The sequence below is a fragment of the Pristis pectinata genome, chromosome 7 (genome assembly GCF_009764475.1).
Source record: "Pristis pectinata isolate sPriPec2 chromosome 7, sPriPec2.1.pri, whole genome shotgun sequence".
In the NCBI taxonomy this organism is placed as follows: Eukaryota; Metazoa; Chordata; class Chondrichthyes; order Rhinopristiformes; family Pristidae; genus Pristis; species Pristis pectinata.
Window position 1 is genome coordinate 42203001 of NC_067411.1, and position 220903 is coordinate 42423903.

The window sequence follows — 220903 nt, forward strand, 5'->3', positions numbered from 1 at the left end:
AGTCCGACTGTCCCGAGAAGTCATCAAGATGACCAGCGTGCTCCAGACAGTGGCTGACGACACAAAACTGTCACTGCGACGTACCAAGTATGCCCTGACGAAGACGGCAGCGGAGATGGCTGCCGTCAGGCTGATGGCCCTTCAGAGTTGGATGGCCTTGGACTACCTACTCGCTGCAGAAGGTGGAACCTGTGCAGTGGTTGGGAGGGAGTGCTGTACCTTTATCCCTGATGAGTCCAGCAACATCACCAACCTGGCTGCTCATGTTGAGGACTCGGTGGTTAAAATTCAGAATCAAGGGACCAGCTCCTCCAGCACGACACCTCATGGGGAAACTGGCGGCCGTTTGGGTCCCTGGGGGGATGGTGGGCAACTATCGTCCATTGGGCCACCACCCTTGTTTTAGTTGTAATAGCTATTTGTATTTTGTGCTGTGCCTGTCAGATTATTAGAACCACTTCTGCCTTCATTAGTACCACATACTGACGCGTTGTTGTTAGCTTAGTTATAGCTGTTCCCCTGATTGGCAAGTGGTCTAACTTTCAAGGGGTGGAATGTAATGTGAAAGGTCATGGCTGTCATGTGACACCACTGAGTACTGGTCGAAAGTGACACCACTGTCAATCAGGGTCTAGCCCCACCCAGCCATTTAGCAGCACACTCTGACCATTGGTCCCTGTGCACACCTCTCATACCTGGCCACGACCCATTGGACTTCTTGAATTACCTGAGCTAGCTCCGCCCAGCTCTCCAGCACAATAAAGGACGCCACATGAGTGTGGCCCTCTCTCTCTCTGATTGCTGCCAGGGTTGAAACCATGTCGAGGGACCACTGGTAAGAGTGTGTGCATCCACGTGGCTTGGGAGCATCTTAGTCAGATGCCAGGGACTGCTAGGGCCAATGCTTGTCTGGGTCAAGGAGTTCAGGCATTGAAGTGTTTATCCCTTGATTTTCCCCCTCATGTTCGAAGTCTCCTGCGTGTGTGTGTGCGAGTATGCATCTGTTCCCATTCATTCTGTCCCTGCGTTTGCCTTTGTGATTAAACTATTTTTAAAATCCAAAACCTGTGTCAGGAGCCCTCCATCTTTAAGATTCCGAAAGAACCTTTTCACACAACACTTACATTAAAAGCAAGAGGATAACTAGGGAGAAAGTAGGACAAGAATAAAGGAGGGAATTTATGCTTGGAGTCAGAGGAGGTGGGTGAGGTACTAAATGAGTGCATTGTGTTAATATTCACCAAGGAGAAGGGCATGGGGATAGTGAGATTAGTGTGGGGCATGCTAATGTGCTAGGGCATTTTAAGATCAAGAAGGAGGTGGTGCTGGGTCTTTTGAGTATCAAGGTGGATAAGTCTTCATGGCCTGATGGGATATATTGCAGGTTATTGAAAAAGGCAAAAGAGGAGATTGCTGGGGCCTTAAAGAAGAACTTCATGTCCTCTCTAGCAACAGGTGAGGTCCCAGAGGACTGGAGAGTAGTTGATCCTTTGTTCAAGAAGGGCAATAGGGATGATCCAGGAAATTATAGGCCAGTTAGCCTCATATCAGTGGTAATGAAGCGATTGGAGAGGAATTTTAGGAATAAGATTCATTTGAAAAACATGGCCTGATTAGGGACAGTCAGCATAGCTTTGTGCAGGGCAAGTCATGTCTTACAAACATGAGTTTTTTTGAGGAGGTGATTGATGAGGGTAAGGCAGTAGATGTTGTCTACATGGATTTAGTAAGGCATTCGACAAGGTCCCTCATAGTAGGCTGATCCAGAAGATTAAGATGCATGGGATCCACGGTGACTCTGTAGTTTGGATTCGGAATTGGTTTGAGGGTAGTGATGTTATTCTGCCTGGAGGTCCGTGACAGTGGTGTTCTGCAGGGATCAGTGCTGGGGTTTCTGTTGTGTGTGTGTGTGTGTGTGTGTGTGTGTGTGTGTGATATATATCACAAAAATATATAAATGGATGAAAAGGTAGATGGATGGGTTAGTAAGTTTTACAGATAAAACAAAGAAATGAAGATTGGTGGACTTGTGGACAGTGTAGAGGGTATCAGAGGATACAGCAGAATACAGATCAGCTACAGATATGGGCAGAAAATGTCAGATGGAGTTTAATCTGAGCAAGTGAGGTGTTGCACTTTGGGAGGGCAAATATAAGGGGAAAGTATACAGTTAATGGCAGGACCCTTAACAGCATTGACATACAGAGGGATCTTCTGGTCCAAGAAACTGGCCACCCAAGTAGATAGGAATATGACATGCTTGCCTTCATTGGTTGGGGCATTAAGTATAAGAGTAAGGAAGATGTGGCAGCTGTATAAAACTTTGGTTAGGTTACACTTGGAGCATTGTGTGCTTTTCTGGTTGTCCCATTACAGGATGGATGTGGAGGCTTTGGAAAGGGTGCAGAAGAGGTTTACTAGGATGCTGCCTGGATTAGAGGGTATGAGCTATAAGGATAGGTTGGATAAACTTGAGTTTGTTTTCTCTGGAGCATCAGACTGAGGGGAGACCTGATAGTTTATAAAATTATGAGAGGCAAAACTAGGGTGACAGTCTTTTTCCTAGGGTAGAAATGTCAAGTACTAGAGGACATGCATTAAAGGTGAGAGGGGGAAAGTTTAAAGAATGTGCAGGGCAAGAATTTTCTTTAAACGAAGAGTGCTGGGTGCCTGGAACGGGCTGCCAGGGGTAGTGGTGGGAGCGGATACAATAATGGCACTTAAGGCTGTTAGACACATGAATATGCAGGGAATGGAGAGATATGGATCACTTACAGGTAGAAGAGATTTAGGTTAATTTGGCATTGTTCAGCACAGATTGTGGACTGACAGGCCTGTTCCTGTGCTGTTCTGTGAAGATATGGCATGTTGGTCTTTATGGCAAGAGCTTTTGAGTACAGAGCAAGGATATAGGGCCTCAGTAAGATGACAACTAGAGTATCTTACCTATGAAAAGGCAGTGTGGTGAAGGTTCATCAGACTGATTCCTCGGATGGCGGGATTTTGGATGAAGAGAAATTGGATCGACTAGGTATATATTTACTGGAATTTAGGAAAGCAAGAGAAGATCTCATTAGAAAGCACAAAATTCTGACAAGAGGTCAAGCTGGAAGCAGAGATTGTTTCTGACTGGGAGATGGTCCAGCAAGGGTCACAGTCTCAGGGTATGGGGTGAGATATTAAAAATTGAGAGGAGGAGAAATATACTAGGATACTATAATAGAAAGGCTTGCATTAATATAATGTCTTCCAGAACCTTGTAACAATAAGAATAACTTGCATTTATGGAGCACCTTTAATGTAGCAAACATCCTTAGCAGTCCATAGGAGCACTAACAATTAAGGTTTTACACATAGATAGGCCAAGGGTCAAAGTTTTGGTCAAAAGATATATTTTAAGGAATGTCTTGAAGTAGAAAAAGAGTAGAGATTAAGGGAGGAAATTCCTGAAGTTAGGATGTTGATGCCACCATTTGAGGAACAACTAAATTTGGGGATAAAACACATCTGATTTTTTTTATTCATTCAGAGATGCTGATGTTGCTGTAGTGCTGGTATTTATTTTTGTTTTAATTGGCCCTGAACTGAGACTGTTAAGAGTCAACTGCATTGTCATTGATCCGATTGGGTAAGAATAACACTTTTTTTGAAGAACATTGGTGAACCTGATATGTCTTTATGGCAGTCTACTCATTTCATGGATATCATTACTAACACTAGCCTTTTGAAAAAAACTATTATAGATGTATTTGTTTACTTGAGTTCAAGTTCCCCAGCTGTTGTGTATAGAGTTATATCTCTGGATCAATGGGTAAGTCTACAGAAATAGTTTGGAAGATGCTATGGAGATAAGTCAATAATAAAGTTTTACATTTATGTAGTGTCTTTCACAAAACAATTTACAGCAAATGAATTACTTTTGAGGTGTATCAGTGTAGCAAAGTAACATAGGAACCAATTTACACACAGTAAGCCCTCTCTTCAGTAATGAGAAAATAAACCAATAATCAATTCCTGGTAATGACCATGGGATAAATATTGAGCAGGCACATACCTCTTTATAATAGTTCCCTGGGATCTTTTACATCCACCTGGGACCTTGGTTTCCACTTGAAAACATTCTTGCAAATTTCTATATATGCATGCCAGAGAGTGTTCTGACTGGTTGCATCATAGCCTGGTATGGAGCTCCAATGTGCAGGATTGCAAGAAGCCGCAGAGGTTTTCAGACTCAGCCAGCTCCATCGCAGGCATAACCCTCCCCACCATCAAGGACATCTTCAAGAGGCAGTGCCTCAAAAAGGCAGCATCTATCACTAAGGACGCTCACCATCCAGGATATGCCCTCTTCTTGTTACTACCATTGGGGAGGAGGTACAGGAGCCTGAAGACCCACACTCAACAATTCAGAAACAGCTTCTTCCCCTCCATCGCCATGAACCCATAAACACTACCTTGTTATTTCCTTTTGGTTGTACCATATATTTTGTAACAGTAATTTTTTATGTCTTTGCACTGTACTGCTACAACAAAACAAATTTCACGTCATCTAAGTCAGTGATAATAACTTGATTCTGAACTGTCTAGCAGTCGCTCACTACTACATTGGTCTGCCAACTTAAGTTATTTCGTTCCAGTTTCTGGACTAAGCTTGAAGTATCTTTCTGACTCAGAAAGGCTATAAGAACACAAAAAAGAGAGATACACTGTATATTAATACGAACAAAAATAAAGTGCTGGAAACACTCAGCAGATCAAGCAGCGTTCTGTAGAAAGAGAAACAGGTAATGTTTCAGAACAACTATTAACATATATTAAAACAAGTGAAGATAAAGAGTGTACAGAAGTTATTCTGGGGAGAAAACAGTAATAGAAAACTCATTGCTTTGGGGATAGAGCTTTATCCTTCATCTACAGACAACTGCAGAAGAGACATCAGCCAACAGCGCGCAGGCGCTGGAAAGGGAAGCTCGTGCCGGAGCCTCCGTCACCATGAGCGCGCACGTATGCACGTACGGCACTCCGTGAGCGCGCTCTGCGCCCGGCCGCCGCCCCCATTGTCTTCATCGCCGCCCGTTTGTGCGCGCGCACGGCGCGTGGTCTGAGCTCGGGCCCCCGTTGGCGCCGCTGCTGCAAGATGGCCGCCCAGGATGAGCTGAGTAAGTTTGGAGAGAGGGGGAGTTAAATGGTCGATAAAAGGGGCTCGAAGAAGCTTAATTACTCGAAATAATATTAAATCTCCTTCCCAACATTACGCACAGCGGGAGGGGAAGCAATAAAGCCCCTGGAGTGGGTTTACACCTTTATGTATATATATATATATGTATATTTTAAACTGTCTCCACGTCGAACTCTTAGTCATTTCGAGCAGGTTTAAATTGTATATAAATTATTCTGTGCCCTAAAAAAGTTGGGTTTGAGGGGTGGTCATGCACCTTGGAGAAGGTGAAGGCCGTACGGCAGGATCTCAGACCTCGGCCATAATCACTACCACCTCTTTAGGCTGCAAACGCAGTTGGAGCCCAGCACTGCCACCCGCCCCGAGGGTGCTGAAAACTTGCCCTTCTCTGGTTATTCAGAGACATGATGTAAACTGTCGACCGTTGTAGGACCGCAGGCATGTGTTTGAAATTGATTCCAACTGGCGAGGGAGGCTTCGTGTGAATCCACTCCATTTCCAGCAAAACGAAAGTGATAATTTAATCTAGAAACAAGTGTTTAAACTTTTCAAACCTGTTCTATTCTTGGCAGATACACAGATAACCCGTGTATCTTTTTTAAACTGGTGAGATTCTTCAGATTGAAAAACTGTCGGTTAAGATTGGTTTGGCGCAAAGTCATTGCTCAGAAAATGATGTTTTGTTTTAGTAAAAAGAAAATGACGTTATTTTGCTGGAAAGAATGCAGAGAAGGCTCACCAGGATGTTGCCTGAATTGGTGGACATTCGTTATGGGGAGAAATTATGGGCTTGTTTTCTCTGGAGTGAAGGAGGCTGAGGGGTGATCTGATAGAAGTACATCAGATTATGAGGGACATAGGGTTGATAGTCAAAATCTTTTTTCCCATGTTAGGGGTATCAAAAACAAGAGAGCACAAGCTTAAGGTGAAAGGAAGGAGCTTTGAGGGATTTTTTTTTACACAGTTGTTGATATCTGGAATGCACTGCCCCAAGGAAGTGGTGGAATCAGATACAATTCTGACAATTAAGAGGCACTTAAACAAACACTTAGGCAAGGCATTAGAAGTATACAGTTGTAACGTAGGCAAATGGGATGAGTGTGGCTGAACAAAAAGGTCAGCATGGAGGTGGTGGGCAGAAGAGCCTGTATCTGCGCTGTAGGGCTCTGTGAGTCTCTGACTCTAAACCTCCAGATAGGATTCCTTTATACTGTGCTGTAAAAACCCAAAAAGTCCTTGCATGATTCCTAGTCCAGAGGATGTCAACAAAACTTGAGGCAACTTTGAGAGCCCTGCATTTGTTTTTACTGCCTATGCACCAGTCCAAGGGGAAATTATCTGGAGCTTCCCACAACTGATTATCATTGAAGCTATGCCTTCAGTTACCAAGGTTTTAATCTTCAAAATTCCCCCTCTTAACCTCTGCATTGCCCACTTCCTCCTTTAAAATGCAAACGGATCTCTTTGATCAAGCAATTGATCAGTTGTCCTAATACTCTATAATATGGTAGTGTAAAATATTGTTTGATAATACACAAAAGTGATTTGGGATAGTTTGCTACATTAAGATGTCTTTATTAGTCACATGTACATCGAAACACACAGTGAAATACATCTTTTGCGTAGACTGTTCTGGGGGCAGCCCGCAAGTATCGCCACGCTTCCGGCGCCAACATAGCGTACCCACAACTTCAGAAAGATTTAAGGTGACCTAAGGGGCAAGTTTTTTCACACAGAGTGGTTGGTTTATGGAACAAGCTGCCTAAGGATGTGGTAGAGGCAGGTACAATTACAATGATTAAAAGATGTTTGGACAGGTACATGGAGAAAAAAGGTTTAGAGGGACATGGGCCAAATGCAGGCAAATTGGACTATCTCAGACAGGTGCCTTTGTCAGTGGGGACGAGTGGGTCCCAAGGATCTGCTTCTGTGCTGTATGACAGGGTGAGAGAGATGGAGCAGGGCTTTGCAGAATGCATGAAATCAGATATATAGAGGTAGGGTATATATACATTTTCCTTGAGGAACAATACTCCTCTTGCGATAAAGGTGCTTTATAAATATGTTGTTGCTTTTGAGTGCATCTGGAATATTAGGGCTAAACTGAGTCTGAACTTAGCTAAAGTACCTACTTTCAGCTGCATAAAAGAGATTTATGTGCAGCTGATGTGAGGTAATAAGGTTCACCAGCACTTCTGATCCTATACCTCAAAGCTTTTGCCCAGTAGAAGTTAGATACTAGTGACAGGATAGTACCAATTGGACTCTGTTTGGTTTAGGAAATGGATGATTTTACATGGATAATTTTATGGGAGTTTTTAAAAAAAAACGGGTGGAAATTTTCCTTATCCAGATACCACACAAATTCTGTTTTCACTTGTTAAAAGTCAGGAATTTTATGGTAGTAATTACAAGACGTAAGAAATCCTCACTACCTCTGAGGAATGGAAGATGCATGTGTGTGAATGCTTTTAAACATAGGTTTGCTGTTGCACACCAGGTACCAGGTGGTTTTGACAGAGTGTGGTCTTGGTCCAATGTCAAGGAGACCATACCCTGCTACCTAAGCATAGTGCACGCACGTGGACAAGCATGTCAAGCGTGCACATGAATACACATCTTCGCAGCACTCTCTTCCTTGTCCCTCCCATCAATTTCGCTACCCTGCGCTCCTCCCTACTTCAATCCACCCTTCCTCAGTTTCATTATCTCTTCCCAATTCCTCCCCTCCCTTCTCAGACCCTATCTCATTTATCCCCTTTTCACTTGGTCTCTTTTCCTCTTGATTCCCCCCAGTACCCACCATTCCAGCTGCTGATAATTCACTTTCTGCTGGAGAGGCCTCTCCTAACTGCCATCATCTCATCCCTATACTTCATTTATGAGCATCAATTTAAAACATTGTGTAATACTAATTTAGTTATTGAAGTTTTACTAAATTGTGAGTTAATGTAATATCCTTAGCGATTGATATTTATGTGATTAATTATGCACCCTGAGTCATTGCTTATTACTGAGAAGCAGGGTTAGCAAATTAACTCTTTAAACTGAACAACTCTGTTTTAAACCATTGTAGTAATTATCACTTTCAATTCAAGTAATAATTATCGAATACATTGCGTAACTTGAGAAATGGAATTCTTGTTACATATCTTTAAATTAACACAACTCCAAAGCACTACCCCAATACTTTGGGCAAAAGAGAGGCATTTCTTCAAATTAGTGCATTTGATTTTATTCAATAAATAGTCTGGTTTTATAAAATAACCAACATCTGGTGTCAGCATCAAGGGTTCTTGATGCCCAGAATCAAGGATCATGATATTAAAATATTGGAGCCAATTGAAATCTGGAGACAATTGAGAAAGGGCAGTATGTTGCTTGAAGTAACCATGGGTTTGTGGTTACCCTAATTTGGTAGTTCAATGCCAGAATTAAGCACCTAATTTTACTTGAGGCTGTATAATTAAATCCAATTTTATAATGCCACGTTGCTCAAAATTAGTACAGTTTTTAAATTTATAAACACAGCTAAAATAATTTAAGAAATGGTGATCTTAAGGTGAAACTGTTGGATCTCCTGGTGAAATAAATGAAATGAAGAAATTGTTTCCTTGTCCTGAATTTTGTTTTTAATTAATTTGCCGCAAGAGATTTTGTTTCCCTGTTATCTTGTAAATTTCAATTTGTTATATTACGATAAACATTCCTTGCTTCTCAAAAAAAATCATCTCATTTGCTTTTTATATGGGCCATCTGTGCACATTTTCTCACCTAGCAACACCCAAATGAAACGTGTTTTCAGAAATGTTTTGCGACATTGCAAGAAAACATTTATGTTGTGAACATTGCTTCATAGAACATTGAACAGCACACAACAGGAACAGGCCCTTTGGCCCACGATGTCTGTGCTAACCATGATGCCAAACTAAACTAAACTGACTTCCCGCACATGATCCATATCCTTTAGTTCCCTGCATGTTCATGTGCCTTTCTTTACTTGCCCACTTCTTTTGTTATTTGTAAGTGATTTCAACAAATTAAGCAGAGGAGATAACTTGTTGATAATGGAAACTAGATAATTAATTTCTTTAACATCTCCAGTATGCAAATGTACAGAGTATAGTTATATTTTTATGCATTCTTTTATCCTCTTCTATACCAAAGTCATTGATTTCCTGTGAGTTACTGCCAGCACTCTGGGATCGCTCTTCTAGATGGTTGTGAAATTCGCCGAGTAGCCCTGATCATATGATGTCCTCTATCCTAATCCAGCTGTTTGGTCTGTATGTTCATTTTTTGTATAATTAGGGTGAACATAGCCTCATTAGTGCTGAAAAGCCAACACAACATCATTGCCGTCATTAAGTTGCTTGGCTTCCTACAATCTCTCCAACCACCATCTGCTCTTTAGGTCTCAAGTTTTTTTCAGGATTTCAGCCTTCAGGTTCTTGCAGACCTCTTTCTTTTTCCTTGGTGCACAGTGGAATTTCCAATCCAGGAATACCATGTATTTACGGTTAATAATCTTCTGGATTTCCTTATCATTCTCATGAAGCTGTCCTGGTTTTTAATGGTAAAGAAGTCAGAAGTCTCTTTGCAAGTGCCAATTATGATGGACTTCGGGGCAGCCATAAACACTGGAAACACTGCAGGTCTTGTTGGCTAGAAATCCACAAATAGTCTGTGAGACACACTGTCCAAGTAGAGCTACGTTTTAGGAATCCATGATGGGTTTTGACATTAATACTGGTAATTTGGGGCCAGATTAATGGAAATAACAACACAATCAGTGGTGATCTGTACCAATTGAGGCATGGGTGATATGGGTATGATATAATCAAACAGGTATCTCGATCAGGAGATGTAGCCATGAGCAATAAACAATCTGCTGGAGGAACTCAGTGGGTCGAGCAGCTTCAATGGGAGGAAAGGAATCCTGCATCAGGTTTCGACCTGAAATGTTGACATTTCCTTTCCTCCCACAGATGCTGCTCAACCCACTGAGTTCCTCCAGCAGATTGTTTGTTGCTCCAGATTCCAACTGTTTGTAGTCTCCTGTGTCTCCGATGTTGCCATGAGGTCTTGTGTTTTTTTTTCTCTGATGAAGCAGAGTTGGTTATGACAAGACTGTGCTACAAGCATTTTGTCTGGAGAATGACCTCATTGGAGTTGGCCTTTCCTCTTCCACCTTGACAATCACACCTTGCCAGAGGGTTGTGTCTTTTCCCACCCTCCCATTGAACTCATCCAGGAGGATCAATCTGTCTCCCTTTGGAATGCAAACTCTTTTTTCCAAATTTGTTGAGATCCTTCTTAACTTTCTCGGTGGCTTCCACACTTGGGGTCCATGTGCTGCAGACCATAGTATGTTAGTTCAGTGTTGGATTGAGCAGTAGGGTAATGAAGCATTCATTAATTCCATAAGGGAAATCAATGACATGCCAGACTGTTGTTATTCTCTAGTTGCTCGCTATACTGGGAGGTTAATCTTTGATTCCAGGTGAGTCCAGACAATCCTGGAGGTCTGGCAACCATGTATTTTCAAAATCACTCCAATACAATTTGAACCCAGTTGCTCCAACCCTAGCCACAAAATAGAAACTCAACCAGTAGGTCTATTTTTGCACTTCACCATTCTCACCAATGCTATGATGAAAATCAGAGGCTTTTTATTGAATGTGTTTGCCATGAATTAACACAGGAAAAAGTCTGGTAATCCACTATCTGACTATTTGGAAATCCCACTCGTTCAGGATCTGGCTCACTGGGGCCCCGGTTCCTGCGCTCCCTTTCCACTCACTGGGGCCCCGGTTTCTGTGCTCCCTTTGCACTCACTGGGGCCCCGGTTCCTACACTCCTTTTAAGTTGTGAGATTCACTATAAAATTTATTACTCTAACATCTAAAACAAAAGTGAATTAAAAGCGAGTTGGAGTATTAATAGAAAAACGTCCAACAGACCAGAAAGGGAGTGCAGGAACTAGGGCTCCGGTGAGTTTAAAAGGAGGGTGGTAATCAGGGCCCTGGTGTGTGGAAGGTACCACAGGAATCATCATGGCAGTGAACCAAATGCTGAGTCATCCAGATTTCCAATCACTGGGTCTCCAGTTCCCACCTTCCCTTTAAACTCACTGGAAATTTATTACTATTCTGTATAACATCTAAAACAAACCTGAATTAAAAGTGTCTTGGAGTATTAGTAGAATAACATCAGACAGTCTGGAAAATCTGCTCGTCTGGCACCACCAAAATCCCAAGTGAGCTAGAATAATGGAATTTTACTTCAGTTTCTTCTTTTGCAACTTTGTCAAAGGTGGTCATTAACACAAACAACGTAACTTCCTGTATGTCCCAAGGAAGAAATCCATGTAATTCAAAAGCCTTTGAAAACTTTGGACTCTTTTCTGACATATAAGGGGGTACAGATCCATCCTTTGCTGCATATGCTAAATGTGTGATTAGAGTAATGCATGTGCATTGAATTCTGCTTAAATTTAGTTTTGAAGACAATGGAACCAAATGCAGAAGTGGAATTCATTAAGCATTTGGTGTATTTTACGGAGGACAATTCTTAACTCTAATATCTCCAGGTAAAATATTGTTATAACGCAGCCAATTAGTTATCTTTACAATTGCCTTTATTTTATCAAAGTCATAGAATTCACATTAATCATGCCTGTGGTGGCTCTTTGCTAGAGCTATGCAATTAATGTAAACCCTCTGTTCTTTCTATGTACCCCAATAATTTTCTTCCCCTTTTAAGCTGGGAATAGTTTGCCATTTCTGCTTTAAGTATTGTTGAATCTGTTTCTGTTTCAGAAATTGAATTTCAGTCACAGCAACCCACTGTATATGAAAACAAAACGATACCTGGTGACCCTTCTGATTCTTTTTACCAATCAGCTTAATAGTATTCTCTGGTTATTAGCCCTGAACCAGGCAGAGAAATACATAGCATTTGTATTCAGTTAACAATTAAGCAATAATGCTACTGGAAACAGTATTGCCAGTGACAGCCTCACTTAAATTAATCCGATTTCCTGACTTGGTGGTATCCTCTACAATACAACGGGAATTTAGTTTTGTGACTGTTTGGCAGCCCATGAAATCATTGATTCTTTTTTGGATAGTGAATGTAATAACACCTGGATAGATAACTTTTGTTCCTTTTATATTACTGGATAGTTTCCAGTTGAAGCTAGGGTAAAGGACATAAACAGGTGAAGAAGTTGCTAAAGAGTGAGGGGGATCAGCAGGAAGTCATGGATCTTGTCAGAACCAATGACATAAGGAAGGATCACATTTAACTTCTACAAATGGAATCTCCGGAGATGTATGATATATTAAGAAAAGCGGGTGCTCTAAGATGGTAATCCCAAGGTTATTTTCAGAACCACCCAAGGATGAGATTTTAGAAATATAGGGCCAGTCTGTGGTTAAGAGGAAATTATGGCAGTGAATTTATCTGCACCTAAGAGACCAGGGAAAGAAACCAGCAAAAGAGAACTAATAAATCAATGGAATATAAACAATATTGTTCAGTACAGAATGTAAAGTGAAAAATGTGGGAAAGAAACTGATTTCATATTAAAATTGTACAGTAATGGTAATGGCTGGGTCAGAATTGTTAACTAAAAGTTTTTGGATATTAAGAGGAGGGGATAGAAGGAGTTTATCGGAAGCGATCATGGCAGTGTGATGTAAGAACTTAAGTAGAGGAGGGAACCAAACTGAGGTGTAGTAGCAGGTCAGTGATATGATCAGTGTTACAGTGGCATGCAAAAGTTTGGGCACCCCTGATCAAAATTTCTGTTACTGTGAATAGCTAAGCGAGTAAAAGATGACCTGATTTCCAAAAGGCATAAAGTTAAAGATGACACATTTCTTTAATATTTAAGCAAGATCACTTTTTTATTTCCATCTTTACAGTTTTCAAAGTAACAAAAAAGGAAAAGGGTCCAAAGCAAAAGTTTGGGTACCCTGCATGGTCAATACTTAGTAACACCCCCGTTGGCAAGTATCACAGCTTGTAAACGCTTTCTGTAGCCAGCTAAGTCTTTCAATTCTTGTTTGGGGGATTTTTGCCCATTCTTCCTTGCAAAAGGCTTTAGTTCCGTGAGATTCTTGGGCCCGTCTTGCATGCACTGCTCTTTTGAGGTCTATCCACAGATTTTCGATGATGTTTAGGTCGGGGGACTGTGAGGGCCATGGCAAAACCTTAGGCTTGTGCCTCTTGAGGTAGTCCATTGTGGATTTTGAGGTGTGTTTAGGATCATTATCCTGTTGTAGAAGCCATCCTCTTTTCATCTCCAGGTTCTTTTTTACAGACAGTGTGATGTTTGCTTCCAGAATTTGCTGGTATTTAATTGAATTAATTCTTCCCTCTACCAGTGAAATGTTCCTGTGCCACTGGCTGCAACACAAGCCCAAAGCATGATCAATCCACCCCCATGCTTAACAGTTGGAGAGGTGTTCTTTTCATGAAATTCTACACCCTTTTTTCTCCAAACGAACCTTTGCTCATTGTGGCTAAAAAGTTCTATTTAACTTCATCAGTCCACATGGCTTGTTTCCAAAATGCATCAGGCTTGTTTTGATGTTCCTTTGCAAACTTTTGACACTGAATTTTGTGGTGAGGATGCAGGAAAGGTTTTCTTCTGATGACTCTTCCCTGAAGGTCATACTTGTGCAGGTGTCGCTGCACAGTAGAACAGTGCACCACCACTCCAGAGTCTGCTAAATCTTCCTGAAGGTCTTGTGCAGTCAAACGGGGGTTTTGATTTGCCTTTCTAGCAATCCAACGAGCAGTTCTCTTGGAAAGTTTTCTTGGTCTTCCAGACCTCAACTTGACCTCCACCATTCCTGTTAACTGCCATTTCTTAATTACATAATGAACTGAGGAAATGGCTACATGAGAATGCTTTGCTATCTTCTTATAGCCTTCTGCTTTGTGGGCATCATTATTTTAATTTTCAGAGTGTTAGGCAGCTGCTTAGAGGAGCCCATGGCTACTGATTGTTGGGACAAGGTTTGAGGAATCAGGGTATTTATAAAGCTTTGAAATTTGCATCACCTGCCCTTTCCTAATGATGACTGTGAACAAGCCATAGCCATAACAAGCTAATGACGGTCTGAGACCTTGGTAAAAGTTATCTGAGAGCTCAAATCTCTTGGGGTGCCCAAACTTTTGCATGGTGTTCATTTCCTTTTTTCATTCTAAAATTGTACGAAACAAAAATAATACACTAATCTTGCTAAGATGTTGAAGAGAATGTTTCATCTTTAACTTTATGACTTTTGGAGATCAGTTCATCTTCTACTCACTTAACTAGTTCACAGTAACAGAAATTTTTGACCAGGGTGCCCAAACTTTTGCATGCCACTGTATATTGTAGAATTTGGAGCAGTGGGAAGTAAACAACTTACTGTATGTGAAAACAAAATGATTCCTGGTAATCTTTCTGATTCTTTTTACCAAACACTTTAAATCTGCATCCTCTGTTAATCAGCTCTGAAACAGAAATACAAAGAATTTGTGTTTATTTTACAACGATTCAATAGTGCTAGTGGAAGTAGTATGCTAGTGAAAGCCTTATTCAAACCAAGATCAGATTATCTGACCTGATAATATCCTCTACAATATCACAGGAATTTAGTATTGTGTAAACAAGAATTATAATTACAGGTATTTTAATTATCTTAAATAGATTAGGACAGATAATATGTATTAAAATCGGAAGATTTTTCTGTAACATGATTTGGAATGTGGTTCTTGCATCCTTATTCTGGTAATGAAGGATGGAAGGTAGAGTTAGTCTGGTTCTGAGTAGTTGGAAGGTTATTGGAATCCTGAAATAAGAGTCTTATTACTTAGCTGGAGGAGGAGAAGTATAAAATTAGGCTTGGTGAGTCATGTGCAGAATATCCTCACCACAACCATTATAGGCAAAATGGCCTCTTTCTGTGTCATGACGTGCTAGACCTGTAATATGTAAACGTTCTCACTGAGCTCAAATCACAAATATTTGTAAAGTGTAATTATCTGGATTTATAAAAGACAGAAGCCAACGGTGATGAAAATATATGACAAGCGTAACTAAGAGGGGATATCTGATAAAAGTGTCGAATAGGCACTATTATCAGGCCTCTCATTCTAGATTGTGACCTTGATACACAATTGCTTGTTTAGAGCATCTTTATAAATTTAAGGGAGCATCAAACACCATGTTTTGGAAATTTTGGCAAGATTTGCAAAGAATATCGGTTCTGGCTTAGCATACATGCCATATTTAAAAGTACTTGAGCTAGTTTATTCATTTGCTATTTTCACTTAAGTCATTGTTCATGTAATATTCAGACTTAATAATATTCAGGCATTTTGGAATTTATGCTCCTGCATTATCTGCTACTAGTGAGTCCTGGGCCCTTGCTGCTGACTAATTGTATAAAGTAAGTCTGATGTAAATTGTGGGCCAGAGCAGCCCTGCCTATAGAATAGTTGAAAAATTATCTGGTAGCTGGCTAAGCTACCCTTGGCTTAACCAATGTCAAAAAGTGAGTATCTTTGGTATTCAGAAAGATTCAGAAACTTCATTTTTTTTTAATTGATTGTCTTTTTTAAGCAGTTTTAGAACATTTAGCTAAAATTAATGCAGGAAAAGTGTAAATTGTCTAATGCTGTCTTTTCACGTCATGTTACCATTCAAATAAATGTGCATCATTGGCGCAGTTTTGGTGGGTAGATTTCCAGCTAAACTGATAATAAATTGTCACATCTTAAAGCCTCGCTGTTGAATTCCACAAGCAGTCTGACATGGGAGTGCATTGGAAATTGCCAGCAGAGACTCCAAAGTTGGTGACATTTATGCAGGAAAATTCATGGAGCTGTTCCCCTTGCACACCCCCTTTTCCATTTCCCCACCTCACCCCACCAAGGATGTTGAAAGACTTAGCCTGCTGCCCGGTGTCCCTGCCTACCTGATCCAACTTCAGCAGATTGAGTAGGAGGCAAAGCTCTTTTCCAGAGAATATCTGTTTAGGTAGATTACTTGGGCAATAACATGTGTCTCCCACATACCCGATACTGTGATTATTATGTGAACTGCTATTTTGTCTACATCAAGAGCCAAGTGAACTACGGTAGGGGAGATAAGATGCATTTTCAGTGGATGCTGGAATCTGGAGCAAAAACAAATAGTTGGAGGAACTCAGGGAGTCTGGAGGGCTGGGGAGAATGGAATTGTCAATGCTTTGGGTCGAGACCCTGTATCAGGACTTTTACAGTGGGGTTAGCTAAATGGATACCCAACTAAGCACTTATTATCTAGTCCAATATTGTTTGATCTTTTAAAGTACAGAATTGTACTGGAGAATTTTACAAATGTTACAATTTTTCCCATCTAGTGTGCATTGATACTGTTTTCAATAGAAGCTATCTAACTTATTTCTACTTGGCATAATGCCCTTTCATGTTATTCCTTTCAACCAGGTATCTGATTTCTTAGTAAAATATTTTTTGACCATTTATTGACCAGTGGTTTGCAACAATGAGTTGCAAATTGAAGCCACTTTTTATAAAGAATTTTTATTCAACTGGTTTCTTTAATTATTATAATTAACCTTTTAAGATTATTTGTTTTGTTTTTGCTATCAGATAACCCTAAGTAAAAGGAATCACTAACTCATCCACTAGAATTTTCATTTCTGGTTTAAAATGTCAGAACCTTCATTGTGTAACTATAACCTTTCATTACATAGTAACATTTTAATTAATCTAAACTACACTTCTTCAGTTCCTATTAGAAATCTCCAAAAAGCTTCTAAGTAATGTTATAATTGCAGGTTATCAAAACTCCTGTGAAAATGTATCAGTTGATTTCATGTTCCTGTTTACAAATCTGCTTTACCAATTAGTAGTTCCACTTTTTGAGAAACTGTTTTTCATACTAAGGTTCCCATGCTTATGGATCTGATTTAAAATCTTACTGCTTAAGTAGCATTTCCTTTCCTTGTTTTCCCTCCAAATATATTACTGCACCATTTTCTACATTTAACTGCATCCTCCACCTCAATTCTCATCCTGCTTAATTGTTTGTTTTTATGGTCCTTCGTTAAAGTTTGTCAATGGGGGAAAATCTAATTTCCAGAAGAAGACTGCTATTGCAGAGTTCTAGAGAAGTACGAGTGTGTTTATGAGTTAGAACATGTTTTCTGCAAAGTGCTGAATTTTGTTTTATTTTTAGATCAACTTGAGAGGGTTTTTATGCGCCTTGGCCTTGCTGAAACAGATGAGCAACTACAAAGTATTATCTCAAAGTTTCTTCCTCCAGTTCTGCTGAAGCTGTCTAGTGTTCAGGAAGGAGTGCGCAAAAAGGTAAGTTTACTTGGCACACTTGCTAAAGTTAGCTCTAAAGTCTCTTCCACATCTTGAATATTGCAATAGTTAATGCAGGGAATGGGTTTGACTTCACACCATCACAATTTTGTTGCAGCAGAACAGAGCTGGGGAAGGTTGAAGTGACTCAATAAAGAGATGGTGTGATGGCAAAATTGGAGATGAGGCAATAACTTTCAATTTGGGTAACAGATCTGGGAAAAGGTGGCTGACAGAATGTTAAAAATTAAGTTTAAACAGTGATGGGATGGAACAGTGTATTCTTAAAACTGAGCCCCAGGTTTTGGTGCTGATAAGAAAGGCATGAAGGAGGAGGAGGACAGTGTTGATGTGTCATGCATCTGGAGATAAGGAAATTGATAGCTTTGGTGTTTAGCTAATATATCGGTTTGAAGATCCACGTGAGTAATTGGCAGGGTATACTGAGCTTTTAGCAAAGACAAATGTAACTGGTTCTGAGGGACAGGGGAAAGGGTGGTGTTTTCTATGATTACCATTTACATGAAGTTACAGGACAAAAATTCTGCAATGCCTATTTAATGAAATACTGCTGGGTTGTGAATGGCATTCAGTTGCCCTCAGAAAGGAATCAAGTGGCCCATAATAAAGATGTCCCTTTAAGATTTGCTTTTGTTATGGCATGTTTTAATCCTTTGCTCCCTGGGCAAATGAGTTTTATTTGCCCTAAATCAAAAGAAAAGAATTGCATTAGTTTTTTTGAATTTTTTTTCTTGGTAAGAGCACCATAGGTTGGAGGCAACTGATTCCTCGTTGTCTAAGGAAGTAGTAAAGAGATTTCTTTTCAAATTAATGCAATATGGTGAAGCTTTTGACATAACTGAGTGGTCAGTCTAGCCACCTTTAGAGGTCTGCTCAAACCAATCACATTGGTGTGAGTTGCAATGACATATTGGCTGGATCAGGTAAAAGTGTCTTACTTTCCTTCTCTAAAGGTTATTAAGTTGAAATTTTATGACAGTTTGACAGCTTCACTGCAACTTTTTCTAACAATATAGCAGTTTATTATTTCCAGATCTTTTTGAACCAAATTCTAAATTCTAAAAAGCCATGATGGTATTTGAACTTACCCTCTGTAGATTATTAAATCAGTTCTCCTGCATTGTTACTCTAGTAACACGGCTGCCATACTACCTATTGTCTTTGTGGCTTTGTTTTACACAACTATAATGCATTTGAATACCATTAATTACTTGCATTTTAATTTTTTTTAAACAATAATGCAGGTTTAAATTTGTTGCTGTGAAAACTGGGGACTGTGGTATTGTCTTTAAAATCAATTGTTCAGAACGTAGATATTTGAGACTAGGCACCTATTGACAACAGTGGGCAGGTTGTTGGAAAAACTGATTTTTTTTTCATAATGCACAGTGAAGTAAATAGTTGCTCTGTATTTAAAATTCAGGTCATGGAAACTATTGGTTCACCTCAACAAGCGTATTAAGAGTCGACCAAAAATACAGTTACCAGTGGAGACTCTCCTGGTTCAGTATCAGGATCCTGCAGCTGTTTCATTTGTCACGGTTAGTACCCACCTGATTTATATTTCATAGCTTTTTATTTGTAGATTTATTGCTTCTGACAATATAAAGAAATAAATTAGGTTTGGTAATGTATTGGGAATGTGGTGAGGGTTGAGTGAAATTAAGGGAAATTTGAATCTAGTGCATTTTGCATAATGTTGCATTGGATTCATATTTTAAAAAGAGTTGAGAATGCGAGCAGTAGATGATTTTGTGTTGGAGCTACATTGTGTTAATGGTTGTTTAGAGGACTTGGGAATAAGGCCTTTCTGGAATTATTATTTGTGATTAGGACTGTCATTTGGAGTTGAACAGGCTTTGAAAATGTTGTGAATGGGCAAGATTTCATGATTTCTGCAAAGATATCCATCAGAATGTTTCACATTGTCAGAAAACCCTTTGGTGCATGAGCATCCAAAGATAGAAGTTACAAATTGGCTGATAGATTCAATCCAACTAATCTGTTATTATGCCCTTACTCAAACTACAGAACACAAATTGTTGAGATTCCCCATTTACATACACTGGAGAATCTGCACACAGATTCTGTGCCAGGTTAGACAGGGCTTTGATTTAAATAGTTCAATGTTTTTTAGGTGATTTTATTTTTATCTTTAAATGCTTGTATTTATTTTGTTTTTAGTAATTTTGATGCTTTTGAATGTAAAGGATGCTCTGGATTACTATAAAAGTTTGCTTCCTTGACGGATGGCAAATCTGTGCCATGGTTTTACAATATTTGTGATCAGAATGGTTTTCTTAGCAGTTTCATGGGAGAGGCTTGCCCCGTTGTCCTGATTATATTGTGCAGGGCCTCACTGATCAAGTCCAGGATGCTGTCAGCAAGTGAGTTTGGTCTTCCCAATTCAAACCAGATAAGTGCTGGACTTTGTGAATCTGTGCAGTGAATGGGAGCAAGAGACCACCCCCCACCCCACCCCCACCCCCACTCCCACTCCCACCCAGCAAAATCCAGCCATTGTGGATGAGACTTGGCTCGCCAGATTCGATGGTGGGCTTTGTGAGTTAACAATGGGACACCAAGAATGCTTGAGAGACATCAAAAACTACTCAGCTTAAGAGTGGATGGAAACACTGAATAAACAAGTCAGGTGATTATTGGAGTTTGAAGCCATTTCCCTCAAATGATGTCATGACATCTACAAAAAGGTGGAGGTGATGACATCAGACATTTTACATTTATTGCAAACTCTTAGTGCAAACTTATCTTTAGAACCAGCATTTAGAATAACTTGTAATAAATGTGATCAATACTGTTTGAAAATTAATTTAAATTTTTAATTAAGGAAACGTAAGAAATAGGGGTATGAGTAGACCAAATGGCCCCTCAAGTACGTTCCACCATCTAATAAGGTTATGGTTGATCTGATCTTCACCTTAACTCCATGTTTATGCTTGTCCCCATAATCATTGACTCCCTATAGTCCAAGCTCTCAGCACCTACCTTGTCAAGCCACGTCAGAATTTTATGTCAATAAAATGACTTTTAATTGTAAGCTCTGATGAGTACAGGTCCAAACTGGTCAAGCTTTGCTCATAAGACATGGGATCTTAAAGTCAATCTGACTACTTAAAATCTTCCTGATGGATCACACCACAAGCAATTAAGATACGAGAAGAATTTTTATCCAGTTAAAATTGCTATACTTGTAAAGTTTCCCATTCCATCTAAACAATCAATTGACTAAAGCTGGCCATGATACTCTTCCCAGATCCTACATGGCCATAATTTGGTCAACCATTGGCCCAGGTCTTCCACTGAAAAGCTGGAGGCTCTGTATGGAACTGCTGCCACCTACTTGTGTAAGTGTGTGTATGACTGGGACTCCCATACAAATGCATAAGACCCAAACATCTAAATTACTCCAACAGAGCCACTGCCTGCTGCAGTGGAGTTGAAACTTAGGCAGAGATTTTTGTTCAGTGTTTTGTGTGCCAAGTTACAGAATGGTGTGTATATGGTTACTTACACTTTTTGATTGAACTGAGTTTATATATCTAATGTTTTAAAATGTTTGCTAATGTTTTCATGAATTTTTGTTTTAATTGTTTGAAAATTTTAAAGTATGTTAATGGTGCATTTAATTTTAAATAGCTTCTGAATGTAAGAGATATTACAAATATTCAATTTCTGTCATTTTTATCAGTCATTAAGACTAGGACATGGTTTAGCCAGATGTCAAAACAATTAGGCTGGAAACTGGTTTATGAAAGATTTAGTGTATGATTCAGCTGGTCTTAATGTTGGTTCATTACCTTTGACCTCCGTTCATCATAAGTTGAGACAGCAAAATCAGCCAGTCTGCACGCTCCTGATCTCTGGCCTCCAGACCTTGTTAGAAGATAGACTGATGATGCTGGTTGAGAATATGATTAGGTTCAGACAGCATGACCTCTGCAGTCAAATGCCCTGTGATTATTTAACAGCCTTGGACGACTGATTATACTTAGCTTAAAAAAATGCCCTTTGGAGCAAAATGAAAAAAAAGTTGAGGTGGTGTTGGAAAAAAATGTTTGACATTGGCGCTGGAATGTTTTGAAGGTTGAAGTGGAATATAAACTAGAGAAAATTGTGTCAGTTTTGTGATGCTAATTGAGATTACTGATACTTGGAATAAGACAAGTAGTCTGCTCTACTCCTGTCTCGTAATGCAGATCTTTTTATGAGAGAGACCTCTCTGGTTATTAACTAGAAAGGTTTGGATTTTGCTGAAAGAGAAGATTATCAAGGCTTCAATATATGCCATATCAAATGTGATTATGTATCCTTAAATCACAGAATTTTACTATAATATATATCAAGATGGGGTATCCTCGTTTATCCATGGAGAAACAGTGTGAATTAGCACCTTCCTTGGTTACTGCAATGGAATGCAAGCCTCAGCACAACAGGACAGGTACAGCATTTATTACTATTCCAGCTTTGTGTGGGATACTCACAGAATCATTCACACAAATGTCTATGTCAACCATTGGGGTTACCATCCATACTAATCCATCTACCAGCATATGATCCATAGCCTATTATACCATGCAACTCTACTGCTCATCTAAATGTGACTATATTTGCCTCCACCATCCACGCTGGCAGTGCATTCGTGATTCCACGCACCTTCTCGATAAAAACATTCCTAAAGAATTTTAAAAAGATAGGAAAAATAGCAGGAATATTTCCTACTTATTTTGTTTAAGGGTTCTGAATGACTACATTTATAAAAGTAACCTATCTAAAATAGCTTTTAATCCTTTTAAGAATCTAGAAGGCAAGGATCATTTATAGTTTCACTTTGTACATTTTTCTTTCAAGCCAAGTTCTTTGAGAAAGCTGGTGAGAGATAATTAAGAAAGTTGAGTGTGCTCATTGCTCATAATATTTGCATTAGGTCTTTGATGAGGTTTCCTTTTAACTTAACTGGTTTGGAAATCCATTGCATCTAGTATGCTGTATATTACTGATAACCTTCAGGGTTTATTAAATTAATGAACAATTCACTTTGAGGAAGTGAATAATTTTCCCAGCATCCTGAAAATGACGTGGAATGTCAAAACTCTCATTCTCTCTCTGCTTCATGAAACAAATTTTTCTTAAAAACCCCTCTTTTCAACTGAATGTTACCTGAACCCATTAGACGGGTTGGATATCTTGTGCATCAGTGTGTGATATATACATATAGATAGCTGACTTTTATTAAGGGGTGTGTGTGGGGGGGGGGGCGTGGGCGCCGGGGGGGGGGGGGGGGGAAAGGGAGGGGGAGTACTTTAAGTGCCAGCTTTGTTTTGTGAATAGTACTTTTGCCTCATTGTAAATAGAGTGTATGCACTTCTTTACAGTATTGAGAGAAAGCTGCATTCCCAGATGTGCTGTACTTTCTGATATATGTTGATTGAAGCCCTTGCCTCCCCCTCTGGATAGAGATGAACATCCCATTGTTTTATTTGAAGAAAAATGCAGTTTTGTTTTTGATCAAAAATCCTCTTTTAATGAACACAAGAATAAAGATTCATTCCCATTTACTCACTGTGAGGCACAAAATTTGTTGCCACATAGGCCTATATTACTATACGCAGACCTTAAATAATTCATCACATTTTAAATATTTTGGGACTTCAGATATGCAAGAGGCATTATATAACAGTGGCTTTTTCATTCTTTCCAACAAGTATTGATGGATTATGCAATGGACAATATTTCACTCATTAATAATCTTTTAGTTACTGCCTGCAGTTTCTTCCTGGGATATTATTTTCCCACATATTCCAGCTGCCATGTATTTTATATAGTTGAAGTTTGGTCATAGAGGTATAGCTTTCAGCTATTAATATGTTTTACAAGATTAAATATCAATAGACTTAGTAATTGCAAGCACTGAATTCCTGTACACCTCAAGGTGGATATAATATCTATCTATGTGATGTGCTGTAGAATTATGTAGATTTATATAGATTAGAAAAATAGACCATTTGGTCCAACTAATGTGTGTTGGCATTTATATTCGCCAGCTTCCTTCCATTTAACTACCTTGTTTTCTAACATTCAACATATCTTCCTATTTCTTTCTCTTCATGTACCTACCAAGTGTCCTTTTGAAAGCATCAACATATTTGCCTCAGCTGCTTCCTATGGTAACAAGTTGCATGTTCAAATCACTCCCTGAATAAAGGAGTTTTCTTATATTTCCCTATTGGATTTATTAGTAAAAATCTTACATACAAGGCCCCTTGCATTGGATTCTTCCACAAATTGAACCATTCTGTCCATGATTATCCTGTCTAATCCATTCAAAATCTTAAAGACCTCTGCCCTCAGAGGGTCATGAGTCTTTGGAACTTTCTTGCTTGAAGCATGACGGAAGAGTTTGAATATTCTTAGGGCAAAGGCAGATTCATTCTTGAAAAGCAAGGGAACAAAAGGTTACCATTGGATGCAGAGTTGAGGTTACAATTAGATCAGACCTGGCAGATCAGGCTTGAGGGAACAGGTGGCCTATTCCTATTCCTAATCTTTATGTTCGTACATATCCGGTCACATCATAGGTTGCTTTTCTAAAGGGAAAAGCCCCAACTTGTTCAATCTTTTTCTACTACTATGACTTCTCAGTTCTAATACTATCCAAGGAAATCTTTTTTTGCACTTTCTCCAATGCTTTTTGTTGGGAGATAAGATTATTATTCATTCAGATTGATAGAGCACTAATATCATTGATATAGTTATCCTCACTTTTTTAACATTAAATTTACATTTGCTGTTTCTAAATTAGTAAATCAAATTAATTTTATCAAGGTTACTAAATGTCATGCCCATATATTAGCATTTCATACATCAGCAAGTCATCTTTTCTCAGTTGTAATTCATTTGTCCGTTGGAATTATATAATCTACTGAATGGTCATGGAATATTAGTTTAAGAAATTATAGGCATGTATTCAAGGATATAGATCCCTCACAATATTAGGTTTAGTTTAGTTTATTGTCAAATACACCAGGGTGCAATGAAATTCCTTGTTTGCATGAAATTCACAGAGTGAACAGTATTATTAGTAATAATAAATACAATAACTACAGTGATGAGCGCAAAACAACAGAATGGCACAAAAACAGTAGTGCAGTCTGAGTTATGCAGAAAGAAATGCTAAAGTGACAATAATGGAATAACCGAGAGAGGTGGAGTTAATAGTCTGAGAACGTGGGAGGACCACCAGGAAGGGGACGTGAAAGAGCTGATTGTTTCAGAAATCTGATAGCAGTGGGGAAGAAGCTGTTCTTAAGTCTGGTCATCTGGGCTTGCAGGCTCCTGTATCTTCTCCCAGAAGGTAGAAGAGGGAATAGCTAGGGTGGCTGGCATCCTTGACAATACTATTAGCCTTCCTGAAGCAACACACTGTGAAGGTGGACTGGATGGAACGAAGTGACGAGCCTGTGACGGACTGGGCAGTGTTAACGATTCTCTGCAGGTTCTGTCAGTGCAGAGCAGAGCAGTTGCCATTGCCAGGCTGAAATGCAATCCATCAGAATATTTCATGACACATCTGTAGAAGTTCAAGGGAATCCTTGTGAACAAGCTGAATCTTCTCAGATGCTGAAGAAAGTACATAGTCTGATGCACTTTCTTGATCACCACGTCAATGAAAAGGGACCAGGTGAAGTTGCTGGTGATATGGATGCCAGGGAACTTGAAGCTGTTGACCATCTCTACAGCTGCTCTACTGATGAGGACAGGGTTGTGTTCACCCCCCGCTTCCTGAGATCAACGACCAGCTCTTTCGTCTTGCTGACATTAAGGGCTAGGTTGTTGTTCTGACACCATGACACCAGGTTCAGAATCTCTGTCCCATACTCTGTTTCATAATTGTTGATCTGGCCTATGACAGTGATATCATCGGTGAACTTAAAGACTGAGTTAGCGCTCTATCTGGCCACACAGTCATGGGTACGCAAGGAGTTAGTTACAACTGCTTAACATACGTTTTCAAGAGGCGGTGCCTCAAGAAGGTGGCATCCAACACTAAGGACCCTCACCATCCGGGACATGCCCTCTTCTTGTTACTACCACTGCGGAGGAGCTAGAGGAGCCTGAAGATCTACACTCAGCAATTTAGGAACAGCTTTCTCACCACCACCACCCCCCCCCCCCGCCATCAGATTTCTGAAAGGTCTGTGAACTGATGAACATTACCTCGTTATTCCTTTTATTTGCACTATTTAGTTATTTCGTAATTTATGGTAATTTGCACTGTACTGCTGCTGCAAAACAACAAATTTCACAACATGTAAGTCGGTGATAATAAATCTGATTCTGATTACCACAATGCTATTACCTGTCAACACCAGCCATATAATAACCCATGAACAATCAACTTGGAGGCTTCTAAGTTTAACTTTCAAATCATTTTACAACACAAAATGAGTATATTTGGTACTGATAGATCTTGTCAATTTTTTAAGAAGGTTGCCAAGTGACCAAAAAATATTACAGTGTGTGTTTGTTTCCATTTTCTGTGCTTGAAAGTTAACATTTATGAGTTTATTGCATGTTTGCTTATCAGCTGGGAATCTTTATAAGTGCTTTCTTTTCCAGCCTAATGCAATTGCTGATTCCAACTTTGTATCATGTGAAATATCCAGCTGAAAAAACCAGAGGAGCATCTGTTTTCAACTTGGGAGAGAAACCAGAAATTGTTCAGCAGTTATTAGACTTTATGTTGGATGTTCTGTTGATGCCTTATGGGTACGTAAAAGAATGTAAGATACAGAAGCAGAAATAATTCATTTGGTCCCCTTATGTCTGTTCCCATATTTTATAAGACCATAGCTGATCTTTTTCCTTTGTGTTATCCCTTGATATCAAAAAAATCTATCAACACCTGAGCCTCCGCAGCCATCCAGAGTAAAACATTTTCAAAAATTTATTATGCTCTGGGTGAAGAAATTTCTTATCATCTTTATCCAGAATAACTAATACCATCTGTATATCATTGGCTATCCTGGATATTTAATGCTTGGTCATCTCATCCACATCATTTATATAGGTTGTGAATAGTTGGGGCTGCTGGCACAGATTTTTTTGAGTATCCCACTGGTCACAGCCTCCTTATCTGAAAATTAACCTGTTTCTTTTCAATTTTTCGTCCAGTAACCAATTCTTAGGGCACGTTATTACATTACCTGCAATACTATTTTAGCAAGGTCTTTGACCAAGTCCTGCAAGGTAGGCCAGTCCAGGAGGTTTGATCACAGGGGATTCAGGGTGAGCTAACCAACCGGATGCAAAATTGGCTTGATAGAAGGAACCAGAAGATGATAGTAGGAGGTTATTTTTCAGATTGGAAACCTGTGGCCAGTGGTGTGCCACAGGGATCAGTGCTGGGTCCCCTGTTGTTTGTTAAACAATTTGGATGAGTATGTAGGTGGCATGAGTAGTAATGTTCCGGATGACACCATAATTGGTGATGTAGAAGATTATTTTAGATTACAACAGGATTTATATTAATTGGGAAAGTGGGCAAAGGAATGGCAGTTGGAATTTAACTTGGACAAGTGTGAAGTGATGCATCTTGGGAAGTTAAACCAGGGCGGGACATGCACAGTGAATGGCAGGGTTCTGGGGAGTGTTGTGAAACAGAGAGATCTAGGTGTACAAGTACGTAGTTCCCTGAAAATGCTGACACAATTAGACAGGGTGGTCAAGAAAGCATAAAAGTTGGGACATCATATTACAGCTGTACAAGATAATGGTGGAACTGCACTTGGAGTTTGTGTGCAGTTCTGGTCGCCATACTATAAGAAGGAGGTGATTAAGCTAAAAAAAAGTGCAGGAAAGATCCACAAGGATGTTGCAGGGACTGGAGGGTTTGAGTTATAAGGAGAGACTGGATATGCTGGGACTGTTTTCCCCGGAGTGAAAGAAGCTCGGGTGACAATATAGTGCTTTATAAAATCATGAGGGCCATAGATAAGATGGAAAGCTGGAGGGCATAGATTTAAGGTGAGATGGGAACAATTCAAAGGGGACTCAAGGGGCAAGTTTATCACACAGAGAGTGGTGGATATATAGAATGAGCTGCCAGAGGAAGTGGTAGAGGCAGGTACAATTAAAACAGTTAAAAGGCATTTGGACAGGTACATGAATAGGAAAGGTTTAGAGGGATATCGGTTAAATGCAGGCAAATGGGACTAGCTCAGGTAGGCACCTTGGTCAGCATGGGCGAGTCAGGCTGAAGGGCATGTTTCTGTGCTGTATAACTCTGACTCTGTGACCATCTACTGTAATCTTGTTTAAAAATGTCTTGTGCTAGACCTTGTGAAAGACTTTCTCAATGTCCAAATACACCACATCTACTACTTGCCCTTTATCTGTTCTGCTAGATATCTCAAAAAGCAATAAAAGATTTGTCAAACATAATTTTCCATTCATTAATCCATGTTGACTCTTCTCACTCCTTCAATTATTTCCTAATAAATCAGTGTTGTTTTCGTAAGAGCTGGTTTTATTACAGAACCAAAACAGAGCAGCCTCTTTACCAATCTCAGTTAAGGTGCATGTTTATTTTATAGCTGCATTTCTACAATTCTGATGAGTAAAATATTGAGAGCCATTCTATTCGCATGTCTTGATGAGGAATGAAGAGTTTTTAGAATGATTATCAGCATATTGATACAGACCCAGAGATGACTGTAACAAGGAATGATTTCTCACATTATTAATTTTAGCGGTCACCAGGGAGGCTTGGAGAAACTAACAGGGTGTTAGATTTAACACAATCTATCAAGTGCATCAAAAGCCCTGTGCACTTTAATGCACTTCAGCATCTAAATTTGAAGCAAGGTTTAATTAGGCAGTCTGATGAGCTGAGCTGGTGCTTGAGTCTTCACTGCTAGTACATGCTGACAGTATTTGAATTGCTAAAAAATAAAACCAAAAAGCTTGCCTCTGTATCCTCCTTCACAACTTCAGGATATCCCATAATGTCTTGGCGTGTACTTCTAAAGTGTACTAATTGTAAAACAGCAGTTAATTGGCACACAGCACAGCACCCACAAAAAAGCAACAAGTGATTGACCTGATCTGTTTAGTGATGCTGAAAAATAAATATTAGCTAGGAAAGAAGGGACAAATGCCCTGATTTTCAGAGTAATTTATGGTTGGGATCTTTTAGCTGAGATGGCAGGCAGGACCTCAGTTTAACATCTGCAAGTTGGCTACATAGCATTCCCCAAGTAATGTAGATTCTGGGCTCCAGTGTCTGGATAGGACTTTAACTCTATGTCTCAGGATTTTACCAGATGAGCTGTTGCCGAATCTAGAGAGCCAGCCACGTTATACTTTTTAATTAAAAGGTGTCTTGGCTTTTGTGACGTTGCAGCAATGTTCTCCACTACTGGCCTAACTAACAAACCAGTTAAAATTTGTGTGCAGCCTGGTTCTCCACTATGTAGTCCATTTACCTGTGGAGACATCTAAAGTGTAGGTATTTTGTGTATGTGCTCCTCAAGTTTGGAAATTAATCTCCAAGAATCTCAAAATTAACTCTTCATCTCATGAACTCTGGCCCTTCAGGTCGGTCTTAATTGGTTCATGTGTGTCCAATGTTGGGGCTGCCCATGCACTGATTGGATACTGTGGCCTGAAAGGTCATGAGGTGAACACATTTGTAAAGTTCCCAGGTATGGTAAGTGCAACGAAGTGGTCTCCTGACATCACTGTCATTTTGTTACATTGAGTGCTTCCATTGGTCATCATGAAGTTTGTTATACATTGGTGCATTGTACAAAAGTCAAAATTTGAGGGAATTCCTTTAACCAATCAAGCAGAAATATTTCTCTTAAATTATGCTTCAGATTTGCTGACCATTCCACTAGCATTGATCACTGGGTTATAGGTATAAGGCAGAATTTCTGGGAAAATAAAGCTGCCTTGGAATCCATTTGTATAATTTTTAATATCTAGCAATAAACTCTCTTGCATCTTGTAAGGTAATCAAGTTGTCTATTTAATCTAAACTATCCTCCCTGTAATTACACTTGCTTCTTAAACTATTTTCAATGACTTGTGCAGCAAAATTTTTTATGTTGCATCTGACAATTGGTTCTCACTTTAGGTTTGTATTGAGTGAACCCCAAAGTCGGCCAAGTCAAGGTCCGCAGCAAGGGGTTAGTGGTGTTGGGCTTGCTCAGCCACCACCAGGCATGAGTTCATATGCAGCTAAACGTGTTGTTGGTGATAACCCCTGGACAGCCGAACAGTTGGAACAGGTAAAGAATTTGTATCGATAGATTACCTCAAGAAGTCTATTGCAATGTATTCCCTCTTTCTGCTCTGTTGAATCTAAATTTGTCCACACTTGCACAGCTAGCAATTCTAATGGGACCACACCATTATAACCCACTCCATTGACTTACATATTTCTACAGATTTTCCAGTTGGTCATTATTGATTTTAAACTGGAAGATAATCAGTTTTCTTTCCTTGCTTTAATATTCCTCACCCAACTAAATGAAAATAATGGGGCACTTCTCATTGTGTAGTTAGTCTCTGCTAGGAGGGTTTACTTTTCTTCAGACAAGTAAAATCTATGCTGTTGCACTGTTGGTTGATTTATGAAGATACATTGGTGGAATTAAACTGGCCTTTAAGTATACTTCCTTGCACCACTACCCTGTGCACAACCCTCCCGCCTCACCAATCCTCCAGAACAGGAGCAAGCTTCTTGCATGTCTCACAAAGCTCATCCATGAACTGATGAATGGGAGAGTTGTTCTAAAATTTGTATGTGATATTAATGGAGACCAACCCTAAATAAAAAGTGTGTCCGATGTATAGAGATTGGGCACCCAGCCCAGGCAAATTGTTTTTATAAAAGCTTGGTGTTTTCTATCTGTAAAAAAAAGATTTGGCTCTTTAAATTCATTCCATAAACTGCCCCAGTCTTCATGTTTCTTCTCTCATGTCCCAATTTTAACCATAGAATTGCTTATGTTTATATTGTTAATCGAGATCCAGCAGCAATAGATAACTGTGTGAGCACAATATTTGTGTATATCAATTCCAAAGTTTAAAAGGACTGTAGTTATAAATCTAGTAGTGTCTTTGTTTATAAGGATGTTAGTCTGGCCATGGCCTTCTTGTGATGTGGAAAGAATTTCGTTAAAGGCAGTTGATGCCAAATGCCCATTGCTGGACAATACTGCTGAGATAAGAGGTGAGCGCCTTGTTCAACCTCAAGTATACTTTCAGCCATTGCTGTTTACGTTTATAACCACAGAGACTCCATCTATTTATTGAAATAGAAATCTTCAGAGTAATACATAAGGGCAGCACCGTAGTATAGCGGTTAGCGTAACGCTATTACAACGCCAGCGACCAGGTTCACTGCCACTGTTGGCTGTAAGGAATTTGTACATTCTCGCTGCGTCTGTGTGGAGTTCCTTCATGTGGTCTGGTTTCCTCCCACATTCCAAAGATGTACAGGTTAGGAGCTGTGGGCATGCTATGTTGGCGCTGGAAGAGTGGCAACACGTGTGGGCTGCCCCCCAGCGCATTCTCAGTAACGTAAAAAGATGCATTTCACTATGTTTCGATGCACATGTGGCTAATAAATAAATACAGTTCAGAATCAGACACATTAGTCCACCGTGTCCATGTAAGTAGCTCTTGACCTCTGTCATTCTGTTCCTTTGCAATTTAATTGTTCATCTAGATACTTCTGAAATGTGAGTACTTACATCTGTTGTATCAAGCAATGTGTTCCAGGTTCCAACCACACGCTGAGTGGAAAAAATTCTTCCTCAGATCCTATCTAAGCCTCTTGCTCCTTACCATAAACCTACACCCTTTAGTTTTACACATCTCTGTTAAGCAGAAAAGTTTCCGACTAACTACCCTACCTCTGCCCCTCATAATTTTGTATACTTCTATCAGGTCCTCCCTCAACTTCTTCCACCTCAAGGAATACAAACCCAGCTTTTCCCATGTCGCCTCATAACTAAAATGTACTGTCCAAGGCAACATCATAATGAATCTCCTCCTCAATCTTTCCAGTGCAATCATGTCCTTCCTATAGTGTGGCAACCAGAACTGCATAGAGTACTCCAGCTGTGACCTGACCAATATTTTATAAAGTTGAACCATAATCTCCCTGCTCTTGTATTCTCTGCTCTGGTCAATGAAGGAAAATATCACATATGTCACCTTTGCCACGCTATATACCTGTACTGCTTGTGCATCAATGACATCCTGCTCCTTAATACACCCTAGTGCCCTACCATTCATTATGTTTGTGCTATTCTTACCAATTGATAAATATTCTCTTGCAACCTAAGACTACCCTTCTCACTACCAATAACACCACCAACTTTGATGTAATCTGCAAATTTACTAATCATACCTCCAGTATTACAATCCAAATAGTTATGCATATAACAAACAGTGAGGGTCCTAGCATGAATCCTGTGTTGTACCACCGGTCACAGGCTTCCAGTCACAAAACAACTCTGTCGTCACCCTCCTATTACCAAACTAATTTTGGATGCAATTTGCTAATGTCCCTTGAATCCCATGGGCTCTGAGCTCTTGGACCAGTTTCCCATAAGAGACTATGTCAATGGACTTAAATACAGCCTGCGTCAATCATATTGCCCTTGTCAATACGGTTTGTTACCTCTGAAAAAATTCAATCAAATTGGTCAGACAGGATCTTCCCCTAACAAAGCCATGATGACTATTTTTGATTAATCCTGCCTCTCCAAATGTAGATTAATTCTCTTCCTCAGAAGTTTTTCCAGTAACTTCCCTGCCGTTAATGTTTGACTCACAGGCCTGTAATTACCAGGGTTATCCCTGCTGGCTTTAAATAGAGCTTTTTTTCAGTTAATGTTAGTGATCTTGCATTTGGCAGAAAACTAGAGTGAGATGTCAGTGATTGCAGCCGATTTGAAGAAACGTGACCCTTTGAGCAAATTGTTTTTAAAATCACACATTGTCTAAGACATTATTAATTGAAATTAGTAAGCCTCATAGGAAAACAAAACTATCAGGTGGAGAGTTAGTAGGCAGGGGATAATGAGACTAAAAACACACGCACACGCACACACACATATGTTTATCCATCCCAATTCAAAATCATACAGTCTTTTGTTTTATATTTCAGTTATAGATTCCCAAGTCCACGTTGTTAACATGAAACTGCCTACAGAAGCTTCTGCTATATGTCAATGAAATAATATATATTCTTTCCCTGGAAAAATGACCCATTAATGACTTGCGTGCAGATATCAGCAGCACTAGTAAGAGGCATTAAAATGTTGCAGTACCATCATGAGCATGTGGGGAAGGATGGTAAGCAATACAAAAAAAAATCAGGAACCTAGACCACAGCCAGATTCACCTAATGCTGATTATGTGGGTGTTACACTTGCATAACCCCAGAATGATAGAGCCTAGAGAGGGAGTAGTTCATATAATCCTCTGCTGCATTTTCATTAAGAATTCATAAACATAGGGTTGGACAGTTAATGATTAAAACTAATTATTTCAGATAATCTTACTTCTTGAAATTTGCAGGAAAGAGTTTGAAGGGGAATGTACATTTAAGATATTACAAAAAGAAATTAATAATTAAGCCTCCTTAAAAAATGAAATGGTGCAGGAATTCCATCTAGACTATGCCACACAAGTTCGCTTGATCACAAATGTGAAACAGCAATTACCATCGAATGGGGAAAATGGACAGTGAGCATAGTGGCACAGACAGGAAGTATGAGCAGATATTCAATTGTTGATGTACAGTTTTAAGTTGTCTTTCATCACAACACAGATTGTCAGCACTTCAGTCTATCATTAGTTGATGCACTAATAACTCAAGGACTTTTTGTGGCTGTATGAGGATGTAATCAGAAAAAAACAACTTTGGTGAGGCAAAAGAATATGGCTTGGAGAAATCTGAAATAAAAGTAATGTTGTAATATTTAGTAGGTCAGGCCGTGCCTGTGGAGAGAGAAACATGGTTAATGTTTCATGGCCTACTGATTATTTTCACCATAGTCTGTTTTTATTTTAGTAAAACTAATTCATTTTAATTAATTCCAAAAAATAGTGCAAATTAGGAATTCTGAAATTCATCCAAGCAGAACAGATACCAGAAAGTGAAGCAATTGTTCATTTGGTGGTCGCTTCAAGTGACACCCGGCACAGCGTGGCAACTGCTGCAGATATGGAGGTGAAAAGCTGTCAGAGGTAAGAAACGGGGCTTCCATATAGACCCATTACTTAGAAATATTTACCATGCTTGAAGGATTCTTTCAGCAATGTAATTTATATAACTTCCTTTAATGGTACTGAAATTTTCAAATCTGAAAAATCTTGCATGTCATTTTAGATGGGCTGAAATGGAAAATAGATATTCTCTTGTCTGTTCTGCTAAGTGAGAACTGACTCATCACCACCATTACAAAGTAGTTAAAAGAAGCAACAAACCAGTGGCTTGCATCCAACCTAGCCCTGTTTTGCATCTATTCTCAAGGAAACCAAGCTGTTTTCCATTGCTTCATACGATATGAATCCATTATGGCAATTCAGCACCTGACAGGTCATGTTTCAGCTCAAGACCTCATAGAGCATTGAACAGTACAGCACAGGAACAGGCTCTTCAGCCCATGATGTCTAAGCCAACCACAATGTTAATGATGCTTGAGCTTTGGGATTTAAATCTGCTGTCAACTACATCGGTAGAGTAGAACAATATAAAATTCGTTGCTCAAAAGTTGTGGTTTGCAACTGGAATTTTGTCTTTGTTCAGGTTTACTCGTTGTGACTTTTTTGACTTAATAACCTTCCCACAAATGTGTTTAAAGGAAAAGCATTGTACTTTTAATAATGTCATTGAACCTTTTCACTGCATTTATTGCATAATTGTATACAGTAATACTTTTATCTGAATTCTCTAATATTCTGGTTGGTCGGGTAGTTGAATTTGCTAAGACTTTCTAATGCAGAATGGTGGAAATGATATGAGAAATGTGTTCAACATAAAATTAATGTTCTGTAACCTTTCACAGTATAATTGACTGGAACAATCCTATTATTGTCAATAAACTCTACAAGATTTACCTGGGGGACATACCACTGAAAACAAAAGAGGTACGTTTGTTTAGTCTTCTGTTTTACCTTTCCTTCAGAGGCTCTAGTTACATTGCATCATCGACCAAACACCTGAGATTCTGCTTTCAATAGTTGACTTTAAAGAATTCTTATAATATGCTGCGGAACTCATTTAAGTAAAAACCTGAAAACAAGCAGCATGCAAAATCTCAAAGCGTGAATTCGAGATTGAATTTTTATGATCTCCTTGGTGACTGGAAACACTGGAAGGGTCAGTATTTACCACCAATCCTTAAATTATCCTTTAAAAGGTATTTGTGAGCATTCTCCTTGAAATACTGCATAAAACAACTCCTAAAGTACTATTGAGTTGGGAGTCCCAGCATTTTGAATTGTTGATGATGATGGAACAATGATAATTTTACATGTCAAAAAAGTCTTTGACCTGGAGGGAAACAGATAATGATTAGAAATTGTGCCCTCTCCAGCTAAGACTAAGTTGTTAATATACATTAGGAAAATTGGTTGTCCTAATACTGACCCTTGTGGAACTCTACTGAAAATTTCATTGTAGTCTGAAAAGCAAACGCAGTACTTTCCAGTTACTTCGCCAATTTTCAATCCATGTCCCTTATTTCAGTGGGCTCCAAACTTGATGACAGGCATATTACATGGCAGTTTATGAAACACCTTTTGGAAGTCTTTATGTATCACATTTCCCCCATTGACCTGCACTAACCCTCAGTAAAAACGAAACTGTCAGGTTAATTAGACACTATTTCCCTTCAACAAAACCACATTAGCTTTTTGCAATTAATCCACACTTGTCCTAGTGATTGCTAATTGTGACACCAAAATTGGAGTTAAACTAACCAGCCTGTGGTTACTGGATTTGATTGATGCAGTTCTCCAGTTCTCTGTCCTTACCCTGGAATCTATAAGTGTTGAGAAGATTATGGCCAGGGTCTCTCCAACTTTGTCCATTACTTCCTCTGTAACTTAGGATACATCCTATCTAAACCAGGTGATTTATCCACTTTAAGTTCAGCTGACTTTTCTATCATCTCTTCTTAGCTATTTTCAGTCCAAGCAGATACTCAATTACATATTCTCTTACCTCCTTTGGTAAAGACCAGTGTACTAATTTTTTACTTCTGCCATGCCTTTTGCCTTTGTGAGTACATTTCCTGTGTTGGGTCCACCTCTCATCTTGCAACCCTTATCACAGTCACATTGTAGTATATTTTTGGATTTTTTTTCTTTACAGTCAGTCTTTTCTCATCCTCTCTTTGTTTTTGCTCATTTACTTTTTCACTATCCTATGAACTTTCTGTAATCAGTCTGGTTTTCATTTGCATTAACCCCAGCTGTCTATCACATACTTTTTATTTCCTGCTATATTTTTATCAATATTATCAGGGAGCTCTGGCTTTAAACTTGCTCACACTTCTCCTCTTTGGTGTTTCTAAGACTAGCTGAAACATCTCCATTTTAAAGGCCACTTATTATTTAATTGCAGTTTTGCTTGCCAAGCTTTAATTCCAAATTATACAGACCAGATCTCAGCACTCCAATATTCTCAATAATTAATACCATCACTCACCCTCCTTTGCTTTCCTATCTTTCCCGAACACCCTGTATCCAAGAATATTTAGAACCCCATTCCTGCCCTTTTTTTAGCCAGGTTTCTGTTTTTGCCACAGCATCACAATTACCAGTGGTTAATTGCTTCTGCAGCTCAGCAACCTTCTGGAAAGCTGTGGCTGTCATTAATGTCCACTCATCCTCTGGTATTTGCCCATTCTCATTCCAGATGGGAGTGTTTCATGGAGCAGTAACTTCATGTCATTCACATACGTCATGTAACTTAAAGGCTGGAGGTTTGTTGTGACAATGTTATCTGGACTGGTATTTTTAATCTTGTCCCTCCAGACAATCACTTCTGTATAAACTGCAATTCTCACTTGTAAATATTGTATTTTTAAATGCATATAATTAATGTAAACAGTGAAATGAGAAGAGTGGGTATCAAAGATTCAAATTGTAATTTTCACCTGAGTCATTTTCTCACCCAGATTTTTTTTTTAACTATTTCCAAGACTGAATGGCTGAAAGTGTATGGAATTGTGTTGTGTCTTTACAGCTGCCCAGATGACTTAAAGGATAAATGCACTGGCTTTATAGATCATATTTGATCTTGGCTAAATTAACTGATTTTAGCACTATTGAACTGGGAGGGGGGGGGGATGTAGAGACTGGCACACCCTCCCTTCCCTCCCACGTGTCCCCCTATTCTCCCCCATCCCACCCTTTTTTCTCTTGATATCTGTTTTCTACCTACCACCCACCAGCTGCTGTCTCCCAATTCCACCTCTGCTTCTCCCCCACCTGGCTCTATCTGCTTATTATCTCCCTCCTCACCTGGTTCCACCTATTGCCTATCAACTTCTATCTCACCCCTCCCTTTTGCCCCTTTATATTGGCTGTCTTGCCTCTACACTCTGAGTCCTGATGCAGAGTCTCCTCCCAAAATGTCGACCATCCCTCTGCTTCTACAGATGCTGCATGACCCACTGACTTCTTCCAGCAGTTTGCTTTTTGTTCTATTTTAATGTTTTTTTTAATATGAGCTGTTTTATTTCAGTCTATATTGTCTGTAACATTCATTGAACTTTGTTTTTCCAGTCTTAGTTACCAACTGAATTCATGCTAATCTTTTGCAGGGAGCAGCTTTAAAGCCTGAGCTAAAACGGGAGCCAGTTAGCACCAGAGTAAAATTGAAGATTCTCCCTCATTTAATGCGGTCCAGGCAGGCAGCAGAGACATTCCCAGCCAGTATACAGGTATTAATGTCATTATGCTTGCTTTCTTTTAAACCAACTGAAGATTTGTTTCGGGAAAGTGTATATGCAATGAAAAAATCTTATAACCAAAAAGGATTGAATTTTGGGCTTTGCCAGTCCATCTTGCCTCCCCCCTTGCTTGACCGTACAAGATTTGTTTAATGCAATTCCATGTCTCCTATAGGTTATCCAGGGTGCAGTATTGGCAATGAAATGTGAATCAAAGCATAAGTAGCCCTGCAACATCCTCTCCTGCAGCTTTTCTGGACCTTTCACATGGAGAAAATGAATCTAGTGCATTCTTTTCTTAGGAATATAATAACTTAATCTCCATTTACAGGGCTGTTCCATGGAGTTCTATATACAGAATCAAATGAGTCAGTGAACTGCTGCAATTTAGCACCAGGAGATCTGCTTGCAGTTTGTGTCCATTGAAATAATCCTTGCTGGTGTTTTTGTCTGCTTTGAAGACTCGTGCATCTTGAAGTTTCAGCTGTGATCATTAAAGAGAGGGAAAGGGTGGAAATGAAATAAATGCAGCTAAAAACAGTGAAGGTTAATTGGAGATTTAATAGATGTGTTCAAAATTATGAAAGGCGTTGAGAATCTAAGTTAGAACAAATTCTTGCTTCTGAGAAGCTGATCATGAACCAAGAAGCACACACTTAAAGTAGTTAGTAATAGAAGAGAGAAGAAGAGTTTTTCCAAGTTGTTTTCTGGAAATCAAAAAGATGCAGATGCTGGAAATTTTAAATAAAAACAGAAAATGCTGGAAACACTTTGGAAGTCACGTAGCATCAGTGGAAAGAGAAATAGAGATAACATTTCAGGTCAAACACTCATCTGAACTGAGAAAGTGAGAAAATAAGTACTTTTAAATTTTGGGTTGGTGTTGACGCTAGAGCAAAAAGAATATCTCTGATTGGATAAGGCCAGCATTGCCAAGGTGATCCAGGTGTTTATATAGCCATCTAGAATCCATTGCCTGAAAGGCTGGTAGATATAGATTTAGTAGTAAGTTTTAATAGGGAATTGGATAGTTTGTCAGGTCTATGGAAAACAGGCAGGTGAGTGGAGCAAATTGGATCATTCAACTAGCACAGGCACAATAGAACAATGAACATTTAAAAATTGAAGTGCAGTAGATACCTCAGAGGAAATTTTCACCAAATATTGAATCATTATGCAGCATACAGTATTAGTTTTCTCCATATAGGTGGTGACGAACCTCTGCTCACTATCTGCAGTAATTATTAACTTGGCGCATCTGAAGCTAATTTTCAGTACTTTGGAATGTACTATTTGTTTGAATTCCTCACAGGACTGTGAGCAGTATACAAAATACAGGAATTGACTATTTGCTAGAAAATACTACATTGAAAAAATGCTCAAAAATGTGTTATCTTGAATTTATTGCAGGATGCTTTAATCCATTGTTATCACCATTCAGAAATGAATGGGCTGATTTCTTGAATCTTGCTTCTTCTGTGACTGTAAATATAATGTCTATTAAAACTATGATGGGGGGTTGGAATTAGATGAGGTTTCCATTTCTGTGGAATTCAAAACTAATGATCACAAATTCATTAAGGATCTCGGGCAATGATTAAAGCAAATAGCTTTAAATGAATATATGCTATGCAAGTATAGGCAAGAGACAGAAATTGAAGGATATGTTGAGTCAGTAGAGTGAATAGAGACTTATCCAAAGTCTGACCACTAATTACAAAGGTACTGTTTCTGTGCTGTAAGAGGTGCATAATTTTCATAATGTCAGAGTACTTTTCCATGAATTTAATGTAGTGCATGTAATTTTCTTTTACAAAATACACTGAGGTTCCTGAATATTAGTGCAAACTTGGAAAATTATGCTGGGACTTCACAAATTGTTCAAACCCAAAAAAAAGATGGTAAAATGGGGATTAATTTGACCAAAAACTATTAATTGTGTATGTGAGGATATTGATCTGTTTACATTGTCATTATTCACAGTCTTGTTTTCACAGGTGGTATACGATGGACTGTTTGGTGCCAATACAAATGCCAAGCTGAGAGGACTAAGCCTACAATTTGTACACCATATATGTTCAGTGTAAGTTCTAATATTTTGAAGAACTATTGGGCCAGAGTTTACAAACTGTGGCAATGTAAAGACTTGCTCATGACACCCAAAAAAAAAGATCTAGCAATCTTTAAGGCATAACATTTTTCTGATATTGGTTGTTCTCGTGCATCAGCTCAAAGGGATTTCTGGAACCAAGCAATGTTATCAAGCAGCCAAAGCATTTGAAAATTCTCACAAGCCAGCAAACCATGAAGTAAAAAGCACAATTTTAACTAACCTTTTGTAGACATCAACTTAAAGATGGAATGTGCAGATTAAAATAAATCTGAAATATCACAATTTTCTAAAGTAAAATAACAATCTTTAATATTATTATTTGAGGAAACATATGTATGCATGTAAATTTATTTTTATGGTCAGTGACTTTGCTAAGCAGTAATTGTAGATTTAAATATCATTAAAACTTACACCACACACAGTAAAGCATATAATTCTGGGTGTTTACACAACAAAAATAGTTCATAAGAACCTGAGTTCCTTATTTGATCACTGAATATCTGAAGATAGTGATGCAGAAAGCTTCTTAGTACTACATATGGGGGAACGAGGAATCACTAAAAGTTGATGTTTTGCAGTGAAATGATGGAGAATTCTGACCATTTCACCATATTTAGAACTGCAGAATCTATGTAGGTTACAGAAAAATCTTGGGTTTAAACCTTTCTTAAAAGATATAAATAAAATGTTCTCTCAATTATCTTTAATATGTTATATAAAACAAGAGAGGAATAAGCTACATCCTGCATGTTAACTGAATTGGTAGTGCCAGACAAGAGGAGGTTGATAATTCGTCTTTTACATATTTAGAAAACTGGGGAAATCAATCAATAGAATACAAGTTGTGTGAATGTGCAGGTTCAGGTCTGTAATTCCACATACTATGAGTCTTTGATCTTTGTTAGCTGATTGGGAGGGCAGTGGGAAGGAAGAAGAGGATACGTGAATAGCCAAGGAAAAGTGGAAGCTAGCAATCAGCTGGTGCAAGTGTAACATTACCACATGCTAGGAAATAAGTCCTTGACAACACCGAGAAGAAGCTAATTAACTTGGAGGTAGGGGAAGCAAAGTAATATTTTTTAAATAATTCTGCTCCATTGAACTGTTCCACTTGTGTAGGTTACATTATCTGCTTCAATTCAACTCATAGCTAACCTTTTTTTGTTTTTCCTTTAGTATTAAGAAGGCCTAATAACATTTGATTCATCTATATTGGTTTTAAGTCAATTGAATTGACCAATTTGCCTAGCCTAATAGAAATACAGCCAATAAAGGAAATCAATTCTATTACAGATGTTTTGCCATGAGAGGTTGCTGACGTACTCCAAAATAGACACGTTATTTGTTCTGTAGCAGTTTTGAAATTTGAACATGTGGCTATCTGGTTAGAAAACTTAAATTTGCCTATACACTGACCCTAAAAGAAAGCTTAAGCACAAAACAGAAATTGTAGGAAATCATTGGCAAGTCAGGGAACATCTGTGGAGAGTTAAATAGAATCAATGTTTCACATTGATGCCCTTTCAACAGAACTAGGAAACATTAGAATGGAACAGTTTTAAGTTACAGAAAAGTGGGGAGGGTGGTGAGAACAAAGGGTATATCTGTATTAGAACGGAGACCAAGAGGGTGGTGAAGGCTTGTTAATCACATGATCTCTGGGAGGAGAGAGAGAAAAAGAGAGAACCAAAGGAGTGTTGCAAATGTAAGATACAAAACACTGCAGTTAATTGAAATCTGAAATAAAAGAGAATAATGGAACTACCCAGCAGGTCAGGCAGCATAGAGGGAGGGAGAATAAATGAGTTAACGTTACAGGTTGATGACCTTTTAAAACCAGCCAGTTCTGACACAACCTGGAAAAGCTGGTTATCTGAAATTATTAGTTCAGTGTGGCTTTAGTGGTATAATATGCCTAGAAAAATGACAAGGTGCTGCTGTTTAGGACTGTGGGCTTTGTTGTAATAGTAAAAAAATATACCAGAGGTCACAGTGAGAATTGGCTGGAGAATTAAAGTGGCAGGCTACCAGAAGTTCAGGGTCCCTCTTACAGCTAAACAGAGATGTTCTGCAAAGTGGTCCCTCAATCTGTGTTTGGTTTCTCCAACATGGTGGTCTCCTCTACACCAAAGAAACTAAATGCAGTATGGATGACCACTTTTCAGAATAGCTTTCTTCCGTCTGCAAGGGTGACGCTGACTCCCAGCTGCTAGTCCCTTTAATCTCGTATTCCTCCCACTCTGACCTCTCCATCATTGCCTCTACCATTGTTCCTGCAAAGACTAATTTAAGGTGGAGGAATGGCACCATTGCTTCTTACTAAGCACTTTACAATCTCCAGGATTAACACAGTTCAACAGTTCAGATGAACAGCTTTTCTAGTTTGATGAAATACAACAGGCCAGTTTTAACAAAAGGTCATCAACCAGTAATGTTAACTCTAGTTTTCTCTCTTTACATGTACTGCCTGACCTGCTGGGCTATTCCAGCAGCAGCAATTTATTAGTTTTAGCATGTTCTTTTATGTGTCCTCATTCATCTTTTGTATCTCCTCCAGACAGAACATTTGCAGTTAACAAGCTTTCACTACTTTCACTCGGCCAACACCACTACCTTTTGTGTCTTTCAGTCTCTCTTGATCTCCATGCTAACATAGAGATTCCCATTGTTCTCTCTGTTCATAGTTGTGACGATGCTGCCTGAACTGCATTTGTTTTTATTTTAGAACTTCAGCATCTGTAGTTATTTTTGCTTTTCAGTAACTGTAAGAAAGCTTACAAGGAGCATAACTATTGAACTTGAGTTGGAGAGCATTTGATCTTTGTTTCAAAGGAAATGTTTCATTTCTTGCTTTTCTTATCGATTTAAAACTTGAGGTTAAGTTAAGTAGATCGTTACAACATTTTCTACGTTTATTGCATTAATCCTTTTTATTGTTCACAGTTGTCCTGATAACAAAATAAAACCTTTGGGACCAATGCTTCTAAATGGGCTTACTAAATTGATCAATGAATACAAAGAGGTAAGTCTTTAGAAATCTTTGATCAACAAACTTGCTCTTCAATGGTCATCTGTTATTTTACTCTTTTTCTCTGTTTTACTCACTGTTCCTTAGGTGTTTCATCTTCAGTTGGGCTAGAGTTTCCCCATATGCTAACAATTTTCCATTTCATCATCTAAAACATCATCCTTTATCAGAAGATAATTGAACAGCATCACAACCACGTCACCCAGCAGTGGCTCTACAGCAGTTAGAAGCAGAAACTACAGAGAGAGCACTAATGCCAGCTAAAGCACTTGTACTTGCTATGCCCAGACCCAAAAATCAAATCTGGCATTGAGGTGTCCTCTTTCTATTTTCTCCCATTTCCTTTCCTCATCTGAAAACAGTGACTTACTACTGGAGAGTAATTCTGTGGCTTACTTCTACTTTGTCAGCCATGTGAAAATCCACATGTCATGTGATTGAAGTCACTAGGCTATTCACCTTTGTGCATTATTTCACAGAGTCATAGAATCATACAGCATTTGGCCCAGCTCATGCATGCCGACCAATGGGCACCCTTCCGTACTAATCCCATCTCTCAGCACTTGGTCAATAACTTTCTATGCCTAAGCATTTCAATTGCTCATCCAGATACTTAAATGCTGTCAGTAATCAAGCTATGCTTTCTAGGTACTTAACACTCTCTGGGTGAAGAAAGACCCCCTCATATCCCCTCTAAATCTCTTCCCTGTACCCTCAATTTATATCCTCTCGTTTTATCTAGCTCTGCTGGGAAGGGGGGCAGTTTCCTGCAGGCTAACCTGTCTATACCCCTCATAATTTTACATACCTCAGTCATGTCAGCTCTTAACCTCCTCCACTTCAGGAAGAATAGACTTAGCTTCTCCAGTCTTTCCTCATAACTGATCTTCTCCATCCCAGGTGACATCCCCTGCACCCGCTCTAGCACTATCACACTCTTCTTAGAGACTGGTAACCAGAACTCCACACAGTACTCCAGCTGAGGTCTGACCAAGGTTTTATAAAGTTGGAGCATAACCTCTCTATTTCTGTATTCAGTGCCCCGACTAATAAAGGCCAGTTTCCCATAAGACTTCCTAATCATGTTACCTACCTGCATTGTCACCTTCAAGGATCTATGGACTTGTACTCCAAGGTCCCTCTGTTCCTCAATACTTCCCAAGATCCCTCCATTCATGGCATATGCCCTAGCCTCATTAGTACTCCCAAATTACATCACCTCACAATTGTCTGGATTAAACTCCATCTGCCATTTTCCATCCCATTTCACCAACACATTGATATCTCTCTGCAGCCTAAGACCAACTTTCACACTATCAACAACTTCGCCAATCTTTGTCATCTGCAAACTTGCTGATCGTGCCTCCCACATCCAAGTCCAAGTCATTCATATATTTAACAGACAGGAGGGGTCTCAGCACCCCTCCTCGTGGAACACCACCAGCTACAGGCATCCAATCACAAAACAACCCTCTACCATCACACAGTCTCTATTGCCAACCAACTTTGGATTCAGTTTGCCAACTTTCCCAGGATCCCTTGGGCTCTAACCTTTTGAATCATGTGGGACCTTGTCAAAAGCCTTACTAAAGTTCATTTAAATCATATCTACTGCCCTGCTGTCATTGATACATTTTGTTAATGATCATTTTGAAAGCTAGGGACTAATCCTGTTTAATGAACTTAATTGAATTCATCAAACAAGATCTGCCCTTGATAAAGCCACGTTGGCTGTCTCTGATTAGTCCCTTACTTTCCAAGTGATCATTGATCCTCTCCCTCGGTTTTTTTTCCTGGTATCTTCCCTCCACAGATGCCAGGCTCATAAATCTATAGTTACTAGGCTTTTCCCTGCACCCTTTCTTGAAAAGCGGGATCACATTTGCTATCCTCCAGTCATTTGGTACCTCGTGACCTGCCAAGATTTTAAAAATATCAGCCAGAACCCCAGCTGTCTCTTCCCTCGCTTTCCATTGCAGCTCGGGGAATTATCCACCAATAAGCCTGCTAAGGCATCAAATACCTCCTCTTTATTCATGGAGCCCAGCACTAGACACCTTCATCTTCACTGAATTCTCCACCTACAAAGTCTGTTCCTTTGTGAATACTAAAGAAAAGTATTCATTTAGAACCTCACCTGCACCTTCTCTCTCCATGCACAAATTACCTGTTGTCCCTGTGTTTAGTATACATATTGAATGCTTTTGAATTTAACTTAATCCTGTCTGCCAGTGATCTCTCATGAACCATTTTAGCCTTCCTAATTTCCTTTCTAAGTTCCTCCCTACACTTTTTGTACTATAGCTATCATGTGCTTTTTTTCTCTTTATCCAACCCTCAGTTCCCTTGGTATCCAGGATTCCCTATGCTCGTTATCCATGGCTTTTACCTTTACAGGAACACAGTGGCCTTGCCCTCATGCTATTTCTCCTTTGAATGCTTCCCAATGTGCAGATGTAGACTTGCTTGCAAGTAGATGCTCCCAATCTACCTTTGCCAGGTCCTCCCTTATGTTTGTGAAATTGGTCTTCCCGCCCCCAATTTAAGATCTTAATTACTCATCCATCCCTATCCTTTTCCATAACCGCCTTAAATTATTAAGAGTTGTGGTCACTATTTCCAAAATGTTCCACCACTGCTGCTCCCTCCATTTGACAGCTACGTTCCCCAAGAAAGGGCCCAGTCATACTCCTTCCCTCGTTGGTCCATCTACTTACTGCATCAAAAGGCTCTCCTGGATACACTTCAAATCCTTTGTTCCCTCTGAGCCTTTAATGCTAAGACAATCCCAATTAATATTTGGGAAACTGAAATCCCCAGTACGATATCCCTATATTTTTCTTTGCACCTCTCTGATATCTGCTTTGCATATCTGTTCCTCTATCTCCTGTTGACTATTGGGAGGTTTGTAATACACCCCCAGCAAAGTGACAACACTGGCTTTGTTTCTACCCATGTGGTCTCAGTTTAGGAAACTTCTAGGATATCCACCCTCAACACTGAAATGATGTAATCTTTGGCTAACAGTGCATTACCTCTTCCCTTTTTACTCCCCCCAACCCCTGCCCTGCTCCTGAAAATTCTACACCCTGGGTTACTTCCATCCATATCCAACTAGTGTTTCAAAAGGAAGCAATTGATAGCCCTTGGGTAACCAGACTGATTCCTTTCACTGAGCCTATTTGTTGTACCTGTACTGCTTGCCAAGTAGTACAGGTATTTAGGTTTTGAATCAGAACATTTCTCTTTTAGTTGCTGACTGTCTTGTCAATTTTGCCCTTCAGCTCTTTTGTTTAAATGCAGTGCACACAAGGTGATTTAAAACTAATGATATTTGAAGATTGTTTGAATAAAAAATATTTCTTGCAAAACTCTTTTCAAATATTTCAAATATTTCCCTTACAAAACTGTTCAACACCTTAATCAATGTCTCATCCCTCTAGAAACTATAATGTATTGAATTTTAAAAAAACTTTCCTTTTATTCTGTCCAAGGATCCAAAAACTCTTTCTTTGGCATATTCAGCAGTTGGAAAAGTGTCCAGGTAAAAATTTCTAAATTTATTTGAGTTTTTTTATGTCTTAAGTTTTTATAAATAGGTAATAATTAAGTATTTATGAATAATTATTAAATGTGTTAGCTTCTAAAAGTGCAAATTATTACAAGTATTTACAAATAGAAGTTTTCTGAATTTTTGGGCAAGTATGTCTCCAGCAATGCATGGTTTTCCAAATTAATGTATTTGACTTTTCATGTTTTACATAACCCCTTGTGTTCATTTTATAGTTCACTGAATCTTATAAGTAACAAATGAGAACAATGGAGGCTTTTGTTCAAAACTCATTACATTGGCAGAGTAACCAGTAACTAGAGAACAGTTTTAAACCTGTGTCAATTGCACAGGTAATCAAAAAGTCAGAGGGAAAGGAATCGAACTGTAAATTTTAAAAGGAACTTGGACAAATAATGGATAAGCGGGTAAAGCGTAAGGAAGTAAGTTTAATTTGGACAACTGTCACTGGCACAAAATAAGCCAAATGTTGTACATGGTTCAATTCTTTGAAAAGTATAATGCAATTTGTCCTTTGTACATCTAAAACTTGAACCCTGTTGGAGGTAGTTTGAGATGGACTATGTTGCAATAGGAACAATGATATCCAGGAGCATTGGTTTAATAAATTGGACTTTACAACTTAAAATGAAGTTTCTTTTAAGATATTTTACCTTCCGCTCACATGCCAACTCAATAGAGAATACATTCTCCAATCTGTGGTGAGTTTCTGGTATATAATCTGTTTTGGGGAGCAGCAGATTTAAATCCTTCATGGTCCTCTGTTCTTTAGCAGGAGTCAAAAAGCATGGTTGGCCAGTTTTGCTGGAGTATACATCCAGCTGAAGGGCTTGCCCTGATTTAACACACAGAACGGTGTCTCTAAGTTTTCATGTGTTTTCAGCTGAAATCATGGTGACATTTGGAACAGTCTGTGATTACATACTTCAATATTACGTGGAAAACACAGGGTGGTGATGGAGGATTAAGAAGAGGGGAAGGAATTAATGCAAGCAATTTAAAGGAACAGATTCACCATGAATATACACATACATCAACTGAAAGATCATTCCCATTCAGTGATGTAAATTTTCCAATTCAAAACATGATGGACATATATGGATACTGAAACATTACATTTTCACTAAATTGTGCTTTGTTTTGCTCTCCACACATTTAGCCGTTTACCACAACTTTTCACAAAAGATTTAGCACTTGTGCAGCAGTTTTTTGAAGCTATGTGCAAGGTAAGTGGAAGTCCTCAAAAGTTTTTCTTTTATAATGTAGTGTCTGGTTGTGTTTCTAAAATATTGGAGCACAATAGTACAGCAGAGTTTATTTGCTTCATTATTAGGAAAGTCCCGATGTCAGGCTTTCCATTCAGGAAGCATTGGCTATGATGGTGGGAGCCTACTGTTCATTGCAGGGAGCTTCACTTACGCTTATGGAAGCTTTGGTGGCTGCGTATCTAGAGAAGGTATGTAAAAACTTGTACATCAGTTTATTAATATTTGGTTATAAAGAATGTTATCATAAGCTCTGCAAATCATGTTAGAACAATACAGCAATGGGAAAATGCTTTATTTTTTAGTGAGTCTTCTTATGGAGAATGTTAAAGCATTTTTAAACCCATCTGTAGTGTCCGTTGCAATAACTTTATGCATTAATGGCATGCTGTAATAACAATTATAGATGGTCATCAATTGTGGTATCCATTTATTGTCATTTTTTCATAAATTTAGGCCATGTAATGGTTTCAAATGTTAATTTAAAAATTAAAATTTATGACGGTTCACTTCAAAAAAAACATTAAACACCTTGTGTAGGAGCAAGCATCAATATTTCATCATTTGCTCTTGTTTTTCTGAACGCATGATATCATGCTGAAGCAAATTGGTCACCTGCAGAAAACTATCCTTTGGAATATTTGGAAACTAGATTAATATAGGTCAAATGCTTCTAAATTTTGAACTTCTATCAAGAAGTTATTGGGAAACTCTAGCTGTGGATGAAGAATCTCTTGGAATCCTGTTCTTATCTTTTCAGCCAGAAGTGCAAGTCCGGCAGGTTGCTGTGAAATTTGCCAGCACAGTGTTTGCCTCAGACCATATACCATCCAGATACATGTTGTTACTTGCTGCTGGAGACCCGTAAGTATTCTCTTAGAGCAGGGAAACCTAATGTAACAGCAACTACCTGCATTTATATAGCTCTGTTAATGTGGTAAGCAATGCCAGGGCCCAGCCTGTTGTCAAACAAAATCAGACCTACCTCTTGTGGAAAGATTACAACAGGTGACCAAAAGCTTGTTTAAAGAGCTAGATTTTAAGAGGGATGGTAATATTTTAGAAAGAAATTCTACTGCACAGGCCCAGTCAGATGAAGACATGATTAAAATTTGGGGTACGTAAGAAGCCAGAATTGGAGGAGCTCAAAGATTTCAATGCCATGGGATCGGAGAAGGTTATTTAGATGGAGAAGGAAGGGACATGGAGTATTTTGAAAACCAGCAAGAGAATTTAAAACCACAGATCAGGAACCAATGCAGCTGTGCAAACACTGGGGTGATGGGTGAGTGGGACAGACGTGGAACAAGTTAGGATAGGGACCCCATATTCTGAATATTCAGGAATTAAATCCACTGAGGATATAAACATGCTTAAGTTTATCAAAATGCATTAACTCATCAACATCCTATTACTATTCACTTCAGTTGCGTTTGAAATTAAAGTGTACCATGGCCACTTTGTAGATAAGTAAAGACAAATGACAGTCAAATAGTGTGTTTGTAAAATTAATATTAATGCTTATCATATCTGCAATAGGAATCCTTGCCAAGAGTTTAATATTTGGTCATTTAACATCCAATGTTTAATTAGGAAAGAGGAAGTACATGGGGAAGCAAAACGAGTTCTGAGGGCTCTACCAAATCAAACAACAGAGAAGGAAAGCACCCCTACAGTCTTGCCATCATTTCCTGAAATGGTCCATTATATTCAAGATAAGGTAAATTCTCTAAGTTTTATTGAGGGGCTTCAGTGTGAAATCCAATTACGGTAAAACTCTAATAATCTAGCAGGTTTGGTGTTGTGGCTGTAAATGAATCACACGGAGACTGGGACTGTAGATGTAAAGGTCTTTTATTGAGCATGAGAAGCAGGCATTTTGGGAATCTATCCGTCTTGGAGTACACAAAGAAAATAATTAACTACAGTTTCAGTGGTTATAATTATCTACTTCAACATTTTGGGTATAGACAGATAACTCTGTAGAATTACATATGTATAATGGAAGCACAACTCAACAGACAGAACATCTTTGAATATTCAAATACTGGTAGATGGTTCAAAGGACTCTGAGCACAAAGAACTCCAGGTCCAGGCATCCAAAATATAGTTCTCACCTGGGAGTTTCAATGAGCGCCAGTTAACGTAAACATTTATTTATTGTCTTTCCCTGCGTAGTTACAATAGTACCGATTCAGAATATCCCACACCCGTTTCAATGTCCTTAATGTAACAATGAACGTTACACTGTGAATAGACTTTTTTTTTGAAGATTGGTTCCTGTTTCTGTTCTGCTGGAAGAACTCGGGGTCAATCCGGAGCAGCAACAATCTGCCAGGAAGGGAGCACGGGAACTGGGGATCCAGTGAGTGGGAAAGGAACACAGGAACTGGGGCCCTGGTGAGGGGGAAGGGAGCACAACAAACATAACCTGGTGAGCTAGATGTCAAACAATCAATATTTCCAAATCTTCAGATAGCAGATTATCGGAGTTTTACTGTATACAATAAATGGTCAACGCAAACTCAATGGGCTGAGAAGTCTGTTTCCATTCAGTTCAACTTTGTTTGTCTTCAGTGAAGTTAATAACAGAAATTAAGAATGGATGATGGGTTATTACAATATATACAATCTACTCCCCATGCACTTCACTTAATTCACATTATCTGATAATTCAAATTTATTTTGAGAAGTTACAGTATATCAAATAGTCAATAGTTTGCATCTTGTTGATGGTTCACGCAGTTCCTAAATTTTTTGAACCCTTTTCTCTTGCCCCTATTTGCAAATTTGATTTATAGTGTTTATATCAATAATTTAAGTCAGTGGTGCAAAATTATTTTGCGGAATGCTCTGTTTAAAATCCAAACCACTTCTGAGAGTCATTCATAAGAATATGTTTTATTTTAGCTGCAATATGGCCAGATAGTGATATTTTTAGTCAAAATTTAAAACATAAGCCATTACTCAATCCTCAACTACTCTTCTACTTCCTCTGCAAAGCTCTATTGCTTCCTCAATTAACTCTCGCTGTTACAGTCACTGACCCCATCCCCCCCCAATCTCCTATGCTCTTTGCCACCATTCCAGATTTAAGCCCACCAGTACTACACACCATTCCTACGGAGTGACAGATCTGCATTTGCTTTATGGTGATTCCGGCCAACCAATACTGCACTCTACTGTTATACGGTGACAAAATAGTGCCTACCAATATAGTATCCATTTTATAATGTTATAAAATGTCCACTATTACTGGACTCCGGTGTTGTAACGTGAGAAACCTATACCCAACAGTATTTTCCTGTTTTAACGAAACCTATTCCTATTTGGACAGAACGCATGGTTCTAGAGCTTGATGCAAACCTGCATCAGGACTTGAGTGCAGGAAATCCTACTGGGCCTTGCATGCTTCTTGTCTATCACACCTATGGTCCAGGACTTAGCATAATATTCTCTGGATGGTCTCTTAAATTTTATATAGTCATACCATTAGTAGGGCTGTTTCATCTAGCTCCATTTTTTAAAAAAAAATTAGTTCCTTGATCTTTAGGCCACATAACTTCTGTCACATTTTTAAACTCAGTTATACCATACTGCTTCTATATTTAAAGTAAGAAAATGCAATTTAACCTTTTCTTTCTTCTCAGGCTTCTCAAAGGATAAAAACTTCAGCAAAATATATCACGGGAACACGCATCCTGCCATTTAACCCAGCTACCTATGCCGAGGTAAGGAATGTTGAAATGATGGAAATTAGTTTCCCATTATTAAGACTACTGCTGCATTATCCCCTAGTGTCAGTATCTAATATAAAATAAAAATTCAGTAGAGTGTAAATTGAACAGAGATTGAATTGAAGAAATGAGGGAATATTATGGGAAAAGAAAACTGGGTGCTTGCTGTTAAGAGTTTCCAGATTAAAATTCCATTGCAACCAAATAAGTTTGTTTAAGGAACTTGTATAAGGAATGGAATCATTATCCATTCATTAGCTGAATGCTTCATTTAATTTGCAGTTATTTGTGATGTTATTCACTATTTATGAATTGCTTCCATCCTTGGAGAAATTTATGAATTACTTTCATCCTTGAACAATATTTGGGTGTATTAATATTCCAGTTGGAAAATTTCTTCAAAATGACTACTGTTCCCCCTTTGTATTTCTCCCTAGATGCACGGTAACTTCTTTCTGTTAAAATTGGGCTTCTGCTGAAGATGGTTGTTTTTTTTTCTACTTAATTCATACATGTGGTTCAAGAAAACTTGCTGTGCAATGGGAGTTGTGCTACTGTTAATATCAGAGTTTGAGCTGAATATTTTAATATTTACTATGGGACAGGTTTACTTTTTTTGCTAAGGTTCACTTGGTTATTTCATCCAGCTTTTTCAATAGCTTCCAAAGATAATCCATTCTCAAACTATAATAAAATCCTCCTTTAAGGTTATTTCATGCTGGCTATTTACCAAAGAACTTCCTGCATCTAGACAATGTAAACATGCAGTGCAAATGTGAAGTCCTGACCTAAGCTGACTTATGCACACAGCAGACTGAAATATCCTGCACAGAATAGTCTCGCATTGCTTTGATTTGATGGTGTTGTATCCAATTTGGCTTGTAAAGTGTAAAGGTTCCATTTGAAGCCACCCCCAACCCTCCTTCCCTCCAGCCATTTTAAACATTTCCATTTAAATGCTCAGAGTGGGGTGTTCTCCTGCTCCCATCTCTTAGCATTCAAGCTTCCAAGCACATTTCTAAAGGAGATGGTTAAAATTGCACGCAAGTAGAGTCAAGCAAGATTCTGTCCAGCTTAAATACAAACTCCTCCAACTGATATTTAAACCTTCAATTTGTGAAAACTACTTAACAATTGGAATGAAAGTATTAAAGTAATTTTAGGTGTGATATTGTACAAGGTGCACTTGTAATGAGGTCAAGTTTCAAGTTATTATTTTACTTTTCGTTTGCACGTGGCTTCTGTTTAGACAACAGTTCTTTGGTACCTTTTCTCATGTGAAAGACGTGACAGAGTTCATATGATTGCCCTAACAAGTTAAGTCTATTCCCTCATCCTGGATGATAATTGAATTGGTGAGGCATTTTCAGAATTTTTCACCGCATTTTCCCTGCTTGAAAATCTATTTAGCATCATCATTAAATGGTTACCAGCTCGGGAGGAGACCATTCAGCCTATCAGTTCAAAACTTGTACTGTTAAAAAGTAATACACTTGGTCCCACTAACCTGACCTCTCCCCATAGCCCTGTAAATTTTCCTTTCAAATAGATATTGAGCTTTCTTTTGAACGCAACAATTGCACCCGCCTCTGCTGACTTTACTTACTGCAAAGACTTTTTCTCCACTACCTCTAACCAAGGGCATCTTTCCATGCCCTGGCCTTTCCAACTACAGTAAAACTCTGTTACTCCAGCACACCCGAGACTTTGCTGGTGCTGAATTAGCAGATTTTACAGTCTATTGAATGGTATCCTCATTAGTACTCCAACATATCTTTAATTCACTTTTTAAGATGTTGCACACTAGAATAATACATTTTCCAGTGAACCTGATAAGTTTAAAGGGAGCATGGGAAATAAGGACCTGGTAACTTTAAAGGGAGTGTGGGGAACCAAGTAAGTTTCAAGGGAGTGCCATCAACAGAACCAGATGAACTTAAAGGGAGAGCAGATACTAAAGACCCAGTGAGTTGATGGGGTGCACAGGGACCCGAGCACCGGTGGGTGGACAGGGAGCTCAGGGACCAGGGCACAGGTGAGTGGATGGAGAGTGCAGCAAACATTACCTCGTGAGCCAGATGCTAATAATTTGGTTGTATTTGCAGATTATCCTGTATCTGCGAATGTGTCTAGCACACAGTGCAGGAGTGGTACCCACATCTCAAAGTTTCGCTGACATGCAGGATCAAGCTCCAGCCATTGGCTGTTATGTCAGAAATTTGGCTTCTAGCACTTTCATTTCACCATCATCCTCAAAGAATGGGGAAATCGATCCTGTGCAAGGATACATTGATCTTCTCGAACAATTGCTGTCAACCATAGGAGGTAAGACCAATCAAAATAGAGCTTGGAATTTGTCAACTGATTGTAAACTTAATGGATTCCTGATATTTGAAATGTGCGCCAGAAAATGGGTAGACCCAGGCTCAGGCCTTTGGCACTTATAGACAATTCCTTGAGTTTTTCTATGCACCAATCAACTATCAAAATCCTATTTATCATTGAGAAAAGCCTTAATTACTAGTATCAGTGAGAGGAAGCTTGTTCTGTAATTTTATACATAAAATAAAACGATATGTTTTAGTATATGTTGGCTTGCCAGTCTGTACTGTGCACTACCAAATATCTTGAGCAGCAGGTTGAATGTACATTTCTATAAACCAACAGACTATATTAAAGAGGAACAAGTAAGTGTGTGCTAAGTAAAACTGGCTGTCATTTGTAACCATCAGTGACAGTTACTGGCCTTGGGACCTGCCTAAAAGGCTTGCTTAATAAATTCAGATTAAAGGATGGCTTAATGAATTTGTGTGGGAGAAGACAGTAGAGGAATAAAGATACAGAAAAGGAGATAATTCCTGTAGGGGAAATGTATGAAGAGTATAAATATGAACATAAGCCCAGTGGGCAGAATGGTCCATTTCTATTCTCATGTTTTTCCATGGAAATGCTAAACACATTGAGGCAAATTATACTTTTTCTGTCTGACTAAAAGTGATAGCTGGGTAATCACACAATGTTTTCATGTTTTAAGTAGGAGCATCAATCCATTCTTTATTGGGCTGGGAATTGATGTTTGATTTTTGTGACAACTGAATGTAATTTCATGCTTTATAAAATAAAATTCCAATCAATTTGGAGCTATAATTCTTTTCCTCTTTATCTTCCCCCTGGAAACATTAGGATTACCTGTGATGTACTGTCTATTGGAAATAGTCTCTGTCTATCCACAAAAATTGGCTGCACAGTTCACAGAAAAAATAGATTGGATTAAGGTATGGTCTTAAACTTCCTGGCGCTCCTGTGTGTGTGTGGCACAGGCTCACAGGAGCCTCTTTCATGTATAATAGTAAATGGCATAAAGTGCCCCTTTTGACGTTGCTTGTGCAGAATTCTGTCATGTGTATGAAACCCAGGAGAGCACTGAAGCTGTTCCCAACAGAGCGTTGAGAATTGGTTCAAGATAATTATCGGGCTCCATACCATTTAGACCACTGCCACAGAGTCTGAGGCATTTATCACCCTCCACCTAGGTGCCACATTTAACTTTCCAACATTAATGATTGCACTGAATGTTCCTCCTGTCTTTGACCTCAAGCCTTCCACCATACTCATGGATACACACCAAGTGTGGAATAAGTGGCTCCAGTATCAATTAAGAAATCAAGTTGTTATCCATTTACAGTCAAGGGAATAGCAGGCTCCGAAATCTTCATAATGGGCAGAATTTGGGTTTGGCGCCTCTATTATGGTGGCTGGGGATGTTAGTCAAATGGGTTCTTTAAAGTGAATTGCACAGCCTGTGGTGATGGTGGTGGTGGAGACAGAAATTGTTAACTATCAATGTTGCCTTGGCACCGAGGGCACTCTGGAGCCCAGTGACCAGGCTGTCCGTAAACAAAACAAACTCCTCGCAGACATCCCCGTCCTCTACCCCTACCACGTCCGCTGACCCAACCCCAGGCTGGTTGATGTGGGGTTACCCCCAGTGCTGATATAAGTAACGTGTTGCCACCTCCTTTAGCAGGTTTAGATTTCTGTTGTTGTAACTGCCTTTGACAATGTTGCAAAATGCTCATAATCTTAAATCAAATCACAATCTTAAAGTGAAATCTTTGCTTTCCCATCCCACACAAGTAGCAGTGAACGTTTCCTTTAACCTGGGTTGCAACCCATTTACAATAATATTTATAAAGGTGGGTGTCCCCACTTCTGGGGTTATTCCGGAATGCTTTTGAAAAATGGTACGTATGTGTTCTACATATTCTTTAACATCCTCATCTGCCTTTTGCACAGTACTGTGTATCTATGCCAATCTACAGAGCGAGGGGAAACACTCCCTCAAAGCATTTGTTAGGTTATGTTGGGAACCTCCGACTGCAGTGGAGCAGTGGCTGATGCCAGCGCCGCCGAGTACTCAGGGTGACACTTGGAGTGAGCCTTGTTGTAACTGTGGCTGAGGGAGGCAAGGGTGCAGAGGGTTATAGTTATCTATTTCATTGTCTGATTCCACTACCAGTTGTTTCTTTTTAAACACTGACGTAGTCACCATTATCTGTCCCTGTCTTTGTCTTTCCCCTTTCTCCAGCACCTTTGTACACTTTCCTTGCTCTTCTTGTGAGATCCATCTAACTGCTTCTGCATCTCACTTCATTTCTCAGTGAATAAATGCAGACCAACCCACAATACTATTATATTTTTCTCTCTGCTAATGTTTACTGTAGACACGCCATACAGTCTGCATTAAAAGTATTGTCGGGAGAGAAACTGGCGGCACACATGCCCCTGCACCACAGACCTGAAAGCGCCAAGCATGCTGACAACTTGCACTCATTTTTCAATCACACTTTATTTACTTGTGCACAAGGAGAACAGTCTGACCCCTGTCACTGAACTATTCTAAAGTTTCAACAAAGATTTGTCTTTTTTTTAAACAGATATTGACCAATTAAAATCTTTGGGCACCTTTAGAATCCCTCATTTGCATACATAAAATACCAATCACGTTCCATTAATATAGGTGTTAATGACCAATAGAAACTACATGTTAATAGCCAATAATACCTTTGAGTTAGTAAAGTAATTGTCCAATAGTCAGTGTGTGCCTGCAATCCTTCATTTGCATCCTTATCCTGTCTTGGTATGCCTGATGACCTCGGCTATGCTCTACAAAGAGGAGTTATGCTCTCAAGGACCTTGCTTAGCATGGGTAACTGCAGACTGTCTGCAAACCATCTCTGCCTGCACACTACCTTAACTCTTGCCTTGCCTGCTATTCCCTTGACTGTAAATGGACAACAACTTGATTTCTTAATTGATACTGGAGCCACTTACTCCACACTTATCGGTGAGGACACACCAATGGATATATGTGTACCACATACATGTACCCACCAATCACATGTATGTGCATCACAGTTGCATCACCCCATCCTAATCATTCTTTCTCAGAACCACTGCCTCTGTGATTCTTTCCGCAACTCATTTCCTCTATAATGTAGGCAGAAACAGAAATAAACGGGCAGATTATTATCTAGACGGGGAGAAAATTCAAAGTACAGAAGTACAAAAGGACTTGGGGGTACTTGTGCGGGATACCCTAAAGGTTAACCACCAGGTCAGATCGGCGGTAAGGAAAGTGAATGCTGTGTTGGCATTCATTTCGAGAGGTATGGTGTATAAAAGTAGGGAAGTGTTGATGAGGCTCTACGGGGCACTAGTGAGGCCTCATTTGGAATACTGTGTACAGTTTTGGGCCCCATATCTTAGGAAGGATGTGCTGATGTTGGAAAGGGTTCAGAGGAGATTTACGAGGATGATTCCCGCAATGAAAGGGCTTACATATGATGAGCGTTTGTCAGCTCTTGGATTGTACTCACTGGAGTACAGAAGAATGAGAGGGAACCTCATAGAAACATTTAAAATGTTGAAAGCACTGAACAGAGTAGATGTGGCCAAGCTGTTTCCCTTGGTGGGTGAGTCCAGGACCAGAGGGCACAATCTTAGAATTAGAGGGTACAGGTTTAAAACAAAGATGAGGAGAAATTTCTTTAGCCAGAGGGTAGTGAATTTATGGAATTCCTCGCCACGTGCAGCAGTGGAGGCCAGATCATTGGAGGCGTTTAAGGAGGAGATAGATAGATATCTAATTAGTCAAGGTATCAAGGGATATGGGGATAAAGCCGGAAATTGGGGTTAGAATAGTTTTTTTTGCTCATGGAGCAGATTCCCCCCCCCCCCCCCCATTTCTCTTTTTTTTTTCCTTTTTCCCCTTTTTTTGTTCCTTTTTCCCCTTTTCTTTGGAGCAGACTCGATGGGCCAAATGGCCTACTTCTGCTCCCTTGTGATCAGAGGCAGGAGATAGTAGAAGAGGGACTCAGGGCTATAGCTTGGGCATGCTGTTCTAGAATCTTTTAGTGAAATAAGAAATATATTTGATCAAAGTGTTTTTTCCTTCCATCTCAAAGGGCCTCATGAGCACAAACAAAGATGAGATGCGTGAGCTAGCAGCACAGTTTTATGCAGTGGTGCTGTCCATCATGTCTGGGAATGATTTCCACTTGGCCGTTGAGAACCTCATTAAGTGCACTAAAGATAGTGTAAGTGTTCACTTTAATTAGTTAAGCTTCATCATTGTTGCTGAGTTTTGCCATTTTACTTTGTACTACTATCTTTCCTGTTTCTTCCTATGAGCTTCCTCAGTAATTTAACAGTCAGGGTGAGTAAATGAAAATAGCTTACTTCCTTATTGCCAGTGAACTTAAGTCACCATTTCATGGAATAATACATCTTTTAACATAATTCTTTAGGATGTTTGTGTTGTCCATCCCCAGCTTATGATGTATCATCTTCTTGAAATTCTGTTGTACATGTGGTGGAGGTGATTATTCAATCTTCTTAAGTGGGGAGTTGCAGAACTTTGGCTCAAAGACATTACAGGAATTATGTGGTGTGACTCGGAGGTGACACTGGGACTGGTGGTGTTCCCACAAACCTGCAGTTCATCCATCTAGGTGTTGATGGTTTTACATATGTCAAGAGGTTTTTTCCTTGCAAGTTGTCCCTTGCTCTACAGATTATACACATTGCAGCCCCAGTGCTCTGTTGGAGGTGTGATAGATGTTTAAATCAGCAAATGGAATACCAACTAGAGAGACTTTGTCGTGAATGAGTGTAAACTGGAGCATTGAAGCTAAACCAATCCAGGCAAGTAGTGAGTGATGAAGCAGCATTGGAAAATTTAAGGGTGAATTATTCACTGCTAATTTGCAGCTTCCAATATGTTCCAGTAGCTACAGCAATTGTATAACCTGTCCAGTTGAGTGGTGTGGTGAAACGTTAATATTGATTTTAGGGGATTGGGAAATAGTATTGTTATTGACTATCCAGGGACTGGATTCTTTCTTGTTGTCAACCCAGCCTTATATGTTACCCAATTTTTGCTGTATCTGGGCATGAACTTTATTATCTGATGAATTCCCAATTGAATGTGAATTTTCTACCTATGTAGCATCCAAGACTCTAACAAGGTCTGATGATATGATGCTGATTGAACCCAAATGAGCAGCACCTGAGCAGGATATTGCTGGAAAATGTCCAGCTGGATAGAATTGTTGACATCAACCATTGATTGCTGCTTATCGGCTTTTAAGATGATGTTATGATAATCGGATTGATTGGGGTTATCTGGCTGTATGTGGCACAAACCTGGACAATTTCCCACATTGTCAATTAGGTACAAATGTTAGAGCTGCTCTGGAATAGGTTTGCTAGAGTTGCAGTTAGTTGAAATTATTCCTCGATTTATATGTGATGGAGTTACATAAGAAAACAAAATAATGGACTTTGTAATTTCTCTGTCCTATTCTCAGAGCCCTGAAACACAGCACGGAGCTTTGTTAGCTTTAGGATATATGGTAGGACGCTACTTGGACAGAAAGAAGAAAGCCGGATTAGATATCCAAGATCTAGAAGAATCGGAAGTTCAGGAACCTCTGGAGGACCAGCTACTCAAATCAACGGCAGAGACAATTAGTAATTAACTTGAAATATAATTCTGCATTGTGTTTAATTAGGTTTTTTTTGTAAGAGCACCTGATCAAACTCTTTTCTGCAGTTGTGGATTTTCTAGTTTTTTTTGTACTTTCAGCAAGTGAAATTTCCAATTAAGCTTTTTGTTTTTCAACATTAAAGTATTTTTGAAAGATTTCATATGCTTGGGTTTTCATCACACTCCTGGAAAAATTCTTAATTGTGGCATTGTTTTAGCAGTACAAACAATAGCCTGCTTAAGACATCTTGAATAAATCTAAAAGACATAACAGTAGAAATTTTAAGTTGTCTTTGGTTGAGGAATGAAATGCAATTGAACTCAGAATGGAGTTCATTGCCTAATAGGTTACGATATTGCACACCATGGACATATGATTAAGTTCAGAGTTTTTGACAGGGAGCTCACTTACTTTTGAAACTCTGCAGGAAAGGCAATCCAAATGATCCTTTTTGACCATTTAAAAAAAAGAAGGATTAACTAGGATGAATTCCCCAGATTTGATGATTAGTAACATACCACATCTTCCAGAGCTTTCATGAATTTAGTGCTATGGTGGTGGCTCTGAGACCCCAGCACACTGACCTGGCTTCTGCAATCAGCTTTAGTGAGAGATCTTATTCAGTTCGCAGACATAGATGCAGCATTATCCAATACTGTGTAACGTTTTGCCCTATACAACACCGCCCCCCCCCCCCCCCCAACCCCCCTTGTCCCAGCCAGTTCCTTACCCCAAGTTTCACTTGCATTGTAAGACAGGTAGGGCAAGAGGTTTGTACCTGCCTTACAAGGCAAGTGGGACCCGGTGCGGCAGGGATGTACTCGAACTGTGTAAGGTATGTGTTTATGATGCAGATTAGTCTGCAAATTGCTCAGTCAATATGTATTGTTCTTGGCATGGGAGAAGCAGCAATTTGCCCTCCTGACTGGATCTAAAGTATCAACTTCGTTACAATGAATGTAGGCACATGTTAATACTATGTAAGGAACCCTACTGATAAATCATCATTTTCTGTTTAGCAGATTTCTTTTATAAATAACTTAGGGTATTTATTCCCATAATTTTCTTTCCCTTCAAAGAATGGAAATATGTTTGTGATTAAATGTATGATATAGTTGTATACATATGCGTGCACACATTAATCAAGAATATTTCAGCTTCATTTTTAGATGATGCATCCCCTTCTCTGGCCTTGGCTGCTTGTGTGGCAGTTGGTGAAATTGGAAGGAATGGTGCTTTACCAATTGCAAATGAAGGCCCAGGGTTCACAAAGCTGTGCTTAGTTGAGAGCCTGTTGGCTAAGCTCCCCTCAAGCAAAGAGAGCAACAAGGTAATGATTTATATTTATACTAGCAGTTTTTAACCATGCTGTTTTTCTTTCACCAGGTCCCACTTGCATTGTAAAGCAGGAGTACTCAAATCACTCACTTCTACAAATAACAGTCATTAATTATTCCCCTTCACGGTTTGACTTATCTGTATTTGCTGCTCCCTTTGGTTTTTGATGCATCTTTGCGTAATGAGTCTATGTTGCATGAGAGGTTCAGGACCATACAGCAATGAATATGTAAAAATATAGAAAAATAGGAGTGAGCCATTTGGCCTTTCCAACCTGCTGCAGCATTCACTTTGATTATAACTGATCTTCTTTCTCAGTATTATGTTCTCACCATCTCCCAATATCCCTTGATGCCATCTATATCTGGACATCTGTCTATTTCCTCCTTAAATATATTCAGTAACCTAGCCTCTGCAGTCTTCTGTGGTAGATAATTGTACAGGTTCGCCACTCTGAGTGGAGAAATTTCTCCTCAACTCAGTTCTAAATCAGAATCAGATTTATTACCTTTGACGTGACGTGAAATTTGTTGTTTTATGGCAGCAGTACAATGCAAAGACATAAAATTACTATAAATTACAAAAATAAATAGTGTAAAGAAAATAATGAGGTAGCGTTCATGGACCATTCAGAAATCTGATGGCAGAGGAAAAGAAGCTATTCCTGAATCATTGAGTGTAGGTCCTCAGGCTCCCGTACCTCCCCTCTGATGGTAGTAACGAGAAAAAGGCATGTCCTGGATGCTGAGGGTCCTTAGTGATGGATGCCATCTTCTTGAGGCACAGCCTCGGTGGTGGGGAGGGTTATGCTCATGGTGAAGCTGGCTGAGTCTACAACCCTCTGCAGCCTCTTGCGGTCCTGTTCATCGGAGGCTCTATACCAGGCTGTAATGCAATCAGCCAGAATGCTCTTCACTGTACATCTGTAGAAATTTGTACGAGTCTTTGGTGATGTACCGTATCTCCTCAAACTCCTAACAAAGTAGAGCTGCCGGTGTTCCTTCTTCTTGATTGCATTAATGTGTTGGGCCCTGTCACTATATTTCAGCAGTTTGGGTAACGGAAATTCACCCTTCTGGAATCCTCAAATCACTACCAAAATATCTGAGATAGAGAATAAAAATTCGCTCTCTTGGAATTTATGTGACCAAAAAAAACAATTACGTTCACAATTTTTTTTTCAACTCTCATTTCTTGATGCATGCACAGATGATGTGGCTTTGTGTTACTGAATGTCAAGGTACAGATAGTTTACTAGGAATGCACTGTAACATAACGATGATCAAAATTTTGCAGCTCAAATGTTCTTATTCAAATGTTTAGTGAGTTACTAGTTTAATTTTGTACTAAAGCATTAATCAGATCTAGTAGTACTAAGCAAATTTGATTATGGAATATAGTTTCATTCTGTTTCTGTAGGTGAAAGAGCGGGCAGTACAGACACTGGGTTATTTGCCTATTGGAGATGCCGATTTTCCTCATCAAAAGAAACTCTTACAAGGATTGATGGATTCTGTCGAGGTAAGCATTTTATTCAGCATTTGTAGAAACTCACCAAGGGCCCTGTTCCCCATGCTCCCTTTAAACTAACTGGGGTCCTGTTTTCCATGACCCCTTTAACCTCACCAGGGGGCCTGTATTCCTGCTCCCTCTAAACTCGCTGGAGTCTCTGTTTTCCATGTTCCCTTTAAGCTCACCTGAGACCTGTTTCCTGTGCTCCCTTTAAAATCACTAGGGCTTCATTTCCCACGTTGCCTTTAAACTTACTGGGTTTGCTGGAAAAATTGATAGATGCTGCCTTTTTGAGGTACTGCTTCTTGAAGATGTCCTCAGTGGTGGGGAGGGTTGTGTCCATGATTGAGCTGGCTGAGTCTATAACCCTCTGCAGCCTCCTGCAATCCTGTGCATTGGTTGCATCACAGCCTGGTATGGAGACTCCAGTCAGAATGCTCTCCACCATACAGCTATAGAAATTTGTAGAAGTCTTTGGTGACGTACGAAATCTTCTCAATCTCCAACAAAGTAGATCCATTGGCATGCTTTCTTCGTGTTTGCATCAATGTGTTGGACCCAGGATAGATACTCTGGGATGTTGATGCCCAGGAGCTTGAAGCTGCTCACCCTTTCCACCACTGACCCCTCAATGAGTACTGGTGTATGTTCTCCTGATTTCCCCTTCCTGAAGTCCACAATTAGTTCCTTGGTCTTGCTGACATTGAGTGCAAAGTTATTATTGCGACACCACTCAACCATCCAATCTATCACATTCTGTAAGCCTCCTCGTTGCCATCTGAGATTCTACCAACAACAGTGGTATCATCTGCAAATTTATGGATGGCATTTGAGCTGTGCTTGGCCACACAGTCATGAGTGTAGAGAAAGTAGAGCAGTGGGCTAAACGCACATCCTTGAGGTGCGCCTGTGTTGATTGTCAGCAAGGAGGAGATGTTATTGCTGATCCGCACTGACTGTGGTCTCCCTTTAAGGAAGTCAAGGATCCAGTTGCAGAGGGAGGTACAGAGGCTCAGGTTTTGAAGCTTGGTTATTAGTACTGAGGGAATGATGGTGTTGAACACCGAGCTGTAATCGATAAACAGTAGCTTGATATATGTCTTGCAGTTGTCTAGGTACTCCAAAGCAGAGTGGAGAGCCAGTGAGATTGCATCTGCTGTCGGCCTGTTGCGGTAGGCAAATTGCAGTGGGTCCAGATCCTGGCTCAGGCAGGAGTTAATTCTAGCCATAACCAACCTCTCGAAGCATTTCGTCACAGTAGATGGGAATGCTACCAGGCAGTAGTCATTGAGGTAGCTCAGCCTGCTCTTCTTGGGCACTGAAATGATTGCTGCCCCTTTGAAGCACATGGGAACCTCAGAATGCAGCAGTGAGATGTTGAAGATGTCTTTGAATACTCCAGCCAGTTGGTCAGCACAGGTTTTCAGTACCCTGCCAGGTACACCATCAGGGCCTGATGCCTCGTGAGGGTTCACCCTCTTGAACAATGTTCAGACATCGGCCTCTTGAGACAGAGATCACAGGGTCGACGGATACTGTGGGAATTTGCACAGGTGTAGTGCTCTTCTCCCTTTCAAAGTATGCATAAAAGGCGTTGAGCTCATCAGGGAGTGAAGCATCACTGCCATTTATGCTGTTAGGTTTCGCCTTATAGGAAGTAATGGCAGGCAAACCCTGCCACAGCTGTCGTGCATCCAATTGTGTCTCTACCTTCACACGGAATTGCCTTTTCGCTCTCACAATGGCCTTCCGTAGGTCATACCTGGACTTCTTGTAGGATTCTGGATAGCCGGTCATGGACACCACAGATCTAGCCCTCAGCTGACTGCGAATCTCTTGCTTCATCCAGGGCTTCTGGTTTGGGAAGACTATGTTCTCGAAGGCACACACTCATCCATGCAGGGCTTGATGAAGTCAGTGACGGCTGTGGCATATTCATTCAGATCCGAGGATGAATCCCTGAATATGGTCCAGTCCACTGATTCCAGGCACTCTGTAAACAATCTTCCACCTCCCTTGACCATACCTTCGATCCTTACCACTGGTGCTGCAGTCCTCTGTTTCTGCCTATATGCTCGATTAGAAGTACAGCCAGGTGATCGGACTTGTCAAAGGCGGGTGCAGGATGGCATAGTAGGCATTCTTGACGGTTGTGTAACAGCGATAGTGTGTTGCCTCCTCTGGTTGCAGTATTAATAGTTAAAGTATCTAATAGTCAGGAAAATCTGCCAATCCGGCACTACCAAAGTCCAGAGTCTGTTGGATTAATGCAGTTTCATTGCATTTGGACATTATTCCATTGCTCTTTGTGGTAGCTTGTTGCATGCAATTGCTTACTATATTACCTTCATTTGGCATAGGTGGAAGATTGGCTGGCTAAGAGAAACTAAGATTGATTGGGTATTTTGTGGTTGGCCAGATATACTGAATATTGTGTCACAGTCCTGAGGTCACAACTTTTTACAATTTATATAAATGACTTGGATGAAAGCACCAAAGATATGGTTGCTAAGTTTGCTGATGACACAAAGGTACTTGGAAAGTAACTTGCGAAGAGATCGTAAGAAGGCTAAAATAGAGATTTAGATTTGTTAAGTAAATGGGTGAAGTTTTAACAAATGTAGTAAAATATGCAATTAGTCAATTTTGGCAGAAACAAATTTAAAAAAAGAAGCATATTACCTAAATGGTGAGAGATTGCAGAACTCTGAGATGCAGGTGAATCTGAGTGTCCTAGACTAGAATACAGGTATATTAAGTAATTAGGAATATTAACTGAATGTTATTGTTTATTTCTAGGACAATTGAATATAAAAATAGGGAAATTGAGCTTCAATTATACAGGGGATTGCTGAGAGTACTCTGTTCTGTATTGGTCTCTTCATTTAAGGAAAGATGTTATTACATTGGAAGTAGTTCAGTGATGTTTTATTAGATCAATACTTAAAATATGTAAATTGTTTTAAAAGGACCGGTTAGACAAGGTAGACTTATTTCTTGCTGGAATTTAGGAATAAGGAATTGAATGAAATATGGAAAACCTTGAGATGTCTTGCCAGGATAGATGTGGAGAGAACATTTTCACTACTTATAAATAAGGGGTCATCTGTTGAAGACAGATCAGGCAATTATTTTCCTGAGTGTCGTGAATCTTTGGAACTCTCTTCCTCAGAGATTTTAAAGCATTGTCTTAAAATATTTTTAAGGCAGAGGTAGATAGATTCTTGATAAGCAAGGGGATGGGTGAAAGGTTATCTTTGGATGGACAAGAATGTGAAGGAGAGGGTACAAACAGATCAGCCATGATCTAGTTAAATGGTGAGTCGACTCAAGTGGCCAAGTGATCTACTCCTCTGAATTTGTATGTTCAAATTACATGAAGTCAACACGTGAAAAGGTTCCAGTGCTTTGGGCTCTTCTGAGATCTTGAAATGTGTTATGGAAATGCAAGCCCTAGTGTCATGGTTCAGTTGAAATATGCCTTTACATGCTGGGTTTGTGGTAAGTCTTGAGAATGAAATCTCGCGCAGTTATGTTAAGGATAACTATAGAGTTGTATGTTAACCAACTCTTGCCCAAACAAAGAATTGTTGTGTCCAAAATGTAATACAGGCATTGTTGAATTCCATTTTTTTCCCCCAGTTATCCCTAGAAATTGAAACCTTAAATGATGGATGTAAATTTATTTCTTCCTAGGCAAAGCAAATAGAGCTGCAATTCACAGTTGGAGAAGCAATCACCAATGCTGCAATAGGGACGAGCTCACTGGCAGCTCGTGATCTGTGGGTGATTACTGAAGGGGAATATACACCTCCAGATAGTAAGTTGCAGATGTTTTGTGTGTTTTAACTTGATTATGCAAGTGCACTCAAAGTAAGTTAACTTTATAACAAATTCTTGCAATTTTCCTTTTAACAGTAAGGAGGAAGCAATAATGGTGATAATACAGGGTTCACTCCAAGATGATTATCCAAAACAAGAATTTGGAATGATCCACTTTGAAGTCTAGTGGAAATTTTGATCACATTAACAAGGTGTAATGCAAGCACTGCATCTGATTGACATAATAGAATTGATCTTATATAAATGTTGACGCTATCATTAAATTAACTTGTGTGATTGCTTGAAATGTTTGGCAAAAAAATGAAGAGGTTAATACACTGCATTGATAACATATAGCTGTACAAATTAATGAATACTCGCATTTTGTAGCTAGCTGATGAAAACTTTACAGATGTTATGTGGTGGTACAGCTCAGAAGTGCAATGTATAATTTTATTTAAAGTCATGATACAGTAAGGTGGGCAAAAGGGCTCATTATTTCATACTTCATTGTTTACTTTTCCTATGATGTTCAAAACACAGAAATTAATGCAGAGACATTTTATTCTTACAATTTCAAACATAATATTTTTCAAATTGGTAAAAGGCAGTTCAGTTAAAGTGGTGAGTCTGTTATGTATTATGCCTAGATAATGTGACAAAAATTTCAACCACATTGCAAGTTGGCTCATTTCAAATTCTTGTATTTGGAGAATCATCTTGGATGAACCCTTTATTATCACCATTGGAGGTTCAATAAGTGGGAAGAGATGAGAGAGAACTCAATTATTTTGTTTGAAGAATTGTATAAACTTTTGTGCTCTGACATTAGAGCAGTATTAATCTCTTTGCCCAGCTTAACCAAAACCCTGAAGCACAAACAGCTTATTCTACACAAAATCTACATAGTCTATGGATGTATGTATTCTTTCTCTAATATGTTGTTACGTAACAACTTTCACATAATGTACTCTTCAAACACTGTCCTGTCGCAATTGTGTTCATATTGCACAAAGTTGGCTACCAGAATGGATCTGAAACTGGTGTACTAATGGGACAAATCCAGGCACTTTTGTAAATAGGTTTAGAAGGATGTTCAATTCTAAAGGTATAGCTTATTTCAGAATTGGAGGCACAAAGGAAACATCTTCATGTGGCCCATTTGAGCTGTAAAACATGAAGCTAGCAGTAGCTGAAATTTTGGGAAGAGTAGTGGGAATTAGATGTCCCTATGGGAGGGAAGAAGGAAGTCAGTTCTGACTATGAGGGAACAGAGTCTGGTTAGAGTGCTTGAAGAAGACCTGTGAATGAGTAAAGGTCAGGAAGTGCAGGTGAAGTACTGCTGTGAAGGCTGAAGGCATTAAATAAACGTGATTCCTAAAAACTATTTTGTTTTCTTTTATCCCTCATCAATTCAGTTGTTTTGTAGGGTCACATGTAGCAAAGATCTATAGGCATTGTTGATACAAATCTCAATAATCCAGTTTAGAGTGCTTGTATTTTTCCTGCACCTTTTAAACTTGCCAAGTTAACTGGAAGGTTTATTATACTACTGTGTAACATGTAAGCAAAGAAGTGAAATAAATGTGTGTTAGCAGGAGTAACATCCAGTAGTCCAAAAAATCTGCTAGTCCAGCACCACCAGTGTCCCAAGGGTGCCAGATTGGAGTCATACAGCATGGAAACAGGCCCTATGGCCTTACTCATCCATGCCAACCGTGTTGCCCAGCGAGCTAGTCCCATTTGGCCCATAGCCCTCGAAATCCCTCCTATCCATGTACTTATCTAGGTGGCTTTTAAATGTTGCTAATGCCTTCCTCAACCACTATTTCTGGCAGCTCATTCCAAAGACACACCACCCTTTGCATGAAGAAGCTGCCCCTGATGACCCTTTTGAATCTTTTGCCTCTGATCTTAAACCTATGCCCTCTTTAGAACCCCTCTTTTTTTTAGCACTCTCTCCCAGGGAAAAAGGCTATGTACTTTCTCCCTGTCTATGCCCCTCATGATTTTACACATGCACGGTATGGTAGTGTAGCGGTTAGCATAACGCTTTACAGCGCCAGCAACCCGGGTTCAATTCCATCCACTGTCTGTAAGGAGTTTGTACGTTTTCCCCGTGTCTGCGTGGGTTTCCTCCGGGTGCTTCGGTTTCCTCCTACATTCCAAAGATGTACAGGTTAGGAAGTTGTAGGCATGCTACGTTGGTGCTGGAAGCGTGGCAACACTTGCGGGCTGCCCCAGAAAACTACGCAAAAGATTCATTTCACTGTGTGTTTCGATGTACGTGTGACTAATAAAGAAATCTCATCTGTCACCTCTCTCTATCAGGTCACCCCTCAATCTCCTACGTTCCAGGGAATAAAGTCCTAGTCTACGCAATCTTCCTTGTAACTCAGGCCCCCAAGTCCAGGCAACATCCTGGTAAATCTTTTCTGCACCCTTTCTAGTTTAATAACATCCTTCCTATAATAGGGTGACCAAAACTGTATACAATGCTCCAAGTGCAGCCTCACCAACATTTTATATAACTGCAATGCATTTCTTATCTTATCCTAACTTCCCAACTCCTGTACTCAATGCCCTGACTGATGAAGGCCAGTATGCCAAATGCCTTCTTCACCACCCTATCTATCTGTGATGCCGCTTTGGACGAACTATGCACTTGCACTCCTAGATCCATCTGTTCCATAACACTTCCCAGGGCCCTACCATTCACTGTACAAATCCTACCCTGATTTGATCTCCCAAAATGCAGTACCTCACATTTATCTGGATTGAAAGCCATTTGCCAGTCATCAGCCCACATACCCAGCTGATCTAGATCCCCCTATAATTTTTCATAACTTTCTACACTATCTACAACACCACCTATTTTAGTATCATCCACAAACTTACTAACCATACCTGTACGTTCTCATTTAAATAGTTCATATGAATTACAAACAACAGTCCCAGCACTGACCCCTGTGGCATACCACTAGACGCAGGCCTCCAGTCTGAGAAACAACCCTTGACCATCACCCTCTACTTCCTACCACTGAGCCAATTATGAATCCAATCCACTATCTAAAACTTTAAAATCTGGAGGAAACTCGCGCAGACATGGGGAGAATGTACAAACTCCTTACAGGCAGCGATGGGAATTGAACCCCGATCGCTGGTGCTGTAATAGTGTCACACTAACCGCTACGCTACTGTGCCACCCTGGATCTCCCCCCGGATCCCATACAATTTGACCTTCCAGACTAGCCTGTCATGAGGGACCTTGTCAAAGGCCTTGCTAGAGTCCATATAGGCAACATCCACTGCCCTACCCTCATCTATCCTCTTGGTTACCTCCTCGAAAAACTCCCAAGATTTGTCAGACGTGACTTCCCACGCACAAAGCCATGCTGACTGTCCCAAATCAGACCCTGTCTCTCTATATGTTGGTGGATCCTGTCCCTCAATATCCCCTCCTGCTATTTACCCACCACTGATGTCAGACTCACTGGCCTGTAGTTTCCTGGCTTGTTTTTGCTACCCTTTTTAAACAATGGTACCACATTAGCCACTCTTCAGTCCTCCGGAACCACACCTGTGGCCAGAGATGAAGCAAAAATCTCTGCAAGGGTATCTGCAATTTCTTCTCTATCTTCCCACTAGGTCCATGAATGCACTAGGTCAGGCCCTGGAGATTTCTCCACCTTAATGCACTTTAAAGCCTCCAATACCTCCTCCCTGCTAATTTGTATGTGGTCCATTCATTTCCCCCATTTCCTTAACTTCCATTGTTTTCTCCACAGTAAAAACTGAAGAGAAATATCTATTAAAAATCTCACCCATTTACAGATGGGACCTATTCTTGCCCTAGCCACCCTTTTACTCTTAATATACCTACAGAATCTCTTGGGATTTTGCTTTACCTTGCCTGCCAGATCCTTCTCATGTCCTCTTTTTGCCATCCTAACTTCTCTCTTTAGTGCACTTCTTGTAGTCATTAAGAGATTCACTTGTTCCCAATTGCTTAAGCACAAAGTATGCCTCCCTCTTAACCAGAGCTTCAATATCTTTTGTCAACGAGGGTTCCCTAAACTGCCAGCCTTGCCCTTCATCCCTAACAGGAACATGCAGGCCCTAAACTCTTGACATCCCACTTGGCAGACGCTGCTCTCCCTGCAAGCAATCTCACTCAATCAACCACTGCAAGGTTCCGTCTGATGGCTCCAAAATAGATTCTACCCCAGTTCAGGACCTTAGCCTGTGAACCAGCCGTATCCTTCTCTGTAACTATTTTAAAGCTAGTCGAATTATCATCAGTGGACCCAAAATGTTCGGCAACAGACACTTCTGCCACTTGCCCTACATTCCCTAGGAGGAGGTTCAGTGTTGCACCCTCTGTAGTAAATCCCTCTATATATTGATGAAGGAAGCTTGCTTGGACACATTTCACAAATTCCACTCCATCCAAGCCTTTCACACTATGGTTGGCCCAGTCAATATTAGGGAAGTTAAAATCTCCCACTAATACTACCCTATTATGTTTACAACTAGCTGCAATCTCTGTACTTATCTGCTCTTCCAATTCCCGCTGACAATTAGGGGGCCTATAATACAATCCCACCAGAGTGACCATCCCCTTTCTATTTCTAAGTTCTACCCATATGGGCTCACTGGATGATCCCCCAAGAATATCCTCTCTAAGGACCGTTGTTATGTCCTCTTTCATCAAGAAGGCACCTCCCCCTCCTCTCTTACCTGCACCTCTGTCATGCCTGTAGTATCTGTATCCCAGAACATTGAGCTGCCAGACCTGCTCTTCCCTCAGCCTTGTTTCTGTTAATGGCTATGATATCCCAGTTCCCAGAGCCAATCCACGCCCTGAGTTCATCCACCTTACCTGTCAATCCTCTTACATTGAAATAAATGCAGTTTAAACTAATGGTCCTTCCTACCCTTTTATTGTGCTCCTGTCTGTCCTGATGACTAGATTATCAGACTTGTACTCGGTAAAATATCACACTGTCAAATATTTCTAATGTAGACTCATGGACAGGAAAAATTCTAAAGCAAGAAAATTCTCCTGAATAACTTTTGCACCAAATACAGTTATTTCTAGTATTGGTACTGCTCAAGTAAACCAGAGGAAACTGGTTGTTCAGAAATTGCTCTTGAAATAGTACTTGGAAAACACACATTGTTATCTAATGCTTGAAAATATTACATTCACAATTGCATTGGGAAGTTGTCTCAATTCAGCATCTTTCCTCAAGTAATGCAAAGGTGACAATTCAGCTGTAGTGGTTGCTATTCTTGAATTTTGAGCATCATTTAAATTTTGAGCATAATACTTTCCATGCATCCTCCTGGATTAGATACAAAGATATTAACTATCCCACTGGCCTTCTGGGCCCTCGCACAGTCTTGAAAGCAGGGTTGCAATGAGGACTGGGTACCAGATGGCATTGTGCAGCATTCCTGTCCCAGAACATCCCTGACAAGCATTGAGACAGGCAAAGTGGGGAGAAGCTTTGCTTTCTGTTAAAGCTCAAATTTAATTCTACAGGTTTTAAATATTTTTAAAGAACACATTTTAAAGATTGGGAAAATTAAAAACATGGAAAAACCTTAAAAATAATTAAAATGAACAATTTAAAAACATGCACACACTTTGACATGCACCTCCTAATCTGCAGACCTAGGAACCTAGTGAAATCAATGGAAGTATTGGATTCTTTGCCAGATATTCTTTGACAGAGGATCTGAGATGACTTTTTTTCTCCTCCCCCTCTCCTCCTCCCCCCCCCCCCCCCCCCCCCCCCCCACTCCTCCTCCCCCTCCCCTCAAAGGCTGTGCTGTTGGGATTTGTAGGGAATCCCACAGCAGGGCAAATTGACAAGTTTAGCTCTCTGACGTGTCAGCAAGCCCTGGGCGTGCGCTTGAGTCAGGTGCTTACTTCAGTTTGGCTACACCAGCAATAAGGTTCAGCCAGTGGCTTTTATTCTTTTCAAAAGAAGGATCTATTCACATGGTTTGAAAATTGGATATGTCTCTTCAACTCAACTGTCTTTATTTTTTAACCCTGAAGCTATTAAAGTAAACGATGTGGTTCCATGGGTTCTGGATGAAATCCTAAAGAAATACATTGTTAGTCCTAATCCCCATGTCCGTCAGGCTTCCTGTATGTGGCTTTTGTCACTGGTGAAAAAACTGAGTCAACACAAGGAGATCAAGGTAAGCGTATTAATTTATTTTCAAATGAAAATTTTGTAAAGCGTCCATAATTACTGAATGCATAGGAAAATATAATTAACAATGGAAATATTGGATGCAGTGCAATGGAACCTTTTTGACAAAAAAATATTGGTGTATGATACAGGCATCTTTTTGAATTAAGTGAAGATACTGGAATTGGATAAAAATGTACCTGTATTTGCATTAAAAAAGATTTTCAATACTGAACTCTTTTTTTAAAGCTTTAATTAAATTTGTTCTGTGGAAATAATATTCCATATGAGAAATTGATTTATTATTGGCATCATTTGTCATGCCAAAATTATTGTTAGAAAAGTTATTACATGTCAAAGTTTTGTTTATAAAAAGATTTTCTTTTAAATAATTTCTCCAAACTCTGATGGGTTGTTCATATAATTTTATTACAGAATCATTTAAAAGAAATTCAGGGCGCATTCATCTCAGTTTTATCAGAAAATGATGGTAAGTTTGCTTGAGTTTTAATCTGACCCTTGTCAGAGGATACTGGGTTTAAATATAAACTGTCAAGTCTCTATGACTCATTAACTTTCTTGTCCATAATGTGTATATTTTTACTGAATCAATTCAGTTGACATCACTGTCTATACCTGCAAGTCAGAAATATGCTTCAGATTTCCACATTTAATAACATACAAAATAAAGATTTATTATTTGCTTGCCATCAAAGTTGAATTAAAACTTTTAAAGTAATGAGTAAAATATTTGTTTAAATAAATGTTTATATTCAATTTATTAAATTTTGTGAACAAATAATTGCATCACTAAGTACTTAAAGATATGATGAGAATTGAAATCTTAAAAAGCAGTGGAAATGCCTTTAACTATGAGACACCATCTGTATTTTAATTTAGATGGTACAGTGGGCACTACAGAAAAGTATGACCATCAAAACAAGACCTAGCAATGAAGAAAGTTCTATATCAGAAATTAGCACCAGGCAAACCACTTGTACAGTCAACAAATTATTTAATGGAATACAGTTGTTTGATCAGAAATATTGTATCTATACATTAAACAAGTTGAAACTTTTTCCTGGTTTATTTTTTTTGCTTAATTTTGTAGAGCTTAGCCAGGATGTGGCTTCTAAAGGTCTTGGATTGGTATATGAACTAGGCAGTGAGCAGGATCAACAGGAGCTGGTGTCACTGCTTGTGGAAACGCTTATGACAGGAAAACGGTAAGAATGTCTCCTCCAGTTGGTCGAAATTTTAGAAAGCTCTACAATCTGATATCGATGCTAAGGACTTCAACAAAGTTTAATGTATTGGATTAGTCATATTAATTTTGCCAATGCAATAACCTATCATCTGTTGTGTTTTTTTTCTGTTTCAAAATCCATTTAATAAGGACAGCATGTTGTGTATTAAGAATGAATAACAAATTGAAGGAGGACGTGCAACATAGCCATAGAGAAGTTCATGGCAACCTTTAATAGTTCCTACTGTTTTACAATGCTTTTTTGGATCTTGACATTTTACAAATAATTATTTGTAATATATAAATCATTTTTAATAGTAAAAGATCAAAAAGTAAAGGATTTAATGTATATCACTTTTCATGACTATACATTTCAAAGTGCTTTGCCTTCAATAAAGTATCACTGAAGAGTACTGTTTGTTCCTTGTAGACTCCCACACTTACCAATGTTATAATGAGCAGAAAATGCTTAGTGATGTTAAGCAATAAATATTGTTGTTGAATTATGGGAAATCTGTGATTCTTCTTATAGGGTTAAACAGAATCTGTCAGAAAATACTGAATTATTTCAAGGAGGATCAATGGGGAAAACCCCTGATGGGTAAGAATGACCGGGAATTATAATTTACTAACATCTGCATATTTATGAAACATTTAATGGGATGATATTTTCAGAAGAGTTTCATTTCTATAACGTTTAATTAGAACGATATTCATGTAAAGCAAATTTCCATGTGGAATTCAGTTTTGAATAATTTCTGTTGGTCATTCTCATAAAAATATTAGAATTTGCAGCACAGAAAACTGCCCTGTGAAATTGCTTACATGCCACCACTTTTCATCCAACTTTGTAATCATATCTTTCTGTTCCTTTCTCCATTATGTCCATGTATTTCAACTCAACTAATCCCTGCAGTATCATGTTCTTGCCATTCTTGGGAGAAAATAGTTTCTGCTGAATTCCTTGTTTAATTTACTGGTAACCTTTTATTTATGACCCCTAATGTTTTAATTTCCTCAAGATTATCCATAGCATTAAATAACTGCACTGCATCATCTACTATTTTATTAGTTCTTTTGGAAAATCTTGCTTGTAAAATTTCCTAAATAACATTCTGATTGCCTGATCAAATTCCCTTAGCTTCAAAATTCCAGTTCAGCCCTTCCCAGTTTGAGAGAGAAACAGGTTTACTCCTAATTTTAACTGAAATGCTTCCAAACAAATTTTCCCAAAGAGGAAAAACATTACACATCAACTTGATCTTGTTTACAATTTCATGAACTTGGCCAATCACCATGCAGTGTGGAACTCTTGAAAGGTAAGTAATGTTTCAAGAAGTATAGCCCCAAGTCTGCTGAAAGAAAATATGTATAAATAAGAAAATTATCTTCTGGAATTTGTGCATTTTCTTCTTGAAATATTTGTATTATAAACTGAAGTACAAGCACACAATGAACATGCCTATTTGGACCACCAGAGTTTGAAAATAAGGATTGTGGATGGAAGCTATCAAAAGGAAAGACAAATGTACCATATTAAAAGGACTTGATTAAAATGCAGGTTGTGATTTAATGCAGATTGCCAGTGTGAGCATTTTGTGAGTTCTATAAGCTATCGTAACATACCTTTTAAAAAAAAAGCTTGAGAATGTGCATCTATTGCTCCATTTTGCCAGAACAGAAATAAGAAATAGGGAGACAAAAATTAATATCTACATTTGTAACCAGTGAAAGAGGCATTAGAAGTTGGAAGTAAATGAAAAGATTCTGTGAATTGTACTGAGCACAAATTTAAATTCATTTTATTGAAAGGCAGAAAGTAAATCTATGTCTTAAGTAGCTGATGAGAAACAAAGTCTTGCATTTTTACAGCGCCTTTCACATCCCTTTCAGGGCATCTCAAAATGTTTCATAACCAATGAAGTGTTATCACTGTTGTAACATAGAATTACTCCCACCATACGTTGGATGTGTTTTCTTTTGGGATTGAGTAAAAACATCTTTGTTTGTCCTGTTTTCTTCTGTCTTTCCCTTTCTCATCATCAATTCCAATTTTTTTCTGTTTCACTCTTGGTAAAGCTGGTGAATGCTGGCGCTTGACCACCTATTGACTTGCCTTTTCTGCCTTCATTAGACAGGGACTGTCAACTTACAAAGAACTTTGCAGTCTCGCCAGTGATCTTAATCAACCTGATCTTGTTTACAAGTTCATGAACTTGGCCAATCACCATGCAATGTGGAACTCTCGAAAGGTAAGTGATGTTTCAAGAAGTGCAGCCCCAAGTCTGATTATGGGGATTTCCAGAGATTTATGTTGATGACTAGAACACAATGATATTATTGAATGGCTGCTGCATGTCCCTGCAGGGTGCTGCTTTCGGTTTCAACGTCATAGCAACAAAGGCTGAAGAGCAGCTGGCTCCCTATTTATCTCAACTTGTCCCACGACTTTACCGATATCAATTTGATCCAAATTCTGGAATCCGACAAGCAATGACTAGTATTTGGAATGCCCTTGTCACAGATAAAAGTGCCGTAAGTATAGGTTTTATTCCGATCTAAGATGTTTTGAATTGCCTTTTCATTTACTGATTGGATAACATTATTTGGAGCTTATCACTTCCAACTTTTTTTATTCAGACCAATTGACATTACTGGCACAGTTACTTAAAGGGAAATAAAAATTTATTTCAAGTGGCTTCCACCTCACCTTGTTAGGAGAATATAGCAATAATGCTTTCAAAGGTGAAGATTCAGAGGCATGATGATCCTTTCAGGGATGATTCATCATAGTCTTACGCTAGATGAACAGCATCTGTGCAGGATTATGACTGGTTTCTTTGAAGCCTTGGTCCTTCAAAAATGTATTTCTTCATTCATGATAAGTTGAATGTTGCTGGCACGGCTAGCAATTACTGTCCATTCAAATTGCCTTTTGAACTGAGTGACTATTGGGCTAGTTCAGAGGGGATTTAGGAACTTTGTACTGTACCAGATTTACCAAGAGTTAATTATATGTTTCTTCCAACAGATAGATAAATACTTAAAGGAGATCCTTCAAGATCTAATAACCAATTTAACCAGCAATCTTTGGCGTGTTCGTGAATCCAGGTACTTACTTTTGAGTGTTTCGGAAGTGCGGCTTGGTATTGTGTGACTGAAACAGTTCCACAATTGTGATTTTATCTGGTTCTCTGCATTGTGTTGTCCTGAGTATTCCTAGGTTATGCAAGGAGAAAATTGGACGGGTTTCTTGTTGTCTAGCAACTATCCTGAAAGGCTACTGGTTGCAAGGCACCTGCTGTGGTGTATTGTGGCAGAGAATTAGTCCTTTCAATAAAGAGGTGATAAAAATGAGCACTAGGATAAAGAAGTTGGGTGTAAATGGAAAATAACTTTGGTAATTAATATAAGTGTTGAGTTATGGAATGATGAAGAGATTACAGTCTAAATACATAAGATCACCCATTTTCAAAAGAAAAAATAAAATGAATAAATTAAAGCTGCAGTACTCCTGAAATCTAGCTTACCTATCTTTTCTTTTTAAGAAGATATTTTGTTTAAGTAACAGTAAAGTGTAATTCTTAGTCATTTCTGTTACGTATTAATGTATGCTACATAATTGATTTCAATGTGTTCAGTCTGTTGTTGGCAGCAAGCAAATTGTCTTTTGGGGGTTATCTGCACTGAAGCATTGTTCTTTTGAAGGTTTAGTTTTTCATTCATGCATGCTGGAATAATTAACATCTCCTACCTATGATATGACCTTCAATTTGAGAACATAATAATGTTGAAGATTACATTTGAGGTGGAGTGAGGAACATTAAGAAAAATAAATTTCTCTTAAACTGAATGCCACCAAGTATTGTACCGTACATAAAGGTTGACATTAAGCCTTTGGTATATCTCATTCCTAGGAAAAGTTTGGAAATAAATGTAGAAAAGTCTGTTAACGTTTTGTTTGAGTTGTGCCTAATCTATTGTGTTTGGGGAAGGAGTAGGGTTTTCATTGGTGTTTATCTTGTCACCTTGTTAATGGCTATGATCACAGCATCAAGCTTCTGGGAACTAAAGAGTAGCAAAGTATGTCATTTTCAATTATCAGCCTCAAGCACAGCAGCTAATGGAGACATGATCACTTGCATGTATATAAAAAAGGATGAAAAGAAAGCCCTATTCATTCCCTGGGCACATCCTAAAGTATGTTACAGCAAATAAAGGACATTTGAAGCGTAGTCGCTGTGTTTTTTTTGAAGTGTAGAAAATGGTCTAATTTGTATCTGGAAGGTTCAACTATCAGCAATGTCATAGTGACTCTATGATGCCCTTCATTGATGTTAAGTGAGGGATAAGTAATGACCAGAATGTGCAGCAGATATACCCTGCTCTTCAAATTTTGCTAAAAGAGGGTTTGCACCTACCGCAGAGGCCAGATCTTGCTTAAGACCTCATCCAAAAGATAGCACCTTTGATGATAAGGCACTCTTTCAGTAGTACACTGGCATTGTCAGTCTGTGTTTTGTGCTCGGGTCCGTGGACTGGGAATTGAATGTACAACCTTCTGATATTGGGCAAGAGTGTGATCTCAGCACAGCTGAACAAAGGCTGTTATAAGGTGCTGCCCAGAATATATTTTGCAGTAGATCTGTTCCATTTAGTGAGGTGCTTTGAGTGCTATGTACTGATGAAATTTAGTAATTTTATAGAATTTCCTTTTGATGTCTTGCAGTGGGAGTATGATGATTATCTGAATACACAATTAACAATTCATGATTTAATGTTAATTTTATTTTTTGATCTCCTTTGAAACCAGAAAATAGTGTAACATCTGTACAATGAAAAAATCAGCTGCTGTTTGTTCCCGTTTCATCCCAATGCTAATGCTTCCCGCTTTCTAACCTATAGAAATTTAGATTTAGATCTATTATAATTTTTCTTCTACTCAGTACTTACACCCACATGTAAAAATGCCTACTGTTGCTTGCAGCTGTTTAGGAATGAATGAAATACTGCGAGGAAGAAAAGTGGATGAAATCATTGACCGGCTTGCAGAAATATGGGAAACTCTCTTCAGAGTGCGGGATGATATAAAGGTACTATCCTTTGCTTTTTTTAAATTAATTTTCCAAGTTTGAAGGTGACCAATTTGTTGGCTTCCTACCTCCAAAGTCTGTCTATGCTATTCATTTCCTTTCGTTGTATATCTGTGTTCACTTTTTATATCTAGTATGCAATACATCACATTTATTTGCTACTTGTCTACTAATTACAAAGTGACAACTCCCTAACCTAACATCTACAAGCATTTTTTTAAAATTTTAATATAATTTATAAATTTTTTTTTAGAAGTGTGAGGATCCAGAGTAAAACCATATGGTTTGTACAAAAGTTCAACTTGAATAACATTGTTTTAATTATGATTCTGTAGAATTAATAGTGTTTTTGATTGCAAATTTCACAACTTTGATAGCCTTTCCATTTCACAAGATCACAAGACAAGGGAGCAGAAGCAGGCCATTCGGCCTATCGAGTCTGCTTCAAGGAAAGGGAAATAGAAATGAGGAATGGGGGAAGAAGAAGAAGAAAAAAAAAACTATTCTAATCCCAATTTCCGGCCTTATCCCCATATCCCTTGATATCCTGACTATTTAGATATCTATCTATCTCCTCCTTGAACGCCCCCACTGATCTGGCCTCCACTGCTGTACGTGGCAAGGAGTTCCACAAATTCACCACCCTCTGGCTAAAGAAATTTTTCCTCATCTCTGTTTTGAAACTGTACCCTCTAATTCTAAGATTGTGCCCTCTGGTCCTGGACTCACCCACCAAGGGAAACAGCCTAGCCACATTTACTCTGTCCTTTCCTATCAATATTTTAAATGTCGCTATGAGGTCCCCTCTCATTCTTCTGTACTCCAGCGAGTACAGTCCAAGAGCCGACAAACGCTCCTCATACGTAAGCCCTTTCATTCCTGGAATCATCCTCGTAAATCTCCTCTGAACCCTCTCCAACGTCAACACATTCTTCCTAAGATGTGGGGCCCAAAACTGCGCACAATATTCCAAATGAGGCCTCACTAGTGCCCCGTAGAGCCTCATCAACACTTCCTTACTTTTATACACTATACCTCTCGAAATGAATGCCAACATAGCATTCGCTTTCTTTACCACCGATCCGACCTGGTGGTTAACCTTTAAGGTATCCTGCACGAGTACCCCCAAGTCCCTTTGTACTTCCGTGCTTTGGATTTTCTCTCCTCCTAGATAATAATCTGCCCGCTTATTTCTGCTTCCAAAGTGTACAACTGCACATTTCCCTACATTGAATCTCATCTGCCATTTCCTTGCCCATTCTCCTAAACTGTCTAGGTCCCTCTGCAACCTTCCTATCTCTTCAATACTCCCTACTCCTCCCCCTACCTTGGTGTCATCCGCAAACTTAGCCATGAAACCATTTATTCCATCATCCAAATCGTTAATGTACAAGGTAAAAAGGGGCGGTCCCAACACCGACCCCTGCGGCACACCACTAGTAACCAGTAACCAACCAGAACGAGATCCTTTTATTTCCGCTCTTTGCTTCCTGTCAACCAGCCAATGCTCCACCCATTCTGTTATCCTACCCGTAATTCCATGACCTCTCATCTTATTAATCAGTCTCTTGTGAGGCACCTTATCAAAGGCCTTTTGAAAGTCTAAATACACGACATCTACCACCTCTCCCTTATCCACCTTACCTGTGATTTCTTCAAAAAACTCCAATAGGTTGGTCAGGCAGGATCTTCCCTTCACAAAACCATGTTGGCTAGGACCTATCCTGCCCTGCGCCTCTAGGTATTCCGTAACCCCGTCTTTGAGGATAGATTCCAATAACTTTCCCATTTAAAAACAAAAATAGTGAATCCTTTGTATCTTCCTCGACACTTGCATTCCTGTCTTAAAAACTCTTCAGTGCAATCATGGAGAACCAGTTACATTTACACAGCTCTCCTTGCAAAATGGAATGCCTCATAATAGTAGAAAACAAGAATATGCTGGGTAGGAAAGAAAAAGGAAAGGTTGTTAAGAGAGGTGAGGGGAATGAAGCTGAAGGCATAGACAAGAGTGTAGGAAATGGGACGTAGTTTCATTCTCTGGTAATGGAAGAACATTTGCAACAAGCTTGTGAACACTGGATGAGGCAGTGCTGTCATTACTTGAATTTAAGTAGCTGCATGCTATAAAAGTCTTCCATCATCTCAACAAGTTGTTAATGCATTATTTCCTGACCCTTTCTTCTTTGACAGCCTCTCAGTGCTAAACCTAAGTTGAAGAGCCTCACAGCTAGTAGAGCCATTGTATCCCAGTGCCAGAGACCAGGGTTCAATCCTGACGCGGGTGCTGTCAATGTGGAGTTTGCATGTTTTTCCTGTGACCGTGTAGGTTTCCTCCAGTTTTCTCCCACATCCCAAAGACATGCGCATGATGGGTTAATTGGCCACTGTAAATTGCCCTTGGTGTTTAGGTGAGTGGTAGAATCTGGGGGTTGTAGAATGTGGGATTAATACAAGGTCCTGCTTCTATGCTGTATTTCTCTATGACCTTTGGATATTCTTCCAAGTTGGGCGTTAGCACAGAAAACAAAACACCGCTGTGTAACTTAGATTAATGTCTGCAGATCCCATTCACTGTGCTTAGCCAGGATGCTCTAGGGCTGTCACACCAACACCGAGAAGATTAAAGGCCTTGGTTTATAAATGAAGAATGGCCTGTCTGGGCGAGGTGGCCACCAGAGGAGCATTGGTCAATGCCCTTTGAAGAGTAAATTGGTGGGGTGGAAAAAAATATTCATTTCCCTCTTTTGATAGAAATTAATAACTAGAGGCAAAATATTTAAAATCCTGGCAATGTGGATGCCTTTACTCTTCACCTAAATTGTCTTATTTAATTGACAGGAATCTGTTCGTAAGGCTGCAGACCAGGCGCTTAAAACCCTGAGTAAGGTAAAGATGTGTATTTTGAATACATATGGATATAACTTTATTTCTGCCATGGTACCAACAGAGTTATTAAATGAAGAAGTTAGTTAATTCTCAGCTTTAATGTTCACATTATTGTTATCAGCTGAAGCTTAACTAATTGAGCACGTTTTCAATCCTCTGTGCTAAAATATGATAGAGGTATTTAACTTCCTGAAGCACAGCAACAAAAAGTTGCTTTGAATTTGAAATTACTTTTGCAACTTAATCTACGTTTAGGTTTACTGCCTTTGAGTACCTTTGAAAACCTTAAGCAAAAATCTCTTTATTGCAGCATTGGAACAAAAACAAAATGTTGTAATGTAAACAATGGGTAGCCAACATGTCTGTGTGATATTGTACACTGTGTTACAGCGTAGTCTATACTACATTGCAGCTTATTCATTGTGAAGTGCACCACAGCAGATTAGATGTTGATTTCCCTCCTCTATTTTGTAATTCTCCTGTTTGCCATCAACTTCATTCTTTATTAATGTGCCTCACCAAGGTACCACAGGAGATTTGGAAGTGGATCAAGTTGTAAGTTCAAATTCTGCCACTAAATGACAGATTGTCTAGATTTTAATTTCCATGAATGCATCACTATCCATGAGATAACTGTCATAAGATGAAATAAATTTCAAGCAATATTATCAGTGATAATAAATCTGATTCTGAGTTGACCAGATGTCTAAACTTTAGACAAATCTGGGATGCCCATCTCAACCAGAAAGAAATAATTCGTGAATTTTTTTTTCCCCTGCTGTTCATGTGTTGCCCTTGCTTCAGCCTTACTTACACATGGTGTAATTGAGACATGTGGTGTAGATGTACTTAAGGGGTAGCTAGATAACAACACAAGGGAGAAAGAATAGATTATGTTGATGAGATTAGATGAATAAGGGTGGGGATGAAGCTTCTAAGGAGCACAACACAGATGTGGACTTTGTGGGCTGAATGGCCTGTTTCCCTGCAGTAAATGTAACAGAACAAACCATGAAAGGAGATTGCAAGGATGGGGTGAAGTGCAGTCAGAGAGAGCAAGATCTGTAGACTTAATACGAGGATAGGGAAACGGTCCTAGAAACTCAAACAAAAGCTGCAGATGCTGGAAATTTGAAACAAAAGCAGAAAATACTGATACAGTCAGCAGGTCAGGAAGGAGAAACAGTAAACACTGTGTCCTGGACCCTTTGTCAGAACTGGGAAATAGTGAAATAAAGTTAGTTTTCAGTAGGAGAGAAGGTGGGGAAGGGATGTGTAGAACTAGAGGACTACCTCTAATAGGGTGAGACCAAATAGCTTAATGGAAGTACTTATCAACATATGAAGCTACTTTGTGTAATGTGTTGTAAATGGTGAGGCTGTGGGACATGCCCAGAATACCAGACTATACAAATAGAATAGGAAAATCTGAGCCAACATAATGATGGGCAGAAAGTAAGAGTAAGCAACCTAAAAGTTGGAGAATTCAATCAAGTCCAGAAGGCTGCAGTGTGCCCAGCTGGAAGGTGAAGTGTTCGTTATGCTTGCGTTGAGCCTCATTCCACAAAGAGCCACAAAAAGGCAGTCATAGTTTGGGCTGAGTGCCTTGGATCTGGAGAAAACAAGTGGAGTTGAAGGAGTTGTTCAGATGTTAGAACAAGTTCAGCCAGGCAGATGAGTATGTTGATGGAGGGGAACTGGCTGGGTCTCTGTTTAAAGAGGAAGCAGAGGGCCGTCAGACTCCCCCTGGTGTGGATAGAGTTGTAAAGGGATTGTACATCTAAGGTGTAGATAAACCAGTTGAGATCCAGGAATTGGAAATTATCAAAGTGAGGGAAGGCATCCTAAGTGTCACTGATGTAAATGGGAAGGGACTGGACCAGAGGAGAAAGGATGGAGTCAGGGTCGGAAGAAGTAAGTTTTGGGTAAGAGCAAACTGAAACAATGGGTTCACCCAGCCGCATGTACTTGTGGACCTTAGGCAGAAGGTGGAAACCTTGTAGTGAAAATCTCCCGAAAATCTCCTGGTCCATGACCAGGTGGGAGATAATGTCCTGATATTTGATGATTGTGTAATGGTCCAGAGGCATGTATGAGGATGTGTCAGAGCTGAGGTTTGGTTTTTCTGCGTGATAGAGATCAGTGCACCAGACAGCAATAGGTTTGATGATGTCAGGGTTGGTTCTTAGTGAGCAGAATGCAGCAATTTCTGAGAGTAGTAGTTTATTGTGAGTGAGGGGGGTGGAAAATCAAGGTGGTCAATGTCCCATCTGCAATTAGCAAATGGCCAGAGAAAGGGATCCAGATGGATTGAAAATTCTGGAGACAGGAGAAATAGTTCACAGTCTAGGCTAAGGACTCCTAGCCAAAGAAATAGTCACAGAAGCAGAGATGGTGAAGAAAAGTTCATCGTTATGTTGGGCGTTCATTGAGATGGGGACAAAGCAGTTGTTTGGGATCAGAGAGGGAAATGTCAGAAGAGATGGTGTAAATATGGTAGGGGAAAAGATGAGGTCAGAGAAGAATGAAGGGAGAGAAAGATCAGAAGGGGTATTGGAGTCCAAGAGCCATTAAAGTTTGTGATCCTTGACATCAGAAAGGAGGGAGACATGTCACCTGTAGCAGTACCAAATACAGCAGAGAATAAAGTGGAAGTGTGGACTGCTTTGAGATAGAGCAGTGTTGCAGAGAAAGGTCAGAAACATGGGTGCCAAGACATGGTATAAAGTATGGATCTTAGAATGCAATGAGAACACTGCCTTCAGAATCACTGGATAGTTTAAATATACCTGTGATCCTGAGTGGGCCGAAGTTGTGAAGGAAGTACCAGAGTGAGTCAGACTTCTATATATAATTTAATGTATACTATGTTTTTAAAAGTAACAGTTATAAAGGAATTAATATGAATCCATTTTTATAGGTCTGCATACAAATGTGTGAACCTTCCAACGGTGCTGCTGGTCAACGACTTGTTGCTGTGCTCTTACCTTGCTTATTGGACAATGGCATTATTAGCCCTGTGGCAGAAGTTCGTTCTATAAGGTATATACCATGAAGGAGCAAAATAAGTCATACGTTTTTAATACATTGAATAAATTTAGAATATTTCCTATGTATTAAAAATCATATATAATTGTGGAATATTTAAAGAGTACCATTGTTTATGTACTTGGTAAAAAGAAATAGGCACATCATCAAATCTTTTTAATTCATCTTTCTGATATTGTTGGGTAAGTCCATTTGCACCAAATTTTATGTTTTTGTGTTTGTGTAAGAGTAAAAGTTGGAGGAAAATCAAGTGAACCAATCTCACGCTCTGTGGATCTGGGAGAGTATATATTAATACATTTGAAGTGCATGGCATAGAGTGAGAGGTGGGAGTGTACAGCAGAGTCAGGAAATGGATGTTGAATTTAATAGAGCTTTAATTTAGTTTGAATTGATTGTGCCATTTTCATCATTCAGTTTTGCACTGCCTTTAATATCTATAAACCAGGTTAGTCCTTAGTAAATTATTTATCTTAATTCTGCTTGCCGCACTACTGGAAACACATTCCTTTTTTTTTAACCCCATCAATCTCCTTGTAAACAGATCATAAAATTATTGCAGTGTAGAGGAAGACCTTTCAACCCAGCAAGTCTGTGCTGGATCCTAATAGAACAATCCCATCAGTCCCATTCTTTCCTCTGGTTCTGCAGTAAAACTTTGAACATCCACTATCCAAAGGTTCAGGGGTCCCATTGGTTCTGTATTTGACTCACTGGATGCTGTTTCCTGCACTCACTTTAAACTCACTTTGGCCCCATTTCCCATGCCCCTCTTTATGCTTCCTGACTTCACTGAAAAATGTATTATCCTATTGTATAAAACAAAGTGAAGTTGAAAATGTGTTGGGATACAAAAAGGAATAATATCTAGTAGTTCAGAAAATCTGCCAGTCCAGCACCACCACAGTCCTGAGGCTGCAGGATTATCTGAGTTTTACTTCAAATATTTTGTTAATGTTTACAAATGACAATGGAAATTCAATTTCCATTACTGGAAGGAGGGTTTAAAACAGTTCTTATAATTATTGTAACTGTAGGAATTAGATTGGTTCTGATTAAAATTGCCATGTACTCTAGGTGGTAGGAAAAGAGAAGATAGGATGGGCTTTGCTTATAAAATCACTTTGGGCAAGTGAATGCAGGCAGGCGAGCCACTTGTTTGGTATTATAATCTCCCTACTGGTCTCGTTTCCCTTGTATGCATTTCTAAAAAGTTCCTGAGTTTTCTGAATGTAACAATCTAATATTTTTCACAGATATCTCAATATTAAGGAACATGATTTTGATTTGGAATAACTTTGTTTTTCCTTACATAGTATCAACACCCTTGTAAAAATTAGCAAAAATGCAGGAGCACTGTTAAAGCCACATGCAGCAAGACTTATCCCTACTTTATTGGAATCACTTAGTGTACTTGAGCCACAAGTCCTCAATTATTTGAGTCTACGTGCAACAGAACAAGAGAAGGTGAAGTATAATTGCCAACATTTGTTTTCTACAATATATTTTCTAACCATTTTGTCAGATTTAGTGGACAATTTTACTTTTTTGTTTAAACACTAGACTGCTATGGACAGTGCCAGACTCAGTGCAGCCAAGTCTTCTCCAATGATGGAAACCATCAATATGGTAAGTGTGAAAAGGCTAAACCAATAACTGATGTTTTAATCTGAAGATCAAAAGAAAATGTTTTGCACAGAAGTGAGGTTATTTTGTTTTGTAAATCTACTTCTGATCAAGTACTTATAAGATTACTGACCCTTTAAAAGTCTGACTTTTTTTTGTCCCTCTTAATTGCATGACCTTTTGTACTACTTGATAAATTATACAATAGGGGGCTATGTGTGAGGGAAGGGTTAGATAGATCTTAGAGCAGGATAAAATGTCAGCACAACATTGTGGGCCGAAGGGTCTGTACTGTGCTGTAATGTTCTATGTTCTATATTTACCTACAAGTTTATTAGTTAAAGTTTTCATCATTTTAAATAGAAAAAGATGCATTTCCATTCTTGCTTTATTTTATAGTGTCTCCAGCATACAGACACATCTGTTCTAGGGGATTTAGTTCCAAAGTTGTGTGAACTGCTGAAGAGTGGAGTAGGTCTTGGAACTAAGGTGAGTCTTAAACTATCACAAATAATTACAAATGCTTTGATCATATTAGCATGTGTTAAGGTTATACTTGCAGACTATTGAAAGATTTCCTGTTCATAAATTAAAATATCTGAGCTGGTAAGAAACTATGCAAGATTTGAGTGATTTAGTGCCCATATTTACCATTTGCAGTGAACCCATCAGCATTATAGGTTTGAAAAGCAATGCTACTATGAAGTATTTTGATGTAGTAGAAAAAACAGCTGCCTTTGTATGTAAATCTGCAACTCTGTAAAAGTAGTTTTAACTTTAGTTTGTAGTTTCTATTGCATGACCACATTTCAGTGGGTTGATCTTGGTAGGGATAATGCAGGTGACTCTGACAACCTCTTAGTTCAGTAGCAATTGCTAAGTAATCCCCGTTGGAGAATATATCTGTGATCATGATGAGGCTGTAGTAGCACTTGCTTAATTTTCCTACTTGAGGCCATTTATTTTAATACTGTGCTTGTGCTTCAGTGTCTGTACTTTCAGCACTTGGATTCATGCATTAGATGGTGCTGATGGCAAAAGTAGAGTGCTGGAGGTCAGTTGCTGGTCCATCTGGCCTCTCACCCTTCCCCTGGAATACTGAACAGGAGCACCAGTTTCACAACAACTGGCCTCTCTGTTGTACTCCAACTAACTAGCATTAAAATGATGACCCCCATTCACTTGAGTGAGATAGAAGTGAAGGTAAGCTGATTGTTTAATTTAATTTTATGATGTTCTAAATTAAATTAACATTTTAAATGAGTTTTTTAGTTTTTATTTAGTAATTTAAGTGTATTTCAGCCTTTTCTAAATGTCTCCAATGATGACAGCATGAGAGACCATCAGGGTGGTCTGTGGATAGGACCAGGGTTTGCAGTATTTGAGATTAAGTCACCACTCACCTCAGAGAACAGCCACAGCAGAGAGGCCTCTAGAACATTTCCAGGGTGCAAAAGTTAAATGTAATAATGGGTGTCCCAGAGGTGACATGAGGCACAGATTACATCAAGCATGATCGGATGCAGTAATGTTATTGCATTTATTAAAGCAAATCAGAATATTAAGCCTCTTAGTTAATATGGTGGTGTGATTTACAGGGAGGCTGTGCCCATGTGGTAGTGTTTTTGACAACCAAATGTCCACAAGACTTAAATTCGTTTGCAGGTGAGTGTACAGAACACATGTTATTTGATACTCTTACTTTATTGGAAAAGCTGTGGAAGCCCACTATGCCAACTTGCCTAATTGTGATGCCCCTGTTCCATGTTAAATACATTGAAGTGTGCAGCACCATAGGCATTCAGTCAGCCAATTGTGCCTGTGCCTCTTTGAAAGTGCTCTCCAGTTAATTCTGTTCCCTGCTCTTTTAACCAAAGCCCTGGCAATTTTTTTCCCCTCAATGTTTCAACCAGTTTTCTTTTGAAAGCTGCTGTTGAATTTGCATCCACTGCTACTTGAGACAGTGCATTCCAGATTGAATATGAATGTCCATTCCAAAAGTCACCTGCTTACATTTTGTTAACATTAGCGTTAAATACTGAAGTTGCAATAGTGGGCTAGAAAATATGCACACACAATTAACCAAATTTGTGAGCTGAAATGGCAGGCCATCTGCAATGTCTGACTCTGTTGTAACATTGTTCTCATTATTGATAGGTAAACTGATGAGCGCTGTATTGTCTGGTTTAAATGATCGTAGTGTTACCATACGAAAAGCTTACGCTGTTGCACTCGGTCATTTGGTTCGGGTGAGTTTCTACAGAAAATGATGTTATGTGACTTTAGATGCTAAATAACTGGGGAAATAAAAGGAGAAACTGGGTTAAGAACAGTGTGAACTTTGGGCTGTAAAAGGTGAGGCAGGTAGAATGCCTTTGAAATCTTCTCTGAATTGGGCAGTTTGATCAATTGTGGCATCTGTGAGATAAAAAGGAAGCCCTTATTTCACTTTGTCTCAAACCAAACTTGCCTTCTTGCTCCGAACCTGTACTACAGTGCTTTTCTGAATCCAGCTTTCTTCTCAAATCTCAATGCAGGAATGCCAAATTTAGCTAAGCACTGGTTTTGAAACCAATTTGGTAACGTTCAGCATGACTTAGTTGTGGGTTCAGTATGGATTCAGGCCAGTATGGATACATTAAATTGCAGGGCCTAGCGCAAGAAATAAATACTGTAGATGTTGCATGTGATGCAACTCTTGATCCATTCAGATCAGGAAAAAGGTTTCAACATTGTTGTGAAGGAAACAGTCAGCCTCATGTTATACTGCAGTAGGAGAAGACATGCCAATACTTCATTGCATTACCATAAAATCACAACAGACATATTATTGCTGTATATTATTAGTGCTACGTTACTCATTCTCACCCAGAGATCTCTATTTTGGTATTCTAGTCATTTGGTCATAGTAGAAGCATTGTTCACCAACAATAGAAGTGAGCAAACAAAATGTTATATGTTAGCAGTTAGATGTTGGGTGCCCTTTTATTTAGTAAAGATGCTTTGTGGTAGTTTAAGATTAGATTATGGACATAACTGATGTGGATAATGAGCATTTCAGTGAGTTATGATCACAGATAAGAATGAGAAACTAAGGAAGGAAATATAAGGGAAAAATGCCCAAAGTGTCATCATACTTGAGGGGAAAATTACTGGAGAACAGCAGCTAAAATGCACTTCAGAAACAATTGGTTGTTTCTACAGAAGAAGAGGAATGAATGTATTATGTGAATGTATTATTATAGCCAATTCCCCCACAATCTATATCCTGGGGGTTACCATTGACCAGAAACTGAACTGAAGTAGCCATATACACAATGTGGCTACAAGAGCAGGTCAGAGGCTAGGAATCCTGAGGCGAGTAACTCACTTCCTAACTCCCCAAAACCTGTCCACCATCTTCAAGGCTCAAGTCTTGGCAAGTGGAATACTCTCCACTTGCCTGGATCAGTGCAACTTTAACAACACTCAAGAAATTCGGCACCATACAGGACATAGCAGCCCTCTTTATAGGCTCCCCTTCCACAACCATTCACTCACTCCATCACCAATGCACAGTGGCAGCAGTTTGTACCACTTACAAGATGCACTGCAACAACTCACTAAGGCACCTTAGACAGCACCTTCCAAACCCATGACCTCTACCAGCTAGAAGGACAAGGGCATCAAAAGTTTGGGACACCTCTACCTGGAAGTTGCCCTCCAAGCCACCTGACTTGGAAATGTATCGCTGTACCTTCAGCGTTGCTGGGTCAAACCCCTGGAACACCTTCGCTAACAGCATTGTAGGTACACCCACACCTCAAGAAGGCAACTTACCACCACCTTCTCAGTAAGGGATGGGCAGTTAAATGCTGGCTGCACCTGCAAAGCCCACATTACTTGAATGAATAAAATAAATGCAGCATATCTCACTCATACAGAGCAGCAAAGTGATTGATCTGATGATTTGATTTTGATACTGATTGAATGGTGGCCAGGAAGATGAAGGTGTTGATATTAATTCAAACTGGCAATTCACCCTTTCTGGTTCCTAATAATTCTTTATAAGTAATGTGGACTTGAACTGAGTTGAGAGTTCTTTATCAATTCAGTCTGCACTCAATTTGTCCTTCAGTCTCTAAGCTGAGATAATAGTGGCTTTAATTTTGCAGTGTCCATTTCTCTTGAATGGACATTAAGGTTCTCAGGTTCTGCTGAAATTCGCTTTGTGAGTGAGCAATATTTGCATTTAGTTAACTTGAGTGCATATCTGAAATTGAGTCAGAGCAGAGCAAGTGATCAGAGAGGCCAATGGGGGATAACTTTTAAGATGTATCACAATTTACTATCTAACATTCCTTAGTGTGATAACACTACAGAACAGACTACTGCAAGCATACCTGAATGTGCTGAGATCTCACTCCAGCGGAGTTCACTTAGCTTGGAGAAATACAATGTAATGAACTTGAAGAACTATTGTCAAGAATACCTGCACATTACATTGTAATCAAATTAAAATTGGTTTACAGGGGAAGGGATAATGCTATTGTTCGTAACTCTCTAATCAGTTACTGTTTTCCTTTTGACTGATGCTGTGAAACTAGCATAAACAGGGCAGTAGGTTGCATGAGTGGATCTTGCCTTGTACTTAATCATGATTAGACGACTTTTGAAATACTGCATGCTGTTATGGTCTCCATGCCTGATGTACAAATCTTTGGAAGAAACCTGAAGTGTCCCCTTGAGGATAATTCTATTTTTTTTGTATTTACAGGCCCTTCCGGCCCAACGAGTCCACGCTGCCCATTTTAAACCCCAAATTACCCGTACGTCTTTAGCATGTGGGAGGAAACCAGAGCACCTGGCGGAAACCCACGCAGACACGGGAGAACGTACAAACTCCTTACAGACAGCGACGGGAATTGAACCCCAATCGCTGGCGCTGTAGTAGCGTTAAATTGTTTAAAAGATTGAGCTATTCAGAAAGGCTTTAGGCTTGTTCTGTTACTCCTGGGAATCTGTACATTTTGGGGTAATGTGACATAGCTGTGCAAAATTGATTGTTTGTGTTCTCCTTAGAAGCCGTTTGGGAAGACCAGAGGTCATAATAAGCTTCATAGGGCCACAGTTAGGTTGAATGTTAGACTGTACTTCTGTTCCTGAACAATAGATGACCTATTGAGTTAGATATTGCCTTGCATGGTGAATGCAGATCCTGCATGCTTGAGAGACTGTTGGACCAATTCCTGATTGGAAAGCAGACCTTCTGTAAAATGCCATGTGGTTTTTAAGCATTAATGTTGCCACTGGGAATCAGTTACATTCACCAAAGACAAGGGTAGAAAATTTCCCCAATTGTTTCTCCCCCTCCTAAAATTGAACTATGAAAAATAACAATGCTCCGGCATATTTTTGCCCTGTCCTGAGAGATGACATGACTGGTGGCATGCCAGTGATAAGAATGGACTGGTGCAGCAGTAATATCTGAGCTTTCTGTGGGGTAGGTTCAATGGAACACATGTTATGTTCATGTCTTGTATGTATGTTGATTTGTTATGCAAGTCTCTAACAATCCAAAACTTGAATATTATCTTACAGGCAGCACGGCCCAGCAGCACGGAAAAGTTATTTCAAAAACTTAACATGTGGTACCTTGAGAAAGATGGTAAATATATTTAAATATTATGTCCAGTTCTCTGTCAATGTTCTTCAAGGAGATTTACATGTGAATTATGTGCACACCTCTTTACATTACCCATTCCATTTAAAATTATTAATCGCTTGTCATGCTTTGTGTCTTAATGTCAACTGTGGCTCAAGGGGTATCCCACAGCTGAGTAGACCCACAATGGGTAGAAGGCTATGTCTTAAAGGCACACATGAAAAACCCGCACAAAAATCTGGGCAGACACTCTTCTGGTGAATTTTCGGAAGTAGCATCTTTAGATGTTAAGTTGACACCCTGTCAGATGGGCATGAGGTTCATGGCACTATTTCAAAGAAGAAAAAGGGTATTATCCTAGTGTCCTGACTCAAACTTCAACAGATCTTCAACATATACAACTAACGTCATTCAAGGGGATTAGAAGTAAAAACAGAAAATGCTGGGAGAATTGCTTGTTTTACTGTCTCCACAGATGCTACCTGGTGTGTTGAGTATTTCCAGCATTTTCTGTTTTTAATTTCAGCAGCTACAGGCTTTTGCTTTTTAATTATTATTAACATTGCTTTTTATAGGAGCTTGCATTATGCAGATGGCTGCCTGTTGCCTACATTACAATCTACCCTTCAAAATTAGAGCTTTAGAATGTTTTGAGACCATGAAAGACACTAACAACTTTTTTTAAAAATGTGACTGCAATTCCTTTTTAAAGAACTTGGTTAAAGAGTACCTGAAATTGTATTTGTGGACACTGGGCTCCTCTGCATCAATTTTCAGCCATTAAATCCCCTCGGTCAGAAATCAGAATCGGGTTTATTATCACTGACATATGCCGTGAACTTTGTTGTTTTGTGGCAGCAGTACAGTGCAAGACATGAAGACATTAAAAATTACTACAAGTTACAAAATAAATAGTGCAAAGAGGAATAACGAGGTTGGGTTCATGGACCGTTCAGAAATCTGATGGTGGAGGTGAAGAAGCTTTTCCTGAAACGTGGAGTGTGGGTCTTCAGGCTCCTGTACCTCCTCCCCGATGGTAGTAACGAGAAAAGGACATGTCCTGGGTGGTGATGGTCCTTAATTATGGATGCTGCCGCCTTGGAACACCGCCTCTTGAAAATGCCCTTGATGGTATGGAGGGTTTTGCCTGTGAGGGAGCTGGCTGAGTCTGCAACCCTCTGCAGCCTCTTTCAATCCTGCACATTGGAGCCTCCATACCATGCAGTGATGCAACCAGTCAGAATGCTCTCCACTGTACACCTGTAGAAATTTCCATACGGTGTTTGTATCTTTATTGTGCTAAATAAATCTCATGGTCTGTTTAACTGGTCTGAGAAATTAGTCTGCCTTGTGTCTTTTCAGAGCCAGTCTATCAATCAGCTTGTGTACTAACCGTAAATGCCATTGGGCGGCACAGCCCCGATATAATCAAGCAACATGCAGCCCTGGCCTTACCCCTTGCATTTCTTGGAATGCATGAAATCGCAGATGAAGATAAAGGGGAAAACAACGATTCAGAGCTGTGGATGGAAGTATGGCAGGAGAATGTACCTGGTAGGTAAAATGTTTTCTCTTCAAGTTTAAAACTGTTCACAGCACAAAATGTTTAGCTTGGGCCAAATTTAGTAACTGGATAATTATCTGAATCAAGACCTACAGGAATGGTGTCCTTTCTTGTAAAACATTTTATTTCTCTTGGTCTTACCATAATCATTGTTGTACTCCCAGATGCTTGTTCATACACATTCTTATTTTGTCTTCACTGAAGTCACAATTCTTAATTATTAAGTCAAATGGGAGCCCACTTAATACGAGACTATTGGATACTCCCAAATTATTAGTAGGAAATATGCTGCCAGAAAAACTTCAGATAACATCTCAAAGTGCCAAGGATCAGTTAAATCTTGTTTACGTATTGTCTGAATCTGTGTTAGATTACTGTCTCAGACTTCACATCCACCACTTAATGTTTCTTCAGGATAATATTCACAGAAAAATAACATTTTTAAAAACACTCCTCCTGCATTCTCCACTTCATTCTTTCATGCAGTTTCTTTTTTTCTTCAACTTTCTCCTTTCATCTGAACTTTCTTTTTTGCAGTCCTTTTCCTCATTGTATACATCTATTTTTCAATCTGATTCTTTCTATTTGTTTTTTTCCATTCTGACTCATCATCTCTCTGGTCATATTTCCCTCAACTCTTTCTTTGCCTATCTCTTTCCCCCTTCCTTCCATGCTTCGTCCGTCTATTTCCATCCCTCTCCCACCTCCCATCTTTACCATGGGCATGATCACCCCCTCCTCCTTGCGAAGGTGAGAGACTAGGAAGGAATTCCAGAATAGACAATTGAATATCTGGTACAAACTGGCTAGATGTTTGGATGTGCATAGTATGAATGAGTTTTCTGTGCAGTATGTTATTGGGCCATCAGCTAAAGTTGTGTCAGTCATGTGCAACCAGAAACATTGTGTTTTGATATCTTACTGAAATCATCAGTTGCATCAATTAGACAAACACTCCATTGTCTTATAGCAGATGAACTAAATTTTGAATAACATGGCCCCTCTAAGACAACCAATTTTTCTATTTTCAGCTGGCACTGACAGGTTAATATTTGTGCTTTTGCTGCAGGTAGTTTTGGTGGAATACGACTGTACATGCAGGAATTGATTGCTATTACACAAAAGGCGCTGCAGTCCCAGTCATGGAAGATGAAAGCGCAAGGAGCAGCTGCTATGGCATCCATTGCCAAGCAGCAGACAGGTTCATTGGTTCCCCCACACTTAGGGATGATACTGAATGCACTTTTACAAGGAATAACAGGTCGAACGTGGACAGGAAAGGTGGGATACCACATTTCTTTTTCAATCTTTTTATTAAATTTCAAATTAATTCAAATTGATATACATTAATAATTATACAAATGATACAAAGAGATTGGGATAACAATAATAACAGTTAATATTTATATTCACAAGGAGTTGGGATACCACATTTCATATTGCATTGCAGAATAACTTAATGGGAAATTGTAAAAGGGGCAACTAGGGACACGCAAGTTTTAAAGCCCAGGTATAGTAATTTCTTTAATCAGTATCATCATACTCTCTTTTCCTTTTCATCTGCTGATAAATGTGACAGATTTTTGATTGCTATTTCATTTCCAGCCTTTTTAGTTTTACTGATTAGAGTCATTGTAGAACGGTACTTTTAAAATGTTTCTTCCTTATTTGCCTTTGCAATTTTGCCTCATTTTGTATAGTCAGAGTTTAGATTTCAGATTCACAGCCTCCTAGAATCAAAGGTAATGATCCAAGTTGTACAGGGCATGGTTAGACCCACCCTACCAATTGGGTTCTGCATCCGCCACTGGTGTCGAAGAGAGGATCAGAAGTGAATACAAAGGTGGTGCCAGAGAAGGGTGGGAAGCACCTTGAGATTGACTTTAAGTTGTTAGGAATACTTGGTCTTTTCATCTTGGCAAAAGGGAGTCAGAAGTTAAATCTTAAAAGTGTAGGACTGTTAAAACAATGAAAAATATAAACCTAGAATATTTTTAAATTAAATCGTAAAGCAAGGAAAAATGGGTTCAAACTTAAATTAGTTTTAAAAGATGAAAATCAAAAAAAAAATTGTGGGTGCTTAAAATCTGAAACAAAAACAGAAAATGCTGGAAACGCTCAACAACTCGCAGAGCATCTGTGGTAAGAAAAACAGAGCTGACGTTTCAGGTCGAAGACCATGTACCAGAAGTTTCCACAGGTGCTGCCTGATTTGCTGAGTGCCTCCAGCATTTCAGTTTTTGTATAATTTTTTCATGTGCACTGAGGAATGCTGTGTGCCATAGTAAGAGACAAAATTCCTGGAATGTCAAATAATTGGATGCTACATTAAAGGATTTGGTGTGCTTCAGGTTGGATGAATCAGGAGGGCCTGAACTGCCTTCCTCCATCTGAAGTTTTATCTTAACAATAGGAGGCACTGAGAGAGTCACTAGTGGAGGGGTGGAGGGAGGCAAAGGGTTCAAAATGCTGCCATAACAAAAATGTGCTCTTCTTTCAGGAGGAACTGTTGAAAGCTGTTGATAGTGTGGTAACTGCATGCAGGTAAATATCAAGAACAAACGTAATTGCTCATTTTTGTATAATTGTAGTAAGTAATTCACCAGAAAAATAAAAATAGAAATGGCTGCATAAGTATCATGAAAGATATTATCACTCTCAATATATAAAGACCATTTATATTTAACAAAGGGTCTTTTTCCTGTCTCTATCATGACTTTGTTTTGAATTTTGTACCCAGTCCAGAGTTGCAGAAATCAGTGCCTGACCAGCCCAGTATCAACACCATTATTCAGGTTATGTTAAAAGAATGCCACAAAGAAAACCTTCGGTACAAGATGGTTGCTTTAAAAAGTATTGCAAACATTCTGCAAGCAACAAAAGAAGATTGTTTCCAGGATATGGTGGATATTCTATTTCCTGTTATTAAAAAGGTAAATTTAATATTGCAAGTGGAATTGAACAAATCCAGTGGTGTTTTGCTAACCAGTGTTAGTGATGAAAAGATGTCGTGGTTGCTAGCTTCTTTCTGGTAGGGTTGAATTTTATTCCAGAGACTAGCAACTCTGACAGCAGACTTTTCCAAATTTGTTTCTTTTTCCCATATCATTGATAAAATAGCATGAAATTGAGAAACACTGTCCCAAAGTTCAGAATATAATTTGATTAGTGAAAGTACCCATGTCTCGCAGCCCAATGTATTCTTTGGTTAATGCATTAAAATGAATCTACATTTGTCCTATATTATACATTGGTATTGGTTTATTATTGTCACTTGTACCAAGGTACAGTGAAAAACTTGCATACCAATCATACAGGTCAATTCATTACACAGTGCAGTTACATTGATTTAGTACAGAATGCATTGATGTAGTACAGCTAAGAACAATAACAGTACAGAGTAAAGTGTCACACCTATAGAGAAAGTGCAGTGCAGTAAGGTGCAAGGCCACAACAAGGTAGATTGTGAAGTCATAGTCCATCTCATTGTATAAGGGAACCATTCAATAGTCTTATCACAGTGGGGTAGAAGCTGTCCTTAAGCCTGGTGGTACGAGCCCTCAGGCTCCTGTATCTTCTATCCGATGGAAGAGGAGAGAAGAGAGCATGTCTGGGGTGGGTGGGGTCTTTGATTATGCTGGCTGCTTCACCAAGATAACAAGAGGTAAAGACAGAATCCAAGGAGGGGAGGCTGGTGTCCGTGATGCTCTGGGCTGTGTCCACAACACTCTGCAGCTTCTTGCGGTTCTGGGCAGAGCAGTTGCCATACCAAGCTGTGATACATCCAGATAGAATGCTTTCTATGGTGCATCGGTAAAAGTTGGTGAGAGTCAAAGGGGACAAACCAAATTTCTTTAGCCTCCTGAGGAAGTGGAGACACTGGTGAGCTTTCTTGGCCGTGGCATCTACGTGATTTGACCAGGACAGGCTGGTGATGTTCACTCCCAGGAACTTGAAGCTCTCAACCCTCTCGACCTCAGCACCATTGATGTAGACATGCTCAAGTGTTCACAATCCTTTTTAACTAAGGATAAATCTATGTCCCTTCCCTTTTTCAATGCATTCCATATATAGACATATAACCTTTCCTCCATTCTAAAATACCATAAATTTGTTGGGAAGGCTTTCTGTATGGATATCAAATGACTTGTTCTAAACCAAAGTGTTTTCATCAGTTTTCTCCCATGTATTCTAAAACATAAACAGGGACCCAGCTGGAAAGGGCCTGCATGGACATTGAATAAAGAGTTGGAGCACATATCTACCATCAGAAAAGTCTTCAGGGACTCTTGGAATTTAACTCAGCTAAACAGTCAATTGAAAAGATTGCCAGAGAACCTGGGTGTCACTTGCTTTAAAGATTATTTATTGACACCTGAGAAGGCCATTCAGCCCTTTATGCCTCTACATCACTTTTATAGAACTGTTCAACTAATCTCACTCCTTTTACTTTCTTGATAGCACAGCAATTCTTCCCCTTCATTTATTTATCCAATTTTTTTCAATGTTGCTGTCAAATCTGCTCTCACGATCCTTTTAGCCTATGGAAAAAAAATTATTTGAATTTGCCTCTTGTTCTTTTACTAGTCATATACTTTCTGTCCTCTGGTCATTGACCCATCCACTTATGGAAATAGTTTCTCTTTTTTTTACCTTAATTGGTAATTGGTTTATTATTGTCACATGTACCGAGATACAGTGAAAAGCTTTTGTTTGCATGCTATCCATACAACAGTATCATTCCATACAGCAGTACATCAAGGTAGTACAAAAGAAAAAAAATGCAGACTATAGTGTTACAGTTAAAGTGCACGGGCTATGATGAGGTAGATTAAGAGATCAAAAGTTAATCTTTATCATGTGAGGTCTGTTCAAGAGTGTATCAAATATATTCATGATTTATGCCACCTCAGTCAAATCTTCCATTAAATTTCTCCTCCCACCAGAGATCATCCCTAAATTTCTTCAGTCAAAAGGAAAAAAAATTTACGAATAAATATGGAACGAGAAACAACTTATTTCTTGTTCCATATTTATATAAACAAAAGAACTGTGTGGTTCTCAGTTTCTTAAACCTAAAGTACACCTGGCAATTACGTGTATAATCTCTGTGACTCGGTGTGGAGACATCAGTGTAAGATATATTCTCCCAATGTATTTTTAATAGTTTCAGAATGTGAACCACTTTAGATGAATTGAATGGGATTTATCTACCTACAAGTCAAATCTCTGAAGCCAAATAGAAAAAGCATTGGAATAGACTATTGAACATCGAATTTTCCATTTCAGAGTACAGCAACAGGATCTTCCAGGAAAGAAGATGATGATGAGGAGGAGGAGGAGAAAGAGAAAGAGCTACGGATGGAGTATCTGCTTTGTGCTTTTGATACTCTTGGGAAGGCCTGGCCCAGGACTCCAGAAACACAGGGTAGATTATTTTAGTGAACGACATAATGTTCCCTCATTCACTGAATACTCAACTGTTACTTCAGGAGTAAGGAATGTTCCAACATTTTTCAAGTAATCTGTGCAATAGAATCAATTGTACTTCGTGACAAGCATGGGTAACAGCCTATATAGGGCATTAAAATAGACTTTATTTCCCTCTATGGATGCTGCCTGACCTGCTGAGTTCCTCCAGCACTTTTTGTGCATTGCTCCAGATACATCCAGCATCTGCAGAATTTCTTGTTTCTCTGCATTAAAATAGATGCCTTTTTTTTTTAGAAAAAAAGGCGCAGTTATTTAATTTACAATAAACATTTTTAATCTGGTGTTCATTTCATCCATACAATCTTTCTCTCTGTTGCCACTTTTTATTGCATTTTTAGTTCCATTTAAAAATTTCCATGATCCTACTTACAATGAAGACTTTTAATGTAAACATGCCACGTTGTAATCCGCATCCCTGATCATTTTTTTTAAAAAAGCACTAAATATATTTTTCTTTGCACACAATTCATTGTGGGTTAATCTAGATCTACAGACTCCCTCAATTCTGGTGGTTGGAAAATTTATTGCCCTGAGCTTTATTATTGTGTCCACATTATATATGTTGATATTTTGGCGATTTGCTAATGAAAATGTATTTTGTCTCATCTGCAGCTCGGTACCGTGTAGAATTGTGTCACTTAATGTGTGAAAGGCTAAAGCTAAGTACATGGAGAGTTCAACTCGGCGTGCTTCAAGCAATGAATACCTACTTCCAGGGGTAAGAAAAGTTATGACATTTTGTACCTGCAACCTGATCAGTGAATTTTTATGAAACCTGGTAACAAAGGGCTTCAATTATTTTTGCAGCTTACTGCTTCTCAGCCAGGACAACAAAGACGCAAGTGCATTATCTGAGATCTTGAAAGATACTTGCTCCGCACTCACCTTTCCATTAGGTGAGTCAACATAAAAGTCAAGATTTTTGCCTGGTTTGGAGAACAGTTTAAACATAAACTCACAGGTTTTAACTTTTCCTTTTTTTTTAAGAAAACAAGAGCTACTCTTCAGTACGGACAGAAGCTTTATCAATATTAGAACTTCTCTTTAAAAAACTTGAGGGTGAGTAATTTTAAAGTTACCTACACAGCACTGCAAAGGATGTTGGGCAGCTTATCATTGGAAGCAATTCATTGTCTGAAGCCTCCTTATAATGGTATATCCCTCTCACAAAGCACCTGTTAATGCACATGGTTCCAGAGAAGTCTGGCTGGGTGCTCCACTTAGAAATATTTAATGTTTAGATTTTCTTGAACACACTTTCTAGTTCAGTGTCTATTACTTCATAAATAGTTGATTACTAACGGTTAATGTAGCCATGCTACCCTGCAGAGTGCTCTTGGCCCAGGGAAAAATATGTCCACTAAAATATACTAAATAAAAAATATTGTCAAAACTTGCCAGTTTACCAGTTTTCCAGCTTGCCAAATCAATCCGGACAGCTTGTTGAATACGGCCATGTTGCTCGCATTGGCTCAGCTAATTGGAGTGCGTATGTCATGAGCTCTGTAATGTCCACTTGTGGAGCTGATTGTTGTTCCTAGAATACATCTTGAGTGCTAAATCATCATGGATTTAACAGAGACACGAGAAATTCTGCAGATGCTGGAGTCTGGAGCAATACACAAAAAGTGTTGGGAGGAACTCAGCAGGTCAGGCAACACCTATGGAGGGAAATAAACAGTCAGCATTTCGGGCAGAGACCCATCATCAGGACTGGAAAGGAAGAAGGCAGAAGCCAGTATAAGAAGGTGCAGGGGAGGGGGAGGAGCACACATAGGCAGGTGATAGGCTAGTTCAGGTGAGGGGGGGGATGGTAGGTGGGGAAGATATAATAAGCTGAGAGGTGATAGAAGAGGCAACGGGCTAAAGGAGGAATCTGGTAGTAGAGGGCAGTGGACCATGGAATAAAGGCTGGAGGAGGAGAGGAGGTGGGCAGGTAATCAAGCTGGGGGAAGGGAGCCACAGGAATAAGGGAGAACAATGGAGTTGGTGGGGGGGGTAGAAAAAGAAGGGATGGGGTTACCAGAAGTTAGAAAAATTGATGTTGAGGCCATCAGGTCAGAGACTCCCAAGGCGGGATATGTTCCTCCAACCTGCATCTGGCCTCAACGTGGCAGTAGAGGAGGCCATGGATAGACATGTCGGTATGGGAGTGGGATGTGGCATTGAAGTGGGTGGCCACCAGGAGGTCCTGGCTGTTGCAGTGGTCGGAGCAAAGTTGCTTGACGAAGCAGTCACCCAGTCTATGTCGGGTCTCACCAATGTACAGGAGGCTGCACCCTCGGACTCGCAGGTGAAGCGCTGCCTCACCTGGAAGGATTGTCTTGGACCCTGAATGGTGGTGAGGGAGGTGGTGTGGGGACAGGTGTAGCACTTGGTGCGGTTGTAGCCGTAAGTGCCAGGGGGGTTATCAGTGGGGAGGAATGAGTGGACAAGGGGGTCACGGAGAGAGTGGTCCCTACAGAAAGCAGGAGGGGGGGTGGAGTTGAGGGGAAGATGTGCCTGGTGATAGGATCCCATTGGAGGTGGCAGAAGTTACAGAGAATGATGTGTTGGATGCGGAGGCTTGTGGGGTGGTAGGTGAGGACAAGGGGAACTCTGCCCCTGTTATGTCGGGGGGGAGGGCAGACGTGCGGGAAGTGGAGGAGATGGGGCAAGGCCAGCATTGATGGTGATGGAAGGGAAACCCTGGTTACTGAAAAAGGAGTTGATCAACATTCTCCCAATGAACACGGCAGCACAGTTGTTCATCCCCTTCACTGGATGCAGCTTTCATGTTGCCAAAAGGAATCCCTCATTGTTACCAGAAAGCTAAACAATTTCAGCCTTCAGAACATTCAACCAACAGAGCATCCATGGCTTTCTGGGCTAGGTAATTCTAAAGGTTTACTGTCCTTTTGATTAAAGAAATGTCTCCTCTATTAGCCAAACCTTATCCCGAGACTGCTTCCGATTTTCTAAACTCTCAAGGAAACAACAGCTCAGTATTATACCCAGTTGAATATTTCAGAAACCTCCATGTTAGAATGAGCTTGTTTTTAAACTGCATAGGCTAATCTTTCTTAATCTCTCTGCATAAGACAAACCCTTCATCCCAGGAATCAGCTGATGAATCTATACAACAGTAACTCCAAGGCAAGTGTATCCTTCCTTGGGTATGAAGACTAAACTGCATACACAACCTCAGGTGTGGTTTCACCAAACCTCTGGGCAGCTTGCTCAAGGGTCATCATTCTTTTGGGTCACACATTGAATTAAGAATTTCCTTGTTTAAGACTTGTGTTCGTGTTTCTTTTCCAGAGACTAATCAATGGGCAACTTTGACACCTGAAAAGAGGGATATAATTCTTAAATCTCTAACCAGCATGGAATCGGACAACAGGCCAGAACTGAAAGATAAAGCCTCAGATCTTAAGAAATGCCTTGCAAATATCCCATAAACCTGCCAAGACCTATTGTTCAGCTGAAGACTTGACAACCCAAAATCTTGCTAATCAGTTTGGATACATTAGACCTAAAGTGTTGCTTCATATGTTGTCAGGTTAGCCTGTTTAAGAGTATAAGTCAAATGCTGTACCTGCAACTTAGAAGAGGTGCAAGTGTGGTGAATTCCATTTTCTGATGTTGGTTTGTGTGTGCTCAGTTAGTGATGTTTTGCAGATTCTCATATCTGCACAAGATGCAAATTATATCTCTGCGTCTTCCTCCAGTGAAGCAGGAAATTACAGAGGCTGAGGGTTCTGGTTATGAAACATATAATGCACTTGTCAAGCAGTAGTTCAGAGTTGGAGATGTGGTTATGAGGTGCACACATCAATTTATTTGTGCCAAGTTTAGTGAAGTTAAATGTTAGTCCAATAATTCACAACAAAAAGACATTAGATTATGTTGAATTTGAAAGAGGTAGCACTTGGCTGTCAAAGGTGCAATGTGCTTCTATTTTATGTCATTAAATACTGTCAATGTGGCAGCATTTGTAATGTGATAATTGCACATTAATGTGCACTCCAAAATGATATTCAGACAATTCTGACGTCACTCCAGAATTGATTTCAGCAGTTAGCTGTTTCCCTTTAGCTGACTAAACATTTAGCACTTCTTATTTCAAGTCTGCATTTCCATGCTGCTTCAAAACTTTCATTGCAACATTTTTGCATAATTTGGGCTGTGAGGAAAAAAATATGAAGAAAATGTTTCTGATGATATTATTACTGCCAAGTTGGTTCTTTCTACTATGAAATGGAAGTGGTGTCACGGGAATTATTTTAGTAGTTCCAAGAGTTCACCACTATGTTATACTTGAGTCAGGGTATAACCATCTATACTGCAAAGCATTTTGCAGTCCTTGTAATTTTAGCAAAAGCATATATTTCTGAGGACCCTATGAGCTGATGATCAAGATTTCCCATTTCTCTTTACAGTATACCTTTACTCCATTTGTCACACATTTTCTAATGAATTCTTTAGATGAGCTGAATTGGAATTTGTATGTTTTAATATGTAGGATATACGCTGGACTCTTAAGTGGCAACCTTTCTCCTCTCCTGCCCCAAGGATCAGTTTGCACTTCATGTGTGTTTAGTTATTTTTTATTTTTTAAAAATTCTTAATGCTTTAAATCCATCAAATTATAACCTTTTCATTTTAATTTGATCTTGTAAAACAATTCAGAAGAAGGCTTCCATCAGATGTTTTAGGCGGCTGAGCAAGCAGCCCTCCTAATTCTCCATCAGTCTTGAGATATTGAGAATGACAGTGCTTGTCTTTTGTGTTTCATAGATGTGCTAGATCATCAAAAGATGATGAATTATGATCCACTTTTCCATAAGTATCTTTTTCTTTAGATTGTAAGATGTATCATATGCTTCTGCTGGTCAACTTGCACTTTTGCAGGAATTAAAGGAAATGCAGAAAAAAAAACAAAGTTGGGCATTGCAAAGTTATTAACAGGTCTGAAATATTTAAAAAGGGCAAAGTGATGGAATAGACGGAGTCCCAAAAGCTCAAAGTTTGATGACTACATCTACTTATTACATGGATCAAACAGTCTGTTCCTAATGAAGAAGTTTTGGTAGAGCATCTCGAACACAAGATGAAAGAATTGGCCGACTGCTTCAATCTCAACAAGTGTCAGCCTGCCGTGTGTGGTGAATGATCTGCAAGGAGGATATACATTATAAAGATGGTGATCTTTGTTTTAAGTATGGTTATTCCTGTAGCTATGTGAGAGCGAAGACTTGTAATTGCTATTGGGTTGTCCTTAGTGTTGTATTGTACAGTCTGTGGCAGTTTGTTTATTGACTGATATGTCACTTAGGATGCTCCGCTTGTTTGAGTTCTTGATAGTTTCGACCTAATCTTAATGTGGGGGAACGATTGATGCCAGCCACTCCCAAGTAGAAAAGTGGCCTTCCTCAAGTTTTCTATGAAGAATGATTGCACTATTTTGCTAACCATAAACACTGTACCATGCCCTGTGTGGGCAAATACTTGCTGCTGTTCCAGCCATTCACTGGTAAAACCTTTGTACTGATACTGTCTATCAGAACCTCTTCTCAACAGAATTGTTTGTGTGGGGCGAAAAATCTCGGACTTGGCCAACAAAGAAAGAAAAATAAAACCCTAATTAAAAGCCCATTTTACTGCTGTAGGTTTGTATAGTTTCAAATTAACTTTAAATTGAATTGTATGAACGGTGATGATTAATTTACTCAGGTCAGAGTTAATGACTCCAGCCTCCAGTGCCAGGTAAAATCTTTATTCTGAAGTTAAAGGTGTCAGTAAGAATTATAACTTCTGTAACAATCTCATTTGGCCTTACAATTGAGCACCTGTAGCACTTGCTTAATTGGGCACAGTAGGGATGTACATTCTTCGTATACATTCATAAAAGCAGTTTATAAACATCAGATGGATCGGATTCACTGTGTCAATGTATGTCATTTAGAACTGGGGATCTAAGAAATGTTTGAGAAAACTGGTGGGCCCCATGAAGAATGTCCATATGAATTGTGCTTGCATGATGTGTATAATAAAATTATGCTTGGTCTTCTGTGAGACATTGCTTATGGATGAGGGAAGGTGTATACAGACACTTTAACATTGCCAAAATCAATAAATGCTCTTGTGCTGTTGTACTACTGCTTTTATGTCTTCAATTGCCAAATAAGGTCAAGATGCAATATTCAGTAAGTAGATAACAGTGACATCTAGATACATGTCCATCCAACATGGAGTTGGGATGAAGATTGTAAAATTGCTGGCATGTATGGTTTGTGGTGCAGTATGGTCACATTAGACAGAATCTGAACTCACTCCTCTCCCTCTCTCCCTTTCTGTTGTCCTCCAATTTAAAAGCAAAGCACCAGAAGGAAACAGAACAAAGCCCGAAAATATAACAGAGCAAAACACTTGATAGCACAGAAATGAGGATTATGCAACAGTCTGCAATCGTTTGTGGTTCAAATCCAATCCGACACATTCTCCTCCAAACTGCATGATGTTCTGTGGCTTTTCCAGAATGACATCTGATGCCAGTGCCAAATCAGAAGACTGGAGGTTGGAATAGCATCCAGCTAACTGTCACTAAAGCTTGACCCCTGAAGACCTGATTTATTTAAGACATTGGAAGAGGAGTGTAAATAGGATTCTTGCAGTGAATTATCTGTGGGAAAAGTTCGGGTTTGAAATAGTTACTTGCAATTGCCCACTGAATCATTCCGTAGTAACAACAGCTCCCATTTTGTGGCACACAATTCTTAATGCCTACAGATCTGCAACCAAATATAACATTATGACAGGCATGCATAGGGTAGATGGGAGTCTTTTCCCAGGGTGGATATGTCAAATACTAGAGTGCACAGCATTATGCTGAAAGGGGGAAAGCTTAAAATAGATTCACAATACAAGTTTTTTACATGGAGAAGGGCAGGTTCCTGGAATAAACTACCAAAGGAAGTGGTAGAAGCAGGTATGATAACAATGTTTAAGAGGCATGTAGACAGACACATGAACAGGCAGGGAAAGGAGAGATATAGACCATGAGCGGGCAAATAAGAATAGTTCATCTGGCATCATGGCACAGATGTCATGGGCCAAAGGGCCTGTCCCTGTGCTGTCCTGTTCTATGTTCCATGTGTTATATAAACTTTTCAGTCTCCAATATAAATAGTGCTTTCTTGGAGTAGAGGTGCTATAATCTGAACATTCCTTAAAAAATCATTTTTACTGATAAAACACAATTGTTTGTGGCCTACACACTCTGCATATAGTATAAAATTGAAGGTTTTTAATCTCAGCATTCCCACCCAACAACCTGTACAGTGTTAAATTCATTGGCTAAAATTAGGCTGTTTTTCATCTGTTTCCATCCAGTCTTAAATTTGTACTGTTGCCCTTTACAAGTGTAAATTCTGTTAATTGTTTTTTCGCTAATAAGATTAGTTCAGTTCTATAACCACATCATTGCTTGCTTTTCATTAGCTGCAGAAAGCAAGCTGTTCTGCATTAATTGATCACACCTGTCCTTCCATTAACCCATATTTTGTGACCTTTGCTAATGGTTTGAAGAAGTGACATTTAAAAAAAGTTATAGCCTGGTTTAAATAACCAAGGTAAATGTATAGTTCAGTTCAGAGCTAGAAAGAAGCTGTTTATTGGTATAACTATTCTTGTATTATCTGGGGGGTAAAAAGTAATTTCCAAACTTTGATGTTTTGGAAAGGACAAACTTGCATTTATATGACTTCTTTCCTGGAGAGCCATGTTCTTCATGATGGTCCCATCAGATCTCTTGCCCATTTGGAGAGGGTATATGATTTAATGTCTTGTTCAAAAGGCATTACCATGCCATACCACGGGTTCAGCAGGTCTTCAATATTAGACCTTTGTTAATTAACTTATAGCATAGGCATCATTGGAGCACCAACATTTGCTGTTAATTGACCTCAAGATAGTGGTGGTGAGTCCCCTGATTTAAACCGCTATGGACCTTGTGAAAGTACTCTCAACGCACTGTTGAGTAGAGCATTTCAAGATTTGGACCCAGTGTTGACGTAGGATCAGTGATACCTTTCCAAGACATGGCAGATGAACTCACAGGTACTGAAGTTCCAGTGTGTCTGCTGGCTTTGTTTTTAATATGGTAAAGGTTATGTGTTTGATGTCTGCCCAGATTTAATGCTCAAGTATCTTGAATGGGACTTGATCCCACGATCTTCAGAAGAAAATCACTGTGATGCAGAATTCAATTTCACAGTAACTTGTGTGGATGCAATCTTTCATTCCACCTGGTCCCAACCAGCAGGATGCTAATTGCATTGTTTTATCTTTGTACTTTAACTTGTGCTTTAACTTTTAATGTTTGTTATTGATTTTTAAATTGTTCTATCGTCTTAGTTGTTTGGGGTCTAAAGTCCCTGCCAAGCTCCATATTGTAGAAGTTTAAAGTGCAGAATAAGACACTTGCGCTAACTGATCTATTACAGTGTTTCTCTCCACATGAGCCTCCTCCTACAAGCCTTTTAACCCCATCTTCGTGACCCATTCCTTTCTCCCTCGCACTTATTTAGCTTCCCCCTTAAATGCATCTCTGCTGTTCACCTTAGCTCTCTCTATGATACTGAATCCCACATTCTCACCACCCTCTGGCTAAAGAGCTTTTTCCTAAATTCTTGATTAGAAATATCTTCTCCAAATCTACCCTTTCAAACACCACCTGAATTTGAGCAGCAGTAATATTCACTCCCTGATAAGAGTCCTCACCAAAGGTAAAAGTCAGTATTCTTATTTCTATTGGACCTGGCATCTTGTCAGCAAATATTACAATCTCTTCGGGCTTACACACCACCAGGTCCCACAAAGTAAAGTTTGAAGATGAGATCACCGATTTCATTCTCCCATGTTTCCAACACCTGTGTACTACAGATTATTCTTTTTCATTCAATAGCCACAATACCCATTCAATGCGAGAACCTTATCTCCCTGAAAGTAAAGAAACTGAATGCATTGGGGAAAAACACTTCCTATGGGGAGTGTTCTAAACAGTCTGGGAATTATGTTCAATTCCCATCAGGCAGGTGTTGAATGTAGATGTTCTAGGTCAGGAAAAAAAAACAAAAATCTAAATAGAATTTGAGTCATATAGCAGAGAAACAAGCCCCTTGGCCCACCACATCCATGACAAAATGGTGAGAAGTCGCAGAGTTCTGAGATGCAGAGGGATCTGGGTGTCCCAGTATATGATTGGTGGGGGGAGGGTATGCAGCTACAGCAAGTAAGTGGTAAGGCTGACAGAATGGTACTGTTTGTTGCTGAAAGGATTGAAAACAAAAGTAGGGAGGTTCTTCAGTTACTTAGGGCATTGGTGAGCCTATATCTGGAGTACTATGTACAGTATTGGTGCCTTTACTTAAGGAAGGGTATTAATGCAATGGAAGCAGTTGAGAGGTTTGTTAGCTAATACTTGGAATAAGTGGGTTGACTAATGAGGAAAGATTGGACAAGCTATGCTTGTATCTGCTGGAGTTTAGAAAAGTTAGAGGGAATTTGAACACAAGATCCTGAGGGGTGTTGACAGGGTGGATGTGGAGAGGGTGTTTCCTCCTATGGGAGATTCTGGAACTAAGGGTCATTGTTTTAAAAGAAGATTATGCCTGTGTGTAAAATAATGGAAAGCAATCCACCTATCATGCAAGCAATGTCCCATCAAGGATTGAATTGTCTAGACTATCTCATTATTTTAACATCAGTAATAGTCCATGTCCAATACCTCCCAAACCTGCCACCACCTCTCTACCCCTCGTTACAGGCTTGGAATCTTTAACAGGCTTTTTGTACTTTTGTCTGACATTTTGTGGTGTCTTCAAAGTTGGGTCTACTTCCTGGAAATTCTTCCCTAATCCCCTTCACATTCTCTCTTCACCTTCATAGAAATTTACAGCACAGAAGGAAGTCATTCAGCCCCATGTCCGTGCCAACCAATGAAGAACTACTGAGGCCACCTTTTAGTTCTCAATCCAGGTGCCTACAGATTGTGGCGCTTCAATGTTTGTCCAGGATTGGTTAGGCAACACTTCCAAAGTGTTGAAAGTAAATTCTCAGCAAAATTACTGTGAACTGTCCTTTTCCCAGTAAGAGGTAAGAAAGTAACCAAACTATTACTACAATTCCAAGATATTGAGTCAACCTCTCAAAGCTTTACAAACTTTAATACCCATCTTTTCAATCTGTTGGCCATGAGTATTAACCTCTCCCTCAAGGACTCAATGCCCATTCTCTTACCATCTCCGCTGGTGAAAGGTCTGCTTAATTCCCAAGTGTTGCTGCAACCCTCTGATTTATTAGGAACGATCAAACTCAAAAGCTAAACCAATCACTGAGTCTAATCATGAGATGATGAGCTCTCCATAAGAAGGATTCCTCCCCTACGGGTAGGAACACTATAGGGAAATATCCATACCAACCAAGGCAGTGTTAGGTTTTTGGACTACATACTATACTTCTCAGTGACACAGTCATTTACCAGATGCCCAAACAGACTCATGTCCTTTGTGAACTAGAATGAGTTTTTAACTGCCAAATATCTAAATAAAATAATAATAACAAACACCATATTTCACTTAACTGGAATCTATTACATGCCACTATGGGATGTTCCTCATCTGTGAGCTTATCTCCCCAGAGGGCTGTAAATTAAAGGCTGTTAAATACAGAACAAGAAAATTGAACAGTAATGAATGAAAAACTGTAACAACAGCTTACAACTGTTGACGACCATTCAACCTAGAACCTCCAGGAACTGACGATTAATCCTCAAGCAACAATGGGAGAAAAAACAAAAACAGGAACTTTCAAGTGCTTTGTTTTTCATTTTATGTTTATTAGTTTAAAAAAATTGTAAATGTACAAAAGAAGCATGTCGGTCATGGGCAATGAAGAGATCTTGTGCTCCTCATTGAAAATAGACGTATCGAGAGCTCAAAGGTCAACAAGCTAAAGTACCCCTCATTGCTATTTTAGCTTGTTGTGGAGCTTAGCAATGTTTCCCAAATCTTCTACATTCCAAATATTGTGTTCAAAATAGGAGCCAGTCTAGATCCAGCCAATTTCCATTGAAAGGAATATTAATTTTTACAGTCATGAATTTGATGATCCAGACTGCCATTTTGTAATCAGGTTCTCCTACAGAGGCTGCAAGGGGCTAATTACCTCGCAAACATAGCTCATCACCAAGTGGCATATGCAGGGATTTAAATAAACCGGCACTGGCTGAATGTTTTTCAGATAATGAAAAGGCAAAATATCCTTTTGCTAAGTTTGTATTAACAGTCTATCTGCAACATTGCACACATCCTTTTCTTCATCTGTCATTGGTGTAAACAGCCTGAAATCCACTGCAGCATCTGGTCCTCTAAAGTGGGTGATGTCATTGCCCTGTTGCCTGGGCAACGGCAATTAAGTTATTCACAGCAGATAAAAGAAGCGAGCACAAACGGCAAAAATAACACTCCCATCTGTTTCTGGAAGAGCACATTTGCCAGACTCTCACAGCTCCTCAAAGGTAATTCCTGTGTCAGTGACGCAGTGCAAACAGGTTAACTCTAACCTAATTGCATCGTACAGTAAGTGAAGAATGGCTGCTTTAAAAAAAATTATAGCAACTGCTTTAAGTAAATGATTTTGAAAGATAGAAATGCAGTGGATAGAAGCATTTGACCATTACTGTTCTTTAGTAATATTTAATGTGCTAATGCTTTACATTTAGACTGCCAGTTTAATGTTATGTTCCATATTTTGTTCATCACTGCTGTTTCTGTTTTGCTCCATTTGGTTTTGTTTCAGATGCATGTTGCGAATATAAGAATTCTCCCACTGACTGTTTGCTTTTCTCTTTCCCTGTGCAGGGTGCCACATCTTTGTCATCAGCTGTCATGTTTAAGACTGCTTTGCTGACACTGGTTGGCTTGGCTGTGGCTTTCGGTCACAGCTCCCAGGATGCAGACAAGGTGACTGAAGCAGACATCCAGCGGTTGCTGCACGGAGTCATGGAGCAGTTAGGCATTGCTCGGCCTCGAGTCGAGTACCCGGCTCACCAAGCTACAAACCTGGTTGGGCCACAGAATATCGAAGGTAAAAGGTTCTGGCAATAGACTTGGCATATTCTGTGCCTGGGTACCAGGACGATTTAGTTTACTTGGATTTATAAAACTAAATCCCAGAAATTGTTGTGAATCCGACATCAGATAACAAATTAGACTTCTTAATGGGAAGTTCAGAAGAAATTTAATTACCTTAAGGCTGCAAAGGATGCCAAAACCTGTATTCCTAATGCAGTTGAAATATTGAGAAAAGTGGACTATGCCAACGCCACACTTGTAAGAGTCCTGCACTTCTAGCACTTGGTCCCTAGCTCTCATTCTATTCAACTTTTGATCAATCAGGTAGCTTATTAGCCGACATAGTTAACTGTTCCTTTAAGTCTGTCCTCAAAGAATTATTAAAAAATCATATCAACTTATAGCAGAAAAGGAGGCCACTTGGGTCATTTTATTAATGTTGACAAAAAAAGGACAAGAGTTGATATTCTGGATCTTTTACATGATTGGGTAAATGCTGACAGCAGGTAAACAACACAACAAACAAAAAATAATTTGCCACAGCTTGCATCACCATGCAGCACATTGGGCACAGATGAGCCTATACTGACAGTGAGATTGTCATTACAATCCACATGAAGCAGTATTTTGCAAACTTCTCCAGCAATCTTTGGATATCAATGATCTGACCAGGTTCAAATGCCTCCCAACCGTTTGTGATGTAAACCATCCTAAAAATGTTAACCTTTGTACCAGGTTAGTTCATTAATGGTGTACTAAGGTATCATTATTCCTTGGCCCTAGGTATCTAGTTTTATACATGGATTGTCATCCCCTCAGAAAACTCTCTCAAAACTCTGTGCTTTTAATTGTTTTTATTCGTTTATGGAACATGGGCATTGCTGGGAAGGCCAGCCTTTACTGCCCATCCCTAAATTGCCCTTAAAAAGGTGGTGATGTGCAGCCTCCTTGAATAGCTGACCATGAAGATAGGGCCAATAATTACTATAAAAGGCCGAATGAATGTGGATTATGCATAAGTTGTTGTTAAGTCAAAGTTGAGTTTATTGTCATATACACAAGTACATGTCTGCACAGGTGCAATGGAAAACTTACTTGCAGCAGCATCACAGGCACATAGCATCATATAAGCAGCATTCACAAGAAAAATATAAATTAAACATAAATTATACACAATTCTTATAAGATAAGAAAACACAAAGTCCATTTTAGTGCAAAGTGATCAAAGTGGTTGTAGTGATTAGGGTTGTGCCGGTTGTTTCAGGAACCGAATGGTTGAAGGGAAGTAGCTGTTCGTGAACCCGGTGGATTGGGAATTCAGGCTTCTGTACCTCCTGCCGATGGTAGCTGTGAGAAGGTGGCATGGTCCAGCTGGTGGGGATCTTTGACAATGGATGTTGCCTTCTTGAAGCAGCACCTCCTGTAGCTACTACCAATGGTGGGGAGGGATGTGCCTGTGATGTATTGGGCTGAGTCCACTACTCTCTACAGTTTCTTGCGTTCCTGTGCATTTGAATTCCCATACCAGACCATAATGCAAACAGGGTACTTTCAACAATACATCTGTAGAAGTTTGCCAGAGTGTTCAGTGACAAGCCGAACGTCCTTAACCTCCTAAGTAAAGATGCTGACGCACCTTCCTTGTGATTGCATCTATGTGCTGGGCCCAGGACAGGTCATCCGATATGTTAACACCCAGGAATTGAAATCTGCTGACCCTCTCCACCACCAATCCCCCAATGTAGACTGGCACATGTTTGCCCTCCTCCTTCCTGAAGTCAACAATCAAACTCTTTAGATTTGCTGACATTGAGCAAAAGGTTGTTGGTGCAGCACCATTCAACCAGGTGTCCTATCTTGCTCCTGTACAGTGACTCACCACCACCTGTGATTCGTCCAACAATAGTGGTTAAGCCTCCAGAAGTCATTTCTTTCCTGAATGTAAATACACACAGCTGGGATCATTTGGTTTCTGCAGCAGTGAGGTCCACAGAACATTAAAGCTGAAATGTTTTAGAGTGTAACCTGCACATTTGTCCCTACACAGGATGATTACATGGATGGATTTTTTCAACAGGGCACAGGCACAAGTTGAGTGCCTATCATTGCTTGGTGTGTGATACTTGCCTTTTGATAGAATGTCATGGCATCAAATCTCATTAGAGACTCCAGCACAAAATCCAGGCTGGCGCTGCAGGCAGGACAGAATGTGCTTCTGCCTCAAAGGGTGTTACCTCTTAGATCGGACATTAAAGCAAGGCTCCAGACTAGGTGGATGTAAAACATCTCAAAGAGTCGTACGGTCAAACAGAACAGAAGTGAGCCCTTCCGCTCACCGCATCCATGTTGACCATCAAGTACCAACCTGCACCATTCCCATTTACCACAATTTGGTCTGTGAGTCCCTGCCTCAACTTTCTTACCAGGCAGTACATTCCAGGATTCAACCATCCTCTGGGTGGAAAAGTTCTTCCTCAGATTCCTTCTAAACCTCTTACTCCTTACCCTAAACCTATGCTCTCGAGTTTTAGGTATTGCTGCTATGGTGGAAAGCTTCTTACTATCTGCCCTGTCTATACCCCTAGTAGTTTTGTATACATCTACTAGGTTCCCCTTCAGCTTCCTCCACTCCAAGGAGAACAATCCCAGCGTGTCCAGCTCTGTTTGGAACTGAAATGCTCCGTTGCAATCATGTCCTTTCTATAGTGTGGTGACCAGAACTGTACACAACACTCCATCTGTAGCCTAAACAATGTTTTATAAATGTTCTATCTCCTGGCACTATTTTGAAGGGTATAGCCCAGGTGACTTAGCCAACATTTATCCCCTCAAGCAATATTGCTTAAACCACTCTATTTTGTCATGAACCAGCAACAAAAGAAACACACTGAGCATGATTCAGTGTTAAAAACTATTTTATTAATCACTACTTATGATAATACGTAAAATAAAAGTAAAAATGTTAGTATGTTAGAATTCAAAAATGTTAAACCTCGAACGTTAACCCCAAAACTAAACTCTTCGTGTGTGTGTGTGGCAAAGTCCAAAACTCCCAGTTCCGGAATGGTTCTTAAAGTTCAGTTCCGCAAGCCATAAGGTGAAACATGAGCAAGGGCTTCTTCAACAACCACCGTTGTCTGAAGATAAGACGTAGACGTAGAGAAACATAGAGAGAGTAAATACAAAATCCAAATGTTCCACGATGGAACCCAAACGACACTTCAGTGTTTACTCAGTAGTGACTTCCTCACCCCGAAAAGCATCTGAATCGTGGTCGTCCACACACAAATACCTGTTTCCTTCTACAGGTCAGCAACAAAGTGAACTCCACCGGATTACTTCCAACTTCCATACATGGATTTCTATGGTAAACACAGTTATTGTTTCTCATCCATCGATAGAGAAAACAAGCAGGCTGGTGTCTCTCTCCCTTCTCTCTCTCTCTCCTTCTTCTTCTGACTTCTTCAACAACGTCATTACGTCCTTTATCTTCTATTGACGTAAGCACGCCCCACACACACATACACACACACTCTCTATCTTAAAGGGACTTTCACTGAGTCCGTAACAATATTCCTTGAAGTTTAGAAGAATGAGGGGTAATATTATTGGAATACAGAGGATCCTAAGGAGGCAAGAAAGGGTAAATGTGATATTTCCACTTGTGGGAGAGTCTGGAACAAGAGGACATCATTACAAGATAAAGGAATGGTCATTTAAAACTGAGGTACATAGGAACTTCTTGCAGAGAGTGTTGGATCCAATGGGAGAAGGCACCTTTAAAGGAGACGTGGTGGTGGTGGAGGCTCTGATAATAAACATCTACATGAATGAGAGACATTAGGTGCCTTTTTTGGGCCAATTTAGAGGGAGCAGCCCTGAGTTCATATAATTGTCTATTTTTTAATGGAGCTTTTCGATGCCAATGCGGCCTTCAATGAAATTGCTCCCACAATGCAGTTCCTCCTTCAGTTATTGTTAGTTTAAGCTCCCGTGAAGCACCTTAGGATTTAAATGTAATATCTGTTATTGTAATGAGGCAGATTCCAGTATACAGACTCAGATATGACAAATTCATTCTACACTATTTTTAGCAAATTTATAAATAGCCTTTAGCAAAATTAGCCTCATGAGTTTGTGATGGTTAACGACTGTCATCTGACACGGCACAATCTCTGTGCTGTTCTGTCGGCTTGCTTTACATCAGATATGAAATTTATTTCTGGGATGGGGATGTTTGTAGGCCTGTCTGTCCCTCTGGAAATTGCAAATTTTTGACACTTTTATTATGAGGCAATTTAGATAAGTTGGAAGCAGGAATTTCTCCTGGAAGATTACAGGAATGCATTTTGTTATCCAGTTTGTGAATCAAATTGATGAGGGTCCCTACCACCATTAAAAACCTACCCCATTTTATCTGCTGCATGTAAGGTTATGATTTGTACGTTACATCACAAGAGAATATAAAACACTGAGTAGAAAAGAACTGTAACTGTGAGTAATATGCATTGTGACAATCTGTAATTTTCCTTGGTATTGATTCTTTTTTTAACCTAAATGTTTCAGTTGGTGATTTAACAGGCAAATGCATATTGCATCCAAATAATACTTGTTTGTTTTGATAAGAAAGGCCTTATTCTGTTTATGTAAACAGTCAATAAGGATCCCCATTAAAACAGCGACATAAAGAGTCATCCGCAAGTATCACCAAAATCAGTTCCTGTGCTTGTCTTTAAAATGACTGTCTAATATCATAGGACTTTTTAAGTACAAGGTTCTTCATTGCTTTGAGTAAGTAGTTGGCTTCCTACATTACCTTGGTGGTGGTATCTGCCAGTGTGTTCTTTGGAATTCAAGATAAGGCCTGTTTAAGTATTGCATGAGATATGGCACACTTAGTTATAGAATGAGGAGTGCCTTTTTTTTATATAATCATTAGTAATAGCCACTAAAAGTGAAATTCCATACATCCAAGAACATCTTTCAGTCAAAAAGTCAACTCACTCTTCCCTCCAAAACTAACACGTGAGATTGTTCAGTGCATGACTTGCGTTGATATGGTGCCATTCACAGCCACCGGACGTGACAACGTGCTTTCTGCCCATTGTTGTACTTTCTGAATTGTAATCACTGAAGCATAAGAAACCTGGCATCCAGTTGCTTTTGTTAATTTGCAGGATGTGGGTTCTGTTGGCAAGGCCAGCGTATATCGCCCAACCTAATTGCCTTGAGAAGGCATTTGCACGCTGCTTTCTCGTACCACTGCAATCCATCCAATCAAAGTGCTCCCTCAGTGCTGTTGGGTGTGGAGTTCAGGATAAGAGAATGAAGGAACAGTGGCCTATTTCTAAGTTAGGATAGTACGTGACTGGGAGATGCAGGGGGTGGTGTTCCCAAGCATTTGCTGCTCGTGTCCTTGAAGCAGTTACAGCCTGTGAGCATTGGCTGATGTCTGTAGCAAGCTCCTTCAGCCATAAGAACATAAAAAAAACAGGAGCAGGAGTAGGACATTCAGCCCCTCAAACCTGCCCTACTATTCAGTATAATCATAGGTGATCTGCCCCAGGCCTTATCTCCCCTTCTCTCCCAGTTCCCTATTGCCCTCAATTCTTGATTTTACAAAACTTTATCTACTTCTTTAAATACCCTCCCAATGATCCTGTCTTCACAACCCTCCAGAGAAGAGAATTCATGATAATGACCATTTAATCAATTTTTTAATTTTAATTAATAATGTTGATTCAAGGATAGATAATGTCCAGGACAATGGGGATAACTACCCCCTCCCCCACTTCTATGAAGTGCTCCTTTGAGATCCTTTATGCCTCATTTTAATGACCCATCCAAATGACAGCACCTCCTACAGAGCACAAGAGGGTAAAGCAGCCCTTGTTTCAGCAAGAAAATGTTTGGAATGAAATGGTGAAAAATCAACATTAAGTGTTAAATGAGTTTGACTGTGCAAGAGGGCCTTGGTACAGTCATCAAAAGAGCAGATGTAACTGGGACAACCCAGCAGCAAAACAAAATCATGTTCCTTTCATTTCTTCCCAAGATTAATGGTTAAGAACAGTTTAGTCAAATTCTTCATGTGCTTGTTTGTGCACGTGTTTACTAGTGCAGAAATAGCATTTCATCAGCTTCTTCTGGTTTTTTTTTAAGATGTGTGTTTCTTCAAAGATAATATCTGTTTCTTGCCAGTTCTTCACTTTTCCCTCTTAGATCCCTGACCTTTGCAGAGTGAGCTGATCTGAGAAGAGGCCTGAGGAAGTGAAGTTGGCTCTGGGAACTTCCTCTGGACAAAATGAATGTTACATTTCCTATCTGGATAGAGCAGTGACTACCTTTCAAAACTACAATGCAGGCTATAAAGATGCTGTAGCAATACAATATGTTTTCTCTTGTGTGATCTTTAGGTGGCGCTCATGAAGGATTGCAGCACCTGGGTCCCTACGGCAACATTCCCAACATTGTGGCTGAGCTCACAGGAGATAACATTCCCAAGAACTTCAATCAAGATCAAGGCTACCCAGATCCACCCAACCCCTGTCCACTGGGGCGAAAAGGTAATTTCCTCAGGGCTTCTTCCACTTCCAGCACAACTCTCTAAATTGGTAATTGGTTTATTATTGTCACGTGTGGAAATACAGTGAAAAGCTTTTGTTTGCATGCCATCCAGACAGATCATTTCATACATCAGTACATCGAGGTAGTACAAAAGGAAAAAAAGAGTGTGGACTATAGTGTTACAGTAACGTCACAACATCTTTGTGTTGCTCACCCTATTGATGTTAGTAAGAATAATTTACTGCAGCTCGTCCTGGATTTGCACACGATTGAATGTTTGTTCAGATAAATAATGATGAAACTGATGGGTGCATTAAATGACGTTGTCCTGAGCAATATCTTTTATATTTAAAAAACCATATAGTGGCTGAATTGGTTAATGCAGGTAGTGATGGACCAGGAAGGCATCAGGTCTGACTGTTTGCCTGGGTTGGTTTATTTTATTGTTCAGGTAAACATCATTACGTGCAATGCAGCTCTATGGCTGATGTCCCTCAGCCTGTCCGTACCAAATCCAATAACTACCCCAGACAGCAATCTACTTCAGACTTTACCCCTGAATTTACCCCTGAAATTGCCCTTGTGAATTTGCCCCTCACAGAATTGTGCCACCTTTAAAAGATTCCCTCTCTGTCATCCCAAACTATTCTGAAGCTTTTCTGCATGGGCTGTTTCTGCTGCACGTTCTCCAATTCCTTGTCCTCAGCTACCCAGGGTTCAGGGAAGGCTCTCTAGCCAGGAGTGCTCCTCTGCTCCATTGGTTATCTGAAGAGGAGACTCTTTAATGCAATCCAAGACTGCCCAAAACGAGGCCAATTTTTTATATTTTTCTTCGGCCCTCTTCTACTATTTGAAGGAGCTGCTTCTTCTGGCCCCACCAGTCCCAGCTTCATGATGCGTATCCACTTGCTGCTAGGTTAGGGTGAATGGGTTAAAGAGAATCCTCACGGCCACCCAAAGATCCAGACTGAACATGGCCCGTGGGGGTGATCAGTCCAGCTGCTTGCGTTTCTTTACTAGTTGTTCCCCTTTGAAATGTTTTTTGGTTAATGAGAATTGTGTAACCCTATATCTCCCTGTTTGTAATTTTAGAAAAAAACTGTAGATTTAGAACAGGGGTGTTATTTAAAGCCCTTGTTCTTTTGCTGTTGTGAATTGCTCCAAGTTTGCTTCATTAATTGAGGCTATTATTAAGACTGCTTTTGGCAGCAAGATAAATGATCTGTAAACATTTGTTCTTTCCACTCACTGCATACGGTGGCTACAGCATGTTATCCACAGATTGCATTAATTCACCAGGGCTTTCAACAGCTCTCCAGACCTGCAGCTTCCACCGCTATGGCAGCAGGTGTATGGGAACACCACTGAGGTTCCCTCCTGGTCACACACCAACCTGACGTGGAGAACACGGCAAATGGAAGATGATGTGGAAGAACATGAGGTCATTCACTTTGGTGCACAAAATAGCAAAGCAATGTATTGTTAAATTGATGATGGGGAATATTGATGTTCGAAAGGACCTAGGTGCCCTTGTACACAAAGCACTGTTTAAGAAAAGAAGAAGGAAGAAAACAGGAAACGGTCAACCTGTTGCCATTACAACAGTAATAGCGAAAATTCTGGGATGTATATTGAAGGATGTAGAAATAGAATACCTATAAAAAGATAGGATTGAATCCAGTCAGCATGGATTTGTGAAAGAAAAATCATGTCTAGCTAATCAATTGGAGATCTTGGAGGAAGAGACCAGTAAATTAGATGAGGCAAAACTAGAGGATGTGGTGTATTTAGATTTTCAGGGAGCTTCCAATGGGGTCTCACACAGGAGCACATAGAATTGGGGGTAATGTACTGACATGGATTGAGAGTTGGTTAAGAAATAGAAAGCATGGAATAGGATTAAATGGGACTTTGAGGATGTTAGGCTGTGACTAGTGGGGTACCAGAGGGATTAATACTGGGGCCCCAGCTAATCACAATCCATATCGATGATTTGGCTGAGGGGTCCAAATGTCATATTTTTAAGTTTGCTTATGAAACAAATTGGGCAGGACTATGAGGAGTGAGGATTGTGTAAAGAAGTTTCAAAACTATATAGATAAACTAAGTGAGCAAGGACATGGCAGATGGAATGGAATGTGGGAAAAGTGATGTTCACAAAATAGTAATGCAGAATTTTTTTGTATATGGTGACAAATTGTGAAATGTTCAAAGGAACCTCGGTGAGCTTGAACACATCAGTGATACCTAAAATGCAGATACAATAAGCAATTTAGAAGGCAAATAGTATGTTAGTTTTTACTGTAAGAGTTCTTGAGAACAGGATTAATGACATCTTACTGCAATTATATAGGGCGTTGGTAAGACTGGAGTAGTATGTACAGCTAAAAAAAAGGATATATTAGTCACAAAGTTCTTTGAAAGTCGGGTTAGCTGTATGAGGAGAGATTGAGTGCACTGTATTCTCTAATGTTTGGAAGAATGAGACATGATTTCATTGAGTCCTGTAAGAATTTTGTAAGTTTCAATTAGGTGGATGCAGGGACAATGTTTCCCTTAGCTGAGAAGTCTAGAACCAGGTTGCAGTCTCAAAATAAGGGTTGGGCCATTCAGGACTGAGAGGAGAAGTTTCTTCACTCAGCACTTGGCGAGTCTGTAGAATTCTCTACCATGGAGGGTGGTGGAAGCTCAGTCAGTGAGGTCATTCAAAACAGAGATCAATACATTTCTGGATATTAGAGGAATCAAGATATAAGGGGACAGTGCAACAAAATGGCACAGAGATCGATCAGTCTTGATTTTGCTAAATGGTGGAGCAGGCTTGAAGGGTCAAATGACCTTTTCCTCCTCCTGAACATTGTATTTTAACCAATTTTTCTCTATTACTGGGTTTAAAAACTGAGCTCCCTACTCAACAGCCCTGTGGGAATTACCTTCAGTTCAATGTAGGTCACCAATACATTCTGAAGGACATTAAGGATGGGCAATAATTCCTGGCCTTGTCAGCAATGTTCAACCCCCTAACTCAATGTATAAATAAACTGTGCTTAAACTGGGATCCATTCACAAGAAGATAAAACGAAGTGTGTGATTGTTTTCAGCTTCTGACGGATGCCTGGAACATATTCCTGACACAGCTGAATTCAGCAGTGAATACCAGATCCATCAAAACCTCTTTAATTCAGAGCATAATTACCCAGCAAGGGAGAAATGGGTAAGTAAGAGCATGGATTCTTTCTCTATTTTAATCCAGATTCTGCCTAGTCATTGCAATGACTCACTTCTTCTCAGTACATAATTCAGTCAATTTATTTGGATAAACAAATTTAATTGTGATTGTGTAACCTTTTGATCTGTTGACTCCAGTCTACGGATCAAATTTTATTTGTGTTGTTTATTTTAATCATCAAAGGGTGTTAGGATTTTTCTTCTTGGAAATTTTCATGACAAGGATTTGATGGATAGATGGCAAAAACTACTCCCTCTGTGGGTGAGCCACATTACTGGAGGGCACTATTGTTAACATCTGGTGGAAGCTGATTCCCTAAGTAATTAAAAGGAAGCTGAACAAGTACCGAAGGATGAGGAGCTTTCAGGATTACGGGGAAAAAATGGGAGTGTAACAAAATAGGGCAAAAGAAAGGTAATATGTCTTTAAACAGAAAATGCTGCTGATGCAGAGTGAGACTCAGTATCTGAAAGCAGAAAGATTGAGATGCAATGTATTTTAGTAAGCCTTTATTAATGGCTTATTAATAATTTGTGGCATATATATGGGAACAAAATTCACTTATCATGAGTTAATCTGTAAAATTATCTCAAGCAATCCAGTTCAGCCAATGGTTTGAAGTAGCATTAATCAAGCTACAAAGTAAAGGTTGAATGAAAATGAAGACTCTTGAGCGAAATGAACATTTTTCAGTTGAGTTGGATGTTGAAAACAGAGTCCAACTGAATCTTATGGCCAACAATACATAGAATATAGGAACAAAACTGAAGGGAAATAAACCTTTTTCCAGTTGGATATTTTCAAATATCATGAGCTTTCGCAAACCACAGTAAAATCGCAGAAATCACAAAAAAGCCATCAGCTTAGTGTTCTGCTGGCCTCTGGCAGCTTTCTTAAACTTCATTATTTTGTAGGCACTGTGACTCCTCATGCTCTTTACCTCTGCTTCTGTTCCCCAATGTTATGTCAAAGTCGAGTTTATTGTCATGTGCACAAGTACCTGTCTGCACAGGTGCAATGAAAAACTTACTTGCAGCAGCATCACAGGCAACATCATATAAGTAGCATTCACAAGAAAAACATAAATTATACACACATGTTACAAGAAAGAACACAATTATAACAATAAAAACAGTCCATTTTAGTGCAAAGGGGCCATAGTGTTGCTAATCTGTAGTGATTAGGATTTTGCTGGTTGGTTCAAGAATCGAGTGGTTGAAGGGAAGTAGCTGTTCTTGACCCTGGTGGTGTGGGACTTCAGACTTCTGTACCTCCTGCCCAATGGTAGCTGTGAAAAGATGGTATGGCCTGTTTGGTGGGAATCTTTGATGAGAGATGTTGCCTTCTTGAGGCAGCGCCTCCTAGAGATACTACCGATGGTGGGGAGGGATGTGCCCGTGATGTATTGGGCAGAGTCCACCACTCTCTGCAGCTTCTTACGTTCCTGCACATTCAAATTGCTGTACCAGACCATGATGCAACCAGTCTGGATACTTTCAACAGTACATTTGTTAGTGTTCGGTGACAAGCCAGACCGCCTTAACCTCGTAAGAAAGTAAAGGCGTCGGCGCACTTTCCTTATGATTGCATCTATGTGCTGGGCCCATGACAGGTCATCTGATATGTTAACGCCCAGGAATTTCAAGCTGCTGACTCTCTCCACTACCGATCCCCCAATGTAGACTGGTGTAGGTTCGCCCTCCTTCCCCTTCCTAAAGTTAACAATCAGCTCTTTAGTTTTGCTGACGTTGAGCGAGAGGTTGTTGTGGCACCACGCAACCAGATGTCCTATTTCGCTCTGGTAAGCTGACTCATCGCCACCTGTGATTCATCCTACAAACGAATTTGAAGATGGCATTGAAGCTGTGCTTAGCCACACAATCGTGTATATAGAGGGTAGAGCAGGGGCCTAAGCACACAGCCTTCAGGTGCACATGTATTGATGATCAGTGAGGAGGAGATGTTGTTACCAATCCTCACCGACTGTAGGTCTGCCGATGTATCTAGTTTCAGAGGGAGGTACAACAGCGGCCCAGGTCTTGAAGCTTGATAATGAGTTTGGATGGGATGATTGTGTTGAACACCAAGCTGTAGTCAATGAACAGCAGCCTATGAGTTCCTGTTGTCCGGATGGTCCAGAGCAGAATAAAGAGCCAGAGAAATCACATCTGCTGTTGACCTGTTGTGGCAGTAGGCAAATTGAAGTAGATCCAGGTCACGGCTGAGGCAGGAGTTGATTTGCACCATAAACCTAATGAAGTGCTTCGAGAGATCGGTTGATGTAAGTGCTACTAGACGGTAGTCATTGACGCAGGTCACCACGCTCTCCTTGGGCACTGGTACAATAGATGCCTTTTTGAAGCGGGTGGGAACCTCAGACCACAGAAGCGAGAGGTTGAATATGTCTGTAAGTACTCCAGCCAGTTGGTCGGCACAGATCTTTAGTACAACTGTGGCATAGTCATTCTATGAATGCCCCCATTATTCCTGCAAGTACAACTTGCATTTATGTAGCCTCTTTAATATAGCAAAATGTCACAGTAATGCTATTATTCTCTGATTAAAACTTGACCACTGGATCATTTAGGAAAGATTTAAAATGTCAGGAATTTTGGGCAGCTACGGGTGAGTGAGTTGGGGGAGCAGGTACTCAGTTCAGTAAGAGATGCTTTGATGCAAACCACAGTTCAGAGGTACATCTAAGTAGCACCTTGAACATTGTGAAATTAACCCAAGCACATTGTGAAATTAACATCCAACAAAAGTAAACTTCAATGCCAGACCACTTAAAGCAGCCATCATTTAGTCAAGAAGATATGCTATAGGATGCATCTTTGCAGAGATAAGAAAGGTGGTGAGGATTAGGGAGGAAATCCCAGAGCTTTGAGTCTGGGAAGCTAAAGCCACCACCATTGATGAAATCAAAATCAGTCACCAGAAAAGATCACAACTGGAGCAATAAGATTTGTGAAAACTGTTGAACTGGAAGAGATTGCAGAGAAAGGGAGGGGTGAGACCATGGAAATGTTCCTAAACAAAAGGATGAACATTTTAAAAATTGAGACATTGCCCAACCAGAAGCCAATGCGGGCAGTGGGTATGGTAGGAATATGAGTGGAAAGGTTTGGACGAGTTCACATTTATGGTGGTTGATGGTTAGAGAAATGGAAGATGGAAGTTCATTAAAGAAAGTATTGGAAGAGTAAAATCTAAAGTTATCTACAATACATAAAAGGATTTCAGCAGCAGAGACAGATGTTTCAGAGGCTGAAGTAGTTTCCTGTTTTCCTTTTCTGAACTATATTTCATTGCTTTACTGACTTCTTCATCCCAACACATTTGAACTTGATTTCCCCTATGCATATTTTTAATTTATTAAACTGCATAGGATCAGTTGGAAAGGTGTGTCCCCCTCAATGTGTCTCCTCAATTAAGACCAATGCTAGCTCTGGAATTAACAGCTGAAGTGATAGAAAATATTGGGCTAGGGTCTGAGATTTTATGGGCTAGGAATCCAGAGTTCTGGCCAGAGTATAACTGTAGCATATAATTCTGGCAACAAATGTTACCAATAGATTGGTTAACTGGGCACAAAAGCAGCAAATGGAATTCAGTCCAGAGATATGAAGAAACACATTTGGTTTGGTTTGGAACCAAGGCAACAGAATACATGATAAATGGTAGGATACTCAATAACACAAATTAATAGCACAAAGTAATAAAGTAGTTTTTTTTCTATGTTTCTATTAAAATAGAGGGCTATGGGTAAGCCTAGTAATTTCTAGGGTAGGGACATGTTCGGCACAGCTTTGTGGGCCGAAGGGCCTGAATTGTGCTGTAGTTTTTCTATGTTTCTAATAGAGTGGTCATAGAGTCCATGCCCATTGAAAGGTGTTGGTGTCTAGAGGATACATATACGTATCACCAAAAAATCAACATGCAGGTAAATGGTACATTGGTATTTTGTGCAAGACAACTTGAAGACAAATAAACATACTGCAATTATATAAGGCCCTGCCGAACCTGCATCTGGAATATAATGTATAGTTCTGGTCTCACTAAGGAAGGATATCCTTAGTAGAGAGAATGCAACAAAGGTTCACAGGATTGCTAGGCTGATGGGTTTGTCCTACAGAAATGGAAGACTGAGCCCAGATACTCTAGGGTTGAGGAAAATGCAAGGTGACCTTATCGAAACATACATTTTTTAAGGGGCTTGGAAGGGTAGATGTGGGGATGATGTTTCCCCTGGCTAGGGTGTCCAGAAACTGCAGTCACAGTCTCAAAATGAGGTGGTCAACCAGCTACCCAGGACTGACATGGGAATAAACTTCTTCATGCAGAGAGTAGTAAATCTTCAAATTGTCTGCTCGAGAACTGTGGAGGCTCAACAGCTGAGTGTATTCAAAAGAGATAGTTTAATATCAGAAAAGTATAGGTGATGGTGTTAGCGCAAATGGCATTGAGATAAAAAAAAGTCCTGATTCTTTGAATGGCAGAGCAGGGGCTGAATGGCCTATTCCTGCCTCTACTTCTTATGTTCCAACTAATCGGTCAAGGTTACAGAGCAGGTAAATAAGGTTGCTAAGAGATGAAGGTTACTTGCTATTGGCCAATGCACCCAATGCAAGAGAAGGGAGCTCACGTTAGAATTGTATTAAACAAACATTAGGTTAGGCTGCTACGTAGAGTCCTGATCACCATGTCCCAGGAAGGAAGCACAGCACTAGAGAAGGTGCAGACGAGATTTGAGGATGTTGCCAATGCTGGAGAATTTTCGTTATGAACTAAGGCCATCTAGGCTGGTATTGTTATTTTTAGAATGAAGGGGACGAAGGGGAAATTGAACTGAGGCCAGTTACTTCAGGGCTTAGATTTTAGTTATACAGTTGGTAGCTGCCAAAAACAATGTTATTTTAGTGAGCAGTGGGGTCTGGAACTCACTGACTGTAAGGGTATTGAAGTCACCAACTCTCACTACATTTAGAAAGTACCTGGATCTTTAACCTTCTGGACCAAAAACCTAAGAATGGGGAAGATGAGCCAAAGAGCATCCTTTTGTGCTGCAGATTTATATTATGAAGATGTTCCAAGCCAATCTTAATCAAGTATTGACCAAAGTTGCATTGGTATTACATGGTCCAGAACCTTGAATTCTGTTCTCTCAGTAGAGAAGGGTTTGGCCTTCGATATTTCCAAACTTGCCTACACTGGGAGTTGGCATGGACCCAACAGAGTAATCCCATCAGTCCCAACTCAGGTCCTGGGGCTACAAGGCAGCAGTTCCAACTGCTGCATCACTGCGCTGCCTTAACATTAGTAGGTTTTTAGTTTATTTTGTGATATCATGTTCTAAAAAATATGTTCTGCTAGGGTAACTTAAATCATGACCTACAGCTATTATTTGAAAATGCCAAACAGACATATGATATCAGCTCAAGTTGCAGAAGATAAAATTGCAGCAGCTACTGTACTAGGTGGTAGTGTACTGTGCTGCTGCTGCAAAAAGCTCATTTTCATAACATTCAATACTGTGTATGTATGAATATGATAATAAACTTGAACTACCCTAACTTGCAATAACCCACAAGGAACAAAGAAAATCCTCAATTCCACGGATTATTTATCATGTTACAGACATTAAACTGTCAATATGTTTAAACATGTCTAAATTTCCTCACAGAAGAAGAACATGATGTACAGAAATGTGAAAAGTGCAGCAAGGAGGAGAAAGAGGGTAATGTTTTTTAAACTTTCCTTTCTGTGTTTAGAACATAAGAAATGAGAGCAAGGGTAGGCCATTCAGCTTTCGAGTCTGCTTCAACATTCATAAAGATCGTGGCCAATTCTTGACTCAGCTGTTTCTGGATCCCCGTCAGTCTATTAATCAATCCCTAACTATGCTCAATGACTGGTTTCTCTGGGTTAGAGAATTCCAAGTTTTCAAACCTGGGTGAAGACATTTCTCATAATGGATGAGTCATTGTCTCAATCTTCTTGGATACTTCTGTAAATATTCCATTTACTGATCCCATTATGGTTTACTACAATTTTACAAAAATACATTTCTAGACATCAAAGGTTCTGAAAATTAGTTGCAGATTTTTTAAAAGTCCAAAAGGCTAGGTTGGACTGTGGGGATGGGCAAGTCGGTGTTCTAAATGTATTTACGTATGGAGCTTTGCTGCAGTATTAAGTTGGGACTGTCTCAACCCAAACAATACCACTGCATAGGGGGAAAATTTTTTCAAAATGCAGCATAACGGAAACAAAATGTTAAAACAAATTAGACTTAATACCTGTAAAGGGAAAAGGTTGCACATGATACTTTACTTGAGTATCATTGCTCTAATCTGATGATGTAAGTGTATAGGTACAGAAGTAGACCATTCAGCCCTTTAAGTTGGTTCCAGCTGAAATGCCATCACTTGCCTTTTTTCCCACTCAATCTCCCACTCATTTCTAGGCTTTCTTGGTTTTATTTATTAATGGGCATTGAATCACAAATGTATGATTCTCCTCAACTCTGCAAAAGGATGTCAGCCTTACTCAAGGACTAGCCACTGATGGGTTGTAGCAGATTCGATCCCAGCATCTCACAAAGTGGCAGGGTTGAGTAAAGGAAAAATAATTTGAAAAGTTATCCCAGGAGTCTGGAATGCCTTTCCTTCATTGTGTACTGTTGATGTAGGCATTATAAGTGCAGTGAAAACCACAGGGGAAGGCGCATCTGCCTACAAGGGGTTTTTGCAGCTACATAACCAATAGCCCCAGCATAAGACCAGAAAAGTCTACTGTTTTGTTTCTGGTGGTTTCAATGAGAAAGTCAGCCCAGGCTACCGAATAGGAAACAAGATTGGCTGCAGTGGGGTTTGAGACAGTTCAGGATCTGAAATTATGTTGGAGGTCAGAAAACTGCCTCATGTACTGAGTTAGACAAAACAAATATCAATGGGTTACCTGTGCCTTTAGATGTGGAAGTTAAGTGAGAGGTAGGATTTAAATTTTCCTAAATATAATTGATCAAACTCCAAAAACAAAAATCCTATTATTCATCTGCATGATTAGGTCTAAAACAACCTACACTTTTGCACTTGCTCATCATGATGTAACTTCCTAGTTCAGTCTTCTGAAGATCCTGTATTAGACCCCATACATCCATATTAATCTTTGCACTGGATTTGCATCTTTGTTTTTTTGTCATTCTTTAAGTTTTATAACCACTTTTTTGGTGTTCCCTTTAGCTTTTTATTTTTGCACAGCAGGACGCAGCATCCATGGAGAAGGGAGAATGTTCTAGTTAAGCCCATGGCAATGTATATTCTGTTGGACTGCATGCAGATACACATTCTCTTACTTCATTGCTGTTGGGGTCAAACTTAATGATTAAAATTACCACTTTTTATTAATGATAATAAGGGTTTGATGAAAATTATCTTATTAATTTGATCTTTAACAAAAAAAAATTCTGGCCTTTTTAGCTAAGCACTAATCTTGCAAATTAATTAATAGAAATCATAATCAATGTATGACACACTTTTGAGGAATGCAGATTCCTTAACAAAACTCACTTTGACTGCATAGTCAATCCTTTTAGAAGGCATTTTGAGTTACTTCAAGCCAAAAATAACCATGAACGATAAATCTTTCTGCCCACATCCTTTATGCATTTGAGGTTAGTAGTTGCTTACTAACATGCAGTCTCAGCTTTAGGAAATAATGTAATAAATTTGTGGCATAAACTTCAAAGCAGCAGCAGGATTTCAGCTTAGTGTTGAATGGATTAGTAGGGCATTAGTTGCTTAAATTAATAAACAATGATATCCAATTACATTGGTTATACTCCTGCCTGCCAAGGCATTAGAATTTACTGGTTGGCTGTAGTAGTTTTGCTGCTTTCTAGGGCAAATTATGAATGTGCCACAAATTTCAGATACCCAATAAAGTCTTTAAATTATGTATGATCAGATTCTTGGAACTTAAACTGGAGAAACATATTCCAGTAGTCAATCACTGTACAGTATTCAAATAAAGCCTTAGCTGAATGCAATTTGGCTGCGGGGGCGGGGGGGGGCATTGTGTAGAGGTCTCAGTCCCCTGAAAACTTTGACAAAAAGCTGGGGACAGAGCTTTATCCCCTGTGAAAGCAGTAAGAGATTTTAAATATCTCTGCTATTCAAACTAAGTAATTAAGATAATTTAATTACTTTTATAATTTCTAATCTGAAGAAACCTACCTTTCCCTTTGCCTCCTAATCCCCATTGAAATCAGTAAGATTTCCAATTCTGCACCTGATCCAGCACTCCATCTCCTGGCAGAGGATTCACCAGACCCCACAGGAGAAGGTTCTGAGGAACACACCATATTTCCCAACACTCCCAGTAACACCACCTCCCAAATACAGATAGCAACTCAGTGGCTACTGAGAACTTAGTGTATGACATGAAGCCAGTATTGTAAACATACATTTATCACTAGCAACCCAAGCCAAACTGTTAGACAAAAATCTGATAGCTGCTCTGTTTGAAGCTATTCCTTTGGGTGGAGGCACCAGCACATCTCATCAATCATTACTGTACACTCAAGAGCTGTTGTATGCTTGAACACCTATCTCCAACTTTATCTTTAAAGTTATAAAAAAAAATTAAGACTTTAATTTTTTTTTAATGTGAGTACACTGGAGCTATAGCGAAAAGACATGTAGGTTCCTACTAATGATTATCTTTAGTATTAGTTACTCAGCATTGTCATCCATGGGGGTTCCCAAATTGGGTCAGGCATTTGCAACAATTAACAATCTGTTGTGTCAATGATCTGCTGATAATGCTGGCTATAACTTAAGTCTGAGAGCTGGTAACTAAGCAACCCTCAAGTCAGAACTGGTGTATGATCAAAGATGGGAAGATATCTAACACCTTAAAATACAAATTAACAACAACTTTTCATAATAGCTGTCCTTTGTATTTAACAGGTAGTCATTAACTCTCAAGGGAGTGATTTCTGTCAAAGGGCGAAATGAACACCAAACTGGTACAAAGCCTATTTGACAGTCTAGATTTAACATAATTCTGTGGGTGCAAAAATTAGAATGATGCAGGTTTAGCACCCAGACTGATTAGATTTATACAAGATGTTGTAATAGCTGGAGGATGCCGCAATACACTGTGGGACACTTCAACTGTCAAGGGAGTAGGAATAGTTTTCAGGAAAGGCAAGGGAGATGTCCAAGATCTTGAACATGTGTTAATTTCTTACAAGACTATCTTGATAATGGAGTTGAAACTTGTGCTAGGAGTGATTAAACACCTGGTTGTTGTTTAAAATGCCTGCTAATGTTCATTCAGGGAGTTAAGTTACTCCTGGTAAAAGTTTCACCTCTAGTCAATTTATGTTCAAGATCCCATCTTGAGCACCTCAGGACTCTGAGCTTCTACATATATTGTTCTAAAGTTTCAAGATTATTATTTCAATAATAGACAGCAAATACTAAAACAATCCTTCGATTTCCAGAGCTTGAATCCATACCTGCAAGGAAAGAGACTCGACAATGTTGTTGCCAAGAAGTCAGCTCCTCATTTCTCTGAAGAGGACAAAAGTGCCAATGAATAGATCAGTAATCAAATTTAAAGCATCTCAACTAATTGCATAAGATATGGATCAATCAACACATCTCAGTTCAAAGCTATATTATTCACTGTTCATACATAGGTAGCAAATAGAAATCCGGCTGTTGCATGCTTCTGGCAGTGGTGGCAACTTAAGTTTAAGAAGTATTGTAAGATTGCCTTGATAGTTGCACTAAGATTAATCACTACAATTGTAATGAAAGTATAAATTTAAAATTATAATTTAATGCACCCAGACCTTAATGGAATATTAAATTATTCTAATCTTAATTTCAAGAGTCATCCCAATGTTTGGAATTTGTATCGTCAGGATTAGTGGGGACATTACAAATTATAATATGAAGAGCTTTGGGTTAGTGGAGACAATCTCCAGCCCAGACCCATGCTGATACTAACACTTTCCCCATTTCAATAAGTACACCCAACTCTCATTTTAACAAAAAAGCAATGGATATACATTAATAGCATTCAGGAGTATAACTGCACCATGTTATTACTATTTAAAATGGTTACTTCAATCTTGGAGGCAAAACACTTCTGGTGAAAACACAACTTATAGATAAATATTTGACAGCCATATTGATGTACTATGAAATACAGAATACAATTTCTCCAACCATAATTCTATGCTACTTAGTTGTAAGATGGAAAAAAAAAGCAAATAGGAAAGCACCCTACTTCACAGTTCCAAGCAACTCAATCTTTAGATGAAGGCTGAAATATCTAACAAACATCCATAACTCAGTCAGAAAACCTGAAATAGACTAAAGAAAATAATTATTGAAACAAGTTGTTCATTCAATAATTTAAGGGCTAGTGATTTTTGTACCTCAAATTTTCTTTAAAAGTGGCATTTTATTTGGCTAGTGCAAATTTAAGTCCTAAAGGCAACCAGCAAACCACACAGTGGAAGTATTTCTTCAATGTCTGATCCACATTGTTTATATGATATTAATCCACAACAAAATGGATGTGAAATTTTTATACATCAAGCAGCAATGTTGCAGCTTCAACCACTCAGAGGTAAAACAACAAATTAGGAGAATAAATTAATCAGGTGAGACAGCATTGGTTTTAGATATCAGAAAATCATAGCAGATACTAAGATATGGGAGGTAAGGAATTCTGTAACTGACGACATCTAAAAAGTTCAAGTTCAATACTGTGGTGAATCCAGATTTAAGTGTGGGGAGGGATACCTGGAGTTGATAGGAACATTATCATAATAGTACTCCATTAAATAGAAAATTGGTGCCACAAAGTCAAAAAGGATTCATTGCCAAATGACAGGTTTCACCACATATCCTGCTAAGGAACATGAAAAGTGCTAGCTAAGCCTTATTGGTAAGTAGCAATATCAAATGTGGAACTTGCAGCCTAATAGTGCTGAGTGAGAAAGAAACATTTGATGCAACGTAAACCAAGTCAGGAGACAATAAATCAAAAAGATAAATTAAAGGTGTATATCATTCCTTTACTTTCCGATCATTTTAAACTATAATAGATTTATTTCTAACAGGTTACAGTTGTAGATGAAAAGTTTACATAATTATAGAATAAAAACACCATTCAAAAGTTTATTAGAAATATTGAAAATGTGAAAAGAGTTCAGAAAAATATAAAGGGAAAGAATAGAACTTTGCTGTACAATATTACATACATGTATGACAGTGTACATATTTCTATACTGCCATAACTTGGACAAGCTATGTAGCCCTATATTTGTAGTCTGTTCCTCTTGTCTTTTGTTTTTGCTTTATCCGGTTGGCCAGGAAGATGCTTGGGTGTGACTGAACCATTCTGACTCTGAGCAAATCTTGTGACAGTTGACACGCCATCCACAAACTTTGTTTTGAATAAAGTGTTGGCATTACTGAACATACCATCTTTCAACGACACAACGATAAACTGCAAGAAAGTTTAAAAGACTTTAATGGAGACTAAGAAATATATTATTCCCTATATCCTATTTATCTTCTACACTGGAAACAGCAGACAACATGTAACTAACTAGAATAGGAATGGAGTTTTACTTGCCTCAAAAATAACCTCTCTCCTATTCACAAACAACATTGTTTGACGACCAAGGCACAATGCAGACATTCAAGCATTGTCCCTTGCACTGTGTCCAATCTGCAAGTTGACCTATTTTGTTAGAAGTCAGGAAAGTTTGAAGAAACAGGACTTTTGAGAAGCTATTCGCAATAGTAAACGGTGTGGAGGGATAGATCGGAAGTCATTTAATGTAAATTCAGGTTTTCCTGCACAGAATATTCCAGATCTCAGAATGAGAAAAAAAAGCAGACTGAGGAATTTAAGAACCAATGTAAATGCTACAAGGCCATTCAGCCCACCTAAATGACACAAGTCATTTCATTTTAATCAAGAAGCTAAAGGTGGGCTGAATAGCCTCTCTCAGCCACACTGCATTCTCTTATGGTCATCCCCCTCCTGAAATTTCCTCCATTATTCCTTCCAAGCACATTCCTCAAGCCTCTTCCACTTCTCCATCAAAATCATGTTAATGACTAATCATTCTTCCCTGCTCCTTTACCAATTTTCTAACTTCTGCTTAATTTATAAATGAATGGCCTTTTGGCTGAAAATTGATTAACCAACTTGAAAGATCTCAAGAATTCCTCCCTTAAGCTTCCAATTCTTTGCCAAACAATTTCCAGGGATTCTGGCTTTTTTCCTCTGCCTGGAATTATTTTTCATAAATAGATTCAAAGAAGAATTTCATGAAATCAGTCTTAAATTTGTTCTCTCCCTCTCCCCCTGCCCCTACTGGTTTTAATCCAGGTCTCTATCTTTTTCCTCACTGTCTGACAAGTGAATATTTCATATTTTACTAGGTTCCCTTCTGGACCTTTTTTTTAAAGCAGGCTAAAAATGAATTATCTGCATTTAGTGTTTTCAGTGCACTAAAATATCCCAAGGCATTTCACAAGAACAAAATTAAAAACACACACGCACAAAGTCAAAGCCGCCCAAGTCCCTCCAGTCTTTACTTACATTGCCAAGTGACACCACCCAAGCTGATGACCCTTCTCTAAAATTACTGCTCAAATGAAGTTCAATACATTGTTGGATTTATTATTAATTGATACATTATTTGGGCAGTTTGAACTTTTACTATGATTATAGTCTTATTGCTTTATGCTTAGCCACTCGAACTTCATGCACTCCACAAGGTTAAACACTCCACAAGGTTAAAACAAGGTTAAACTCCATCCAAAAGGTTAAACACCTTTTAACCCCCTAAAAAGTTTTGCTATGATATTACCACAAAAAGTAGGCATCTTCAGGAAGTTAAGCTTGATAATTTATAATCACGATCAGGTCTGATCAATTCTCATACGACATCCTAACATGCACTGCTGACAAAGCTTGCTGGATAAGCAGCAAAAGCTTTGACAATTGGAATCCTCAATACAGAAACAATGAAATCATTTGAAGTACCTAAATGGATTCTAACTGAATTGAATCTAAAGCTTTCCTGCTGAGCTATTGAATGTAAAATCGAACTGTTCCTTAAATCGCTCAACTGGTTAAAACAGTGACTAACTGATGAATACAGGAAAGATGCAGATTTAATCTGGAGTCTTCCCTGAATCAGTTGTTTTTTAAGCATTTTAGCAGATAAGATCGCTACACCTGGCTTCAATACTTTAGACGAAGAGGATGAATGGCTCACATTACCATAAATTGTTTGGTGTCCAACAACCTTCATTGTGTGGAAAGGAGAGTAACAGTAAATATGTTATTTCCCACTGCTACTGACATTAGCACTTCCAAATGGTACTAGCAGCTTCAAGTGCACGTTGAATTGAGCCTCAGTGAGGAATTGGTTTCAGGAATGAGAGGGAAAAGAGAAAGTGGAATAAGTTGAGGTAGAGGAAAATGAGAAAAATGGATATAGAAAATAGGAGAGAAAAGGAAAAGGTGAGCAGAGATTGTAGGGTTCAGTTAAATTGAGGCCAATTTTAAAAACTCCATATCTTTCTATAACGTACCTGAGAATGCCGGAAATGTGTTCGCAGCATCTGCCCGATGTTCTGTGTATGAGAGAGGTCCAAGGCTGCATCTACTTCATCCAGAATATAAATTGGAGCAGGTTTGAAAAGCAGCATGGCCAGAATCAGAGAGAGTGCCACCAGTGACCTATAGAATGTACAAAATAGAACAAACAACATGCTATTTACCATAATATAACTTGGTTTTCAGTATCATTATCTCATCCCTTATGTATTTTTCCTGTTAAATTGTCAGAACTCCTTAACTCTCTTGGATCTTCATTTCATTAAAAATATGACCATTACTGGGACCTTAGGGCAAAGATATAATCATTGCTGTAAAATCTCTGAGATACTCAACATAGGAAATACGAGAGTCTTTGATTTCAAAATAGCATCTGACTAAAAATTTAATTTGCAAATGTCGATCAGGCGGACGACCTAACTATTTTAAAAAAGGGTTCAATAACACTGCTTATGAGATATCTGGAACTTGTAAGCCGAGAAAAATTATTTTTGATCAAATCTAGTAGGCAACATATCTGTATCTCCTTTGCAAACTACGGCTCAGCTGGCATGGATGGTCCTGACACACACAAAATCACACACTTGAGGTAGGTGGCAATTTATTTACTTTATTTATTTATATATATATACACACATAAAAAAACAGCACACTCTTAGACATAAAAGGACAGCAGTTATTGATGGCACATTGCAGAGTTTGAAAGTTGGGACTTATAGGTGAAACATCTTAGTAAGTAGCAGTGACCAATTAAAAAGGAAGACTTGCATATTATATATATATTTTTTTTTAAAAAAAGCAATCCCCTTTTAGGGCATCCCAAGCATTTTGTAGCCAATGAAGTGGGAAAGTAGGAAATGTGGCAGCCAATTTCCACACAGTAAGCACCCACATAAAGTAAAATCAAATCAGTTTTAGAAATGTTGATTGAGGGAGGAATGTTGGCCAGGACACCGAGAATTACTTTGAAATCTTCTTTTGGGAGAAAACAATATGTCAAAATCCAATATAAAGACATACCTTTGACCACCACTAAGTTCAGTGAGGTTCTCCTTCCAAGCATCTCCAAGAGCTACTTTGAATTCTACTCCATCTAGAATAGTCTTGCCTTCAGGAGGAACTAACATGGCATTTGCTCCAGGAAGCAAGGTGGAGAAAATGGAGCCAAAGTCTTGGTTTACCTAGATTTAATAAAGGTAAACTTGGTTGACAAGAAATTCCATTAGCAAATCCATAGGGATCAAGATACATTGGTTGAAAATTACCTGGTATATTCAAGCAGCATGTAATACCTAGTCATAAATTGGTTAGCAAATTAACATAGTATCTTCACTTCACAGATTGGTTCTTATCACCTGAACAGGAATTGTTTATAGCCATCAATTTGACTTCCTAATTTGTTAAATAACAACAAAAAAAGCAAAATAAATAATGTTCTATATATCACCTTAATGTGTAGTTTTCAGTACTGATATTTGTAACCAGCAAATTGGCAGAGGCAAAAATGGAGTTCAATGGAGCATATTGTTAACATATGGCAACCTCTTGCCCATTACAGATTTCTTAAGGCTTCTGACAGACATGCAGTGATGAGTTCTGTGGTTTACACTGGGCCTGGGCCACAACTTCTTGTTGGAAAAAGTGAAAAATAGTTATACCTGCTGTACCACTCGCTTCCTCCCAATTACACAGATTACCAAGGTCATGGCTGAACTGGTACCTCAGCACCACCTTCCTCTACCAATCCCATACACCTTCATTGTAAGATATTTTAACTATTCTACACTGATACGATGAGGATCAACTGTCATGTCAAAATTCATTTTGAGAATAGATGCTTTTTTTGAAACCTTCACTAAAAAGAGGAAGCTTAGAGTTTAAGGATGGGAAGGTGGTGGGGGACAAGGGAAGCTTGGAATCTTAACAAAAAGGTCAATAAGTATGTGACAGGAAAAAGCCAGCATTACTGACTGAAGGCATATTCAAATATAGTCCCTGCAAGACAAGTGACTGTTTAGTTCCAAATCATTCATTCTAGATCTTGTACAGGAAGCCCACCTTGTGTTATTGATCAATACAAGAACATAAGGAGTAGGAGCAGTCATAAGCCAATACATGCCTCAAGTGTGTACACCATCAAGATCACAGTCTCTGCTCTACTTGCCAGCCTGTTCTTAGTAATCCTTGACCCCTCTTTAGACCAGAAATTTCAGTCTGAATATTTTAAATGATTTGGTTTCCATAGCCCTCTACTCCAAAGTGTTCCAAAGATCCATGACCTTCAGAAGATATTCTCCTGCATCTTAATATTGTATGAATAACCCCCTTCTTCTGAAAGCAATGGCTCCCAAGTTCTACAGTCCCTCACAAGGGGAAACACCCTCTCATTTAACTTGTGTAGCAGCGCCCACCTGTCCCTTCCCCCACCCTACCCCATATATCCCACATGCTTGAAGAAGACCTCTCATTCTCCTCTCAATCACCAATACTCTGTACATTTGTAGCAAGACTTTTATACTCTGTGCCTCTGAAATAATGGCCAACATTCAATGTGCTTTCCTAATTATCTGCTATACCTATATACCAACCTTGTTGCAAGCACAAAATAAAACTTGCACTGCAGGATTCTGTAGTCTCTCCCTTTACACAATATTCTGCTTTTCTATTTCTTCATACCAAAGTAGACAGACAATCTCACATTTCCTCATGATACTTCATTCACAAAATTTTTGCACTCACTTATTCCCATCTATGTAAAATGTATGCATACTCCTCCTCAGAACCAACCAAAAGCTATCTTTGTACAGTCAGTGTAGTGTGAGCAAATTCACTGTCCGTTTGTTATTAATAGATTGCAGATAGTGGAGTCTCGAGCACAGATCCCTGTAGCACCCTAATTTGTTACACCAATCTAAAAGTGATCTACTTTTCCCAACTTTTTTCAGTTAGTCATTGCTCTATCCATTCTAAGATATTACCTCCAATACCACAAGCTCTTAACTCTTGCAGCATTTTTGTCACACTATATCAAAAGTCTTACTGAAATTCAATTATATCTACTGGTAACCCTGATCATTACATCCTCAAAGAACTCTAATAAATAGATTTCATTTTCTTTAACCCTGGTCAATGCACTTGATTGTATTTGGATATTGTTTTGATATCACTACATTAATTTCAGACTTAATATTTAAGAAAATAACTATATACTTAAGCATTCCAAAGCAGGTTTATTGACTGTGTTGCTCAATGTCCCTTTCAAGTTTTGGATCTTTGGATGTGGCTTCTAGAGCTGCTGCCTTCAGCTCCAATGACCAGGGTTCAATCCTGACTTCCAGTGCTGTGTGTGTACAGTTTGCATGTACTCCTGGTGACCACTTGGGTCTCCTTCAGGTTTTCCCATTTCCTCACGCATCCTAATGACGTGCAGATTGATAAGTTAGTTGGCTACTGTAAATTGCCCCTGGTGTAGGTGGCTGGAGAATTGTAGCGAAATGTGAGGAAAATAAGCACCATGGAAAATTAGTCTGAGAATGACATTGCTGTGAGCTGGCACAGACTCATTGGGCCAAATGGCCTTCTGCTCTGTCATAAAGAAACATAGAAAAACAAAAAAAAATCCTCAGTTACAACCATACCCCAATCCAGTACCGAGAAAACTGTTGAGATATAAAATCATTGTTTACCTGTTTCCAAGCTACATTCAAAGCTTCATTTTTCTTCTTATCTAGCTCTTCAATAGTTGAAAGAATTTTTGACTTGTCGTTTGTCACTATTCTTTTCTTCTTCATTAAATCATTGTACTGTGAAAAAGCATAAAAAGGTAGCCCACTTAAATTTCATCAAGACACAAGAGACTCTGCAGATGCTAGAAATCTGGAGCAACGAACACAAAATGCTAGAGGAACTCAGCAGGTCAGGCAGCATCTATGGAGGAAAATGAACAGTCAACGTTTCGGGCCGAGACCCTTCATCAGGACTGGTGAAGGGTCTCGGCTCAAAATGTCGACTGTTCATTTCCCTCCATAGATGCTGCCAGACCTGCTGAGTTCCTCCAGCAGTTTGTGTTCATTGCTTTAAATTTCATTGTTTTCTGAGATCCAGCTATAAATTTAGTTACACAAATCAATAGGTGGTCATATTAAACTGGCGCCTAGAACTTGAATCAATGCAGTTTCTTAATATCCACAATAACATTAGTCAAATTCATAGCTGATGATTAAGGTTATTCACAGACTGACTTAAAAATGTACTTTGGTCTAGTAACTGCAATCCTCAGGCATTTTAAATGGAAGCCACAATCGAATAATGTATGGCACTGGGACTCCAGTGTCGAACTTTTTTGTACAGTTTGCAGTGCACCCCCATAGAATATTTGGTCAAAACAAATCAAATAGCTCAGTGGGGGTGGCATGTGGGGTTAAAAAAAGAGAGAAAAATTGGAACTGCCATCAGACAGATGTGATCCAAACAGGACCCAAAAGAATTCACTCCCACAACTAGAGGATAAACAGCCCATATAATGCTCTTAATGGGTATTTTAGTAAAGATAAATAATAACAGGGCAGGGTATTGTGTCAAAGCTCCACGTACATCATCACTTGAGTTAATCAATGAAGTGTTCCTTTAATAGCACAATTGGCAAAATATACCCAATATCAACTTTTGTAGTTACATGATGGCAATATATTACAAAAAGCTCTTTCATACAAGACATGAAAGCTTGAATTACCAATAAGCTCTTAAAATTAAGGGAAGGTCGTGCATAACTAATTTAATGGAAATTAACAGGTAGTTCCAAGCCATTTTCTTTGTTGCAGTCACCTGTTCAGGATTAAATGTCTTGCTAAAGAAAAATTTAAATTATTTACATTTGGGAGACAGCCAAGTTTAAGTATAAAGAGTACACAAACAATTCACCTGTGGGGAACACAATTAAATATGTGGGTATACAAATCTGCTTTCATTTCTTCCTATTTCTAAAAAGAGATTTGTAAGTAAAATCGTACCCGCTCCTCAGCCTGGCTCAACATGTTCATTGCCCTCACATTAACATTTTTGCCAAGTTTATCTTTCTTTTGCTGTAGTTCCTGCAGCCGCTGGCCTGCTTCTTTAGGACAATTTGCTTTAAAATCATAGACTGTGTTAGTCTGGCCAAAGAGATGTTTTTCAGAATTAATCCATTCGTACTCTTTCTGCATCCGAGTCACCTGCACAAGTTTTAAATAAGAGAAGAGAATGCTTTTGTAAAAACCAACAGTCCAACTCCAACCTTTTAATTAAACAAATCTCACAAAACACTTGATCTGCAAAGCGAATGAATTCTTTTGTGCCTCAACTGGAAAATATTAATAGCCTGACTATCAAATGAAACTCAAAAGGACACTGTGCCTTCTCTGCATTCATTTGTAAGGCTTATTTATACAGAAATAGAATTTGTAAATAATTTAAACAATTTACACTTCCATTTAATAGAACATTTCTGTACTTTAAGTCTGTACATGGGTCTGATTGGATTAGCACCTAAGTAACTGTCTAAGTCACTCATGATTAAAGAGTCCCTCTCATTTTTATACAAGGTCAGAGTCAAAGATATACAACAGATAATCAGCCCCTTTGGCCTAGTGAGTCCACACCGACCACCAATTTACACTAATCCTACATTCCCTTTGACAACCCCTAGATTCTATCACTCACCTAATCATTAGGAACGATTTACAATGATCAATTAAGCTACCAACCCATGTCTTTGGGATGTGGAATGAAACTGGAGCACCTGGGTGAAACCCATGTGGTCACAGGGAGAACATGAAAACTTCACACAGACAGCACCCAATGTCAGGATTGAGCCGGAGTCTCTGGAACTGTAAGGCAGCAGCTCTACTAGCTGTCAGGTTCTATGAATTAGGCTTGGCACTGAGAGACTATCAAAGAAGAAAGGGTCAAGAAATCAAGCGTTAACAACTTGTAGAGGGCTTTTATAGCATGCAGCCACTTAAATTCAAGTAATGACAGCACTTAATTTATATCTGTCTCATTCAGAGTCCACAAGCTTGTCGCTACTGTTCTTCCATTACCAGAGACCGAAACTAACCCCTAATTCCCACAAATTCTTAGCTGCGCCTACAGCTTCACCCCACCCTAAAAACCTTTCCTTTTTCTTCCCTACCCAGCATATTCTTATTTCCTACTATTATGAGGCACTTCCACTTTGCAAGGGGAGCTGTGTAAATGTAACTGGTCCTTCATGATTGCACTGAAGAGTTTTTAAAGACAAGAATGAAAGTGGAGAGGAAGATACACAGGATCCACTATTTTTCCAACTATTATTATCAACGTTATGAAATTTACAACCAAAAACATTAATAATTCTACAGAATCATAAGTAAAACAATGTTCTTCAACTTGAACTTTCGTATAAACTATATGGATTTACTCTGGATTCCCACACACTTAAAAAAAAATTAAAATGTATTAAATTTTTTAAAAATTGCTTCTAAATGTCAGGTCAGGGAGTCATCACATATTTAATTAGAAACAACAAGAAAATAAATCTGATGTATTGCACGCTAGGTGTACAAAAAAGTGAACACAGCTGTTTAATGAATGGAATTGAAGAGCTTAGAGAGAGATTTTGGAAGTAGGAAGCCAATATACTTGTCACCTTCAATCTTGGAAAGCTAATTAACAAAAAAAAACAAATTAGGAATAGTTTACAAAGAAACTTCTGATCTTTTGCTCAGCTACTTCCAAATTACCAAGCTTCTCTGCAATAGCATTTTCTGAAAAGCAGCTATCATTAGAACAGCGACATTTTCAAATTCCCAGGCAGAGCGTGGCGAGCTGTGTTTTCTATATTTGCTGGCATAAAAGAAGCAAGGGAAACAAAAAAAAACAAAGGGAGAGGAAGAAGACAAAAAAAGGGGAAAAGGGAGAGCAAAACTGCTAATCAAGTATGGATTTGTTAAGGGAAGGTCGCGCATAACTAATATAAATGAAATTTTTTTTGAGGTAACAAGGACTTTCAATAGAGGAAAGCATTTAATGGAATGCTTACACTGTACATTGATTAAAAATAAGAAATGCATAGTCTCCAAAGAAAAGCAGCAAATTAAATTAAAAATTGGAGGAAGTAAACATCGAAGGCATTAGACTGACAGGAAGGCTGTATCCTGTGGGGTTCTGCACAACTTCGTAATAGGCCCCTGTTTTTAATAAATAATTTGGACTAAAATGCAGGATGCACAATTAAGAAGTTTGCCAATGATACCAAAAGTAACAGTGTGGCTGATATAGAGGAAGAAAATTCTAGGCTGTAGGAAGGTATCAATGAAGGGCATGAAGTGGAAAAATGGAATTCAATCCAAATAAATGAGGTGTTATGCATTAGGGAAAACATATAAAACTATAGGCTTCCTAAGAACTGGAGTGAACAGAGAAATCTTGGAGCACATGTCCAGATTCCCGTAGATAAAAATGGTTGAAGCAGCACCTGGGAATGAGCCATGACAGTCTGGAAGAATGGCAAAGGCAAAGAGCTGCAACACACTTAAAAAGCAGCAACACACTTAAAAAGCAAATCACCTGAAAAGCCATGAACTACAATGCTAAGGATCGAAACCTGGGAAATAGAAGTAATTTTTTTTAAACTAGCATGGATATGATGGGCTGAATGGTTCCTTTTGATGTTACACAATTTTCTGATTTTAAGAGAAAACAGCAGTATGTCTGCCAAATTCTAATCTAAGTGTCTGGCTGAAGAGAGTTTGATCACTTTGCCAGCCATAGTTTTGAATCCCAGAATTTTGTAATTGCAGCAACACTATTACTTGCAAATGTGGAGAAAATAAACTTTCCATTATATGACCTGCTGAATGAATAATACTAACCAACGTGTAAATTAATTATTAATTCTATACTTATGTTCTTGAACTTACTTTAGCAGCAGCATCAGAAGTGTCACGTTTATGCTTATTAATGTTGTGTTCCAGTTCCTGGATTTTCAACTGAGCTTCATTCTTCTGTTTTACTAATTCTGATATAGAATTGTTTTTGATTTGAATTTCCTTGTTCTGAGACTTTATTGCTTCCTTTTGTTTAGCCAGCTTATCCTGTGCCTTCTTCACAGCTTCCTACAAAGCACAAGTATAAATTAAAAAGATCATACAATCTCTTATATGTGGAATATTTATATTCTTCCATTTTAAATTTTGTGCGAAAAATGGCTCACCCAAAAATGTGTGGAATCACAAATGGGTGCCACATTCTACCCTAATGCCAAATCAAACATCATCAAAAAAGAAATTATGAAATTGAGACATCCTTGTTTTGAGAAATTGTTTTTATGGTTTCCTCCAATAAGAAACATTGAAAACAGACCTGCATGATTTAGCAGGCAATTTCCAACTCAACATTATTAATCCATGGCAACCCAAGCCACTCTGGACAGCAGTAGCATGAAGGCCACAGAACAAGGCAGTTGTGAGCTACAGACATCAGTCCATGGATGCTTAGATCTGTGCTTAGGACTGCTGACAAAGAAATATTTAATACATCTCTAGGGGATGGGAATTATAAAATTTAAACATGATCTCTGAGTGGGGATTGTTTTAAATCATACATAATTTCAGAGTAAAGAACAGCTTGTTTTATTAAGAGTGAAAAACAAAAGACAAAGGTTACAATCATCATATGCTCAAAACACAACAACGAAATGACCCACACTTAAAGAAATGATGATCGAAAATGCCTGGTACAAAGAGAAAAACAAAAGGTGCAATGATCTTTTCCTAATCCATTTTCTAAGCATCAATACCTTATTATTTGCCACTTCTTCAGCCATGTTTTCAATCTGTTCTTTGTAGGATTTGATGGCTGCATCCACAGTCTCAATCTGCTCTTCATACCCAGTCTGCTCATTCTTCAATGCCTCTAGTTCTAAAAGTAAAGCATCCACTTCCTACATATACAAAATACAAAAATTAGAAATTAGAGAGAATAAGCCCAAGAAACAGATTTTCCTTTTGCACCACCTCATATTCCTCATTCTGAAAAACTTCTAAAGTTATGCTGCTTATGCAAAAACTGATCAAATTTATAATCCACAAGAATAATTGAATCAAGATGATGAGTGTTTACTGTTGACTTCATTTTTTAAAAAAAATACAAGAACACTAAAAATAAGAGCAGCAGTAGGCCCCTCAAGCCTCCCGCACCATTCAATATGATCAAGGCTGATTGGCACTAAGCCTCATCTTCTGTGCCCACTTCCTACAGCCTTCAATAGCCCGATCTTTCAAAAGTTTTATCTGCTTCCTCCTGAAATACCCCTCAATGATCTAGCCTCTACAACCTTCTGGGGTATAGAATCCCAGAGATTCACCACCTTCTGCAAGCAGTCAGAGCCACAGAAGTTACAGAAAAACATTACCCAATTCAGAAAAGTGCTAGTATCAATTAGTTATTTCAAACGGGTGTTCACTTCTCAACTAACACAAGTCTTACTATCCAGAAATCAACTAGGTTTAGATAAGGAACCACACATTTCAAGTACCTGTTTTTTTTCCTTTGTTTTCTTAGTGGATATGTCAGCCTTCTTTTTGGCATCATCAAGTTTCTTCTGAGCTTCCTTCAATTCTTTTTCCCTCTCAGCATCAGCATTTTTCATCTTATTTTCCAAGACTGCATACTTTTCTTCAACCTTCTTTTGCACTTCTTTCGTTTTGTTAAGTGTTTCTTCACATTCGGCTAAAATTTAAAAAAAGAGAAAACACAAGAATAATGCTATTTTAATATCAAACTTTGTAATGTAATGCACTGTTTGAATCAATTAATTTTCTATTTGCTTTCTACAAATGTAAAGCCAGTTGTCAGAAAGCCAGCTGCTTATCAAACTAGTCATTTTAAAGTGTGATCATCTAACATTTTTGGTTATAAGAATTCGTGATTAAGGCCATGCTGGAGTACAATACTGGCCACAGCAAGCAATTAGGAAAGCAAATGTTACATTAGCCTTTATTTCATGAGGGTTGGAATATAAAAGAAGTTCTTAATGAAGGGTACAGGACTTCAGTAAGACCACAACTAGTGTACTATGTTCAATTTTGGTGTCAGTGGCCAAGGAAAGATATACTTGGAGTCTTTATATTGACTCTGTGAACTAGAGGATTATCTTACAAGAGATCATGGAAGATCAGCCCTTTCCCACAGTTTACAACAGGCGATCATATTAATTATAAATGTTTCTGAGAAACTGACAGGGTTAACGCTAGAGTCCATTTCTTCAAGCTGGAGCATCTATGAGATGTATGTTCAGGATAAAGGACTGGCTATTTTGGAAAATACCCCAGGAGCCAAGACCGAGACTGATATTGGACACAAGGAGAATCAAGAGAAATGGGGAAGATCAGGCAGGAAAGGTGACTCAGCACAGGATCGGCTATAAACTGTATCCATCGTTTCACTCCCTACCATACAACTCCCCCACTTTAATCAAAGTACCTATAGTTTTTTGAAGGGATTCAAGCTCTTCCTGCTGCTTGTGGTAAGAACTCTGCTGAAGCTTTACTAACAGTAATTCCTCCTCTTGAGATTTTAACTCGCATTGTAACTTCAACTGTCGGTACCTGAAAAAGAAGTTTGAAAAAAAATAGTCATTTTCACAATGTGCCAAATACAATGCATCAAAATGCAGGAGAGGAGCCCATTTATTATACTGCTTGAGCCAACATATGACTAGAGTGAATACAATGAATCTATTTTGTTCTTGCTCATTGATTAAGTTGTGTTTTTCTATTTTTCATAAAGTCACCAAACTTAGCATACAAAACTTCATCCACAACAAATCTATACTCTAAACCTGGGCCAACATAAAGAACATTTTCCACAGGAATCCAAAAGTATCCACCTGCCAAGGCAAAAGAACATTTTCCAGCAGCTTAATATCAGGCTCTTCCTTTAACCTTTCAGCAACAATGTTAGTGACACACAAACTACAAGTGGAAAACATTAAAAAGTGAGAATGTTATTATTCTGCATGATTCAAGCAAAGGGGGTCTGGAACTGAAAGGTAAGCATCTTGGGCTGTGTACAAGAAAACTCATTCAGAAACACAGACACTTGCCTTAACAGCAACAAGTCAAGACAACACTTTCAGCAATAAGCAAAATAGATTGAAAATTATTCAGTGCAAAATATTTAAAGTTTTCAGTGCTATCTCCAGAGAAAGAATGTGTTCACTATTAAGCTGGAAGTTATAATATAATTGCTTAAAATTTCTTACAAGAACTAAACCTTTCCTTCCCCAAAAGCCAAGAAATTGACATACTTTTCTGCAGTATTCTTCAGACTCCCCAGCTCCTTATCCACTTTCTGCAACTCATTTTGTTTAGTTTTGAGCTCACCCTGGATATTCTTCAACTCTCCAAGTTTAATTAGCACAGAGGCAGATTGCATACGAGCACCTGTTTAATAAAATCAGTGCATGATTGAAGATAACAATGGGCTATACGCAATTTATAAATCCCTAACCTACATGAATACTATGCACAGATTTTACAATGTGAAATACAAACACGTTTTCTCAATCATTGTGATACATAGACTTCAATACAATTTAAGGAGCAGAGCCTCCATTCTCTAGTAGCAAACGGTGAAAACATACTATAAAACACAAGATAAATGACAAATGACACAAAGAATATTTTAGAATCCTAACCTCCAGTCAATGTACCCTGTGGGTCAAAGGTATCACCACCAATAGTGACCGTCTTGGTCATAATCCGTGGATCAAAGGTCACTTTCTTGGCATTTTCCAAGCAGTCACACACCAACACAGACCCAAAAACATACTCCATTGCTTTCTTTAATTCATGCTCGTATCCAACCAAGGATAAAGCCGTGTGCACATTATCTGCACCCACCTGAAAAAACATAAGATGCAAATTACAATTAACTGGGCAACAGCAAACACTCTGCAAGATGAGTTTTCATGGTCTCCTTCATAGATAGAAGCCGTTCAGTGTAATAGGTCAACAGCAGTGTTTATGCTCCACATTAGCCTCATTGCACCTCTCTTCATTCAACATCATATCAAAATCTTCTATCCCTTTATTCAAGTGCTTTATTTCCCTTAAATACCATCTGTGTTGTTCATCATATTCTTAGTGGTAGCACATTCCACACCCTTTCTATTCTGTGGCTGAAGAAATTTTTTAAAAATAATTCGCATTTTTTAATTATTTAATGTTTCCTCTCTAACCTCTCACAAAAACATTTCCTCTTGCTCACATATAAAAACAAAAGTACTGATCGAGAGATACAATTTTTTTTGTTCTTTGAGATGACTTAGGCAAGCTGGATTTCTCACGCCGAGATCTTTCTTATATTGTGATCATTAAAATGACAGATGGATGTTTGTAAATTGCATTCCTTTAACAATATTTATAATAATATGAAAGAGTAGAAAATATGAAGAGTCTGCTCTTTGCTTTGACAGAATAAAATGGCACAAGAGATAGCCACTCAGTTCATTCCACCTATGCCACCTTTTTGAAAAGAGCTCTCCAATTAGCCCCACTCCCCTTACTCTTTTCTCCATAGTCCACTTTTTTCCTTTCCATGTATATATCCAAGAACCTTTTGAAAATTATCTTTCAATCGGTTTCCATCAATCTCGCAGTGCTTTTCCAATTTCAATTTACCATAGTTCAAGGAAAAAACTTGGTCTCATCATCTCCAATCAGAACTACTTGAAAATGAGCACACAATTTTACAAAACCCAAAGAAAGGGACAATCTATTTTACTGGCCACAACTGACAGATAATGATTATTAGTATCAGATTATTAGAATCAGCCTAGAAATAGGCCCTTCAGCCCATCACATCCATGTCGACCCATTTTCCCTATTTGCCCAGATTAGGTATCAACCACTCTGTGGAAAAAACTTGCCCCTCAAATCCGCAAGTTCCTTCGCTAGCATAAAATAAACATGCTGCTGGATGAAAAGCTTTGAATGTTACTTACTATCATCTCAGTTCCCATTATCAAAATGCTTTGATCTAATTTAAGGCAAAAGTTTATATCTGTTACCATCCACATACCATCCAGAATAATTTTTCCCTCCCAAAATGCACTAATTCATGGTTTATACATAGGCATAAAAGCAAACAAGCATGCAGATCAACACAGAAGAATCAAGCCCACTGGTTATAGTGGAAACACCTCAATGTCTTGGTCTTACCAGATTTTTGGCTGCCTTAACTACACTTTCATTAAGACATTTGGCAGAGATTTTGTTGAGTGGTATAATGGTGTATCTTCGCTTAAGCTCTCCCTTTTCTAAAAGTTTTTTCCCAGTTACCTAAACAGAGAAACAACATTGAGTAACTCCTCACTCCTAATTATTGAAGGCTGATAACAATTGGAGACTGATTAAAAAAAAACATTAGTTTTCATTTGTTCAAATGCATGCTTTATATGCTCTCGTCACCTACTTCTGTGTCCACCACAACATTATATAGCCGCCCTCCAGCAACCACTTCCAGAGCTGTCGCTGTGGAGATATCTTTCACAGAAAGAAGTGTGGCAACAAGACCTTTCACACGATTAGAGTCCCAGTTTTTTTCTGGATCCCTAAAATAAGCAATTAAAATTTTGATTCGTATATCAAAATGTTTTTGTAATAGGTATTATCCACTTCACCATAAACATAAAAAGACCCTTGTAAAGTATTAAATACATTTTATCAACCCAGAATACAGTAATAGAAAAATGTTAAACCATTGTTTAATCATTTACTAATATATGCAGAAGTGAAGCACAAATAGAAATTACTTTAAAATCTGGAGATAGAACAAACTTACTTGTATTCAAAACTCAAACTAGGGAATTTCACAATCAAGGATTCATAAGACTCTCTCAATTTGTTCACAGCTTGTGACAGCTCTCGACGTTCTTCCAGAAGTTTCTCTTCTTTCCCATCTTCAGTTTGGTTAGGTTGAAATGGTGGGGTGGGTAAGGAAGTAGGGGTTGAAAACAGCATTAGGAAAACAGTTAGATACATTTTAAGAGAAGGTTAATAAGAATCTTCTCCTTAAACATATTGTGTACATTTTCATATTCAATAAACAACATAACACTCAGTCGATGGTGTGACCAAACCAGAGCTGACATCACAATAAAATAGATATTTTAAATATTGCCAATACTGGACTGAAAAAAGTACTAGAAAAGGAATAAATTGTATTTCTAATTACATCACACAACTGAAATGAGACAAAATTAATGTTTCTCTGCATCAGGATCAGTTTGTTAAAAGTAGTTAAATACAATTATTTTCAAAACCCCACCAAACCTTCATAATTCAGTTTCTGCATTTCTGCTTCAATTTTTTCTTTGTTCTTTTTAACAGCTTCAAAGGCCTCCTGGTTTTTCTTGTATCCACTGTCTACCTTCTTTGCTTCTGCCTGTTTACTTTTAAATTCCTGCCGGGCATGTTTCAATTTCATTTGAGCCTGCAGCAGAACATTTAAGATTGAACTTCAAAATCTCTAAATGCACATTTAAGTAAACAAATTGGAAATGCAGTAAAACTCCAATAATCCAAGACCCTTGGGACTTTGGTAGTACTGGTCTCCCAGATTTTCCAGACTGTTGGAAGTTACTCCCAATAATCTACCACCACACCTTTTATTTTTTAAAAAATGGAAACAGGAAGATGAATTTTTGCAGTGAACAATTAAAGGGAGTGGGAAATATAAAACCACTCCAAACTCCAGCTGCAAATCTACCAATCTTTCTGACCGTTGGTATTCCAAACCACAACCACTGCTTTAGTCACACACTCTGCCCACAGTCCAGAACTCAGTCCCAGCTGCCCTCTAGTTCCACATTAATATTCAAGCCAGATACTGGATTATTATGATTATCAAACTATCCAGTGCCAGATTATTGGTGTTTTATTGTTTTCATATATTAGTGCTGAGAATTAAAAATCAAAGATCATCATACAGGTTATCAATAAGAAGGTTGCACTTTCTTTGTTGTACTTTTTTTTCAGGCTCAGTAATTTCTAACGAACAAAATTAAAATGGATAAAAGTCCTCCCAAAAGAACTTTCATTACAAACTGTGGCCAAGCTAAGTTTTGAAAATTCAACTGCCAAAACAGGTGTCAGCTAATGAAAATCACGTGCTTCTAATGCCAATATTTCTCTCCTGCCTCAGCTTTACCACCCTAACACTAAACAAATCCCCAATATAACGTTGTCAGAGAACATAACTTTGCAGAAAGGGAGGATGTCGTGGAGTGATCGTCTACAGAGTCAGTGTGGGTGGCAGTCAGAAACAGGAAGGGAGCAATCACTCTATTGGGAGTATTCTATAGGCCCCCCAGTAGCCACTGGGACACTGAGGAGCAGGTAAGTAGGCAGATTTTGGAAAGGTGCAAAAGTAACAGAGTTGTTGTCATGGGTGACTCCAACTTCCCTAATATTGATTGGCATCTCCTTAGTGCAAAAGGTTTAGAGGGGGCAGAACTTGTTAGGTGTGTCCAGGAAGGATTCCTGTCACAGTAGGATGGACAGGTGGACTAGAGGAGAGGCCATACTGGATCTAATATTAGGCAATGAACCTGGTCAGGTGACAGACCTCTCGGTGGGTGAACATTTCGGAGATAGTGACCACAACTCCCTGATCTTTGGCATAGCCGTGGATAAGGAGCAGACAATATGGGAAAGTTTTTAATTATGAGAGGGCTAATTACGATGGTATTAGGCAGGAACTTGGGATTGTAAATTGGGAACAGATGTTCCCAGGGAAATGCACAGCAGGAGTGTGGAGGCTGTTCAGGGAACACTTGCATGGGTTCTGGATAGGTTTGTCTCACTGAGACAGGGAAAGGATGGCAGGTTGACAAGAGGTGAAACATTTAGTCAAGAAGGAGGAGGAAGCAAAGGTTGAGGAAGCAAAAATCAGGCAAGACTCTTGAGAATTATAAGGTAACCAGGAAGGAGCTTAAGAAGCGACCCAGGAGAGCTATAAGGGGACACGAGAAGGCCTTGGTGAGGAGGATTAAGGAAAACCACAAAGCGTTCTACACATACGTGAAGAACAGGAGGATGACTAGTTGATGGTAGGACCGCTCAGGGATAAAGGGGGAAAACATGAGCCTGAAGGTGGAGGAGATAGGGGAGATCCTTAACAAATACATTGCTTCAGTGTTCACTAGGGAGAAAGACTTAAGACGAATGTGAGGTCAGCGCAGAACAAGTTAACGTGCTGCAGCATGTTGAGGTTAAGAAAGAGGCAGTATTGGAGCTTCTGAAAAACATTAGGATAGATAAGTCCCTGGGGCCGGACGGGATATACCCCAGGTTACTACGGGAAGCGAGGGAAGAGATCACTGGGCCATTGATGATATTTGCATCCTCCCTGGCACCAGGAGTGGTACCACAGGATTGGAGGATGGCATATGTTGTTCCCTTGTTCAAGAAAGGTAGTAGGGATAATCCTGGGAATTATAGACCAGTGAATCTTATGTCAGTGGTGGGCAAACTATTGGAGAAGATTCTTAGGGACAGGATTTATGAGCATTTGGAGAAGCATAATAGGGATAATCTGCATGGCTTTGCAAGGGGCAGGTCATGCCTCGAGCCTAATTGAGTTATTCAAGGAGGTGACAAAACAAACTGATGAAGGTAGAGCAGTGGATGTGGTGTATAGGGACTTTTGTAAGGCATTTGATAAGGTTCCCCATGGTAGGCTCATCCAGAAAGTCATGAGGCATGGGATCCACGGAGAATTGCCCACAGAAGGCAGGGGGTGGTAGTAGATGGAGAGTATTCTGCCTGGAAGTCAGTGACTAGTGGTGATCCACAGGGATCTGTTCTGGGACTGCCGCTCTTTGTGATTTTTATAAATGACTTGGATGAGGAAGCGGAGGGATGGGTTGATAAGTCTGCAGATGACATGAAGGTCGGAGGTGTTATGGATAGTGTAGAAGGTTGATGTAGGTTGCAATGGGATATAGACAGGATGTAGAGTTGGGCAGAGAAGTGGCAGATGGAGTTCAATCCGGACAAGTGTGAAGTGATACATTTTGGAAGATCATACTTGGAGGCACAGTATGAGGTTAATGGCAGGGTTCTTAGCAGTATGGAGGAACAGAGGGATCTTGGGTTCCAAGTCCATAGATCCCTCAAAGTTGCCATGCAAGTTGATTGGGTGGTTAAGAAGGTGTATGGTGTGCTGGCCTTCATTAGTCAGGGGATTGAGTTCAAGAGCCTAGAGGTAATGTTGCAGCTCTGTAAAACTCTGGTTAGACCACACTTAGGATATTCTGTTCAGTTCTGGTCACTTCATTATAGGAAGGATGTGGAAGCTTTAGAGAGGGCGCAGAGGAGATTTACCAGGATGCTGCCTGGATTAGAGAACATGTCTTATGAGGAAAGGTTGAGTGAGCTAGGGCTTTTCTCTTTGGAGCAACACGGGATGAGAGGCGACTTGATAGAGGTGTACAAGATTACGAGGGGCATAGATAGAATAGAGAGCCAGCACCTTTTCCCCAGGGCAGCAATGGCCAATACCAGAGGTCAGAGGAGGAAAGTTTAGGGGATATGTCAGATGTAGGGTTTTTTAAAAAAAAATACACAAAGTGGTGGGTGCCTGGAACTGATACAATAGTGACATTTAAAAGACTCTTAGATAGGCACACCGATGTAAGAAAAATGGAGGGTTATGGGCTGTGTAGGAGGAAAGGGTTATATTGATTGTAGAGCAGGTTTATTAGGTTGGCACAAAATGGATGAAACTAACATTAGAATCATAAAATTGTTACAGCACAGAAGGAGGCCATTCAGCCAACTGATTCAATGTCGGCTTCCTGCAGATCAATCAATCTGTTCCTATTCTGTCTTCTCCTAGTCCTGTAAACTGCTTTCCAGTAAGAGGCCATCCAATTCCCTTTCTATGATTGACTCCATTTTCACCACAGTATATCCTTCTCTTTAAACTAATTATGTACACTTTTATTTTATTACCTAAAAATTCTATTTCAACATATTTTAAATTTTAGAAGTATCTCAACTTTATTTGCATAACCTCCCACATCCTCACAGAACTATATCCCACTTGTTAAGCAATAACCTCTTCAGTGGCTTAAAATGGTCCCAGAACTTTACTTATAGCAGGCCAGAAGACCAAGAGTTTTATCTACCCATTTCTCAGTTATTCTGACAAGCATAGAGCCCATGACAAACAAAACAATTTGATGCTGATGGACAGGGTTGTAGAAATTATCTCCGTGACAGAATTTAAGAATATACTTAAAATTAATCCCATTAATCACCCACTATAGGATGATTGTCACAATAGTGGAAACTTGCATTTCAAGCTGAAAGCAAACATTATTCACAGCATGGTTTACATACCTGTTTGGCCTCTGTTTCTGCTTTGCTTATATCATTTTTGCAAGCCATCATCTGGCCAGCGAGTGTGGCTGCCTCCCCATCCTCATTACTGGAGAGACCAGCAGAAACTGCATTGAAGTGCTGCTGAGCAATGACCAGAGCCTTAGCATCTTTCTGGCTAGTCTCCTGTAGAGAGTTCAATTCGTCAGAAATCTTCCTCACTTCCTTTTCTTTAGCTGCAAGAGCATTACCATCCTGGGAAAAAAGTACACATGCAGCATTTACTTGAGTTAGGTGTAACTTTTTGCTCACAAGCTAATAGTTTACATGTGTGTATGATTTATTTGCATTAGAAGCAGATAGTATGTGGGCCAGATGACAAACAAATGAAATCTTGTATATTATCTGGACTGCATCAAATTACTTCAGCATTTTAAGTTCAAATGTCACATTTAATTAGTGTTTAAACTCTCCTTCACTCAATAAACTGAGTAAGAGCAAAACAACTAAGCATTGAGTGCTTAGTTTATTTCAATATTGGGGAAACATGCTGAGGAGGTAGCAGAAAGCAAGGAATCTAAAACATTAACCTTGCTGACCACCAGGACTATTTTAATGAATACCTCACCTCCTCCATACTTTTGACAAGTGTTTTCCGTTTCTTTTCTTCAGCTTTGAGATTGTCTTTCTTGGAATCAAGTGTACTTTGCACTTTGGCATCTATACGATGAGCATCAGCAACTGCCTCTTCCAAGGACTGAAGCACTCCACCAATTTCCTATAACACATCAAGTCCTAATTTTATGCCAGGTAAGTAACCCTGATATAACCCACTGCCCCCCACAACCCATTTTAAAACGACAAAAGAAAATAAATAATGTAGCACTGAAAATAATTAGGGAAAATGAACAGTAACCTAGATAAGTAAAAATCAATTCCTTGTTATGACAAGAACCTCAAGATCATTCCAGAGATATTCATGTTCAATGGGTCAGTAATTCTGAAAATCAAGAATTATTTCTTCAAAAACATCACATTGTTTTTTTCTTGAGTGGACAGTTTTTAACATAAACTAAGTTTGCAAGAAATTACACCAGCTAATGTGACAACACTGCTTGATCACTACGAAGAGCACCAGAGTGCTTTATAACTGGCACTTGCCTTATCTCGGATCTTCTCCAGCTCACAGACTTCTTTGCTGATTTCCTTCACTTTCTTTTCATTCTCTGCAATGGTTTCCTGAAGTCCTACAATACTGTCTTGCATCTTCTTTAGATCTTCCGCAGAGCGCAGCTTGGTCTCCTCCGCACATACAAATTGATATGCAACATACAGACGAGTAAGATGCTCTATCTCACGTACTATTTTCTGGAATTCCAGATAAGAGGATCTTTCCTGCAAGTTACAAAATATGAACAATCAAACAATATAGTAAACGGTCTTTAAATTTAAAATACACATTTAATTTTCTTTTAATCCTGTGAAGTGCAGGAAACCTATCTGTAAAATTTACCACATATACACATCACTCATATCTCATTCCCATGGTTTAAGATTATGCTTTCAAATCCCTGCAAGGCCTCATGCCCTTCTTATTTTTATGGGCCAGGGAATTTCCTTCCTTTTATCTGTTCAATCACACACAGGTAAATGGATACCATGTAGAGAAAGAGCACCAAAATAAATTCTAATCACAATCTGTGCAATACGTTTTACAAAGACACTGTAGCTAAGAAATTCCAGAGTACCTAAAAAAGATTTTAGATTGGCATTGCAGCAGAGCATCACAGCCATTTTAACTACTGCCCATCAGAACCCCACCCAATGCAAATTTCAGTCACATCCAATGCCCAAATTTACCACCTGATAGTTTATGGGGCAGGAGAGAAAAGAAAATTTGCACAAGGATGAAGGTAAACAGTGAAGAGAATTCAGGGATTGATGCCTTGCTCTGAAGCTTCAGTGGAACATACGAAGGAGAGATCAGTTTGGGGCTGGAGCTATTGTAGCCAGTGCACTTAGAAGTTGTGGGGTCAAGATGATGCGGGACAAAAAGCAGTTAAGAAGAATTTCCCATTAAGGGTCCCAATATAGCATGAAGACCTCATTGTGTTAGGAATGACGAATGACTAACAATCCAAGTTTCCTCAAGAAATGCCAATGAGCAGTGTATGCGGAGCAACCTCATTCCATATGCCCTGGATATACAAATCACATCAAGGATATAGTTATTTCATGCCTGGAAGTCCCCAGTCAAATATCCAAGTGACATAGGTTGACACTGAAATAGTTCTTATCGCATTTCACTGGGGGGTTAGAAAGAGGGGAAAAAAAACAATTTTCAAATTACACAATAGCAACAAAGAAAATGATTGGTACGCAATCAAATTTTCAGGCAAGTATATGTGCTCAAGGAGGAAAGAAGAATTTGCAATGACAAGGGCTATATTTTAAGTTTCTAGATTCAGTTGTGATCTGCTCAGGGTAATCAATTCTCAGCAAATAATCCCATGGGAAACTTCAATCATCCTTTTGTAGTCCTAAAATCTACTTTGCATGTTATTTTATCAAAGGTTAGTGAATTGAGATGGGGCATTCTCATAATACACAATGACCAAGTCAGAACATAAAGGGCAACTGTGAAAACTGCATTTTAATCACTTCTTTTCCATTAGCAGAACCACTGAATACATACCTCCTTCAGTTTCTGAAGAGTGGGAGTAATTTCCTCTTCCAAAATCTAAGATAGAAAAAAAAATTGGTAAAATCAAAGATGAAAGATTGTTTCATGAATTAAAAAATGCACGATTCTCAAACTGTTGTAACAGTAAAAAAAAACAGAAATAATCTAATTTTAGTTTGATACTTCAATACATTATTTTTATATTCTATGTCACTCGATACACTACACAAAATCTGTACCACACACATAAACACAAATTCCAACAAGCTAATAACATTTATATTGGTCACCAACTTATCACTTATTCAATAGCACAAATCACTAAATGCAAGTGAAAACAAAATTTTTGGTAAATGATAACTAAAGGAATATTGAGCCTAAATAACGGCATTCATGGTCCCTTCTAATCCTGCATACACCTCTTCCAATGCAGGGTTCTGGACAATATACAGTTACTTAACTGCAAAACAAAGACAAGCTTGATCTTCTTGCACATCATGCATCTGGCCCCTCAGTTTCATCCTATTGTCACCCACCTGAAATGCGCTGACGGACCATAAATTTAAAATGCAGCCTTCCTAAGTTGTACTTATGGCTAAGCAACGAGTACAATTTATGCATTATGCTTTATGGAGCCCTCTATCAGCAAATAAATCCTCAACACCAAGCCAAGATTATCATAAAATTTTAAAACCTGACAAATACCTGCTTTGTAGCTCTGGAAAATAATTTTCACGAACAATAAATGCAAGTCCAAAGAACTGAATAGCAGTGGCTTCAGTACATTTCACTTATTAACAAACCTTGAATTCACTCCCATGCTCATCACTATTGTCCCTCTCCAATATTCATTGAACCAATACTATTTACTTTAATTATAAAGCAAAATATAGATATTGACAGTCTTAAATGCAAACAGCAAAATGCTGGAACAACCATTGAGCAATATCACATTAGAAGGGGATAGGGTAGTGAAAACAAGTATTTAGTATGCTTGCCTTTACAGTCCAAGGCATTAAGTACAAGAGTTGGGATATCATGTTGCAGCTGTACAAAACTTTAGTAAGACGGCACTTGGAAATTTGTGTGCAGTTCTGGTTGCCACACAACAGGAAAGATGTGGTAGCAATAGAGAGATTGCATAATTGATTCATCAGGATGGCATCTGGAATGGAGGGCTATAGTTATAAGAGATTGGATAGGCTGGGTTTATTCACACTGGAATAAAGAAGGTTGACCTTAGAGATTTATAAAATTATGAGGGGTATAGATAGTATATCTATAATATACTGTAGGATTAATAGTCAAGATTTTTATCCCAGGGCACGGGAGTCTAGACCTAGAGGCCACAGGTTTCAGATGAGAGGCAAGAAATTTAAAGAAGATTTAAGGGGCAAGTTGTTTTTTTAATCTAACTATTTATTTTACACAAAGGGTGGTAAATATCTGGAATGAGCTACCAGAGGAGGTGGTACAGGCAGATACAATGCAACACTTAAAAGGCACCTGGACAGGTACTTGGATAGGCCCGTATCCCTTTGTCTTTCCTAATGTGGGCAAACAGGATTAGCATAGGCAGGGTGGGCCGACAGGGCCCATTTCTGTCCTGTACGATTCTATGATTCTATATCAGCTGCAGTAGGGATAAATGAATTACCGTGTGGATTTCTTTCAACTTGGCCTCCTTTTTTTCAATTGTTTTCTGGGCAGCTAACTTCTTACATTCATACATTCTGGTCCCTGCTGCTTCTTCAATCAGTGATAAGATCTATGGTACAAGAATGAAGAATTAAACACAGCAGTATCCTATAAACGTATATACGTATAAACGTATATACGATAATACGTAAAATAAAAGTAAAAATGTTAGTATGTTAGAATTCAAGAATGTTAAACCTCGAACGTTAACCCCAAAACTAAACTCTTCGTGTGTGTGTGTGACAAAGTCCAAAACTCCCAGTTCCTGAATGGTTCTTAAAGTTCAGTTCCGCAAGCCATAAGGTGAAACATGAGCAAGGGCTTCTTCAACAACCACCGTTGTCTGAAGATAAGATGTAGATGTAGAAAAACATAGAGAGAGTACATACGAAATCCAAATGTTCCACGATGGAACCCAAACGACACTTCAGTGTTTACTCGGTAGTGACTTCCTCACCCCGAAAAGCATCCGAACCGTGGTCGTCCACACACAAATACCTGTTTCCTTCTACAGGTCAGCAACAAAGTGAACTCCACCGGATTACTTCCAACTTCCATACATGGATTTCAGTGGCAAACACAGTTATTGTTTCTCATCCATCGATAGAGAAAACAAGCAGGCTGGTGTCTCTCTCCCTTCTCTCTCTCTCTCCTTCTTCTTCTTCTAACTTCTTCAACAACGTCATTACGTCCCTTAACTTCTATTGACGTAAGCACGCCCCACACACACATACACACACACTCTCTATCTTAAAGGGACTTTCACTGAGTCCGTAACATAACAGTTTCAAAATTCATATCACTGAGTACTTAGATGATAAAATTAAAAAACTTTTAAAATTCAATATTCAGGTACATTATTAATAATCTGGATATCTGCACCTGAGCACAGAGTATCCAACATGTAACTGATTAGCATAAATGCTTGTTTCTACTGATATTCATGGCATCGAGATCCATACATAAATTAGAAAACTTACCTCCGGGGGTTTCATGTTCAAAACCTTTGTGATACGACCCTAAAGGCAAAATGAATTTTATTTTAAAGATATAGCACAGCATTTGTAGTATGTGTATAGGTTTTAACCTTTCCAATGTTCAAACATACATCAGTGTATTGACTTAACATGAGTAACAAAAAAATAAATTTTAAATAGCTAAAATCTTGCAAATCTTTTTTTAAATTTAAATAAACAATATCCAAGTAAAGAGGATATATTTTATGTTCTGCAATTTCCAATGCTTAAAATAAGGAACCATTCCCAAGAATAGAGGAAGAGTATGTAATTTTCCATGAATGATTTTCTAATCAATATCCCTTTATTACACCCACCATTTATTACTTTCTTCTCTAATTTCATTAATACTCCCTGATACATGACAATTCTTGGCAAAGCAAGCAGAGACTAAAGCTTAAGCTTCAGAAAATGGTTCGTGCTTCCAAGGATTGCAGAACAGCCTCAAATGACTGATTATTTAATTTTCCTCCCAAGTCAAGGGCTTCATTCAATGACCAGGGTAGATGATATCCTGGACACTAGCCATTAGTCAATCCACTCCATGTCAAAGCTTGTGCTACCATTTCCCACAACCTATAATAAATGGGGCTGTAGTGGCTCTGTAAATGCCACAAATAGAAAAACACAGCTTTTTAACTGTAGTAACTTGTTCCAAAGTCAACTGCAATGATGTTCACCAGCATTTCAGTTATAAATTTCACTCCTAAAAAAAGGGCAGGGGGAAGTGTGTGTAGGAAATTTCTTTCTTAAAGATAGCAGATCATGGTTGTGTGGGAAGGGGTGTGGTGGTCTTCATGGGTAATAATGATGTGCAATAAAAATTGCTTTTCTAGTTATATCCACATGCCATGAATAAATTTTTAAAAAACACATAACACCTTCCACATCATCTTTGAGTTTCTATGTATAATGGTTCAGAGCATCTTGTGCATTTTCTTGAGCTGCTAAATTGATTTGTAATCTAACCCATGCTTACAGAAGTATCGTTATATCACCCAATGGAGTGTCCTCAAACTGGAAGAGGAAATTGCTTAGCCAACTGTGTCTTGGATAGACACATCCGCGAGAAATAGACTGGCAAGGCTTGGGTCACGTAGGTTATTCTCCTATGTTGAATCTTATCAATTGTTGCAAATCTGACAGCAATCCTTCTGAAAAGTGTAACTCAGCCAATGGCAATGCACCCTAGCCACTCTTACTGACCTGCCCAACCCAGAATATGTGCTATCTTTTGAAATTTTCAAAGATTAAATATTTCCCTACTAAAATTAGAGATATACAGCACAGTGATTTATGTCACTGTGCTTGCAACACTCTTTGATATGGTTATCCAATTAGCCTCAATAAATTGCCTTTTTGCTACTACCCGATCTCTCTTACAACTTTTATCCTATGCTCTTTTAAATAATACTACAGAATTTGTTTCCATCACCTTTTGCAGGCTGTACATTTCAGATAACAACAGATTACTATATTAAAAAATTGCTTCTTGTTTCTTATGCATTTGCACAACATCCATATCCTGATCACCGAACCAACACTGTTTCTTCCAATTTATTCTCAGTCCCATCATAATTTTGATCAAGTCGATCAAATCTCATCTTAAACTTTGATCCGAGATCAGTCCTAGAATTGTGTCTCCCCACATAACTAGTTTCTCATCCCTAATATCTTAAATGCTGTGCCCAGAAAAGAACAAGGTTTCCAAGACAGGGCCCAACCCTCCCATGCTTTTCACAGAATTAAGGCACCCCATACTCTTCAAAATCTTTGTGAAGCTGAGAATAGTTATGTCAATAATCTAACAAAACAAGAGTGTATACCACAGCACTCTGGCAAGATTTTGTTTCAGTCTCAACTACAAAAATTAGTTCCTACATGTTTTGGTTCAGCAGATTGCTGGATGAAAAGTTCATATATAAACATACAAACCTGCATAATGAGGAAGTGAGGATTGTTGACATTCAGACCAACTGAACAGAAGAGATCTTGCACTCTGGTGTTGTTTGCATTCACACCATTAATTAGGTACTTGTTTCTCCCACCAATTATCACCTGAAATAAGAAGAGTTTTAATGTCTTGTAAAATAAGCATAATAATTTCACAAGTAGCTTTAAAAAAATGGGTTGATATAAATATAGTCAGGATACAAATCTGTTCAATATTCCTAAAAAGCTGCCTAAACAACTTCTAATTTACATAATCATTGTTCAACAGCAGCAGAATGGAAAATTCCTCAATCAATCCAACTTTTTATATTAATGGATTAGAAAAATAAAATCACTTTTTTTTAAAATGTCTTTTTGTAATACTTCAACCTTGATACTGGTTTAAGTTTGACTCCTCAAAATAAAAAACTTTGTAGAAGTGTATTTAGCTTAATGCTTTAATAACAGTTTACGCAAACTACAGAAAAAGCTAATAACATGCATTGATATTCTGTTCCCCCACGGCCCAATCTGGTGCATGACATCCTAGCTGTACGCAGGCAGAACCCAAAACATAAACAAAGCTTCCAAGCTACATCTCTGAGCTATGCCATCTTCCCAGTAGCCATGCATGGCAACTCTGTCATACAAAATTTCCCTCCTTAACCTTCTACATTCCAGAGAAGTTATCACAGTATACTCGCCATCATTTATACACGAAGATAAACCACACATGAATGTCTGTGGAATTTTGCATTCCATAAAACAGCTGCCACATTTTGAGATGTTACAACAGCGACCAGACTGAGAAGTACTTAACTACCTGTGAAGTAACAGGAGCATTCCAATGTTAAATAAACACGAGTTCTTTCATTCCTTGGGCGAAATGGCTGAGGGTTAAAGTTGCTAATGTTTAGGGAAAATCAGTTTCCATTCTTTACATCTGCCTTGTACAAAGCTGAAGCATCTTTAGAGATAAAACATCAGTGGAATTGAGAGAAAGGAGAGAAAATTCCAGTATCCTTCAGGCAAAGATGAAGAACTTGGTTCTCCACGTTTACAATGTGTCACAAACCAGCAACAAAAGAAACACACTGAGCATGATTCAGTGTTAAAAAACTATTTTATTAATCACTACTTATGATAATACGTAAAATAAAGTTAAAAAAATGTTAGTATGTTAGAATTCAAGAATGTTAAACCTCGAACGTTAACCCCAAAACTAAACTCTTCGTGTGTGTGTGTGACAAAGTCCAAAACTCCCAGTTCCTGAATGGTTCTTAAAGTTCAGTTCCGCAAGCCATAAGGTGAAACATGAGCAAGGGCTTCTTCAACAACCACCGTTGTCTGAAGATAAGATGTAGATGTAGAAAAACATAGAGAGAGTACATACGAAATCCAAATGTTCCACGATGGAACCCAAACGACACTTCAGTGTTTACTCGGTAGTGACTTCCTCACCCCGAAAAGCATCCGAACCGTGGTCGTCCACACACAAATACCTGTTTCCTTCTACAGGTCAGCAACAAAGTGAACTCCACGGATTACTTCCAACTTCCATACATGGATTTCTATGGCAAACACAGTTATTGTTTCTCATCCATCGATAGAGAAAACAAGCAGGCTGGTGTCTCTCTCCCTTCTCTCTCTCTTCTTCTTCTTCTTCTCCTCCTGACTTCTTCAACAACGTCATTACGTCCTTTATCTTCTATTGACGTAAGCACGCCCCACACACACACTCTCTATCTTAAAGGGACTTTCACTGAGTCCGTAACACCTCCCACCTAAAAAAAAATTTTCCAAAGAAAATTTTAACCGCGCATAGTTAGTAATGTTAATAATTATCATGCTACACAACTACAGACTATCAGATTAGTACAGATACATGTTTCCCATTTAACATCGGGAAAGACAATCAGCAATCACATTATCTTTGCCTTTAATGTGAGTTATCATGAGATCAAACTCTTGCAAAATTAAACTCCAGTTTAACAGCCTTCTGTTCTTGTTTTTGACTCGGCTCAGAAACACCAATGGGTTATGATCTGTATACACAGTCAATGGTTTCTGAGTGGTGCAAACATATACACTGAAATGTTGCAAGGCTAAAACAAGCGACAGTAATTCTTTCTCTATGGTGGAATAATTCTTTTGATGCTCATTAAATTTCTTTGAAAAGTAAGCTACAGGATGGTCAATATCATCAAGGTCACCCTTCTGCAACAACACAGCTCCTGCAGCTTCATCACTGGCATCTACTGCTAATGAAAATGGCTTTTCAAAGTCAGGTGTTCTGAGCACAGGATGGTAGCATAAAATGGCTTTCAGCTTCTTAAATGCTTCTTGACAAGAATCTGTCCAAACAAACTTTACTCCCTTCTTCAGAAGATTAGTTAGGGGAAGAGCAATATCAGCAAAATTTTTACAAAATTTTCGATAATATCCAACCATTCCCAAAAATCTTCTAACAGTCCTCGTACCTGTGGGAATAGGGAACTCAGATATTGCTTGAACTTTTGCCCTGAACAGGAGCTTGCTTGCCTTGACCTACAACATAACCAAGATACGTCACAGTGGCATGGCCAAATTCACTTTTAGCCAAGTTAACTGTAAGGTTAGCCTTGGAAAGTCTTTCAAACAACCTTTCTAACGCAGAGATGTGATCTTCCCAAGTATCATTCCCAGTCACTAAGTCGTCAATGTAGGCATCTGTATGTTTTAACCCATGAATCACTGAATTAATCATTCTTTGAAATGTTGCCGGAGCATTTTTCATTCCAAATGGCAAAACATTGTATTCATACAATCCAGAAGGGGTTACAAAGGCTGAAATCTCCCTTCCTCTATCTGTTAATGGAACACACCAGTACCCTTTTAATAGGTCAATCTTTGTAAGAAATTTTGCCTTTCCCACTCTGTCTATGCAATCATCCACCCTAGGAATAGGGTAAGCATCTGACTTTGTTACAGCATTCACTTTCCTGTAATCTGTGCAAAATCTAACAGTTCCATCAGGTTAGGTACAATAACACAGGGTGAACTCCAATTTGAAGTAGAATGTCTAATAATATCATTTTCCAACATGTATTTATTTCCTGATCAACAAGTTTACTTTTTTCCACATTCATTCGATATGGGTGTTGTTTGATTGGTTTTGCATCCCCAACATCAACATCATGGGTAATTATCGATGTTCTGTTTGGAACATCTGGGAACAGATTTTTAAATTTTAAAATTAATTCTCTCATCTGTTGTTTTTGTGAAACTTGTAAATGGTCCAACTTCGTTTCAAGGTTCTCCATGATATTTTGGTTTTTTAGTTTCGATGGAACAATATTTGGTCTAAATTGGCCTTCCTCAACATCAACATCAGGCATTCTAGAAACAACCTTTACACCATCCACCAAGGCCACCACTGAATCCCTCTCATAATAAGGTTTTAGCATGTTTACATGACAGAGTTGTGTTTTCTTGCGTCTATCTGGTGTTTTGATTATATATGTTAGATCAGTCACTTGAGATTCAATAACATAGGGTCCAGAAAAACGAGCTTGCAAGGGATTATTTTGGCTAGGGAAAAATACCAACACCTTTTGCCCCACTGCGAATGTCCTAGGCCGAGCACGTCTATCAAAATATGTCTTCATTCTTATCTGGCTTGTTTTCAAATTCTCTCTCGCTAGCTGGCAGACTCTCTCCAACCGAGTTTTAAATTTTTGGACATAGTCCAACAGACTCAAGTGAACTTCCTCATTAACCCATTGCTCTCTCAACAATTCTGTCAACTCAGGGTCTTTTGTCTGTTCCACCATGAAATCCTTCCTCGACAAAGACAAATCTTTAAATTCAGGCTCACTGTAAGGATGTTGATCCTCCAGTGAAGACATAAAAGTCTCAGATAAGGCATCATAATTTTCTTCCTGTTTAGGACTGTCACAAGGAACTACATCAGACTGCACCGGACTGTCTGTCTTGGCTAATTCTCTAGCTCTAGCTCGAGTCACCGCACATGATGGGTAAACATCTGGATCATCCTCAGACTCATCAATCCTTGGTTTGGTTGTTAACCGTACCACAGGAACAATTTCTCCATCTGCAAGGTCATTTCCCAATAACAAAGAAACTCCTTCCACTGGCAAACTAGGTCTTATCCCTATCTCGACTGGTCCTTCTACGAACTTTGACTTTAAAATCACCCTGTGAAAAGGGACAGACATGGTCTCACCTGTAACGCCTCGTACTAGATTTACTTCACCAGTGTCACTTTCTTCACCAAAATTTAAAACACTGTCCAGCAAGAGAGATTGACTAGCCCCAGTATCTCTAAGAATTTTCACTGGCACCTGGGGTGACTCATCATTCAGTGAAACAAAACCCTCTGATACATACGAACGGAATTCCTTTCTCACCTCCTCCAACTTTTCCGCTTTTCCCTCTTGCAAGGACTGGTCTTTAACAGCATCTCCTAAACCTTTTTGATTTTTAATTGCCTGAAAGCAAGCATTGGGCCCAGCTTCCTTTTTCTTCAAAAGGGCACAATTAGATATCACGTGGCCAGGTTTCCTACAGTAATAACAAGTACGCTCAACAGGTTTCTCCAGCCCTGGCTTCTTTTCATCTTTTCCTTTTTGATTACCTCCCAATTTAATCTCCGGTTTACCTGGATTGTCTTTGTAACTCTTTTGAAAGGTTTTAGGTTGTCCCCATTTGGATTTATGGGTTAAAGCATAATCATCTGCCAACCTAGCAGTTTCTTGTAAAATTTCCACTGCCTTTTCATTTAAATATATTGTTAATTCAGCTGGAACACATCTTTTAAAGTCTTCCACTAGTATCAATTCTGTCAATTTATCATAATCCCCATCTACATTTTTAGCCAGGCACCATCGTTCAAAACATATTCTCTTTCCATTGGCAAATTCCATATAAGTCTGATCTGCAGATTTCCTCAAGTCTCTGAATTTTTGTCTATAAGCCTCAGGGACCAATTCATAGGCCTTCAAAATAGCTTGTTTTACCTTGGTATAATCAGCTGCATCCTCAACAGACAAAGCAGAATAAGCTTTTTGAGCTTTACCTTTAATCACACTCTGTACCATAAGAGCCCATCCTTTCCTTGGCCAGTTTGAACTCACAGCAACCTTTTCAAAATGTTGGAAATACTGATCAACCTGATCTTCTTCAAAAGGAGGGACTAATCGAACCTCCCTGCTGGCTGAAAAACCATCATCAGAATCAGATTCCGAACTCCTACGCTTCATTTGTAACTCATGCTGCCTCTTTTTCTCCTCGTTATCCAGCTCCATCTGCTTCATTGCTAGATCAGCCTCTATCTTCATCTGAGTTATCTTTTGTTCGGCCTCTAATTTCTCTCGCTCGGCCTCTAATTTCTCTCGCTCGGCCTCTAATTTCTCTCGCTCGGCCTCTAATTTCTCTCGCTCGGCCTCTAATTTCTCTCGCTCGGCCTCTATCTTTAACTGGGTTTGCTCTCGTTCGGCCTCTAATCTCTTTTGCTCTCGTTCAGCTTCTAATTTATTTTGTTCTCGTTCAGCCTCTAATCTCTTTTGCTCTCGTTCAGCTTCTAATTTATTTTGCTCTCGTTCAGCCTCTATCTTTGCCAGCTGCACCTGTGCCTCAGAAATTGCTATTTCACTGCCAGGAAACTGTTTTAACACTTCCTTCTCAAACACCTTCTTTTCCACATAATGGCCAGCTATCAGTCTCTGAATATCTGCCTTTCTCATAGACTGCTTTACTTCTGTAAGGTTTAGCCTTGTAGCAATCTTTATCAAATCATCCTTTTTCGCCACCTCCAATCCCTTTTGGGTTGGTGACTCCAAAAATGCCTTAATATCCATTGCTGCTGGTTTCCACACACACAAGCCAATTAAAAAGAATTTATCAGACCTCCCTCAAAAATCTTTGGATTGAATCCCGAACAAATCTCGTCAATCTGGGGTACAATCCCAGATGACACTCGTTAACCTTGGGAACTATCCCAGACGAATCTCGTTAACCTTGGGAACTATCCCGGACGAGCCCCCAATTTTGTCACAAACCAGCAACAAAAGAAACACACTGAGCATGATTCAGTGTTAAAAACTATTTTATTAATCACTACTTATGATAATACGTAAAATAAAAGTTAAAAAAAATGTTAGTATGTTAGAATTCAAGAATGTTAAACCTCGAACGTTAACCCCAAAACTAAACTCTTCGTGTGTGTGTGTGACAAAGTCCAAAACTCCCAGTTCCTGAATGGTTCTTAAAGTTCAGTTCCGCAAGCCATAAGGTGAAACATGAGCAAGGGCTTCTTCAACAACCACCGTTGTCTGAAGATAAGATGTAGATGTAGAAAAACATAGAGAGAGTACATACGAAATCCAAATGTTCCACGATGGAACCCAAACGACACTTCAGTGTTTACTCGGTAGTGACTTCCTCACCCCGAAAAGCATCCGAAACCGTGGTCGTCCACACACAAATACCTGTTTCCTTCTACAGGTCAGCAACAAAGTGAACTCCACCGGATTACTTCCAACTTCCATACATGGATTTCTATGGCAAACACAGTTATTGTTTCTCATCCATCGATAGAGAAAACAAGCAGGCTGGTGTCTCTCTCCCTTCTCTCTCTCTTCTTCTTCTTCTTCTCCTCCTGACTTCTTCAACAACGTCATTACGTCCTTTATCTTCTATTGACGTAAGCACGCCCCACACACACATACACACACACTCTCTATCTTAAAGGGACTTTCACTGAGTCCGTAACAAATGTAAAATTAAATTAATTTGCTTAGTTTTGCAAGCCCAGTACACATTTGGTTGCCCTTCAACTAGAACAATGTGCATTTTGGGCAATCTGCTCCAGTCATTAATGTCCACCCAGGCAGAGTTGGAGGCTACACATTCACTGAAATTATCTGCACAAAGCAAGTACAAAATTCAGATAAAGGTCCAGTAAGAGGATTAGCAAAGGTTTGCAATATTTTTTGAACTACAATCTACTGCCTAATTGAGCCGGATGAAGTTGAAATCCATCAACCATCCACATTACCTGCACAACCACAATTGGTTAGGCTGGAGGATGGGCTGCACATGGAGTTAGGTAGAGGTGTTAACAAGGATGCTACCTTTACGAAAAGTTTACATCATCCCCAATTATCAGGGAAAGGCTAGCAGACAGATATCAAGCTGAGTGTCGCAACTTGTGGACAATTAATTATTTCTCCAGTGCTATGGAATTCAAAAAAGTAGGATTCCAGACTAAGGGCTCAAAATAAAAGGGCAAAGAAAAAGAGGACAAAGAGATTGTTTCATTAAAATTTTCTGTAGAACTGACTAATACTATAATTAACTTTAACCTCACTTATTTCTTTAAAAATATTCAAGATCTTAGGATCATGAAATAATTTGTCTTTCAAAAAAAAAGATTGAAAAGTACCTGTCTTGAAACTGTAATCTCATCATGAGTCTCAAAGCCCAGAGGACTTTGTTTTTTGTCACTGTTGTCAAAGGTAATTGAAACAGTGGCTTTTGTAATCCCTGCTTGTCCATTTTTGTAGACCAAATCCTGAAGATTTGAGGCTCGCACCTAATAATAGAAACAAAGACATCCCATGAAAATGTCAACATTCAAACCATTTGAAAAGTAAATACTTATTATTTGGATTACACATTGTTCTAATTAAACAAGTGTCTGCAGTGCATTCCTGTCATTCACATTCCCCCGCCATCCCCATGACCCTTCTCTCAAATGCCTATCAGATTTCCTTTTGAAAGTCCTAATCAATTCCATTTCCACTGCCCTTAAATACGCAGCAAGTTTCATCGAACAACTTTTTTCCAAAAAAAATATGGACAATGGTTTTTCCTTGTATCCCAATACCTTTTGGCCATTCCTTCAAACCCATATCCCTTGTTCCTTGAAGAACCTGCTGATGGGAACAGCTTCCCTCTATTAACTTTATCTAAACACCTCACGATCTTGTACATCTTGCTCAAATTTCCTTTCAACATTCTTTGCTCCAAGAAGAACCATTTGCAGCTTCTACATTCCAACCTTGTACAGTAGCTGGAAACTCTCCTCTCTGGAACTGCCCTAGCAAATCTTTTCTACATTCCTACCAGGAATGTCTCCAGGACCTTCACATCCCTCCCAAGGTGTAGTGACCAGAACTGGATCAAATACTCCAGTTGCAGCCCAACCTATATTTTGCACAGGCTCAACTCTGATATTTAAATTTGAAGCTATGTTAATGCTGGAGTTGATAAAAGTTAGCTAATATAGGAATGGTTTAAATTGTAAGCTACAAGTTCAAATGCCAGTAAAAAATGTAATGATACAATCTAACAATGTGTCACTAAAAAAGTGTTTTTTTGGACATAAGCCTGCATAGACCAATATGCATATTGTTTAAGCTAACAGTAACTATGATGAAAGGTTATCAACCTGAAATGTTAAATTTGTTTCACTTTCCCCGGATCCTGCCAGCTCTTTAAAAATCACATTTTATGTTTTCTTAAATAAAAGAAATTTGCTTTTTTTTGGGAACTGTTGGTAAAATTGAGATTTGTAAGCAACTATGCAAAATGTTTATGACTTTATTCCAATTTGTACAATCTTTCAGTCCTATTCAGTCCCCATTCCTCACCTTTTTTGCTAGATTGTTAACTGTTCCATGCCACTTCCTGATGTTATACAGAAATCATTGGTTTCATCACTTCTGCCACCAGCTTTCACAGCTTCACTATTTCAATTTGAAGAGGTAGGACAAAACCAATTGATTTTTTGGTTTGACTGCAATAATAGAGTGAGGGAGATATTGGGCTACTACAGAGTGCAGTGGTATACATTTCCCTTACCTCTGATGGTGTGTCACAGCATTTCATGCATGATCAGTAATGAGCTTTCAGATCCATTTTACATCAATCCCATTTAGCATACTGTAGTACCACACAAAACGATGGAAGATGACCTTGTTGTGAAGATGGGATTGTTTCTACAAGGACTGTGTGATGGTCACTTTTAACAATGCTGTCATAGGCTGATGCACTTGCCACAGATAATTCTATGCCCTGGCTACTTTACTCCTTCTTCCAAGTGTTGTTCAACTTGGATGAGCACCAATTCATTTGTTGAGGGAGGATGGTAGATGGTAATCGAGAAGACTGTCTATGCTTGACCTGATGCTATGAGAATTCATGGGATGTGAAGTCCCAGCACAAATCTCTCCTACCCACATACCATTCTACTGCCACTTCTAATACGTCTGTCCTGCCAGTGGGTCAGGATGTACGCTGGAATGGCAAGATATGATTGCAAGGTACAATTCAGTGATTATAGCTATGTCAGACTAATACTAGACTACTGAACATCAAAGAAAAAATGCTGGATACCTGAAAGAAAAACAGGCCTGAAAATACTGGAAAAACTCAGCAGGTCAGGCAGCAGCTATGGAAAGAGAAACAGTCGACATTTCTCAGTTCTGACAAAGGATCACACTTCCAACACATTAATTATTTCTCTTTCCATGGATGTTGCCTGACATTTAATTTTCTGTTATTACTTGACAAATCTCCAGGACAACTCACCTAATTTAGACAGCAGTCCCCAGATATTGCACAGGATGATTTCCTGCTGATCCTGATTTAGTGCTGATATTAAAGCTGCCCATCCAGTTGCATCAAACTAGCAATCATGATACAATTGATTGACTTTATAGCTCATTTCAAAGGAACCAGAGTCACTCATAGGGCATACTAAGATAGCAGAATATCCTTCCAAGGACATGGTTGAACTAGATAAGTTTACATAATAATCCAGCATGGTCATCATTACTCATGACTAATTTTTTTTTAAATGGATTTAAATTCCAGACCTGCATCTGAACTCTCATCTCTGAGTGGTTAACTCTAGGTCTCTAGATTACTAGCCTGGGAACAACCAATGTGTCACCACAGCACTTTGTGGTCCACTGTTCCATCCCGTTTTCATTGCATCTTCCCAAACAACCACAGGAGCTGCAACATCTACCCTTTCACTTGCTCTCTTCCCAACGTCCAGCAACCCAAACATTCCTTCTCTGATTTACTCATACTTCTTCTACTTCAATGTACTACACTGGGTGCTCACAATGTGGTCTCCTTTCCACTGATAAAATAAAAAACATAGATCAGGTGATCACTTTGCAGAACATGTTTGTTCAGTCCCAAAAGAACAACCCTGAGCTTCACATTGCCTGTCACTTTAATTCTCCATCCCACTCATGTTCCATGGAAGCCCCGGGTACAAGCAACTCATCATCTTACAACCCTCAGGATTCAACAACTTCGGGTAATCAACATTCCACTCTTGTACCTCACACTCCTGACATCTATTTTTTCCCCACCTTCTCTTTCATCATTTAATTTGTTGTCCTCTATTTACACCTCCTCCAAACTCATCATTCAGCTGATGACATGACCACGTTGTTCAGTTGCTCCTCACCCCATCGCAAACCTTTCATTTTGTTCTCCCTTTCTCTGTAATTTAAAACTGGTTTTGTTTCTAACTTTGCTCACTGAGGAAAGTCATCAACCAGAAACATTTATTCTACTTCTCTCTCGACAAATATTGCCTGAACCACTCGGGGGTATTTCCAACATTTCCCATTTCTATCTGCAGATACAAAATTTGAGCCTAAATGTTAGGTCTATCTCCTTTTTTAAAAAAGGACAACATATAGACTTACACAGTAAAACATGTCATTTTGCCTAATGGTCATGTAGCAATTTACAATTTCCTGTCCTTGATTAATTAATAATTTTGAATGATAAATCCTCCTTAGAAGGGGCTTGCAACATTTAAAGGGCACCGCAGAAATTAAGGTTGTCGTTTGTGATTCCATCTCAAAAGATCTTCAGGAGGTTTCTTTTTGATGTTGTTGAGCAATCCCAGCATCTGCCTGACCCTGTAACAACAAACCTGTTGTTTGCCGAGTGTCTTTCAGAACCTCAAGGTAACCCAAAATCTCTGGTTGCTGTGAAATGCCAATAACCAACATGTGCACAGCAAGATCCTCACAAATAGCATCATGTTGATAACCAGATAACATATTTTAAGTGACAAATATTGGACAGACAACTCTTCCACTAAGTGCTGCCATGGGTTCTTCTGTGGCTTATGAACCACTCTGGGACCATTTTTTTAAAAAAATGAAAGGCGCTATAGAAATTCAGGCCACGGTTTCAGACGGGCAGCCAGTGCTAGGTGCCCAGCGATGAGGGGAGAAGTGAGATGAGGAGAAATTTCTTTCACCAGGGTGTAGTGAATTTATGGAATTTCTTGCCACGTACAGCAGTGGAGGCGAGATCATTGGAGGCATTTAAGGAGGAGATAGCTAGATATCTAATTAGTCAAGGTATCAAGGGATATGGAGATAAGGCTGGAAATTGGGGTTAGAATAGTTTTTTCTCCCCTCCCCCCCATTTCTCATTTCTTTTTTCCCTTTTCTTTGGAGCAGACTCGATGGGCCGAATGGCCTGCTTCTGCTCCCTTGTCTTGCGATCTTGTGTGAGAGAAGAGGCAGCGTCCGACACTCACCTGCGACAGGTTGCTGATGCCCAGCAGGAAGCAGATGGAGTCCAAGATGTTGGACTTGCCGCTGCCGTTCAGGCCTGTAATGGCGTTAAAGAGCGGGTCGAAGCCGTTGATCTCCGTCCTCTGCGCGTACGACTTGAAGCCGTCAATGATTATCGACTTGATGTACATCTTCCCTTTAGGCTGTGTCGCCGATCAAAGTTTTGTTTCACGATTTATTTCGGATCTCTTGGTCTAAAAGACGGACCCAGAGCACCGCTCGAGCGCCTTCCACTCACTTTGAATTTTGGCGCCAATTACCGACCGTTAACTCAGAGGCATCATCCGTGACGTTATGCTCTCTCCATATAACCATGCATTTGCTTCCAATGCAAATTGCGGGAATTATTGTATTTAGAGCCGTATTGGATAGTTATTAAAAATATTTTCCTTCCTTATCACAAAAATTACACCCACTGCAGGCAAATTCTACAGCACCAAAAGGGGTCTCCGGTTTAGGTGGAGTGACATCACGAATGGGGGCGGGGTCATGTGCACTCTTAAAGGGACCTGGTCCATGAAATTACATTGCATTTACAGTGCAAAAATATACACTCGGCTGTCAAAGCTCTGTTCATCGAGTTGTACAGCATAGAAATAGACTCTTCGGCCCACCATGTCCATGCTAACCATTTTGCTCATCTATACTAATCCCACTTGCCTGCATTAGGTCCATAATCTTTCTATGCTTTGCCTATTTAAGTTCCTGTCTATATGCCCCTTGAACATAGTGATTGTATCTGACTCCCCCACCTCCTTTGGCCGCGAGTTCCACATATGAAACACCTTCTATGTAAAACAAAACGTTGCTCTCAAATCCCCTTTAAAATTCCTCCTGTCACCTTAAAATCACCCCCTCTTGTTTCTGATACCCCTATCACGGAAAAAAAGATTCTGGCTATCTATCTGTGCCTCTCATATTTTTTTGTAGTTCTTTCAGGTCACCCCTCAGCCTCCTTTGCTCCAGCAAAAAAAAAGCCTATGCAATCTCTCCCCATAACTAGAGTCTTCCAATCTCTCCTGTGCACTTCTCTCCAGTGCAACCAGAACTGCACACAGTACTCTGTGCTAACCAGCGTTTTGTAAAGTTGCCACATAGCGTCCCACCTTTTATTTTCTACACCGTTACTTATGAAATCAAGCATGCCATATGCCTTCTTCACCACCATATCTACATGTTATTGAAATCAGTCTTACCCCAATTCAGGACCTTCGCTTAAATTTGAGGAAGTTTGAAGTCCACTTATTCAATATTTTCACATGACATAGATCCCCTTATAATAACCTTTTAATTTAGAGGAGCGGAGTTGACGACATAATATTGCTCTGTTTCTATTGAGAAATTTTAGTCCAGTTTTTTTTTCTGTTTTTTTTTTTATTTCTTTTTCTTTAGCTTAGTTTGGTTTGATATATTGTTTATAATTTTTCTTATTGTTTTGGGGATTTTTTTTCTTTCTTTTATATTTTATAATAAACCTTATTCTTTCATATTATATTCATTCACTAACAGATCGTTGGATCTACAGATTTTTTTTATACTTTATTGTTCTTTATGATTATCCATGTCATGATTGTTCTCCTGATCTCTTTGTATTACATGTATAAACATTGATATATTAATCTGTATTAATTTGAAAACTAATAAAAAGATTGAAAAAGAAAGAAACTTCATCTACAGGCCCAGCTTCATTCCCTCTGACTAGGTATAGCATTGCCCTATCCTTAGCAGGATTATAACATATAGAATCTCTTCTGAATTGACTTTAAAAATTCTGCTTCATCCAATCCTTTCATAGTTAATATTGGGGAAGTTGAAATCCCTTACTACTATAACACAATTGCTATTTCACCTGACTGTGATTGGTCTACTTATCTGCTCCTATTTCCTGCTGTCTGTTAGGAGACCTACAGTATAACCCCAACAAAGTCATCACCCCATTTTTATTTCTAATCTCTACCCATAAGGCATCATTTGAAGAGTCTTCTCATATATCCTCCCTCATCACTGCAGTGATTGACTCCTTAATCATCATTGCAATACCACCCCTCTCTTCCACTTCCTTCCATCATGTCTGAAGACTGGAACACTGAGATACCACTCCTGCCCTTCTTTGAACCACGTATGTGATAGCTACAATATCATAATCTCATGTGTTAATCAGTACTGTAACTTCATCCACTTTACCAGTCAAATTCCTTGCATTAGAATGGATGCAATTTAGCTTACCTATCCTCCCAAGTGCCTTGTTATGACTATGTCCACTCTGCCCATTGGACTGAACTAGTTTTTCTTCAATATTTGACTGTACCTCCCTCCCGGCTATATGTCTAAAGCCTAGGGGAATACTTAAAGAAATTAAGATAAAATAAGATAAGAGTTCTTTATTAGTCACACGTACATCGAAACACACAGTGAAATGCATCTTTGCGTAGAATGTGCTGGGGGCAGCCTGCAAGTGTCACCACGCTTATATTAGCATGCCCACAACTTCCTAACCCATACATCTTTGGAAGATGGGAGGAAACCGGAGCACCCAGAGGAAACCCACACAGTTAACGGGAGAACATACAAACTCCTTACAGACAGAGGGAAAAGAGGGAATACCACTAGCAGAAAAGATCAAGGAAAATTCCAAGGCACCTCACAAGCATGATAAGGGCAAGAAGCTAACCAGGGATTGAGCAGGATCCATCAGGGGCCAAAGTGGCAATCCATATGCAGAGCCAGAGGACACAGATGAGATCCCAAATGAATACATCTCATCTGCATTCACCAAGGAGAAGGACAACAGATGGAGAACTCAGGGAAGGGGACAGCAAAACTCCAGAACAAGTTAACGTCAAGAAGGTATTAAATATCCAAGCTGCCCCATGCAGCAGACACACAAGAAAGGCATCCCTGTAAGTTTCAGAATATGAAATAGTGCAAGAGTGGGCCATTCAGTTCCACCATGCAATAAGCTCATGGCAAATCTTTTGTCTCAGTGTCACTTTCCTGTATTAACCCCAAAATGCTTTACAGCCAAAAAAATGCTTTTATAGCCCCTGTTGTAATGTAGGAAACATAGAAGCCAATTTGCACATGGACAGCTTCCACCAACAGCAATATCATGATCACCAAGTAATATTTTGTTAATGTTGAAGAAAGGATAAATATTACCTTACCAATCAGAGGTACAGCGCAGTCTTTTGGATGAGAAATAAAACTGAGGCAGCCTCGGGTAGTGCTATTTTGAGGGAGAAAGCTGGAATTGTGAAATGAAATCTCAGCTTAGATGATTCATCTCATTTGAATGGCTATTTCCACAGTACTGAGCAAGTATCCTGGTTTTGACAAGACAACCAGCTTATATTACCAACCCTCCAGCGTTATCATGAACTCTTCCGAAATTAAAAGTCATTGTCTTACACACTGCTATAAGCAAGCCTGGAATGAAACCATAGAGGGATTTTTTTTCTTTCATTTATTAGATATAAAAGGATTTGAGCATGCTGGGAGACAAACTGAATGCAAAGGTGTTACGAATTCTTGTTATGAAATTTCCTTTTGTTATGTTCAAATGGTTTTTGAAATCTTATCATTGACATATGAAGTCTTGTGATGACTGATTTCTATTTTGATGCTTGTAGAGTTCCTCTGGCCTAAAGAAAATAGTTTGGAGGCATAACGCATCAAACTGGAACATTTCAGGCATGCACTGCAAGAGGTTCCAATCCTCGATGTTACATTGATGCATATGAACCTGGAATCAGAGTTTATTGTCATATGTACAAGTACATGCCCACTTGCCTTCATGTATCCTGAGCCCAAATTCAGAACTGCTTCTGAACTGTCAGGTTTTTTATTGGAACCCTTTTGTTAGCTTCTTGTTCAGTTGCCATGTGTGAGTGTTAAATGGTCCAAAAACAATAATGCTTGGAATTCATTAACATTACTTTCATAAAACTAGTATGCAAGCCATAATTTGATAACAATTGCTCTCATAAATCTCTGTAATTCTAACTAAAGAGAAATACATTAGGGAGAAGGAAGGGATGAATTGAGGAAACAGGAAGAGGTGACTGATGGGGTACTTCACGGAATAGTTCAATGGGCAACACTGGAGATGAAAATATGGGAGGCGGCTTCATGCAAGTTCTGGAAACATGTCTGTCCTGACTGAGGCAAAAACTTCAAACTAGGGGAACCTGACCCTTTGAAAATCCTGTCCCTGAGAACTGGTCCAATCTATTCAAGAAAATCTTTTGTAGTAAGTACTTTAACCCTAACTTCTGTTTAAAAGGGCAGTGGCAATTTTCATATTTGTAAAATATTAAAAATTAGATTCAAATTCCTATCAAAAGCATATTGTGCATGTATCTTTTCCAGGTAAAATAGATAGAATGCAGAAAGATTTCAGGAGGTAAATATGAAAATTCCAACTCAATAATGTGCCATGTTCTCTGCTTATAAATGTAAAAGGTGCCATGAGTTTCCCAGTGTTAACTGAATTTGGCATTTCTTTAACGTCATTTCTGGAATGTAACTCTAATTCAACGTCATCTGTTGTTTTACATACTCATCCTCTAGAAAAGCTGTATTTGTTTCCCCTTTTAAACTATTCTGTGAGATATTCTGTGCTACAGGTACAATAGAATACAAACTGCTAATGCATTCAAATTATCCCAATATCACATGCAGTCTACTGGGAAAATCAAAAGAATAAAAGTTAATGTTATGTTAGTTATATAAAATCTTGGTCCAAAGGACTGGTTTGCATTTATATTTCACCTTCCATATCTCCTTCAGGCTTCCCTAAAACATTTTACAGCTAGTGGTGCTTTTGAAGTCACTTTTGTAATCTATATAGAGGACCCTACTTGGGAGGGTTGTAATACTGGAACTCCTCTTAGAGAACAGGGTCAGACAATTAGGAGAAGTGGCAGTCAGGGAACACTTTGGCTCTAGTAACCATAATTATATTAGTTTTAAGATAGTGATGGAAAAGGATAGGACAGGTCCACAGGTTAGGGTCCTAAATTGGAGCCGGGCTAATTATTGGGAAAATTAGGCAGGATCTAGCAGAGGTCAATTGGGTGAGCCTGTTTGAAGGGAAAGGAATGAACAGCAAGTGAGAGGCTTTTAAGAACGTGATACCAAGAGTGCAGGAGCAGCATGTTCCTGTTAGGGTGAAGGGTAAACCTGACAAGTTTAGGAAACCTTGGCTGACAAGGGATATTGAGGCTCTGTTAGGGTGAAGGGTAAACCTGGCAAGTTTAGGAAACCTTGGCTGACAAGGGATATTGAGGCTCTGGTCAAGAAAAAGAAGGAAGCACACATTAGGTTTAGGAGATCAGGGGTGAGTGAATCCCTTGATGACTATGAAAAGATTAAGAATACTCTTAAGAGAGAAATCAGGAGGGCAAAGAGAAGGTTTGAAATGGATCTAGCAAGTAAGATTAAGGAAAATTCCAAAAGGTTCTAAGGCTATATAAAGAGTAAAAGGTTGGCTAGGGAGAGAGTAGATCATATTAATTTCCTCCAAAACATCTCCGTCAGTTTCCCTTATCTCCTGAGCAACCACGATTTTGTCCTCAGTAAACACCGAGAAGTATTCGTTAAAAATCCCACCCAGCTCCTACGGCTCGAGACACAGGCGGCCCTGCTGATCTCTAAGAGGACCTGCTCTCTCCCTAGCCAACCTTTTACCTACTGACATCAGTAGTGGGGAAGTTACTGGAGGGAATTCTGAGGGACAGGATCTACCAGCATCTGGATGGACAGAGTCTGATCAGGAGGAGTCAGCATGGCTTTGTGTGTGGAAAGTCGTGCTTGACGAACCCTTTAAAGTTTTTTGAAGAGGTAACCAAAAAGGTAAATGAGGGTAGGGCAGTGGATGTTGTCTGTTTGATCTATCCTGAGCCCAGCACATAGATGCAATCATGAAGAAGGCACGCCAGCGTCTCTACTTTCTTAGAAGTTTAAGGAGATTCAGCATATCATTGAAGACTCTTACAAACTTCTACAGATGTACCTTGAAAAGCATTCTGACCGGTTGTATCACAGCCTGGTATGGGAATCCCAATCCACAGGAAAGCAAGAGGCTATGGAAAGTGGTGAACTCAGCCAGTTCCAGCATGTGTACAGCTCTCCCCACCATTGAGGATATCCATTAGAGGTGATGTCTCAGGACATCCATCATTAAGGACCCCCACCATCCAGGCCATGCCCTCTTCTCATTGCTGCCATCAGGCAGAAGGTACAGGAGCCTGTAGACCCACACCTCAAGGATCAACAACAGCTTCTTCCCCACTGCCATCAGGTTCTTCAACCGACCTGAGAAACCCTAATTCTACCTCAACTATATTTCCCTCAACTTGCACTAATGTTGTTGTTTGTTTTTGTTTATTTTGTTGTGTAAGTTATGTATAATTTATGTTAATTTAAGTTTATGTAGTTTGTGTTTGGCATGTTTGTAATGTACTCTCTGCTGCCGCAAAAAGCTAATTTTCATGGCATTTATACCCTGGGTGTATGCCCACGACAATAAACTTGAACTTGATTGTGGTTTCTGGAAGTGCTTTAAAGATGATAGACACAAGAGGTCTATTGTGCCTGTGGAAAAAAAGAGCAAATATTTGGGGTGATGGACAGTATACCAATCAAGCCTGGATACCAATCAAACTGGATGATGAGGAGCTTCAGGAGCGTTGTTGGAGACGCACTCATCCACCCAAGAGAAGATTACTCCCCCATTCCACTGTTATGACTGTTTAATGTTAGAAAGGCTGTAAGGAGTTGAGAGACAAGAGATTAGTCAAACTCTGATCCGTTCTAGTTGTCATGGTATTTACAGTACTGGTCTAGTTTGGTTTCAGTAAACAAGTAGCACCCTTTGACCATATCGAAGGTGGAGAATTCAGCAAAGGTAATGCCATTGGATGTGAATCGAGATGGTTAAGACTTCCTCTTGTTGAAGATGGTCATTGTTTAATATTGTGCACAGTGAATATTACTTGCCCATGCCTGAATGCTGTCTAGGTCTTGCACAACTCAGGCAGGGACTGATTTATTTTTTTGGTGCTGTGGCGAAATGACCACCATGGAATCATCAGTAAACATAAACACTGTTAGTTTTATGTTAAACGAAAGGTCATTGAAGAAGCAGCTGAGATAGTAGAATTTGGATATTACATGAAGGAAGTACTGCAATGATGTTCTGAAGATGGGATAACTAAATTCCTTTGAAATAGTGTCCCAACACTATTATATTCATAGAACATAGGAACAGCACAGGAACAGGCTCTTCGACCCACAATGTTGTGTCAAACTAATTAAACTAGTAATGAAATGCCTAACTAATCTAATCCCGTCTGCCTACACAATGTGCACATCCCTCCAATGTCTGCACATTAATGTGCCTATCTAAGAGCCCCTTAAACATGTCTATCATATTTGCCTCCACTACCACCCCTGCCAGTATATCCGAGGCACCCACCACTCTCTGTGTAAAAAACTTGCCTCACACATCTCATTTGAACCTAACCCCACTCACCTTAAATGCATGCCCTCTAGTGTAACACATTTTGAAATTGGGAAAAAGATACCTGCTGTCTACTCTGTCTGTGCCTGTAATAATCTTACAAAATTCTATCAAGTCTCTCCTCAGCCTCCACCGCTCCAGAGAAAACAACCCAAGTTTGTCCAACCTCTCCTTATAGCACATGCCCTCCAATCGAGACAGCATCCTGGTAAACCTCTTGTGCACTCTCTCCAAACCTTCCACATCCTTCCTATAATGGGGTGACCAGCATTGAGTGCAATATTCCAAATGCAGCCTAAACAGAGCTTTATAAAGCTGCAACATAACTTCCTGATTCTTGAACTCAATGCCTCGACTAATAAAGGCAAGCATGCCATACTCCTTCTTTACCACCCTATCAACCTGTGCAGACACTTTCAGGGAGCTATGGACTCATCCCCAACATCAACACTGTTAAGGGTCCTGCCATTAACTGTGTACTGTCCCTTGACATTTGATCTCCCAAAGTGCAACTCCTCACACTTCAGAGAATGGATAAAACCCCTGTGTGTATTATTTTAGTCACATGGACATTGTACATTGCAACACAGTGAAATGCGTCTTTTTACATTACTGAGAATGTGCTGGGGGCAGCCCGCAAGTGTCGCCACTCTTCTGGCGCCAACATAGCATGCCCATAACTCCTAACCTGTATGTCTTTGAAATGTGGGAGGTTACCGGAGCACCCGGAGGAAACCCACGCAGACACGGGGAGAATGTACAAACTCCTTACGGATAGCAGCCGGAATTGAACCTGGGTCACTGGCGCTGTAATAGCATTATGCTAACTGCTACACTACCATGCTGCTCTGTTTGATGAAGGATCTTCGATCTGAAACTTTAACTCTGTTTTTCTTCCCACAGATGCTTCCTGATCTGCTGAGTGTTTCCAGCATTTTCAGTTTCTATTGCACATTTCCAGTATTTGCAAGTTTTTTTTCATTAATGCCTCAGCTTCACATCTCAACCAAATGAGTGCACTCCCTCACCACCGCACTGGGAGTCTTAGAGTTTATATTTTTGTGCTTAAGTTTATGTAAACTGAAATCTTCCTTCTCCCTCACGGTGCACTGACAGCTCAGCAACTCACCTTCCCTGCACCTTTCCCAGCCTTCTGGGAATGAGTTCTGCGCATGCGTTCCGGAGACCCCGCCGTTGGGGGTTGGAACGATGACGTATGTGTTCGGGCTCCGCCTCCTCTTTTCCACGTGGGCAACGCGGACTGCGGGGACAATGCGCTTGCGCACAGACGCCGTGGGTCAGTGGCGCTGACATGGTGTCCACGGCGAGACCGGCCGGGGTTCTCAGGCCGCTGTTCCGCGTCTGCGCTGCTGCTTTCGCCTTGCAGTCATGCTGGCTGATGGGCCGGGTGGACGGCCTGCTCGAAGGCCTCTACTGCGGCACCGTCTCCTGCTACGATGTGCTGGACGTACCCAGAGAGGCCAGTAAAGGCGAGATCGCCCGCGCCTATCGACAGCTGGCCCGGCGCTATCACCCCGACCGCTATCGGCCGAGCGAGGCCCAGGAGGATCCGGAGGAGAAGTTCCGACTGGTTGCCACCGCCTACGAGACACTGAAGGTCAGGATTAAGAGGGGTGATGGACGTACGACTTGGTCAAACCCTTTCCCAAATTCCACCCCGCACGGCGTCCACAGACTCTTCAGCTGCTGCACCGACTACAGCTGCAGGGCTTGTGGGGGTGGGTGGGGAGCTGGGGAGCGGGAATAGTGGGGAGCTGGGTGCTGGGGGTGCTGCTGTGTCTGAGCAGAATGGGAGGTGACTGTGGATCACCACGTCGGGGGGGCGGGGGTTGTTTGGAGGGGGGGTCCTGAGCACTGGGTAAGAGCAGTATCAGTGATGTGAGGACGGTGGAGAGGCAGCGTCGAGTGTGAGAGTGTAGGGGTATTGAGGGTGTGCAGGGGTTTCGGGGGTGTGATGAGAGCGGCGGGGGCAGTGTCAGGAGATTGATTGGGAGAGTCTGTAGGAGGCGGGGGGGGCGGCGTCGGGGGTGTGAGGGCGGCGGGGGGGAGGTCAGGATGTGAGCGCTGTGTATAGCCAGTATTGGGGGGGATGGAAGTGATGTTTGTGGACGTGAGATGGTGCTGGAATATTGGGCTGAGGTTAAAGAGCAGGCACAAAGGATGATGGACCCCCGTACCCACCGTGTCCTGTGCTTGCCCCCCCCCCCCGTACCCATTGTGTCCCAGTCCCCTTCGGATCTCATAAGTCAGTCCTCACTAGTTTAACTCCAGCAGATAGAAGTCCAGCCTGTCCAGCCTTTAGTCAGAAGACAACCCCACCCCCATTTAGCTATATATCTAACAAATCACCTCAGTCATGCTTCTAACAGATTAATATCCTTCCTCAAATAAGGAGAATAATACCGTACACAGTACTGATGTGGTCTTGCCAGTACCCTAGATAATTGAGACATAATCTTCCAACGTTTGTATTCAGTTCCCCTTTCAATAACCAATGTTCTTTTAACTATCATGATATCTCTGGAACTGTGTAATAGGCTTTTGCCAGTTGTTTGCTAGGACACCCACTTTCCTTTGCATCTCACCATTTTGATATTACGCTTTATTTTTTTTCTGCCAAAATGAACAACTTCATATTTTTCCACATTTTGCTGCATTTGTTATGTTTTTGTCCTGTCTCTTAACTATATTCTTTAGTGGCCTCCTAGCATTCTCTTTGCAACTTCATTTCCTACTTGCCTTTGGGTCTTTGGCAAATTTTGTAACCAAACCTTCAGTGCCTTCATCCAAGTCATTTATATGAATTGTAGAAGTTTCAGGCCCCAGCACCTGCTCATTACATCCTGCCAACCAGAAAAAGATCCATCTTTGCATAGAAGAGTGGCTGGCCAACAGGAAACACTGTCTGCACCAATATGTTACCTCCGGCACCATGTCCTTTTTTATTTTCTGCAGTAACCTTAGATGTGACACTTAAAATTCTGAAATCTAAACATTGAACATCCACCTTTATCCACAGCACACAGCTTCAAAGAGCACCCAAAAAAATGGTCAAACATGATTTCCCTTTCATAAAACTATGTTGACTTGGTTTGATTACCTTGACTTTTTTTCTATATGTCCTCCTATAAGAACAATCACTTCTAATGTTTTCCCCATTTAAGCTAACTGGCCTGTAGTTTCCTGGTTCCAACAATTTGCTGTCTTCTAATCCCTGAATTTAGGGATTTTTGGAAAACTGAAACCCAACTCATCAACAATCTCAATAGGCATTCTTTAGATGCTAAAATGAAACCCACCAGGACCTAGAGGTTTGTCAGCCCACAGCTCTAACAATTTGCTCAGTACCAATAGTAATTTTCCTGAGTTCCCTCATCCTTTCCGATTTCTTATTTACAAGTGTTTTTGGAATGTTATTTGTATATCTGTATAGTGAAGACTAATGCAAAATATCTGTTTAATTGGCCATTTAAGTGCTTTTGAATACTAATTCCCCAGACTCTCATACACCCAATTTTTCACTTAACCTATCAACGTATTTCCATACAATTTGTATAAATTACTATTCAAACATGGATTTGTGAAGTGTATGCACAATATTTCATTTGTTGGTTTTCAATCTGCAGTAAAGTTACTTTCTGTTTTTAAAAATGTCATGACATTAATGATTTGTCACTTGGTAAATTTCTGATCTTGGAGAGTTTGTGGAGCAAAACTAAGCAGAGTGTGCGATGCTTCCTTGTAAAAAGGGAAAGATAGGATGCTGAATCACTACATGTTGTCTCTTATGGCTCAGACATGTATGGTTAATGGGTGAGAGTATTGAATTGCCATTTCACCTGTATGGGAATGGATGGGAGAGAATGCCTTAAACAGTAAAGCCTGACTTTTCTAATCTTGGCATTTCAATAAGCATATGTATCATTCATATCCTTTGGATATCCTAAAGTACTTAACAGCTGATAAGTTACTTCGGAAAAGTCATGACTGTTTTGTGAGTAAACGTGTACACTGTGTATTCATGGATCCCAAAAGTATGATAGATTAATCTGTTCTGGTGATGTTGGCTGAGAGATGATTGGTAGATGTGGCAGTAACTTGCTGCTCGCCCTGGAATATTGCCATTTTGTATGTAACCTGATAAGGGGGGGATAGCAAGATCTCAACAGTGTAGTTCATCCTTGTGGGGAAATGAATATTCAGCCCAGATTGGTCTGGATGAGGCTACAGCTCAGAGATTCCTTACAGATCAGGGTACAATCACCAGTACATCAATACAGTAACACTGGACATCTGAGGTCAGCTAACTAAGCACAATCTGGTGATCAAAACCGGAACCATCCTGGCTTGGATTGTTTTGTTTATTGCATGTGTGGGATTGTTAGGGTTGCTGACTTCAATGGCCTATATTAAAGTGTAAAATATCCAAAAATCAGTTCCCAGTTTGTGGAAGTTTAGATGACCGCAGTGGTAAATAAAATGCAAATTCTTTTCGGAAGTTGTAATAAATGATCTTCATGTATAATTGCAAGAGTGAAATCATGTGCAGGAATGTATAGGTTATAGGGGAAGTTTGCCATTTTCTTTTAGACTCTTTAAAGTCTTTTTCTTGGGAAATTATCTGTTAATTGGGAATCTATATGGGATATCAACAGCAAGCACTGCCCTTCATCATGCTGAGGGGCTGGATAATAACTGATAATTCATGTAATCGGCTATGTCACATTCATGGGCTTTCATGTGCAACAACAGTGGAACTTATTCAAAGACTCTTGCACACCAACTACAGGATAAAAAATTTTGTGACCTATCATTGCAATAAAATCAAAATAGCGGGAACGATTGAATAAACTCTTAGATTTTTATCACATTTTGGGCATGTTCATCAAATGTTATTCTTAGTTTCTTTAATCAACAAGAATATTTATCTTTAACTTCCTTGCATTAAAAGAGATGCTGCTTGGCAAAAAAAACCTGCAGTGCACCCATTTTGAGTGGCTTTTTTTTTTGTTTATTATTAGTAATGTTAAATAAATTTGAAGGTTGTAAATAGGAAACCAGGTTGTACATTTCTTGCTATACCTATGTTTTTGGTGCTCTCTGTTACAATTAGTTTATCATTGAAAATTTTAAAATGCTTATTGAAAAGTATTTGATGTTTTAAAGCAGTTACTATCTTGTGTTATGAACTTAAAGTTAAGCAATAGCTAATTTTTTTTTACTCTCATCCCTGAAGGATGACGAAGCCCGGAAGGATTACGACTACATGCTCGATCATCCTGATGAATTCTACAGACACTACTATCATTATTACAGGAGAAGGCTGGCACCCAAAGTGGACGTCAGGATAGTTATAATCGTCACAGTCTGTGCCATTTCACTCTTTCAGGTAAAATAGTAATGTGCAATTTTATAACACATTCTTAAGCAAGTGCGGCACCATATGAACTGTGGATACATTAGATTACCAAACCTCAGCATGTCCATGAGTATGATGTTCAATGGATTAATAAGCCTAATTTCTGATATCATCTGATCAATGGGCTTTTCTGTTTTAATATGATTCATTAATCATTTTTCAAGACTATCTGACTGACATATGGTATGCCACTCAACTGTTTTTCCCTTTTTGGTTTCAAGTTTTACAGGTAGAATAAGCAATCAATGTGAAAAATGTAAATTGATGTGATTGGTGGATTTCTATGTCAAGGGACTAGAAACTCAGATTGTTTTTCCATACTGAAGGGCAATTTTATAGAGATCTTCAAAATTGAGAGGTTGTGATAAAAGGTTCCACTGGCCAGGGGATGGTTGGTAACAGTAAAATACTGATTTAAGATAAAAGGCAAAAGAAAATCCAGTAAAGGAAATGAGAATTGTTTCATGTAGCAAATTATTATCATCTGTATTGCCTTGAAGCTGATTCAGTAATTTCAAAAGGAACCATTTGCAAGGTTATAGATAAAGATCAGGGAAATGGGATAATTTGGATTGCTTTTCCAAAGAATTGATACAGACACAATTAATCCACCCTGGTAGCTGTTAATAATACTTGGTGCATTGGCATCACCATTTTCACTTTTACTTCAGCTTCAAAGGCAGTTAGTATTTATGCAAAGTATAAATGGTTATGGTGTAGCAGAGCAGCCAGGGAACTGGAATCGTACAGTGATTAAGGTGAGATATTGTCAAAACTGACTTTTAAAGCTACCTGCGTAGAAGGGAATTTGTCCTGTCCAGTTTGGCTTGTTTTGAGCCTCTCGTCCCATGCTATGTGATTGACTCCTAATGTTCTCATAGTGGTTTTGCATAAAAACAATTGCTTTGCAAAAAGAAGATTTGAAGTACTGGGGGCAGAATGGTGTGATAAGAACAAGTTTTAGGAAGATTATGAACCACTTGGAAAATGTGACGTGAACTTGAGCAAATTAGAAAGGTTTTTTTTTGTAAGATTGGGTGTGAGTTGATTGTTCTGTGAAAGCATGTAATATAGATAACATGGTTACTGGGAACTATCATTTTGGGCACAGGAATTAAGGTGGTCCAAATGACCTTCCTCATCTAATGGTTATGTCACATGTTTGTCATAAATACTCACATTCTGGTGAGATGATGCAATGTGATGATAACTTAAAACATATCCAAAGATATTGGGTTCCAATTAGATTAAAGTGGTCAAAGAAATAGTTTGCAAACTTTAGGTTTCACTTGTATAAGGCCTTGAAAATGAGAATGTTGGGTCATTGCCCTTTCATTTCCAGACTGAGTAAACCTCATCCAATTAATGGAAGACTATGAATAAAATATAATGCTGCTGAAATGAATCTTTTTGGTAAAAACACTTTCAGAATTTTGTTCTTGGGCATAATGATTTGGTACTGAATACTGACATGAGAGTCGTGTTTGCAAAGTGCTTCTACCATTATTTCTGTTGTGTATGTGTTGATTTTTTTTTTCTTTTTGTTGCAGTACTACAGCTGGTGGAGCAGTTACACAGAAGCCATTAATTACCTCACCACGGTGCCAAAGTATAGAATCCAGGCAACAGAAATTGCTAAACAGCAAGGTCTACTTAATAAAACTAAAGAGAAAGGAAAAAACAGACGCACTAAAGAAGAAATCAAAGAGGAGGAGGAGGAAATCATTAAAGACATTATCAAAAACAACATTGATATTAAAGGAGGTTATCAAAAGCCAAGGTTATATGATATACTCCTGTTCCAAATCATTTTGGCTCCTTATTATATCTGTAGGTATATCATCTGGTACTGCAGATGGATCTATCGCTTTCACATTTTAAGAGAAGAATATGGAGAAGAAGAGAAGTTGTACATTATCCGAAGAAACATGAATATGTCACAAGGCCAGTTTGATAGTCTTGAAGATCATCAAAAAGAGATGTTTCTTGAGAGGAAACTGTGGTTAAAGGAGAACTTTGAGGTAAGCATTACATAGTGCAATCTAGATCACAATGGATTACGTGAACAAAAATAAGATCATGGTCATGTGATTGTGGAAGTACTGTACTGAAGGTTTTGAATATTTTCTGCATTCTATATAAAGCATCCAAATTTTTTTTAAAAGGCAAAGGACATTAATGGGTGTAAAATTAAGAAAGGATTTTGTAATTTAAAAACTTTGAATTCCTCCAAGTGATTTGGTATCAGATTGACCGTTGATAATAATTTGTAATTATACATTATCTGATTTACAGTGTCTTCAGGAAGATAGTTTGGTACATGGTTTTCTTGAAATAATAAGTCTTGTTGATCAGATTTTCTTATCAACTTTGTTACCTTACCTGCATCACTGAACTAATCGACTTCAGTACTGAGGTGTAGTCAGTAAGTGGCAATTATAGTCAGGTAATTGGACCCAAATGGCTACTAATGCTGCCTGCAGTGGGGATGCAGATCAGCTGTGATCTGGTTGATTAGCAGGACAGACTTGGGGGAGACATTAGCCTACTCCTGTTCTAAGGGATTGGGTTACAGTCTGATCTAATCCTTCCCTGACCAGTCCATGTACAGACACTTCAAGGATGATTCATCAGGTTCTATGTGAGTGAGACTGCTAACTATTTTGCACTATAACCAAGCTTTATTTGTGATCAGCTAACTCAAACCAATGGTCTTCCTTGATCTTAATCTGATTTAGGCTTAGCAAGTTAGTCACATAGCTAAAGGAAGCAGCATACATGAGGATTAATCATGTCTGTGTTGATTTAATTTTAGGTTTATAAGCAGGAACAAGAGAAGAACTTAAAAGAAAGTAGCCTCAGATCCACGGTGGAAACGATATCGTCGGTGGATGAAAAATGAGGGCCCAGGGAGGTTAACCTTCATAGATGACTAAATACCTCTGCCTTTCACCGTTGTTTATAATGTCCTTTTCTACAAAAGAAAGTCTATTTTGATAGCAGTATATGAATATCTTTCATTAATAGCTCAGGATTCAGTTTATACAATGGATTTGCAGTCCTAATACAACTTGGGCTCTTTCAAAACAAAAGTGTTCTGAAATATTAGTGGAAATGTGCACTGATATTTAATGGAGAGTCTCATTACATTATTTCTGCTCAGATTATATTTTTGAACTGGGTGAATGGACAGGTTTTTGTTTTACAAAAAAAGTACTGGTTCCTTATTTACTTATAGATATATTAATATATAGGCAAGATGAAAATTGCATTGTCAAGACTTAGTTAAGTCATTGATCCTTGGTCATTGTAGAATTTGTAGTTGTAAATTAAACATAGCTTGAAATTTTAAAAAAAAGTCAAAATGTGAGATTTAAACATTTAAAGGTTATTAGCTTTCTGGATGGAATTTTACATGATAGATGTTCCAGATGAATGGCAGACATCTTGGTGTGCCTGCAAGTTAGAACTAAGATTGTATATTAAATTTTCAGCTGCTCAGTTGCATGCACTAGGTTTGTAAACACATGCTGGATTACAGTTTATATTTATTGCTTGTATTCCTGTTGTACTTTTCACATCTGGATGAAATCATTTTATTTTTAGTTCTCTAAATCAACAAGTCTTAATATCTTTCAACATTTTCTTTGGCAAGAGTTTCTGCATTTGATGGAGTAACTGGAGTTCTCTTTGCTTGTATCTTGGGAACAATTTTGATAAGATTTACTTCGTGATTCGATAAAGACTTCCTCTGAATTGGACATTTTCAGAAGGCAATGGCTACTGTTTAATACCCAGCTATTAAACTTACTGTTTTGCTATGTACTTAATGTCTCTTTCTACCTGTTGAAGTATTTTGAAGTGCATCTTCAGTTTGCTTTTGGTATACATCCTCAGTTTGACATTTCAATATATTTTAGCAAAGTTTCAGATTAATTGAATATAGGAATTAACTTGTTCTTTAGTATGAAGCTGTGAACCCAAATGTTATGTGGCTTTCATTGTGAAAATACAGATTGCCCAATTCATAAACCCAAGCACAGCTAATTATATTTTCTTTATGAAGAAAGGGCTTAATTCTAGCTGCACTGTACAAAACTAATACCTCCAAAAGCAGCCTTGAAGTGATAGATTTGGAACAGTTAGCCACAAACTAGTTTTCTATAAAATGTGAGCTTTTGTGAATATTCTTAAAATAATGATATCAGTAGATTATTTCAATGTGTCCCAACTGTATATTTGGGTTAAGATTTTTTTCCCCTTGATACACCCATTGGGATTAGGCTAAATTGGATGAAAAAGTAACATTTTATTCCGTTGTCCATTCTATAGCACATAACTTAAACATTTTTCGCAAACCCAATAGCATTGCATGAGTTTTTCCATTTGTCCGTAACTTTCTAGTCATTCTAGATTTGGAATACAAGATGTCAAAATCTTAACTGATTTTTTAAAATTAATTTAAAATACAAAGAATTGGAAACTTGAGATTCTTTTTGCAGTTTTAAAAATAATTAAACCTTTTTTTTTCCCATTTCAAATCTTTATTTGGAGTAAATATTTGCATGCAAATAAATATACCAAAAAAAATTGGTTCTTTATTCACTAAGTAATTTTTCCTTAGTAAACTGTCTCTAGGATATGAATGTATTGTTAATGTAGAAAACACCAGTTCACAAAAGATGTCCCAATGGTTTCATACTAGAAAATAGTGAGTGGCAACCTCAAGGCTGAGATTTGATGATTATAGTAAATGGTCTTACTGATGTAATGATTTTACTAGAGTAAAATGCCTAGACACCAGATAGTCAAGAGGTGGCCAAAGGGTTGGTCAGAGGTTGCTTCCATGTCATATGTAAATAAAAATACAGGACTTCACAAGATACATTTTGTTTTAAGGAATAATCGCAAGTGTATGAGAAAATTACAGGTTCAGTCCCCAGTCTTTGTAGTAGCTTTATCAACTGAGGTTTATTATCATCTATCACTAATACGGTTCTGGGCTAGAGAAGAGCACATCAAGTGAGGGTTCTGCTTGTGTTTATTAATTGCACATGAATAGTGACCACCTGAGCTTTAAAGGCCAGACCAGCTTTAAGGCCAGACCAACTTTAAATCTTTCAATCAATTGTTTGGTCATTGCCAAATTGCTTATGGATGCTGTAAACATATCATCTACAACTGCACTGCAAAAATGCTTCCTAAAGGATTTTGTGAGCTGAGAAGGAAGATGCTTTCTAAACTCAAGTTTTGTTTTAACCACCACAGCAAGGCATCAATGCCTAAAGTTGGAGGAAAAAGAAAACTAATAAGAATAACATAACCTGGTCTTTGTTCTGAGGCTGCAAAACATTCAATATGTTTGGGGAAAATCTTCAAGATGTGTCCTTGGAAGAGTATTTGCCTGCTTTCTAACCTTTTATTGTTGTAAAGTAGTGATCTCATTGCTATTGCTAGTTTTTAAATGCATATGTGTGCTTATGATGCTAATCAGGGTTTGGAAAACAGTTCCAGAATGAGTTCAAATTTGAATCATCCTCTCTTCCCCCTTTTTAAATCTGTTCTGAATGTAATTAACTTTTTCTCCACTTCATTCATTTTGATTACAGAATTACTGCCAAAATATATCATAATGAAGTAAGAGAAGTGTCATGGTTGATGTTTATTAAAATATTAAATTACCACACTATCCAAAGTTACTTTTTTCTGGTGAATAATAAAGAACCTTGAATTTAAAGTACATTATTTGAATGTGAAATTGTGAATAAATTTTATCTTGCTTCGTGCGACGTCATACTTTGGCAATCGCATTTCTGACTTTAAACCAAATCTTGTAAGGGACACTACATCACTGTTACTACCTTGTGTGGAGATATTAGAGTCAGAGAGATACAGCATGGAAACAGGCCCTTTGCCCATCAGCCACCAATTTACACTGGAGACACAAGCGACTGCAGGTGCATTAATCTGGAGCAAGAAAAACAAGCTCCTGGAGGAACTCACCAGGTTAGGCAGTGTCTGTGGAGGCAGAGGCATGGTGGACTATCCCTCTGTGATCCATTCTAGAAGCTTGCTATTTTATTTTTTGCATCCATTTACATTAATCCTGTCCAGATTCTATCCCCCACCCATGCACTAGAGACAATTTACAGCACCCAATTAACCTACCATTGGGTGTGGAAGGAGACCAGAGCACTCTGGGGAAACTCATGGGATCACAGGGAAGAGCATACAATCTCCACATACGGTGCTGGAGGTTAGGACCGAATAAGGTCATTGGAGCTGGGTTCTCCCTGCGCCACCCTGCAAGGGTAATATATCTTTCAATGTGCCTAGAATACTGCTCTTTACAACCACCCTAACATCCACTCACCTTCCCTTCCCACCCCCCCCCCCAAAAAAAATTCAAGTTTTTGTTAATTACAGTATTCCTCAAGAAATTATTCCTGGATCTTCACAGGAACCCTGCAAGATCACACTGGAAGAAAAAGCTGGTTACATGAAACTTTTTTTTCATCTACAATAATTTTATTACCATTGGGGCATTACCACTGGCTCTTTAAACAGGAAATAATTGTTGCTCTTTGCCCTTCCCAACAGCGACTTCCAAATTCACAAGAACTCGTGTGAGGAAACATCCCTTGATTCCTGAATAGACCTCTTGTAGGTTTAAGGATGAACTCTTGATCTCTCAATCTACCTTGTCATGGCCCTTGCACTTGTTGTCTACCTGCACTGCACTTTCTCTAACTATAACACTATACTGTAAGATATTTGTACTTAAGTATGGAATGATCTATCTGGATGGCATGCAAATAAAAGCTTTTCACTGTATCTCTGTACATATGACAATAAAAAACCAATACCAATCTCCTCCCCACCCGATCGCCTTCCTTAACCCTCCTGCCACCTTCTCCTGATTTACTCTGCACCCACCTGGTTGTTTTCAGGAGGAGCACTGGTCCTTGCTCAGTGGCTACTGGCCGGAGGAGCCCATTGCCTTGCTTGCTGGTCCCATCCCACTTGAATCCAGCTCCTTGGCTCAAATCCTTGTATCACGCACTGCCCTCGTTTTGCACATCTCACTTTCTCTCCTCCGCATGCCTTTGTACAGACTGGACTGAAACACACACTAGCAGCAGAACCCCTCCCACCGCCTACACTCCACCAGAGGTGCCTCCCTTCAGTGTATCCCATTCATCACTCCCTCAGGTGGTTATCCAACTCCCCAGGGGGAGCTCCACATTCTCACCACTCGCCAGCCAAAGAAATTCCACCCAGAGAGGATTTACTGGTGACTCACCTGGACTCAAAGCCTTTACCACACCTGCTGTATCAAGACCCTCATCGTTTCATAGATCATCGAATCAACCCTCAACTTTTTTTTCTTGAACAACAATGTGATCAGTTGTGCCGCTTTCCCCTTCCAGTTATTTTTAAGGTTTTAGAATTCAGCAAATGGAAATTGTCCTAGTTTAAACTAGGCTTACAGAATTCCATTTTATAAATGGATTATATACCATAGAAATGTTTATTGAATATAAGGTATAATCTATTAAGGGTCTTAGTATTTCTTGTACTGATTTTTAGTGCAACGTTAACCATTATTTTCCTATTTAAAGACTCAACATGCCTCAGTGCTAATAAAATTATTTTAAGTGTAAAACATATTTTCTGTTAATGTAATTTTTCTTCCAGCATGCTCTGCAGGGCATTCTAGAGATTCAGGAATAATTTTATTGAGGAATACTAATTAGCAAGAACCTTGTTGCATTAGCATTGTTCCTTTTTTTCGCACTATTTATTTTGTAATTTATAGTTTTTATGTCTTTGTACTATACTGTTGCCACAAAATAACACATTCAGCATCATATAAGTCAGTGATAATAAACCTGATTCCAATTCTATTTTTCTGGGGGGTGGGGTGGAGGATGTTGGGGTGGTTCTTGGTTTATTGCTGAAAGGCATAGAATTGTGAAACAATACAACGCAGAACACTGCCATTTGATCCATTGTACTTGTGCCAGATTTTTAAAAAACAGCAGGAAACCTTTCGAGGTGAGGGGTGTCACTGATGTTGCAGGAATGATATTTTGCATCAAATTAGTGCCGGCTGGAAACTGATAATGACTAAGCAGAAAGTTCATTGGATATGTTTGACCAGGTAGTGGAAGTTTGTAACATTCTTTTGCAAACAGCAAATGATACCGGATCAAATGTTAATTGTAAATCTGTAGATTGATAGATTATTTTAATCAAGGTATTAGGGGACATGGAGTTGGGTCTCGGATCAGCCATGTTCTCATTGAAAAGGGAAATGGACCTGTTGCTGAAAAGCCTCTGTGGAAGCTGCCTCAAGAGTAATTGATTTGTAATGTGACAGGTAAAACATCGGCGTTTCACTGATTTTTTTATATTTATACAGATCTTAAGATATCTGTTAGGTTTTGGCATTGCCTTTTATTTCAAGCACTATCATTCTTCTGATTGACGTCAGTGAGTAATGCAGTAAATTGTATCCTTCTTGTCAGCACCCTTTTGCAAATTCTCCATGGTTATGTATAATGCAATTACCTGATTCCGAGTTTCTGAATTGGTCTGTGGAATAATTTCTTGGTATAAATTATTAACTTGCTAAATTTGCTTTAGCGGCATGGTTTCCATGAATGCATCACATCTTAAAGAATGCTTTTAATCTGTAAATTTAGAGCTAAGATTCTGAAGTATCCTTCAATTTGAATGTGTACCATTAATTTGAAGTCCCATCCTAGCTGGTCTATCTGACAAGTTAGATACTTATGCGTGTGCTTTGATCAGATCTATGGACTTTATGGATTTCTCATACACTCTAGTAATTCATAAATAGTCAACATCTCAGTGTGGTTTTGCTTTTCTAGGTGTGTAAGAGGCAGAAATATCTTACTAAAAATGACCCTATTAATTTGCTGCTGTGTTATACTAGTGTGTTTGTGTTTTGGCATATTAATCTATAATCCAAAGTGGGAACCATACATATTACAAATGAAAACTTTGTGGATACTGGTACCTTCACACCAGATTTTAAGTTTTCTAAAAATTAACCATATGAAATATCACAATCATGCTGATTTCCTTCCATGAACTAAAATAATGTTGCATTCAATTCTGGTCGCTCATTACAGGAAGGATGTTGAGGCTACGGAGGGGTGAGAAGAGATTTACCAGGATGCTGCCTGGATTGGACAGCATGTGTTATAAGGAGAGGTTGGATAAACATACTGTTCTATGTTCTAAAGTAAAAATTGAACAGTACAGGGATCAATGCCACTGTTACTTGAAAAAACACTGGTGGTTTAGCAAAATGTCTAATCTCCAATCATGCAGATAGAGAGTCCAAATTGATGGTTAATGACAATGTCCAACTGTAAAAAGAAAAGGAAGTATCTGTTAATTTTGTTGCTGCACCCAGATCTCTTAATATAATTAAACTGGATTACAAGTTTGATGTCGCCTTCAGCAAAGGTTTTATCACATGTATTTGTTATTTCAACAGTTTTAAATAAAGTAATAATTTTGAATGTATGTTTAAAATGAAAGTGGTAGATCATATGCAAATATTATTGTTTTACTAAGCTGAAGGTGCAAGTCATATAGGTCATGACATTTATAAGGGTTAGGAGAGGTAGATTAAATTCTTAATTGTTATAAGGAATATAGAGCAACACACACAAAATGCTGGAGGAACTCAGCAGGTCAGGCAGCATCTATGGAGGGAAATGAACAGTCGACGTTTTGGGTTGAGACCCTTCATCAGGACTGGAAAGGAAGAGGGCATAAACCAGAATAAAAAGGTAGGGGGAGGAGCACAGGCTGGCAGGTGATAGGTGAGTCCAGGTGGGAGGGGGAAGGTAGGTGGATAGACATGTCAGTATGGGAATTGAAGTGGAATTGAAGTGGCAGGTCACCGGGAGATCCTGGCTGTTGTGGTGGACGGAGCAAAGGCGCTCAATGAAGCGGTCACCCAATCTGCGTCGGGTCTCACTGATGTACAGAAGGCTGCACTGGATGCAATAAATGACACACTCGGATTCACAGGTGAAGCGCTGCCTCACCTGGAAGGACTGTCTAGGGCCCTGAATGGTGGTGAGGGAGGAGGTGTAGGGACGGATGTAACACTTTGCATGGCATCTGGTGCTCCCGCTGCAGCCTCCACGTCAGTGAGACCCAACACAGATTCGGTGACCACTTCGTCGAGCACCCTCGCTCCGTCCTCTGCAACAGGCAGGATCTCCTGGTTGCCATCCACTTCAATTCCACTTCCCATTCCCATACTGACATGTCTGTCTATGGCCTTCTCTACTGCTACATTGAGGCCACATGCAGGTTGGAGGAGCAACACCTCATATTCCGCCTTGGTAGTCTCCAACCTGACGGCATCAACATTGGTTTCTCTAACTTCTGGTAACCACTCTCCTCTGTTTTCCCTTTCTCCCCCCCGTTGTTTTCCCTCATTCCTGTGTCCCCTCACCCCTTCTCTTTCCCCTCCCCCGCCCTCACAACCTGCCCATCACCTCCCTCTGGTTCCCCATCTCCTTCCCTTTATTCCTTTATTCCATGGTCTACTGTCCTCTCCCATTGGACTCCTTTAGCCCCTTGCTTCTTCCACCCATCACCTCCCAACTTCTCACATCACTCCCTTTCATCCCCCCTCCCCCACCCACCTACTTTCCCTCCTCACCTGGACTCACCTATCATCTGTCAGCTCGTGCTCCTCCCCCTCCCTCTCCCCCTACCTTTTTATTCTGGCTTCTGCCCTCTTCCTTTCCAGTCCTGATGAAGGGTCTCAACCCGAAATGTCAACTGTTTATGTCCCTCCATGGATGCTGCCTGATTTGCTGAGTTCCTCCAGCATTTTGTGTGCATTGCTCCAGATTTCCAGCTTCTGCAGAATCTTTGTGTCTCTGTAAGGAATATAAACTTTTTTTTATCCCCCTAGGAAGAGAGTTCTAGGGTTAAGAAATTCCTGAGCATGCAATGTTTTGCTGCAAGAGTGACTCAAATGGTAAGTGTCATTAATTTTGGTTTACAGATAATGTACGTGGGAAGTTACTGAGTGCCAGCTGAAAAATTTGCAGCAAGGGAAACTGGCCACTTGGGGGCAGACTGAACAAGGTGATCAACCGTCTGTTAGCTGGACATTTTGCCTTAGGTCCTGCTTGACTCCAACTCATTGCCTGACATAATGGTATCAATCCATCTTCAAATAGTAACAGATGTTTGCTACTCCCACACACTCCAGTAGAAATCCTATTCTCACTGATGACCTGAACCTACAGTGCCCTACATGTTGATTTTTTTTTTCTAGCATTGCTAGTGATGCATTCTAGGAAGATAAACTAGGGCAGGACATACACAGCGAATGGCAGGGCCTTGGTGAGTGTTCTAAAGAAGAAAGACCAAGCAGTACAAGTACATAGTTATCTGAAAGTGGCAACAGAGATAGACAGGATGGTGGAGAAGGTGTCTGGAATGCTTGCCTTCATCAGTTGGGGCACTGAGTACAAGACTTAGGATGTCATGTTACAGCAGAAAAAGACATTGATATGACTGCACTTGGAGTATTCGGTGCAGTTCTAGTCACCGTGCTTTAGAAAAGATATGATTAAGCTCCAGAGGGTGCAGAAAGATTCACAAGAAAGTTACCAGGAATGAAGGCTTGAGTCATAAGGAGAGATTGGATAGGCTGGGACTGTTTTCCCTGGAGGAAAGGAGCTTGAGGGGTGACCTTTTAGAGGTTTATGAAATTATGAGGGGTACAGACTAGGTGATGCTTACAGTCTTTTTCCCAGGGTAGATTTAAGTTGAGAGGGGAAAGATTTAAAGGGGATTTGAGGGGCAAGTTTTTCCACACAGAGGGTGGTGGATATATGGAACAAGTTGATAAAGAAAATGGTAGAAGTGGGTACAATTACTGTATATCATTTAAAAGACATTTGGATAGGTACATGGATAGGACAGGTTCAGCAGGATCTGGGCCAAACAGAGACAAATGGGACTAGCACAGGTAGGCACCTTGGTCGGCATGGATGAATTGGGCCGTAGGACCTGTTTCCATGCTGTATAATTCTATGACTCCACTTCACCTCTGATTTCCACAGTCAGTATTATGCTGTTATGAAGTTCATTTTCACTGGAATAGTGTAGGGTTGAGTTGAAATGCATCTCTGAGCAAGTGCTACAAATAGTTTTTTCTCTAAGATGTCCCAGGAACAAACATTAAGCACGTGAACTTGGACTATTGCACACCCACAAACTCTCATACCAATTTATACAGCCAAAGTCGCAAAATGAAAGTTGCTATTCCCAGGACATGCAACTCTGCTTTATTGGAGCCTCTGCATTGGGTTTATCATATGTATGGATTTATTCAGACAGTACTTTTTGGCTTGTGTTTCTGCTCTTGTCTGGTGCAGTTTGCAGCCCTAACCACTGCAGTTTTGATTTGGAAGCCATCAGCTGCAGAACCCCAAGCATGGAGAGCAGGATGGTGGGGGTGGGGTGTCACAGAGCAGCACTGGACATGATGGGACACTGTTGGATTACCTTAGACTTTGTCTTCACAACACAACTCCACCCCTGCCTGCCTCCCCTTGTTGTCGCAGCCAGTCAGCCACTCCTGTGCCCCCATCTGCCACTGCCTCATATTCCCTTCCCTCCCTTTCATTGCTTCAAGCTCAGACTCCCGCATGCCCCCATCTGTTTCGCCTCATGTTTGTTGGGTTCTTTCCATATCTTCCACCTACCTTGCCCTCCCCCTCTAACCCATCACTCCCAGGTTGCCTCTAACTCCATCCTCAATAGTGACAAACTGCTGGGAAAGAGGGTCATCTTATCACCCATCTCTTGGCTTGTGGCTTAGGCCAAGTATCTAAGGCTGCAGAGTCGACACCTATTGCTCCACTATGCCACTCCATTCATGGAGTCTTCAGCATCCTCTTACCAAGGAGCTGCCCCCCACTGGTATTGACTCACTCTGAGGCCTTGACCTCAGTTGAGCAATGCTGGACCTGTGATCACAGGAACCCAGGAGGCCAAGCAAGAATTACTTGTCTGTTGTGGTCGCCAAATTAGATTGCTAATAGTCTCAACAATATGATCTTATTGACTTTTCCAGTGTTCCTAGCACATTCTGTTGATCTGCTCTAATTTAGAACTATGTCTGGTTTCTTTCTGCAGAAAGGTGGGAACTCCACTCTCCTTCCAGATTACTGTGTGTGTTTTTTGTTTGTTTTTGCTCTTTCCACTTCCTTTTTGAAGGCTAGTTTCCTGCCACTGTCCAACAATTCTTCCCAAGCTACTTCAACTCGTCAATCCACTGAGCATGATTCGTTGCATCCCTCCACTCTTGCTATATTCAAATACTTTTCTGTGGGTGAAACACTTTTCACTGTAACTTTTCAAAGGATAATATTACACCAAATTTGAATATCAATTCTTCAGAGATAAATGCAAACAATGCAAGAAATAGTCAACAAGCCAGGCAACATCTGTAGAGTCATAGAGTCATATAGCACAACAGGTCACTGCCAACCAAGATTACCATCTAAACTGGTCTCATTTGCCCATGTTTGGCCCATATCCCTTCAAACCTTTCCCAGCCATGCACCTGTCCAAACGCCTTTTAAATGTTGTTAATAAGTAGAGAGAACAAATTTTAAAAAATGCTGGAAACACTCAGCAGGTCTGGCAGCATCTGTGGAGAGAGATACGGAATTAGTATTTCAGGTTGACAATCCTTCATCAGATTTCCAGCATCTGCCATTTTTTGCCTCAGAATCAGATTTATTATCGCCGACATATGACATGAAATTTGTTGTTTCAGTGGTGAGAGCAAATATTACTGTTTTAGATCAATGACCTCTGAGCCTTACCAGAATGTGAAACTTCAGGACTAGAGTGGAGGAGACAATGACTGTTGACAATATCAATGCACTCTGCACTGTGTAATGAATTGATCTGTACGATCGGTATGCAAGACAAGTTTTTCACTGTACCTCAGTACAAGTGACAATAATAAACCAAAACCAATAAGTAAATGGTGATGCAGGGCAGAGTGCGTGATAATGGGACTAACATGGAAAACAATGGAAGGGTCTATAGGAAGTATAAATGGTCTGTAAATACCTTCTGATGGTGGCTGTCTGGAGCTCCCAGTTGCTAGCCATTTTAGAGACACAAGAGACTGCAGATGCTGGAATCTTGAGCAACACAAAAAGTGCTGGAGGAACTCAGCCGTCAGGCAGCATCTATGGAGGGAAACGTCAACTGTCCATTTCCCTCCATACATGCTGTCTGACCTGCTGAGTTCCTCCAGCACTTTTTGTGTTGCTAGCCATTTTAATTCTCTGCCATTCCCACACTGACATGTCTACCTTCGGAATCTTCCACTGCCAGGGTGAGGCCAAACGCAAACTAGAGGAACAGCACCTCATATTCTGCCTGGGTAGTCTACAACCCGATGGCATTACATTGAATTTTCCAATTTCAGGTAACCTGTTCCCCTCTGTCCATTTTCTCTCTCCTCCTGATCTACCCAGTTCTTCCCACACTCACCCTAGACCCCATCACCCTGTTCCGTTCCCATCCTCCACCCCCTCCATCTGCCTGTCACCCACACACTCCGCCCACTGGTCCCCCTCCCCCCCCCCCACTGGTCCCATCTGCCCTCCCCACCTCCCTCACTTGATTCCAAGCTCCACCTTCCTCCCCTATCAGATTCCATCATCTGCAGCCCTTTGTTGCCTCCACCTATCACCTCCCAGCCTCTGTCGCTACTTCCATTCTTCCCTCCCCCATCTGCCAATCACCCCTCCTCAGCTGGATCCACCTATTGCTTGCCAGCCCTTGCTCCACCCCTTCCCCTCACCTCTTTATACTGGCTATCTCAGAGGGGAGAAGGGTCTCAACCTGAAACGTTGACTTTCCATTTCTCTCCATAAATGCTGCCTGACCCACTGAGTTCCTCCAGCATCTTGTTTTTTTTTGCTCCAGATTCCGGCATCTGCAGTTTCTTGTGTCTATTTTCTGGCAGTTTCCTGTATCAGAGTTTGTGTTGCCAACTTCCAGTGGGGAAGCATATACGTTGCCTTACAGTGCTCAGTGGTTGTGCAGTTAACAATGTCAATAAGCCAAGAATGCAGTCTAGTTAAAGGGCAGAAAACAACAGCAGCTTCTCCCAATTTAAGCAGGATATTTTCACCAGAGGCAACACACACAAAATGCTGGAGGAACTCACCAGGTCAGGCAGCATCTATGGAGGGAAATAAACAGTCGACGTTTCAGGTTGAGACCCTTCATCAGGACTGAAAAGGAATGGGGCTGAAGCCAGAATAAAGAGGTAGGAGGAGGGGAGGAGCACGAGCTGGCAGGTGATAGGTGAGTCCAGGCAAGGGGGGGGAAGGTGGGTGGGTGGGTGGGGAAGGGGGGGTGAAAGGGAATGATGTGAGAAGCTGGGAGGTGATAGGTGGAAGAGGCAAAGGGCTGAAGAAGAAGGAATCTGGTAGGTGAGGACAGTGGACCGTGGAATAAAGGGAAGGAGGTGGGGAATAGGAGGGAGGTGATGGGCAGATTGTGAAGGCGGGGAGAGGAAAGAAAGGGTGAGAGGGCCACAGGAATGAGGGAAAATAAAGGGGGGGGCATTACTGGAAGTTAGAGAAATCAGTGTTGATGCCACCAGGTTGGAGACTACCAAGGCAGAATTTGAGGTGTTGTTCCTCCAACCTGCATCTGGCCTCAACACGGCAGAAGAGGAGGCCGTGGACAGACATGTCAGTATGGGAATGGGAAGTGGAACTGAAGTGGCTGGCCACCGGGAGATCTTGGCTGTTGTGGTGGACGGAGCAAAGGTGCTCAACAAAGTGGTCACCTAATCTGCGTCGGGTCTCACTGATGCTGCACCAGGAGCACCGGATGCAATAACTGACACCTTCGGATTCACAGGTGAAGCGGTGCCTCACCTGGAAGGACTGTCTAGGGCCCTGAATGGTGGTGAGGGAGGAGGTGTAGGGACAGGTGTAGCACTTAGTACGGTTACAGGGATAAGTGCCGGGAGGGTCATCCTGGGGAAGGATGAACGGACAAGGGAGTCGCGAAGAGACTGATCCCTGTGGAAAACAGGTGGGGGGGGGGGGGGAGGGAAGATGTGCCTGGTGGTGGAAACCCGTTGGAAGAGGCAGAACTTACGGAGAATGATGGGTTGGATGCGGAGGGCTGTGGGGTGGTAGGTGAGGTCAAGGGGAACCCTGTCCCTGTTATGTCGGGAGGGGGATGGGGTGAGGGCAGATGTGCAGGAAATGGAGGAGATGCAGATGAGGGCTGCATTGATGATGGTGGAAGAGAAACCCAGTTTACTGATAAAGGAGGACATCTCAGAATGGAAAGCCTCATCATGAGAACAGATGCGGCAGAGGAACTGCGAGAAGGGAGTAGCATTCTTGCAAGTGACAGGGTGGGAAGAGGTGTAGTCAAGGTAACTATGGGAGTCAGTTGGTTTGTAATAAGATATAATAAAAGATGTGGGTTTATAAAAGACACATCTTCACCAGAAGTTGTGTTTCATTCAATCTGAATCACTTACAGCAACAAGGTCAAGAAATTTGTGTATAATGGAACTACCTGAGTGTGATCACTGTCTTGGGATAGCATTGTTAACATATACAGCATTATCTATTTCCATTTTAGATTTGCAACACCTGCAATCTTTTTTAAAATTTTATTTCTTTGTGCATGCTATCAAATTTTGGAAATAAATCAAAGTATTGGATATACTCTCAGTGGAAAGAGAACTTTTTCAGGTCAGTGGCCTTTGATCAGAACTGTCAAAATGACTATCAATCATGAAGGCACGCCAGCGCCTCTACTTTCTTAGAGGCTTAAGGAGATTTGGCACGTCACAAAGTACTCTGACTAACTTCTACAGATGCCCTGTTGAAAGTATCCTGACTGGTTGCATGACGGCCTGGTACAGCAATTTCAACACACAGGAAGGCAGGAGGCTGCGGAGAGTTGTGGACACAGCCCAGGCCATCACAGGCACAGCCTTCCCACCACTGACAGCATCTACAGGAGGTGCTGCCTCAAGAAGGCAGCATCTATCATCAAAGATCCCAACCATCCGGGCCATGCCCTCTTCTCGCTGCTACTGTCAGGCAGGAGGTACAGAAGCCTGAAGTCCCACACCACCAGGTTCAGGACCAGCTACTTTCCTACAACCATCAGGTTCTTGAACCCACCTGCACATGCCTAACCCTACCTCAGCAATGGAACACTATGGACCAGCTCCTGCCATGGACTTGTCTTCAATTGTGTCTTTGGTTTTTTTTCACCCTAAGGTTTTGCTTTTGCACAGTCTTTTTTTTAACACTGTATGGTAGAAATGTATGTTTAATTTATATTCTTTGTGTTGTCTGTACTTATGTGCCTGTAATGATGTTGCAAGCAAGTCTTTCATTGTACTCTACCTCACCGTTCTAGTGCACATGACAATAAACTCGACTTGACTTGACTTGGGATGCTGCCTAACCCACTGAGTTCCTCCAGCAGTTTGTTTTTAACTCCAGGCTACAGCATCTTCAGTCACTTGTGTCTCCCAGCAACCACGCGAGTTTCCTCCCTTTGTTCCAGTTTCCACCCATATCCCAAAGATGTGTGTTGGTAAGTTATTTGGCTACTGTAAATTGTCCTCGGTGTGTGGGTGAATGGTAAAATCTGTGAGGAGTTAGTGGGAATATGGGGAGAGGAAAATGGGATTAGTGTAGGATTAATGTAAATGGGTGTGTGATGGTCAGTGTGGACTCAGTGGGCCAAAGGAGCTGTTTCCATGCTCTAGACTATGACTTTAATGAGAAACAAAACAATCAATTTTTTTTTTGAAGTTCTGTATTATCACTTACAGTATGTTAACAAAATCAAAGTCTGTTTCCACAAAGTAGCATTTCAGGGGGAAATGTTGGTTAAGACACCGGGTGATATTTTGTAATATTTTATTATAATACATTGCTTCTGACAATTGCAGAACTTGCTTTGTATCAGGTGTGATTCAGTTATTAGTACTCTTGCCCTGAGTCAAAAATTTTTGGGTTCAAATCTCACTTGAGAAAAATGAACACAAAAATCTAGCCTGGTTCTTTGTTGGAGACGCTGTCTTTCAGATGACGCGTTAACCTGAATTTCGGCTTTCCTTCTCTGGAATCTAAGAGATTCCTTGGCACTGGGCATTATTTTGAAGAACATATGAGTCATCCCAAATGTCCTGGCCAATACTTATTCCTCATCCAACCGATTACACAAACTAAGAACAGAAAATGCTGGAAACACTCAGCAGGACAGGTAATATCCATGGAAAGAGGAACAGTTAACATTTCAGGGTCTGGACTCTTCATCAGAACTCAGGTTACATTACTTATTTGGTAATTATTGTGGTACTTTTTTTTAAGAACTTGTTGTGTACAAATTGGTTGCTTTACACTACAGCAGAGACCAAGCCTTTAAATAGGTTCAGAGGCAAGGGTACTATTAACAACCTCACTGACAGTTTGATGCTATTCCATCTTCTACTGATGAAACGCAACCTCTTTAGTAAACATAGTAAAACTCCAATAATCTGGCATCTGATTGTTCAAAGATCTTAATGGTTCGGCATCTGGCTCACTCATTAGTCCAGAGTGTGAGCTGGGAATCCAGACTGCAAGTATAGTGTATGGCTAGAGCTGGGGTCAGCAACACTGGGATCACACCGGAACATACAAGCTGAAACTTGCAAGCTTTTCAGGAAGGCTAGTAGTACCATCAAGGATGCCTGCCACCAACCTTTCCTCTCTTCTGCCTTCTGGGAGAAGATACAGGAGCTTAAAAGCTTGGATGACCAGAGTCTTGTCTAGTACCAGAGGGCATGCATTTAAGGAGAGAGGGGATAAATTCAAAGGAGATGTGCAGGGAATAAGTTACACAGAGAGTGTGGGTGGCTGGAATGCATTGCCGGGGTAGTAGTGGATGTATAGTACGATAGAGGCAAATACGATAGAGGCAAATATGATAGAGGTGTTGAAAGGCTCTTAGATAGGCACATGAATGTACAGAGAATGGAGGGATATGGACATCGTGTAGGCAGAAGGGATTAATTTAGTTAGGCATTTAATTAGTTTGGCACAATGTTGTGGGCCAAAGGCCCTGTTCCTGTGCTGTGTTCCTATGTTCTTTCCCTCTGCTTTCAGAACCAATCACCTCTTTCACTCTTGCTTCCCAGTGGTGCTGTTGAACTCTTAATTCTGATGAAGGATCTTGGCCGAAATGTTGACTGTTCATTTCCCTCCATAGATGCTGTCTGACCTGCTGAGTTCCTCCAGCTTTTTGTGTGTTGCTCTGAACTCTTTGTTCTACCTCTCTCAGTTATTCCATTATTGTCGCTTTAGCATTTCTTTTTGCACTACTATCTTTACACCGTTCTGTTGTTTTGCACTTGTTGCTGTATTTATTGTTGCATTTTTTATTACCATGTTTCCTGTTCACCCCGTGAGCTTCATGAGAGCAAGGAAAGTCATTGCATCCTGGTATATATGACAGTAAACTAATCTGAATCTGAAATTAACTGGGTTTGATTTCTTTTATTGGAACATTTATTATACTGCTATGTAATATATTTTTGAAAAGTGAAATAAAGGTCACTTGGGGTCATTCTCTCTTCTTCCCCCCTCCCATCAGGCAGAAGATACACAAGCTTGAGAGCAGGTACTACCAGGCTCAAAAACAGCTTCTGTCCTGCTGTTATAAGACTGTTGAACAGACCTTTTATACCCTAAAAGGTGAACTCTTGATAAAACATACATCTGGGACAGGCCCTCTTCTCATTACTACCATCAGGGAGGAGGTACAGGAGCCTGAAGACCCACACTCAACCTTTCAGGAACAGCTTCTTCCCCTCTGCCATCAGATTTCTGAACGGTCCATGAACTCTACCTCGTTATTCCTCTTTTTCTCTATTTTATTTATTTTTTGGAAACTTATAGTAATTTTTATGTTTTGCACTGTACTGCTGCCGCAAAACTACAAATGTCATGACATATGCTAGTGATAATAAACCTGATTTTGATCCCATCTCGACGTACTTATGTACGGAATGATCTGTCTGGATGGTCTGCAAACAAAAACTTCTCACTGTATCTCGGTAGATGTGACAATAGTAAACCAATTCCAATTCTTTTCATTAACACAAGTAACCACCAAGTACAGAGGGTATTTTGGTATTAATGTTGAATAATTAACATCTCTCCCCAGGCTATTCGCTTTCACTGCTGCAAACCTTGCAATCCGCCAGTAGGAGGCAGAGTGAGGCAGCTCAGAGCCCCATCTTCCGTTCACTAGCAGGGTGGAACCGTGCCTTTTCTTTGCAAGTCCTTGCCCGTTGGTGGTCCCTGTGACATCAGTTCCGATAGCGGGAGCCTGGGTGGAGCGCTTCTCAGTTGCAGCTCAACAGTCGGCACAGCACATTTGAAAGGGAGAGAAAATAAAGTGTATTTGTTTGCAAATAATAGAGAGAGGGGGAATAAGAGCAAGGAAGCATGACTTCAAATTCGAACCTGTCGAGCATGCAGCGGATGGTGGAGCAGCTGAAGTTTGAGGCGGGAATCGAGAGGATTAAAGTAAGTTGAATGGGACGCGTGGATACAATGGCTCCAGCGCCCGGCCCCGGGAGCCTCCGCAGGCACGGCGGCTCCACAGCATGTGTGTGGAGGCACCGACGGTCAAGGGTTGGGCGCCCGAATTAACGGGTTCGTATTGTGCTTTAACTCTCCGCGCTGGATCGCAGTGTGCTGCCCTTGTCAAATGGATGCGAAATACGTCGATTCCGATGTCCCGAAGTCGTACAGAGTTGGCATCGTCGACGCCGCCGGGCCGTTGTGCGGTGCAGACGGGGTCAACTCGTTTGCAGTCTCTGCGGTTAGGAGTTCCAGTCGGACAGGGTACTGGTAGACTATCCGGAAGTTTAGCCAGCCTGATCCGAGCAGAGCTCAGGGTATCCCTGTGCATACAAGTGCATGCTTTCCTCCGACAGTTTGTAACTTAAATGTGCAAGAGTATAGTAGAAAGAGAAACTTGCATTTATGTAGCGCCTTTCACAACCTCAGGCCGTCTTACGGCCAACGAAGCACTTCTTGTAGTGTGGTCGCTGTTGTAGAGTCCTGTTTCAGGATGTTGGAGCAGTTCTGGTTAGTTGTAAATGCTACAGGAACTGAGTAAGGAAGTTCTGGATTTTGACCTTGTTCTGGAAACTTTAAAAGAGGATTCAAAACATTTTCAAAAAGGCTTGAAATGGAAAGTTGAGCTGTTGGGGAATGGGTCAGTTGTACACAAGTGTGACCAAAAAAAAGACTGTGTAAAGCAAGATATTGGTATAAAAACACAATCAGGGATAAGTCCATGGCAGTGCAAGAGGTGATCCATAGCATTCTGTTGCTGAGGTAGGATTAGGGTTGTGCGGATTGGTTCAAGAACCTGATAGTTGTAGGAAAGTAATTTTCGGATCAGTATTTCTCTTTCTCCTATAGTCTGGTCTTTTGGACACGCCCCTCAGCCTTGCTATTAGCAACGCAACACAGACAAGCATCATCTGATTTTAGCTGCCACATTAACTCATTTGGTCTCACTCTGTCAGAGATGGGGGTGATGGCACAGCTTGTAGAGCTGCTGCCTTGCAGTGCCAGAGACCCGGGTTCAATCCTAACCTCCAGTGCTGTCTGCATGTTCTCTCTGTGACTACATAGGTTTCTTCCCACACCCCAAAGATGTGCAAGTCAGTAGATCAATGGGCCACTGTAAATTGCCCGTAGTGTACAGGTGAGTGGTCGAATCTGGCGGGAATTGATGAGAATGTGGGAAGAATAAAAAATGGGATTAACGTAGGCTTGGTGTAGATGGGGGAAAAGGTCGGCATGGGAGTGGTGGGCTGAACGGCCCATTTCTGTATTGCATCACTCTATGACTAGAGTGTAAATGGGTGGTTCACGGTTGGCACAAATTTGATGGGCTGAAGGGTCTGTTTCCGTACTGTATCTTTCTATGAGATATTACCTTGGTTTACCAGCTTCCTCCTCCTCCCCCCACCCCCCACCCCCCACCCCCCACTGAAAACTAACTTGTTTTCTCTCAATTTGAGTCACTCGGTCACTTTTCAGAATTTTCAAGTTGGAGCGTGCAGGTTGAAATCGCTTCATAGGCAGTCATTGATGCAGGAGTGCACCCTTAAGATATACATGCACTTTCTGTCTCTCCTACCACTCTCAGACACCCCATGCTCTCATTTGACTGTCCCCCGTCTCCCAGCTTCTTAGTTCATGTGTACTGCCAATGAGGTACCTTTTGCATCATAGTCACCATCCAACTTGTGGAGGAAGCAGTTCATATTAATAATGGGTGTGTATTGAGTTTGCAATCCTGCTTCATGTAAAATCAAGAGAAATACTGCAGCTGCTAGAAATCTGAAATAAAAGCAGAAATTGCTGGAAATAGTCAGTGGTTCAGAGCATCTCTGGAAAGAGAAATAGATAGCGTTTCAAGTTCTAAAAACTGCATTTATCTGAGGCTTTAACTCTTGTTTCTCTCTCCAGACACTCCCTGCTGAGTAATTGCAGCATTTCTTGAAACTTTTTGAGAATTTTTTTTGTATTGCCAGTATCATAAAGAACAGTGGTAGGGGTGTAGCTTTTATGAAAATAAAGACCTGTAGTAAAATTGCACAGGATAGAAATGCAGAACATGGAATGTCTGTATCAAAAAAATATTAAATTGCCATTTTGGGATATAGAAGTAGGACATTCAAACCCTAGGCCAAGCTATGTTACATGACAAGATCTTGACAAATGCATATTTGATATCCCTCATTCTGCCTTGGTTCTATCACCTTTTTTCTGGTACATAATCTTACTGTGTTCTTTTTCTAGTTGAGTTTGCTCACCCTGTAAATTGGAATGGCAAAAGAGGCTGCAAATCCTGGTGCTTAATAGTTTATGTATGGTAGAAATGAAAGTGGGTGCACAGGCAGATCTTGGCCAGAATTGTAGCCTTGTTAACCAGGCTCAGCATTTTCATTCCTGCAGGAAAAATTTTCATCTCCCCAGCCGCTTGCCCCAGAAAGGATTAGGACCTGCCAGCCAATTACAAAGAGCACCTTGATCACTCTCGTATTAGACATTAATTTTCTAATATGTTATCCTGTGGGAATGTTGGTGAAATTTTTAGCAGCTGATTAAAATATCAACCACTCTGTGATGGGGGAAGATCTCAGGAGGCCATCAAGATTGGAAAGGTAGAATTAATTCCAAAATTACAAGGTTGACACATCATATCTGTTAGGGACACTAATCCCACTTTTATGGATTGGCTTGCTAACTGATGGACTCCTGAAATAGTAGCTGACCTGAAAACTAGGCTTGTGTGGGGAATGAGGCAGAAACCTCCAGAGTAGCTGTGCGTTATCATTGTGCATGTGACATCACTGTGTAACAAGTGCCACGACTGGGTCAACAAGCGTTTGCATTTTCCAACAATCGGCTACTTGATAGGAAATAGAAACATTTTTGGCAAAATGCAAATGCCTGTCTTTTTTTGGTGTTTTTATTTCTAGTTTAGATTTATGGAATTTTAATACATATGTCAGGAGGAATTCAAATCCATGCAGAACAGGAGACAGATATTTGGGTCATTGTTCTGGTGCTGGAAATTTTGGAAGAATTGTCCAATTAATCCTATTCTCTGCTCTTTCCCCCAAACTCTTACCCCTTATTCTTCTGGTCCCATTTGGAAAATTATTCTGGAATTAATTTCCATTGCCCTTTCAGGCAGCTTGTTCCAGATCAATTTAGGAAAAATATTTTCAATGACTCATGTTTTGCTATTTACTGTTACTCCTACTTGCCAATCCTCCTGCAAGGAATACTTTCTGCTTATTTACACTTCTTTTAGATTTTCCATTAACTTTCTCTGCTCTGAGTAGAACATTCTCAGTTTCTCCAAGTTCTGAACATGTCTGAAGTCCTTCATCCCAGGTATCATTCAGGTAAACCTTCTGAGCCCTCCCTATGACTTTGACATCCCTTCCAAAATGTTGAGGGCTGCCATCAATTTGTAAACTTTCACTTAGCTAAGCTACAGAGTAGCTAAAGTGGTTTATAAGGGTAAAAGTTTAAAGGAGATGTGTGTGGCGAGTTATTTTACACAGAGAGTGGTAATGCCCGAAACATGTTGTCGGGGGTAGTACAATAGTGGCATTTAAGAGGCTTTTAGATAGAGACATGAATATGCAGGAAATGGGGGGAGATGGATCATGTGCAGGCAGAAGAGATTTAGTTTAATTTGCCATTGTGTTCAGCGCAAACATTGTGGACTGAAGGACCTGTTCCTGTGCTGTACTGTTCCATGTAAGGCAAAAGGCCTCTGATCTTGACCTGTGACTTTCAAAGCCTTGTGGATCTACGACAGCAAAATTAGTTCCCTGATTAAACATACCGCAACTGAGAGCCAGAAATCCTACTTGTATGGCCAGCAGAGGAAAGAGAGGAACTTGAACTTTTATAGTGCCTTTTGCAACTTCAGATCCTCTCTAAGTGCTTCCCATTCAATTAAGTATTTTTGAAGTGTGGTTATTGCTGTAAGGTAGGGAAGATTGTACACCTACAGCGGGCAATGTGTGTGTCATGTTGATTGCTCGCAAACTTCACACAGGACATTATGGATGATTCCTCTGCTCTTTGAAAAAGCAAATGGGAATCCTTGACACGCAGCTGGGAAATCTCAGTTTAATGTCTCAAAGGTCATCAATTCTGGTGCAGTGTTCCCTTGTACAGTGCTGGAGGGCTTGACTGGGTTTTAGTGTTCAGGTTTCTGGAGTGGGACACAAGCTCCCTAAACCGTCTGAGAGCAAGGGGCGGGGATCCCAGCTGAGTCGCAGCTGACACCTGAATGCTTTGTGAAGAGTTAATGCCGGTCCCTGCCTTCTTAAATACAATAGATTGCAAAGAAAAGGTTCCTTTGTCATTTAAGTTCCAGGAAGACTGACTGATACCATGCTGCATCTCAGCATGTACTGAGGGATTATTTTTAGCACTGGTGAGATAACACACTCTTTATCAGGCTGAAAAAATACACATAGCCAAGAAATAATTGAAACTGCTACCCTACACCCTCAGCTCACACCCCAGATATTCAGATATGTTGGATGTTTCAAATGAAAAGCTCACAATCTTACTCTATTTGTAAGTTGAGGAATTGTTTAAATTTACTCCTGCACAGGACGTGAGTGTCACTGAGAGCCCAGCATTGAGTGCCCGCCCTTAACTGAGCTTGAGAGGGAAAGTTGGTCTTAAGTTGCATACGGGCCAGACAGATTTCCTTCCCTGAAAGAACCAGATAGGTTTCTACAGCAAATAAGTAGTTTCACATCCACTGTCACTGATACCAGCATGTGAAATTGTAACTAGTTACGTGAATTTAAACTTGCAGCTGGTGGGATTTTAGTTTGTGTCTCTGGGTTGTTAGTCCAGGTCTCTGGATAACTAGTGCAGTTGCATACTTTCTGTCCCTACTGCACAATGGCATTAATGAGCAGCAGTTAGGGGATTTCATTATAAACAACTTGTGTAGTTCCTTCAAAGTGGTATGACACTTCAACATGTGTTATGGGAGTGTTCATTTAACAGCGTTTCACCCCAGCCATCAGGGGAAACCTTGCAACAAGTGGTCCAATGCTTGCTCGATGAGGGAGGTTTTAAGGACCATCTCACAGGAATAAATAGTGATTGAGGGTGGGAATTCTAAGAGCTGGAAAACTGTTTCCTTCGTTGAATTATTTTGGTAGACGTTAGTGATGCATTTCTAGTGCTAGGGTTTGAGGGTGCATCTTTTTATCCTCATTGCCTATTATAAGCAAGTATTGAAGTGTAGTCCCTGTTGCATTGTACAAAATGCAGCAGTCAATTTATGCATAGCAAGATCCCACAATCTGCACTGGATTCTTCTGTGTTTGACTGTGGAGGTATGGATGTAGAGAAGGACACTGGATCTGGTTCACTTCCAGATAGTGTTGTGGGATCTTTTGCATCATGCTGCGAGGGCTTTCACTGAGCTCCCAATAGTACAGCAGACCTGTGGTGAAATATTAGCCTAGGTTTTGGCACTAAAGTCTCTGGTAGGACTTGATCCCAGAGGTTTCTGATGGAGAATTGGATGACTTCCCATTGAGCCACAGCTGACATTCTGGGGGGGGGGTGGGGGGGGGAGGGGGAAGAACCCAGAACTGTTGCTGTTAAGGACGACATTTTTTTTTGAAGGAGCGGTAAATCTGCTACAAATATTTGCTGAAGCTCAGATTTGGGAAGTGAGGTTTCTCGAGATGAGCCCATTTTGTGATATTGAGCCTTTGAGTGAACGGATCAAGTATTTCCAGTGAATTAAATCAGCTCTGGTTTCCGGGAATTACTGTTAGGGAATGCAAAGTTGATCAAAAATTGACATAATGTCAGTCACCCCCCCTTCCCCTACCTCCACCAAAAAAAAGCACAATTGAAAAGGAAGTGGGGCTGTTTGGTTGGTTTTTGAAAGCCCTACAATGGGTCAATTATCAAAGAACCAGCTTTATTTAAAAATTCCTTCATAAAATTTGAGTGATCCAAGAACTGCTGGTGGTGTAAACAGTACTGTAGGAATACATTAGCTCATCACTTATAAACTTTGAAGGAGATTCTGACTCAGTATTCTCAGTGAGTCATGTTTTGTTCTAAAATATATAGTTGGGCCATTAATGGATTTCTCTTGCTTGCATGGTATTATTTTACCAACAGAAGATTTTCTTTTTTAACTGTTTGAAACGCAGAATTTTATATAGCCTGCCATGGGGGAAGAGGTTGAAAATTAAAACGTTGGGAGATGAATTTGTATTGTTTGTTTTAAAATAGTAATGTCCACATGAAAGATTCATTTGGTCCTGGTATGTTTCCCTTCCCCTCTGTTTCCTCTCCCTTCTCTCTTTTCAATGACAAAAAAAGTGGATGGTATCACATATGTATACAGGGCCTTTAATGTAGTGAAACTTCCTGAGGTATCATCACCATTATCAAAGAAATTTTGCCACCGGGACATGAAAAGAGATAACAGGAAACTGAGCAAAAACTTGGTCAAAGAGGTTCGTGTTTAAGGGAATGAGAAAGGAGAGAGTTGGTGTGGTTTATGGAAGGAGTTCCCAGTATTATTGCTTCCAAAGCTGGAAGTGTGACCTACACTGGTAAAGTGAATAAAGTTGGGAATGCTCATGGTTTTAGTTACACACATACCAAAATTTCTTTGACAAGGGTCTTTGACCTGCAACTTTGTTTCCCTCTCAACAGATGCTGCCTGACCTGCTGAGTATTTCCAACATTTTTTGTTTTTATTTCAGAGATCTGGTTATTTGATTTCCCCTCCCCCCCCCCCCCCCCCCCCCCCCAAGATTTCTTGGTTGGAGAAATTGGTATCTTTTGTCTGTAAAATGCATTTTCTGATGAGAGTCTTTGTTTTCACATCCAGGTTTCACAGGCTGCCACTGAGCTCCAGCAGTATTGCATCCAAAATGCCTGCAAAGATGCACTGTTGGTGGGATTACCTGCAGGAAGCAACCCCTTCAGAGAACCTAGGTCCTGCTCCCTTCTCTAACACCAGCCGTACCAGGTAGTCTTGAAGTTAGCAATTTGTGTGACGTTGTCTTTCTGTTACTTGAACTGTTGGAAGGGAATGTCTGCCAAAGGATCTTGATTACCTGGGGATCTCTCAATTCTGTTGAGTTGGGAAAAGTGGCCAGACATTCCCTTCTAACTGCACCTTCCCACATGCAAATGATAGAGTGCCTCATCCAAGTGGCCTCATAGAGTGCCTCATCCCACAATCTTGCCTTCCTTCAGTTGTAGCTTCGAATAAAAATCCCACCTTGCAGAGCTGCTGGGGTTGATTTCCCACTGTTATCTCTACCTGATCAGTCACCCGCTGAAAGTGGCACCCATCTCCCGCACCTCCAACAAGCTCTCTACATCATTGACATCTTTAGTAATATTGAAAGCCAGAATTGAATGAATATCATGTTGGCATTTTTCCAACAAATTGGAAACTGAGGCAAAAAGTCTGAATCAGTGTACCAGGGCGAGAAATTGTTTGAGCTTCTCTTTTCTATACCACCTTCAGAGCTGAGATTCATCTACAGCCTGTGAGGGAAAAGGGATTGGGGTGCTGTGGGAAAGTGGAATATTAAAGGGAACATTATATTTCCCATGAAGTTTCCCCAAGTCATGGATAACCTTGTTATTACTCTGTGGTCTTTGTATTGAGGAATGATGTGCTGTATGTGCAGTTCACTCCCTTCAGTGAGCTGGGATAAATTAAATGTGGCCTGGGTGTTTATTTCCAATTTTAATTTAGTTGGTACCTGTGTGTGCAACACTTTTGAGTGTTAGTTTTCAGTGCTACAGCTGGGAGGAATAGATGAATGCAAAATATCTGTTTGACTCCTTTCCAAGTCATTGTTTCCATTGGTTACTTCTGCCAGAGCTGCCCTGTAACAGTCAAGCTTATTTTTGGACTGCTTCAGATCAGGAATATAAGCGTAGATTGTTTGAATGGCTTGATGTTTTGGTTTGTATCCTATGTAAAAATGCTTTACCATTATTTTGAAGTTGACTGTTAAGTTGACTTCAGTGGCAGGGCTTCCACAGTGGCTGACTGAGGCCAACTCCAAGTTGCTTCTCCTCGTGGGAGGCCTAAGCTTTGCTTGCTTTGCCTCCACTTCTGTAGGCTTTAAGGGCAGGCAGTGAGCCAGGTATAGCACAGTCCAACCCATTATATTGGTGTATAAAGCAAAATTTACAGCCCACTTATTTCTACTGAAGTTTTCCAAGAGGATGTGTTATTTAAAACCCCTACTATCTGAAACACAGCACAGGAACTTTGTTATGTTCTCCTTGTCCTTGCAAGCTACTTTTTGCCTCACATGTATATGCCAGTAACCCGGGTTCAATTCTGGCTCCGGTTTCCTCCCACATTCCAAAGACGTACGGGTTAGGAAGTTGTGGGCATGCTATGCTGGCGCCGGAAGTGTGGCGACACTTGCGAGCTGTCCCAGAACATTCTACGCAAAGGTGCATTTCACTGCATGTTTCAATGTACATGTGACTAATAAAGAAATCTTATCTTATTTTATCTTTAGCAGTAATCTATTAGTTATTTATCTCCCTGAGACATGCTGTTTAGTTTTCATGATCTGTTTTCTCTTGCAGGATGTTGGCCGAGTTTGGAAGAAACTTGACTACAATTAATGCTGCCTTGTTATAACGAACATTTTTCCTACACCGTCACTTTTCTTTTTGCTGAAATAATTTTTGTATTTATTAATGTCTTTATGATAGTTTCCTCTTAATCTGGCTGTATGCTCCCTTTGGAGAAAGGGAGAAATACTATAACTGGGTTATGACCAGAGGATATAAGGACACAAAAATACTTCATTTTTAATTTGTAGTATCCTTCCAATGTTCTCAGAGCAAAATATTGTTTACATGTAAGTTGTTGGGAATTTGTTGTAGCGTAAAACAAAACAAAGAAAATGTATGCATTTAACATTTTCAAGGTTATTTCTAACATATGAGCTAAAACCATGTCTCCAGTACGCGATGTTTTGGGGAGGGGGGGGGTGGGATTGTTAACGCGATGGAAGTTCCTACCAGTACTTGTTTGATTAAGTTTCCACAATGAATTATTAGTGATGAAGTAACTTGCAAGATCTAGTGCTAACTACAATATTTTTGTATACCTATATATCTGCAGCAGTAATGTGTTTCAGTCACCTTTTAAAAAGTTTTTTTAAAAAGGAAAAGCAGAGTCATCCTTGAATGGCTGCCTTGTCCAGTCTGACACTGAGCTACTGTTGATTACATATTGTACATCTTCCCTGCTTATTTTTAGTGCAATGGAAAGAAAATAATAGGTCACAGGCTCGGCTTTACATTATTTATTTTACTTTTCACCAGAAATAAAAAAGGTAATTTTAAATTTAAAAAAAATGCTTGTTTAATACTGAAATCACCCTCAAGAATAGTAAGTAAATGCTACAAAACTGCTGTGAATTCTTACAATTTCCTTTCTTTAGTAATTGTAGGATTAAATATAATGTTACACATTTGGATGGTTTAGTTAAATATATTAAAAGAAGCATTTAAAAAGTGTCTATTCTATTTGTTTAGATTAAATGGCAGGTCAGTACAGTCTGGCTATAAAATTGTGAAATCTGTTTCAAATGTTACCTAAAGTTCAACTTGTATCTTGTTATATATGGATGCTGTATTGTCTGATAGCATAGTAAATTACTGGACTGGTATCCAGAGATGTAAGTTCAAATCCTACCACAGCTACTGGGGAATTCAAAATCCAAATAATCAAAAGCTAGTGTAAGTAATGGTGATGTGAAAACTTAAGGATTGTCAGATCCCATCTTGTTGATTGCTCTTTAGCAAAAGGAAGTCTTCCATTCTTGCCTGTATGTCGCTCATTCCATTGATAATGTGGTTGGTTCTTGAACTGCCTCTGAATTGACCCAGTGAGTGGCTTTGCTGAAGAATCAATAAAGAAGAACTGTGATGGCAGGCCACTGACATCTGGATCCCATTCTTCCCATACTCCCTCGCGACATAGGAGGAGGGCATTGGGACCATTGAGTCAATGCTGGCTCTCAGAGCCTTACCATGAGTCCTGATCTTTCACTTATTTTCCTGTAACCTATTCTCTCCAGCCCATCAACTCCTCCTGATTCTCTTGACACCCACCTATAGGGGCAATTTACAGCAGCCAATTAATGTACCAGCATGTCCTTAGGATGTGGGAGATAAGCAGGGCACTTTGGCAAAACCCAGTCGGTTATGGAGAACGTGCAAGCTCCACACGAGAGCACCTGAGTCATTCGAGCTGTGTTACCACACTATCTGAGCATACCCAGTGTATATAAATTAACCCTTCAGGAAGTTTGCATAAATAACATATATTTAGTAAATAGAATAGTTTAATGATTAAGTATAATGTTTATTCCATTTACAGGGCATATAATTTGTCATTGTACAATGATTTAAACTGTTTTGGAGTTTTGCAGTTTGCTTATTAAGTATTTGAACTAGTAAGAGCAAAGAATGCTGGCACCACGCTTTAATTAGTTTGCGTATGTTAGACTCTGAACTATTGATGGGCATTCCTTTCATTCTCTATGTGTCGTACAGAAATGTTTAATTATGCTGTGTAAACTGTTGAAATATAGGTCAAGAGACTGCAGATGCTCCAGATTCCAGCAACACACAAAGCGCCAGAGGAACTCAGCAGGTCAGGTAGTAGCTGTGGAGGAAAGTGGACAGTCGACATTTCAGGTTGAGATCATCTATTCATCCACACACTTTTCCCATTTTTGTTTTAGCTCCCTAAGATGTATCAACCTGCAGCAACAAACATTCTGCTGGAGGAACTTGGTGTGTTGAGCAGCATTTGTGTGGTGAGGGGGGTGGGGGGTAGGGGAATAGTTGACATTTCAAGTTGAGACCCTGCATCAGGACTGACCTGCTGAGTTCCTCCAGCAGTTCATTTGTTGCTCAGATTCCTGCATCTGCAGACTTTAGTCTCTCGTTATTAACCTGCACTTCTTCAAGTAACCAGTCCATATTCTCCCATTTATCTTTTACAGTGGCCCTCGTTTTGATAAAACTTTATAATCTTCAAAAACTGTTGGCATTTTTCTTACTGTACCCAAGTCTTTTTTTTGAAAGATAAACTTGTATTTTTATGTTGGGTTTTAGGACATCGCAGGATGGTTTACTTTTAAAGTGATGCGATGTGATTAACGTAACAGAGATTCTGTGGCAGCAAGATGGATCTCAGCAAGGGTATCTGGCACCAGCTGTTAACACATTTATTGTAGGGGTTCATAGTGCCTGCTCACCTTTATTTGATTAACCACTGTATCACTGGGTGCTTTTTGATTGTTTCTGGACCAGGTAAAGTCTTTCTGCAGTCAACATCATTGTATTTTCCAGGATAGCCCAGCCTGAAGCTGGTGCCAACCAAACTGTGGCACTCATTGGATGAGTGACTGTTGGCCAAGTGCCACTACCAATGACATTGCTTGGCTTAGAAAATTTGCAAATGCTAGCTAAGTAAATGTAGGAAACAAGGCAACCATTTTAGACACAGCAATGTCCCACAAATGGGGATATAATAATTACTAGATAATGGTTTTTAGAGATCTTGAAGAATATTTATTCTCCAAGATACCATCGGAGATACTGGGCAGGGCATTGGTTTGACACATCTGAAAAAGTGTCACTTCTAAGTTTGCAGTCCTGCATTGGAACTTCAACCTGGACTTTATGCTTTTTGTGTCGGGATCAAGTTTCAAGTTCATTGTCATGGGCACACATACCCAGTATATAAATGCCATGAGAATTTAGCTTTCTTGCAGCAGCAGCGCAATGCATTACAGACAAGACAAATTAACATAAATTATACATAACCACAGGACACAAAAAAACAAAAATAGACATAATGACATTAGTGTAAGTTGACGGAAATATTGTCCAAGGTAGTATTAGGGTTTTTCAGGTCAGTTCAAGAACCTGATGGCAGTGGGGAAGAAGATCTTGTTGAACCTTGAGGTGTGGGTCTACAGGCTCTTGTACCTCCTGCCTGATGGCAGCAATGAGAAAAGGGCATGGCCCGGATGGTGGGGGTCCCTGATGATGGATGTCATCTTCCTGAAGTCCTTGATGGTGGGGAAAGCTGTACCCATGATGGAACTGGCTGAATCCACTATTTTCTGTAGCACGTCCCTGTACATTAAGTTTCCATACTAGGCTGTGACGCAACCATTCAGAATGCTTTCCACTGTAGTAGTTTGTCAGAGTTTTCGATGACATGGGAATTTCCTTAAGCTTCTAATAAAGTAGAAAGCATGCCTTCTTTATTGTTGGATCTATGTGTTGGGCCCAGGATAGATCCTCTGAGATGTTGACACCCAGGAACTTGAAGCTGCTCACCCTTTCCACCCTGACCCCTCAATGAGGATTGAAATGGGAATTGGGAGAAACCCAGGAGTGCTCACCCATGAGGGCTGTAGTTAACATTTACATAAAGTGGGGGGGGGGGGGGGGAAGTAGACTGAGCACTGACTCCTTTAATACAGCCAATCTGAACAATATTTAAATAGCTAAAATAGAAGTTTAATTTACTTAGGAGGAGGGTTATTTGGAACTGACAAATATTCCATCTTGATGAGTAAAAATTGGAGTTTCCTACCCATGACATGCAGTGGGCCTTCTTTTAATATGTGTTCTTTGGATGTCTCCTAGACTTTCACACAAAGTCAGCTGAAACAGGTGCACTTTGCTTGAAAGCCCAGAGGAAGTTATCTTGTTTTAAAGCCTTGATATTTGGCCAATCTACACAAATAACGGAAAAACGATCGGAAAGGAAGTGGCCTTGATCTTGCCATAACTATTCACATCCTTCTATTGGAAAACCTGTTTTAAAATTGAGATGATTTTTTTTTTAACTTTGCCATTTAGTCCTTAAAGTAGTAAGTGAGGCTTGTAATCTATGTGGCAATAAGTTGATGTACATATGGGTTAAAGGGACATAAATGACTACCCAGTTTTTTTCATTTAAGAAGCAGGCAGTGCAAGTCAGTTCATTGACAAATGGCTAGAATATTTACTTAAAGTTGTTTAGAAAATTTGACCTTCATCTCAAGGGTATTTTTAGAGAAGTTCAAATATACAAAATTCTTAGAAGCGCTGACACAGTAGATATAGGGAAGATGTTTTTCCTGGCTAAGTAGTGTGAAGTAGGGGGTCACAATCTCAATAAAAGGGGTAGGCCATTTAGAACTGAAATTTCTTCAAAGAATCTTTGGAATTCTCTGCTCGAGGGCCCTGAAGGCTCAGTCGTTGAATGCACTTAAAACAGAATGACAGGTTTCTGAATATTAAGGGAGTCGAGTATTACGAGCGATAGGGCAGGAAGACTGTTTGAGGTGGAAAATCAGGCATGATCATCTTGATCTGTGGAGCACACTCAAGGGGCCAAACGTCCTACATCAGCTCCTATTTCTTGTGTTCTTTAGATGTCAAGGACAACAACCAACCACTGTCAAAACCTGTTCAGTTCTTTGGGTTAATGGAATTAATGAAAGTGTTAGTCACTGATCAGAGCAATTGCATGTTAATGCTAACTAAACTATCAGTAAAACAAACACAGCGTCAGGTGCCACTAACAGTAGTGGATGGCATCTAAAGATGGAAAATCAAAAGCTTCTGAAAAAAGTGGGAAATAGTCTAAGATTATAAATTGCTGGAAAAGCCTACTGTATCATACTGTCCTCAAGTTCACTTGTAGAACACAGAACAATACAGCAAAGGAACAGCCCTTAGGCCCACAAAGTCTGTGCTGACCATGATGCCAATTTAAACTAACCACATCTGCCCGTACATGGTCTATATCCCTCCATTCCCTGCCTGTTCATGTGCCTGTTCATGTGCCTGTCTAAATGCCTCTTAAACATTGCCATAATATCTGCTACCACCACTTCCCCTCCCTCTCTCCTTCATGCTGTGCCCTCAAGTATTTAACATTTGCACCTTGGAAAAATATCTTGACTATCTACACCTCTCATAATCTTATACACTTCTATCAGATTGCCCCCTCAGCCTCTGACACCAGCGAAAACAATCCAAGTTTGTCCAACCTCTCCTTATAGCTAGAAGATTCTAACCCAGGCACCATCCCAGTGAACCTCTTCTGCACCCTCTCCAAAGCCTCCACATCCTTCCTGTAATGCAGTGACCAGAACTGCACACTATACTCCAGGTGTGGCCTGACCAAAGTTTTATACAGCTGCAACATGACTTCCCGACACCCCGACCAATGAAGGTATGTATGCCATACACCGTCTTTACCACCCTATCTACTTGTGTTGCCACATTAATGGACTTGGACCCCAAGATCCCCCTCTACATCAGTGCTCCTAAGGGTCCTGCCATTTACTGTATACCTTCCTCTTACATTTGACCTTCCAAAGTGCAACACCTCATAATTGTCCAGATTAAACTCCATCTGCCATTTCTCTGCCTACATTTCAAACTGGACTATATTGGCTGAATCCTATGACAAACTTACTCAGTATCCACAATTTCGTCATTTTTTTGTATCATCTGCAAACTTACTAATAAGCCCACCTGCAGTTTCACCTGTTTGCATTATCAGTTAATCAGTCTTTTTCAGATGATGGGATTTGTAGAATTTTCTGCTTTTACTGTTGATTGCCCCTATTAGAAAAAAGCACATTTACACCACAGCATGCAACAGTAGTTTTGTCTTTTGATGAAAGATTGTTCACCTTAAGTATTGGCATTACTTCTCCAGTGATGCTGCCTGATTTGAGTATCTTCTGTTTTTAATTCTGTGTTGGATAATTATTTTTAGTGCTGGGGAGTTCAATGGCACCTCGGTATATCCTGTAGCTAAGTTGGAAACTGAACAATTCTCTTTCCTATTAAACCATAGTAAAACAAAATTAGGCTGTGTGTTATCCTCTCCTAACTTTTCCCTGTTCTAACCAGGCAATATTTGTACCCAGGTGTTTAAAATTTTAAAATCTACTCCAATGGGTTAAGAATATATAGGGATGCAGGAATATTACAGCTGTGCAGTGGAATGTAATCTTTACACATAAGAAATTTTTTATTTGTAAATGGCAGAACATTAATTATTAATACTGATTCAACAGATACAAATGTCACAGATTTTACTTCACAAAAAAACCCTTCCAAAACTGAGTTGTGCACAGTCAGAAGGTTTTAATTTAATACCCTTGAAACCACATTTGCTTCCTTTTATGAGTCATACTGTATAACTACATTTTTTTTAACAATAAACAAAAGGAGCCAATGGATCTCAGCTATGACAATTATTTTGCATCTGATTCAAATTCTAGGAAGACATTTGCATTGATCACAGTTAATATTTTCTTAATTTTTTAAAAACCGTATTTTTAATCACCCTGTAAAACATGCAATTTGTCAAATTTGTGCTGTTTTATGCTGT

General features: G+C 39.6%; 5 protein-coding genes across 6 annotated transcripts; 4 read left to right on the forward strand and 1 right to left on the reverse strand.

Moving 5' to 3' along the window:
* Positions 1–26120: 26120 nt before the first annotated feature.
* Positions 26121–104946, forward strand: ecpas (Ecm29 proteasome adaptor and scaffold). The gene is made up of 45 exons (XM_052019562.1): positions 26121–26362; positions 29733–29886; positions 33726–33865; positions 34687–34768; positions 37453–37572; positions 39579–39664; positions 42638–42716; positions 46217–46266; positions 47453–47519; positions 47627–47749; positions 48319–48422; positions 49152–49278; positions 51209–51289; positions 53401–53620; positions 54479–54570; positions 57763–57894; positions 59167–59329; positions 60504–60676; positions 62104–62205; positions 65893–66016; positions 72089–72234; positions 72663–72717; positions 73339–73453; positions 74006–74074; positions 75608–75725; positions 75841–76008; positions 76505–76584; positions 78461–78566; positions 81408–81455; positions 84376–84497; positions 85820–85970; positions 86067–86132; positions 86529–86618; positions 87728–87794; positions 88287–88378; positions 91710–91776; positions 93136–93327; positions 94407–94618; positions 95838–95881; positions 96078–96270; positions 98627–98765; positions 99443–99548; positions 99638–99726; positions 99818–99889; positions 102131–104946. Exons 1-45 carry the CDS (start codon positions 26166–26168, stop codon positions 102268–102270), a joined length of 5163 nt encoding a protein of 1720 aa, XP_051875522.1. The 5' UTR covers positions 26121–26165; the 3' UTR covers positions 102271–104946.
* A 5262-nt stretch (positions 104947–110208) lies between these two features.
* LOC127572398 (neuroendocrine protein 7B2-like) lies at positions 110209–130639 on the forward strand. 2 transcript variants are annotated; one of them, XM_052019590.1, is made up of 6 exons: positions 110209–110451; positions 110734–110959; positions 117363–117512; positions 120615–120727; positions 126426–126479; positions 130254–130639. In XM_052019590.1, the coding sequence occupies exons 2-6, from the start codon at positions 110761–110763 to the stop codon at positions 130350–130352; spliced, it is 615 nt and encodes a 204-aa protein (XP_051875550.1). In that variant the 5' UTR covers positions 110209–110451; positions 110734–110760; the 3' UTR covers positions 130353–130639. The 2 variants fall into 2 exon arrangements, with proteins under 2 accessions (XP_051875550.1, XP_051875549.1); XM_052019589.1 differs by having other exon boundaries at positions 110211–110390.
* Positions 130640–130775: 136 nt separating this feature from the next.
* On the reverse strand, positions 130776–172193 carry smc2 (structural maintenance of chromosomes 2). Its single transcript, XM_052019587.1, has 24 exons — positions 171731–172193; positions 167591–167740; positions 160150–160272; positions 158179–158217; positions 157158–157268; positions 155513–155557; positions 153979–154212; positions 153446–153595; positions 152839–153072; positions 148765–148924; positions 148274–148391; positions 147905–148043; positions 147652–147771; positions 146127–146331; positions 145737–145872; positions 144911–145035; positions 143964–144157; positions 143226–143369; positions 142348–142542; positions 139420–139620; positions 138097–138213; positions 135431–135591; positions 134386–134533; positions 130776–132277 (listed from the first exon to the last, which is right to left on the reverse strand). Exons 1-24 carry the CDS (start codon positions 171896–171898, stop codon positions 132086–132088), a joined length of 3609 nt encoding a protein of 1202 aa, XP_051875547.1. The 5' UTR covers positions 171899–172193; the 3' UTR covers positions 130776–132085.
* An 8369-nt stretch (positions 172194–180562) lies between these two features.
* On the forward strand, positions 180563–190480 carry dnajc25 (DnaJ (Hsp40) homolog, subfamily C, member 25). Its single transcript, XM_052020389.1, is given in 5 exon segments — positions 180563–180907; positions 184547–184699; positions 186280–186750; positions 187545–187576; positions 187578–190480. Coding segments are annotated over 5 exon segments (1050 nt in total). The 5' UTR covers positions 180563–180601; the 3' UTR covers positions 187666–190480.
* A 14657-nt stretch (positions 190481–205137) lies between these two features.
* On the forward strand, positions 205138–214991 carry gng10 (guanine nucleotide binding protein (G protein), gamma 10). Its single transcript, XM_052020392.1, has 3 exons — positions 205138–205404; positions 212318–212458; positions 214054–214991. The coding sequence occupies exons 1-2, from the start codon at positions 205324–205326 to the stop codon at positions 212441–212443; spliced, it is 207 nt and encodes a 68-aa protein (XP_051876352.1). The 5' UTR covers positions 205138–205323; the 3' UTR covers positions 212444–212458; positions 214054–214991.
* The last annotated feature ends 5912 nt before the right edge of the window (positions 214992–220903 follow it).

Coding starts and splice junctions, on each gene's coding strand:
- ecpas (XM_052019562.1), top strand. CDS start 26,166: ATGTTTGCTTATCAGCTGGGAATCTTTATAAGTGCTTTCTTTTCCAGC. Junction 53,621..54,478: donor ATTGCTGTCAACCATAGGAG/GTAAGACCAATC, acceptor TGGAAACATTAG/GATTACCTGTGATGTACTGT. Junction 72,235..72,662: donor GTCAACACAAGGAGATCAAG/GTAAGCGTATTA, acceptor ATTTTATTACAG/AATCATTTAAAAGAAATTCA.
- LOC127572398 (XM_052019590.1), top strand. CDS start 110,761: ATGTTTAAGACTGCTTTGCTGACACTGGTTGGCTTGGCTGTGGCTTTC. Junction 110,960..117,362: donor TGGGCCACAGAATATCGAAG/GTAAAAGGTTCT, acceptor TGTGATCTTTAG/GTGGCGCTCATGAAGGATTG. Junction 126,480..130,253: donor CAGCAAGGAGGAGAAAGAGG/GTAATGTTTTTT, acceptor TTCGATTTCCAG/AGCTTGAATCCATACCTGCA.
- smc2 (XM_052019587.1), bottom strand. CDS start 171,898: ATGTACATCAAGTCGATAATCATTGACGGCTTCAAGTCGTACGCGCAG. Junction 148,392..148,764: donor GCAGAAACTGAATTATGAAG/GTTTGGTGGGGT, acceptor ACCAAACTGAAG/ATGGGAAAGAAGAGAAACTT. Junction 135,592..138,096: donor TGAATGTAGCTTGGAAACAG/GTAAACAATGAT, acceptor TATTAAATCTAG/GTAAACCAAGACTTTGGCTC.
- gng10 (XM_052020392.1), top strand. CDS start 205,324: ATGACTTCAAATTCGAACCTGTCGAGCATGCAGCGGATGGTGGAGCAG. Junction 205,405..212,317: donor CGGGAATCGAGAGGATTAAA/GTAAGTTGAATG, acceptor TTTCACATCCAG/GTTTCACAGGCTGCCACTGA.